A 274,685-nucleotide genomic window follows, 5' to 3' on the forward strand; every position below is an offset into this window, starting at 1 on the left:
GCAGCAGCAGCAACACATAACCTGTCCTGCCATCACTATGAATTTTTAAAAAATTAATTAATTACTCTAGTATCCTTGCTCTTTACACTTTATTGTAATTAACTTTTTACACACCAGTTATCGATTTTAAACTTAACAAGCTATTTTTAAGAAAAAGGACTAGCGATCTAAACACAAACTAAAGACCTTACTTTTACTTTAAACACTAGAAATACTCACCAATCCTACTCACCAATCGGCTGCTTTCCCTGCATTTGTGTCACATTGTGGTTTCTGATGTCACTCCGCCACTGGTTTCACACTAAGTCTCCCCGCTCTCTTTTTAAAATGAAGTCTCCCCGCTCTCTTTTTAAAATGAAGTCTCCCCGCTCTCTTTTTAAAATGAAGTCTCCCCGCTCTCTTTTTAAAATGAAGTCTCCCCGCTCTCTTTTTAAAATGAAGTCTCCCCGCTCTCTTTTTAAAATGAAGTCTCCCCGCTCTCTTTTTAAAATGAAGTCTCCCCGCTCTCTTTTTAAAATGAAGTCTCCCCGCTCTCTTTTTAAAATGAAGTCTCCCCGCTCTCTTTTTAAAATGAAGTCTCCCCGCTCTCTTTTTAAAATGAAGTCTCCCCGCTCTCTTTTTAAAATGAAGTCTCCCCGCTCTCTTTTTAAAATGAAGTCTCCCCGCTCTCTTTTTAAAATGAAGTCTCCCCGCTCTCTTTTTAAAATGAAGTCTCCCCGCTCTCTTTTTAAAATGAAGTCTCCCCGCTCTCTTTTCAAAATAGCATGGATAAGTGTGAACTTGTTCACTTTGGCAGGAAGAATAGAAAGCAATATACTATTTAAATTGTCAAAGATTGCTGAACTCTGGTGGTACAGAGGGATCTAGGTGTTCTTGTACATGAATTACAAAGTTAGTATGTGGGCACAGCAAGTAATTAGGGAGGCAAATGGAATGAATGTTGGCATTTATTGCAAGAGGAATGGAGTATAAAAGTAGGGAAATTTTACTTCAGCTGTACAGGGCCTTGGTGAGACCAGATCTGGAGTAGTGTGTTTGGTCTCCTTATTTAAAAAAATATATATTTGCTTTAGCAGTTCAGAGAAGGTTCACTCGACTCATTCCTGGGATGAAGGGATTGTCTTATGAAGAAAGGTTGAACTGGAGTTTAGAAGAATGAGGGGTGAAATTATTGAAACATTTAAGATCCTGACGATACTTGATAGGGTGGATACTCGGAGGATGTTTCCTCTTGTGGAGACGACTAGGGGAAATAGTTTAAAAATCAGAGGTTTTTAAGACAGAGGAGAAACATTTTCTCCCAAAGGTTCACTGGCATGTGGAATTCTCTTCCCTAGAAAGTAAGTGGAGGCTGGGTCTTTGAAACTTTTAAGGCAGAGTTAGATTTTTGTTAGGCAAAGGAGTCAAGGGTTATGGGGGAACAACAGGAAAGTGGAGCTAAGACCACAGCAAGATCAGCTATGATCTTATTGAATGGCAGAACAGTCTTGAAGGGTGAAATGGCCTACTCCTGTTCCTATGCCCTACTCACGAATTTGGTGTAAATTGGACCTTTTGTACCAATAAACCAGGTAGTCCAAGCACAGTATTTTGTCAAATATAAAAACTCCTAAAGGCACTTCATTGTGGAAAAATTATTTTAATGTTCAGAACCATGAAACAAGTTTCCTTTATACTTGAACTAAACAGATAAGACAAAATGGTGTGCTTCTGTTAACAAGAATTGCTATGAAAACAAACAATATTGAAATGTCAAAAAAGTCAACATTCAGCGTAAACAAAACATTCTTTTCCCAGCTTTCTTCAGCTGCTGGTCATACAGAAACTCCTAACAGTCTGTGTGGAAAGTATAAAAATTAACTCACCAACAGCAAAGTTTAGATACTCAAGATACATCAAGATGATTACAGGTATTCAGGCTCTACATGAGATCCTGCCATACAATTCACTCAAGAAAATTTTGCAAATTCTATATTTCAAGTCACAGGGACCGTATACCACTGTATAACTGTTTACTTTAACAAATTGAGGACCAGATCAAGCAAAGTGCGGTTCGAATGGAGAGGGTTTGTGATGTACTTCCAGCAATCCTCTGCAACCCTCCAACCTCCTGCAGTCAAATTAGGATCAGCCTTAAGGACAAAACTTAAATGAGACATCAAAAAATATAATAATCTTGGTCCGGTTCCCGTCAAACTCAAAGTTCATGAAACAAATACTGCATTTTGAAAAATGGTCTTGTTTCACAAAAATATACATGTCCCTTGGTTTTGATCTAAAACGTGACACATTTTGCCCTTTGTTATGGCCTAGCTGGAGTTGTAGTGAAGTGGGAGTTAAGGTGAGATCTTCCACCCATTCACAGTTAACAGGCAATGAATTCAGGGTTTAGTCATTCAAGAGGCCTTCAAAACTGAAGTGCGATTCAAGGTCATTGTTAGATGGTTCTAAAATTGGTAGGTGCAATTTATGGCTGTAATATAGACTGGAACAAAGCTCATGTTTCACAGATGAACCAATGTGACACATTTCAAATTCCGCTTTGTAACTAGTATTATGAACTGAGGAGACAATTTTCAAGAGATTGTGACAGATAATGTGCATTATAGAACCTATAAATGACATTTTGTACAAAACAGGTAGAAGATATTACAGGAGAATTCACATTCTGTAATAAAATCAATTGAGCTGACTGATGTTATCATGATATTCATCTTGGCTGTAAACATGAAATCACACTTCTACTGAATATTCTTAAATGGAGGCAAAAGGTATATCAATATTTTCAAAACACAATATTGTAGTGAATTGATAGTCTGAGCAAGGATGGTAAATTATATCAACTAGCACATTTTCCCTTTTCCCTATTATTTCGGAGAAAAATCACACACCATTTATTTTAAGGCAAATCTTCCCTTCCTCCCCAACATTTAATACAAATCATTTTTGGTTGTTAAGGAAGCCTGCTTCCCAAAATACTGATACGCAAAAAAAAAGGATCAAAGACAATGCATCCAATTGGAAATCACACTAGATAAGATTTCCAAATAATACTGTTGCGTACTATAATTGGTCCCATGATTAGCTAACCAGAACTGACATTTTTTGCCATCACTAACAGCATAAGATTAGCAGAGAGTTCCAAGTACTGGTACCTGACATATTTCCACTATCAGTCTGAAGGTTAGTTTGACACACAATCTTTCCATCATGTGCAGTTACGGAGAAATATGCCCAGCATATTTCTTCCATGATGGGATACAAGGTTTATTTTAAGGATGAACAGTAAGTTACTCCACTGTTTGTCTTGTAAGAGCCACTTGCCTCCCTAGAACATTAAATTGAAAGCAGATGACTGATAACAGGGCTACTTAGCACTCAAATAGTGGGCTGGCTTACAAAGTGGGATGGACAATCCATGTCTGAGCACCCACCTGCTCAAAGATACCAACTTTCTGGCTCAGCTGAGAACCAGGGCACTGTTTTCCAACAGCAGCAAACAAATTTGGGTGCCAGATAGCCCTGGGACTCAAACTGGGAAGTTCCAGCTCTGTTCCTGGGCCATTCTTGTAGTTTAGTTATTCAACAAGGCTGTTTGGTCATAAAGTGGGACTGCATGTGTAGTTAGGTGTCCTCATCATCATCACTAATGACATCCCTCCTTTCAGGGTTCGCAGTTTCACGTTCCCGTAGAAAATCCTGGCGGATTGCTTCTAGTTCACTCAATTCCAGGCGCACCTTCTCCAAGTGGAAAGCTCTGCGATTATGGATTAGCCGCATTGGAAAGGGATTCATGTCCACAAAAGCAATGTTGGTAAGTTTTCTACAACACAAAACCAGCGATTAGAATTCTGGAAACAATTTTGATGAAAAATTTGATTGTGTCTCTTTCTCTCCCCCGCCCTGCCTACACGCTTTCCCTCCCACCAACTTCTATAATTTTGTTCTCAGTGATGGGAAAATTACTCATGGCCAAGATCTCAGCCTCAGTCACAGAACTCCCTCATTAAGAGTGAGGAATCCTGACATTCTGACCATTCACAGGATCCGGGGCAAGCAAATTTGCTTTTATCTTAGGTTCCCTGAAGAAATAGGTTAAGGTACACATCTACTTGTTGTTCATGGGAGCTTGCTGTGTGCGCAAATTGTCTGCCTCTTTTTCTACAACTGAGACTCCAGTTCAAAAGCACTTCATTAGCTGTAAAGCAATTTGGGATGCCGTGGGTATAGAAGTTGCTACATAAATATTTCTTCCTTTTTACAACTTTAACCAGTGTGCAACAAATGGGCTCTTCACATCAGCCTGATGTACAGAAAACACATCCAGTTTGGGTTACCCTAGCTGAGTGACGAAACTTATTCTAGGAAATAGACGCAGAGGATCATTTGGCCCATTGAGTCTGTTCCGCCATTCATTATGATCATGGCTGATCTCGGGTTTCAACTCCACTTTCTCGCCTGCTCACCATTATCCCTCAATTCCCTGAGACACCAAAAATATCAGTCCATCTCAGCCTTAAATATATTCAATGATGGCACATCCACAACCCTCTGAGGTGGAGAATTCCTGATTTGGGTCAGGGGTTTGTAACATTTGCAGTTTTCATAACCTCTCATATCCTCCATTCTCTCAGTAAAATTATATTACAACCCCGTCCCAGTTTCCTCCTTTCTAGCTTTTCCCTAAGACCTATCCACCCCATTTTTCGTCCCTCCCCTCACTCTTCCTGTCGTCAGTTCTCATGTACAATTCAGAAATCCACATTTATAAATTCTGAAGGATCAGCAGTATGGCACGTTTTTCTGCTCTGGTTGACCAATGGGTGGAGGCAAGAACATCTCCCTAACATTTCAAAGTTTATGAAAACAACATAGAAAGCTAATCTCAATTGCACTGTTCACCTGAGACAATGTAAGTATTTTCTGAATTTTAATTTAAATTGGATAATGAAATAACACCCAAGTTTCGTTTATAACTTAGTTGGAACAAATTCATAATCAGCACCTCAAACAAATTGTACATTGCACGAAACTCAACTAGAAACGAATTTTAGTTTTCCAAAGTCATAGGATTAAAATATTTTCAATGTTGTGCAATTTCAAGTTTGACATCAGACTCCATCGTTTCCAACATTGCAATATAGACCCAGCCAAATGATCCTTGCAATATAGACCCAGCCAAACGATCCTTGCAATATAGACCCAGCCAAACGATCCTTGCAATATAGACCCAGCCAAACGATCCTTGCAATATAGACCCAGCCGAACGATCCTTGCAATATAGACCCAGCCGAACGATCCTTGCAATATAGACCCAGCCGAACGATCCTTGCAATATAGACCCAGCCGAACGATCCTTGCAATATAGACCCAGCCGAACGATACTTGCAATATAGACCCAGCCAAACGATCCTTGTAACAGAAAGGTTAAATGATGGTTACTAATTTCTGTTTTAGTTTTTTCCCTAATGAAGCAGCTTCTTCACTTGATATGAATAGCTAATAGAGAGGAGCCAATGGAAGGGGTTCTTACAAGCCCACCTGGTTCACTAATGTCTTTTAGGGAAGGAAATCTGCCATCCTTACCTGGTCTGGCCTACACGTGACTCCAGATCCACAGCAATGTGGTTGACTTTTAACTGCCTAGTAAGCCACTTAATTCAAGGGCAATTAGGGATCGACAACAAATGCTGGCCCTGCCAACGATGACCACATTCCACAAAAAAAAAAATTTTTAAAATGACTATTCACTGGTGTGAGCAATAAACGGTGCGTACTGTTTGCTTGCCAGATACATGGTAATGGATGTGTACCTTAACCTATTTCTTCAGAGAAACGAAGTTAAAAGCAAAATACTACAGATGCTGGGAATCTGAAATAAAAACAGAAAATGCTGGAAAAATGCAGCAGGTTTGACAGCATCTGTGGAGAGAGAAACTGAGTTAATGTTTCGAGTCTGCATGACTCTTCCTCAGATGCTCTGAAGAAACACAAATGCCGGGCAATGATCATCTCCAATGAGAGAGAATTCAACAATCACCCCTTGAAATTCAACAACACTACCATCGCTAAATATCCCACCATCAACATTCTGAGAGGTACCATTAACCTGAGACTTAACTGGACCAGCCATATAAATAGAAGAGGCTGGGAATTCTACAGCAAGGAACTCACTTCCCGACTCCCCAAAGCCTATCCACCATCTACAAGCCACAAGTCAGGAATGTAATGAAATACTCTCCACTGGCCTGGATGAGTGCGGCTCCAACAACACAAGAATCTAGACACAATCCAGGACAAAGCACCCCGCTTGATTGGCAGCCCATACACCACCTTAAACTTTCACGCCCTCCACCACCAATGCACAGTGGCGGCAATGTGTATCTTATACAAGATGCATTGCAGCAACTCACCTTCCACAGCATCTTCTAAATCCGCAGCCTCTACTACCTAGAAGGACAGGACAGCAAGTGCAATGGGGACCCCACCACCTGCAAGCTCTCCTCGTCACACACCATCCTGACCATTGGAAATATATCACAGTTCTTTCACTGTCAAAATCCTGGAACTCCTTTCTTAACAGAACTGTTGGTGTGCCTGGACTACACGGACCGCAGTGGTTCAAGGTGACAGCTCATCACCACCTTCTCATGGGAAATTAAAGATGAGCAACAAATGCTAGCCCTGCCAGCGAGGCTCTCATTCCATGAAAGAATGGAAAAAAACCCAAAATGCCGCAAGGCACTTTATCGGGGCAAGGCTAGGCAGGAAGGAGGAAAATGAAGGGACTTGATAAAGGTACAAAGGAAGTTCTGAAGAGTGATTTGAAATTGGAGAGAAATAGCAAGCTGCAGGGGTTAGAAAGAGCACTCTACAGCACAGGAAGTATAAGGGCCGAAGGATGTGCTGGTAGTGATGGGGCCAGCAATGCCCAGTACAAGGTTATGAGGAGGCAGTGGGGGGGTTGTGTGTTGGGACACAGGGTTGAAGAGGATCGAGAGGCGGAGCAAGGACATGGAAGGAGCTGAAGACAACAATGGTCTAATGTGGATGCGCCGTCACCATTTTCACAGTCACTGCAAATCCAACAGGATACGAATTTTTTTTTAAATAAAGAGAATGCCTAGGTGAATTCCAACTTCATTAAGCACAAGGTACTAGCAAGACTGGAAATGAGGGATGAAGTAACTTGTGCAGTGATTAAATATCACGCGTATTAAAAAAAAGAGATTTAGCAGCACTGCCACTTACCTTGCATCAAGAATAGTGTGAGTGAAGTATCTTAGATACTTGAATATGGACATATTATCCTGAAGCTTTAGAAACTCCTCCTCCTTGAATTTGAAGACAGCAAGTGCATATCGAAATATAACCTGTGTACAATGCAGAAAGTGATTTAACAAATAAACAAGTAGACAGCTTGTGTTTTAGATGACCACAGCTAGCAAAATCATAATCACAAGTAGTTTAAAACTTAGGTTAAAAAATCTTGATCAGTGAAATGCAGTAAAAATTTCAAATTCTCCTCGGGTGTTACACTAAGACAATGTCAGTCATGCATGTTACACTGCCTGTGTTTAAAATATTTCAATTCTTGACTTAAAATTTCTGTAAGGATCATAAATATAATCAGCATTCACAAAAAATACAGAAAATGTAAATACTTAACAGTTACATGAATCTAAACCCAAAAATTGGCATGAAATCGAGTGAAAGTACTGTACCTTTGGACCTTCATACAGGAACGAATCCCAGATACGGAACATGATGTCACTGACAACACTGTCCACAAATACCACAAGGAACCAGTTAAAGGTGATGAGTGAGAAATCAACCTTGTACTGTTCAAAATGAGCGTGTAGCCGTGGCAGCTTCTCACTCAGCAAGTCTTTGAACACCCGCTGGTCAACCTAGTGTACAGAAAGGAACAATTTCAAGTACAAAAGAACTCACTCACTTTTACATAGAGCATCCTTCATCTCCTTGGGATGTCCCAAAGCATTTCACTGTCAACGAATTCATTTCGAAGTGCTGTCAATTTACACACAAGGTCCTAGAAACAGTTAGTTTGTTGGGCAGCACATTGGAAGAAATGTTTACTCTTATTACAATGCTTCCATCCACCTAGATAGACAGGTGGGACTTTGGTTTAATGTTTCATCTGAAAATGTGGCACTGCTGAGAAGCTCCATTCAAAATATCTCCTCAGCCTGACATTCTATTAGATAGAATATCTGAGGAGATATTTCACTTGCATTTCCCCCAACTTAGTCTACTGCATTCGTTGCTCCCAATGTGGTCTCCTCTACATTGGAGAGACCAAACGTAAACTGGGCGACCGCTTTGCAGAACACCTGCGGTCTGTCCGCAAGAATGACCCAAACCTCCCTGTCGCTTGCCATTTCAACACTCCACCCTGCTCTCTTGCCCACATGTCTGTCCTTGGCTTGCTGCATTGTTCCAGTGAAGCCCAACGCAAACTGGAGGAACAACACCTCATCTTCCGACTAGGGACTTTACAGCCTTCCGGACTGAATATTGAATTCAACAACTTTAGGTCGTAAGCTCCCTCCCCCATCCCCACCCCCTTTCTGTTTCCCCCTTCCCTTTTTTTCCAATAAATTATAAAGATTTTCCTTTTCCCACCTATTTCCATTATATAAAAAAAAACCCCACTAGAGCTATACCTTGAGTGCCCTACCATCCATTCTTAATTAGCACATTCGTTTAGATAATATCACCAACTTTAATTTTAACACCTATGTGTTCTATTGTACTATTGTCGTTGACATCTTTTGATGATCTGCTTCTATCACTGCTTGTTTGTCCCTACAACCACACCACCCCCCCCCCCCACCTCTTTGTCTCTCTATCTCTCCGCCCCCCACACACACACCTTAAACCAGCTTATATTTCAACTCTTTCTTGGACTCGAACGCAAGTTCTGTCGAAGAGTCATGAGGACTCGAAACGTCAACTCTTTTCTTCTCCGCCGATGCTGCCAGACCTGCTGAGTTTTTCCAGGTAATTCTGTTTTTGTTTTCTATTAGATAATGCCTGCTGCTTTCTCTAGTTTTAGCCAAATTCTTTTGCCTTAGATAATCAAGCTTATATAATCTTCCATGTGGAATGTCAGAGAATTTTTTTTTTGCAAGTCTAGGTAATTAAATCTTAGGGCTTTCCAACATCCAATTGGGATGTCATTTCATCAAAAAGACTAGAGTGAATAAGGCAGGATCAGCCCCTTCTCAAAGCATTGACTGCCACTCAATAGGTCATTTGAATAGATAATCCATAAAATTTCTTGTTAATGACGCACTCCTTTATTTTCACAATTACTGACACCAACAGGACTGTAGATATCAGAGTTTGTTATCCCCTTTCTTGAAAATAGGTAGAACATGGGATCACATCCAACCCAGTAATAGGACCATCCTCTTCACTGACACCTTCAAGATGACTGTCAGAGATTTCATCCCTAGTCTTATTTAGCAGCATCCTGCATACAGAATCTTTGAGAGAATTTATTGACTTTGAGATCTTTAAATCTGTCTAGGAAGCCCATGCAAGTGATATCAAAATCACAAGGTCAAAATGTAGAACTTGTGAGGGTTGCGCGTTACGAGTTTGTACCAGTGAATACTACCAGTGTGGGATCAGAATCCCCTCCGACTGGACTTTATTAAATATAAAAACCCCAAAGACTCTGCTTCATGGACATAAACACTGCAAAACAAAAACAAGCCAAACCTCAACACAGAGGCAGGCTGTACCACAAGGGGTTAATCTTCAAACATGTCAATACTGAAACCAAATCGATACTGTGTAAAGATGCTGGGACATTATCATCGCAAACACAAAACATTGTACATCTGCATCTGTGGAGAGAGAGAGGCAAAGATAACATTTCGAGTCCGTATGACTCTTCTTCAGATTCTTCAGAGATCTGAAGAGTCATATGGACTCGAAACGTTATCTCTGCCTCTCTCTCTCCACAGATGTTGTCAGGCCTGCTGAGTTTTTCCAGCATTTTTTGTTTTCATTTCAGATTTACAGCATCCGCAGTATTTTGCTTTTATCTCCTCTCAACCTCCTTTGCTCCAAGGAGACCCCCAGCTTCTCCAACTGAACCTTGTAACTAAAATCCCTCATCTCCGGAACCATTCTGGTAAATCTCCTCTGCACCTTCATCTTTCAAGTGTGGTGACCAGAATTGGATGTAATACTCTAGCTGGAGCCTAAGCAGAGCTTTATAAAGAATAACTTCCCTGCTTTTGTACTCAATGCTATTTATGAAGCCTGATATCCCATATGCTTTGCTAACCTCTCTCTCACTATGTCCTGCCATCTTCAAAAATCTATGTACAAGCACCCCCGGATCCCTATGTTCATGCACACTCTTTAGAAATTGTGCTATTTAGCCTATATTGCCTCTCCTTATCCCTTCTGTCAAAGTGCATCAGCTCTCATTTCCCAGTATTAAATTTCATCTGCCACTTGTCTACCCTTTCTGCTAGCTTACGTCCTGTTGCAGTTTGTATCATCCTCACCATTGACCACTCCTCGAAGTTTGGGATCATCAGTTAATTTTGAAATCTTATGCCGTATTTCGAGATCCAAGTCATTTATATTTGGTAACAAAGAGTAGTGGTCCTAACACTTGGAGAACACCATTGTCTACATTTCACCAGTCTGAGAAATAGCCATCTGACACAACTCAATGTTATCTGTCGATAAGCTAAATTTTTATCCAATTGGACACTGACCCTCCTATTTCATAAACCTCAAATTTGTTAAACAGCCTTTTATGTGGTACCTTCTCAAAATTTTAAAATCCATATAGACAACATCCACTGCATTCCCTTCATCAATCTTCTCCGTTACTTCATCAAAAATTTCAATTAGTCAAGCACAATCTGCCTTTTACAAATCCATGCTGGTTCTCCTTAATTCACTCAAACCTCTCCAAGTTAGTTAGCATTGATTTCTTCCTCTGATTATTACTTCTAAAGACTTACCCAGCACTGATGTTAAACTAACTTACCTGTATTTGACAGACTGCCCTTTCACCTTTTCCTGAAAAAGGGCATCATATTTGCCGCTCTCCTATCCTCTGCATCTCCCCCATAAAGGAACACAGGAGCAGGAGTATGTCCTTCGGCCTGTTGAGTCTGCTCTGCCTTTCCTCACTAGCCCCATATCCCTTGATGTCATTAGTATTGATTTCTGTCTTGAACATGCTCAATGATTGAGCTTCTGCAGTCCTCTGGGTTAAAGAATTCCAAAGATTCACTGCTCTCGGAGTGAAGAAATTCCTCATCTCAGTCATAAATGGTTAGCCCTTATTCTAAGACTGAGTCCCCTGGTTCTAGGCTCACCAGCCAGGGGAATCATCCTATGCACATCTAGCCTGTCATGCCCTGTCAGAATTTTCTAAGTTTCAATGAGATCACCGCTCATTCTTCGAAACTTTAGGGAACACAGGCTCAGTTTCCTCAGACTCTCCTCAGGATAATCCTGTCATCCCAGGGATTAGTGGTGAAGCTCTGGTGCACTCCCTCTAAGGCAAGTATATCCTTCCTTAGATAAGGAGTCTTAGTGGAATGATTATTTGTAGCAGCTAGGGAAGATTGAAAGATTAAGGTAAGCCCTTCCGCTATCTCCGCTGCCACTTCCTTTAATAAACTGGGATGCATGCCAGGTGACTTATCTGCCCTAAGTAAGGTCAGTCTTTCCAGTACCAACTCCCTTTCAATTTTCACACTATCCGTTGCCTCCACTATCTCCACTTCTGGTGATATTTTGTCAGATTCCTACTCCTTAGTAAACACCAATACTAAGAACTCATTAAGTACTCTAGCCTTCCACAGTGCCTCTATGCATATATCATTCTCTTTGTCCCTAATAGGACTCTTACTACCTGGTTCTCACCCTCCTTCTTTCTTTCATCCTCATCTTTATCTCACTCGTCATCCAAGGAGTTCTGTTTTTAACTCCCGTTTCTTTCACCCTCGTTGGAATTAGCTAGCCTCTACCTGAAGCATCTCTTCCTTAAAAGACCATCTATTGTTCCACCAGTTTCCCCCCTCCCCCCACCCCCAAAATCAGTCACCGGTTCCATTTTACCCTGGCAAGATCCCTTGCCATTGTATTGAAATTAGCCCTCTTTCCTATTTAGAAGTTCCCTGTTAGGTTGCTCCTTGTTCTCCATTACTAATCTAAACCTTATGATATGATGAGGTCACTTTTACCCAAGAGAGGTTGTTCCCTCAAAGACATTTGGTCCATCTCATTTCCCAGCACCTGGTCCAGCAATGCCTCCTTTCTAGTTGGGCTGAGAACATGCTGATCGAGGGATTCTCCTGAAAGCATTTCAGAAATTCCTCCCCTTCCTTACCCTTAACTACCTAAATAAGGTTAGTAAAAGTCCCCCGATATCATCACTCTATAGTTCTTGGACATCCCTGCAATTTCCCTGTGGATTTGCTCCTCTTTCTCAGTCTCTATTTTAGTACCCCTTGTAGCATGCTCTTATCCCTTATGCCTCTGAACTCTAAGTAAACGGATTTTGTCCCTACCCCCTCAAGGACAAACCCTCTTTTCAACATTACAATATCTTCCCTAATCAGTACTGCCAACCCACCTCCTTTTTTCCTTCTCTATCTTTTCTGAACACTTAATATTCTTGTACATTAAGTGCCCAGCTCTCACCATTTTTAAGCCACGTTTCCGTTACTGCCACTACATCATATTCGCACAGTGAAATTAGTGCTAGGAGCTCACCAACCTTATTTATCACTTTTTGTGCATTTACATAATGCATTGTAACCCTGTCTTTGCATTCCCCAAAGTCCTCCTTAGTCTGCTCCTAGCTAATATGGTGCTTTCTTCTCAAGTACCACCCAACGCTCTCACTTTATTCTTCTTTTCTACTTCTATATGCTGGTGCCCCACCATCCCTCTGCCAATTTAGTTTAAACCCTTCCCACACTAGTGAACCTCCCGACAAGGACACTGTCCCAGTCTCGTTGGGGTGCAACCCATCCCCTTTCAACAGTCCTGCCCCAGAACTGGTCCCAATGGCTCAAGAATCTGAAGCCCTCCCTCCTGCACCATGCTTCAAGCCATGCAGTGATCCTCCCTATCTTCCTATTTCTACTTTGACTCACATGTGGCACTGGGAATAACCCAGAGATCGCTACCTTCGAGGTCCTAATTTTTAAGTTCCTCCCGAGCTCCTGAAAACTGACCGTGGGACCTCAATACCTTCCCCCTCTATGTCATTGGTACCATCTCCTATCTCCTATAACAGCAGCATTTCTACGCTTTGCTATTCCCTCCTGTACAGCCCCTTGCCCATTGGTACCATGGTCAGGGTTGCACTCCTTCAGGGCATCGTCACTCCCTACAGTCTCTAATACTGAGTACCTGTTTGAGCGGCACACATTCCTGAAGACGTGTACTCCCTGCCTCTTCGTACTCTTCCTGATGGCCACCCACCTATTATCCTGACCTCTCCTCCTTGAACGTATGATTCAGGAAACTCTCATCCTCCCTGATGCTGCTCAGTGAAAATGCAGTGTTATAACACTGGATTAACTTTTTTACTCTTATCTTTGGCTTTGACATCCCGTTTCCTCCTTTTACTGTCTTTTTACTGCAGTTTCTGATCCCTTCAATTAGCAGCATGAGCTCTATAAAGAAAGGAAAGGCTTGCATTTATAACATGCCTTTCATGATTACAAGACACCTGTAAAAGTGCTTTACAGCCAATGAAGCACTTTAGAAGTGTAGCCACTGTTGTAATAGAAGAAACGGAGTAACCAATTTGCTGTTTGTAGGAGCTTGCTGTGTGCAATGTAATAATGACCAGATGGCATTTTGTGATGTTGACTGAGGGTTAAATATTGGCCAGGACACCAGGGAGACCTCCCCTGCTGCATTTTGAAATAAGTGTCCTGGGGCTGAAAGGGTAAAAAGGCTCTCAGTTTCTAACATCCCAAACAAAAGACAGCCCCCCTAACAGTGTAGCACTCGCTCAGTTTTTTGCTAGAGTGCCAGCCTTTGTGCTCAAGTCTCTGGAATGGGACTTCAACCTAGAACCTTATGATTCAGAGGCAAGAGTGCTACCCAATGAACCACAACTGACACTGTTTAATGGCACTATTTCAGTAAGCAGCCATGGTGCCAGCAGGTGTCTCTAGTGAAAATGACGGCGGCACTGGTCACTAAAAGCAGAGATTCAGGATCAGTTTCACCTTTCACATGGCCTCATTAGCATATCCATTGCCAAAATTGACTAAAGTTAGAGAAAACACACTGTAGTCAAATTAAATAGGGAGAAACAATTGTGTAATTATCTTACCTGTGATCCAAGCAGGTTCTTTGTGTAATAATCTGGAGTCATAAAACACTCCGTAATGGCAACCAGGCACCAAAAGGCTTCTTCTTGTTCCAGGTACAGGAGTGCTATTCCTGCCAATCTACATGGAAGATTTCACACATTTTAATGCAAGCTAGTCACTGCTTCTCCTCTTAAGGTGCTCATTGCTAGACAACGACAATTAGCATTTCTGTATGAATCCATTCCACAGTATGTACCAAGGATACCAAGCTATCCTTACCTGTGACCTCTGCATTCTGTATTAGAATGTACAGAATTACAGATAATTAATAAATCAACAATTACTCACTGATAAAGTCTAGATTGGGTGTCACTGCAATCAATGTTTCATAACTTTATGGTACCCTTAAAAAGAATTGTAAGCACACGGAGGCTTTTAAAGAGGACGAGAAATAATCAGATGACATAAAAACTGTTACTTTCTTCACTCTTGCACTGAATGTATAATGTGACCATGGTATAAGGTTTGCTGAATAATGCAAATCAAGTTACCTCTTCATTGCACCTATTGATAAAGCATGGACTCATCCAGCACAATAGGCAGCCCTGTCAGTGCAGCTCTTTGAAAGAGTTACCTAATTAGTCCCATACCCCACCCTTTCCCGAAAGCCCTGCAAATTTTCTTTGTAAGCATATATCAAATTTCCTTTGAGAGTTTACTAAATCTTAAATGCTTCCACCGCCCTTTCAGGTATTTCAGATCATAATGTATTGCCTAAAAAAAATTCTCATCTTCCCTCTGATTCTTTTGCCAATTGTCTTGTGACCTCTGATCCTCCTGCAGGTGTGGAGACATGTTCACGTTATTTTTACTCTAGCAAAACTCCTCCATTTTGAAAACCATATACTGCAATGTCCTATTTTTCAGGGATTTTTTTCCCCCCATTCACTTGGTCTGGACAGGCCAGTATTTACTACCCATTCCTGATTGCCCCCGAGAAGATGGTGGTGAGCCTTCTTGAATCTTTGCAGTCTTTGTGGTATAGGTACGTGTTGCCTTGGTCTATCACTTGCATCAACTGCCTTGTACCAGCATGAAACTGTGCAGCCTCGACCAGACATCATCAACTTGATAAGGCAGGCACTAAAAACAATGATGAATAGCACCAGAGTGGTGAGAGACAGGTTCACACCCACAAGTCAGACACCAGCGTCTGACAACCTCAGCAGTGTCGCTAAGGAGTGTTAGCAGATATTTACCTGAGGTCACCTTGGACAATTTCAAGTGGTAAGATGCAGTGGCACTGGTAGGTTTGGGAACCTCCCACTCTCCCTGCCATTGATGGTGCATTTTTGTAGGAAGGCAGGGAAAAGAAAAGTTAAAACATCTCAAAGTAAATGTAAAAAGATTATGCTCACAAAGTTGAAGAAACTCAATACACTTTACATATAGACAGAACACAAAAATAAGGGTATGCAATACATTCAAGCTTAAGTTGTGTTTTCTTTTCCCACCTTTCCATCCATTGTTTTATCTCTACCTTTTAGCCTTTTTTGATTCCTTCACCCCACCCCACCCCCACTAGGGCTATCTGTACCTTGATCATCCTGCTTTCTACCCTTAATGTCACCATTAGCACATTTCTTAGATAATATCACCACCGTCAACACCTCTTTGTCCTTTTGTCTGTGACATCTTTTGGTTATCTCCACCTATCACTGGCCCTCTATCCAGCTCTACCTGTCCCACCCCACCCCCTTAAACTAGCTTATATTTCACCTCTCTTCTATTTTTACTTAGTTCTGTTGAAGGGTCATTCAGACTCGAAACGTTAACTGTGCTCATCTCCGCAGATGCCGCCAGACTTGCTGAGTTTTTCCAGGTATTTTTGTTTTTGTTAAGTTGTGTGCAGTCTGCTACAAGGATGCTCTTTTTCAATGTGAATTATTCCTACTTTGCTCCTCACCCAGATTGCTCTCTCCTGGTTAGTATGAGTAGCTTATGATTTTGCCTATGTTGATCTGGGCAATGAACTTTACCCAGACAGGAATAGCAGCTCTCTGCAGTATCTTCATACATTCTGTTATTCCTGATCACAACTGGCAGCCGTTTTACCAATGACTGGGAGGATCAGAGAGGGGGGGATGAAGACTTCGCCATGTGAAAAGTAGAGGTCGGATTTTGAAAATACATAATTATTGTGCCAATGTTTTCCATCCTCCCAATACAGATTTATCTCCAACCCACTGAGGCCGGTGCTCCCGTTCTGGGTCTGGCTTAATCTCTAGATGTGTCACCAGGAGAAAGATCACAGAATGGGCCATTAGCTCTTCCCTGTTACAGTATTTTCTTGCATGGACGACAGCTGCCTGCCATAAAAAAGAACAGGGAGGGAAACATGATAGAAGGTGCTAGCCACATGCAACAGATGGAAGATATGGGCCTTAGTCATATTTCAGCTGAACATTATCATAAAACATGCCCATAATTATGGAGTGGGTGGGACAGATAATTTACATTTGGCCACTGTAGACTCTTTCTTGGAACTATTTGAAATTTAGCAGGATTTTTTTGGGGGAGCTGCTCCTCAATCTGTTGTGATTCTCTCCTATCCCATGTAGAGATGGGTAACTTTATTCAGCGACTGCACATCTGGAACTGCATGATAACATAAAAATCATCTTTCATGATGCTCAACGAGGGCCACTGAAACTGAGCAAACTCACGGTGCCTTGAGGTAAAGTTAGGTAGACTTTAAATAAAATGCTGGAAATATTCAGCAGATCAGGCAGCAGCTGTGAAGAGAGGAACAAAGTTAACGCTTCAGCTCAATGACTGTTTGGTGGCCAGTTCTGACGAAAGGTCAAGCTGAAATGTTAATTCTGTTTCTCTTCCCACAAATACTTCCCGACCTACTGAGCAGTTCCCGCATTTTCAGCTTTTATTTCAGATTTACAACATCTGCAGTATTTTGTTTTAGTATTAGGTAGATTTATCTGCGTTAGCTACTTGTTTAGTTTAATTATATTAATCTCTGTACCTGCACACTGGACAAAGGAGACTGTGTCCCGTAAAACTGCGTTTGCCTCGTGCTCTGTGATTATTTTGTAGGAAAGGGCAGCGACATGTCCAGAGTCTCAGCATTTACAGCCTTAATTTCAGCAATTGGCTTTCATTAATACTTTAAATCTCTTCTCTGGAGCAGATTGATCAATTTATTTGCCACACTACTCAAAACTTAGATAACACTGCTAGAAATCCATGATCAATTCACATTAGTCAGATTCCTTTAATACAGCAGATAGTCGCTTTTCCAAAATGTAGTTTGTTATAGTAAACCAGCCACTCAATTGGGAAAAACATATTTGGGACTTAGTTCATTCATGAATTTTGTTATGATCTGTAGGTGCCAACAGGCACCACTAGATGGCACACTCTGCACATTTAAGGATTTCCTGATCTATTAAGCCATCGACACTATGACAGCAGTGGATAAACAGCGCCAGGGACGAACATTAACTGCAAATTGTAATTATTTGAGATCAACTTTCCTGTGGGGAGTGAGGGGGAGAAGTATCTATGAAGCTGCCTAGATCAGGAGCCCCAAAAGAAACGAACAAAGGAAAATAGGATTGGCTGGAAAACTGGAGCATTTGCCAACAGCAGGGACTCGAACACATGACAAGAAGCAGATGTTTAGTGCCATAAATCATTGCCGTTACTGAACCACTCCAAATCGGAAATTAAAGAACAAAAACAAAACTGACTTTACTTTATCTGTCCTATTGCAAAAGAAAAGCGTACGTTCTTGACTGGCTGAAAGGTGTGCAGCAAAAGCACTTTGGAAACAGTCAACCTTAGCTAGTCCGAGTCTCTTAGATAGTGGGTAAAGCTCTAAAAGTCAAACTGCTCCACTTGAGAACAAACATTTCCCTCCCCTCTGTTTCACAGATATTCTGCACACTGGGATATGAAGGTGGGGAGGGGGGACTGGGTAGGGGGAAAAGAGTGGGAAGAACCACTTAACTCAATTAGTCACCAGTTCCCAATTCCATTTGTCTCTTAACAGTTTGGCATGTTTCTAAATCCTATTGTTTCTCCTGAACTCTCCTTGCATCGGCAAGGCCTCAATTTTGCATCTTTCTTTTATTTTTTTGGGTTGGAACAGGAGACAAGTGGAGGAAGCTCTTTGCAAACGTTGAAATGCCGATTAGAAAGTTGAGAGAACATTCACTGCGTTTTGTATCATGACCGTCAATCATCAGGAATGTGCATGGAAATTTCATTGGCCTCTAACGGGGAAATGGCAGAGGGATCTAAAGAAACAAAACTGCGATACATCAGGATTAGCAAATCAGGACAGCCTGACATGTCAGGAGCCAATAATGAAAGGAACTTTAGAGGAGGAGTTCCAGGGGTTAAATGTAACACATGTCCTAATGTAGACTGCATTGGACAATGTTCCTGTGGATTTTGACACACCGTACTAAATCAAAAATAAAATCAAACTCAAACCTTTTGAGGTTTGAGGTGGAGCAAGCAGCTCCCTGCTGCAGACTCGCTGGTTCTGCATGACAGGGTATATTATGGAAGCAGGCTTCAGCCTTCCTTCAAATCATAACATCTCCATTATAATTTTAATCTGAAGTTTTCGATAGGCCAATAAACCAACCCTTGACCCCTCAGATCTCGCAGACTACTGCCCCATCTCCAACCTCCCTTCCTTCTTCAAACTCCTTGAAGATGTTGTCACATCCCAAATCTGTGCGCATCTTTCCTGGAACTCCATGCTTGAATCCCTCCAATTAGGTTTCTGCCTCACCACAGCACTAAAACAGTTCTTATAAAAAGGGCATCCCATATGACAACATCCTTCTCGGCCTGTAGCCTTTGACATGGTTGACCACACCACCCTCTTCCTTGTCATTGTTGTCCAGCTGGGTGGGACTGTGCTCACCGGGTTCCATGCTTATCTATCAAATCATACTCATAGAATCAACTGCATTTGTTTCACTTCCTGCTCTGTTACCTCTGGTGCCCCTCAAGGATATATCCTTGGGCCCCTCCTATTTCTCATCTACATGCTGCCCCTTTGCAACATCTTAAAGCAATTTTCAAACCCACCTCCACCTCATCACCACTTCTCTTGACCAATCCACCATCTGAAAATTGTCAGGCTGCTTGCCAAACATCCAGTACTGGATGTGCAGATGTTTCCTGCAACTAAACATTGGGAAGTCTAAAGCCATTGCCTTCATTCCCTACCAGAAACTCCGCTCCTTTACCACCAATACCATCTCGCCCGAGTGCCAGGCTGAACCTATGCTTGCTGACCTGCATTGGCTCCCAGTGAAACAAAGTCTGGATTTTAAAATCCTCAACCCCTTTTCTTCCCCCCAGATCGCTCCATGACCTTGCCTCCCCTCGATCTATGTAACCTCCTGCAGCCCTACAATCCTCATTTGTGCTCCTCCAATTCTGGTCTCTTAAGCATCCCCAATTTTAATTGCACCATCCTTAGCAGCCATTCCTTCAACTGCCTAGGTCCAAAACTCTGCAATTCCCTCCTTAAACCTGGCCACCTCTTTGTTTCCCTTTAAGACACTCTTTAAAGCCTATCTTATCTGCCTTAATGTCCCCATGTGACTCAGTGTCAAATTTTGTTGATAATGCTCGTGAAGTACCTTAGGAAATTTTACGACATCAAAGATACTATATAAATACATGTAGCTGTTGCATTTAAAATAAATTCTGGAACCTTTTTTCTGTCTGGATGAAGTGATTCAAATACTGTCTGGCGATAGCTAATCGATTGAAAGGAGGCAGCCCGCCCTCAAATTTATAAAATAGCTTGTAATCAGGATTTAGGAGTGTGTCTGGCTAGCTTATTAAAATGACAATGTATTTCTGTTTGCTGCTGGAAAAGAACAAGTCGGCTGCGATTGCAACAAACATCGAGGATAATTATCTCAGCAGATATACATTCCAATAATGGGTGTTTTCCAGCCTACCCCAGTGAACAACAGTCGAGAGACCAAAGAAGCTAATCAACCGTTTCCTGAGATGGAAACCAAGTCTTCTCAAAGGATAGACGATGGGGGTGAGAGGACTGCTATGTTCTCTGGTGTTGAAAGCCTATTAGGCAATGTAAGTGCAGTTTGCTTCTTTATTCTGTAAAGTCCTTCCTTCGACTATTTGTTTACAACTTGCAGTGTTGAGACAGGGCTCCACAGACAGGAGCTCACCCATGTTACAATCTTCTAGGGCTCAGTCAATGCTGAAAAGGACTCAACACTTCCAGAGGCTATTTTTTTGAGAAAGCTTAGAACATTGTGCAAGTGTACTGCATTGTCAATCATCTGGCCTAATCCTCTTGCTTCAGTGTAGCTAAATCTTGTGTAAATAAATTTGATTCTATTTTAGCCTGACTGACGCATCTCAGTCTGCTGTTTCTGTCTTTCAGTATGGACAGGAGTACAAGAAGAACTCAATACGAAATAGGCTGGCACACTCTGTAACCGTTAACACTGTTGCATGGCCCTTCCATTCATAACACGTATTAAGTGCTTTGTGTCCTGAGGATACAATGCTGCCAGTGGAAACTACTTTTTGCAGCGAACTTGAGGAGGGATTTGGGAAGATAAAGTCAACCGAGCTTCCTCAGCATAATGAAAACGGCGGCAATCGTTTTCAGGACTTCCAGAGTTTAGCCACTGGGGATAGTAAGTTGGAGAAACTATTTCCTGGAGAAATTCTTCAGCTCATGTCTACAGGGAAAGAGCAGGGATGAGGGATAACAGGATATCTCTTTCAAAGAGCAGATCCAGACATGATGGACTGAATGGTCTCCATGTGTTCTGTACGGTTCTATGTAAAATTTCTAAGTAAAGGATGCCTGGCATGCTGAGAACTCTACAGAGACAATAGACTGTGCTGAAGCACATGGCTCCCAGCCCTGAGAAAGGGTAGAAAAGAAATATATAATTTGTCTTAGTTTAGAATTCTCATTATGAACCCTGCCCATTTATGACAAGCATATAGCAGAACATAAATGGATAATGCATTTTACTCACTCTTTACTGCACTACCAAGTCATATAAAAAAAAAACACTCCATGTCAACATTCCTTAATAAGATTTTACTATATTTGGCTGAGATGCAGTAAAAATATCACTAATGCATTTGCAGGCACAAGTGAACAGAATGACGCGTCTAGACTCTATCTTCCACGCACAGATCTGTATTCCTTGAATCACAGGACTTGATTTGGCCAGTAGCCTTGTCAATGTATATTAGGGTGAGATTACCTTTAAAATTTAAATCACAACAGTGGCATGACTATGATGTGCCCACTCCATTAATCAACATCTGGCTGACTCCCATTTTGTTGCTCTACTTTCTCAGACTGAAATGAAGTAGTATGGGTGGGGATTTTATGGTCCACACTCACATTTGAGTGTCTCTTCAGTCTAGATTGTGCCTCTGTTAAAGGTTAAATTTTCTCACTAGCCTTGCAGCAATCAGCTTAGAAACCTTCTGACTTGTGTTGTGACTGCTTCTCATTGGAACGCAGTCAAGTACTGCCAGGTGTCCAGAGATTTTCAAATTCTTATCCGTATATCCAAATCCATCCATGGCATCGACCCTCCCTATCTCTAACCTCCTCCAGCCCCACGATCCCTGGACTCCTCCAATTTCGGCCTTTTGCACTTGCTTGCTTTTCATCACTCCACTATTGGTGGCAGTGTCTTCAACCGCCCAGGCCCCTAAACTACATACAAATTAGCAGGAGTAGGCATTTCAGCCCTTCAAGCTTGCTCCACCATTCAATAAGATCATGGCTGATCTGAATGTAACTTCAACTCCACATTCCTGCCTACCCTCAATAATCTTTCACCCCCTTGTTAATCAAGAATCTATCTAGCTGTGCCTTAAAAATATTCAAAGCCTCTGATTCCACTGCTTTTTGAGAAAGAGTTCCAAAGACTCTCAATCCTCAGAAAAAATTTCTCTTCATCTCTGTCTTAAATGAGCGACCCCTTATTTTGAAACAGTGACCGCTAGTTCTAGATTCTCCTACACGAGGAAACATCCTGTCCACATCCACCCTGTCAAGACCCCTCAGGATCTTATATGTTTCAATTAAGTCACCTCTTACCCTTCTAAATTCCAGTGGATACAAGTCTAACCTGTCTGGCCTTTCTCCATAAGATGATCCGCCCATTCTTGGTATTAGTCTTGAAAACATTCTCTGAACTGCTAACAAATTTACATCTTTCTTTAAATAAGGAGACCAGTACTGTACACCATACTCCAAATGTGGTCTCATAACTACTTTTGTCATCAATTCCCTTCACTATAAACGATAACATTCTATTAGCTTTCCTAATTACCTGCTGTACCTGCATATTAGCTGTTTGTGATTTATGCATTAGGACACCCAGGTCCCTCAGAATCTCAGAACTCTGCAATCTCTCATCATTTAGATAATAAACTTTTTTATTCTTCCTGCCAAAAATAAATGATTTCATATTTGCCCACATTATACCCTATTTGCCAGATCTTTGTCCACTCACTTAACCTCTCTATGTCACTTTGCAGCCTCCTGATGTCCTCTTCATAATTTACTTTCCTAACTATCTTCCTAACCATCAGCAACCATTCCTTCGGTCCCTTCATCCAAGTCATTTATATGAATTGTAAAAAGTTGAGGCCCCAGCACTGATCCCTGTGGCACACCACTTGTCACATCCTGCCAACCAGAAAAAGACCCATTTATGCCAACTCTCTGCTTCCTGTTGGCTAGCCAATCTTCTATCCATGCCAATATGTTGCCCCCTACTTTTGTTTTCTGCAATAACCTTTGATGTGGCACTTTATCAAATGCCTTCTGGAAATCTAAGTACAGTACATCCACTGGTTCCCCTTTATCCACAGCACATGTAACTCCTTCAAAGAACTCCAATAAATTGGTTAAACATGATTTCCCTTTTACAAAACCACGCTGACCCAGCCTGATTGCCTTGAACTCTGGAATTCTCTCTTTAAACTTCTGCACCTCTCTTTCCTCCTTTAAGACACTCCCTAAATACTGAGCAAAATACTGCGGACGCTGTATTCAGATGAAGTCAGAAATAAAAACAGAAAGTGCTGGAAATACTCAACAGGTCTGATAGCATCTGTGGTGAGAGAAACAGTTAATGATTCAGATCGATGACCTTTATCAAGTTCTGATGGAAGACCATAGACCTGAAACATCAATGTTGCTTCTCTTTCCACTGATGTTGCTGGAGCAGCTGAGCATTTGCAGCATTTTCGGTTTTTATTACTCCTTAAAACCTCTCTTTGATCAAGCTTGCAGTCACCTGTCCTAACATCCCTTGTGTCATTCAGTGTCAAATTTTGTTTGACAGCACTCCTGGACACCTGGGGTGTTGTTTTTCATCCTTTCATGGGATGAGAGCTTTGATCTGATCCATCTGTTGTGAGATCGCTATTTAAGCTGATGCGAATCAACAAGGCTGCTTTGTCCTGGATGGTGTTGAGCTCCTAATCCAGAGACTCAGGGTAATGCTCTGGGAACCCGGGTTCAGATCCCACCACAGCAGATAGTGAAATTCAAATTCAGTAAAAAACTGGAATTAAAAGTCTGATGATGACCATGAAATCATTGCCGATTGTCGTAAAAACCCATCTGGTTCACTAATGTCATCCTTACCTAGTCTGGCCTACATGTGATTCTAGACCCACAGCAATGTGGTTGACTCTGAAGTGGCCTAGCAAGTCACTCAGTTCACGGACAAATAGGGATGGGCAATAAATGCCTTGTTAGTGACGTCCAGGAATAAAAGAAAAAAAAAAGTTAAGAGTCAGCCACATGGCTAAGGATTTTACTAAAGGTGCTATATAAATGCAAATTGCTGTTGATTCTTCCTTTAACCAATCTAGTGCTAGACTAAGTCCTCCTGGGCCAGGCTCATGTGATAATCCAAGCAGCTCGACCAGCAGCAGAGTTGGAATCAATTACTTGAATAATGGAAATTTCTGGATATGGGAAAAGAAACAGTCAACCCATTAAAAAAGGGATTTTGGGAAATCTCAACTTTTCCCTTTGAGAAACCTAAAACGTTAACATCAGCAGAAAGCTTGCGCTGCTTAGTGGAGATAGCAATGTAGGTGCAGGGAAACTGACACTGCAATTATTAGGACTCACTGAGCTGGTTCTGGGGTATCCATGTTATAACAGTAAATCAGAGGGTCCCTGTGGATTGCAGGAGTGTGATTTTGAAAAAACAAATATAGAAAACAATGGTGAGAAATTTCCTTCCAACGAGAAATAAAATTGTAAACTGATTTATAAAAATGGATTCATAATTTCACTACATGGTGTGCAGAGCAAACTCTCACTGCCCATTTCTCTATTCTGATCTATTTCATAGAGATATCAAACTCGGATCACATTAGATTCAATGTACTCAGGATGCACTGATTAAACTTTGAATTGCATTTTCCATGAATAACGCTACAATTTTAACAATGGAGATATAATAAAAGAACTTTTTACGTAATGAAACTAGCTTCAAATTCTACTTTGGCTGGCGGTTTACTTTCTAAAAGCAGGGTGTGCACACAAGAAAAAGTAAGAGTAGGACAAACTAATTGCTAACTCAAGACTCCTATCTAAACACGAGAAAGTTCATACCTGTTTAAACCTTGACAGTATCCTACGTCTGGGTTCCTCCAGGAAAATGCCAACAGAACGTTTCGAAGTTTTTGTATTCCTTCAGAGGTCGGTGAGGCATAGTGCTTATTGTTTGGCAAAGTGCGCATAAGATCCAGCTCAATCTGCTTTGAAGCAGGGTTCTGTTTCTCTAGTGCTTTCTCCAGCATCGAGTTAAAATACCCTGAACTGTGTTTATCCCTATATTTTCTGACATGCAGGTTGACACACCACTTCCAGACTTTTGACCTATGTTCATGTGGAACACCCCAGCGAATGAGGTTCTTCAGTTCTGGCGTGCGCATCATTTCTCGGTTCATGGTGCTAGCAAAGTAATTCGCCCACTTAACTCCCATGGAAATCTCGTAGCTGTCGGTGAGTGACAGAGATTTTAAATCTAAAGCCCGAACTTTGGCAACTAATTTCTCCTCTTCATCATCTTCAGGGATGGTCTTGAAGCCATATATGTCATACTCGCTGAAAGTGAAAAGACAAAATACTTTACAATAAAAAGTTTAATTTTTAAACTACTTAAGGTTAAAAATATTTATAAAAAGATTATTTACTGAAGGCCCAACATTCAAGCTCTAATGTTTCTTTTGTTCATATTCCTTCCCACCTTAAGCTCTTTCTACTTGCCGCTCCTATAATAACTGTTGTTAATAATTGGAAGATCAGCTGCTCTTTATCTAGATTGATCTCAGAGCCACCAAAAAGATATTCTAGATTTCCGGTCCCAATCTCAAGTATTCATATTTAATAATCATACATGAAAAGTATAAGTTTAACTTTTACTGTTCATTCTGGAACTTGGAAGATGTATAGTTAGATGTCAGCTTAAATTAAACTTAACTCAACATCCAAACAAATGTCACCATAGTATCTTTTTGCAACTCAAAAAATTCTTCCCAAATGCAGTCAACATATTTGTCAGGACACATGTCAAACTTAGCATCCACTCATTATGGTGAACTGAAATATCTCCTGCCAAAAGATGATTCAACTCTATGAAATTAGCTCGTTATTTGTTCTGCTCCACTGCAGTTACAAATCCAAAATCATATCAATTATTTTCTCAGCTCAGAAGTATATTTTTACTCTGCCATGCATGCAAGCTTGAAAATAGCTGCATGTGTTAATTAGATTTGGAATGCAGTGTGATGTCTACTGGCTCGTGTCTAATGATAAGTATTGATTATCTTGGAAACCGCACTGTTCTACAACTGTTTGTCTGAACTATAATGGAGCATCTGCTACAACAATATGCGAAGAAAATATCTGTATTCCAGATTTATGGGGCTAATCATGAACGGCCACTAAATGATCATGTGAAAGGACAGTGTTAGAAGACATAATAATAATCCTTTGGAAACATGATTGGTTATTAAATTAGTACCATGGCAACTAATTCCCTTTTAAATAATAGAATATGGAAGAATGAAGCAAGGGCAAAGAATCAAAGTTGGAGTAGATCGCTCCAGTTAAGGAGTGAGCATTGAGGTAATTGCTTTTTACGGTGTTATCACTTGTACAGTAAATAAATGGATCAACAATGACATTTTTAATAAAAGATTGCAAAGGCACAGCAAAAGTCTATACCAATTAAAGAAAAACCATTGAGTTACAGACTGCCAAATTAAATATTTATGTCAAAACAAAAATTCAAGGTGAGGAAAGTATGGGATCTATAGGTACTATAAAAATAAGGAAAATAATTAATAAAGGGAAAAAGAAAGCAAGGCCAGAATTTGAGAAAATATTAAATAGAAATGTTACTCAAATATATCTGCAAAGGGAGAAGTGCTTAACATGAGTGGGGCCTCCAGCAAGAAGACGATAATGTATTAGAAGATAAAGAAATTGGTGGAGATACTTTGGAGTACTTTGCTTCGGGGTTTACAATAGGAAATTTTCGAGAGAAGTTAAATTCCAAAATGGTTAAAAGATGAGACATTAATAAATAAAAAGAAAAGTTAATTAAAATAAAGGAGGACAAAATGCCAGGACCTGATGAGATACATACAGGGATCCCAGGGAATATATCAGAGGAAATAACAAGATATTATCTTTCAGTGCTCTGAGTACAGCTGTTCTCAAAGATTGGAGAGCATCAACGTAGTACCCAACTTTAAAAAGTGAGACTGAGCTAAGTCAGGTAATTACAGGCCAGTTGGTTTAACATCAGTGGGAGGGAAAAAAATTGGAATCATTAATTAAAGGTGAAATTACTAAATATCTAGATGAAGAAAAACTAATCTGAAGCAACTGACACAGATTTGAAAAAGGAAGATCATCCTTGAGAAGCCTGATAAAGTTCTTTGAAGGGGTGAGATGTGGTGGATAGGGAAAATGCAATGGATGTGGTGCTGAGGGAAGGCAGATCTGGTTTACATGGACCTTTAGAAAGTCCCTAACAAGATGACTACTCGAGAAGATTGAGAGTATGGAGTTAGAGGGAGGATAGAAAATTAGATTAAAAACTTGTGATACGGATGGGGAACAGAGTTAAGTGTAGTTTCTCAGAATGGTTGGAAATGGTAGTGATGTCGAACAAGTTCTTGCTCTGATACCAGTTCTGCTCACTGTGTACATCAGCAACAACTTATATTTATATAGCACCTTTAACGTAATAAAATGTCCCACGGCGCTTCACAGTTTGACATTGAGCCAAATAAGGAGACATTGGGTCAGATGACAAAGCTTAGTCAGAGATAGGTTTTAAGGAGCATTTTAAAGGAAGAAAGTGGGGTAGAGGGGTGGAGAGGCCACAGGGAGGGAAAAACTGTCCCTCGGCAACTGAGGGACAGCCACCAGTGGTAGAAAGATTAAAATCAGGGATGCACAAAAGCTTGCATTAGAGGAGTGCAGATATCTCGGCATGTTGTGGGGCTGGAGGAGATTACAGAGATAAGGATGGGCAAGGCCATGGAGGGAGGGATTTGAAAACAATTATGAGCATTTTAAAATCAAAGTGCTGTTTGACCAGGAGCCAGTGTAGGTCAGCAAGCACAGGGGTGATTGGGTAATGGGACTTGGGGCAAGTTAAGTCATGGACAGTAGAGTTTTTGATGACCTCAAGTTTACAATGATTTTTTTAGGTATAGGGTTAGAGGGAGAGACGGCCAAATTTGCAGATAATCCAAAAATAGGAAGCATAATAAATAACTGAGGATCAAAGGACGTAGATGATGGAAAAAAATTTCAGAAAAAATCCAGTTAATGTGGCTGAATACCCTTTTGGTTAAGGATAAGCACTATTTATTCTTTGAATGCAGGAAAGTTGGGTGATTTGGGAGTTAAGGTTCACAAGACATTAAACACAGCATCTCAAATGGTTACAGTCATAAAGAAAGCAGATGGAACACTGGATTTCATGGGAAGCAGCACAGAATATAATAGTTGAGATGCAATGGTGAATCTACACAAGGCCTTGATATGACCACAGTTGAAGAACTATGTGCTGTTCCGGATACCATACAATTAGAAGGATGTTGAGATGATAGAAAGGGTACAATCTAGATACAAAGGAGGCTACCTAGTATGCGGGAATACAAATAGAAAGACTGGGGCTGTTTCATTAGAACAGAGTAGATTAAGGAGTGATTTGATAATGATGTTCAAAATTTTGACAGGGTAGAGACAAACACCAACACGGACTGGTTGGGCTGAATAGCTAGTTTGTCGGTTGTATATTCTATGAAATTTTATGCAATTCAATATAAAAAGTGTTTAAAAATGCAGTCTGTTAAGGTTTCTCCCCTCCCTGTTTCCTTCCTGTGTTTGAGTCACCCTGTGCCCCATGCAAGTGATGGGGACAAGGAGGTAACCTGCCCTCAGTCCTCTCTACTTTGGAGCAGGCTGTTAGAGGTCTGTCAGCCAGGTTATCCTTCCTTCGGTTTCCTCTCTCTCTTTCGTAGGGAAGCCTTTAGCCTCCAGTCAGCAGAACCTTCAAGAAAAAATAATTTTAAATAGTCCCAATTCTGAGATGTGACCATGGGATTTACCTGACAGGGTGTGGTTTGAGAATAGTTTGCTCGGGGTGTTCAGGGCTGTCCACTTTCAGTGCATCTTCCAGGAGTCTGGAAATTACTTCATGCGTAGGACCCTTTTCTCCAGAACAAACCGGATTCTTAACTTCCTGAAGGAGAACAAGATACTTGCTCTCCACCTGGCACAATCGAGCTTCCAGGCTGGAGTACTATTGAGATAGAAAAAAAGGACAGTTACCATCAGAAGATTAACATTCCCACTTTAATATCAGGACTTTTAACAATATTTTTCAGTTAGCAAAGATTAGCAATTAGAGCTATACTCAGTACACCATGGGAGGGAGGTGTGAAATCATTGCAGGTTCACTACACCACTGTCCACAAGAGTATTAGGATTTCTCTCATGGAATGAATCACAAATAATACTTTGAACCAACAAAGGCTTGACACAAACCCCAAATTACACCTGTCCAAAATTGGAAATAAGCCAGAAAATCTGTGTCAAAAGTCAGATGGATACAATTTCGTGTTCAGTCTGACTTCTGAAACAAAGCACAACCCCCGTGGTGTTAGTCTATTTCTGCTTATTTGATTTTTTCCATCTGGCCATGCCTCCAGCATCCACCAAATGTCTGTGATACAGACCAGGAGCACCCAAGTGGAAAGGTATGATTTCCTACTTCAAAACACTATGTCAGGTATGTTGTGTCAACCCCCTGCCAGGATTTGCAGTGATGGTACTGTGCTGAAACAGAATGCCTCATGTGGGAAGGGAAAGAAACATAAATACAGATCACATAAGACCAGAGAACAGCACTCATTAGCTGATCAAGGAGTGGAAACAAATATAAGTGACAGTCACAAGACATGAGAAACACTCATGCTGGTTTAAAAACATAACCTATTTTGATGATGGTTATGTTTGTGTGTGTTAAGTGGGTTGACAAGTTGGGTCACTCTTGACAATTATAAATATTACTCCTAACATTCTCAATGATGATAGGTCAATGACACGCCATCATTGTAGTGTCTCCACTGGGAATGGGAATTGTATTACAATACCTATAAAGTTTTATTTCTACAGAAATAACAATGACAACCTACAATATCACAAAGAATCTGCTTGCAACCTCGATTAGAATACCCTACAAAGAGAAAGGGTAGGGACGCACATTAGGAGATGAGGTAGTGTCATTAAATTCTTTCATGGGACGTAAGTGTCACTGGCTCGGCTAGCATTCATTACCCATTCCTAATTGCCCATGAGAAGGTGGTGGTGAGCTGCCCTCTTGAACTGCTGCAGTCCATGTGCTGTGGGTGCACCCACAGTGCAGTTGGAAGTGTAAGGGACACATCTTTTTATTTCTGTTGGACTGTGGATTGGGATTGCAATGGCTGCAGGTTGAAGAACATGTCCACTGGAACAGAATGAGATATATATACACACAACGTTGCAGTCCTGGAACAGAGTGTGTCGGATGGTGCCGGAAAGGTGTCCGGGACCAAGGGAGCTGCCTGACAACAGCATTTTAATTGGCTCCTGACCAGGTGACCAAGGTTTTGTGTGATGAGCATGGCAGCCGAATAGTTCCTAGCCTGAAAGAAACAAGACCTAAAATGTCTTTCTCCTGCATGTGGAAGATTCCAGTAATTCCACAATAATAGCTAGCTGGCTTTTCTTCTCATATCTCTATAACCTGCTCTCTCTCTGAAAACCCCTGTCAAGAGACAAGGAGGAAAACCACTGTTCGAGACATTGAAAAGCAAGTTCTCAACCAGTGAACTAAATATTGGAAGGTCACCTTGTGTCATCAACAAGAGCTGAAAGGAATTTGGAAGACGTCGATCAAAATCGACCCATCGAATCGTGTATTCCAGAATTGGTGCTATTGAACTGTTTTATCCCACCTTTAAAACCCATGTTTTGTGTGTCGTGTGTGTGTGCGGCCGTAGGTATTTAAGAAGTGGGTAGTGTTTAAGTTATAGTGTCAGAAGTTAGAAGTTCATATTTCTTTCTTTTGCCACTGGTTAACGACAGTTATTTGCTTATTAAGTTTACAAACCTGGTACTCATATTGTTAATCTAAATTAAACAGTTTGGTAGAATTGGGGCAAGTAGTTTGGTCAAATTTTTCACACTTGTCAGGGAGCAGTGGGGCTTGATATTACAGCGCACTATCCCCAGTGAGTCATGACAGAAAGGATTCCCAGGATTTTGACCTGGTGACAGTGAAGGTACAATGATATAGTTTCAAGTCAGGATGGTGTGTGGCTTGGAGGGGAACTTGCAGTTGGTGGTGTTCGCAGGTAACTGCTGCCCTTGTCCTTCTAGATGGCAGTGGTTGTGGGTTTGAAAGGAGCTGAAGGAGCCTTGGTGAGTTGGAGTTATTAGCACTTACTTCCACTCTGCCCCACAGAATTTATTCAGAAAGCCCCCAAATTCTTCAAAACTAGATTATTTTAGCTATTAGTTTCACAAAACATTTTCAGTCACTCAAGACTATATCCTTCATATTGACTCCTAATACTGAAAGTGTTTTTAGATAAATGTGCATCTGAAACATGAACTACACAAACGGTATTGAGTTTGTGGAACTGTGTCAGGAAATTTATTTTAAGTTGGGTTATAACTGGATTTTTATTAATGCCCGAATGGACAGTGGCAGGAGCAGTTAACTGGGTCTGGAGGTGTACATGCACAAAGGGGGAAAGCAGGAATCACAGCTTCACTACTACGAAAGCAGGCACTAAGCCTTAAACACTACTTGTTACATGGTTTTCAACAATGTTTTTAAGTTAGGTCCTCTGAACAGGCAAAGGATTCAGCTGTATATGGCTTTATTCCACCAAACAGATGGTTTCAATAAGGCCAAGCCAACAGAGTCAGTTTGAATAAAAGCAAAATACTGCGGGTGCTGGAAATCTGAAGTAAAATCAGAAAATGCTGGAAAAACTGAGCAGGTCTGGCAGCATCTGTGGAGAGAGAAACAGAGTTAATGTTGAGAGTCTGTATGACTCTTCTTCAGAGCAAAACGTCAACTCTGTTTCTCTGTGCACAGATGCTGTCAGACCTGCTGAGTTTTCCCAGCATTTTCTGCTTTTATTACAGTTTGAAAACTGTCAAACTCAAAACCATTTCACCTGGAAACTGACAAGAATCATATCGTATAATCCAGATTCATCTAAACTAGTATTACAGACAAGCAGCTTCCTGATTTAATTGCTAGTCTTTCCTTCAATTTCCAGCATAGCTTTAAATAATAATAAATTGCCCTTGGAGTTCTTCTCTTTCTTTCATGACTCTAGTTATAAAACATTGTTTTGAATTAAAAAGTAGCAGGAACACAATAAAAATAAATTTCTTTTTAAGCATTTTCTGAGAGGTTGATCAGAGCAACCATTTCCTACCATCTCAAGTGGGCAAACATGTCCACTATTTACATCTGGGATTTCACAGTGACAAGCAAGGAATCTAAAACCAATGAAACTTCTCCTTTTTCTAAATACCTCTGCATCAATACTTCATTTAATCAGAAAGATACACTTTGAAGAAAAATATAAATTCCTGATTTTAATTGGTCTTCCTTCAAACCTGAATGATACAATTCCATCCAGAGTTTCCAGGTCATAGTCGGCTTTGGTTCAGTAAATGGTTCTCTCACCCGAGTTACAAGTTTCTGGGTTCAACTCCAACTCCAGGGCTTGAGCATAAAAACTAAGGCTGACACTTCTGTGCAATACGGAGTGAATACTGTGCTGTCAGCGGTGCCGCCTTTCGGATGAAACATTAAACTGAGGTCCGATCAGCCTGCACAGATGGATGTAAAAGATCCAACAGTACTATTTTGAAGAACAGCAGGGGAGTTCTCCCCCGGTGGCCTGGTCAATATTCATCCCTCCTATCAACATCCCAAAAGAACAGATTATCTGATTCTTATCACATTGCTGTTTGTGGAGGTTTGAGCGAAAATTGGCTGTCACATTCCTTACATTACAGCGGTGACTTCAAAGTACAAAATTTTTCATTGGCTGTAAATGCTGTGAGGCCTCCAGTGGTCATGAAAAGCACTATATAAACGTGAACTTTTCTTCCCTGCATTAACTGTTTCTCTTCTGATTTCTGTTTCTGAAGATTCGCTATTGGATCTGGTAATGGGGAATGAGCCAGAGCAGATAAGAGTAGTAAAAGTAGAGGAACATTTAGGCAATAGTGACCATAACAAAATAAGCTAGATGGTGACAGAGAAGGACATATGTATGACAAAAAGGTTGGAGAAAAACTAATTTTGGAGGGGCTGGGAATAGACCGTGGGAAAATAAAATGGGCAACAATAATGCCAAACAACAATGTATATGAAAGGGACTCCACGGATAAATAAAGACGTAAGGAAACAATTGAGGGTTAGTAAAGAGGCAACATTAAGGGCATGGAGTGCAGGATAGGCAGAATATAGAGTTTGAAGAGAAGTCAAAAAGAATTAGGCAGGCAAAAAGAAACTATGAAATGAAATCATCAAGGAACATAAAACAAAATTGTAAAATATTTTACAGGTATATCAATAAAAAAGGCTGGCTGTGATGGGAATAGGATAGGGACAGGCAAGGTAATACCACAGTTAATGATGGATGTTGCAGAAATATTAATGATTTTGCTTCAATATTTACGAGTGAGATAGAACAGATAGACATGACGTTGAATGATGAGATGAGTAATGAGATAAGCACATTTAAAATAAAAAGGGATGTGTTGAATAAATTAAACAAAATTTAAAAGAATCTAGGGAAGAGATAGCAGAGGCAAGACTACTCTTAATAATTCTTGAGAAAAAGGTGTAGTGCCAGAGGACTGTTGGATAGTAATTGTAACTCCTATATTTAAGGACGACGACAGAACACGTCCAGGGAATTATACAGCAGTCAGCTTAACATTTGTGGTAGGAAAATTAGGAGAGAATAGAAGAACATCTAGAAGCAAGAAATATAATAATGAATAGTTGGCATGGATTTCAAAAGGGAAAATTTTGTTTGGTCAAATTTATTGAATTTGAGATGGTAACAGAGAAAGTAGACATTGATTATGCAGTAGATTGAATTTATCTGGATTTTCAAAAGGCCTTTGATAAGGTGCCCCTAATGAATAAGGTCAGAGAATGTGGAGTCAGAGGACAAGTGGCCGAATGGATTGCTAGTTGGCTTCAAGACAGAAATTAGAGCGGGGGCAAATGCTAGTTATTCAGAGTTTTAGAAGGTGGGAAGTGGTGTTCCACAAGGATTAGTGCTGGGACCACCACTGTTCACAATTCACATTTTGACATTGGAATGAGAAACCGAGTTTCTAAATTTGCAGATGACACTAAATTGGGTGGGGGTGGGGGGAAAGCTACAATGCAAGAGTGGAAAAAGACTCATTACTTTATTGGGCCCAGAGCAACAGTTCTTCCACCATGAGCCCATTACGTATACTATGAACTATTCTTTTAGTTTACAACTTGTAGTATATTATTTTCTTTAACTGTACCTTTCTTGTGACAGTGGGAGAGATTGATGTAGCGTTTAGACTTTGAGGTTGAATTTGTAAATAAACAATGGGCTTTAATTAAACCCACAATAGTTGGTTATTTCTAAATTGACCACACTCCAAGGGCTAAGAACCACACACACCTTCCTCTCCAAACCCACACAAATTATGGACAGCAAGGGAAAGGGCACAAAGGTTTCAGTTCTCTCCAGACCCTGTCCGTGATGCCTCCCCAAACTACCTCTCTCCATCTCTCATAGGAACATTTTTAAAAAATTCATTCACAGGATGTGGGCTTCACTGGCTGGGCCAGCATTTATTGCTCATCCCTAGTTGCCCTTGAGAAGGCGGTGGTGAGCTGCCTTCTTGAACTGCTGCAGTCCATGTGGTGTAGGTACACCCACAGTGCTGTTAAGATTTTGACCCAGTGACAGTGAAGGAACGGCAATATATTTCCAAGTCAGGATGGTGAATGATTTGGTGGGGAACCTCCAGGTGGTGGTATTCCCATCTATCTGCTGCCCTTGTTCTCCTAGATGGTAGTGGTCATGGGTTTGGATTTCTGCGTAGGAGCAGGAGCAGGAGTAGGCCTTTCAGCCCATCAAGTCTGATCTGGCATTCAAACAGATCATGGCTGACCATCTACCTCAATGCCAATTTCCCCTACTACCCGCATATCCCTTGATGTCATTAGTATCCAGAAATCCATCGATTTCTGTCTTGAACATGCTCAATGATTGAGCCTCCACAGCCATCTGGGGTACAGAATTCCAGATTCATCACCCTCTGAGTGAAGAAATTCCTCATCAGTCTTAAATAGCCTGCCCCTTATTCTGAGACTGTTCACCCTGGTTCTAGACTCACCAGGCAGGGGAAACATCTTATCCACATCTACTCTGTCACACTCTGCAAGAATTCCGTAAGTTTCAATGAGATCACATCTGATTCTTTTAAACTTTAGAGAATAGAAGCCCAGTTTCTTCAATCTCTCCTCATAAGACAATTCCACCATCCAGGAATTAGTCTGGTGAACCTCTGTGGCAAGTATATCCTTCTTTAGAAAAGGAGACTAAAACTGTACACCATACTTCAGGTGCGGTCTAACCAAGACTGAATGCAATTGCAGCAAGACATTTTTACTCTTGTATTCAATTCTCTTTGCAAAGGCCAACATACCATTTGCTTTGCTGATTACTCACTGCATGCTAGCTTTTAGTGACTCATGAACAAGGGCACCCAGGTCCCTTTGGATATCAACTCCCAACCTCTCATCATTTAAGAAATACTCTGCCTTTCTGTTTTTTTCTGCTAAAGTGGATAACTTCAGACTTAATCACATTATATTCCATCTGCCATGTTCTTGCCAACTCATTTAGCCTGACCAAATCCCCTTGAAGACTCCTTGTATCCTCCTCACAGCTTACGTTCCCACCTGGTTTTATGTCATCAGCAACATTGGAAATATTACATTTGGTTCCCCATATCCAAATCATTTATACAAATTGTGAACAGCTGTGGTCCCAACATTATTACTTGCGGCACCCCACTAGAATGACCTGTTCATTCCTATTCTGTTTTCCCTCTGTTAACCAATCTTCAGTCCATACCAGTATATTTCACCCAATCCCATGTGCTCTAATTTTGTTTACCAACCTCCTGTGTGGGACCTTCTTAAAAGTCTTCTGAAAACCCAAATACACCACATCCACTGGTTCTCCTTTATCTACACTACAAGTAACATCCTTAAAACAGTCCAACAGGTTTGTCAAACGTAACTTCCCTTTCATAAATCCATGCTGACTTTGCCCAACCATATCATTATTTTCTAAATGTCCAGTTATCACATCCTTTATAATAGATTCTAACATTTTCCCCATTGACATCAAACTAACACATCTGTAGTTTTGAGTTTTCTCCCTGTTTCCCTTCTTAAATAGTGGGCTTACACTTACTACTTTCCAATCTTCAGGAACTTTTCCAGAATCTATAAAATTTTGAAAGATAACCACCAATGCATCCACTATCTCTCTAGCCACGTCCTTCAACACTCTGGGATGTAGTTCATCTGGTCCAGGGGATCTATCAACTTTCAGTCCTTCACAATACTGCTTAAAACCTACTTTGACCGAGAATTTGGCCATCTTCTGTGGACCACTGTCATTTTTTGTCTGATTACGCTCCTGTGAGCTACCTTTGGATATTTCACTGTTAAAGGCGCCACATAAATTCAAATTGTTGGTATTGATTAAGGATGTTAGCGATGAACATTGGGAATTCAGAGTGCTCCAGCCAAATGTTGATCATTGTGTACATGATTCTGCTCTTAACCTCTCCCCATTCTCAATAGCTGACTGAATAATGGTACCTTGTGATGTGATACCAGCCATTCTGGATTTGGAAGGCCTCAGTTTCTTATAAGCTAGGTTTGACAATTTATGCTTGGATCGTCATAGGAACATACTATTGGCTTCATAGTACAGTCAGTAGATGTAAGTTATACTAAACAGATTAAACACTTCTAACCTCTCAAGGATAATCATTTATTAAAAAATAATATGAATGCTGAAATTTTCTTGAGGCTACCTTAGAAAACATTACTGAACAAAAAATATTTCACAGAACTTAGGCTAGTCAGGAATCACATGCATCTCAAAGGTCACAAAATCATTCAACATATTGAGAGAAATATATTGGGCATTTCACATGCCATTTTTTTTGCAATTCTCAAAGCTATCCCTAAAAAGCTTTATGTAAAGGGTATTACAGAACTTTTCAACTTGAATCACTCACTTGGACTCAATCCATGTGTCCAACTATCACAAAAGCAAAAGAAAAATACATACAAAACACATAAATAACATAACAGTACCGATAACAGTGCATATGTCCAACACAAATAACAGGTGGCCAGACAAATACATGGGTTGAAGTTAGTTGGCAGACAGTCTTTGTATTACTCTCGTCTTGGCAGCAACAGCTGGCTCTGACCTAGGTGAGGGCCACACATCTGCAAATCGCCATCTGCTGCTCTGTATATTCCTACAGGAAACGGCATTGTTCAAATGTATACTGAAACAGAACATAAATTGTTTCAGAAGGTGTGGGTTTTCCATTGTGGTCTTCAGGCGTGTGTGTGTGCACATGTGTGTGTGTGCACGTGTATGTGTGCACGCGCATGTTTTTTTTCAAATTGAGCAGCCTGGGTGAAGGGGATGTGCCGATTGTAAAGATATCACCAAGGCTGAAAAGCATTAAAGGAACATGTGGTGATGAATCAGGAAGTATCAGTGATGCCAAGGTTGCATTGTAAAATGCCCCAGAGGGGTGAGGGATTACTGAGGGAGGTCAGCAGCTCCAGTTCTTAGGTGCAGGAAAAGAATAAATTTGAGCACTGGAAGCAGAAGAGCATGTAGGACAGCATGTTTGCAATATCAGTGTGAGAAAAAAAAGTTGTGATGGTGAGAGGTTGAAGGCCTGGAGTGAATAGAGAAGTTGCCTATGGAAGAAGATTCTTTTTCCTGCACCATGATCAGGAGTCCACATGAGATGCCAGAAATGTCTCCTCCAGCTTTCTTCAAGTCTGGTCAAGTGTCCATTAATCTGCATATTTCTTGTGGTGTACATTGAGAATAATAAAGCTTGCTGCGGGATTTACAGCACGTATACAGAATTAGTACTTAACACTAAGGAATGAATGACTGCCCTTAATAGCAACAGTTCAGACAGTAGGACTTAATCTGTACATTCCACCAATCCACATACAAATTAAACTGCAGTTAAAATACCTTTGCTTCCAGAGCTTTCTCCCTCAGTTCAGCATTCTGCTTAAGCACCGACAGTTCCAAGATCTCCTTGTTAAGGAATTTGTTCTGTGTCTTATAACCCTGAAGGTTATCCTAGAGAGAGAAATTAGAATAATGGATACTTTAAAAACTTGACATTCCATTTAAAAAAAAAATGAAAAAGCAGAAAGTAACTGTCGGGTGGAGTGGTGGTGGTGAAAGGATGGAGTTAAATGTGAGCAAATGGACTTTTCCTCCTCCCCCCTGTCCTCATCAAAAGTGATCATTAAGTAATTCATAGGTCACAACACCTCTGTCCTTCTAATCAAAGGTTGGAAAGACTGACTTCTCATGTCAGTAGACAGCATGCCTGTAAACAGATAATGCATCTGTGTCTCTGTTACGGGATATACATATATACGGCTCCAACTTTCTTCAAAACCTAGGATACCATGAAGGGAGATCATGAATACATGTCTGCATATGATTACTGATGATCAGGGTTTCAAAGGAAGCAAAAAACACATCAGTGAGTGGCGGTTAAAACTCACTAACTACCCGTAGCACAAATTAAAATATACAAAGAACATCTTAAAACTACCTACAGCTTGAATGTCATTAATTCTGCCCCATTTCTATAATCAGCCCAACATGTTGAATCCGCAAGTCATGTGGTTTATTCTAAAGTAAGCGATACACTAAGTAATATAAAACGAATTGTCAAATAGATCTACCCACGAATGGTAAAACAAATGGAAGAATGAATTATCTTTTAAAATGTAGAATATCCAAACATGTGCAAAATTAGGTCTGCAAATTTAATAACGTGATAATGTCAGCATGAGCCGGGTCCTTAACCCAGTGCAATTATGCAGAAATGTTTCAGACATGAAGCCTGTTACTCAAATTTCTTCCAATTTTAAATTAATAATATTCATCCTAAGAAAATAAACCTCTAAGCAGAAACAAGATTTACTTTAAATCAATCCATGAGGTCCACATGCCATGAGTAAGATCAACACACAGACATCAAGTCCCTTTAAGACTTTTTCTAGTCAGAATCAACTGCCTGTAACTTGTGAATTAGAGCCAGGTCCAATTCCTTTTAATAATAGACAGCATTGTAACCAACATAAGCAGCAAAGTTTGGAAAAAGCTAACTAAGTTACTGATGAGCAGCGAGTAGCTAGATACACATGCCAGAATTAACACCAAACTGGACTGAACAAAGATTCTGTTTAAAACAAAATGTGCATTGATCTGAACACACCACATGTCAGAGTTGCCATTTTGATATATCCAAACATTTGGGGTATTGTTGCATGGGCCTTCTGCAGCTCTACTATAACCTGTACCTTTTATTTATTATATAAAGTAATTTATAAAGTTGTAATATATAGGATACATCCTGTAAAGATGCTACAAAGTGCAGTGTGTAAACATTTCAACTGTACCTTTAAAGATTAAAGAAATTTAGCTGTGGCAAAATTCAAGCATCAGCTCCTTTTAAAATTTTAAGTCTTACAAAGTGTGCAGCACAATTTATCAATGCACCCACAATGCCATGACAGGCACACAAACCAAGGAATCCAATGGGATCCAAGCAAATCAATCTTTAGTAACATGCTTGACAATTTCATCAAAAGAATTTGGAATACTGCACCCAAGGTCAGCAAACTACCCTTCTTCCTTCAGGAGTCTTTGATTAGCCAGGAGTGACAATACATTTGCTTAGAATTGGGGATAGGTACTCGTTTAGTACAGTTTATTTTGGAGTTAACCTCAAATCTCAAACAAAAAAAAAATTGGTAGGAATCTTGTGTAATGATACAAGTTGAAAATTAAAAGTGGTGGGGTGCTTAAATTCATGATGATGCACACACACACGCACACATAGCTCTTGATTTAAACTCTTCCACTTCAGAGAAGAGGTGAACTTCAGTAGTGGCAACAAACTTTTCGAATTAGCTGCACTTATTAAGCCAGTTCCTGAGCTCAAAGTTGAAGTCACAATACTGCAAGTAATTCTCTACTGATTTGTTATTGGGCTGCCCCTCCTTCTTAGCAGCAAATGGAAGCAGCATGAACAAAAACACACGCATCAATCTGTCTCCCACTTAATGTACACCAAACAGGTAAAATCAGATGAACCAAACGTGGGTGGGTTGGGGGAAGGCGGCTGGCAGGGTCAGTTTACTTTTGAAAATTAATACAAGATTGGCAAAGAAACAAATTTTCAATGTTTAAACAAACAACCAACTTCAGGTCTCCATGACTTATAACTGGAATCAAAACTAATAGACAAAGTTAATGCAAGGGCCTTTGATAAGGTACCACATAGTAGAGACATGACTAAGTTCAAAGCAAGTGGAGTTGGGGGAAAAGTAGTATAACAGATAGCAAACTGGTTACAAAACAGTAACTAGAAGTAGCAAGAGGTAAAGGTAGTTACTCAAACTGGTGGAAGATGGAAGTGGTTTCCCACAGGGATCTGTGCAGGGATCACTGTTGTTTGTCACTTACAAACTATTTGGAGTCAGCAATCAAATTTAATTTCAAAATCTGCAGATGACATTGGGGATACAATTAATATGAAGGAAAACTGCAACAAAATACAAAACAACATTAATGAAGTTTTAAAATAGGGTATAATTGTCAAATGAATTTTAATCTAGATAAGTATGGGGTGGTGCATTTTAGGTGGAGGAGTAAGGAGGTCACATACGCCTTGGAAAATAGGGGTCTAAACTGGGTTGCAAAGGAATCTGGGGATGCAGATTCACAGATTAAGAGTAGTAACACAGGTTAAAGTCATATAAAGTGCAACACATTGGTATTTATTTCTAGGATAAAGTTCATAAGCAGAAAAGTTGCATTAAGCATAGAACCTTGGCCAGGCTATGCTTAAGAGTACCATTTACAGTTCTGGTTTCATAGAACAAGAGTAGGTCATTTGGTCCCTTGGACCTGCTCTGCCATTCAACTCCATTAACCTACCTTGGCTACATATTACTTAATACCCTTGGTCAGCAAAAAGATTTCACTCTCAGATTTTAAATTAAGTTAGCATCTACTGCTTTTTTGAAAGCGAGTTCCACATTTCTAACAAGGTCAGTGTAGGGGTGTTCTTAACTTTTCTCCTGAATAGCTTGGCTCTGGTTTCAAGGCCATATTTCCTTTTCCTAGCCTCCCCAACAAATGGAAAAAGTTTCTATCTACTCTATTGATTAATTTCAAAATCCTAATAATGTTAAACAAGTCACTCCTTAATCCTCTTTATCCCAGGCATACAAGCCTAGTTTATGTAATCTCTCATCATGATCTAACCCTTGAGTTATAGTGACCCTCTGTGCTGCACTCCTTCCAAGGCCAAGGTAATTGGCCATAGGCATCTCTCCATTAGATACAAATGGTTATATAGCTTGAAGGATACCAACCCACCCCAGGCATGGGGAAAGACAAGGAGGCAGAGCTCCATGAACTACCACAGCCAGTACAGGGATTGAACCCCATGCTCTTGGCATCATTCTGCAGCACACCCTCTAGTCATCTAGCCAACTGAGATTACCAACTACCATTCCTAGGGCAGTAAATCTTATCTAAGGCATGATGCCCAGAACTGTACTTGGTGCTCCAGATGTGATCTAGTCGGTCTTTGTATAGCTGAAGCAAAACTTCCTCTCCTTTATATTCTCATCTTCTATTTATGTTCCATTTGGAAATAACCACTACGTTTTAGTGATCTGTGTACATGGACCCCTAAAAATCTCTTTGGACCTTCCCCATTTCTAGCTTTTCAACAATTAAAAAAATACCCAAATCTTTCCTTTTTTGGTACAAAATGGAATACCTCACACTTACTCACATTAAGATTAATCAGTCACAGATTTGTCCATGTTACAAAAGGAAATAGAAGCACTGGAGAAGTGCAAAAAGATTTAAAAGAATGATATCTGAACTGAAAGGGTATAACTGTTTGGAAAAATTGAACAGGCTGAAAAAAAATGAGAGGAATGGGAGGTGACCTGATAGAGATTGTTAAAATTCTGAAAGAGTTTCATAAAGTCCAAGAGATGTTGTTTCCACTTATGAGAAAGCAGAGCAGGGGGTGGGGTGGAGTCCAAAACTTGGAACCATAAATATAAGATAGTCAATAATAAATTGAAAAGGAAATTTATGAGAGACTTCTTTACAGGGAGTAGTGACAATGTGGAACTCTACCATCTTGAGTGGCTGAGGCAATTAGAATAGATGCATTTAAGAGAAAGCTAGACAAGTACATGAGGGAGAAAAGAATAGAGGGATATGTTGATAGGCTGGGATAAAGTAAGGCTGGACAACTTTTGTGTGGAGGATAAAAACTTGCATAGGCCTGTTGGGCTAGAATGGCCTGTTTCTGTGCTGTAAATACAATGTAAATGGTTCCTGTTCTCCAAGGCATGGTGAGGAGAAAGAGAAGGAAGTATATTTTGAGAGATCCACTTTGATTGTGGCCATGAGAGACAGTTTTGTGATGTTTAAGTACTGAAAGTCAGAATGGTATTTGATACCTTTAGTGTGTCCAACTCTTGCAGTTCCTTGTGCACAGAGGGTGCTAGAGTAGCTCCTGATAACACACCCGGAGGCGAGCGATTGTTCTCACATTCATTGAGCTGCCGTGATAACTTAATAATCACTTCATCTTTGGCTTGGATGGTTTCTCTGAGCATGTTAAGCTGGTCACTCATCCCAGTAATTTTATCTTGAAATCCTTTCAATTCCTGATCCAGATGGTCTTTCTGTTGGTTAATGTGATCCAGCTGATTGTTCAGGGCCTGTATCTGGTCATCTTTCTGGTGCAAAAGTTGTGACATTCCTTCATCCATTAAAGCACCAGTGTTGAGTGAGTATTTTTCCTGCTGGGAATATTTCAACGTTTGCTGTAACAGTCGCACCAACTCCTTTGAAAAGAACAAATGCCAAATAGTAAATATCTGTTATAAACCCCATTCCTCCATTGATGCACATTTCAATAAGCCTATATTGCTATCAATCATTAGTAGATCAGCTGATATCAAAACGGACATTCCACCTTCAATTTTTATTTACCACTCCACAGGAGTATTATCAATATTTTGCAGAGCCACATAAGGAAATATTAGGGAAGAAGAACCAAAGGTTTTAATAAGAGTGTATTAAAAGAGGAAGGAGAGGCAGCAATGTTTAAGGAGGGAATTCCAGAGATCGAGGGCCAGCCAGCTGAAGTTGCAGTCGCCAATGATGAAGCGATTAAAATCGGGGATGCTTAAGAGGTCAGAACTACAGCAGCTCAGATACCCAGGAAGGCTGGAGGCCTGGAGGAGATTAGAGAGATAGGAAAAGGCTCAAAAACAAAAAATGAAAATTTTAAAATTGATGCATTACTTAACTGAAAGCCAATGTAGTTTAACACAATATTGGTGTCTGGGCAAGACTTGGAGAGTTAGGATGTAGGCAACCTTTCCTTCAGTTTATGCAGGATGGAAGATGGGAGGCTGGCCAGGGGTGTGTTGGAAAAGTCTAGAAGTAACAAGGATACGGATGAGGGCTTCAGCAGGCAAGGGTGGAGTCGAGGAATGCTACTGATGTATAAGCAGGCTGTTAGTAATGGAGATGTGTAGTCGAAGCTCATCTTGGGGTCAAAAATGACACCAAGGTTGTGAACAATCTGGTTCAGCAACATACAGTTGCCAAGAGGAGGGAAGAAGTCAGTGCAGAGAATTAAGTTTGTGGTAGGGATTAAAGACCATAGCTTCAATCTTTCTAATGTTTATGTGGAGGAAATTTCTGCAAATCCAGTTTTGTATGTCAGACAAGCAGACTGACAATTTAGAGACAATGGAGGGTGGAAAGAGGTGGTCATGAGGTAGAGCTAAGTGTCATCAATGTACATGTGGAACTGATGCTATGATTCCAAATGATGTCACTGAGGGGCACCATTTTGGGGGGGGGAATGGGAGGGGAGAGGCCAAAGATGGGTTCTTGGGGGACATCAGAAGTAATGGTGCAGGAGCAGGAAGAGAAGCCAATGCAGATGATTCTCTGGATAGATAAGAATGAAGATAGGCAAGTACAATCTCACCCAGCTGGATGACAGTGGAGGGATGTTGGGAAGAGGATGGTGTGGTGAACCATGTCAAAGGCTGCAGACAGTTTAAGAATAATGAGGACGGACAGTTTTCCTTTGTCAAAGTTACATAGGATGCTATTTGTGACTTTGATAAGAGCTGCTTTATATTGAAGCGTCCACTATCACATTTATTCCAAAAGCTCAAACGTCATTTTTTAAAAAAACTATCTAGATGAAGACTGAAGGCACTTAGCATTTAAGCGTAAAATATTAGCTGCAGACAAATTTTATGTACAATAATTTAAAAGATAATCAGAGCCTGCTACAGTCAGAAGCCATGCCATTTTACTGAGAAGCAAGAATTAAAATTTTAGTATAAATGGCAATGTCAGGACATTATCAAGATAATTGAATTGTTTGTGATTTAAATCAAATACATGTAATTAATTAAACCCACTGATACGGAACATTAAAATTAAGCACACATGGAGATACATGTCTAATAATTACAAAGCTATATATTTAAAATTAGTGCTTTATTAATAAAAATGTTTTGTACACTTTGATAATTAGTTTTAATCTACAGAACAAAGCTAAACTATGATTAACAATGTTTTTAAATTAACAGATGTGATGGAAATTCAACATGAATTCCAGTGCACAGCATAACAGTTAAACAGGGCAACTGTCACCCCTGGACTACACAACACAAATTCCTGTTCAAGAGTTTTCTTGGGTAAAATTGTACCATCTAAAAACAATAAGACATTTTAGGCATTTTAGACCACATGAAATGACAACTTCTCAGAAGCAATGGAATTAAATGTCTTCTGACTTTCTCAATTATCATGTGATTCAAAGGACTTACTATTAAAGGATGCAAGTTTTCAATGCAAGGGAAGATTTTTTAAAAACCTGTAATAATGATCAAGTATCTTGGATTATTGCAGAGATAACTTAGAGTATTAGCAATCTGCCTCAACTTTCAGAATACTGGTTTTGGATTATTTCATTTCTATGTAAAATGTTCAAGGTGGGAAAATCAATGCTTCTATCATGCACAAAATACTTAAACTTTTTCATAAACGCAGCATTTAGAATTTGCTGAATCAGAGTTTATACTGACCAATTAATTGGATTTGATACAGATTCTCATTGGTCTCATTAAACATTAGAAAATAGGCTCCATCCCATCTGAAATTCTATGGGAGATTCAACAATTTTATTAGAAATGTAAAGTCCCAATTTCTTCAAATAACCACAATCAGAAATAGGCCTAGGTCACTCCATTTACCACTATGTGGTTAGATTTTAGAGAACTTCATTTAGAGAAACATATTCATATTTCCAAATATGAGAAGTTGAAAAAGCCAGAAAAGTCAGCCCACTTAATAATGGAAGTTTATCTATAGAACTGGAGTGATGTAAAACAATGTGCCCTGACACCAAATGCAACTTGCTTAATTCAACAGCACATCAAATCCAACAATAACACAATAAAAATCACTTCAGATAACCCACTTGGAACTGGCCATCCATTAGCACTCTATTCTAGTGTCATGTAGATAAATCTGACCATCCTAGCCACTTCAGTAGCTGAAGTTTGATGATCCAGTGAAAGCTACCATGAACAACATGATCATCTTTTAAAAAATGTAATTCTACATACAGTGACATGTGGATTTATTGTTGGTGCATGATGTTTTGAAAACCAACTGGCTTTGAATCAAAAAGGAAATAGCAGTGTTGAGATATCTGGGAATTCTTCCAATATCTCCAAAAGAGGATTACCAAATAAAGAATAACATATAGATCATAAATGATGTTCTGCAACTTTCACTGGGGTGATCACATTGGGGTGGTAACTTACTCGGAGTGGCAATCAGCGTCAGACATTGGGAGGGGGTGGAGCGGACTGGGTATTCAGGGGAGTGGGGCAGGACATTGGGAGAGGTGGGGGGTGTTGGAAATCGGGAAGGGTGAAGCGGGCCAGACATTCCGGGGGCTGCAATTTCAGGGGTGTTGGTCAGACATTTGGGGGGGGGGGGGGCGCGCACGCGCGCGCTGTGGAGGGAGTCCCATGGAGGATCTGTCTGGGTCCTTACAATAATTACCCAGAAGTTAGAAGAGGTTTTAATTGTTACGTTTTCTGGGTAATTATTGGTGTAACCCTGGCGGAACCATTCAAAGTTTGTGATTTAAACCGCAAATTTTCAGATGGTTCCCTGCGCAGCACAATTGTCCAGAGGAAGTGTGCACTTCTGGGCAATTGCTGTGCAAACCCTTACCTGCGAACTTCCCAGAGGGATTCCCCAGCACATCTTAGGGGTACCCCAAAATTTATGCTGGGGTACTCAGAGGTTAAGGTTCAATATGTTGTATCATGATTAGTTTACAGAAAGAATGAAGGGTCTTTCACCCTTTTAGATATGGTGGATGGGAAACAAAATCTATGTCTGCAGTTTCCTTCGCATTTGAGAAATGAAGCACACGCAATTTGAACACATACCAACTATGTGGCTTATAAGATGATATAACTTTGGGCTGCACATGGAACTAAAAGATGCCAAAGTCTCAGCTTTATTTTTAATGATCCTGGCCCCTAAAACTGGTCAAGCCCTCAACCTTCAAAAGAGTATCCTCCAACAGGGCTTATTTGGAGTATGTCTTCATATTGCAACCAGATTTTCAGGCACAGCAGGAAAGAAAGCCATTCTCTGCTGATGTTCTCCTGCAACCTAAGAAAAAAAAATCCTGTGACCTACTCTGTATATTCTGTTTCTTTCAAAGCATTTTTATGGCATGAGGAAAAGTCCAATTAAAATTTGAAAAGCTTCTCCAATTGCAGGCTCTTAAGTACATTGTGTCCAATGTGCATGATGCTGAAATGAATTGAAACTTATGATATTAATTCTAGTAGTAGTACATGGTGTGGGCATGGCATTTTCCTTGGCCACGGATTTATGCCTATTTTAAATTTAGATATTCTAATGAGATTGGGATGATATTTGGACATAACTTGACATTAGTAAAATGAGCAGTTTTGGATCTAACTTCTGGATTGTGCCTACAGAGCAAACTTTAGGCGCTAGTGTTTTGTCACAGTTTGTAACTATGAAAGTTACGTGCCCAGAGAAACTATATGGACAAACTCTCGCCACAATGGTCCCATCACTTTCTAATTCCTCTCCACTATGGCCATGTGTTGGTAGAAAGACCGTCAGGAGGTGTGGAGCGGGCTGGACATTCGGGGGCTGAGGGGGTCAGACATTCGGAGGAGGTGGAGCAGGCCGGATCCATAAAAAGCTAAGAACAGAAGGCAGCCATCTGATCCATAATGTTCACGTCAACTTTTTGTTAGATAATCCAAAGCTCATCCACAGCCCTGCTTCCTGAAACCACCAATAATCACTGAAAACTGCTGCAAAAGTAACAAGGTATCAATATTCCAGTGTTACTAAAGCACAGGCTGGCCAGTGAGCTCAAGGAATGAAGAGTTGTGAATCTCCAGATCTTGGTCAACTTATGTAGCTCCAACATTTTCCTTGCACAATTGTCATTTTGCTTTTACCCTCCCTGTTATTTTTAAAGAGCGAGCTGGATTTGCACATTAATTGTCCATCAAAAAGTGGTCGGGGAGACAGTGCCGTAGTGGTAACGTCACTGGACCAGTAATCTAGGGACCAGGCTAAGACTCTGGGTACATGGGTTCAAATCCCCACCACAGATGGTGGCAGCTGGTGGAATTTAAATTCAATTAATAAAGTCTGGAATATAAAGCTAGACTCAGTGATGGTTACCATGAAACTACCATATTTTATCATAAAAGTGCATCTGTTTCTGTAGGGAAGGAAATATGCCTTATCATGACCCTTATCAGGTCTGACCTACACATGACTCCAAATGCACAGCAATGTGGTTGACTCTTAACTGCCCTCTGAATCAGCCTAGCAAGTCACTCAGTTCCAGGGCAATTAGGGGTGGGCAACAAATGCTGACTTTGCCAATGATGCCCACATCCCATGAAAGAATAAATTTTAAAAAGGTAAGGCTGGGACATATCAGCACAAGTATCCTTTCAATAATGTGATCACTGTTAATGCAATCAACCCCTGTGGGTCAGAGGGAACAGTTTAAAACTGTTCAACCTTATCCCAGCATGCGCTAAGTTAGACTTGAAAAGGTCAAATTTTAAATCTTAAATCATGCTTTTTCTTTATTTTTTATCTCTATACCTGATATGACTAATTCTCCCTTGTTCTTCATTCCTGTTTATTTCTCAATTCTTAAAGCTCATTGCATAAGGATAGACCTTCACTCCTGTTGTTCACCAAGGTCCCAGATGCACTGCTGCACCCTGTCCACTCACCCAGCTCCAAGGATGCAATTCCAAGGAGTTTGCAGAAGTTGCAGGATAACACTAACGGAGGCTTCACTTATGCACATATTCACTGGGATAAAACAAATGGTGGCAATCAAGTTGGAGAGGTCTTCACAGAAAGTGCAATAGCAAAATACTGCTGAAGCTAGAGGTCTGAAAAAGCAAAAATGCTGGAAATACTCAGCACATCAGGCAACATTTGTGGACAGAAACAGTGTGTTTCAAGCTGATGACAAATGTTGCCTGACCTATTGAGTATTAACAGCATTTTCTGCATTAATCTTCACAAAATGTACTTGGGGCTTTTTATCCAAGTCAAAATGTCACAAGCACAAAAATCACAATCACTCCTCATAATCCAGTCCCATCACCTCATTTAACTTCGAGTGCTCTTTTGTGTCCTTCTGAGTTAGTTCCTGAGGCATACAGGCAGAAATTTAGGAATATAAGGAAACAGCCTGGTGAGACTTGTACTGAGTTTGAGAGAGTAAACAAAGTAATTTTGACAGGTGGATATGAGCATTAAAGATAGAGAAAACATATGCAGCTCTTAGAGAAGTAATTTCTTTTCAAGAAGAATTTAAAGGTTCAATTCCTTCGGGAGTGAGAACTCATGTGGAAGAGCAGAGGGTTAAAACGGCTAGGCAAGCAGCATGGATAGCTGCTGATTGAGTTAATTTATAGACCTAAACCTTTTTTTGTCGCCCTTTTAAATCAGTGAAGGATAGAAAGTGACAAGGTGAAAGGAAGATAGTTAGTCAAGGAAGAGGAGTAGTTGGAAATTTTCAGACCAAAAAGGAAGGTGTGGGTAGAAGTGCCATTTGAAAACCAAGGTGTTTTCATTGTAATAAGTTGGGCACATGAAGTCAATGTGTTGGAAATTACAGGGAAAACCCATTGCAGTAATTGGAACACATAAAAGTTCTGGAAATATGAATACTGTGGGTTCTAAGATTCAGGCACAAGAAAAGCCAGTGTATTGTATACTGGTGAAGCAGGAAGAATCAGTGTTAAGTAAAGTGGGAATATGTTCACAATTGACCCAAGAGAGGTCTGAAGGCAGGTTACAGAAATGCTTAAAAATTTTGTATGTGATGGGAAAGTTTTTTCCATGTATACAGGGTGGAGCAGGCAAGGATATTAAAGTTTTATGAGAAACAGGGCTAGTCAATCCTTAATGTTGTGGGTTAGTGATATATTGTCCAGAGGGAGCATTGCAGGAAATAGTGGTAATAAGTGGGATTCATAGAGAGGCTAATCTATTCCACTGTGGAAGGTAAATTTAAAAAGTAAGTTGAAAACAGGTGAGGTGATTGTTGGAATAGTGGAAAACTTGCCCATTGCAGGGGTTCAATTTATTTTAGGTAATGACAAAGCTGTCATTGTGATGCTGACTGTAGTTTAGCAACCTGCAAGGGTTGTTGCAGAAAGAACATCCTGGATTGTTTCCAGATTGTGTAGTAATGAGATCATAAACTCACAGGTTAAAACAAGGAAGCGGGGGGAGGGGGGTTAAAAGGCAGGGAAAAGATGCTGATATTCAATTAGCTGGATTGGTTTTCGAAATGATTATGCAGGAAGCAAAGGTTGAAGAGAATTAAGTGGAAGTGTTCAGTTAAATTGATAAAGTTACAGCAGAAAGATTCACAAATAAAGAAGTTATATCAGACAGTTTATTCAGAAGCAGAGGCAGAATGTTATTACCTTAGAGAATGTGCTAATGAGGAAGTGGAGACCGTCCCATGTTTCAGCAGGTGAGAAATGGATGGTAGTGCATCAGATAGTTGTACCATCTGGATTCAGAAATGAGATATTAAGAATAGCTCATGAAATTCCAGTAGCTGGACATTTAGGAATCAGGGAGACTCAGGCAAAAATACAAAAGCATTTCTATTGGCCTGGATTGCATAAAGATGTAGTCAAGCTCCGTAGATCACGTCACACGTCAGGTTACAGGAAAATCTCAAGCAGTAATCAAACTGGCACCTTCAATTCGGATTCAAGCATTTGAAAAACCTTTTACCAAGGTCCTGACTGATTGTATTGGGCCCCTTCCTCAGACAAAGTGGAAATCAGTACTTGCTGACAATAATGGGCTTGTCTACAAGGTTTCTGGAAGCAATAACTTTGCAAAATATTACAGGAAAGAGAATTGTGGAAGAGCTGACTAAATTGTTTACAAGTTATGGGTTATTGAAAGATATACACAGTTGGATCAAGGCTCAAATTTCACTTCACAGCTATTGAAGGAAGTGATGAATAAACTGGGGATAAAGCATTTTAAGTCATCAGCTTATCATCCTGAATCACAAGGTGCTCTGGAAAGATGGCATCAAACTATGAAAATACTGATGAGGGCTTATAGTCATGACTACCCACAGGATTGGGATCCAGGAATTCCATTCTTGTTATTTGCAATTAGAGATGCTCCTAATGAATCCACAGGATTTAGTCCTTTTGAATTAGTCCATGGTCATGAGGTAAGGGGACCACTTAAGTTGATTCAAGAGAAATTAGTGGATCAGAATTCAGAAACTACTTTCCTGGATTATGTGACAACCTTCAGAAAGATTGAACAGGGCTTGTGAGTTAGCTAAAGAACATTTAAAGATGTCACAGTAGGTGATGAAGGCGAAGGCAGATAAGAGGACCAAATCTCGTAGTTTCGTTGCTGGGGAAAAAGTGTTAGTTTTGTTACCAGTATTGGGTGAACCACTAAAGGCAAGGTTTAGTGGAACTTATAGAATTGAGAAGAAACTGAGTGAAGTAAATTATTTAATAAATACTCCAGACAGAAGAAAGAAGCAGATGGTGGGTCATGTAAATATGCTTAAAAAGTACTTTGACAGGGAAGGTAACCAAAAGGAGGTATTACTGGTGGTGGATAAGGAGAAGGAAGTAGAAATGAAAGATTCTGAAATTGATTTTCCTCTAATTCAATTGCACAATGAAGGGGAACTTAAAAATTTAAATATAATATTGAATTAACTTCCACTTGGGTGTCAAAGTGATTTGGAGAAGCTACTGTAGTCACACAAATTTATTTGTGAGAATAAACTGAGGAAGACAAAGTTAGCCACATGTGTAAATGTGGGTGATTCTGTTACGACAGGGCAACATCCTTATAGATTAAATCCAGTAAAATTATCAAGGACAGAAATAAATTGAATTTATGCTTCAAAATGACATCATTGAGTCTAGTTGCTGTAACAAGTTCACTTATTGTGATGGTACCGAAACAAGATGGAACACAAAGACTGCATGTGGATTATCAAAAAGTAAATGCAATGACAAAAGTGGATTCATATCCTATTCCATGGCTGGAAGATTGCATTGAGAAAGTGGGACAATCAAAGTTTATCACAAAGATCAACTTGCTAAGAGGATATTGGCAAGTACTGTTATTGGACAGAGCAAAGGGTACATCAGCTTTTGTGACACCAGATGGACTATATAAGTTTAAATTTATGCCATTTTGTATGAAGAATGTACCAGCAACATTTCAAAGATTGACAAACAGTAATTGCAGGGCTGAGCGATTGTGCTGTTGATATTGATGGCTTGTTAGTTTTCAGTCAAACGTGGGAGGAGCATTTACAACATCTGAAAGAACTGTTTAATCGACTGCAAGAAGCTAATTTGGTAGTGAACTTGGCCAAGAGTGAACTTGCAAAAGTGCTAGTTGCATATTGAAGCCATACCATTGGACATGGTCAGGTACTCTGAGAGATGTGAAAGTAAAAGCCATTGTGAATTTTCCAGTGCCTAAAGCAAAACAGGAAGTTCTGAGATTTCTGGGCATGACTGGGTTTTACCTAAAGTTTGTTCCAAGTTTTAGCAGTGTGGTTGCACCTTTGACTAAACTACTAAAGAAGAACAAGAAGTTTCAATGGGCACAGGAGTGTCAAAATGCGTTTGACAGTTTGAAAACTGTATTGACTATGACACCAATTTTGGCAGTACCTAATTATGCCGAACAGTTTAAGTTGGTGATTGATGCAACTGATGTAGGTATTGATGCTGCATTGTTTCAAGATGAAGAAACTGAAATTGAGAAGCCGATAGGATATTTTTCATGGAGGCCGATGTACATTAAAGAAAATATTCAACCGTCGAAAAGGAAACTTCGGGTCTGGTATTAGCTTTGCAGCATTGAGGTTTATGTTACAAGCAATTCTTCAGAAACAATTTTTTATACAGACCACATCCTTTATTATTTCTGGACAAATTTCGAGACCAAAATGCAAGACTGTTCAGATAAGTTTATTACTGCAACCGCTTACTTTACAGATTATACATGTGGCTGAATGAGAAAATGTAATTGCAGATACATTGTCAAGAGTTTAAAGCTCAAAGGGAATTGGCCATTTAAAACCTGGACACTGGACTGAAATGACCTCTGTTGATACAAAAGATTTACATTTGTTATGTTAGTGCATGCACCTGGTAATGTAATAGTTTGCGTATATATCGATAAGTATAGTAAAAATGTAAGATGGGTTGAGAAAATGAAGTTGTCTTTTAAAATTATGATGGTTCATTTTTCCATAAGGATGGAGGCGTTACAAAACTATCTTTTTTCATAATAGTATTGTGGAACATTGTAAGGTAGGTTTATTGTTGTATGGATGGCTCTGTGTGACTGATTTTATTGAATTAGAGTCAGATAGACTGCAGGCTTGAAATTATCAGACGAATCAGGTGTAAAAAGGGTATCTGAAATGCTAATGACTGAGCTAGAGTCTAAGAGCCAGTAGATAAAGCATAAATACAATTATATAATTTTCATTTTAAGATAAGTGGGGAGCTGTTTCATTTTCAAAAGGGTGGTAGGATGTTTACAACTAACAAGATAAGCAAGGCCAAACAGTATGTTTAAATTTTCCCAAAGATACTGACCAATATGGCAACATGAAAGATTTTTATATTATGGAACCAATAAAGCTACAAAAACATCAGAAACAATGGGATTTTACATAATGAAGAAAGAAAACATATATAAAGAGGGATGGAGGGCTGTGAGCGTGTGTGGCTATGTAAAATCTTGACACAGACTTGGAAGAAGCCCTAGCCACTTTGCAGGAAGAAGTGCTGTTCTGGTAAATGAAGTTGTGTTAAAAGCCTTTGGAACTCCACTGTCGGGTAGGTGCTGCAGTAACCTTGCTGGATTGCTTATTTAAATTTCAAGTCTATTTTGAACTGTTGCCTTAAAGGGGGTGTGTACTGGGGAGCCTGCTAATTAAGAATTTTGGGAACAATTCAGGCTAAATAACCATGTAACTATAATCTTGTGTTTATTTTTTTTTTGTTAATAAATGTTTTAATAATTTTAAAATCAATAAAGGTACTAGCAGACTCATTACTTGTGAATTCAGTGCACAAATCTTCTCGTAATAAATTGCAAAATATTGTGATAACATGGCCAAGTTTCCCTTCTGAATTTGGTCCACCTGCCACATCATAACATTAGTACAATACCCAAGACGCTCCACGAGAGCATAGTTAGACAAAGATTAATACTAAAGCAAAGCAAAGCAAGAGACATTAGGTTAGGTGACTTAAAAGCTTGGTTAAAGAGGTGGGTTTTAAGGAACATCTCAATAGAGATACAACAATTATCAATGTGAAGGAGGAATATTAATTTTAAGTTTGTAGAATCTATTATATCACTATTTAACAACTAAACACTAGGTCATCTCAGAGTCACAGTGATATACCATCAACCACTGTTGTGAAGGTGAATGCTGACTATATATCTCTTCAGCAAATGAGAGAAACCAAAGATAGCAAGTTTTAAGTACAAACTGGATCATCAGGTAATCGAGATGGAGACATTTACTCAAAAAAAATTGTAGTCATATGATTTTAATTAGCTAAGTGTAATTTTACTACATTATTTAGCAATTAAAAATGGATCGTTTGGAAGGAAGTGTCCTCCCCTGACCCTATCCTAGATTACGTCTTAAGCTGATATTTTTGCCAGTAGAAAAATCATTGCCTTAGTTTGATCAAAGTGCTTATCAACATGCACTACAATGTACAAAATTATATCATGTGCACTTATATAGCCCTCGTCCCATGCAAGATGATGTCTCAGAAGAAAAGAGTGTGGGGGAAGGAAATAAAAAAATTGGATCAAGGGGAACCAAAGTTGTAGTCGAATGGGAGGTTTTTGAAAACACAACTGAGGCATAGCTATTTTGGGCTCTGCCTCGCAAGTGGGCCAATGGTTACTCATTCTACTGAACATCTGTTATCTGTGGTTGCTATATGTAGAAAGTACACTGGGGTAGCCATTTGGACTTTAGATGTTACCTTTTTTCCAACATGGACAATGAGCTTGGAAGCAGTGTTCCAGGAGGATTAAAGTGATGGTCAGTCAAAAGAATAGAGCATTAATGCACATCTTAAACTTATTAGCAATTTGAGGATTTTTTTTTTTAAAACCTAGCTTTGCTTGTGCCTGACATACCACTGCATTTGAAAATTTATGCAGTCACCTGAATTTGTACAATCAAAAAATCTTTTCATGCACATTTCGCTTGATAGATACAGCTGCTTGTAAAGTCCACATGCACTATGTCATTCAAAATAAGGATACAGCTTACATGATTTAAAATCCAAGACTAATCGACTGCAATTGTCCTTAATTTTTTACCCATCTGCAGCACAACAGAATAAACATTATGTTTCACAGTCTAGGGAGCTGCACAATATATCCAGATATGAGAATCTGGTTCTGATCAACTTGTGCATTCTAAAGTCTGCATGTTGGCAAAAATCTTGTGTCTGAACACCACATACCAGACACTGGATGACTTTTATCCACAAGCCTAACTGGAATTAAATCAAAACCTAAATCATAAAAACAAAAATTCTGGGAGCAGGATAACCATTGATCAAATTCTCTGTTTCTAGATGAGTCCTTCATTTTTGCTATGATGTTAACTGATTAATAGAGGTTTACAGCGCAGGAGGCAGGTGGCCATTTAGTCCATCTTTTTGTTACAACAATCCAAAACTAATCCTTCCTGCCCTGCTCTCTCCCCAGAGTCCTGCATCTTACATAGATTGAAATATTATTCAACTTTCCTTCAGAAGATGCAATGGTATTTCCCTTAACTATCCAATTAGGGGAACAGTAATATTATGGCAATATTCCTGGATTAGCAATCCAGAAACTCAGATTAATACTCCAGAGACATGAGTTCAAATCCCATCATAGTAGCTCGGGGAATTTAAATTCAATTAATTAATAAATCTGAAATAACATATTGTTTCATTAATAGTGATCATGAAATCACTGGAATGCCTTAAAACCCCATCTGGTTCTCGAACGTCCTTCAGAGCAGGAAATCTTCTGCCCTTGCCCTGGGTCTACTGACCCAGACCCACACTGTTGTGATTGACTCTTAACTGCACTCTGAAATGGCCTATAAAGCCCCTCAGTTGCAGGCAGCTTACCATTACCTTCTAAGGGCAATGAGGGATGGGCAGTAAAAGCTGGCCTGGCCAGCAACATTCAAGTCCCAAGAATCAATTTTTAAAAAATCCATGTTCCAACACCTTTCTCAAATCCAAAACTCTCTCCTCACTCTCTCAGTGATTGATTTCAAATTGATGTGCCCTCATCATTTTCCTAACCTGAAGAAATAGTATTTCCCTAGTCATCCTATAATAAAACTTCATTTTGAAACTTCTATTGAATCGCCTTATTCTTCTCTGCCCCAGTATTTCAAGCCTCTTTTCGTAACTCATTTCTGGCACACTGGTTTTTTAAAGAAAATCTGTGCAGCACTTTTAATCCTGCAGCGTACATATTCATATAAAGAAGGCTTTTATTTATATAGTGCCTTTCACACCTTCAGAACACCCCAAACACACAATAGAGTGTCTTTGAAATATGGTCGCTTGTATTAGAGTAGGAAACGCAGCAGCCAAGTTGTGCACAGAAAGGTCCTCCAAACAGCAATAAGATAATGACCAGATTATTTATTTGGTGAAGTTGGTTGAGGAGCAAAAATTGGCCAGGATACTGATTTTGAACAATGGATTTTAATGTCTTGAAATGTCAACAAAGGCATTGATTTATAATTTGCACTATTGTCAGTATCAAGCATGGTCAGATTAGGTATACAGATTCACGAAAGACAAGGATCCTTCTGCTTGGAGCAATCTTAAGAGTAGATACAAATGACAGTGCCCATATCACTTATCCTATGATCCTTCTCACCAACAAAGTGCCACTCAGCACCCAACTGAGGCAGTTTTGTGGTGAAATGAATTGAGACAGCCCAAACTAATTTCCTTATAACCAGAGACTTTAGTTCAATCATCTGGATTGGGTTTGAATCGAATTCTCAGACGAAGTTTTCTTGTTAATCCTAGTTCCATAATGGGCTCCAAATGCACTGCAGCAGAAGTTTCTGAACTATTTGTATGTATTGCTGTTATTTTTTTCCATGGGTGTAAAATTTCTCTACTTTCTTTTCTGCCCTCTTTGACTAGTTAGGTACCCAAGCTTCTGCCAGTGCAGCCAAGTTAGATACAAGAAAGCGTACAATAGTGATCCCATATCAATTCTGCACCTGCCAGCACCAGCAAAGCTGGTCAACGTAGGAAATCAATCCTACATCACATGGCTCTGTGGAGCCACATGTCAACGTGACATGCTATTTTGCCATGCATTATTATGCAATTCCTAAGTACAACCTACCTTTAATAATTTATCAAACTGCTCTAAAATTTTTGATTTCCACCGATGCCGAGTTGCACTTGAACTGTTCATTTCTGGAGAGATGCTAAAAATCAGATAATGCCGTTTGTCCCTTCAGATCTTACCTTCTGACTGCTTAAATCTTCTTTCACCTTGTTCAATTCTTCTTGCTGAGCTTGAATTCTGGACTGAATCTCTGTTGATGCCTTTCCATTGGTAACAATCCATTCTACAGGTGACGACTCACTGCTATTGCGGTTCTTTGATGTTCCAATCATGTCTCTCAAGAATGGTGGGCGCCTAACTCGCGCTGCTCTTGCAAAATCAAAAGAAAATGCCGATCCTACAAGAATATCAACAAATCTTTCCAGATCAAAATAAAACTACTATAAGCAAGATAATTAAAACACATTAGGATTTAAACAATCAGGATTTAAACTATTGAAAATACATAGCCAATATTCGATTTCTGCAATCAATATTTTGAATTCAAATTCTTAATTTTAAACGTATTTTTCTTAACCACTTACGTTAAAAAAAAACAACATTCAGGCAAAATGTAGTATTGTAGCAAAATCATTTTGGCATTGCCCAAGCCAACCCCACAGCAAAGTGGAATGAGAATACTACCTCCAGGGCTTCTCAATTCTCAGAATATGCCTTGTATCAAAACAGGCCTTGGCTCCACAATCACAGCCAAACCCACTTTGTACTGACCCTGCTGTTAGCATGAATAGACCTGCAAAACTGTGCAAAATCTGACAAAACGTGGGAAAAAGGAAATTTCCACCTTTTTTGTGCCATGCAATTTCCTTCAATGCAAAAGGGTTCTTAGTAAAGCAGTTTGGAATCACAGAATCATAGAAACTTGCAGCACAGAAGGCAGCCTTCCAGCCCATCGTGCCTGTACTGACACTTAGAAATAGCAGTGATCCTTTAACCTCACATCACTGCTTTTTGCCTGTATTCCTGCAAACTCCTCATCCTCAAGGACCTCTCCAACTCCCTCTTCAAATTATCTCTGACACCTGTTTTCAGCACCTTTTTAGGTAAAGCATTCCAGGTCCTGACAACTCTGTGAAAGACATTTCCCTGCATCTGTTCTCTAGATCTTTTGCCAATGATTTTAAATCTGTGACATCTGGTTATTGATCCACTCCCCAACGGAATGAATTTTCTCTATTTATGCTATCAAAGCCTTTCATCACCTTGAAAACCTCTGTTAGGTCACCTCTTAATCTTCTCTGTCCCTTCTGACTGCAAAGAAAATGGGTGGGTCCAAACTCTTGATATGAGTTAGAGATAGAAAATTAAACTGTAGGGGGAGGGCACATGAATAGCACTAATTAGGAGGCATTAAACATACCCCTGCAGCAGAGGTTTCTGCAGAAGAAAAAAAACTGATTAGAACATGGGAGACCCAAACTCAAGACAGTAGGATGAACTGGTCCGATGGAGGAAAACTAGGAGCTGGCAGACTTTCCAATAACTGAGAAAAATGCTGCATATAAATTATACTAATTGTACATTCCAGACTGAACTAAAGGCAGCTCAGGGCTAGCTGTACGGTTTCTGCAGATGCTACTCCACTGATTACATGCATTTCTCAGGGCACATTCCTCATTCTAGCTTATCTCCTAACTTTATGATTTATGCATTGCTATTGAATTAAAAATTTAAAAGATAATTGTGACATTTGTGTTTTACTGTTTGTCCTTTAGATTCAAAACAGTTATCTTATGGGGAAACAATTGTAAATTATCCAGCAGTATAAATAAAGCAACGGAGCCACAGTGTTTGTCAGATTACTTGTGGTAGGAAATCATTGTTGCGTTAGGTGCTTGCAAAGTTGCTCTGAGGATAGAAGCAGTGGATTTAAATGGTCCCTAGAGTTGTATACACTATTTCACCAGCCATACTTCGATTGCAGGAAAAGATCTTTAATGTTTGATATGTCAGTTTTAACCTCAGTCTGGTCAGTGATGGGTCAATGTTATTTGGCTCTTTGCCAAGGGTGGTGCGACAAGGGGAGAAACAGAATTACTAGTTTCAGAACTAGGAGATTTTGAAGGCAAGAATGAAGGTGTTAAGAGAGATTCCCAGAGTACCAGGGCACAGTAGGTGAAATACTGCCCTCTGATAAAGGATGGCTGGGAGTTGGGAGGAAGCAGTAACCTTAATCCAGAACAGCACAGCATATGAGCAGAGTTGTTGAAGATAGGTCAGTTAAGCTGCAATGAGATTGCAGCAACATGTCAAGCCAAAAGCCAAAACCTTGACAGATTTAATGAGACACAGTCAGCCAGTAAAGGTTTGTCTAGAATATGTGGTGACAGTGTGAGAGGCTTGATGCAAATTAAATATATACTGCATATTTTAGGAAGGTAACATTAAAACCAAGACAAGACTAGATAAATAAAGCAAGAGTAATTGCAGCAAAGTCTGCTCCTCTTAATTCAATGTTACATAATTCAAAATTATTTAGAACTAAGTTCCAATTGTTGATGTTCCGAAATAAAAATTGTTTGATGATTTGATTTTTTTCTGCAAAGATGACTGAATTATCAGGTACAGATGCAATGTCATATACTTGCAGACTTGCCAACTTAAGCTGATTAGCACTGTGAAAGATTTCAATTGTATAAATTTTTCCCCACAAATGTGAATTGGCCATATCTTGTGAAATATATACCTCATTTTGGCTCCTATTTTTCCAGTGTTATGACAGACATGGAGTAGAATCTTTTTTACTCAGCAAGTTATGATGATCAAGCATGCCCTGTCTGAAAGGCTGGTGGGAGAAGATTTAACAGTAACTCTAATAGGGAATTGGATAAATACTTGAAGAGAAAAAATTTGCACGGCTATGGGGAAAGAGCAAGGGGAGTGAAACTATTTGAATAGCTTTTTAAAGAGCCAGCAGAGGCATGATGAGCCAAATGGTTTAATTCTGTACTGTACGGTTCCACAATAAATGAGCTACTGTTGCGATCATCTTAGAACCTCGACATCAAACAAATGCTGATTTTTCACACCTAATGGATATTTTATAAGTCTGAAACAACTGAAAGGATTCTTGGAACATGCATTGCTTGTTGGCTGTCACTGTTTCATGTTGCTCTTCAACTGCCAGCTCCCTGAGTGGGGGTTTCCTATAGTTGGCAGACACATAAAAACAACAAACCTTGTAGGTTTAAGTTGTAGAGCAGCAAGAAAAGCCTGTTTTGTCAGTGGATCTTCCTGGTTGATAAACATGTGGCTATTGCCACAGCAGCAAAAACACATGACAAACAAATATCTCCATTATCACCATGGCAGTTTAATTGATTGGTGTATGCCAGGAGTGCTAAGGCCACCACTGGGGAAAAAACAACTGGGCCTTGCAAAACTCAAGTGTGCATCTCAGTATCAGTCTCCCCCAAGACCAAGGAGAATAAGGTTAATGTCAAAGCAACTTCAGAATCAACCCCTGCTTAGGACAAACTCTAACCAAAGATTTGTAAGATGAGAAAACAGGCGGACACTCACTGGTGAAAATGGAACTTTGCTCAACATTTATCAGCGACACTTTCACTCCATTATTGTTGTTCTACCATCAATTTTAATTTGTGCTCACTGCTGAAAGTCACTTTCCATAAGCTGACAGAGTCTCTCCTGAACCAAAACTTGAACCCTTACATGTTTCTGAGTGGGACAGAAAACCATGAGTATATTACTTCACTACATTTCTCTGCCTGCTTTGGGTGGCGGTAGACATCACATTACATGCTCGGGATAAAACTAGGCAGATTTATTACAAGATGAGATGCAGGAGCAGAGAAACATTTAGAAACTACTAATAACATGCTTGGTTTACATGAAATGTTTTTCAAAAAGCCCAAATTTCTGCAGCTTTTCAGAAGTTTGACAATCCCACTCATCACTGCATTGAATATGAAGCTCCTCCCAGTTATCTCATATAGGCAGTACAAAGGAAAACAGGGAACGGGATTCATAGATCATGGCTTACTTTGATGTTGGATCAATTAATGATTAAACAAACTCTACTCAATGACCAGGCAATTAAGATATTAACCACTTCTAACACTAAGTTAGATAAGTCGTGAAGAGCAGTCTCTGAGCCATCAGGCACTGAATTTGCTTCTGACCAATATGTATTTTGAACTTCCCTTAGGGAAAACGCCTTGATGTAGCATGTAATGAATATTTGACTTTTTCTAGTCTGCAGCCTCACACATATTAATGGGGAGCTGCCCAGCCTACTATCAGTAGTGAGATGTTGGGAGGAAAAAGGGGACCAGTTCCCTTTGCGATCGGATGAGCCAACAAAATGTCTAAAAAGTAAAGCAGCGCTGGGAGTTAAGGGAGATTGTAGGACAGGGGTAAATCCTGGAGACATGCACCTTGAGGACAACTGAAATGTTTTCCATAGGACCAGGGATCTAAAAAGAGTTCAGACAAAGGAGCTTCAAAAGACCTGACGGGAATAATATTTAACCGTGATCATAATTGTAGAGCTCGTGAACAAAAAAGCAGTTCAAAGGATAATTCGTAAAAGTTATAGATAATTTTGCCAAGGGACTAGAAGAAGCAGTTGCCTGAGGAACAGGAAGATAGCAGTAAACGTTTCTTTTCAATGAATGCTCTTCCTGGATATTTTCCTCTTCCCCCAATTTTCTCATGAAAGTTTGCTGGACTTTAGTTCTGGTTGGGTTCAGTAGCCTTCTGATACCACAATGGCTAGCTTCATGCACAGATCTACACTTGCGTATGTAACAGGCTAATTACCATCAATGATATCTGAGCAAAGTCCAGTCCCATCTTTGGCAGACACACATGTATACTTTTCAAAAGCCATTGGCACAAAAGCAACGGCAAACTTTAGTGGACCAACTGTTGCCACAGCTACCACAAGCAAGCTCGGCAGAGTTACAGGATATTCTGCTATGTATGGCTTAGTTCTAAACACTGGACCTATAAGGAAGTCCACACTTAGTCTAATAATGGGAGAGGTCATGAATGGAGATAAAGTTTGCTTAGGATGATAAGAAAGTAATCAAGAGTTCAGCCAATGAAGATGCAGGAATTGGTGGTAAAAGCAGAAACTCTCATCGCATTTATAAAATATGTACTTGAGGTGCCATGGACCAAGAGCTGGAAGTTGGGATTAGGCTGGATGTCTCCTTTTTGGTCATAACAGATGCAATGGCCTCCTTTGTGTCATGAAGTTTCTAACTTTGTAATCCAGTTGGCTGTCTGAAGTAGTTTCATTAACTGGCCATGGCTTTGTAGAATAAAAACCATCAGACCACTCCAGACAGATGTAAAAATATGGTCTGGCCCAAGGGTGTAATCTTGCTCTGAAAGTATACCTGTTTGTACAATAATGCTTTATTTTCTGAATAAGTTTAATTGCAACTGTAAAATGAAGTGACAAACCTCTATTTGCTTCTGCTGCATTTTTTCTCTTTTCTTCATGTGCTGTTGCTTCTTCCAGCTCTTTGAGGCTGGGATCAAGCAGCTCCCAATCCTCAGTATAGAAGACACTTCGCCGGTTCTCATTGTTTCCTCTTCCTGGTTTCAGATTCGACATTGAATTTCTGCATTAGATTCAGAATTGCAGAGTATGAAACCAAATTAGACCTACAACAACTTGCATTTATATAGCAACCTTAACCTAGTAAAAGGTCCTAAGGCATTTTGCAGCAGTATTATCAAATTAAATTTGACACCGAGTCACATGAGATATTAGAGGTAGGTTTTAAGGAGGATCTTAGAAGAGAAAAGTGAAGCAGAGGCACAGAGGGGTTTATGGAAGGAATTCCAGAGCTTCAGGCCACGGCAGCTGAAGGCATATCTGCCAATGGTGACTGCTTAAAATCAGGGATATTCAAGAGGCCAGAATTAGAGGAATGCAGATATATCAGGAAGGTTGTAGGGATGGAGGAGGTTACAGAGATAGGGAAGAGGCGACAGAATTAGAAAATAAGGATAAGGCTTTTAAAGGAGGCGTGGCTTAATGAGGATCTAGTTCAGCTGTAGGTTGACAAGCATAGGATTGAGAGGCAAATGGGATTTGGTGCGAGTTAGGAGATAGGCAGCAGATTTATCAACGAGCTGAGATTTACACAGGATGGAAAGTGGGACCCCAGCCAGGAGTGCATTGGAATCATCAAGTCTAGGTAACAAAGGCACGAAAGAGAATTTCAGTAGGTGAGCTGAGGCAGGAACAAAGTTAGGCAATATTACCGAAATGGAAATGGGTGGGTTTAGTGATGGCATAGATGTATAATCAGTTTCCAGAAAGGAGAAACTGTTTTATTTCTGATGACATTTGAAGGCAAAATGCTAGGAGCTGTGTGGTTGTATGTAGGTTCTCTAGTTAGTTCAGATAGGTCTTTTTAAAAAAATGTAAACCCAGCATCATAAATACCCAAGAATAAAAAAGCAAAATAGTACGGATCCTGGAAATATGAAATAAAAACAGAAATGCTGGAAATGCTCATCAGGTCTGGCAGCCTCTGTTAAAAGAGAAAGAGATAATGTTTTAGATCGATGAGTTCTGATGAAAGGTCATTGACCTGAAACCTAAACTGCTTCTCTCTCCACAGATGCTGCCTGATCTGAGTATTTTCAGCATTTTCTGTACTTAATACCCAAGAATAGAAACTCCACCCAGCAAGCATATTTAAGTTAACTGGAACAAGATCTCATAACAAAAGATTTATCTTGAACAAGTCATCAATCTGCCCCTAAAATGACATCTTCCCACGATGTCAGACCAGCAGCCCCTCTCAGCACCTCAGGAGAAGCACTTCAAGTGGGGAAACAGAAAGGCATCACTGAAATAAGCCAAATTATATTTTTCCAGTGCTTACCCAAAAAAATAGGTATAGCCCATAAACTTCAAACTAATACTGTAACAACACATAGCTTCTTCCACTAACCAAAAGTAGGGTTTTTCCAACACGACATGTTTTTTATACCATTTTAATTTTCAGCCAGTTTAAGAAGTCCAGGAGACACTGACTTCTGAACCCCACTAAGTTTTTTGATCACAAATCAATTTTCAGGCTTTAAGAAAAAGGAATATTTTATTTCCCAGTAGGCTAGTTCTATTTCCATTTATCAACAGTTCACAGACTGTACTGGAATAATGCAAAACTGCTAACAAAGAAAACAAGGTACAATATATCGAGCATTCAAAACAAACTCTATAGGCAGGCTAAGCATGCACAACATCAGCGTATTAAGGGGCAAACGTGTTATATTATTACTTCAGTACAAAGCTCTCAGATTGGTTAAAAACACAAGTTAACATCTTAGGATAAATAATCACAATGAAAAAATATTGGCTTTTTAAAAAATACCTGCAGAGCATTATAAAATGTGAAATACTTTCGATATTTGTTAATGTAGTATAGGAAGAAGAGATCAGTTTTTATATTCATCCATGGAATGTTAACATCACCGGCAAGACCAGCATTTATTGCCCATTCCTGAAAAGGCAATGGTGAGCCGCCTTCTTGGACCATTGGTATAGGTACACTCACAGTGCTGTTAGGGAGGAGTTCCAGGATTCTGACCCAGCAACAATGAAGGAACAGTGATCTTTTGCCAAGTCAGGAAGGTATGTGGCTTGGAGGGGAACTTGCAGGTGGTGGCGTTCCTATGCATCTGCTGCCCTTCTAGATGATAGAGGTTGCGAGTTTGAAAGGTGATGTCGAAGAAGCCTTGGTGAGTTGCTTTGCATTTGTACATGGTACATACTGCTGCCACAATGTGTTAGTGGTGGAAGGAGTGCGTGTTTTTGGTGGTTGATGGGGTGCTGAACAAATGGGTTGTTTTGTCCTGGATAGTGTTAAGCTCCTGGAGTGTAATTGAGATTACATTCATCCAATGAAGTAGAGTATATTGCTTCACACTCCTGACTTTGTATCTTTTAGATGGTGGAAAGGCTTTGCAGAGTCAGGAGGTGAGATACTCATTGCAGAATATTCAGCCTCTGAACTGCTCTTGTAGTTTTTTTAAATTGATTCATGGGATGTGGGCATCACTGGCTAGGCCAGCATTTATTGCCCGATCCTAATTGACCTCAAGGTGGTGGTGGTGAACTGCCTTCTTGTACTGCTGCAATCCATGTGGTGTAGGAACACCCACAGTGCTGTTAGAGAGGGAGCTTCAGGGTTTTGACCCAGCCACAGTGAAGGAACACAATATATTTCCAAGTCAGAATGGTGAGTGGCTTGGAGGGGAACTTCTGGGTGGTGGGCGTAGCACTTTTGTCCATGATTGGACCAAGGCTATAATAAGGTCTGGAGCAGAGTGGCCCTGGCAGAACCTAAACTGAGCATCAGTGACCAGGCTACTGGTGAGTAAATGCTGATTGATAGCTCTGTTGACGACACCTTCCATCAATTTACTGGTGATGGACATAAACGGATGGGGCGGTAAATGCCCGGATTGGATTTTTCCTGCTTTTTGTGGATTTTAAATGAAAGTACAATGATTTTTAAGGACAGATAAAGGCCTCAACACAACAAGCCTAATCCCTTCTCAAAGGTCGATCCCATTTACCTTCCTTTTCATCATATTCCCCAAACCCTTCTCTCTCTTTGGAAATGCAACCACGTCTCCTGAACAACGTACACTGGATGCTTCAATTGTCTCCATTGAATTCCACAATTCTGCCACCCAGTGTGAAAAACATGCCACCCCTCGAATTCAGACTCCTAAAGCCTTCATTTTTAAACTTATGCCCCTGGATCTTTAGCAGCTTGAAAGCATTCAGAAATTAGGCAGCTTTCCTTATAACTCAAGGTATGATTGTCTCACCTGATCTCTGTTCCCCAATGCTTCAAGGAGAAGTTAATTGTTGTGGGGTGTACAGGACTTGGATAGCTCGCTGCTCGCTCACCCACCAGTGTTCCTGGGACATCCACTACATCCAGTACATTTCTAGCACTTTCATCAATGTCCCTTACTGCTTGTGGAAGACAGGATACATCTGGAATCAATGTACAAGGTAAAATTACCACAGACCGCAACAGCACTAAAAACCAACATTCCTGAAAATACTTCAGTAAAAGCAGGATGGTGGTTAGCCTTAATCCTTAGCAATTTATTGGCCTAGCAATCCTTCCTTAGAAACAGTGAAAACATGACTATGCAGTGAGCATGATATTTAAGATGTAGCTAAAGAATCCTGAGTATAAACATAAAGTAGATTACTCAGACAAGATACAAAATTAAATTTTTTTATAACAGCAAAATTAAGTTGAAAGCTTTATCATTACATTACAATGAACTAGATCGACAGATTTTTCTGAATATATCTGTAGCACTTCTGAGCTTTCTATGGTGTGGATGCATAATGGCTTGATGTACGATCATCAAAATAATTAAATTCCACTAAACACTCATTTACATTTTCCATTCTATGAGGGGCTGATGTGCTGCCTAAAAGTTTCCACTGAATTATTGCAGAACCAAATTTAATTAAACTCAGAGATCCTTGGATATCCTTTAATTACTCCGCAGCTAGGGTCAGAAAAGTAAATATGATAATGAAATTAAGTTGCCCAGAATGCACAGTATTACTTAGTCCACTAAAGCAGGAAAGGCTAATCTAGGCAGCAACAATCTCAGTTACAATTTCCTATCATGTTGGCAACCATGAACTTTCATTGGATTAGTCCATGATTACACTTGGTAAGTATTGCAGTCATCTGCTGTTGCCTTCTGCTGTATGGCTGACCAGGAAACTCTCCTGCTCTTACTGTCTGCCATCAGGCATATAGGAAGAATTTATCTGTTTGGCTACATCATGAATGCATCTTCCATGGCCATTAAGTCTTGAAGTGGACTCGAACCCAGAGCCTTCAACCCAGAGATAGGGACACTACCATTGCAGCTGTCTTCCACGCCCATCAAGGTTTTGTTCCTTTTCCACCTTCTTCTCCCTCTCCCCCACCTTTCACTTGCTTAAAACCTATTACATTTCTAACTCTTCCCAGTTCTGACGAAAGGTCATTAATCTGAAATGTTAACTCTCTTTCCACAGATTCTGCCTGATCTGGTGAGTATTTCCAGCATTTTCTGTTTTTATTTCAGACCCACCAGTATTTTGCTTTTGTCTAAATATAGCCACTGCAATATGTCCAGTTCTCAGAGGACAAGGTACCTTGGGCTTTGCAATTCTGAATTACATCACCCCGTTTACCAACAAACAGTACACTCAACTTCCTAAATTAAGTGCCTAAATTACAAGGTCACATCTGTGCAGCATGTTTCACAAGGCACACATGGGGGAATCCATCACCTGGAATGACCCCATTCCAACAACACAAGTCTCTGCTGTAAACCTTTTATCCCTCCTTCATTTTACTTGCTACACCGGAGAATTTTAATCAAACCACCAGTAACCCAAGCAATCTACGTACACTCAGACTGCACCAGTCTAATCATGTTATGTTGAATGGTAAGCCTCCTGGCACATTTGTCAGAGCATGAATACTTACAGTAAATGTCACTTACCTGGTAGCAACACAACCAAGTTTAACAATAAATATACTTCTGCTCACAATACCATTCATAAAACTGCACTTAAAAATCACGGCTGCTTTCAAAACAAGTTTGTGCACACATAAAATGAAAAGCATAATGAAAGGAACACTGCAGACTACAACAAGAATGTACAATACCACTAAGGTTTCTAAGGAGCTGCAAAGTCCAAGACTGAAATGAAGCAAAAGCCAATTAAGGAGGGAAATACTGCCCACATCACCTTGTGCAACTGCTCCTCACCCCAGCGAGTGCCACAGACCTGATCACAAGTCTAGTACCCAATGGTGATCTGAAGGGACTCGTGTAGCCGAGGTAGATTCACATGGAATAGAATATACAACAGTGCAGAAAACCTCCGTTTGATGCCATTTAGTCTGGAGTGACCATTAAAAAAAAATTACTGAATATTTGTACTTGATAAACATATTTCTCTCAGTCCATCCCCCAACTTTACTTTCCACTTGACTGATACTAAGATGGTTATCGAGATGCAGATCCATTTCTTATTACAATAGTTGTGGCTTGTAAAAAAAATTTACACACTGCAGTATTTCACCACAGCTGAATATACACAAACCGTTCTGTAGCTTTCAGCTAACAAAGCTGCCAGTAACTTGGGTTTAATCAGTGCAGCGAATTCTGATCTGAAAGTCCTTAGATATTCTTCCTCTAAATCAGATTATTGGTGTGCCATATTACTCCATAAAGAAACTAACCACTCTTGCTTCACACATGACCCAACTGGTTTCTCCACTTTCTTTTCATTTTCCTCCTACTTAGCCAAAAAAATTAAATCCCAAGTCAAAATCTCCTGTGCTGAGCAAGTCACACTGACCAGAAAATACACAGATTTGATCACCAGCCGAAGTTGACTTGGCTAATCTTATATAAGACAGCGGTACAGCACTATGATCGACCTCAAAATGCTCTGCCACAGTGTGCAGAGGGACTGGGAACTGTTTAGAGCCCCTCGGGCTGTACAGCTCAAAATGAATGTCTGCAAATAATTGTAATATTCATTGATTGTATTGATGCATCTCGTGATACATGTTGTAAAAGTTGAACCTGATTGTACTTTTGTGATGGTGATTTTGAAATGGTTTGGAATGTTCTTCCAGATTTTTTAAGAATAAAGTATGTTTTTCCAAAAAAAAAATGCTGGGAAGAGGAAACCATCCAGGATATGTACTGTGGTTTACTATTGAACAGATCTTGTGATAGTTCATACATGCACACAAAGAATCAAATAGATCTGTGATTTCACTGCAGTCAAGTATTTCATCAAGGTTCATAAATGGATATAGTGGAGTAGCGAACGGTTCTTTCACTTCTGTTGGAATAAAGGTCTCCACTTTCTAACTTCAAATCCTTATGACCACTAAAGTAGCCTGACAATATGAACCCAGTTTCTAATGCACAAGGTTCCAATCATAAAAATGGCCAAAATTTAGCCAGAATTGAAATTAGTCACAGCAAGACCACAAGGATGGCTTGTTCTAGAAACACCTGAACTAGCGTTGCTTGATCCACTAGGGAATCACGGGTTTTGTGGGGACAGACACGAAAATGGAATTAAGGACACAAGCAGATCAGCCATGATTTAACTGAATAGCACAGCAGATGAGAGGGGCTGAATTGCCTACTCCTAGTTCTTTTGTCCTCATGGTGAGGTCAACACTAATACAGTAAGAATAGCATTCCATGGACCAGTACTGATCTGTCACCTTTGTGTACCAAATACATTAACAATGTTAGACAGATCAGTGCAGTTTAAATCCTTTGCATCCTTTGACATTAAGAATAGGCAGGTATTAGTGATCATTCAGTCACTCTCACTGATAAAAATTAAACAAGCCTCTGTATACAAAGCTTTTCTCATTTGAGATGAAATGGTCTTGCATTTATAGAAGCCTTTACAGGTCCTCAGAATGCCCCAAGAAAACTTTACAGCCAATTATTAAGTCCTTTTAAAATAAAATGACTGCTGTAGTGTTGCTAATGTGTGACAGCTTATCTTGGGGAAATATTCTAAGTTGACGTGGTTGGAACAAGCAGAGAAAGGAGTGGAAGAGAACTAGAAAGCTTCTTTATTTATGAGTTTTACAATTGAAGAGTTGGACCCATCCCATTTTATGATAAGTTTCCATTATCACGGTAATGTAAAAGAGTCTCAGAGAACCATGCGCTCCTACAATTCTGACCTTGTGCATACCCCATTTTCTTTGCCCCACCAGTGGCGGCAGTGCCTTCAGACACCTGGCCCTGAACTCTAAATTCCCCATCTAAACTTCTCCGTGCCCTCTCCTTTAACATTTTCTTTAAAACATCATCTTTGACTGAGCTTTGGTCAACACTCCTAATATCCTTCTTTAGCCCTGTGTCAATCTGAGTCTAACTACACCCCTATGAAACTCCTTGGGACATGTTACTACATTAATGGTGCTACATAAATGCAGTCGTTGTTGCTTATGAAGCAACTTAAGGAAGAGACTGCCCAAGAAAGTAATGGAGGGACTTACATTTACTCAGTGAGGGATGCCAGATTGCATCACCATCGATCAGATTTTGATTCACGTTAGCATTTGACTCGCACCCAAACATTGTGGAATGAGCACAACTGATCTGCAGTTCAGATCTGTGGAGAAGGTAACAGATCACACAACAGTTCAGAAGTACCGAATAATCCAAATCACAATTCAACTCAGGAATCTGAGTTTTCATGCCACTGAGTATGGGAAGCAAAGAAATGTTACATTGGGAACCATGAAGAATATGAGAGTATCTCAGGTATGAAGTAAAAACTTTACACAGCACAGGACTTACAATTTACCAAAAATCACTAAGTCCCAAATAAGACAGTGAGAATGCACAGAAGGAACAAGTCCAAGTGACAATTCCTTTTTTTCAAAAAGGCAAGGATCAGCAGAATCCATAATGAGCCAGCTGGCTGGGAGCTCATGTTTTTACAGACAGCCCCAGTTTGCAGCTTCAGGGAAACAGATCACAGGAGACAGAAAACACCACAACTTTTACCAAACCAAGTCAATTCAGGGCTTTGTAAAGCAGTGCTTCTCGCATGTCTTTCATTGCAACAAAGAACTTCGTAAATATTAAAATCAACAATGTGTGCTTTAAAGAGCATCATCTAGTCTGTTGAAGGTGTTTCTGAGTGAAACACACAAGGACCAAATCGCTCTGATAAAATATTTCAATGAGCACACAGATTGTAATTTAGGGATACTTAAGCCACTTGCATCGGGTCTGCTGATGTCCTTTTCAAAATAGGAGACTATATCCAGTAAACCAGATGAGGCAAGTTACAGGATTGGCTATATCTCCTGCCGTATTCCTTCCTTATTTCACACTCGCCTCGGATTTTGAGGAATTCTGGAGACCTTCCAATTCAGTTTGTTGGGTTTCCCAGTTCATCACCATCCCAGGGTGCTTTTCCAGTGAGGGTGGGATGTCCTGATTTACTACTTTTCCAGTCTTCCCTCATAGCTCAGACCCTAACATTAGGGATCAGCCCAATGGTTCCACTTTGCAGTGACCTGCAGCACTCTAAAGTCGACAAGGCCCAACCCCAACAGAGCTTTATACAATTTAATCAAGATTGCCTGTCTTATATCCTGCTATTTTGGCTATAGTGTTTAAACAGTGTTCTGTATGTTGACTGCTGCTCTGCACTGGTCGGACATGTTTTGTGTTGAAATCTACTGATCCCTAGATCTCTTTAGGTTTGCCCTTAACTATTGTAACACTATTCATGTGGCATGTGTGTCAGTTATTTTCCCTCAAATGAAGTACTCTACACTTGTTTGCATTAAATGTCATCTGCCACGGTCTGGCCCACATCTTTATTTTGTTCAACTCATTACGCAATTTGAGTCACTTTTTCAGATTCCACTGCTTCTCGCAGCTTGGTTTAATCACAAGAGTAAAGAAAAAGTAGACCATCAGAGAACATTGCATAACACAGCCCTGGTTATAACCCCACTCCCAGTGGCTTGGGCTTGTTGCTACTATATTACACTAGTTGAAAAGTATTTTTCTGCTCAGCATTTCATTCTTTAAGCTGCTGAGCAACTGGGTCATACATATGCAATTGTTTGACGATTGATAATTTAAATAGCTGGGTAGCGCATCAAAGAGAAAAGGCATAGCCAATTATTCCTCAAGTATTGACATATAATAGAACAAGTCAAACATTGGGCTGAATCATGATATTACAAGAGCTATTATAATCCTAATGCAATTTTTGTGAATACATAATTAAATCAAGTGTCCCACACTGGCGAAATGTACTTGCTTCCAATAAAGGATCCAGGAAAAAGTTATTAGAGGAACCTCAGTAATGAATATCCAGCTGCAGCAATTACACAGAACTACATGCCCCTCTTTGGTGTATCCTTTAAAATGTGACTTGTGTTATCATCCATAATCATCTACCTCAACTCCATCTTCCTGTACTATCGCCGTTTCCTTTATTGCCCAAGAATCTATTGACCCGAGCCTTGAACTTGCTCAATGGCTGAGCATTCACAACCCTCTGAGTGAAGAAATGGGGAAAGAAATTAGAAAAAGAATGCAGCGAGGGAGAAAATGTGAAGGTGAATGGAATAAAAGAACAGCCCCATAAAGTGAAGCAAGAAATAAACAGTCGCTTGGTAGTACAGAATGTGAATATGAACAAGAACAATTGTTTGCTGTGTATCATGCAAACTCGCTAAAGGGCCAAAGACTGCCATTTTTATAGCTGAAAAGTGCCCTATCTTAAATTACCTTAGAAGGGCAAAGTATTTAAAAAATTTGAACAGATTAAGCAAGCCATTTCACGCTGCTGTGCAGTGGCTACCTGAGTGGTATTTTCTACTAAGACGATGCTGTCATCAATCCAAAAAGAAGTTTTGCCTACCACACAACTGAGTCACGTCATGTATGAATTTCAGTGTCAGTGTGATGCCAGGTATGTAGGCCATACATCCTAATGATTAGCTGATTGAATCAAACAGCGTGTTCCTTCAGTTGTTCATAATAAGCAGAGTACAGTCCATACTCAACCAGCCCAAGCTTGCAAAACCCATAACAAAATGCCTGTTAGATGTGATTCCACAATTGGGCAGCACTTGCTGAATAATCTTGAGTGTCTTAATAGCTACACTAACAACCAATTTATGATCAATTGAGCTTGTAATGTGGCTCATTTACGCTTGCTAGAAACTATATACATTCATATTCAGGGACCTGTTCTCTGCAAACAAAAGGAATCTGTTCAAGCCTTGTGCCTTATTTGAATTACCCAGGAGCTTATCGTTTCCCGTTGCTTTCTCCATGGCAACGCCTAAGCCAGATTTGACTTGCTAGCCAATCAGCACCCTTTTCTCCTGCAGTATAAATTGTCGTTAATGTTTGAAGTCTGGCATTCTTGTATTTGTCCTGATGAGTGCAAGGTGAAAAGTCTCACTTTTTAGCAATATATAAGGGAGTAGTTAGTTGGGACTGGAGTTTGTTTTTTCAATAACCCAAGTGTTGAACCCAGTGCCGTAGGATTGTATGCTGCAACTATGTGGTTTCATCATCTTGGTGTGTACTGCACCAGAAGGATGTAGCTGACCTACTAACGTGGGTGAGTAGGAGGCTTGCAATGACCTCTAAAATGGCCCAACAACTACTACATTGTAAAAACAAGTTGCCAGCGCTCAAACAGGACAAGAATGGGCAATAATTATGGTTTTTGTCAGTAACGCTTACATGATGAGGACAAATTGCAAAAAATACTGGGCTACTTCCTCTTCATCTTCAGGTAATCCCAAACAAAACTAGAGGTTATTTCAACAGCTCAAATTTTCTCCTACTATGTGGTCATGTTAGATACAATAACCATCACTGCACTGTGACAGAAAATATTTACATCTAAATGGTAAATGATCGAGTTGGAGATTAAAAAACACAGATTGAGGTTGAGACAACCCCAATGCTTTGCCTATAGAAGACTTTACCAACAATGGCTTTACATTTTTTAAAAATTGGCTGCTGCTTAAGACTCCCTCTGTCACATTAGTTGCATTAAATAGGGACATGTGACAAAGGAAAGAGCCAGCTGGTCCATGAAGATTATAACCAATCTCATCTGACACTACCTGCTTACATCATTAAACTCAACCCCGCCCCCTCTCCAGGGAAAGGTGAAAAAAGGAAGGTCTTAGACCAAATGAGGAACAGCTCTGAGAAATTCCTATTTGACCTGCACAAGTGGTAAAGTAAGTTCCCGAAGACCCTGGTGACTGATTTCCTCCCTCCCCACCATTAACCCTGTTGCCTTCGATTGCGATGTCACACACACAGGAATTTGATCAGCTCTCGACAGTGTTGTAAATGCTGCCAGTGCCTACACTATTACTAAATTCAGCAGTTGGGAAATGAAGACTACTAGTGTGTCCTAGAGTCTGTAATAAACATGCAATGACCACAGAGCATCAGGAAAACTAATTAAAAACCAATGCTGCAGGCAGCTTTTTAACATTACAGAAATATTTGAGGACAAAACTTCAGAATTAAAATTCAGCCCTAAACCTGCCTTTTTAGCTAACTACAATGCAGTGAAGCAAAACCATTAAAACAAAGCACTTCGCCCCTCCTCTTCTGAATGTATTGACTCCTTACTGAGATAGAATCGCATAGACACTAACTATCCCTCAGTTCCTTAATTAAGTGACCATTCTTCATGTGAACCTTGATAATGAATGATAGCTGGCCCTTTGACCGCTGGGGGCATCGCCGCCTTGTCTGATCCTGCTCTCACCCACACTCCTAGCAGGACTCACAGAACAGGTAGACACTTGAACACAGCTTGATGTTCACCTTCCTAATCTATGCCCTCTTAGTCAATTGTAAAGCCCTTGTAGCTGTGGTTGCAATCAGTTAACTGAGCCAAGGCTAAGAATCACCCCTGGAGCCTACTGGCTCAGCTACTCACTGAATCTGGGGAGACCTATATAAGATTCATTTCAACAAGAATTCAGCTGCAAAAGAATTCAGCAACATTAAAATTAGCAAACATTAGAGTTTTTAAAAATTATTCATTCATGAGATGTGAGCTTCACTGGCTGGGCCAGCATTTATTGTCCATCCCTAGGTGCGCTTGAGAAGGTGATGGTGAGCTGCCTTCTTGAAACACTGCAGTCCATGTGGTGTAGGTACACCCACAGTGCTGTTGGGAAGGGAGTTCCAGTGACACTGAAGGAACGGCGAAATATTTTCAAGTCAGGATGGTGGGTGACTTGGAGGGGAACCTCCAGGTGGTGGTGTTCCCATGTATCTGCTACTCTTGTCCTTCTAGATGGTAGAGGTCATGGGTTTGGAAGATGCTGTCTAAAGAGCCTTGGTGAATTCCTGAAGGACATCTTGTAGATGGTACACACTGCTGCTACTGTGTGTCGGCGGTGGAGGGAGTGAATGTTTGTGGATATGATGCTAATCAAGCGGGCTGCCTTGTCCTGGACGGTGTCAAGCTTCTTGAGTGTCGTGGGAGCTGCACCAATCCAGGCAAGTGGAGAGTATTCCAATACACTCCTGACTTGTGCCTTGTAGATGGTAGACAGGTTTTAGGGATTCAGGAGGTGAGTTATTTGTTGCAGAATTCCTAGCCTCCTAGTCTGAGACATTGCACTGAAATATACTGAAGTATACTTACAAATTTGTATCTCATCAGGTGACCAGGAGCAGTGAAATTCCAGCCGGGGACAATCTTATAAATCGTTTGTATTAGCAAAAGGGGGACCAAATCTCTGGGATAAATCTGGTATCAGTTCTGTTGGACCAGCATCCAAATCAGCAAACAGCAGCTAAAAGGGTAATTCTTGGTCAATGTAAAGATTGGCATTGTTGCTGGTGATTAAGTATCACCTGATAACACTCAACCATCCCTACCATTACTTCGCTGACAATCCAGAGAAGGCTGATAGGGCGCTAATTGGATGGTTTGGATTTGTTCTGCTTTTTGTAGACAGGACATCCTTGGGCAATTTTCCACTTCGTCAGGTATGTGCCAGTGTCACAGCTGTACTGGAACAGCTTGGCTGGGGTGTGGCTGGTTCTTCAGCAGTACAGCTGGGATGCTGTCAGAATCCAGGGCCTTTGCTGTATCCTATACACTCAGCTGATCTTTATTTCATGTGGAGTAAAGCAAATTGGCTGAAGACTGGCACCTGTGATGGTAGGAATGGAGTTGTCAAACCATGGTGTCATGGGATGTCAGAATAGCCGGCTCTTGGTCTTACATTAGTAATACACAGACAAACCCTGGGAATTCTTTATTTACTACTTCTGGAAAGTCACATTCCATGTTTTGGAAATGAGAGAGATCAATGGAGAAAATATGAAGCTGCACTCGGCCCATTTCTCAACACACCTGGAAAATATGTCATGACCATCAACTAAACTTTTTTGCTCCTTAGGAAAGAGTTCAGCCGTTTTTGTCCCTTATTAGAAAACTTATTGGCGAGACTTTGCTAACGACAGCAGAGGGAGGAGTGGGGAGAGGCTACAGGTTCCGCAAAGGAGCAAAGATTAGAACCAAGAGGCTGGAGCAAATGAGGAAGAGAGAGTGCAAGGACAAGAGGAAGGTTTTCCAAAGTCCTATTTTGCTCATCAAGTTCTAGTGCCTCTATTTCTAGCGGTGTCAGAATGAAACCCAATTTCAAAACATATCAAACTGGCACTTCCTCTGAGACTGAAAGATTCATGACATGGACTCAGCTTTCATCAGAGGTATTTCTTATAGTGGTCAAAGTTCACACACAGTCCTGTCAAGGATTGTCAAAGCAAATAAAGTAGATAAGAATTGCTTAGCATATATATCAAAATGATTGTAAAACAACAACTTTTACTTGTATAGTACCTTTAACATAGTAAAGCATCCCAAGCAACTTCACAGGAAACTTGTCAAACAAAATTGGACAAGCTACATAAGGAGATGTTGTGCAGATGATCAAAAGCTTGGTCAAAATAATAGTTTTTAAAAGCATCTTGGAGGAAAGTGAGATGATTTAGGGAAGGAATTCCAGAACTTATGGATTGGCAGTTAAAGGCACGGCCACCAGTGACATTAAAATCAGGGATGCTCTAGAGGCCAGAATTGGAGGAGCACAGGTCAGACTGCTGTTGGGCTAGGGGATAGGGAGGGGTAAGGCTAGAGAGATTTTAAAATAGCAATGACAATTTTTAAATCTGAGGCACTGCTCAACCAGGAGTCGGTCCATGAAAGCAAAATACTGTGGATGCTGAAAATCTGAAATAAAACCAGAAAATGCTGGAAAAACTCAGGAGGTCTGGCAGCAACTGTGGAGAGTGAAATAGTTAATGTTTAGAGTCCATACGACTTGAAAAGAAGAGTCTGAAGAATCATACGGACTCAATGTTAACACGGTTTCTCTTTCAACAGATGCTGCCAGACCGGAGTTTTTCCAGCATTTTTTGTTTTAATTTCGGGAGTCAATGCACGGGACCTCAGTTTTAAAATTGTCACTGTTGTTTTCAAATCTCTCTATAGCCTCACCCCTCCCCATCTCCTAGCCCTACAGCCCTCTAATCTGAGCTCCTCCAATTCTGGCCTCTAGAGCATCTCTGATTTTAATCACATTTGTTTGGCTTAGGACGTGGGTAGCAGCGACTTCAAGTTTATAGAGGGTAGATGTGGCCAGCCAGCTAGCAGCGCGTTGAAATAGTGAAGTCTAGAGGTAACAAAAACATTAATGAATACTTCAGATGAGCTGAGGCAGAGGTATTAATTGGGGACTCTGTGCCCATATAGGAGTGGTCTGAAAGAGTCCCCAATTAATACCCACCACCTAAATACAATTAATGCCCAACTGATACACAAATAAGCTTACATGAAAGTAGAGATCCAATGGCTATAAACTTGCAACCATTTCCAAATCAATATGCCTGGTACCAGGTCAACTGGACAATGGGGAAAGGCAGCAACAGTAGCAGAGCTGGTGAGAAACAGGAAGGGCAGAAGACAGGTAAAAGCGTGAATGCAGACAGATCACAACACTTGCTGGGTCGGTGATATCACAGTTTATAGCAATAGCTCTTCTGCTGTGAGCTGAGCAGCTCTGACCAAATGGGATCACCTTACAAAGAAAAACAGAGCCTGAATTCTGATCAAAACCAGGCACAGCAACAGAGAAAACAAAATCCTTCCTGGCTAGTTTCCAATCCCAGTCTGAATCTGTTGGCAATCCCAGTGTCTGCTTCAGGCAGCCCCAATCCCATTTCTCAATTCTAAACCAAACACTTAACTTTACAATGCAATGAGTTTCGAGCTGTCCAGCAAAAGATGAACAGTGTTAACTGTTGTTTAACTTAATTGAAATGGCTTAGGCTGCAGATCAATTGTGTCTTGGACCAATTTTATAGCCTGGGGTGGTACTGTTACTTGGGTTTCCTGACTTTTCTATCAAGGTTCGAAAGGTGGTTTAATATAAAAGCAAAATACTGTAGATACTGGAAATCCAAAATAAAAACAAATAATGCTTTAAAAACTCTGCAGGTCTGGTAGCATCCGTGGAGAGAAAAAGAGAGTTAGCATTTCAAGATGACTTCTTCAGAAGCAGACTGGAAAATTTAACTCTGTTTCTCTCTCTGCAGATGCTGCCAGATCTGCTGAGTTGTGGTTTGCTGATTAGTGCCAGTAATACTCAGTGTGGAGAGTAAAAGTAAGCGAGTCAATCACAAGTATCGTCACAGACAAGTCTCTTCTGTTCTTATCTAATGCCCACAAGAAGATTTCTAGCAGACGTCACTGCATATCAACCAAGTGTGCAAATCCTGGCTGATTCTTACATCCATAGGCCAGGAATGCTGAGGCCTACAGGAACAGCCCTAGCATTGGTTCATTATTTACTGCTTTAACCAACTGACCTTTAGGGCGAGTACACAGAAAATCCCAACGTTATTTGGGTGCTAAACTGGATGAACAAAGATTAACAATTTCTGTAAAGCAGCTCTCAAAATATGGCTTAGATGTTTAACTTTGAGAAGATTATCGCTATGAGAGGGTAATCCAGTTGATCCAGAGTAGGGGGATTTGGAAAAGCCACTGAAAGAAAGGTTAACGCTAATGAAATGGCCAGCACATTGTCAACTTCAGTAATGGACAGAGAAAAAAATGCCGGGCCTGGAAAAAACGTAACCAGTGGAGTTCCACAGCACTTTGTCCTGGGACTGCTGCTGCTTCGAGATATGAGAGTACAGGAAAATCTCTATTATCAGGCATGCTCCAGAGTGGGAGGTGCCAGTTAATCAAATATGCTGGTTATCTAAAACATAAGGTTAAATTCCACGTTTTCATCCAATCAGAGAAGCTCCAGGCTGATCACGCGGGTGTTGAGGTCCATGAGGGGTGCGGTAGCAGCAAATTCAGTGAGCGGTGTGGAGGGAACATGGTGCTTCGGAACAGCAGGAGGCTGGGGCTGCAGCGAGGACAGGCTGCCGATAACAATTACTGGTGGGTTTGACATCTCCAGTCAAAAAAAAAGACCCAACCCCAGAATTCCAGTTAATAGAGAATTCTGGTTGGTAGAGTGCCGGATAACAAACTATATTATGGAGTAGAGTATCTGCATTGTTAATAAATTTACTGACAACAAAAAGCTATAATGTGAGGCTAACAAGTAGAAAGGGGATTGATTATCTTAAGAGATTTGGACCAATTAATGCAGATGGACTAAGGTCTGGTCGATGTAAGGCACTGCATAGAGAAAGGAACAGTAAATGTCCATCTCCACTGACCCTGTTACTATTTTCACTGTTCCACATATAAATCAGATTCTGATTTTCCTCAGGGTGATCCCAGCCAGTGTGGCAGCGAGGGTGCTACAATCACCTTCGACAACCCTGGGTGACGGGGGGAAAGAATGGTAATCCCATCTTCCTCTATTCTAAATATCTGCCATCTATCAGTTCTCCATAATAAGAAGCTGATTAGTTTAACACTCATTTTCTGATTAGGGTATCAACAGGACTGCTGGCAAACACCGTCACATGGTGGTGAGGCAAAGCAAATCTAACTTCACACACGCACTAGACGAAAACAGTATAACCAGTTTCAGCTGTTAGCTGGCCCAGTACTTGCACCGATATAAAACAGATCAGTTTAGAGGAAGCTGCTAAATGGAATCTGCTCTTGAATAAACATCTACCTTTCTGTGCAAACCAAATCAAAGGCATTAATATCCCAAAATAAAAGCAAAATACTGCGGATGCTGGAAATCTGAAACAAAAACAAAAGCAGCTGGAAAAACTCAGCAGGTCTGACAGCATCTGCGGAGAGGAAGACAGTTAACGTTGAGTCCGTAGGACTCTTCTGATGTTTTTGCTTGGCATTAATATTCCAATGTTTTCCTTTGGTTTTTGACCAGCTTGGACCTGAGGCTTTGCTACAAGTCTGGACTATTCTTGCAGCCATTAAATAATTGGTAGCTTTTCAAATATCTTAAATTAGAAACAAATGTGGTCTGGAAACAGATGTCTGCAGTTCAGAACTCTCAAATGGCAACCCCTCCATCTTTGCAAAGGAGGGCAATCTGCCAGATCAAATAGAACAGCGCAAGATCACAAGCTAGTCTTAACGGTTGCATGCACAATTGTCCTCAGCAAGGCAAAACTGCAAATCTGCCCTTGGCTCCCCAAGTTTCCATGTCATGAAGCCAAGTTACAATATTTAATCTTCAACCCACTACCCTGCCAAATGCACTGAAAATTCATCCAAACCTGAGCCTGTAGGGTCATGGAAACTCTACATAGTATGGTTCTTAACTAGATCACTAAAAAGTGTGTATATTACATGCTTTAAAAGGAGTGCACAAGGTCAACACTGAAGTAGTGAATCAGGAACAGTTTGAAAAGGCCACTTTTACAACAGATAAAGATCATAGTCTAAACCCAAAACACCATCAGAGCAAAAATGATCCCATCTTGAGGTTGGACAATGTCTCTTTCCATCCACACAGCAGCATGGGCGATGGTATCAAATTAAGGGCACAAGCTGCAACACCCTATGGTTACTGTTGGAGGATGTGACTGTTTTATGGCATTTGGCAGGGTAGTGGGCTGAAGATTAAATATTGTAACTTGGCTTCATGACATGGAAACTTGGGGAACCAAGGGCAGATCTTCAGTTTTGCCTTGCTGAGTGCTTTAAAAGAATTTACATACCTTTTATGTCATAAAGGCTGGGTGGGTTGCCACTATGCTTCACCAAATGCTCACATTTAAAAGATTGTTTTTAATTAATTGACCCTTTTATCATGATTACACATTGAGTCGTCTAGACCAGCTTGACCTATGAATCATTTGAACAGTCACATTAAGAATAGTTTTACCCTTTTCTTTTTCCGATTATTATTTTATAAGCACAAGGCAATCTTCTCTCAGGTTCCTCCACTGCAAACTGCCCTTGAAAATCAAAAGCAACTCACTAGCTTTCTTTAGCCCTCCTTCAGTAAAAGCCACGCTAGCTTGTAAATTTAGAGGCTTCACCAAATACTAACACGAGTGCAATTTCATGTCCAGTCGTCCTGCAGCCCAGTAAATAACTATGCACATGTGCAAAGCAATGATTTGGTGTTGCCAGCCTGATGACTCAGTGGATAAATGATGTGTACACAAAAACTGGAAAGGTTCCTGGTTCAAATTTTTGTTATTGTTGAGTGAACTAAACAACTAACAGTGTCCCCAAGCTAAGAAGGGAAAAAAAAAACATCTGCTCACATCTTAATTCATATCAAGCCTTGTTCAACTATCAGTCCTGTGCTTGGAAACCTATATTTATTCAGTTTACCAATGCCTCGATTTTAAAATTCCCATCCTTAATCTCTATCCCTCCTTGGCCTCCACCCTCCCCATTGTATAACCTCCACTAACCATACAAACCCCCAGGATCTTCTGCTCCTCCAATTCTGGCATCTTGCACATTTCCTTAGACGGAAGTGGGATGGGGAAAAGAATTTTGAAGCACCTAAATGCAAAACTCTCAGTTTGGTTTTCTTTGGCTTCTAAAATATGTACTTTAAAATTGGAAGAGCAGAATTACTCAAAACAGATTTCCATCGATTAGCTGCTTGACTGACGTGTTTCAACAGCATCCTCCAAAGCTTTAATGTTTCCATGCAAAGGGACTTCTCTCTTTCGCTAGAAAAGCTGTATCGAATCACATTTCACAGCAAAACGGTGGAAAGTCCATTCATTAAATGTACATTCATGAAATTAATGCATCACTTTTGAGGAGATGAAATGTTTTAGTTAGAAATCTTGAGAGAAAGAGTAAATACAAAACATCTATAAGAAACTGTCACCACTTAACATTCAGCACTCAAAGTTGCCACCTTACAAACAGATAATGGCTTCCTTTACAACACATCCTGTTGCAGTTGTGGTTTTGTTGATCACATTTCCTGAAGCATCCGTAAACAAATTGCTCCAGTATTTAGCAAATAACTTTGTCCATTACAGAAAAAGGACTTCAAGGAATATTGCCCATTTGTGCATTCCTGAATGCATTTCTTCTGAGACTGGGTAGCAACAATATGCTGCCTCCCTTTCCAGATAAGTTTGAACATTTGAATCTAGGACACTAAGTTTACATATTTACCATAAACTGGCAATCTCACTTAGAATGTACAAACATAAGAAATAGGAGGAGTAGGCCATTCGACCCCTCAAGCCTGTTCCGCCATTCAGTAAGATCACGGTTGATCTGATGTGAACTAACTGCACTTTCCTGCCTTTCCCTATAACCCTTGATTCCCTTGCCAATCAAAATCTGTCCAACTCAGCCTTGAATATATTTATTGACCCAGCCTCCACTGCTGGCTAGGGGGAGAGAATTCCAAACACTAATGACAGTCAGAGAAGAAAATCCTCCTCATTTCTGTCTTATATGAGGCATCCCTTATTTTGAAACTGTGCCCCCCTAGTTCTAGACTTCCCCATGAGAGACACTATTAGGATGATTGTTGAGAAAGTAGAAAATTCACATTGACTTGAAGCTCAAATGATTACCCATAACCAAAGTAAATACTTTGGAGTACTTACAAGCATACGTACGAAATAAGAGAAGTAGGTCATTCGGCACCTTGAGCCTGCTCCGCCATTCAATAAGATCATGGTTGATCTGTTTGTGTTTCAAATTCCACATTCCCATCTACCCCCATAACCTTTGATTCCCTTGCCTAAGAGAACCTATCTACCTCTACCTTAAAAATATTCAATGGCTCCATTACCTTTGGAGGCAGAATTCCAAAGTCGCACAACCCTCAAAAAAAATTCTTCTCATCTCTGTTCCAAAAGGGCAACCTCTAACTTTAAAACAGTGTCCCCAGCTCAGGACTCACCCACCAGAGGAAATATCCTTTCCACGTCTACCTTGTCACAGAATCTCAATGTTAATGGCACAGGAGGCGGCCATTTGGCCCATCGTGTCTGCACCAGCTCTCCAAATGAGCACTATGAACTAGTGCCATTGCCCTGCCTTTCCCCATACCCCTGCACATCGTTTCTGTTCAAATAATCATCTAATGCCCTCTTGAATGCCTCGATTGAACTTGCCTTCACCACACTTCCAAGCAGTTCATTCCAGACCCAAACCACTCATTGTGTGAAAAGTTTTTTCTCAAGTCACATTTGCTCCTTTTGCAAATCACTTTAAATCCGTGCCCCCTCGTTCTTGATCCTTTTAAGAGCGGGAACAGCTTCTCCTTATCCACTCTATCCAGTCCCCTCATCATTATGAACATCTCTATCAAATCTCCTCTTAGCCAATACCATACAAGATTTTATATACTTCAATCAAGTCACCCCTCACTTTTCAAAACTCCAATGGAAACAAGCCCAGTCTATCTAAGTTTTCCTCATAAGACAATCTGCTCATTCCAGGTATCAATCTAGTAAACCTCTTCTGAATCGCCTCCAACATAGTTACATCCTTCCTTAAACAAGAAAACCAAAACTGCACACATTATTCAATGTGGTCTCACCAATGCCCTGTATAATTGAAGCATAACATCCTTACTTTTATGTTCAATTCCTCTCATAATAAAGGATAGCATTCCATTAGCCTTAATTACTCACTGTACCTGCATACTAACCTTTTGTTGCTCATGCACTAGATACACCTAGAACCCTCTGCACCTCAGAATTCTGCAATCGTTCTCTATTTAAGTAATACTCTGCTTTTTTATTCTTCCTATCAAAGCGAACAACTTCACATTTTCCTACATGTCAGATTTTTGCCTACTCACTCAACTTACCTGTTCCATCTGTAACCTCCTTATGTCCTCTTCACAACATACATTCCTACCCATCTTGTGTCATCTGCAAATTTAGCTACCGTGCCTTTACTTCCCTCAACTAAGTCATTGATATAAATTGCAGGCCCCAGCACAGACCCCTGCTGGTCTCCTCCCATCATATCCTGACAATCAGAAAAAGACCCATTTATGCATATTTTGTTTTCTGCTAGCCAGCCAGCCAATCTTCTATCCACGCTAATATGTTACCCTTACATCATGTGCTTTTATTTTTCGCAATAACCTGTGATGTGACACCTTATGAAATGACTTCTGGAAATCCAAGTACAACACGTCTACAGGCTCCCCTTTATCCACAACTCCTTCAAAGAACTCCATTAAATTGATTAAACATGATTTCCCTTTCACATGCTGACTCTTCCTGATTACCTTGAATTTTTCTAAGTGCCCAGCTATAACCTCCTTAATGATAGATTCTAGCACCTTCCCCATGACAGACATCAAGCTAACTGGCCTATAGTTTCCTGTTTTCTGCCTCCCTCCCTTCTCGAATAGAGGGGTCACATTTGCTATTTTCCAGTCCAATGTAACCTTTCCAGAATCTAGGCAATTCTGGAAAATTAACACCAATGCATCTACTACCTCATTAGCCACCTCTTTTAACATCCTAGGGTGTTAACATCCATCAGGACCCAGAAACTGGTCAGCCCGCAGCTCCATCAGTTTGCTCAGTACCATTTACCTAGTGATTGTAATTTCACCAAGATCCTCTTTTCCCTCCACCTCCTTACTTACAGCTATTACTGGAATGTTTTTTGTATCTTCTATAGTGAAGACAGAAGCAAAATATTTGCTCATTTTGTCTGCCATTTCCTTATTATCTACTATTAACTCGTCATTGTCACTCTCTACAGGACCAATGCTCAACTCTCTTCCTTTTCAAATACCTGTAGAAACTCTTACTACCCATGGAGTCATGGAGGTCTACAGCACAGAAACAGTCCCTTCAGCCCATCGAGTCTGTGCCAGTCAAACAAGTACCTAACTATTCTAATCCCATTTTCCAGGACTAGGCCTATGGCCTTGTATACCATGGCATCGCAAGTGCACATCCAAATACTTCTTAAATATTATGAGGGTTTCTGCCTCTACCACCATTCCAGGCAGTGGGTTCCAGATTCCCATCACCCTCTGGGTGAAAAAATTCTTCCTCACATCCGTTCTAAATCTCCTGCCCTGTACCTTAAATCTATACCCCCTGGTTATTGATCCCTCCACCAAGGGGAAAAGTTCCTTCCTGTCCACCCTATCTATGCCCCTTGTAATTTTATACACCTCAATCATGTCCTCCCTCAATCTTCTCTGCTCCAGGGAAAATAACCGCAGTCTATCCAATCTCTCCCCGTAACTAAAACTCTCTAGCCTAGGCAACATCTGGTAAATCTCCTCTGCACTCTCTCTAGTGCAATCACATCCTTTGTATAATGTGGATTCCAAAACTCTAGCTGTGGCCTAACCAGCGTTTTATACAGTTCCAGCATAACTTCCCTGCTCTTCTAACCATTTTTACATTTCTAACTAGCCTCCTCTCTTAATTTATTTCTCCTGATTAACCTTTTCGTCATTCCCTGCCATTCTTTATATTCTGACCAATCATCTGGCCTGTCACTCATCTTTGTGCAGCTATATGCTTTTTCCTTAAGTTTGATACTTTCCTTAACTTTTTTAGTTAAGCTTGGATGGTGGTACACCCCTTAGTGTTTTTTTTTATAGTAGGAATATACTTATTCTGAGTATTCTGAAATATCCCCTTAGTCTGCCACTGCTTCTCTATTCAACTATCCTCTAGACTCATATCCCAGTTCACTTTTTTTATTCATTCACAGGATATGGGCTTTGCTGGCTGGGCCAGCATTTATTGCCCATCCCTTGTTGCCCTTGAGAAGGTGGTGGTGACCTGCCTTCTTAAATTGCTGCTGTCCATGTGGTGTAGGTACACCCACAGTGCTGTTAGGAAGGGGCTTCCAGGATACTGACCCAGCGACAGTGAAAGAAGGGTGATATATTTCTAGGTCAGGATGGTGAGTGACTTGGAGGGGAACTTCCAAGTGGTGGTGTTCCCATCTATCTGCTGCCCTTGTCCTTCTAGATGGTACAGGTCGTGAGTTTGGAAGGTGCTGGCGAAGGAACCTTGGTGAATTCCTACAGTGCATTTTGTAGATGGTACACACTGCTGCTACTGTGCATTGGTGGTGGAGGGAGTGAATGTTTGTAGATACGGTGCCAATCAAGCAGACTGCTTTGTCTTGGACAGTGTCAAGCTTCGAGTGTTGCGGGAAATGCATTCATCCAGGCAAGTGGGGAGTATTGCGTCAGACTCCTGACTTGTACCTGGTTGATGGTAAACAGGCTTTGGAGAGTCAGGTGAGTTACCTGTCGCACGATTCCTAGCCTCTGACCTGCTCTTGTAGCCACAGTATTTTTATGGTTAGTCCAGTTCAGTTTCTGGTCAATGGTAACCCCCAGGATGTAGACAGTGGGGGATTCAGTGATGGTAAATGCCATTGAACATCAAATGGCGATGGCTGGATTCTCTCTTGTTGGAGGTGGTCATTGCCTGACACTAGTGTTGCATGAATGTTACTTACCACTTATCAGCCCAAGCCTGGATATTGTCCAGGTCTTGCTGCATTTGGACATGGACTGCTTCAATATCTGAACTGCTTCCATGATGCTGAACATTGTGAAATTATCAGTGAACATCCCCACTTCTGACCTTATGATGGAAGGAAGGTCACTGATGAAGCAAATGAAGATGGTTGGCCTGGGGACACTACCCGAGGAACTCCTGCAGTGATGTCCTGGAGTTGAGATGATTGACCTCCAACAACCACAACCATCTTTCTTTGTGCTAGGTATGACTCCAGCTAACGGAGAGCTTTCCCCCCGATTCCCATTGACTCCAGTTTTACTAGGGCTCCTTGATGCCACACTTGAGGGCAGTCACTCTCACCTCACCTCAGGAGTTCAGCTCTTTTGTCCATTTTTGAAACAAGGCTGTAATGAGGTCAGGAGCTGAGTGGCCCTGGCTGAATCCAAACTGGGTGTCAGTGATCAGGTTATTGCTAAGAAAGTGCCGCTTCAGTTACCTCAGCTTTCATGCCAACATAGTTATCCTCTTTTAAGTTTAAAATACTAGTCTTAGACCGACTCATGAACCCCATATCATGGGGAGACAGTGGCATAATGGTATTGTCACTGGGCTGGTATTCTAGTGACCCAGCGTAATGCTCTGGGGACCCGGGTTTGAATCCCACCATGGCAGATAATGGAATTTGAAATCAATAAAAATCTGGAATTAAAAGTCTGAGGATGACCATGAAACCACTGTAGATTGTTGTAAAACCCATCTGGTTTACTAATGCCCTCTAGGGAAGGAAATCTGCTGTTCTTAGCTGGTCTGTCCTACATGTGACTCCAGACCCACAGCAATGTGGTCGACTCTTAAAATGCCCTCTGAACAAGGGCAATTAGGGATGGGAGATAAATGCTGGCCTAGCCAGCGACACCCACATCCCATGAATGAATAATAAAACTCTTCTCCCTTTCAAACCGGATTTCAAACAAACCCCCAATATTTATTCTTGTATACTTTGTCCTACATTGTGATTACTGGTAGGGGGCCTGTAGATCACTCCCACAAGTGACTCCTTTCCCTGACTATTCCTCATCTCCACACAACTCGATTCTACATCCTGATCTCCTGAACCAAGATCATCTCTAACTAATACCATCCTTAATAGCACTACCCCTCCATCCTTACCTACTTTCCTGTTGTTCTTGAAAGTCATATAACCCTCAACATTCAGGACCCAATCCTTGTCATCCTGCAGCCATGTCTTCGTAATGCTATCAGATCATATTTATTTACTTCAAGAATCTTGTCTTTATCTTCTCTCATTTCAGTGGATCTTTGGGAGCTTTTAACTCTTTTGGGTACAAACCCGTTTCCATCTGTTTATTCAGATGAAGTTACATTGTTTCATAGTTTGCCACTGTGAGATTTGAACTCTTGATCTTGGGGTTACAAGCCCAGTACCATAACTACTTGGCTATTTAGGCCAAGCCATTATTTACTTCAATGTGCGCTATCAATTAACTTACTTTGTTATGAATGATACGTGCAGATACAGAGCCTTTGTTTTATCTTTTTATTTGACTGTTGGTGTATTCTTAGGTTTTTTTCTCTGTCCCTTCCTACCCCTATCATTTTTTGACTCCCATTTCCCATGTTACTATTTTGCTCTCTTGCTTGAATCTACCCCTTGATTTACTACATCTACCCAAGCACGATCCCCTCACCAGCCTTGTTTAGTTTAAAGTCCTCTCTACTTCCCTAATTATGTGACTCGCTAGAACACTAGTCCCAGCATGGTTCAGGCATAGGCCATCCCAACAGTACTGCCCCCATTCTCCCCAGTACTGATGCCGGTGCCCCACAAACCGGAACCCACTTCTCCCACGCCAGTCTTTCAACCACACGGTCATTTCCCTAATCTTATTTGCCCTCCGCCAATTTGCATGGGTCTCAGGTTATAATCCAGAGATTATTACTTTAGAGGTTCTGTTTCTTAATTTGGCACCTAGTAGAGAAAAAAATGACTGCAAAACTGACTTCTTGTACTTGAGCAGAGAATACTTGGTGATACAAGGCACCAACAACAATGGAAGGCAAAACTGAAACAAGATTTTCTGCAGATCGAACATCCTGACCTTGATGAGCACAAACTCCCCAACTAGGATACATCTCTTTATTCTAATTTTAAAAAGCAATTTTAATGTTGTTACATTCAGCCTTCATTATAGAGTTCTCTTCTCCATTCCAACTTTGCAGGCTGCTGGATACGTTAATAAGACACACGTAAGACCAATGTGGTCCAGATGAGTTTTCCAATCGTTTGAAGAAACTTCTCAGTCAGATTTGGTGGCTTTATTTTTGTTACCGTGCCTCAATAGGTTACTCCCCTGAGCAAGCTGAAAGTTGTGCATTTGCATCCCATTCAAAGGACCTGAGCACACAATTCAGGCTGATATTCCAGTGCAGTAATGAAGGAATGCGCCATCCTTCAGCTGAGTAGTTAAATGCCATTTTGCTCAGGTGGATGGCAAAGATCCCATGCAGCTAGTTAGGGAAGAGTAGGCAGCTCTACCACTATTCTTCAAATCAACCAACACCAAACTGGTCATTCATCAAAATGCCAATTGTGGATCTGGGTGTTCAAAATGGCTGACACATTTGTTCACAATGATGGACCCAAGAAAGATAGATTAGAGAATTCTGTAAGTGGTAAGAATCTTGGAGCTCTGGAGGAGCAGAGAGAATTGTGTGCACAAGTACAGAAATCACTGAAGCTTAAGGGTAGTGGAAATCTGGAACTCTCTCCCTCAAGACAACATTGAGGCTGGGGAACCTAATAAAAATGTCAAAAGTAGATTGATAAAATTTGTTACGCAAGAGTATTAAGGAATACGGAACTAAAACAGATAAATAGAACTGATCTATAGATCCGTCATAATTTAATTATATGGCGCAACAGACTTGAGGTTAAATGGCCTCCTCCTATTCCTATTCCAGTCATCACATTCACTGAAATATTTTGTGAAGCTTTGAGAAAAAAAAGCTGCTAAATAAATGCAAGCCTATATATTATCTGTTTACTATCTTTTAAATCCTGTCTGGTGATGGATTAGAAACAAACACTGTTTATGGCATCTTGAGATTGCACAATAGCCCTAGTTTCTCGCCAACAGCTTCAGAGTTGACCCTTTTTCCATTTTAGAAATCATTTTCGCATTATGTGCAGAGTGTTAACCTGATGATTAAGAGACTGAATGATTCTAAATAACTATACTTTTGGTCAGTGCAGTAGTTATTACACTAGCACACGGTATTACTCTTCTAGATAACTTCTCCAGCTCCAAAGACTCATACGGACTTGAAACGTTAACTTTATTTCCCTTTCCACAATGCTGCCAGACCTGCTCAGTTTTCCAGCGCTTCCTGTTTTTATTTCATCACTCCTCTGGGACCTGGCTTCAAATCTGCAGACTGTTAGAATCTAAGTTTCCCTTCATCTCATGGCCCCAACAATTCTTTGTGAATGGAATATGGACAGCCGTCGTCTCAGTTCTTAGTGGAAACAGGGATACAATACAAAAATTAAACGGTATCATATTGAGAACAGCAATACTGCAAGTTAGTGAGCAGTTCCACTTGAAAGTGTCAATTCTATACAATTAATTTTATATCATATTCACTTCTAATACAAGAACTGGCCTTTAATCCCAGAAAAGCAGGCACAGAGGGCAGGACATTCCCATTGGCGAGAGGGGGTGGGGCCCACGTGCCGACACGTAAAATGACGCGGGATGACATCGGACAGAACTCCCGGCATCATCCTGCCCCATTTAAATTTTCAGGTCGGCAGGGGTGCAGCAAAATCAGCTGTGCGCCCACTGACCCGTCAATGGCCAATTGAGGCCACTGACAGTCATTAAAGTAATTAATGGACCTGCCCGTCCAATCTTAAGGTTGGCGGGCAAGCCAGGCGCCCTGGCAGGCATTAGAAAAAGCATGAAACCTCATCCAAGGGCAGGATGGGGTTTCATGTAAGTTTTTAAAAATTTAATTAAAGTTTCTTTAAAAATTATGGACATGTCAAGGAATTTTTTTTCCTATTTTTAATATTTTTGACGGTAGAGGCGATCTCCTTGAGCAGCACTTAGCCTCAGGGAGATGAGTACGCTCTTTCATGTGCATGCGCCAAAGAGCGCACTCTCGGGTTTAGGGGCCCGTACAGGGAGTGCATAGTGCTTCTGTGTGGATGTCACGCTGGGTAGGCCTTAATTGGCCCACCCATGTAAAATGTTGCTGCGCCCCCAATTGGGGGCGCCGATCAGAGGCGCGCATTCGCCCCCGACGGGGGGAAAATCCTGCCCAGAAACTAAGATATTAAGCTGAAGATGCAGGTATTAATTTAGCTGTAATTGAGTTATAGGTATATCTGTTAGAAACAAAAATGCAGCAATTTCATCTTGTCAAAAGTAAATAAATGTATCTCAGCCAAAGCTGAACAGGTTTTAAAAAACTGAAAGTGGGGAATTCTACATTTCTGCAAAATCCCCAGAACAAGCCGTAAAGCAGCTCTAACAAAATCCAGTGTGCATTTCTCCAATCCAGATCCAGTAGCAGTAACATGGTTTAGAAGACTTGATATAACGATAAACAGTTGGTGACTGGGATGGGTAAAGAAGAGTGTGAAGAGGTAGGAAGAGTTGCTCTGATCATTTGGCCAAATACTGGCATTAAACTCCAAGGGGAAGGCTGCTCAACTCACTTGCTCCTGTTCCCTCCAGCTATGCCACCCTCTCTGTCAGTTCTCCCCCACCCTCCACAACCCATCTAAATGCTCTCAAAAGATTCCAGAGTTTTGCCTCCACGAGTTTACTGGAAGGCCATTCTCAAAGCATTAAATCAATTTACATAAAATGCTTCCAATTGGCAACCCCAAACTAGCCTACCAGTTTGCACCCATGTCCTTGTCCTGCAGTTGTGTTTAACTAAGAATAAAAGTCCTGCATTTTCTAGCCTACCCTCATAACAAAGGCTCAAAAATCTTCTATTTATAAAAAAGACATGTTCAGGCACTTTACGTAAAGATGTATTATTTGGTAGACACAATCCAACTGCCTTCAGGTTGAACTAAATTTCTATCCAAAAATTATTAATGTCACACAGTGAGAATCATATAAAGGTGGTACATTCATAATGGAAACTTTGAGGAATGCATACATATATATAAATAAGTGTGTGTGGGGTACCGGGTGGTGATTGATATTACTGGGTCTAAAGTAGCAAAAGGCTTCATTCATGAGCATTTCTATCCAAACAACAGGAAGCACACACAATTAATTTGAAGAGATACTTGAGATGGGTTGAAGGGATTTACTGACTTGATGAATCTACTTTGTTTTGACATCACTAGCCTACCTATCCAATCATTTAGCTATTAGATTCACCCCTAAAAAACTGTCCTCTGGAAATGTTAATTTTTTTTTAAAAAGTTAGTAATAAACAATCTTGGCTGGATGAGTATAGATCCAAACAACACTCAAGAAGCTCAACACCTTCCAGGACAAAGCAGCCCGCTTAATTGGCACCCCATCCACCACCTTACACATTAACTCCCTCTACCACTGACGTACAATGGCAGCAGTGTGAACCATCTACAAGATGCATAGCAGCAACTCAACAAGGCTCTGTCGATAGACCTCTACCAACATATTGGACTGACAGATACCTTCCAAATTATTTTTCCAATATTTAAACTTGGCTAGTTGAAAAAGCCAAAGAAAGATTTTTTTCCTCCACTCAAACACAACAGATCACCCAGCAGGGCAGTCAACGTTGAGCTTTCTTCATTAATTAATTTAATTTTTGGATGCTGCATGTATGTATACAGCCAGTTATTCAACTTGTAGTTCATTACAAATAGGCAAGTCCAAACTCTTAGGAGAAATTGAGAACAAAACAGAAGCCAGATCACCTGATATTTTCAGTGAATCAGCCTCTGGCTGCAGTTACAAGCAGGAAGGAAACATTCATTAAAACGAGTAGCAATGGAGATTGGTGACACCACATTAAGGTAATTGTTTACTCTGTGCTAGTGAGACAATTAGATGAATTTACTACCAACTTGCCAGCTGTGAAGTGCTCAATATACACAAAGCTTCTTTACTGTACGTCATTTCATCATAAACTGAACTATAATCATTTTAAAATGTAATTAAGCATAGACATGTTCCAACAGGGTTACAGATTATTTGGACCCATAGCAATTCAGTATCCTGTTCACTGAAGCATCATTGTTATCCGTAGTTTTACAGCACAGGCAGTGGCCAGACAACAAATATTGACAAAACTGATTCATTCCATTGAGCATTTTACCTAATCAAGTATAGAAAGGAAAACCTTTCAGGAATGTGCTGCCTACACTGGAATACTGAGAGATAATGATCCCACTTTCTTTCCTTGCTTTCATCAATGCTTGATTTGAGGGGAGAAACTTACTTTATGGACAGATGACTTGTATTTATATAGTGCCTTTCACAACCACAGGACTCCCTAAAGCACTTTACAGCAAATGAAGTACTTTTGAAGACTAATTGCCGTTGTAATGCAGGAAACACAGCAGCCAATTTGTACACAGCAAGCTCCCATAAAAAGCAATATGATAACAGCCAGGTAATTTTTTTTTTTGTGATACTGATCGAGGGATAAATATTGGCCAGGACACAGGGGATAAACATCTGGCTCTTTTTTGAAATCATAACGTGAGATCTTTGACATACCGAGAGGGCAGGTAGGGGCCTTGGTTTAACACCTCCGACAGTGCAGGACTTCCTAATTGCTGCAGTGAAGTACCGAGCTTTGATTTTTGTGCTTATGGTCTGGAGTGGGACTTGAACCCACAACCTTCTGACTCAGAGGCAAGACTGTTACCAATTGAGGCGGTGCCACATGCCTCTGTTACAGCTGTAAACCTTTCATAGATGAGAAGCGCTTGCGTGATGTGGGCTAAGAGCAGATTTCAGCTAAATCTTTGGGACTCCGTTGTTTTAAAAGTGGAAAAAGGAAACTAGACAAGGGTCCAAAACTGGCTTTCGGAATGGCATCTGCCTCCTAAAAGCAGTATTGTACTATAACAGAATTCCACGTCAGCACTCCCAACTAGACATTCCTGCAGGAAGAGGCCAAGAAAGGGAAGAATGGAAAGGTGCATTTTTAACCAAGAAAAGGCCAATTGTGGTCTCAGCTACACTAATTTCCCCCACTGTGTACAAAAAAATCTATTAAGAATAATTGTAGAATTGACATTTTGTTTTTATAACATAATGGGATTTGTTTTTTAAGAATTGGGCAGGGGAAAGGGAACACAAATGAAAATTCATAGTTCCCTTAAAATTATAAATAACTAGATCTAATCACACACAAACAGCTCTAATCAACCAGCCCAGTGGAGACCATTTGTAGGTTCATTATGCAGTACAGGAAACACTCAGCTTTTAAGTAGGCCAAGAAACCTGATTTTATCTTAGAAAAAATGTTGGCACAATTTACCTTCCAGTTCCTCTTTACAATCTTCCTCTATTTAAAAATCTTTGTGCCTATGCAACATATAAAACAACTAAGATTTTGTTCTGGCAGTGGCGACTGTACTTTCATTCAAACCAACTACCCAAGTAGCTCAGCAGCTGTGCATATACAGGTCTGTAGTCTCGATATTTTAAACTTTGATGTGAAAGAGGAACCTCTGCACAGGTTTTATCCTCTTTGTAACAGACTTAAAACCCAAGTGCAGAAGGTGCTGTACCATTGAGGCTTTGGATCCATGATTCCCCCCACAAGAAGGCTGGAATCTCAATGTAGCTGAATTAATGAAGAAATGTGGTATCCCGTGGGGAAGGTTGTGAAGAGTCACAGAGTGGAAACCTCACAACAACTTAGCTGCCAAATTACACTGCTGTGGGGGAAAATAACTTATTTTGCTTTTAAAAGACTTATTAGGACAGCTGAAAATTTCTCTTAAAATTTTTGCGAATCACTTTTGAACGTGCAATACACAGTATGGGTTGGTTACCAGAACTTAAAACTCACTTTCGGGAAGAATTAAATTTGTAGGTTCACTCATGGTTCTGTGTTTACCTAAAGAATTGAACCCTTCATCTCCAGTCTGATCGCAGTTGTGGACCTCAGCTTCTACAGTGATCCTCAGAACTGTGGGTTGGAAGGGGAGGGGAGAGGAAAAAAAACAGCCAGGGCTCCTCTTGCTAATCTCCACCCAGAAATTTAAGAAAGTGTATACTTGCACTGGGGACTGAACAGCAAAGGTTCACTAAATTGGTCTCTGGGATGAGGGAGCTGTCCTATGATGAGAGGCTGAGTAAATTGGGCTCATATTTAGAAGAATGAGGGGGCAATCTCATTGAAACCTACAAAATTCTGAAGGGGCTTGACAGGGTAGGCGCTGAGAGGTTGTTTCCATCGGCCGGGGAATCTAAAATACGGGTACAGTCTCAGGATAAGGGGCCGATCATTTAGGGCTGGGATGAGGAGAAATTACTTCACTCAAAGGGTTGTGAATCTTTGGGATTCTCTACCCCAAAGGGTGGAGGATGCTCCATCATTGAATATACTTAAGGCTGGGATAGACAAATTTTTGCTCTCTCAGGGAATTAAGGGATATGGGGAGCGGGCAGGAGTTGAGGCTCAAGGTCGGCTACGATCATATTGAATGGCAGAGTAAGCTCGATGGACCATGTGGTCTACTTCTGCTCCTGTTTCTTGTATTCTATAAATGCTTGAGTCAGAGCAACTAGGGAGATCATCGGATTTTCTCTTGCCTCCCGCTCAAAATAGCTTGTCAAAGCTCGAGGCTCATAAATAAGTAATACTGGTTACAGTAACTGATGGTGGGTATTTTTTTGCAATTTGTTTTTACAAATCAACCTTATTTTAAAAATCCTGAATGATCTGTGTACAAAACACTTCATACTGAGCATGAATTACTCACATTTTCTAACATAGAAACAAATAACAAATCTGTGGTCAAACTGACCTTTTCAGGACTTACCTACATCTTTAGCAACTAGACCAGTAGTTGCATCAGGGAGTGGGGGTGATACTTGATTGTCCCTTGCTCTAGCAATGTAGTTATTACTAAACTCCCACCTTTTCTGCTGCAACTGCTGTAGCCAGTATCGCATTGCTTGTGTATTGGGAGCCTGTTACAATGAAAAACAAAGTCAAAGAATGCTTTTAAACAGATAGAATATACTTGTGCACTAAAGTCCCTCCCCCTCTTTATGCTGTAGCAACTATAAGGAGGTACAGATAAAGTCAGGCACTCTGACCCAGCCACTCTCAATGACCAAGTGGCTGGTTTAAGGTCAATATTTGCAAAGGTTCTGAATCAAGCAATCTGCCCTGGCATGGTGTGTGGTCCATGAGATTGATAAATGGCAGGAATGAGAAAAGGACCAAAAGACTCAAACCAATCTTTCCAGTATAGCAGTCAAAGCAAATTCCTGACCTGAGTGTTTTCAATATTTGTCTTAAATCAGTGATAGATTCCATAGTTGGCCACTTTTACCTCAGATAAACACAAATATTTGATACGTTTTAGAATCTACCAGCTTTCTTGAAGTATGACACAATCATAAAACATCCAGAGCGCTGAGATACAGATCAGCCACAATTTGAGTTCAACTGACTCAGAAGATCTGGGTTCAGATCCAGATACCAGACAGTCCTAAGTGGAGGCTGCAACTCTGAATCTGGCTTTACATGCAGTGGGATACTCGCATCCAGTGGGTGTGGGTGACCATCCCCATCACAGTATTGATCATGGGAGCACAGAAAACCTTACGGTCATATTGGGATAAAGACAGTTACGGCTACGGAATAAACCTTCACCCTGCAGCCCCGTCGGCTGTTAATCAGCTGGTGAAATGTAATCTCCGTGAAGATACAAAGATAACAATAGACAGTGAACTTCAATGGGCATCTTTAACAAACTGACAGCATAGTAATTTGACCACTTTTAAGATGACAAACACTGCAGACATTGGCTGCTGTAATCTTTATGAAGGAAGATGTTATAAAAAAATGTACAAACTAAATAGAATATTTTAATACAGGGCTGGAATTTTACATCTCAATAGCTTAAAAGAAAATTCAACTCTTTGTGAACCAAAAATCATTAAAAATCCAATCTTATATCTTGCTGCTACTATCAGTGCTGCAAGAGAACCACTTGGAGAGCTTACATAGCAAATATACTAAGACAGGATGTTCATTTACTATGAGCCTATCTGGTCAACAGAAGCCTTTATTGACATTTGCGGTTTAATGGAGTCTTTGCTGTGTGCTGCTACTTGCCTCAAATGGTGGTACTTATCCTCGTGTGAATTTTTAACACTTCAGTTCTTAGAACTATGATAAAAAGTTTCACACCAGGCCTATTTGCATTTCTGGGAGTAAACAAGGGTTCATTTACAGATCTTCACTTCAAAACAATTGTTAAATTCTAAAAGGCATCAGATATTCATCCAAGGTGAGGATCATCATGGGCTGAAAAATGCCAGGGGTCAGGAATGCACCGAGAATGTTATATAATTAAATAAAATGCCACTGAACGAAGTGTAATAATGGTGCCATAACAATATGAAAGTTTTACATGACGTAACAATAGGCACTTTCCACTAGGATTCAGCGATCCTGGGTGTGATACTTTACAATATGTTCACCTGAAGTTTGGGGCGGAGGATGGGGGGGAACCTCAGTATAACAATTGCAGATTTTGACCTTTAAAGCGTGATGTCTGGAGAGGGCACTTTGAGTTAGACACCAGCGTCAATCCAGCTCGCTTCGGACTCATTCTCCTCAAGATCAGTCTTCTACGCCCTCAATAACTCAACTACATCTCCTCTGGTTAATGGCGGCTCTCCTAATAAACCTCTCCTGTTCAACAGGCATTGTCCCCCCATCTCTATGATCACCTTGCCTTAAAAATTTCACCCTATCCCAGTATGGTCCCCGCTATCCCACTGCTCTCTAAGGGCCACAAATACATCATTATAAACCGCCACTCTCCCACTACATCCTGTTCAAATACTATAGGCTGATTTACGTGCTGCCCTGGTCAGGGTCACCAATCCGGTGGGACTATCACTGCGATTGGTTATCCTTCTTTCACACATCCAGGTAGTTTAATTCCCAGGTTCCACAGCATCAGTTGCTCCCTTAAGTGTCTGAGTATCTGATTTTAATGGGAGTTGACACACAAGGCCCTGCATCTACTTTCACAACACTAACACTGTTGCATTGCCTTACAGTCTTCAACAGCACCTCCCAAACCTGCAATCTCTTATCACCTAGAAGGAAAGGACAGCAGGCACACAGCTCCAAGTTTCCCTATAAGTCAGACACACACCACTGACTTGGAAATATATTGCCGTTTCTTCATTGTCGTTGGGTCAAAATTGTAGAACTCTTTCCCACCAACAGCACTGTGGGTGTCCCTACACCACATAGACTGCAGTGGCTCACCACCACCTCAAGAAGAATTAGGAATGGGCAATAATTGTAGGTCAAGCCAGCAATGCTCATATCCAGTGAATGAGAAAAGGACTTGAACCAGTGCTTTGTGTCTTTTGTCCATGTATTGCTTCAATCTTTCCAAAGATGGGCCAAGTTAACACCAGATGAGGGATGGCTGTGTGTGAATGGTAACCCACAGCAGTTTTGATCACTTTGTTCCATGAATATGTTACTTGGAAATAAATTATAAGTACTAAGTATGCTATGCTACCCCACATCTTGTTTGATAGACAACCTCCTCTGCATCGACTCATTGAGTTCATCTATTTTGGTGCCTCTAACTTTTTCAACAGAGAAGCTGCTCATCTAGAATGACTAATGCATCTGTAACTGATTCATTCTGTATTGTTCAGTTGAAGATCTGTCCCACACAATTAGTATGCTGTATTCATTGATTACTGAACGATGCTACCAAATTGCTTACTATGCCGTAGTCAAAGAGAAAACAATATCAAAGCTGATTCATTTATCCTAACCGTCTACTTGTCTCAGAACACATTAAAAAAAAAGTGCAGGAATGTACCATTCTTTTAAAACACATTTGAAATAACAAAAGAAAATTCTTGCCGATACTGCAGATCTGAAATAAAAACAGAAACTGCAGCAAAAGCTCAGCAGGCCTGGCAGCATCTGTCAAGAGTGAGAAATAGAGTTAACACTGAGTCGAACATGCCTCTTCACAAAAAGTCATATTGGACTCGAAACGTTATTGCTGTTTCTCTCTCCACAGATGCTGCCAGATCTACTGTGTTTTGCCAGCACTTTGTTTTTATTGAAAGCAACTCAATTTTTAAATCCTGCATGTGGAAAAAAAGGTCAAAGGTCTCAGACAGTGAATATTCCCGCACTTCAATACAGTTGACCAAGTTGTTCCCTCCTTCAGCTCCTGCCCTCTGTGGAATTGTCTTTTCACAGCTCTATCTCCAATGTAACCAGCTTATCCCCTGAAATGATTTCTCCTACTGGATGCACACAGTCATGTCCAGCACACCTTCAAACTTGGTCCCCATCCAGTTCCCCACCACTGCTATCCCATACACACTCCCAGTAAAGTGATGGAAGGGGTCATCAACAGTGCTAACAATCGGCACTTGCGTAGCAATAACCTGCTCACTGATGCTCAGTTTGGGTTCTGCCAGGGTCACTCAGCTCCTGACCTCATTACAACCTTGGTTCAAACATGGAAAATAGAGCCAACCTCCAGAGGTGAGGAGAGAGTGACTCCTTGACATCAAGGTAGCATTTGACCGATTGTAGCATTAAAGAGCCCTAGCAAAACTGGAGTCAATGGGAATCAGGGGGAAAGCTCTCTGCTGGTTGGAGTCATACCTAGCACAAAGGAAGATGGTTGTGGTTGTTGGAGATCAATCATCTCAGTCCCAGGACATCACTGCAGGAGTTTCTCAGGGTAGTGTCCTCGGCCCAACCAAATTCAGTTGCTTCATCAATGACCTTCCTTCCATCATAAGATCAGAAGTGGGGATGTTCGCTGATGATTACACAATGTTCAGCACCATTCGCGACTCCTCAGATGCTGAAGCAGTCCATGTCCAAATGCAGCAAGACCTGGATAATATCCAGGCTTGGGCTGACAAGTGGCAAGTAGCATTCACGGCACACAAGTGCCAGGTAATGAACATCTCCAACAAGAAAGAATCAAACCACAGCCCCTTGACATTCAATGGCTTTATCACTGAATCCCCCCGCTATCAACATAGTGGCTAGAAACTATTGACTAGAAACTGGACTAGCCACATAAATACTGTGGCTACAAAAGCAGGTCAGAGTCTCTGAATCCTGTGGCGAGTAACTCACCTCTTGACTCCCCAAAGCCTGTCCACCATCTACAAGGCACAAGTCAGGAGTGTGATGGAATACTTCCCACTTGCCTGGATGAGTGCAGCTCCAACAACATTCAAGAAGCTTGACATCATCCAGTACAAAGCAGCCCGCTTGATTTGGCACTTCATCCATAAACAAACGTTCACGCCCGCCCCCCACCACCGACACATAGTGGCAGCAGTGTGTACCATCTGTTGCACTGCAGGAAATCAGCAAGGTTCCTTAGCACCTTTCAAACCAACAACCGCTACCATCTAGAAGGACAAAGGCAGCAATGGGCAATAAATGCAGGCCTAGCAAGCGATGCCCACATCACATGAATGAATAAAAAATGAAAAAGAATAAAGGAACAGGAGTAGGCGATTTGGCCCGTCAAGCCTGCTCCGCCATTCAATTTGATCACAGCTGATCACCTATCTCAATGCCACTTTCCCACGGTATCTCCATGTCCTTTGATGTCAATCTATCGATTTCTGTCTTGAACACGCTGAATGATTGTGCTTTCACAGTCCTCTGGGGTAGAGATATACAAACTGCACACACCCAGATTGATTTCACCACTTGCTCTTCACCACCACCTGATTGTTCAACAAAGATGCGGCTGAGCAACAATATTCTCTGGTTTATCACTGGCTACAACAAAGCCCATCTGTTCAACTCCTGAGAAGCTCTGCACTCTACCCTCCAAACTCATTGCTTTTAACTTCTAATGCAGGGCAATTACAAATGTGCACAACTTCAATAATTGGTTGACACATGGTCTCAAACCGTTAATCATATCCTTAACTAATGCCACAGATTTTCACCTTAAAGCAGTGGGCCTGCATCTCAACCTCATCCTCAACACCATCGAAAATCTCATCCGTGCCTTTGCCCGAGTTCCAAACTCAAATTCATTCAGGCTGTCTACACCCTGTCGTACACTTTCACCAGGCTCATTGATGCCATTAGCTCACGGTCTCCCTTCAATGACCGCCGCTGTTCCCCACCCCCAAATGAACCATACAATTTCAATATACTTCTACTCAATATCCTTTCTCAGCCTCATCTGTAGTCTTGTCCCACCCCATCTCTGCAACCTCCTCCAGCATAACATAGGAACGTGGGAATAGGAACAGAAGGCCTGTACTGGGTGCTGCGTTGGCTGCAGTAGAGTGCTTCAATTGGAGTTTGGTGACTGAGGAAGTTTAAGGGTTAAATTAAGGGTTAATTCTATCTAAAGTCTAATATTTCTTTAAATTAGCAATTAACTATAAGTTGCTTGTTAGGGTTGGAAGAAGGTGAGTTTTAGTCCAGCCTTAAAACAGGGCCCTTACAGGCTCAGCTTGCAGCTGCAGCTAGTTAATTGGATAACTGGCTTAATCAGATTTTCAGAGGCTAGGTTCAGAGAGTATAAGTAGACTATCTTACAGAGCTGACTTTGTCTGCTCTGGAGTGCTGTGTTTGGCTGCAGTAGAGTGCTTCAGTTGGAGTTTGGTGACTGACAGAGTTCGGGGAGGAGGTGCTCCTTTCCTTTTCTAACTTTCTTCAGAAAGAAGAGCTGCTGCCTTGGTAAGTAGGACCCGGTGAGTAAATTTTTAAGTAAGTGGATTTAACTGAGTTGCGCCAGGAATAAAGGAAGTTTATGGCCAAAATACTAAAGTCCTAGATGACCCCATGTGCAGGAAGAGTTACCAGTTACAGAAACCTGAGCTCTGGGTTTCAGAGCTTGAGTGGCGGCTGAAGTTACTGTGGCTCATCTGCGAGGCTGAGACCTACATGGATAGCACATTCAGAGAGGTGATCACACTGCAGCTTAAGGGCCTGTAGATGGCGGGAGAATGGGTGACCACCAGATTTTCCGTTTTGGAAGCTGGTGAGGGCGCTGGCCCTGCAGGAGTGCAGTCAGAGCCAAGTTCATGGCACCACAAGCAGCTCGGCTGTACAGGAAGGGAAGAAGAAAAAAGGAAGAACAATAGCGATAGAGGATTTACCGGTTAGGGGAATAGACAGGTGTTTCTGTGGCCGTAGACGTGACTCCAGGGTGTTATTTGCCTCCTTGGTGCCAGGGTCAAGGATGTCACAGAGTGGCTGCAGGACATTCTTCTGGGGGAGGGTGATCAGCCAGAGGTCGTGGTCCACATTGGTACCAATGACTTAGGTAGGAAGGGGATGTGGCCCTGCAACCTGAATTTAGGGAGCTAGGTAGAAAATTAGCAAGCAGGACCTCTAAAGTAGTAATCTCTGGATTACTCCCAGTGCCATATGAAAGTGAGGTATAGAAGGATAAGACATGGCTGGAAAGATGGTGCAGGAGGGAGCTTCAGATTCCTAGGACATTGGGACTGGCTCTGGGGGAGATGGCACCTGTACAAGCCGGACGGGTTGCATCTGAACAGAGCCGGGACTGAGTTCCTTGTGGGTCGTTTTTCTAGTGCTGTTGGGGAGGGTTTAAACTAACTCGGCAGAGGTGTGGGAACCAGGAGAGAATATCAAAATAATAGCAGGGTGCACAGAATGCTGGGAGAGGCAGATTGCACTAAAATAGAGAATAGCATTAATAGGTGGACTCGGAGTAAGAGAGCAAGTAATGAAGTCTAAATGAGCGTTACACTACATGTATGTGAATGCATGGAGTATAGTTAATAAAATTGGGGAGTTACAGGCACAGATTGCCTTGTGGGATTATGATTTCATGGTGGTAATGGAGACCTAGCTTAAGGAAGGGCAGATCTGGGTGTTAAGTATTCCTGGTTACAAAGTGTTCAGAAAAGGTCGGAAAGGGGGGAAAAAAGGAAGAGGGGTGGGGTTTTTGGTTAAGGTGAGTATTGCAGTACTGGAGAAAGAGGATGTGTCAGAGGATTCGAGGACAGAATCAATTTAGCTAGAGCTAAGGAATAAGAAGAATGCTTGGTATAATATGTAAACCACCAGCTAGTGGGAAGGATATAGAGGAACAAATCTGCAAGGAAATTACAGAGAGGTGTAAACATCAGAGTAGTTATAATGGGGGACTTTAATTACCCATATATAGACTGGGATAGTGGTAGTGTAAGGAGCAATGAGGGACAAGTGTTCGTAGACTGTGTTCAGGAGGATTTCCTACAGCAGTATATGTCCGGTCCAACAAAGGAGGCACTGCTAGACCTGGTTCTTGGGAATGAGGTGGGCCAAGTAGATTAAGTGACAGTGGGGGAACATTTAGGCGGCAGTGATCATAGTATCGTAAGGTTTAGGATGACGGTGGAAAATGACATTGGTCAATCCATAGTAAGAATAATCAACTGGCAGAGAGCAGACTTCAATGGGGCAAGAATAGAGCTGGGCCTGACAGACTGGAACCAAAGGTTGGAAGGAAAAACAGTAGCTGAACAATGGACTATCTTCAAAGAGGAGACGGCTTGGGCACGGTCAAGGTATATTCCCTCAAAAGCAAAACATAGGACAAACAAATCCAGAGCTCCCTGGATAACAAATGATAAAAATTAAGAAAAAAGTGTGCTTACGACACAAGAATCTAGAATCTAGAGAATACAGTGTTGGGTAGCAAATACAATTGAGGACCAAGCTGAATACAGAAGATTCAGAAGGGATGTAAAAAAGCAAAATACAGGAAGCAAAGAGGTGAGAAAAAACTTTTCCATTCTGCGAGTAGTTAGAGTTTGGAATGCACTGCCTGGAAGTTTGGTGGAGGCAGGTTCAACTGAGGCATTCAAGAGGGCATTGGGTGATTATCTAAATAGAAACAACATGTAGGGTTACATTGAAAATGCAGGAAATTGGCATTAAGTTAAAATGCTCAGCCGGTGCAGACACGATGGGCCCAATGGCCTCCTTCTGCATAACAATCCTATGATTCAGCCCCTCGAGCCTACTCTGCCATTCAACTAGATCATGACTGATCTTCTACTTCAGCGGCATTTTCTCTCATTATCCCCACGTCCCTTGATATCTTTAATCGAGAAATATATCAATCTCGGTCTTGAATATACTCAACAACTGAGCCTCCAAACCTCTCTAGATAAAGGGGTCCAAACATTTACTACTGAGTGAAGAAATTCCTCCTCATCTCAATCCTAAATGCTCCATTCCTCATTCTGAGATAGTCCCCTGGTTCTAGATGTCCCCCAGCCAGGAGAAACATCATTTCTGCATCTAAGGATTTTGTATGTCTCAATGGGGCTGCCTCTCTCTGATCCCAGGAATCAGTCTGGTGAACATTTCAGCTTGCATACTCTACGAGGCTTTAACTAACTGCACTTCTCTTCCTTTTGCATCACCAATTGTAGCAGAACTTTCATGCTTATATTTTGCTAAGCTTCTCTACCTTGCTACAATGCTCCTTGTTGTCAAAATCTACTGCTTCAAACACACCTCATCCACATTCCCAAAATGTTCAAGTTCCTGCTAGCTTTCATCTTTTCTTTTTCCCTTTGACTTTGTGCAGCACTTTGGGAGGTTTAGTTGCATTAAAGATATGACAAGAATGGAAGGAGGAAGCAAAGGTCACAGAATAAAGGATGCCACAGAATTGTATCACAAAGTAAAAATGGTTTTAAAATACCAATATGAAGAATCCAAGGACAACACTGAATACTGAATTCATACTTAAGGGCAAAAAAGCCAATTTGGTCATTGAACAGATTTCAAGATGGCCAGTTCTCATGAAATGAAATTCACCCAACAGGAATTTATAGCCATTTATTAAAGCATTCCACCTGCAAACTATATTATTAATTGTAATTAAAATCTTTAAAATATATCCCAGGTGTTATTTACAGTGTTTTGCAGCTTGGAAACTTGTAGTATTTAAGTGGAAAAGGGCAGGCAGGTCAGACTAGCAACCTATTCTGGCTGTGACACTATACCTCTAACAGTCCTCTTTACAGCTTTGAAATTAACAGTCAAATTCATTTAAAGGATGCAAAGGCAACTCTGGATGTTAATTTCCCTTACCACTTCTCCCCTAGTTACTGGAAAAAATTTTGTTACACTGAATGGCAAAACAAAACAAATTGTTGATCATTCTAAAAACAAGAACTTGCTACAGCAGAACCATCAAATGAATTTTAAAACAGGGGAGCTGACTGCAATATCATTTCAGCTTTAGAACAACTTTACTAAATCTCCCTGGAGTAATGTGGCTTCTGAGGAATGATTTATTTAGGTTCGATTGTTGGCCAATTTCAAATATCAGTTTAAAAAACATGAGAAATAGCAGGGGGTAGGCCATATGGACTCTTAAGCTTGCTCTGCCATTTTACACCTATTCCCACATCCTTCGATTCCCTTGATGCCCAAGAATCTATTGATCTGTCTTGAATATCCTCAACGAATGAGCATCCACAGCTCTCTGGGCTCTACTGTCTCTCTCTCTCTCTCTCTCTCTCTCTCCCCCCCGCCCCACCCTGCCCACAAGGTTGCCAACCATCCAGGATTGGCCTGGAGTCTCCAGGAGTTAAAAATCAATCTCCAGGACACTGCTGCGTGAAACCCTGGAGAAAAATCAAAGGGGTATGAAAAAATATTTTGTCATTTTCTTTAAACATTTCTTTTTACCAGATATAAAAATATTGAAAATGAGAAAAGGTTGTTTGGCTGACAGTGAAGCATTGTCCAATTGAGTTTTTTTGCTTTCCAGTTGGCGTAGGGAGGCCGTGTGTTACAAGGATGGATGTGTTGGCTGACTAATGGTTGGAGTGGGGGAGGAAGCCATGTGATGAAACCTCCAGGAATACATTTGATCACAGTTGGCAATCCTACTTTCCCCACCTCTTTCCCCCACACTGCACTCTCCAGCTACAGCCATATTCAAAATGGATTTCAGAATAATTCATTTCAGCAAACCCTGCTTATACAATAAGAAAGTTTTAACAGGCGAATTTATAGCAGAGGTAGCCAAAAATAAAAACACAGCATTAACTCTACCAGGGATGTGCATATACATAACATCTCTTTACATACATATAAAAACTGTGTCACCAAACTGTGTACATGGTAAAACACTATGCTGCACAAAGTTTCCTCCTTTATTCAGTCTTCAGCAAGTTGCGAGAAGCCTTACATAAAGTCTATGCTTGACTGAAACCTAACAAACAGTTCAGGGGAGAAGAGTCTCATGGTAGTCATGTTTATTCACTACTACAATTGTAAGAAGGTTTAGGACAGGGGCCCAAGTGCTCAAATTATCTTTGCTTTATTAATTCCCACCCCTGTTCATAACAAAGGACCACACATCTACGGTGAGAACAGAATTATTAAGATTTCAACTGTGGAGCCCTATTACAACTGTTCTGACAAAGGGATTACACCCAAAACCTCAAGGGACTACCCTCACCACAGATGCTGACTCGTGTGCTTCCAGCATTTTCTTTGTTTTAGGTTTCTGGCATTTGTATTTTTTTTCCACTTTATGAAAGTCTGGTGCCTGTCAGAATAAAAACCACAAGCATTCAATAGTCTCTAATAGTGCCACGTGAGACATACCCACATAATAGGCACAGAGCAGTTGCTGAAAATTTTGTTGACTCCATCAGTGCATTTTTCTTTTTTAAAATCAGACAATGTCTAGGCAGCCTTCCAGTAACTAGCTATTCTTCTTATGGATAGGCATGCTGTTTGCAGGCTATTTAACTGTACAGGGCATCACAGCTGAGCAACACCCCATCTGTAATCTATGCACAGGCATGTCCTAGCAGAGGACATCTGAAAATAACCTGGAATGAGAACATTGGTTGATTGTCCTCCTTCTCTATAACCCAGAGACAATGAAGCCAAGTTTAACACCCACTCTCACCCCATTAATACCTGAACCACAGCCAGCTAACTAACCAGGCTTGCACTAGCACTTTCACAGCCTTGGTAGTTCAATATCCCAACATGTTGTTCCAACTGAAGTAAAGGCCAACTAGACCATGCAGAGTCAACATGGCTTCGTGAAAGAGAAATCGTGTTTGACAAATTTGTTAGGATTCTTTGAGGATGTAAGAAGCCGGGTGGATAAAGGGGAACCAGTAGATGTAATGTATTTGGATTTCCAAAAGACACTCAATAAGGTGTCACATAAAAGGTTACTACAAAAGATGTGTTGGGGGTGATATATTTGCGTGCATACAGGATGGGCAAACAGGAAACACAGTTCAGATAAATAGGTTATTTTCAACTTGGCAACAAGTGGAGTGCCACAGTGATCAGTGCGGTGTCCTCAACTACCTGTGACCTTCCAAATCCATGACCACTACCATCTAGCAGGACAAGAATAACAGATACATGGGAACATCACCACCTGGAAGTTCCCCTCCAAGCCACTCACCATCCTGACTTGGAAATATATCACCGTTCCTTCACTGTCACTGGGTCAAAATCCTGGAACTCCCTCCCAAACAGTACTGTGGGTATACTTACACCACATGACTGCAGCGGTTCAAGAAGGCAATTCACCACCTTCTCAAGGGCAATTAGGGATGGGCAATAAATGCTGGCCTAGCCAGCGAAGCCAATATCCCTCCAATGAATTTTTAAAAATCTGTATGAATGATTTGGATAAAGGGACAGACTGTATTGTCGCCAAATTTCCTGATACATAAATAGGTAGGAAAACAAACTGAGGATACAAACAGTCTGTTACGGAATATAGGTAAGTAAGTGGGCAAAAATTTGGCAGATGGAGTATATTGTGGAAAAATGTGAGGTTGTCCACTTTTGGTAAAAACAGAAAAGGAAAGACTGCAGAATGCTGTAGCATAGAGGGATCTGGATGACCTCGTACACGAATCTCAAAGTTAATATGCAGGTAGAGCAATAAATTAGGAAGGCAATGGAATGTTGGTCTGTAATGCAAGGGGATGGAATATAAAAGTAAGGAAGTCTTACTACAACTGTACAGGGCATTGGTGAGACTGCATTAGAGTATTGCGTACAGTTTTGGTCTCCTTACTCAGGGATCAAAATAAATGAGGGCAGCAGGAAAATGTGTCCCCAAAACACCTCCAGTATACACGAGAAAGTAAAGACGGGGGCAACAAATTCAAGTAAGGCCACCCCTTTGCCAAATCATGGCTCCTTCAGTCTGGGAAGAATTGAGGCATAGGCGTGGAAAGCAAGAAAACAACACATAGTTTAAGTGGAAGAGCAGCATCAATGAGCACTGGAGACAGAATCTGTCAGGAGTTGCTCCTCCAATCACAGTTTCCATCTTTCCCATGCTAGCTGCTCCAGTTCCTTCAATCACAAGTTCCCTCCCTGCTGCTCTTGCTGATTCTACAGATACAGAATCTGCGATTGGAGGAGCAGCAAGGGTAGGAGGTAGGGAACCTGTCATTAGAGGAACTGGATCCTAGGTGACAACCTGATCGACTGGAAAATTCCACATTCTCGGGGACGAGAGCCATCAGTTTGAGTTGAACTTTCAACATCCTCCAGAACTGGGATGAAGCCTAAGGGAAAAAGAAAAGGATGGAGGTGGCCAGAGGCAGGTCCAGAAGGCCCCCATGTACCGAGAACAGGAGCAGCAGCCAGCAGGGGGGGTCAATCACATTTTAATTTCTTGCAGTGGTGGGTGGGGTTGGGGACTGGGGAAGCAATGAGAAATGAGAAGAAAGAACCATGCAGACTCATTTGGTCTTTAACAGTAAAAGACTTTTACTAACTTACCTAAACTACTTATGCCTGTCTGCTTTCTGTTTCATTGCAAAAATTTTAGATGAATCTGATCCTTAGTTTATGATTGCAAATTGGGAATTGTATTTAGATGATGGACAAAGATTTTCCAAATGGTAGGGCAGGCAACCTTAGCTCAGTGAAGGAGTGACTGAAGGTATGTGCTCAAGTTGGGCTTCCTGTTTTCAAGATCCATGCCATCTTGTTTCTCACATATAAGAAAAGGAAAGTAGGTAAACGGAAGCTTGTGCTTTTACTGAAGCATGATGTACATAATCCAGCAAGGTTATATTGTTGGTAGTATGGACTTATCCTGTATTATGTGAGACGAAAGTATAATAATTTTCATAATATTTTTCTGGTTTATTGTGAAGTAGGTTTTTGGGGGTATGTATAGTTGGGTCCCGTGTGATTTAATTACATTTGGAGTGCAAGCTTTAAATCATCAAAAGCAGGTGCTTGACATGCTAATGAGTAAACATTACAAATTACAAAACAAATTAGTAAGTAATTGCAGTCTTATGTATGTGCTTAAAATCTTTTATATTTTGTTAACAGAATCTCTGAATGTCTTGGTGGACTTATTACTGCTACTTTCCTTTGCTTATTTGTGAAAAACAAGATGGCATGGATCTTGGAAACAGGAAGCCCAACATAAGCACATACCTTCACTCACTCCTTCACTGTGCTATTAGCATGTAAGGTGTGAAGGGAATTTGCATTTTTAGATAAGTTAAGAGATTTGGATTTCAAAGGGATCTTAGTCTGTTTACAACTAGCCAGATAAGCAGGGCTAAGGAGTGTGTTTATTTTTCCCAAAGGTTCCTGACAATATTGGCAACATGAAAGTTTTTATATTATGAGGAAGATACAGTTTCAAAGATATATGGAACAACAATATACATATTAAAAAGACAAACATATGTAAAGGAGAATGAAATGCTGTGTGTCAGGAGGCAATGTAAGATCTAACAGAAGTGTGTGGAATAGCCTTAATGAAGCCTCCAATCATGTCTGCTATGTAACGAAACTGAAGTTGGGGAAATGCCATTTGAAATTCCACTGTCAAGTGGATATTAACTTGCTGGTTCTGATGTAAATCTAAAATCTACTTTGGACTGTTGCCTTAAAGGGGATGTAACTGGGGGGCGTCAGGTTAATTCAGAATTTTAGGAGTTATTACTGTAGTAATTGCACTCTTATGTGCTTAAAATCTTTTATATTTTGTAAACAGAATCTCTGAAGGTCTTGGTGGACTTATTACTTCTAAATTCAGGGCACACCTCATAATAAATACAAATTACAAAACCATTGTGATAGCACGACCAAGTTTCCTTGTGGATTTGGTCTGGCACATCTGCCACGTATAACATATGTCAACTACATGAAAAGCTGAAATGTTGAAATGCTGATGTCAGTTTGGTGATTTTATACAAATGCATCGGTGTACCACAGTCATGATAATAGAAGGTGAACAAAGAAAAGCTTTTCTGATTCAACCGAAACCTGCACAACCCACCAGCACAAAGGAAACTTCAAAAGCACCTTCAAGCTCATCATCTGAAATTAAGACAGTTACATCTACCATCTCTAATACAATGAAAGAATCATAATTGCCTTGAAGCTGAACTGGATTGGGTCGCAACAAACCAGCGACAGGAGGCTGCAAATATACTGCAAGGCCTGCCGTTGTGCTTCACCATGCACCAACTTGAAGAAAGCCTGGGGAGTAGTGAATTCTGACTCTATCATCTCTGGCACAACCAACATCAACACAGCCAGAGTCTAAATTACAAGGCAGCTTATGATGCATAGAAAAGTCAAACCATTCAAAAGGAGCCATAGTCCAGAGGGTTATGAAAATGACTGCACAAGCATTGGGGAAGATGGTCAAGCTGTTTGACATAGCTTACCATCTGGTGAAGCACAAGCTCCCATTTACATACATACTTTCTCTTGTACATTGAGAAACCACATGGTGTGGAACTTGGAGCCCCCATTTGGAAACCCAACACAAGTGCATCCTTCACTCACTCTACTGAGGATATTCATCAGGGCTGCAACATTTGGGTGCAATCTGCATACTACGTAAGCATTCTGATGGATGGCAGCACTGACAGGAGTAACAATGAGAGAATTGGTATACATCAACCTAGGCGATGCTATCCTACAAACGAGGTTTTGGAATCCAAGACATTGAGAGTGCAAAAGCACATGTGAATCTAGACTTCTTCAACTCAATGTTCATGGAGAAAGGCATCCCAGAATGGAAGAACCTCCTGATAGGCTCTGGTTTGTTGATTTGGGGGGGGGGGGGGGGGGCACTAACACCGACTTCGGCCAGAGAGATGGGACCTTCACAAGGCTGGCTGCCAAGAGATAGTGGCTAATTAGAATCCACTGTGTGGCACATTGATTAGAACTTACTGCTAAAGATGCATACAGAGTCTGCTACTTCGCCAAAGATTTCGATGGCTTCTTAACCTTATACTCATCATTCTACAGAAATTTACCCAAGTATCTTCAGAATCAGTGAAATAGCTATCTTGCTGGAGGAAATCATCCTCAGACCAAAACAGGTAGAGGGCGGTTTGGTTGATCACCAGTGACGAGCACTGTTATTGCCCATCTAAACAACATAGGAAGGAAACAGCAGGATGCTTCTAAAGCAAGGGAAAAGATAAAGAAGCTCACCTTCTTCATATGGCACTGTTTATGGATGTTTTGGAGGAGCTATTTCAGCTCTCTCTTTACTTCCAGAGAGACAATGTAAGTGTAACTGAGATAGTTGGCAGCGTTATCATGGTCCAAGTCCTGTGTTATATGACACAAGAATGCGATGGTGCCTTCTCCCTCACGATCAGAATTAAGAGTGACTGGTGAGTCAATTGACAATGAGCCATTGACAATGTCATGACGATCTCCCTGGAGGACCTCCTGAGGATAAGAATGTGGAATCAGCTGTAACCAGATGGTACAAAGCAGGCAAACAAGTGAAAAAGCCAAATGTTCAACCATATGGTTGCATCAGCAATCCGCAACCTCATCTGAAAAAGCATCAACCTCTCGGTTTACACATTCTGCAAACGAGGTTGGGGAGGAGACTGGGGAAGAAGAAACAGGACATGATTTTGCAAAAGATGTGACAGTGAAGGATGAAGAGATGTAATGATGGACAGTGAAAAAGTGATAAACACAAATGTCAGAAAACAATATTTTATCTTACAAGCTGTTTGTATTTTGTACAATTATTGTGAACACCTTAATTTTTCATGAAGAATAAAAGCTTTAATATTACATTTATATCAAAACTGCTTTATCCACTTTCCATACGTTTTCTCTGATCTGGTTTTGTTTGAATTATTGCACAAGCCATATGTTCTGTGTTGCCAAATAAGTTTGTTACTTTACAAAATAAATTCTTAATCTAGCATTGACATATGTTAGCATAATTTTTGGAACTGATAAATCCTTGGTTTGAGATCTCAAGTCTGAAAAAATGTTTTAAATAGTACAGAGTAGGAACATAGGAGCAGGAATAGGCCATTCAGCCCATCGAGCTTACTCTGCCATTCAATAAAATCATGGCTGAACATCCACTTCAATGCCTTTTTCCCCGCCCCCCCTCCCCCCCACTTTCTCCATATCCCTTTACACCATTGGTATTTAGAAATCTGACAGTTCTGTTTTAAACATACTCAATGACCGTGCTTCCACAACCCTCTGAGGTACAGAATCCCAAAGATTCACAACCCTCTGAGTAAAAATATTTCTCCTCAACTCGGTCCCAAGTGGCTTCCCTGTTATTTTGAAATTGTGTCCCTTGGTTCTAGACTCCCCAAACATCTCACCTGTTTCTACCCTGTCTATCCCTTTAAGGATTTTGTAGGTTTCAATGAAATCACCTCTCATTCTTCAAAACCTTGGAAAATACAGGCCCAGTTTCCCCAATCTCTCTTCATAGGACAGTCCCGCCAACTGTGAACAATCTGGCAAACCTTTGCAGCACTCCCACTTTGGCAATAATATCCTTCCTAAGGTTAAGGGACCAAAATTGACACACTACTCCCAGATGTGGTCTAACCAAAGTTCTACACACAATCAAAACAAGACTTTGCTACTCTTGTACTCAAATCCCCTTACGATAAAGGCTGACATACCATTAGGCTTCCGAATTGCTTGCTGCACCTGCATGTTAGATTTCAGTGACTTATTGACGAGGACACGCAAGTCCCTTTGTACATTTACATCTTATCTCTCACGATTTAAGAAATACTTTGCACATCTGTTCCTCCTACCAAAGTGTATAACCTCACATTTTCCACATTATACTCCAGCTACCATGTTCTCACCTACTCACTAAGTCTGTCCAAATCTCCTTTAAGCTGCTTTGCATCTTCCCCACAACACACACTCCCACCTAGCTTTGTGTCATCCATGAACTTGGAAATAATACGTTTGGTCCCAACATCCTCATCATTGATATACATTGTGAACAGCTGGGGCTCAAGTACTGATCCTTGTGGGACCCAGTAGTTAGCATGTCACAACCTGTCAACACGAGAATGGCCTGTTTATTCCTACTGCTTTCTGCATTTCAGCCAGTATAATACTTCCTATCTCGTGCTTTAAATTTTGCTAACCAACTTCCTGTGGGGCTTTATCAAAAGCTTTCTGAAAATCCAAGTACGCTGTGTCCACTAACCTCCCTTTATCAATTGTTAGTAACATTATCAAAAAAACTCCAACAGGTTCATCAAACATGTTTTCCCATACATCCATGCTGACTATGCCCAATCAGATCATTATTATCTGAGTGTCCATTTAACACATCCTTTACAAGAGATTCCAGCATTTCTCTCCTACTGATGTAAGGCTAACAGATCGTCAGTTCCCAGTTTTCTTGCTTCCTTCTTAAATAGTGGAGTGACATTTGTTACCCTTCCAATCTGTAGGAACCATTCCAGAACCTATAGAATTTTGGATAATGATCAATGCATCCACAATCGCCGTAGCTACCTCTTTCAACACTCTTGGATGTAGGATATCAGATCCCAGGGATTTATCAACCTTCACGGATCATATAGCAGATCACAGAATCACAGTGCATTCAGTCCCAATGCAGCTTTCTTACTAATAATAATTTCCTTCAATTCCTCATTCTCCCTAGTCCCTTGGATCTCTAATTCTGGGAGATTTCTTGAATCTTCCTCAGTGAAGACAGACACAAAGTAATCATTGAGCTTCTCTGCCATTTTTCTATTTCCCATTACAAATTCTTCTGACTCTGCACATAATGGACCTACATTTGTCTTAGCCAAACATTTCCTTTTTACTTACCTACAAAAACTCTTACAGTCCGTTTTTATCAGTTTCTTGGTCCTCCTTTGCTGCATTCTAAAATGCTCCCAATCCTCAGGTTTACTACTATTTCTGGCAACTTCATAGGCCTTTTCTTTTAATCTTATAAAATCCTTAACTTCCTTCATTAGCCACGGTTGGCTGACTTTTCTTTTTGGGTTTTTGTGCCTTGAAGGAACATATCATTGCTGTAAACTACATAATTCTTTAAAGATTAGCCACTGCTTGTGTACTGTCATACCTTTTAATGTATTTTCCCAATCCACATCAGCCAATTTGCCTCTCATAACTTCATAATTTCCTTTGTTCAAATTTAACACCCTTGCTTCAATTAAACTACCTCACTTTCAAAATAGAATTAAACTATTATCGTTACTCATTCCTAAAGGTTCTTCTATAAGATTAGTAATTATCCCTTTCTCAATACATATTAGATCTAAAGAAGCCTGTTCTCTAGCTGGTTCCTCAACATACTGCTCACAAAAACCATCCCTAACACACACCTGTAACTTGCCCATTACAGCATTAATGCTCAATAGGTTTACCCAGTCTATATGCAGGTTGAAGTCACCCATGATTACTGTATTACTCACGCTACATGCTTCTCCAATCTCCTGATTAATATCACGCCCTACATACCACTACTGCTTGGTGACCTATAAACAACTCCTACCAATGTTTGCTGCCGCTTGGTGAATACATCTCCTAACAAAAGAGGTAGTGAAAATGAAGGAGCCCTGAAAATCATAAAGTACCCTCGAGAAAAAATATTTTGGCCCCTGTTTAAGGAGGGACATGCTTGCATTGGAAGCAGTTCAGAGAAGGTTCATTAGGCTGATTGTTGGGATGAAGGGACTGTCTTGAGGAAAGATTGAGCAGATTGGACCTATGTTCAGTTAAGTTTAGAAGAACGAGAGGTCTTATTAAAACATATAAAAGTTATGAATGGGCTTCACAGGGTAGATGCTGGGAGGATGGTCAGTTATGGCAGAAATCTAGAACTAGGTGACACAGTTTAAAAATAAGGGGTCTCCCATTTAATATGGAGATGAGGAGGAATTTCTTCTCAGAGGGTCTTTTGTCTTTGGAACTCTCTTCCAGAGAGCAGTGGAGGCTGGGTCACTGAATATATTGAAGGCCGAGTTAGATTTTTGATCAACAAGGGAGTCAAGGTTTATGGGGGACAGGCAGGAAAGTGGAGTTAAGGCCACAATCAGATCAGTCATGATCTTATTGAATAGCACAGCAGACTCAAGGAGTGAAATGGCCACTCCTAATTCTTGTGTTCTTAAAATATCATTTCTTACATTTCAAGACCAAAATGTTGGCACACAATTCATTGCATCTTAACTACAGAACATTTGGTTTAGCCACATCAGGTAACCTCATCTTAAAATTGATGAATGGTGTTGGTTTAACCTTCCAAAACTTAGGTTATATGATCAATTTTTTTTCTTTAAAGTTGTTTTCTAAATGTTGTCCTTGAGCAAAACTGAAAATTACGCTAGTGAATATTAATTCATATAACTGGCATCAGTAGAGCTTTTTGTTCAGTGGTTGACAGATCTGGTTCCACTATTGGAGTGACTCACAAAACATGGCACTTCCCTCCACAGTACTTAGTGCTACAGCTTTTCACAAACTGAGGTGGTATTCCTTGGAATTTAGAACCTAAAGGATGATTTTGATTGAATACTTCAAGCTATTAAGAGGAACAGGGTAATTAGAGAAAAACAATTTTTAGTTCGTAGGGAAATCTAGGACTGGTTGGCATGGCATTGGGGGTGGGTGGGGGGCAGGGGGTTTGCAGGTATAGCCTAAAGATTAATGCCAGACCTTTCAGGAGTGAAATTAGGAAACAGTTCTACATGCAAAAGGTGGCAGAAATTTGGAACTCGCTTCAAATCTGAGATTAATAGATTTTGTTAGCCAAAGGTATTAAAGAATATGGAGCAAAGGCAGGTATGTGGAGTTGGGTCACAGAACAGCCATGAACTCACTGAATGGCACAAGGTAGGTGCTCCTCTGTTCAGTTCACAATGTCATTGCCCCAAAATAAATTATCCTTTAATACATCTTGTTTAATCTCACCCACCCAGCAAAGGACACTAATTGATAGTCTCACTTATCCTCCTCAAACACATTACCCTTTAACACTCACCAAAGGCACTTAAATTTCAACCCCTCTGCCCCCATTTCTACACCGATTTTGCTGTTCTTCCACACACTACCCTCATCCCTCACCAGATTTGAATTGTAATCTTCCTTTCTGCTCAATTAAAGAATCACTTCATTAGAACATACCACTCCCTGAACACTCCCAGATGTGAGCACATTCTGACCCAAATATATACTAAGAGAAATTCTCTGCACTGTGCACTATATCACTGCAATATTCAACATAAAATTCACCATTGTAATTTTTTTTAAAAATTGCTTTAGGCACAATATCTCAAGCTGTGAAAAAGAGAATGCAATAATCAAAATGTCTTCAAAATAGCTACAAGTCAATAGTCTGTTACGTCTAGGCTTGCTTTCCTGTACTTAGATTATATCCTTTGTTTGTGCCCTTAAATAAACATAAAGATAATTGATTTACTAATTATAGTACCAAGTCAACATAGAAATATGAAACATGCTTGATGTTATTCTTGCAGAACAAAGTTATGCGATAATTGCATTATCTTGCCTTTGTAATCTGTGAAGAAAGTATTTTGCGAATAAATGTAGGAAAAGGGTGGTGCTAAAGTTTCAAGACTAAAACAAAACTTAGCAGGGTCAAGGGTATTGGAGCCACTGGAAAACCAATTAAGAAGAACTGAAATTATATATAGGATCTGGGTTTACTTCTGTTTGTTAGAGAATAACAAAGATCATTTGGTACAAAAGGTGATGTCACCATTTCTCCCTGTTGGCAGCTGGTGTTTCCCAATGTTTAGGGCCTTTGTCTCAAACTTGCAAGTGCTTCGCTTCAAGGATGTTTGCAAGTGTGACGTGAAGGTCTTGAACATTGATTTTCACATCTGAGAAACACTAGCTGATGAAAGGAGAAAATGGCGACATCCCCTGTGGGCTGGTATGTGCCACCATGATGATCAGTGGCTTGGCAACCAGTACTAACCCAAAAGGACGACCCACAATGACACCTGATAATCACTGCACATGCTGCACTCGTGGCAGAACCACTCCTTCACAGACTGCTCCCTTCAACCATCAAGAAAGGTGCACCATATGAAGCTACCTCAATCCCAAAAAGAAGAGCTGCTGGATGTTATCAGTGTACACGTGGAACCTGTTTTGTTTCCAGATGATGTCACTGAGGAGCAGCACGCTGATGAGAAATGAGAAGGGATTCCAGAGGCAATTGTGCAGGAGCTTGAAAACAAACCACTGTAGATGATTTTCTGGCTCTGATTGGATAGGTAAGAATGAAATCAAGCAGGGGCAGTCCCACTCAGGGGTGCAATAGATAGGTGTTAGAGGAGGATCATGTCAAAGCCAACAGACAGGTAGATTCGGATGAGGAGGGTCTGTGCGCCATAGCCACCGGGGACTTTATTTCTGACTTTGATTAAGGCTGTTTCAGTATTGTAATAGGGGAGAAAACCTGATTGAAGAGGTTTGGAGCTACAGGGATGACAGAAGTCCAATTTTGGAAGGCAACATTCAAGCACTTTGGAGAGAATAGTAGTTGAAGATGGGGCAGTAGTTTGGATGAATAGATTGCGAGAGGAGTGTGATGAAGGAAAGAACAGTATCCGAGCATTGGACCCATTCAACCCAGGACCATGAAACCAGGAAAGGTTAGTGGTAATAGGGTCAGGAGAGCATCAGGCAGGTCTCATGGGCAAGATGAGCTCAGAAGACATGAGGAGAGTTAAGAGAGAAACTAGAGATGGGAGATTTGATACAAGTGTTCAAAATCAAGAGAGTCGAAGGCTAGAGCAGGAGGGAAACTTAGCTTGGTGGCCAAATGGAAAGGAGGGTTGTGACAAAGGCAGCTGAATGGATGGTCTCAATCTTAGTGATAAACAACAGTAACTTGTGTCTATACAGCACTTTTACCATAGTAAAATATCCCAAGGTGCTTCACATGGGTGTATCAAACAGAGTGGGTTACACAGAGACATCGGGGAGATACACAGAGACACCAAAAACCTGGTCAAAGAGGTAGGTTTAAAGAAGGATCTTAAAGGAGCAGAAAAAGGTAGAGGCAGAAGGGTTAGGGAGGGAATTCCATGGCTTAGGGCTTCAGTAGGTGATGACAAAGAAGTCCATAAGCTGCTCACATGCACTGGAAATTAGGGTAGAGGGGGAAAAGGAGAGGGGTTTAAGAAGACCGTTGCTTGTGCAGAACAACTGAGGTTATTTTAGCATTCAACAGGGATCTCTGGAGTAGTGAGTTCTTTCGGCAGGAGACAGCAAGACATGATAGTACTTGTTGTGGTCTGCCCAGATGTGGCAATAGAGGCCAAACCAGTAGTGTGCCATTTACATTCAAACCCGCACCCTCAGACAAAGGGGTCTTTGAACAGAAATTACCATAAAATAAAGGTATTTAATGAAAAAAGTACATTGGTTTAGAGGCTGTTGCAGTTTTACACTCAGCTTTCCATTACTATTGACCTCCTCCAGTCCTACAACTTCACAATTAATAATTTCCTCTCTAACAGCACTGTAGGTGTATCTGAACCAGATAAACTGCAGCAGTTCAAGACAGCACACCACCACCATCCCAAGAGCAATTAGGGATGGGCAACAAAGGTTGGCCTTGCTAGTGACACCCACATCCATGAGAGAATAAAAAAAAAAATTCTTCTGAACCTGGCCTCTGGTGCATTCTTCACACTCTTCAGCCTTTCAGGAAATTCCTCCCCAAACTCCTCTACCTCTCAACCTTCCTTTATCAGCTCAGCCTAGCTTTTTTGATTATGCCTCAGACATGCTTTGGGGCATTTTTCCCGCAATAAAGGCACTTCTATAAATTCAAGTTGTTGAATATTATAACTATTAGCCCTAGCCTCTTGCAGTAATCTCGCTCATAAGCATTAAAAAGTTCCAGAATATTAGTCTGAATGGAGATTTTGAAACAAACTTGAGCAATGTAAGTTGTCTGCATCAGGACAAACATTTGAATGCAGTGAAATCCATAGGCTTCCTCTATTTTCCCAAACCCAAACTGTCTGTGGAGGAATATAGTCAGCCAAAAGCATCAACTATTCGGCAATAGTCAGCCTCCGGTTTTACATCAGCGCTTTATTCATTTCTTCAGAGTATTTTGTTTAGTTTCCTCTTTTCCACTTTTAACAGACAACCTCACCACTTGTCTTTCTCTGATCTGAAGGTCAGCACCAATGCATTCCATGTCTGCACGGCACCACATCATCTAAATACATTTTTCTTTGCCTGCCCTGACCACAACAACCCAAATAAACTCCCTTTGATGCTCACAAATAATGTGTGCACTGTACACAATTTTCCTTATAATTTATCTCCTCTTGTTAGTGCAAGCACCCTCATTAATCCTTCATTTCAGTTGGTTTTTCAAAATACTGTATGATGTTTATGTAAACCAATTATTTCAACTGAGCAGATTAGGGAGGACCAACAATCACGAACATAAGGAAGGGCAGAACTAGACTAGAGTTTGGGCTGTTCTTTCCCAGAGGATAGTAAACTGCAGGACAGGCGCCCAGATTGTGTGGTGAACATTGATTCAATGAATTCTGATTCAATGAATTCTGCTAATACTGGCTAGGACAGAGATCACCTCAAACAAGAGGCAGGTAATAGAAATTAAAACAATGTGATCTCCTGGGCTAAATTCTATTGCCTAAGGGGTGGGGCTTTTACCCTACTTGTTGCCAATCCTAGGAGATTATAGGTTATATGGCTCCAGGTGGGTGGGAAGTGTCTGTATTGTGATACATAAGGAACTTTATCTGTGTGGGGCAGGTGGGAAGAAGCAGGTCTTTTCCTATCTGACTGTATGTTCACTTGCTCAAACACCACTAGCCTTCTTCAATATTTATGGTTTAATATTCCCACTGTCACTAATGGACAAAAGAAGTAGGTAAAGAGATAAGAGAATGTAGTCCTTGCAATGTGCACAGGACTCCTTCTTAACCCCAATATGTAAAAAGCCCAAGGGAAGATTCATTACTGTATCTAGTTATGGAGAATGAACCAGAACAGATAAGAGAAGTAAATGGAACATTGATGCTATATAATATGCTTTAAGATGATGATAGAGAAGGACATAAGTATAATGAAAATCAAGTTAAGAGATTGGAGAAAGGGAATAATTGAGGGTTAGGAAAGAGGCAGACATTAAGTACAGGTTAAGAGAATATAGAAAGGTTAGGAGAGAAGTCAAAAAACAATTAGGAAGGCAAAGGAAAACTATGAAATTAAATTAACAAGGAGCATAAAACAAAATAAAATATTTCATAGGTACATCAATAAAAAATGAAAGCTGTGATGGGAATAGGAGCATGATAATACCACAGGTAACGATAGAGAGATGACAGAAATATTAACCAATTATTTCCCTTTATTATTTACCAGGGAGATGGAGCAGTAGACAGGACATTGAATAATAAGATGAGTCATGAGTTAAGTACATTTAAAGTAAAAAAAAAAAGGGGACATATTGAATAAACTAAACAAACTCAGAGGATAAATCCCTCTGGTCCAGATGGATTGAATCAGGAGATTTTAAAAACTAGGGAAGAGATAGTTGTGGCATATCTACTTACATACAATAATTTGTTAGAAAAAGGTGTAGTGCCAGAAGACTGGACGGATAGCTAATGCAATTCCTATATTTAAGAAGGGGGACAGAACATGTCCAGGGAATTCAGTCAGCTTATCAATGGCAGGAAAAATAACTAAATCCTTATTAAAGGAGAGAATAGAAAAACATCTAAAAAAGGAATATAATAACAAATAGTATTGATTTCGAAAAGGAAAATCATGCTTGACCAAACCTACAGAAGTTTTTGAGGAGGTAACAGAGAGTAGACCATGGTAATGTAGTAGATGTAATTTTTGTGGATTTTCAAAAGGCCTTTGATAAGGTACCCCATAATAGGCTAATGAATGTCAGAAAATGTGGCAGAATGAATTGGTAGTTGGCTTCAAGAGAGAAAGCAAAGACTGGGAATAAAAAGGGTGGTTATTCAGAGTGACAAATGGTGTTCCACAAGGATCAATGCTGGGACCACTACTGTTCATAACTTACATTAACGATTTGGACTTTGGAATCACAAACACAATTTTAAAATTTGCAGATGACACCAAATTGTGGAGTTGTTGAATACTGAGGATTGCAACATTAATAAGTTAGCAGAATGGGCAAATAATTGGCAAATGAAGTACAACACAGATTTTTTTTTAATTTATTCTCCCATGGGGTATGGGAACTGCTGGCAAGACCAGCATTTTTTGCCCATCCCTAATTGTCCTTGAACTCAGTGGCTTGCTAGGCCACTTCAGAGTTAAGAATCAACCACATTGCAATAGGTCTGGAGTCACATTTAGGTTAGGCCAGACCAGGTAAGGGCAGCAGATTTCCTTCACTAAAGGACACCAGTGAACCAGTTGGCTTGTTACAATGGATGATAGTTTCATGGTTGTCATCATTGAGACTAGCTTTCAATTATTAATTTAATTTAAATTCCACCAGATGCCGTGGTCAGATTTGAATCTGTGTCCCCACACGGGTTCAAGCCTGGGCCTCTGTATTACTAGTCCAGTGATATTACCACCACACCACTGTCTCCCCAGTGAGGAGACACATTTTGGCAAGAAGAATGGGGAGGCCACGAACTTGGAAGGCATTAGGTGCGGCTGAGAAATAACTGGATCCCAATGTACAAATACATCAATACAAATACAAGCTGCGCCACAGGTTAACAAGGCAATAAAAAAAGCAAACCAAGCACTAGGCTTTATTTCTAGAGGGATAGAATTGAAAAGTTATTGAAGCTATGCTAATCCTGTGTCAAACCACACATACACATATGGTTTGTCAAGCTCAGTTTGATTGCAGATGCTTTCAAAGTTTGAATGACTTAAAACCAAAAAGTAGCCTAAGAGCAGAGAGTGGGTGAGGACACACATGTTCTTCCCTTCAGCTGAAGAGAGTGGATTTCATTCTACTTTGGTCTAGGTTTTTGTTTTATTTTCAGTAAGCTAGCAGGGTCAACATGACAGCACAGCACGTACATAAGTACCAGGTGTTAAACTGCAATGGCCCAGGGCTCCTCAGCCAAACAAAAGACTTTGGAATGGCCATTTAGACATTGCACTGACTCTGCTCTAAAAGCAGCACTATATATCTGTCGAAGGGTCATGAGGACTCGAAACGTCAACTCTTTTCTTCTCCGCCGATGCTGCCAGACCTGCTGAGTTTTTCCAGGTAATTCTGTTTTTGTTCTATATAAAGTGAGGTAGGTAACTGGTGCAGCAACTTACCACTTGATACTTTACTAATTATGCTGGCAAAGGAATCCCAATATATACCCACTCTAAAACTGTGATAAAAATTCTTAACTAAAGCTCTGAAATAAAAATGACAATGGGGAATTGTTATCAGTAGACTTAAAACAGAAAGTTTCTGCAAAGAAATATCATTCACCTTCTCTCCACTGGTACCTCAAGATTTGTGTGTACTGGAGATTAACGCAATTTATTATACAGAACATTAAACAAGTTAACAATCTTAACTGAAAGATTCAACTCCAGAATGATAGTCTAGCCCTAACATGCCACCTTTTTGGACATCATCATTCCTTTCTTAATTCATTAGCTTTCATCCGTGAAAGATGAATGTGTGCAGCAAGAACCTAAATACAAGGCTAGTTATGAGCTGAAGAGATCTGCATAAGCAACTGCTCAAACACCTTGTCACATTGTGAAATGGAGCAAAGGTGGTGTCAAGCAATGCAGAAAACCAAATCTACTTGCATAAGCTGTTCAATAAACGCCAAAAACAAAAATTCTACCTCGAACTTTTACAAAACAAATATCTGAAGCATCAGGCTCAGATATTGCTGTCTAAATGTGAAGCTAATTTGGGGTAAATATACTCCCATACACCTCAAATCTGTGTAAAATATTAAAAGTACTAGATATCCAATGGCACTGCTTCTGGCAAGTCAGAGGATACACTATTAAAGCAGGAGCATTATGCGACATAATATAATGAACATACTTTATATCATAGGAAAAAAAAATTGTAAAATTGCATCTCTCTTCCTCTATCTATCTTTATCAATCTGATCATTTTTCACTATTTCCCTCTTTCCCTACCACACGACCTTTGCTGTCATCCCTGGATCTCTGGTTTAAGCCAAATTTATTCCTTCAGTACAAGTCTTTCCTGCCCTCTGTCATCACTATCTCTGTACATTCCAAGCAATTTCATTTACTCAAACATTTACATATCAACACATTTTTTCTGTATGCCTCTTGCTTTAATATTCTCGATGCGGCAAATGATTTTGCTGTATTCTGTGTGGTACTGAATGCAGACACTTGTAATGAACATACTTACAACTTCCTTGCATACCACACAAAAGAAATATTTCCCATATACCTGTTTCTCCAACTAACCCAAACAAACTGGCACTTTGTCTCTCCAAGAGCCCTTTATGAATTAACTTTTGGCAGTTCAAACAGGCAGAAATATGCTGAAATAGCTAAAATATGGCACTTCACTCAAAGATATTACAAGGATAGCTGCAGTGCGAGCACTCTTCAGAATGTATAGTTAGGGCTACAGCAGGGAGTTACAGCAGAGAAACAGGGGGACCCATCAGTTCAAAGATAAAAGCAAAAAACTGCAGATGCTGGAAATCCAAAACAAAAATACCTGGAAAAATTCAGCAGGTCTGGCAGCATCTGCAGAGAGGAACACATTTAATGTTTCAAGTCCGTATGACTCTTCAACAGAACTAAGTAAAAATAGAAAAGAGGTGAAATATAAGCTGGTTGGGGGGTGGCGGGGGGTAGTGGCAGAGGTAGAGCTGGATAGAGGGCCAGTGATAGATGGAGATAGTCAAAAGATGTCATAGACAAAAGGACAAAGAGGTGTTGAAGGTGATGATATTATCTAAGGAATGAGCTAATTAAGGGTAGAAAGCAGGATAGGCAAGGTACAGATAGCCCTAGTGGGGGTGGGTTGGGGTGAAGGGAAGGGATCAAAATAGGCTAAACGGTAGAGATAAAACAATGAATGGAAATACATTTAAAAATAATGGAAATAGGTGGGAAAAGAAAAATCTGTATAAATTATTGGGAAAAAAGGAGGGGTTTGGAAAGGGGGTGGGGATGGAGGAGAAAGTTCATGATCTAAAATTGTTGAACTCAATATTCAGTCCGGAAGGCTGTAAAGTGCCTAGTCGGAAGATGAGGTGCTGTTCCTCCAGTTTGCGTGGAGCTTCACTGGAACAATGCAGCAGGCCAAGGACAGACATGTGGGCATGAGAGCAGGGTGGAGTGTTGAAATGGCAAGCGACAGGGAGGTCTGGGTCTTTCTTGCGAACAGACTGAAGGTGTTCAGCAAAGCGGTCACCCAGTCTGCGTTTGGTCTCTCCAATGTAGAGTAAACCGCATTGGGAGCAATGAATGCAGTAGACTAAATTGAGGGAAGTGCAAGTGAAGTGCTGCTTCACTTGAAAGGAGTGTTTGGGCCCTTGGATAGTGAGGAGAGGGGAAGCAAAGGGGCAGGTGTTGCGCCTTCTGTGGTTGCATGGGAAGGTGCCATGGGAGGGGGTTGAGGTGTAGGGGGTGATGGAGGAGTGGACCAGGGTGTCCCAGAGGGAATGATCCCTGAGGAAAGTTCAAAGGGGAAGGTTTTTCATTCCTGAGTACTAATGTCAATCACAGAATAAAGCTTCACCAAGAGGGAAAAAAGGCATTTTGTTAATCAGTTGGCATCAAATGCCAGTTCTACACACACTGTTCAAAAGCAGTCAGTCTTTTACATTTGATTTTTTTTTCCCCTGAGATACAGAATGAAGCTCCAAATAGTTTAACAAGCTGTTGTGGTCATGGAAAACTCAATTAGGAAATCGTCTAATTGTTCCTCTGTACCCAAAAGGCAAAGTTAATTCCGCATGCATCACAAGCAAGAATTTGCTTGAAATTGTGCTCATCGTGTAATGGAACATCTCAGGGCACAGTAGACAGGGAGAAGTGGGCAATAAGCAGGAAAGCAAGGTGAGCAAACACATATGACAGTGGTCCAAATCATTCACTTTTCACTCTGAACAAATGAAGATAGTGAGAAGGAAACAAGATAAAGTGAAAAGCAAATCAAATCTACTGATAATACACCCATGATGCTTCTTCCTCCTTCATTACCCACAATGTTCCATGTAAACCTAATTCTTGCCTCTCTACTGCATTTAAAGGTATTTCTGCATCTCTCCAGATGGCTCAGTTGATAACTGCACTACATTGCATTGCACCAAGCCATGTAAATCAGTACAATTTTGCATCTCTGGTCTGATTTACCTGATCAGGCGAGTGATGCAGGGTCTCAATAAAGCCATAATAAAAAAATTGTACATCCACTGTGATGCTATATTAAAGTGACCACTCAAATATAATGACATCAGGTTTATACCATGACAAAAGCTAAGAATCGATTAATGGGGAAAAAGTGCAACTTCTGATCAGGTCTGTAGACCCTTAGCCAGCAAAAAACCAGGTTGGACCATTGCCCCAGCAGTAAATTACAGCCTACAGTGCTGTCAAAATCAAGGAAAGCCTAAATTCACAAAAGAAACACACGGCAAAGGACACAACAACTGGCTTGAGAGTGAGAACAGCAAAGGAGTCCAACTCATTCACCATTCAATCTTTTATGCTGAAAAACACAGCTATACAGGCACTGGATAATGATCTTCACACCTCTATTATGCACTAGAGAATATGGTAATTGTAACAAATAAAACCACAGAGGTGTGAGTAAACTGCTGACAAAATATCTATAATTCTAACCACTTTTGGAAACTGCTTCTCTAATAAAATCCATTTATTTAGAGTACAGGTGTGATGCATGATACCACAATCTTATTTAATGGTCCCTCCCGAAAATCTCTGCTTGAGTTCCAAATGCACTGAAGTCAAGAAGTTTCCACAGGAGAGCCTTACAGCATCACCTCATGTATAATCACTGCCAATAAATGATCACATTTCCTCAGTAGAACAGCAATAGCCTAAACGACAGATTCCACTGCATTTGAAACATTAAACAAAAATAAAAATAACTACTACAATACTGAAGCTCACCTTAAATATTATTCCAACTCAAACTATGCGATACAACAAAGGATGAGGTACAGTCAAAACACTGGCTAATCAATACAATCCTCATTGATTCTGGAAGACTGAACAAGAATAGCTAACAACTCTGACAGTAACTAGTCAGTACAAAATTATTGCAGGCTTCACACAAACATATTTTCAATTAGGCACATTAAGCCTATCACGTGTGCACAATCCAAACAGATGAATGCTTAATTTAGACACCAACTCCCAGCATTGCAAGTAAATCTCTTGTTTTAACCCTAACAAGCAACACACTCTGTCTGCAGGAAAAGCAAAAGATAAAATTGTAACTTTTCTCCTCCATTTGTTCCCTTTGTCCTTCTAATCATCGTCAGCATTCATTGTTCCTTTTGCCTTCACTCTGGAAAGGGAGTTACACAGACACTTAGTTCAATTTTTAAATCCATTTTTAAGCACAAAATTCCCACTCTTCTGTGTTATTTAAATAATTCAAATTATTCCATAATACATTTTTTTCAGGTTAAAACAATAATAACATGAATGTTAGTGATTAACGGTTGCAGTTATTGTGAATCTGGAATAAGTTAAGGATTAGAAATTGATGTATACAACCCAGAGATTAAAAATTTGAACACAGAGTTGAGAGCGACATTTTAGAAGGCACTCCAATTGCTCGCCAACAATTAGCTCTGGTGAAGGGTCATTGACCTGAAACATTAAACCGGTTTCACTCTCCACAGATCCAAACTGACTTGCTGTGCATTCCCAGCATTTTTCTGTTTTTATTTCATTTCCTGTTTCCACAGTATTTTGCTTTTGTTTATAACAATTAAACTGTTCTTCCTTTGGGCATCTAAGGTGCAGTAGTGCTGAGAAGGATTGCACAGTATTTTCTAACTGGTTTTCTTAATTTCTTACATAAGCTTCTTTGGTTACTTATTCACCATTTCCACATTTCATTTTTCCTTTCATTATTTCTTCTGTTTTTTCCCCTATGCTGTTTTCCATTTTGCCTTTCTAATATGATCTTGATTTCCTAACAATCCAGATGTTTTGGAATTTCAGCAGCTTCCAAACTCAAACATTCAAATTCTCAGAGGGAGAATAAAGAAAAATCTCACTATAGACACAAAACCTTTCAACCACGTTTGAGGTGAGTGACTGCCCTTGACATCAAAGCAGCATTTGTCCGCGTGTGACATCAAGAAGCCCTAGCAAAACTGGAGTCAATGGGAATCGGGGGTAAACTCTCCGCTGGCTGGAGTCATACCTAGCACAAAGGAAGGTAGTTGTGGTTGTTGGAAGTCAGTCACCTCAGCTCCAGGACATCACTGCAGGAGTTCCTCAGGGTAGTGTCCTAGGCCCAGCTATCTTCAGCTGCTTCATCAATGACCTTCCCTCCATCATAAGGTCAGAAGTGGGGATGTTCACTGATGATTGCACAATGTTCATCACCATTTGCAACTCCTCAGAGATACTGAAGCAGTCCACATCCAAACGCAGCAAGACCTGGACAATATCCAGGCTTGGGCTGACAAGTGGCAAATAACATTCACGCCACACAAGTGCCAGGCAATGACCAACTCCAACAGCAGAGAACCTGACCATCACTCCTTGATATTCAGTGGCATTATCATTGCTGAATCCCCCACTATCAACATCCTGGGGATTACCATTGACCAAAAACTGAACTGGACCAGCCATGTATATGCTGTGGCTACAACAGCAGGTCAGAGGCTAGTTATCCTGCAGCAAGTACTCACCTCCTGACTCCCCAAAGCTTGTCCGCCATCTACAAGGCACAAGTCAGGAGTGTGATGGAACACTCCACTTGCCTGGATGAGTGCAGCTCCAACAACACTCAAAAAGCTTGACACCATCCAAGACAAAACAGCCAGCTTGATTGGCACCCTATGCACAAATATTCACAATCAACGAACAGAAGCAGCAGTGTGCGCCATCTACAAGATGCACTGTAGAAACTCACCAAGGCTCCTTAGGCAGCACCTTCCAGACCCATGACCACTACCATCTAGAAGGACAAGGGCAGCAGACACATGGGAACACCACCACCTGGAAATTCCCCTCCAAGCCACTCACCATCCTGGAAATATATCACCATTCCTTCACTATTGCTGGGTCAAAATCTTGGAACTCCTGCATTAACAGTACTGTGGGTGTACCTACACCACAGGGACTGCAGCGGTTCAAGAAGGCAGCTCACCACCACCTTCTCAAGGGCAATTAGGAATGGGCAACAAATGCTGGCCTAGCCAGCGACACCCACATCCCATAAGTGAATAAAAAAAACACCTACATAAGGATGCATCCCTGTTGCTTCCAGCTGCCTGGTGTGTCAGCCAGGTGCAAGAGGGTTAGATTACAAGAGTACGGAAGTCTTTCTGCAAGTGTGTAGGGCTTTGGTGAGACCAGACCTGGAGTACTCTGCTCAGTTCTGGTCTCCATACCCAAGGAAGGAAATGCTTATACAGGATGAAATGAAGGTTTACTAGATTGATTCCTGGGAAACAACTTCTTTTTATGAAGTGAACTATTGCACAAGAGAGACAATCAGAAAAGGGTTATGGAAATTACACTGAGGCAAATTACAAAGATCTGGGCAGCGTTCTTAATCTCATCAGAGCGTGACTGATGTACAGAACTGCTATTCATAGTTTTACACTTTCACCATAGCCTCAAGTTAAGTACAGAGCAAATGTAGAGTGTTTTAAACTTGAGGATATGATGAAAACGAGTTTTACAGTGTTTAGCGCAATGCACAAGCTGCAAATAATTTTCAAGTTTGGGTCAGTCAGAGGCACTGAGCAGAGGCCAGGAGCTTCCTGTCAGGGAAAGGGAGAAAAGAGAAAGGGAAAATTTAGTTATAACTTTCCAATTTGGAGCCCTAACTCCAACTTGCCCACCGATATTGACAATGACCCAGAAAAGGGGTAATGTATTGACAAACAGAATTTGCTCTTGTTTCAGCCCCTCTATAGCACAGGCTCATTCAATCACAGAAAAATGAAGCTTTAATATAAAACCAACAGCTTTTAGAAACTATTTGCTGACACACTCAGGGAAAGCTCAAACGCATTATCAATTTACAAGAGTGTTACGCCAATTGTCTCATGCAACCTTTTTGACAAACTGAAGTTATTGGAATTTATGACCAAATCTTGGATTTCATCGAAAACAAGGACTCCAGCTCCAAAATGTGTTTAAGTATAGATGGGAGGCACTTACAGTCTCTCTAAGCAATGAGAAACTGTTCACTATCAACCAGTTCACTTGATGCCTTTCTCAATGGAGTGTTGGATCACGCAAGAAGAGAAAAATCTGAACAGTACCATTTCCAGACATCTGAAAATATGGTACCAATCTCACAGATCAATGTTCTTGATGGACTCACAAGGGGATCTAATGCTCTCTACTCACCATCTTAAACAATGGGCTTTGCAAAATGCAATAGTATTAACTGAAAGATATCACTGAGATTCACATCAGTATCTGGTAATCTTACTGAGTGCTAACTTCAGCCTGGGCCTAGTCCTATAGAACGAGAGGGGGCAAAGGATACCCACGTCTTAACCATTGAAGAAAGACCAAAAAGGTCAAAGTGAGTCAAGGCATACAACACAATTACTACAATGGTTCTCCTTCACGGTTCAGAACTCATTATCACTCAGCTCCAAGTTGACAGGCAGATTTGTGGCAAATACCTACATCAAGGATAGGCTCATATCTACACTAACCAGCCTCAAAGTGGTATCAGCCCTGCACTCAAGGGAATGGACTGAATAATTGGGAAGCAACAGCAGACTTGGATACCTAGAACATTAAAGATGGCTTATCATTTTACTCTGCACAAGCTCCCTAAGCTGAAGACAGACCTTCACTGTGCAGCTGAATTAGAAGTTGATATTTGGTGCAATTACCCAGGTCTTCTTATCATGTCCACGTACAGTCTATATATGGCCCAGCCAGAACTGGACAAATTTTTGCACCTTGTTGTTGAATTCAGCAATATCTGCAACAGTGCAGGGTTCCGCTAGCAATAGACATTGCAGAAGATGTTGCACAGTTTGTGGCTCAGTTCCACATTCACAAGTTGTCAGGCTGGTTGTATATCCCCATTTGCTTAGTGACACCTTTGAACGACCTACTTCAGTCCTAAGTCTGTTAAGGCACTTCCAGGTTGCCCAGTTGCAATTAGCTCCTGGGGGAAGGCTTTCATCCGGTAGAGTTTCCATCGCTGGGGATTGTTCGAGACTGGCGAGCTGGTCTTTCCACAAAGCGATGCAGGCTCTAGATGGGGCTAATTGTAATGGAACAACACTGTTCATGAAGTTCTTCCTTGACTTCAGGAAGCTGGGTGTAGGTGTATGACCACGTAGAGGGTGCCTCACATCTGATGCTTGATGGAGTCGCTCTTTCTTGCTGGCTACCGTTCTTCTTATATCAGGGAGAGCGATACCCGCCAGGATATATAGGCTGTTGGCGTTTGTTGGTTTTAAACAACCTGTGATGTCGGCAGCTTGCACTCAGAACGGCATCCATCTTCTTAGCATGAGTAGATCTTTCCCATGGAGGGCAGGCGTATTTGGCAGTGGAATAGCCAAGAGCAAGTGCACTGGTTCGCAATGTTTTCAAGCTTGCTCCCCATTTTGTGTTAGTGAGCTTATTCAGGATGTTGTTTTGTACGCTCACTTTTGCCTTTGTCTTTTTGATGTGGTTCTTGAAGGTGAGGCATCTGTCAAGGGTGACTCCTAAGTAGATAGGGTGCTCGCAATGCGTCAGTGTTGCTCCACACCAGGTTACTTTAAGCTGACGTTTGGCTTCACGGTTTCTAAGGTGGAATGCACAAACTTGCGTCTTTGATGGGTTTGTGCGAAGGTGGCTTTCTTCACAGTAGGATGTTAGTCCCTCCAAGGCCTCAGAAAGCGTTTTCTCCACGGTGTTAAAATCAGTGCTTTGGGCAGTGACACAAGTCATCAGCATGTATAAAACAGCGTGTGACACCGTCTACTGGTTGGTCATTCGTGTAGATCCGGTAAAGCAGCGGTGTACCTGCATTACCCAGGTATGAAAACACATTCATGTATCCAAGCTCCAGTGTTTATCACGACTGACCACACAATTTAACTTATTGAATAGCACCAAGAAGGAAAGGCCAGTCAGTAATCAACAAGTGGTATTTGTCTCACTTGGCTTCGGATAGCCCATTACTGATAAATAATTCTGGCTAGACAAGCAATGGAAATGTACCAGTACATTGGTGAAAAGTTGCATGATTCTAGCTGAATAGACTCTAACAGTATCATTTCACGTACACAGGAGTTTCTAAGCCAGTTTTGTCAACAACCCACACCTAAACCACAGGGAGCAAGTGAACATTCCAAACCTTGCAAACAAAAACCCTTCTTGTAAAAATAGTTGAGATTGGAGCACATTTCCAGCATTAGACACCCAATTCAACAAAATCTCTAATTACATGCGCCAAACTGTTGTGGTAATTGTCCATTTAAGATATGCAGCAAGATCAACAACAGATAGAGAAAAATTAGCACATTCCTTTAGATAATATCACCACCTTCAACACCTCTTTGTCCTTTTGTCTGTGACATCTTTTGGTTATCTCCACCTATCACTGGCTCTTTATCTAGCTCTTCTTGTCCCAACCCCCCCAACCTTAAACCAGCTTATATTTCAGCCCTTTCCTATTTTTACTTAGTTCTGTTGAAGGGTCATGAGGACTCGAAACATCAGCTGTGCTCTTCTCCACCAATGCTGCCAGACCTGCTGAGTTTTTCCAGGTATTTTTGTTTTTGTTACAGATACAGAGAAACCCTCCTGATAGTAAAACACCCAAATTGGAGGGACAGAGAAAACACAAATTGGTAAAAAAACTGTAGCTTACACTTCTTTAAAAGTTGCCTTTGGTTAAAAGCTTTCCAATCAATACAAAAGGGGCACGTTATAAGTGATCTAATGTGTGGTGTCATCAAAAACATGTAACTTACTCAAAATGTACTGGAAAACAAAAGCACATTTTTAAAAATCCCAAATGCAAGGATTTCAAAGGACACCTACACACATTAGTCAGAGGCTAGGAATCCTGCAGTGAGCAACTCACCCTCCTGACTTCCCAAAGCCTATCCACGATCTACAAGGCACAAGTCAGGAGCATGATGGAATGTTCTCCACTGGCCTGGATGAGTGCAACTCCAACAGCATAATCCAGGATAAAGCAGCCTGCTTGATTGGCATCCATCCACAAACATTCACTCCCTCCACCACCAACAGTATGTACCATCTACAAGATGCACTTCAGGAACTCACCAAGGCTCTTAGACAGCACCTTCAAAACCCACTACCATCTAGAAAGACAAGGGCAGCAGATAGATGGGGACACTACCACCTGAAAGTTCCCCCCAAGTCACTCACCATCCTGACTTGGAAACATATCACCGTTCCTTCATTGCCGCTGGGTCAAAATCCTAGAGCTCCCTCCCTAACAGCACTGTGCATGTATCTACACCACAGGGACAGCAGCAGTTCAAGAAGGCACTTCACTACCACCTTCTCAAAGGCAATTAGGGATGGGCAATAAATGCTGGCCTAGCCAGCAACGCCCACATCCCATGAATGAATCAATGAATAAAAAGAAAAATTATTCTAAACATACCTTTACTTCTGATGTTTTTATTTTACATTTGCACAGATTTTTAAAATTCAAATCAGGACACCATCTTGTTGAACCTGGTAATAAATTTGGGTTTTTTTGACACCTAAGTTCAAATAGTTTAGAACTGCAATGTGCAAATTTGCCAACCTAATGCAACAAGCACCAAATTGAAAGCATCACAAGCTTGCTTCTTAATTACATAATGTGAGATTTACTCAGTTTATCCCAAATGTTCCCATCTTTCACCCCATAAAGACACTGCTAATGGTTAGTATTGCTTAATACCCTCATCTTTGAAATTGAGAGACATTCTGCAGCCGAACCAAATGAAAGGATAGAAACGAAAGTGAGGGTGAAAGTGTGTAAGAGAGGCAAAGAGAAAATGTGAGACAGAGAAAGAGCAAGAGCATCAGGACATCCTAAAGCACTTTACAACCAATGAAACACTTCTTAGGATTGTCGGCCGCGCACACACCTCTCATTTCTATAACCTGTGCTGACTCTACGCCAACTGAGGTTTGACAGGTTCAAAATTATGAGCTTTAGGTCAACCCTATGTGCTTTACAAGGGGGGGCCTGTACTAAACTCGGTGGATATGATAAACCTGTCATCCTTTTACCTACTTATATCTGCAGTCTAAAATTTAGTTTTATAGCTACATTCCTGTGCAACGATGAGTTGTAATTAAAAATTAATGAGCTTGCTCGGCAGTGTGTCAGTCATTGCAGACTTGTTCATCATTTTAGCCACCTGCTCTCAGAAACACACTCAACTTCCATTCATTTTCACTTCCAGAGATTCCTGCCCAAACACATGACAGGGGCGTTCAGATTTCCACTCAAATGCGATCCTTTCGCAGAAGCATACTTAGTGACTGAAATTGTATCTCAGTGTGCTGGACTTTATTCTCAATAATGAATGCATTGTTGTACACACTGCAACATGTGCATTCCCCAGGTTATTTATCAGCATGGGATAGTTTACAGTGCCAGTGCACTCAGATAACAAAGCAGCTACGTAAGAAGCAAACTCACTGTCTAGCAAAATGCAACACTTTTAAAGGTCCCTCTAAATTTGTGTTGGCAAACAAATTGTTGCACTATACTGACAACCCTTTTCCAAAGCCTGGAGTCCTGCACCACTGTGTACCACAGCAGATAAATATTGGGCATGGCAAAACTAATAGGTTGGAGGTACTGAATATTTTATCAATGCTGGGCACTGACCCCAGTACACAGCCTGAGGAACAGAGTGCCCAAGCAGATTGAAACAAGGTCAGGAACTGAGACTGGGAAGTGGTAACAGGCTTGTGTACAGTTTCAGCGACAAAACTGAAAAAACAGCTTCCCCAACACCAGATCGATTCTCTCTTGAAGCAGTGCAGACTGGGGTCAGTGCCAGAGAGCTGGCCAGGAGCCCCAGATTCTCTCTCCCCCGAAATAATATCACTCAGAACAGATCCCAATTCCTCACTCCCCTCCAACCATCCACTGTTCCTTCCCATTCTCCCCCCCTCTCCACTCTCCCATCCCCTTGCCCCCCCACTCCTTGCCCCCCCATGTTACGCTCCCCACCCTTGCCTGCCTCACTCCGCTCTCCCCTCCTCTTGCCCGCCCCCACTCCGCTCTCCCCTCCTCTTGCCCGCCCCACTCTGCTCTCCCCTCCTCTTGCCCGCCCCCACTCTGCTCTCCCCTCCTCTTGCCCGCCCCCACTCTGCTCTCCCCTCCTCTTGCCCGCCCCCACTCTGCTCTCCCCTCCTCTTGCCCGTCCCCACTCTGCTCTCCCCTCCTCTTGCCCCCTCCTCTTGCCCCCTCCCACTCCGCTCTCCCCTCCTCTTGCCCCCTCCCACTCCGCTCTCCCCTCCTCTTGCCCTCCCCCCACTCCGCTCTCCCCTCCTCTTGCCCCCCCACTCCGCTCTCCCCTCCTCTTGCCCGCCCCCACTCCGCTCTCCCCTCCTCTTGCCCCCTCCCACTCCGTTCTCCTCCCCTCTTGCCCCCCCACTCTGCTCTCCCCTCCTCTTGCCCCCCCATTCTGCTCTCCCCTCCTCTTGCCCCCCCATTCTGCTCTCCCCACCCCTTGGCCCCCAACTCCGCTCTCCCCACCCCTTGGCCCCCAACTCCGCTCTCCCCACCCCTTGGCCCCCAACTCCGCTCTCCCCACCCCTTGGCCCCCAACTCCGCTCTCCCCACCCCTTGGCCCCCAACTCCGCTCTCCCCACCCCTTGGCCCCCAACTCCGCTCTCCCCACCCCTTGGCCCCCAACTCCGCTCTCCCCACCCCCTTGCCCCCCAACTCCGCTCTCCCCACCTCTTGCCCCCCAACTCCGCTCGCCCCACCCCTTGCCCCCCAACTCCGCTCACCCCACCCCTTGCCCCCCAACTCCACTCACCCCTCCTCTTGCCCGCCCACTCCACTCTCCCCCACTCCCGCTCTCCCCTCTCCTCTTCCGCTCTGCCCTCCCCTACCACTCTGCTCTCTCCCTGCCCCCACCCACTCCCTGTTACCCCCTCCCCTCCACCCCCAGCTGCGCCCTTCCTCTCATGACTCTCCCCCCATCCTCCTTCCCCACCCTCTCCCCCCATCCTCCTTCCCCACCCTCTCCCCCCATCCTCCTTCCCCACCCTCTCCCCCCATCCTCCTTCCCCACCCTCTCCCCCCATCCTCCTTCCCCACCCTCTCCCCCATCCTCCTTCCCCACCCTCTCCCCCCATCCTCCTTCCCCACCCTCTCCCCCCATCCTCCTTCCCCACCCTCTCCCCCCATCCTCCTTCCCCACCCTCTCCCCCCATCCTCCTTCCCCACCCTCTCCCCCCATCCTCCTTCCCCACCCTCTCCCCCCATCCTCCTTCCCCACCCTCTCCCCCCATCCTCCTTCCCCACCCTCTCCCCCCATCCTCCTTCCCCACCCTCTCCCCCCATCCTCCTTCCCCACCCTCTCCCCCCATCCTCCTTCCCCACCCTCTCCCCCCATCCTCCTTCCCCACCCTCTCCCCCCATCCTCCTTCCCCACCCTCTCCCCCCATCCTCCTTCCCCACCCTCTCCCCCCATCCTCCTTCCCCACCCTCTCCCCCCATCCTCCTTCCCCACCCTCTCCCCCCATCCTCCTTCCCCACCCTCTCCCCCCATCCTCCTTCCCCACCCTCTCCCCCCATCCTCCTTCCCCACCCTCTCCCCCCATCCTCCTTCCCCACCCTCTCCCCCCATCCTCCTTCCCCACCCTCTCCCCCCATCCTCCTTCCCCACCCTCTCCCCCCATCCTCCTTCCCCACCCTCTCCCCCCATCCTCCTTCCCCACCCTCTCCCCCCATCCTCCTTCCCCACCCTCTCCCCCCATCCTCCTTCCCCACCCTCTCCCCCCATCCTCCTTCCCCCCTCCTCCACTCCCCTTCCCCCATCCTCTGCCTTCCCCTCTCCCCCCCCTCCGCCTTCCCCTCTCCCCCCCTCCGCCTTCCCCTCTCCACCCTCCTCCATCCTCCTTCCCCTCGCCCACCCCCACCCTCCTTCCCCTTGCCCCCCCACCCCTCGCCCCCCCACTACCCTCCTTCCCCTTGCCCCCCCACTACCCTCCTTCCCCTCACCCCGCTCCCCTCCCCCCCTCTCCCCCATCCCCTCCTTCCCCTCTCCCCCCTCCCCTCCTTCCCCTCTCCCCCCTCTTCCTCTCCCTCTCCCCTCCTTCCCCCCTCCCTCCCCCTCTCCCCCCTCCCTTCCCCTCTCCCCCCCTCCCCCCCCTCCTTCCCCTCTCCCCTCTCCCCTCCTTCCCCTCTCCCCTCCTTCCCCTCTCCCCTCCTTCCCCTCTCCCCCCCTACCTTCAGGGTGTAATCCCTCCCGCCTGAGTGAATCTCCAGTTGACCCTCCTCAGCTTCCAAGTCATAGGTGAAACAGGCGTCGGCGATGTCGATGTATCCGAGCGGGATGGAGTCGCTCGGGCCTTTGAAGTAATACAGGTGGCAGTGCCGGGGCTCGAAGACGAACCAGCGGCTCTTGAAGCCTTTGAGCGGCCCTTTCCCGGACAGTTTGTTCAGATAACCGCAGAGCCTGGGCGGCAGCCCCGGCTGGGCAGGGAGCGTGTCCTCCGGCCCCGCCGCATCTTCCTCTCTCATGATCCTGCCGAGTGTGACGGGCAGCGCTGTTACCAAGCAGGCGTGGTGGGGGGAGAGAGAGAGACAGTCGGACATTCAGCCTCAAGCCATGGAGCTGCCGAGCTCCAACTGACAGGCCCGCAGGGGCCGCTGGGGGTTGTAGTCCAACCGCCGCTGTCCGCAAACACTGGGCGGCAAGGGAGGGGAGAAAACTACAACTCCCTGCATTCAGCGCCGAGGCACAAACAGAAAACTACAACCCGCAGAATCCGTTGCGCACGAGATGAAATTTCCAGTTCCGGCGCCCACAAGTCCACTGCGCGTGCGCACCATGCCGAAACCACAACTCCCAGAAGCCATCGGGGTGCTACGCGTGCGCACTAAGCAGAAGTTCCAGACAATCTGGATAATTGACTGGGTACATGTGACTTGAGTCCTGAGTTCTTGAGTAATGACTCCAGTGAAATCGCTAATTCAATAATTCATGATCTCATCGTCTGATACAGAAATAAATGAAAGGAAAACTGATTTTTTGAAAGGTCAGACATTTGAGTTAAATGGGACAGCCACCCCCAAAGACACTAATGATTTTTTCACTTTCAAGATGTAGTTATCGAAGGTGTCATTTTCGTCGATGCCCTTCTAACCACATAAGGTGTGGCCATGCAGCAAGTCAAATCTGTATTGGGAATTGAGTAGCTCCACATTGGGGCACTTTTGCTGATGTTTAAAGGAATCAATACGTGAGAAGCAGTTTCTGCCACAAGTGCCACATAGGAAGTAGGTATCGCTGGCAAGGTCAAGGCTAATCATCACCTTTTCCAAGGGCAATTAGGGAGGGGCAATAAATGCTGGCCTAGACACTGATGCCCACATCCCATGGACCAATAAAACTATTTATTGCCCATACCTAATTGCCCTTGAGAAGGCGGTGGTGAGCTGCCTTCTTGACCCACTGCAGTCCATGTGGTGTAGGTGCACCCACAGTGCTGTTAGGGAGGGAGTTCTAGGATTTTGAACCAGCAACAGTGAAGGAACGGCGATAGAGTTCCAAGTCAGAAAGGTGTGTAGCTTGGAGGGAAACTTGCAGGTGGTGATGTTCCCATGGAGCTGCTGTGCTTGTTCTTCTAGGTGGCAGAGGTTGCAGGTTTGGAAGCTGCTGTCAAAGGACCCTTGGTGTGTTGCCAGTGTATGGTGCATTTTCACTGGTGCTGTAGGGTGAGAATATTTAATATGGTGGATGGAGTGCCACTCAAGTGAGTTGCTTTGTCCAGGATGGTGTTGAACATTTTGAGCATTGTTGGATCATCCAAGTGTTACAGACAGGAGAGAGGTTAATTTAAACAGCACTAATTTCTCCTCTCACCACCCGTCTATAAGCAGAAAGGTGTTTTTAATTTGCTTCCCCCTTTATAAGCGGTGGCATTTTTCCCAACCCTTTGGTTTTGATATGATCCAATACCTATTAATAACTCCACAACAAATGTGAGATAGGATGAACTCAAAGGGTTAATTTATTTGAACACTCTCAAAACGCAGGAGGAGCGTCGCAATTTTGCTTCCTGTGCACTCATTCAGTAAAAGAAAAATAGAGAAAAGAAAAATTTACAGGGCAAAGACCACAGAGAAAATAATTAATGTTTCACGTGGGTTCCAGAGTCCCAAATCAAAGTCTAGTGAGGTATTCCTTCACGAAGATCAGTGGGCTGAAAACCGATGCTAGTTAATTGATTTTCAGTGGTGTTGGCTTCACCTGATGAGGTACACATGCAGAGATGAATCAGTCTTGTAGGCAATGGAACAGAAGTCCCAGCCTCTGTGAGGCCGCTTGTAGGATGATAAAATGGTAGACTGACTTTGCAGTACAGCAAGGCAATATAACTGGTTTCACAAACTAGAGGTCCATGTCACATGAATCCCATCTCTCCACACCACCTTTGACAAGGGACATGTATCCCTCATCTGGGTCTCATTATCAAATGTCCTGACCATTAGGAAATGAAATGAATGTTGCAGGGCCCTCCTAGCAGACGAGTAGACTCCAGTTGGCCAGTATGAAATGCAGATGGCCTTTGTATAGCTCTCTTTGAATTTGGTCTGTGCAGCCCACAATGCATCGTTAGTGGCTTTTCAGAGATAACGAGGTGCAAGTTTCTTTGATACTGCCAATTAGCTCCTTTTGTTCAAGGGTCACTGACAGACATAAATTCTACCATTTTAAAAGGTCTTTGTCCAGTTTTTAAAATTTTAGAAAGAGCCATGAGGGTATCTATATATATTATAAAAAATATACAGGGTGAGGTCTTAGTCAGTAACCGGGGAGTATTCCATCACACTCTTGAACCATTGCAGTATTGTGTGGTATAGGGAGACTTAGTGCTATGAGAGAGGGAGTTCCAAAATGTTGACCCACTAATGATGAAGTAATGTAAAAACATTTCCAAGTCAGGATGATGGTTGACTTGCAGGTGGTGATGTTCCTATACACCTGTCCTTGATCTTCAATTTGGGAGAGGTTACAGGTTTGGGAGGTGCCGTTTTCGAAGAAACCTATAAAGAAATAAAAACATCAACACTTGAAATTTGAAATATTAAAAAATTCCAGAAATACACAGCAGATCCATCATCACCTTGTGACCAGAGCCTCCATTATTTTCATTCTTACTTCTCTGATTGATCTAGCAGACATCCCATTGAGACTGGGCAACTTTTCTACTTTGACCTTTGCCACCATTTTAGGTAGCTCCTCTTTAGCTAATTTATCTCATCCGGTCCTTCTATCTCTTCCTCCTTTTCCATGACTTTGGCAGCATTTGTTTTGAAGAAAGTTGCACAAAGTATTTAGTACCTCAGCCATGTCCTCTGTCTCCACGAGGAAATCTGCGTCTTCATGAAAAATGTGAACTTATCCACTTTGTTAGGAAAAACAGAAACGCAGGGTATTTCTTAAATGGTGAGAGATTGGGAAATGCTCATGTCCAATTGAACTTGGGTGTCCTTGTTTATGAGTGGCTGAAAGCTAACATGCAGGTGCAGCAAGCAATCAGGAAGAAAAATGGTATGTTGGCCTTTATTGCAAGAGGATTTGAGTACAGGAACAAGGAAGTCTTGCTGCAATTGTATAGAGCCTTCATGAGACCGCACCTGGAGTATTGTGTACAGTTTTGGTCTTCTTCCCTAAGGAAGGGTGTGCGTGCCAAAGAGGGAGCACAACGAAGGTTCACGAGACTGATTACTGGGATGGCGGGATTGACTTATGAGCAGAGATTGAGGAGACTCTAGAGTTTAAAATAATGAGGTGATCTCATTGAAACATACAAAATTCTTACAGGGTGTGACAAGATTGATGCAGGAAGGATGTTTCCCCTGGTTGAGGGGGAGGAGGGAACACAGTCTCAGAATAAGGGGTAGGCTATTTAGGAATGAGATGAGAAGGAATTTCTTCACTCAGAAGTTGGTAAACCTTTGGAATCTCTACCCCAGAGGGCTGTGGAGACTCAGTTGTTGAGTATGTTCAAGGCTGAGATCGATAGATTTCTTGATAGTAAAGATATCAAGGGATATGGAGATAGTGTGGGAAAATGGCTTTGAGGTAGGAGATCGGCCTAACTGAATGATGGAGCCAGGCTTAAGGGGCTGAATGGCCTACTCCTGCTCATATTTCTTATGTTCCTGCGTCTCATTAAAATGATCTCTGCTTACTTCCTAATCTAAGTTGACACTTTAGCATTCTAAAACATTCTGAGGGGAATTGGCAAACACTTCTTTAGTAATGTTAAGGTTATAAATTTGATTGCTCTTTTGATCCAGATTTTCTCCGTAGTATAAAAAGGAAGCCTTAATTATTGGGTCAACAACGAGCTTTAGTGATTCATACTTCTTAAGGAAGGCAATAGGAACAATCCAAGATTGCCATCTCTGGCCTTTGAATATAAAACGCCATCTGCAATAGCCTTAGGGAAATGAAGCATATTTTTAAGTCTTTTTTTTAATAGTGCCAACTAGATCAATTAATGCATTCTGGGTAGATTCTGGGTAGATGGAGCTGTATTGTGTTTGTTTTCACAAATAACACATATATCAAAATAACTTACATTTAAAATGTGTGATTTCAGGGGCACTGATTTCTGATGACTAAATTAATTTGAATTCCATCTTTATTAATTGAATTTCCAGAAATTTTGCAAATGTTCTGGAGGTCAGATTCAAGATGTCCTGAAAACTGCACAATGCCTAATGCCAGCTCTCAACATCCTCCAAATATTGCAAAATAAATAACATTCCCGAAATGGGAATAACATTCCTGGGATTGGGGCATCAAGCAAAATAGTTGAAGGGATTATGGTGACTGGAAGTATATGACCCTTCTCTTGGACATGAAGGATCCCATGGCGTTATTTCGAAGAGGAGCAGAGGAGTTCCCCCTGGTGCCCTGGCCAATATTTATCCCTCGGTCAACACCACTGAAATGTCAAGATTATCTAGTCATTATCACTTTCCTGTTTTTGGGAGCTTGCTGTACATCAGCTGCTGCGTTTCCTTCATTACAACTGTGTCTACACTTCAGGAGTAATTCATTGGCTGTAAAGCTCTTTAGAAGATCCTGAGGTTGTGAAGAGTGCTTTGGAATGTATTCTTTCTCTGCTTACTTACTGATCTAAGTTGATACTTTAGCATTCTATTCTTTTCTTTTGTTTAAAACAGACACTGTCACAATGTTTGACACACAAAAAAAAAACCCTCAGGAAAAATATACTGGCTTTGAAGGGAGCAGCATGGATTCACCATAATGATACAAGGGCTCAAAGGTTAAATTATAATGAATGTCTGCATAAACTTTGGTGTTGACTATCGACAATTAAGACACAATTGAGGTCTTTAAAATAATAAATGTGTTGGATAGAATTCTCAAAATTCTTTCATGAGATTTGGGCATCACTAGCTAGGCCAGCCTATATTGCCCATCCCTAATTGCTCTTCAGATGGTGGTGGTGAGCTGCCTTCTTGAACCTCTGCAGTCCATATGGTGTAGGTACACCCACAGTGCTGTTAGGAAGGGAGATCCAGGATTTTGACCCAACAACAGTGAAGGAACATAAAAACATAAGTAATAGGAACAGGAGTAGGCCATTCAGCCCCTCAAGCCTGCCCCGCCATTCAATAAGATCATGGCTGATCTACCCAGGCCTCAACTCTTCTTTCGTGCCAGCTCCTCATAGCCCTCAACTCCCTCATATTTCAGAAATCTATCTACCTCCTCTTTAAATACTTTCAGTGATCCAGTCTTTACAACTCTCTGGGGTATAGAATTCCAGACATTCACTACCCTCTAAGAGAAGGAATTCCTTCACATCTCAGTTTTAAATGGGTGCCCCCTTATTCTGTAACTATGTTCCCTAGTTCGAGATTCGTCCACTAGTAGAAACATCTTCTCAACATCTACCCTGTCAAGCCCCCTCAGAATCTTGTATGTTTCAATAAGATCACCCCTCATTCTTCTAAACTCTAATAAATAAAGGCCTAACCTGTTTAGCCATTCTTGATAAGTCAACCCCTGCATCCCAAGAATCAGCCTAATGAATCTCTTTTGTGCTGCCTCCAATACCAGTATATCCTTTCTTAAATATGGGGACCAAAACTGTACACAGTAGTCCAGGTGCGACCTCACCAACACCCGTACAGTTGTAACAAGACTTCCCTATTTTTAAACTTTAACCCCCTAGCAATACTGGCCAAAATTCCATTTGCCTTCTTAATTACTAGCTGCACCTGCATGTTAACTTAATGTGTTTCATGCATAAGAACACCCAGATCCCTCTGTGCTGCACTTTTTTTGGAGTCTCTCTCCATTTAAATAATGGTCTGCCTTTTGATTTTCCTACCAAAGTGCATGACCTCACTCTTTCCTACATTAAACTCCATCTGCCAACCTATCTATATCCCCTTGCAGATTCCTTATGACCTCATCACAACATGCCCTCCCACCTATTTTTGTATCGTCAGCAATTTGGATACATTACACTCTGCCCCCTCCTCCAAGTCATTAATATAGATAGTAAATAGTTGAGGCCCTAGGATTAATCCTTGTGGCACTTCTTTCCAACCTGAAAAAATCCATTAATCCCGACTCTCTGTCTTCTGTATGTTAAATAATCTTCAGTCCAGGCTAATACGTTACCCTCAATGCTGTGGAGCTCCTATCTTCTGCAATAACCTTTTATGAAATTCTTCCATGTTGTGATCGCTACCCCCCTAGAGGATCCTTAACTACGTTATCTCTTATTGATCCTACCTTATTATACATTACTAGATCTAAAATAGCCTGTTCCTGCGGTCTGTCCGCAAGAATGACCCAAACCTCCCTGTCGCTTGCCATTTTAACACTCCACCCTGCTCTCTTGCCCACATGTCTGTCCTTGGCTTGTTGCATTGTTCCAGTGAAGCCCAACGCAAACTGGAGGAACAACACCTCATCTTCCGACTAGGCACTTTACAGCCTTCCGGACTGAATATTGAATTCAACAACTTTAGGTCTTGAGCTCCCTTCCCATCCCGACCCCCTTTCTGTTTCCCCCTTCCTTTTGTTTTTTTCCAATAAATTATATAGATTTTTCTTTTCCCACCTATTTCCATTATTTTTAAATATTTTAAAATCTTTTATGCTCTCCCCACCCCCACTAGAGCTATACCTTGAGTGCCCTACCATCCATTCTTAATTAGCACATTCGTTTAGATAATATCACCAACTTTAACACCTATGTGTTCTTTTGTTCTGTTGTTTGTGACATCTTTTGATGATCTGCTTCTATCACTGCTTTTTTGTCCCTACAACCACACCAACCCCCTCCACTTCTCTCTCTCTCTCTCTCTTCCCCCCCCCCACCCCCCCCCCCCCCACCCCCCCACACACACACACACACACACACACACACCCCCTAAACCAGCTTATATTTCAACTCTTTCTTGGACTCGAACTCAAGTTCTGTCGAAGGGTCATGAGGACTCAAAACGTCAACTCTTTTCTTCTCCACCAATGCTGCCAGGCCTGCTGAGTTTTTCCAGGTAATTCTGTTTTTGTTAAAAACAAAAAAACTGCGGATGCTGGAAATCCAAAACAAAAACAGAATTACCTGGAAAAACTCAGCAGGTCTGGCAGCATCGGCGGAGAAGAAAAGAGTTGACGTTTCAAGTCCTCATGACCCTGCGACAGAACTTGAGTTCGAGTCCAAGAAAGAGTTGAAATATAAGCTGGTTTAAGGTGTGTGGGGGGGCGGAGAGAGAGAGAGATAGAGAGGTGGAGGGGGTTGGTTTGGTTGTAGGGACAAACAAGCAGTGATAGAAGCAGATCATCAAAAGATGTCACAAACAACAGAACAAAAGAACACATAGGTGTTAAAGTTGGTGATATTATCTAAACGAATGTGCTAATTAAGAATGGATGGTAGGGCACTCAAGGTATAGCTCTAGTGGGGGTGGGGAGAGCATAAAAGATTTTAAAATATTTAAAAATAATGGAAATAGGTGGGAAAAGAAAAATCTATATAATTTATTGGAAAAAAACAAAAGGAAGGGGGAAACAGAAAGGGGGTCGGGATGGGAAGGGAGCTCAAGACCTAAAGTTGTTGAATTCAATATTCAGTCCGGAAGGCTGTAAAGTGCCTAGTCGGAAGATGAGGTGTTGTTCCTCCAGTTTGCGTTGGGCTTCACTGGAACAATGCAGCAAGCCAAGGACAGACATGTGGGCAAGAGAGCAGGGTGGAGTGTTAAAATGGCAAACGACAGGGAGGTTTGGGTCATTCTTGCGGACAGACCGCTGGTGTTCTGCAAAGCGGTCGTCCAGTTTACGTTTGGTCTCTCCAATGTAGAGGAGACCACATTGGGAGCAACGAATGCAGTAGACTAAGTTGGGGGAAATGCAAGTGAAATGCTGCTTCACTTGAAAGGAGTGTTTGGGCCCTTGGACGGTGAGGAGAGAGGAAGTGAAGGGGCAGGTGTTGCATCTTTTGCGTGGGCATGGGGTGGTGCCATAGGAGGGGGTTGAGGGGTAGGGGGTGATGGAGGAGTGGACCAGGGTGTCCCGGAGGGAACGATCCCTACGGAATGCCGATAGGGGAGTGAAGGGAAGATGTGTTTGGTGGTGGCATCATGCTGGAGTTGGCGGAAATGGCGGAGGATGATCCTTTGAATGCAGAGGCTGGTGGGGTGATAAGGACAAGGGGGACCCTATCAGGTTTCTGGGAGGGAGGAGAAGGCGTGAGGGTGGATGCGCGGGAGATGGGCCGGACACGGTTGAGGGCCCTGTCAACGACCGTGGGTGGAAAACCTCGGTTAAGGAAGAAGGAGGACATGTCAGAGGAACTGTTTTTGAAGGTAGCATCATCGGAACAGATGCAACAGAGGCGAAGGAACTGAGAGAATGGGATGGAGTCCTTACAGAAAGCGGGGTGTGAGGAGCTGTAGTCGAGGTAGCTGTGGGAGTTGGTGGATTTGTAATGGATATTGGTGGACAGTCTATCACCAGAGATTGAGACAGCGAGGTCAAGGAAGGGAAGGGAAGTGCCTGAGATGGACCATGTGAAAATGATGGAGGGGTGGAGATTGGAAGCAAAATTAATAAATTTTTCCAGGTCTAGACAAGAGCATGAAGCTGCACTGAAGTAATCATCGATGTACCGGAGAAAGAATTGTGGGAGGGGGCTGGAGTAGGACTGGAACAAGGAATGTTCCACATACCCCATAAAGAGACAGGCATAACTGGGGCCCATGCGGGTACCCATAGCCACACCTTTTATTTGGAGGAAGTGAGATGAGTTTAAGGAGAAATTGTTCAGTGTGAGAACAAGTTCATCCAGACGGAAGAGAGTAGTGGTAGATGGGGATTGTTCGGGCCTCTGTTCGAGGAAGAAGTGAAGAGCCCTCAGCCATCCTGGTGGGGGTTGGAGGTGTAGAGGGATTGGATGTCTATGGTGAAGAGGAGGTGGCTGGGGCCAGGGATCTGGAAATTGTTGATATGCTGTAGGGTGTCAGAGGAATCACGGATGTAGGTGGGAAGGGACTGGACAAGGAGAGAGAGAATGGAGTCAAGATAACAAGAAATGAGTTCTGTGGGGCAAGAACAGACTGACACAATCGGGATAGTCCTGTTTGTGGATTTTGAGTAGGAGGTAGCAGCGGGCAGTCCGAGGTTGGGAGACTATCAGGTTGGAAGCTGTGGAAGGAAGATCTCCAGAGAGATGAGGTCAATAACAGTCCTGGAAACAATGGCTTGATGTTCAGTAGTGGGATCATGGTCCAGGGAGAGGTAGGAGGAAGTGTCTGCGAGTTGACGCTCAGCCTCTGTGAGATAAAGGTCAGTGCACCAGACAACAACAGTACCATCCTTGTCAGCAGGTTTGATGACAATGTCGGGTTGGATCTGAGAGAACGGAGTGCAGCAAGTTCAGAGAGAGACAGGTTAGAGCGGGTGAGAGGAGCAGAGAAATTGAGAAGACTAATGTCACACCGACAGTTCTCAATGAAAAGATCAGGAGAAGGTAAGAATCCAGAGGGAGGGGTCCAGGTGGAGGGAGAATATTGGATGTGGGTAAAAGGATCCATTGAACGGGGAGAAGACTCCTGCCCAAAGAAGTGAGCACAGAGACGAGCCTGAAATTCATTGAGGTGAGGGCGTAAGGGTATGAAGCTAGGTCTTTTGCTGAGCACTGAACGTTAGGCGTCGGAGAGGGGAAGGTCAGGACGGACGGCCCGCTTCTACCTCCTACCCAAAATCCACAAACAGGACTGTCCCGATTGTGTCAGCCTGTTCTTGCCCCACGGAACTCATTTCTTGCTATCTTGACTCCATTCTCTCTCCCCTTGTCCAGTCCCTTCCCACCTACATCCTTGATTCCTCTGACACCCTACATCATATCAACACTTTCCAGTTCCCTGGCCCCAACCACCTCCTCTTCACCATGGAGTCCAATCCCTCTTCAGCTCCATCCCCCACCGGGATGGTCTGATGGCTCTCCGCTTCTTCCTCAAACAGAGGCCCGAACAATTCCCGTCTGGCTGAACTTGTTGGGTTCTGTTGAAGGCTCACGAGGACTCGAAACGTCAACTGTGGTCTTCTCCACCGATGCTGCCAGACCTGCTGAGTTTTTCCAGGTATTTCTGTTTTTGTTTTGGATTTCCAGCATCCGCAGTTTTTTGTTTTTATGAACTTGTTCTCACACTGAACAATTTCTCCTTAAACTCCTCTCACTTCCTCCAAATAAAAGGTGTGGCTATGGGTACCTGCATGGGCCCCAGTTATGCCTGTCTCTTTATGGGGTATGTGGAACATTCCTTGTTCCAGTCCTGCTCCGGCCCCCTCCCACAACTCTTTCTCCGGTACGTCGATGATTACTTCAGTGCTGCTTCGTGCTCTCGTCTAGACCTGGAAAAATTTATTAATTTTACTTCTAATTTCCACCCCTCCATCATTTCACATGGTCCATCTCTGACACTTCCCTTCCCTTCCTTGACCTCTCTGTCTCAATTTCTGGTGATAGACTGTCCACCAATATCCATTACAAGCCTACCGACTCCCACAGCTACCTCGACTACAGCTCCTCACACCCCGCTTCCTCTAAGGACTCCATCCCATTCTCTCAGTTCCTTCGCCTCTGTCGCATCTATTCTGATGATGCCACTTTCAAAAACAGTCCCTCTGACATGTTTTCCTTCTTCCTTAACCGAGGTTTTCCACCCACGGTCGTTGACAGGGCCCTCAACTGTGTCCGCCCCATCTCCCGCGCATCCGCCCTCATGCCTTCTCCTCCCTCCCAGAAACCTGATAGGGTCCCCCTTGTCCTCACTTATCACCCCACCAGCCTCCGCATTCAAAGGATCATCCTCCACTATTTCCGCCAACTCCAGCATGATGCCACCACCAAACACATCTTCCCTTCACCCCCACTGGCAGCATTCCGTGGGGCACCCTGGTCCACTCCTCCATCACCCCCTACCCCTCAACCCCCTCCCATGGCACCTTCCCATGCAACCGCAGAAGGTGCAACACCTGCCCCTTTACTTCCCCTCTCCTCACCGTCCAAGGGCCCAAACACTGCTTTCAAGTGAAGCAGCATTTCACTTGCACTTCCCTCAATTTAGTCTACTGCATTCGTTGCTCCCAATGCAGTTTCCTCTACATTGGAGAGACCAAACACAGACTAGGTGACCGCTTTGCAGAACAGCTTCGGTCTGTCCGCAAGCATGACCCAGACCTCCCTGTCACTTGCCATTTCAACACTCCACCCTGCTCTCATGCCCACACGTCCATCCTTGGCCTGCTGCATTGTTCCAGTGAAGCTCAACGCAAACTGGAGGAACAGCACCTCATCTTCCGACTAGGCACTTTACAGCCTTCCGGACTGAATATTGAGTTCAACAGTTTTAGATCATGAACTCTCTCCTCCTTCCCCACCTCCTTTCCAATCCCCCTTTTTTTCCAATAATTTATATAGATTTTTTTTTCTTTTCCCACCTATTTTTTTTAAATGTATTTCCATCCATTGTTTTATCTCCACCTTTTAGCCTATTTCGATCCCTTCACCCCACCCCACCCCCACTATGGCTATCTGTACCTTGCTCGTCTTGCTTTCTACCCTTAATTAGCACATTCCTTAGAATAATATCACCACTTTCAACACCTCTTTGTCCTTTTGTCTGTGACATCTTTTGGTTATCTCCACCTATCACTGGCCCTCTATCCAGCTCTACTTGTCCCACCCTCCCCTTAAACTAGCTTATATTTCACCTCTTTTCTATTTTTACTTAGTTCTGTTGAAGAGTCATACAGACTCGAAATATTAACTGTGTTCCTGTCCGCAGATGCTGCCAGACCTGCCGAGTTTTTCCAGGTATTTTTGTTTTTGTTTTGGATTTCCAGCATCCCACAGTTTTTTGCTTTTATCTCCCACACCAATCTTTGAGCCATGCATTTACCTCCCTAATCTTATTTACCCTAAGCCAATTTGGATGTGGCTCAGGTAGTAATCCGGAGACTATTACCTTTATGGTTCTGCTTTTTAATTCAGCGTAGAGCTGCTCGTAGGCCCTCAGCTGAACCTCTTTCCTAGTCGAGTAGCCCTGGAACATGAAATGTTCAACATATCCTAAAAAGGCATTTATTGCTAAGAGCCATGCAGGTACTCATAGCAAAACCTTTTATTTGGAGGAAATGAGATGAGTTAAAGAAGAAATTGTTCAATGAGTGAAAACACATTCAGCCAGGCAGAGGAGGGTGGCAGTCAATGCAAGCTGCTTCTCCCTTGAGTGGAGGCCCAACCAAAGAGCCTGGTCTGGTGGGGGGGATGGAGGTGTAGAGAGGTTGGACATCCATGGTAAAGATGAGATGGTTAGGGCCATGAAATTGGGAACTTTAAAGTGACAGAGAGCATCAGAAGAGTCACGAATGGAGGTGGCCAAAGGGAGCAAAAAATGGAGCCAAGGTAGGAAGAAATTGGTTTAGTGGGGCAGGAGCAGGCTGAAACAATGGGAATATGGCAAATTTGATGGTGGAGGCCAGTTAATCAGCCAGGAGGGTGGCAGGTGGAGACTGTGATTAAATCCAAGGCAGGAAGGCTCGTGGACAGCTTCCAACACCAATCAACTCCCCTCACACCCCACCCCGGCCGCTGTCAATTCTTGAGGCCCTGGGAAATTAATGGCTACTTAGGCGGCCTTATCCTGCCGCCACTGGTGTTAACCCAGCGGTAGGCAAGAGTACGACAAGCAAACTCATGCAGGGTACATCAGGAAGCAGAAAGTCCCAGTGAGAGCCACCCCATCCCCTTGCTGCCAATTAACTACCCTCCCCATGACCTCCACTGTGTGACCACCCCGCCCCCAACCCCCCCACCCCCCCGCCCCATCATTCACCTGCAGCCTGGGATCCAGCGATGATCAAGCGGGTGTCATACCAGCAGCAGCCACTGCCTCCCCAGTAGCACTGTTGTTCGATAGAGCTGCCACCCTCTGATTGGCTGGAAGCTCTCAGTGGGCGGGACTTCTGCCTCAAGGACCCCCGATCTTGGAGGAAGGCCCTCTGCTGGCCTGAGTGGAACAAGATGTGACGGGCTTTCCAGCTAGCAGCCGAGGCCCCCATTGCCTCCACGAGTTCCTGCCTGCCAAATCTACCAGGGCAGTCCAGATTGTAGATCTTAGGAAGGAGGTGGTAGCAAGTTGTATGGCATTGGGGTACTATGGGGTGGAAGGAAGGTCACTGGAGGAGATGAGATCAGTGACTGTTCTGGAAACAATGGGTTGATGTTCAGTGGTGGTCGAGTGTTGCGATGCTCGGGTCCTGGTCAAGGAGGAGGTAGGAGGAAGGGTCAGAAGTTGCCTGACCTGCTGAGTATTTCCAGCGCTTTATGTTTCTATTTCAGATTTCCAACAGCGGCAGTATTCTACTTTCCGACTGCATCAACTTCTTTATTGATGTGGGGGTCCCACAATTCACAGCAAAGCAATGAACGCTAAAGTACAAGCAGGGTGTGCAAATGATGGTAACAACGTAAAGAATGAAGTACAGAATATAATTGGTTCAATAAATATGCATGTCTCTTAAAGTCCTGAAGAGAACTGTCAGATGCAAAAGCCACGATGGAATGAAGAATGGAGTCTTCCTGTGCAACAAGCAGCATGAGCAAGGGAATGAATGGTCATCAGTAACCAGTTGATGCCTTGGCACTGCATCATCAGCTTAATGTGTGTTTAATATTCACAGAATGTTCTGAGTGCACTCAACTGGTGCAGAGAGGGCGATTGGATTTAGTAGTAGGAGTGGCTTTGGCTGCAGAACGGAGTTGGGCCCGATGCAGAAACCTGAACGCAGGTCATCGAATCAGAATCAGCGCAGAAGGAGGCCATTCCCCCGTTGCAACTTTGAAGGAGCTCGATGTGCACCTCACTCCTGCATTTGAGAATCTGAAAGACTGGCGTTTCAGTCGCGCACCTTACACGACTTCAGGGTTTCCCAAAGTGCTTCACAGCTAATAAAGAACAATTGGAAGTGCTCTCACTGTCGGAAGGTGACACACTTGTCTCACCAAAAATAAGCATGATTGTTTCCAATGAAGAGATTGGCACCAAGAGCGGGCACACCCAGTGGCTCACATCTACAGGGTAGCTGGTAGCCACTAATGAGTTCATCCTCATCAATTATAAATATTAATGTGATTAACTGACCAACAGGAAGGCCTGCATCCTTAGCTTTCCCCTTGCTTGATGTAGAGTGATGCCCCTCAAGCTATCTAACCACTTGTCTCTCTCTAAAAGAGACAGATACCAGTGGTCCTTCATGGATTATGACTGATTACCTACATCGCCACAGTCTCCCTCTTTCTTGTTCTGCTGTCTTTTCCTCATGTAATCAGCATTTGAAAGTTAGCTCTTTGCTTGCTGTGGTTGTGGGCTAATCTCAGTGAGTTCCAGTTGTAACCTCCTGCCTCTTCCCCCTCCCTCACTCCTCCTCGTTCCAACTTTCAGGAGCTCTCCCACCCTCATCCTCTGTGCCTCAGCTCTTTAAATGCTGCTACCTGCATCCATCTTGTGCTGATGTTGTTTAATGAGGTGGGGTGGTGAGGGGGGGGGGATGGGGGATGGGGGTTGGGGGGATGGGGGGATGGGGGGTGTAGGGGGTTGGGTGTTGATATGTCAGGGGATTCCGGAGAGATTGGGCTGAATTTAGCAAACCTGTCAGAGGCGGGGCCAGAATTTCCCGATTCCCTGTTGCTGGCTAAAAGGAGGTGGCCTCCCAAGGGTAGACTGGGAAAGGGGGATGAGGGGGGTGGGATGGGGTGGGGGAATGGAGGGATGGGGGCATAGGGGGGACAGGGGGGCGGGGTGGGATGAGTGTGAGGTAAGGGGATGGGTTTGGGGGTGGGGTGGAGTGAGGGTTTGGGGTGGGATGGGGGTGGGGTGGAGTGAGGTGTTGGGTTGGGGGGAGTGACGGGTTGGGGCAGGATGGGTTTGGTGGTGGGGTGGAGTGAGGGGTTGGGGTGGGATGGGGTTGGGGGTTGGGGGGGAGTGAGGGGTTGGGGCGGGATGGGGATGGGGTTGGGGGTGGGGTGAAGTGAGGTGTTGGGGCGGGATGGGGTTGGGGGTTGGGGGGGAGTGAGGGGTTGGGGCAGGATGGGTTTGGTGATGGGGTGGAGTGAGGGGTTGGGGGGGATTGGGGGTGGGGTGGAGTGAGGGGTTGGGGCGGGATGGGGGTGGGGTGGGTTGGAGTGAGGGGTTGGGGCGGGATGGGGTTGGGGGTTGGGGGGGAGTGAAGGGTTGGGGCGGGATGGGGTTGGGGGTTGGGGGGGAGTGAGGGGTTGGGGCGGGATGGGGATGGGGTTGGGGGTTGGGGGGGAGTGAGGGGTTGGGGCGGGATGGGGATGGGGTTGGGGGTTGGGGGGGAGTGAGGGGTTGGGGCGGGATGGGGATGGGGTTGGGGGTGGGGTGGAGTGAGGGGTTGGGGCGGGATGGGGATGGGGTTGGGGGTGGGGTGGAGTGAGGGGTTGGGGCGGGATGGGGGTGGGGTGGGTTGGAGTGAGGGGTTGGGGCGGGATGGGGGTGGGGTGGGTTGGAGTGAGGGGTTGGGGCGGGATGGGGATGGGGTTGGGGGTTGGGGGGGAGTGAGGGGTTGGGGCGGGATGGGGATGGGGTTGGGGGTTGGGGGGGAGTGAGGGGTTGGGGCGGGATGGGGATGGGGTTGGGGGTGGGGTGGAGTGAGGGGTTGGGGCGGGATGGGGATGGGGTTGGGGGTGGGGTGAAGTGAGGTGTTGGGGCAGGATGGGGTTGGGGGTTGGGGGGGAGTGAGGGGTTGGGGCGGGATGGGGATGGGGTTGGGGGTGGGTTGGAGTGAGGGGTTGGGGCGGGATGGGGGTGGGGTGGGTTGGAGTGAGGGGTTGGGGCGGGATGGGGATGGGGTTGGGGGTTGGGGGGGAGTGAGGGGTTGGGGCGGGATGGGGTTGGGGGTTGGGGGGGAGTGAGGGGTTGGGGCGGGATGGGGATGGGGTTGGGGGTGGGGTGGAGTGAGGGGTTGGGGCGGGATGGGGGTGGGGTGGGTTGGAGTGAGGGGTTGGGGCGGGATGGGGATGGGGGTTGGGGGGGAGTGAGGGGTTGGGGCGGGATGGGGATGGGGTTGGGGGTGAGGTGGAGTGAGGGGTTGGGGTGGGATGGGGATGGGGATGGGGGTTGGGGGGGAGTGAGGGGTTGGGGCGGGATGGGGATGGGGTTGGGGGTGGGGTGGAGTGAGGGGTTGGGGTGGGGTGGGATGGGGATGGGGATGGGGATGGGGATGGGGTTGGGGGTGAGGTGGAGTGAGGGGTTGGGGTGGGTTGGGGATGGGGATGGGGGTTGGGGGGGAGTGAGGGGTTGGGGCGGGATGGGGATGGGGTTGGGGGTGGGGTGGAGTGAGGTGTTGGGGCGGGATGGGGGTGGGGTGGGTTGGAGTGAGGGGTTGGGGCGGGATGGGGGTGGGGTGGGTTGGAGTGAGGGGTTGGGGCGGGATGGGGATGGGGTTGGGGGTTGGGGGGGAGTGAGGGGTTGGGGCGGGATGGGTTTGGGGGTTGGGGGGGAGTGAGGGGTTGGGGCGGGATGGGGATGGGGTTGGGGGTTGGGGGGGAGTGAGGGGTTGGGGCGGGATGGGGATGGGGTTGGGGGTGAGGTGGAGTGAGGGGTTGGGGCGGGATGGGGATGGGGTTGGGGGTGGGGTGGAGTGAGGGGTTGGGGCAGGATGGGGTTGGGGGTTGGGGGGGAGTGAGGGGTTGGGGTGGGATGGGGATGGGGGTTGGGGGGGAGTGAGGGGTTGGGGCGGGATGGGGATGGGGTTGGGGGTGAGGTGGAGTGAGGGGTTGGGGTGGGATGGGGATGGGGATGGGGGTTGGGGGGGAGTGAGGGGTTGGGGTGGGGTGGGATGGGGATGGGGATGGGGATGGGGATGGGGTTGGGGGTGGGGTGGAGTGAGGGGTTGGGGCGGGATGGGGGTGGGGTGGGTTGGAGTGAGGGGTTGGGGCGGGATGGGGTTGGGGGTTGGGGGGGAGTGAGGGGTTGGGGCGGGATGGGGATGGGGGTTGGGGGGGAGTGAGGGGTTGGGGCGGGATGGGGATGGGGTTGGGGGTGAGGTGGAGTGAGGGGTTGGGGTGGGATGGGGATGGGGATGGGGGTTGGGGGGGAGTGAGGGGTTGGGGCGGGATGGGGATGGGGTTGGGGGTGAGGTGGAGTGAGGGGTTGGGGTGGGTTGGGGATGGGGATGGGGGTTGGGGGGGAGTGAGGGGTTGGGGCGGGATGGGGATGGGGTTGGGGGTGGGGTGGAGTGAGGGGTTGGGGTGGGGTGGGATGGGGATGGGGATGGGGATGGGGTTGGGGGTGGGGTGGAGTGAGGGGTTGGGGTGGGATGGGGATGGGGATGGGGGTGGGGTGGAGTGAGGGGTTGGGGAGGATTGGGGGTGAGGTGGGGTGAGGGGTTGGGGTGGGATGGGGGTGGGGTGGAGTGAGGGGTTGGGTTGGGAGGGAGTGAGGGGTTGGGGGGGATTGGGGGTGGGGTGGAGTGAGGGGTTGGGGTGGGATGGGGTTGGGGTGGAGTGAGGGGTTGGGGTGGGATGGGGTTGGGGGTGGGGTGGAGTGAGGGGTTGGGGTGGGATGGGGATGGGGTTGGGGGTGGGGTGGAGTGAGGGGTTGGGGCGGGATGGGGTTGGGGTGGGTTGGAGTGAGGGGTTGGGGTGGGGTGATTGATGGTGGGGGTGGGGTGGGGTGGAGTGAGGTGTTGGGTTGGGGGGAGTGACGGGTTGGGGCAGAATTGTCGAGCTAGGTGGGGGTAACATTGTATCAAATGAGATCAATCGCGGCCTTCACTTCTGGTTTTATATCAGATTTTCACAGATAAAGCTGGAGTAGCAACCTCCAGGAGACCAATGGGCCATTTCGTGGCGTGCTGGAGTTAAAATTTCATTTAACCCAAGAATGCAGAGCCTTGGTGCCAACGCTGGGTCTGGTGTCTGCATATATATACATTTGGCAGCAGTCATTCAGATAGCAAGTCCAATTTTTGTTGGAGTTTAAAAAAAAAAAATTTTGTCTGGGTACACATGTAGGAGTTTCTACTGTCCGATATTTGCTGATTCTTTTTTTGTGATGAAATTTTTTTTTGAACCTGTGTGCTTTGTAAGACAGCACCTGGTGGAGATTGTAACCTTCAGGGCTTAGGATGTTCCGATACTTGATATGTTTGAGCCTGCCTAGTAACATGGGTGGGACCCTCTTGGAGTGTTTTGATAGGTCACCTATCAAGGGTCAGTGAAGAGCAGTTCAGTCGCTTTTGGTCAGTCAGAGAGTCAGGAGCAGAGGAAGAAGCTCTGTGCAGCCAAAGTGCTGCTGTTAGTTCTGAGGAGATGGGTTGGGGTCTCACTGAGGCCCTGGGAGCCATTTGCTGGTTCCGTATTGCTAAGAGAGTTCGGGCTTAGAAGAAGCCTTGGGGGGGGGGGTCATTGATAGCTCAGTGCAGCTGAGAGCTGGGGCTCAAGAAAGCCCAGGGGGACTGGGTGTATTCAGAAACAGGGTTAAAAGGCTCCATGCAGGCAGCAGGAGGTGCCCTGGGTTAGCAGCCTCCAGGCAGACAGGGCTCAGGAGAAGTCCTGAAGAGACGAGAAGGTGACAGGTGGTGGTGGAGAGGGTTAGGGGTCAGGAGGAGCCCTGGGAGCCATTTGCTGGCCCCGTGTTGCTAAGAGAGTTCAGGCCTAGAAGAAGCCTGGGAGCCATTTATAGCTTGGTGCAGGCCGGGAGACTGGAGTTCAGAGAAACCCAGCCTTGAAGTCCCTGAGAGGAGGGAAGCCAGAGATGGGGAGATGTCCCAGAGCGAGAGGACTCAGGGAGAGACACCACCAGGGAAAGAGCTATTGAGAGGAGGAGACCTCTTGCAGGAACCATGGGGAAGAGAAACCACTGGGCAGAGGGGCATAGAAAGAGGCTCCAACCAGTAAAAGTGCTGCGGTTGACAGGCTCCAAATAGTGAGGGCTCGGACGAAGGAACTGGAAAGGCAGTGGAAGGTTGTTGATTCCATGCTGATGGCTGTTGGGCTAATGGTAACTCTTTGGAGCAGCAGTGTTCTCGCTCGATGGAGCTGAGGTTGCGCCTGTGAGTAGGTGCTGGAGTGCGGACTCGGGAATCTGAGGGAAGGGGGTCTCGGGAAGATGAGGTTGAAACCCTGGGAGGCGAGCAGTCCGAGTCGGAGTGGTTTTTGAGGCAATTCAGAGGCTATATCTTCAAAAGTGGAGACTTGGAATCCCTCATGAGGGAGTCAGTTTTAACAAGATTAACTCACAAAGAAAGCAGCTTCAGCCTTTTCCTTAAATTGTAGCTCCATGCAGGGATTTAACCTCATTCATCTTGCCCACTGACAGGGAACTGGAAAAGCCGGGAGCTGCTTGGTGCTCTAGAGGGAAGTTGTCAGGATGACGGTGGAGCTGTGGGGGGGCTGCTTTCTCACATGGATTTCACAATCAAAGCTCTGGCAACCACCTCTTCGACTCTCTTCCAGGGTTAGCTCAGCAGAAATGGAGACTCGTTGCAGCTTCTGGCGTTTCATTGTTCAGCTTCGAATTGTGTTGCTGTTAATGAAATAATGGGTCCAGTGAAAGTTCTGTCTTGTGTACATTGCTCTGTTAACATCACACGTCAGAGGGAAGGGACAGCGGGGCGGGGGGAGGGGGGCAATGTCCACACACAAATAAATACTAATAAATAAAAAATAGATATTCAAGGAAGAAAGATTTCTATTTAAACCCGGCTTGGTTTTCAGCATGAATCAGAAACTGGAAGGAAAGTATGAACTAAGTAATGCCCTCAGGGAGCTCGAGAGTGACCACTGGAAACATATTCGTTCCCAACAGAAAAAACACTTGAAAATCCAGCAAACGGATTGTTTATTTAGGATCAGCTTTCTCATTATTCCCTGTGGTTAATTTTCTTTAAAATCATTGGATAGGTTCATTTGATTACGTGTTCGTGTGTTACTAACGCTGTGATATTAATTAATTCTTTCCACAGATTTTCTTTCAAAGTGGTGTATGAAATCAGATACTTTTGTGAAATGATTTAAAAGGCTGACTTTGTTTCTTTAGAATGATTTCTTCTGCCATTAATATACTTGGTAAACAGCTTGACATTTCCTAGTGACACTGAGTTAGCCACATACACTGGAAATCCAGCTGCCGCTGTCCACTGCCCGTTCCCTCCTACTGCCCACTGTCCCCTGCCCGCTGTCCATGTCCTTCTCCCTTCTGCTGTCCACAGTCCACTGCCTGCTCTCCACTTCCTGCTCCCTCCTGCTGCCCACTGTCCACAGTCCACTTGCTGCTCCATCCTGCTGCTCAGAGTCCACTGCCCGTTCCCTCCTGTTGCCCACCGCCCACTACCGACTGTCCATTTTCTGCTCCCTCCTGCTGCCCACAGTCCACTGCCCGCTGCCCATGTCCTTCTCCTTCCTGCTGCCCACCACCTACTGCCTGCTGTCCACTTCCCCCTCCCTCCTGTCCACTGCCCGCTGTCCACTGCCCATTCTCTCCTGCTGCCCACAGTCCACTGCCCACTGTCCACTTCCTGCTTCCTCCTGCTTCCCACTGCCCATTGCCCACAGTCCACTTGCCGCTCCATCCTGTTGCCCGCAGTCCACTGCCCATTCCCTCCTGTTGCCCACCGTCCAGTGCCCATTCCCTCCTGCTGCCCACCACCCCTTACCCACTTGCCACCCCTCCTGCTGCCCACAGTCCACTGCCTACCACCTGGTTCCACCACTCCTTCTGCATCCAGCTTCCAGGAAGTGGAAGGAGATGGGAAGAAGCATCGGCGAACGCGGTGAAGGGAGCGGCAGAGTGTCCGGAGGGGGGGGGGTGCGGTAGGGAGCGACGAAGAGAGAGAAGTGGGGCCTGGAGGGAGCAAGAAGAGTGTTGTGGTGTTGTTGTCTCTGTTTAGTCTGTGCCACCTTTGATGGGGGCAGCTGCCTGTGGGCCCTCACAGGCATGGATGCTGCATGTGTGTAGTGGGTGCACTCTCTGTAATTGCAGCATCAGCAAACGTAGCCCTTCAGATGTTTCCTGATAATAAAGGAAAGGACTAAGATCATCACCGGGAGACAAGAGACCCAGAACGAAGACCAACCATCGCTTCGTCTAAATGATGTTGCGCAGTGATATTTTTAGGAGACATTAATATTATTTATGTATCTTTATTTTTCAACCCTCACTTCAACCCCCACTGGCCTTTAATTCCACAGATCAACTTTCCAGCTAAGTGCCCGTTACTGATGTGTTAGCCTTGACGGAGAGTCTCAGAAGGTTCTCACAGCCGGGGTTAGCTGGGGAACTCCCTTCGAGTGGCGCCCACCCATGGACATGTCCAAACAGCTTGGCTGGCTCGTTTCCTTTCTCTAAGTCAGGAGGATTGAAGCCAGCTGAAGCACTCTTACCGTCAACTTGATCGAGATCAGCCAACTCGGGGCGAACCAATCCCCCTGGAGGCATAAACCTTAAGCCTGAGGGCCACCCAAAGCAAAATGATGCATCTCCACATCGCCCCCACCCCAACCACAAACATGAAAATGAAACGGGGTCCGTATGAGACAGGCTAAAGAATCCCTCACACATGATGCATTCGGGTTAGTTATTAAACCCAGGAGGCTTAAGAGTTTTACAATCTTTAGAAAAACAACTTCAGTGCCTGGCCATTTTTTTTTTAAACTACTTTCTGCCAATTTGACACCGATTTAAATGTAACTCATTTTCTAACATTTTCTGTGGAAATACCCGGCAGATCCCATAACACGTCCATAATAATCACGTAGGCTGTTCGGTGATGTTCGAACTGGTATAAGTTTGACATCTAGATACTAACCCAGAAAATAGTCTTGACAGCTTTTCACTGCATTAAAGCTCTCAGAGGCTGGTAAACTTGGTCTAATTGGTATCATTTTAGCAGAAGTGCTTCCTCTGTGCCTGTGAAGCAGTCTGCAGACGATGAGGCTGTGCTTTCGGGTGTAGACTTAGTTTCCAGCTCTGATAATCAGCGTATCTTCGAGAGGTCTGAGTAACCTCCTGACACTGTTTGGTTGCTGCAAATGGAACTGTCTTTACTCAAGGCCCAAGGCCTGTTTGGAGCAGGGAAGACTGAGAGGTGACCTGATCGAGGTGTACAAGATTGATGGGCATGGACAGGGTGGACAGGGAGCAGCTGTTCCCCTCAGTTGAAGGGTCAGTCACAAGGGGACACAAGTTCAAGGTGAGGGGCAGGAGGTTTAGGGGGGATGTGAGGAAAAACTTTTTTACCCAGAGGGTGGTGACAGTCTGGAATGCTTTGCCTGGGAGGGTGGTGGAAGCCTCACATCCTTGAAAAAGTACCTGGATGAGCATTTGGCACATCATAACATTCAAGGCTATGGGCCAAGTGCTGGTAAGTGGGATTAGGTAGGTAGGTCAGGTGTTTCTCACATGTCGGTGCAGACTCGATGGGACGAAGGGCCTCTTCGGCACTGTGTGATTCTGTTCTGAATCAGCTCACTTCAGACAGGGCAGGAGGAAGGACCTCCAAAATTGACCAATGCATGATGGTGTCGAGCGCCTTGAGTGTTGTTGGGATTGCACTCACCCAGGCAAGTGGGGAGTATTCCGTCACACTCCTGACTTGTGCCCTGTAGATGGTGGGCAGGCTTTGAGGAGTCAGGTGTGTGGTGAAGGGGGACTATGAGTGGAGAGAGATACAAGGAAGTGATCAGGGATAGCCTTATCTGGGATTGACACAATGGGATTGGCAAGACCATGTGAGATGGCAAGGTCAAGAGGGTGGCCATGAACCTGGGTTGGGGGATTCACACAGAGGGGTTGTGGTGGGGGGGGGTGGGGGCGGATTTAGGCCGGATAAGAGGGCAGTGAACTCAGAGGAGAGAGAACACGATGGCCGGAATTTTCTAGCCCCTCACGCCAGCGGGATCTTCTGGCCCTGTGGATGTGAATGGAGTTTCCAATGGCTCACCAGATCTGCTACGGTGGGGGGGGGGGGGTGACCTGCCACTTGGTTGGTGGGGGAGGGGGCTGGAAAATTCAGGCCAATGAGTTTGAGCTGGAGGTTGAAATCACTGAGGATGGGAAGCTATATGGTGCAGGGGCTGAGGGGAGGAAAGCAGTGAAGATATCTCAGTGTGAACACTCTGGGAGGGCTGTAGGGAACGAGGATTTTGAAGAGAGGTGGGGGTGGGGGAGGGGAAACAAGATGAGATGCTCAAAGGAGGAGAAAGCATTAGAGAAGTAGGGAGTGGGGTGGTGCATGGGGTGGGACCAAGCTGTGATCCAGGGATAAATGGCGCTCCACTGTCACCCCAATGATCTTGATGGGGTGAATGGTGGGCAGTTTAGCTGGGATTGGGAGGGGAGGGAGGCTCATTAACAGGAAACGTGTCAACCCCACCACCCCTGCACTCCCCCCCCAACACCTCAGCAGGGTATCTGTTAAAATATAAATGGGGCATTAGAACAATTGCAATGTGTCATGTCTGCGGCTGATTCTAAGGCCAGGATTTCTCGGTTGGTGAGCGGAGGGGGCGGGGTCCATTCACCGACACGTAAAATGACGCGGGATGTTGTCGGGCGGAACTCCCGACGTCACCCCGCCCCATTTCAATGTTCAGGTCGGCGGGGGTTCACACGAATCAGCTGTGAGCCTGCCGACCTGTCAATGGCCAATTGAGGCCTTTGACAAAGTCATTAATGTAATTAGTGGACCTGCCCGTCCAACCTTAAGATTGGCGGGCAGGCTGGGAGACCTGGTGGGCAATAGAGAAAGCGTGAAAACCTTGTCCATGGTCGGGATGGGGTTTCATGAATGTTTATAAATTTTTAATGAAAGTGAAACTGAAAGTGATGGACGTGTCCCAACTCATGTTGACAGCGTCACATGAGGGGACAGATCAGGGAAAATTCTTTTTTTTCCTGTTTTCAATATTTTTTCACGTGGAGCCGATCTCCCTGAGGCAGCACTTAGCCGTTCCCTTCCCAGGCCGGGCGGGCCTTTAAAAGGAAAATGGGCAACTTAGTTCGCTATCGGTGATCTATGTTAGAGATAAAACTGCCTGATTTTCTTGTGAGCGCTTTAATGAACCTGTTCGTCCTTTCTCAATGAGCCAGATGTCAACAAGGAAAACAGATTGCAGCGGCCGCATTAAAATCTCTCTCTCGGAGACGGCGTTATATCCAGGGCAGGGCGTGATGGAGTTTCATGAGCTGGACCAGCTCTCGTACACCGTCGACCGAGATTTGAGCACGGCCTGGAGTTTCGGCTTGGCTAACGGGACTGGTTTTTCTCGCGGTGACTCACTCGAAATCGGCCAAACCAGCAACAAAATACCGGAACTCGAGTTCCTGCGATCTCCCTCTCACTGGTTTAAAATGTCACGCTAGAAGCTGCTTCTGTGTACAAAACCGAACACATGGCCCCCATGTCAGATTAATCACTATTGGGAGTATCCACTAATTGAGCCTGTTTGCAGACTCTAAAAAAATAAAAATGTATATATTTATATATAGCTGAGAAATTGAGAGAGTGGTTAGCAACGCATATGGGATTTTGGGCTTCATAAATAGAGGTACTGAGTAGAGAAGCAGGGACATAATGCCAAATCTTTATCAAGTTCTGGTTAAACCGAAAGTAGAGTATTGGGACCAGTTCTGGACTACCACCCCCCGCCCCCCGCAAAATTTTTGAAAGGATGTGAGGGTCTTTGAGAGGGCACAGAGGAGATTTACCAGAATGGTTGCGGGGATGAGGGATTTTAACTACAAGGGTAGGCTGGAGAAGCTGGGATTGTTCTCCTTGGAGTGAGAGGGAGATCTGATAGAGATGTGCAAGATTATGAGAGGCTTAGAAAAAGTAGACAAGGAAAAGCTGTTCCCTTTAGTAGATTGTACAAGGGTTGGGGGGAGTTGGGGAGGCGACAGGTTTAAGATTTTGGGGCAAGAGATGCAGGGGGGGAGAATGTGAGGAAGAACCGTTTTAACACAGCGAGAGGTGATGACCTGGAACTCGAGTCCAGGGAAGTGGTGGCAGGGAGACAGTGAATAATTTCAAAATTGGACGAGCACATGACAGAAATAAAACTCACAGGTTTACCTGGATAGAGCGGGAGACTGGGACTGACTGGATTACTCCACAGAAAGCTAGCATGGACTGGATGGGCCAAATAGCCTCATTCTGCGCCGGGATGATGCCACAATATGATGAGTAAACTAGTTCTGTACTGTTCCTTAAAACCATTTTCAGTTGTTTAAAATTGGGTTACTCACAGGTACTGGGCGAGACACTGATTAAAATGCTCACCTTGTGTGATAAGCCTGTCAAACTCTAGGCAACTGCCCTCAAACATATCAGCAAATATTTCCAACAAGTAAAAATGTCTTTTCAAAAAATTACATTTTACTGCCCTGCCCTTGGCAGCTTGTGCGTTTGGGGGTAGGTAAATGAGTTTTTGCAGAAAACTTGTGGGCATATATAAAAAAAAAATTCTGAAAACCAGCGCATCTTTGGGCGCAATTTTCCCAACGCGGAAAATCGATCTCAGCCTGTCAGGCGGAGGAAGCAGCAAGTGCCTCTCAGAGCGAGAGGGGAGCCTGACCTCTTGTGCCACCGTGTGGCCGTCTCTGCAACTGCAGCGCCTTCAAGTCAGAGAAGAAATAGTGGAAAAGTGTGGGTTAGCGGAAACACTGCAATCAGCGTAATCAGCATTATGCTAGGAAAGATAGATAGGAGTTTAACTGCGTTGTGATGTGCTAAACAGACAAAACTTGAGCAGAGATTTGCATATGTGAATCAAAATGATCAGAAAGAGCAGATACGAGAAACAGGGTCGGTAACCAGAGGGACACTAAAAAAAAGTTAGGGGAATGAAGTTAGTGAGTTTTCTTTTAGGTAGCGAGTTGTTGTGATCTGGAACGCACTACCCGAAACCGGTGGTGGCATCAGATTCGATCGTCACTTTTGAGAGAGAATTGATGTGCATTTGAGAGGGGAAAATTTGCAGGGCTATGGGGGCAGGAGGAGGGGAAGCGGGGCTAATTGGGATAGCTCTCTCAGAGAGCTGACGTAGACATGATGGGCTGAATGGCCTCCTCTTGCACTGTGCATTTCTACGGATCAATGAATAGTACAGCAACTCAGTCAGAAAGTAGAAAGGTGACACTGTGCCCAAAGTATTGAAATGATTTGCTAACCGATTGGTGACTCAGTCCAAAGTGCAGCAATAGGTGGTGTTTGTGCCATTTCACTGATTCCTCTATGTTGCCGTTATATGGAAAGAAAGTTGTTACTATTGGTGTATCATTTTTACAATTTCAATTTTGATGGGTGATCAAATGGGTGATGCACAGTTCACTCGGATAAGGGGTAAAATGTCTGTGTAGAATCACCTACAGTATCTCAGTCTCACCCACACAGAGCCTGCAGTCTTTCCCCATACGTAATGACCCATGAGTAACAGCCAGCATGGAATCTATACCTTCACTCACCCCACAAACTGATGATGAGTGAAAAACATGCCAAGACTTGATCGTTTGCCGACAGCTCTATGGTAAACAGGAAACTTGCGCGATTCAAGAGGTTTACAGTCAACTGATGGAGTGGAGATTGCTGGTATTTTGAGCAGCGTTAACTTCCTGTGTTCACCAGACTCTGCTTTAGATAGGTCAGAGATCCTGAAATACTCTGGCTGCATAAAACATGTCAACGTAAGGCACAGGAGCAGGAGTAGATAATGCAGCCTGTCAAGCCCGCTCCTCCATTCAAGAAGATCATGGCTGATCCAATTGTAGCCTCACCTCCACTTTTCCTCCTGATCCCAATATTCCTTGATTCGCGTATGCAAAAATCTGCCGATCTCAGTCTTAAATATGCTCAATGACTGAACCTCCTGGAGTAGAGAATTTCAAAGATTCCCGACCCCCATGAGTGGAGAAATTCCTCCTCATCCCAGTCCCAAATGGTTGACCCTTATCCTGAGACTGTGACCGCGTGTTCTAGACTCTTGGGCCAGAGGAAACCACTTGTTTTATACATTTCATGTGCGATCACTTCTAAACTCCAGAGAATGTAGACCCATCCCACTCAATGATCCTCATGGGAAGACTCCCTTGTCCCAGGAAGCAAAACATTATTGAACTCATATCCCATAAGTGAGTTTAATGCGATTATATTTGCATGTAGCCAGACTTCTGAAAGCAATTTACTAACACACTAATTAATGACAGGCTCCCCCTGCAGCTCTCCCAGTCTGTGCTGGAGGTCAGCAGAGGGTCACAGGCCCAAGTGAAATATAGAAAATACAAAGCCGTTACACTTCTATCACACTTCACACAACCTCAGGACATCGCAAAGTGCTTTACAGCTGGTGAAGTACTTTTGGAGTGAGGTCACTGTTGTAATGTAGGAAATGCAGCAGCCAATATGTACTCAGCAACCTCCCACAAACAGCAAAGTGATAATGGCCAGATAATCTGTTTTTGGTGATGTTGGTTGAGGGATAAATATTAGCATTGGACACCCAGCTCTTCAAATAGTGACTGTCTGTGGGATCTTTAACCTCCATCTCAACGGCCAGATGGAACCTTGGTTTAATGCCTCATTCGAAACACAGTACTTCTGGCAGTGTAGCATTCCCTCGGTACTGTACCAAGACAAATTGTGCTCAAGACTCTGAAGTGGGTCTTGACCCCAAGACCTTCTGACTCAAAGTGGGAGTGGAATCACCAAATGACAGGCCACACCTCATCTCAGTTGCATTTTTAGAATTCTTTCACGGGATGTTAGTGTCATTGGCAAGACCAGAAATCATTGCTCATCCCTAATTGCCCTTGAGAAGGTGGTGGTGAGCTACCTACTTGAACCGCTGCAGTCCATGTGGTGTAGGTACACCCACAGTGCTGTTGGGAAGGGAATTTCAGGATTTCGTCCTAGCAACAGTGAAGGAACGGCGATATAGTTCCAAGTCAGGATGGCTTGTGGCTTGGAGGGAAATTGCAGATGGTGGTGTTCCGATCTATCTGCTGCCCTTGTCCTTCTAGATACTAGTGGTCGTTGGTTTAGAATGTACTGTTGAAGGACCCTTGGTGAATTCCTGCATTGCATCTTGTAGATGGCACACACTGCTTCTACTGTGCATCGGTGCTGGAGGGAGTGAATGTTTAAGGTGATGGATGGGAAGCCAATCAAGTGACCTGCTTTGTCCTGGATGGTGTTGAGCTTCTTGAGTGTTGTGGGAGCTGAACTCATCCTGGCAAGTGGTGTGTATTCCAACACACTCCTGACTTGTGCTTTGTAGATGGTGGGCAGGCTTTAGGGAGTCAGGAGGTGAGTTACACGCCACTGAATTCCTAGCCTCTGACCCGTTCTTGTAGCTACAGTATTTATCTGGCTAGTCTAGTTCAGTTTCTGGCCAATGGTAACCCCCAGGATGTTGATGGTCGGGGATTCAATGGTGGTAATGCCATCACATGTCAAGGGGAAATGTTTAGATTGTGTCTTGTTGGAAATGGTTGTTGCCTGGCACTTGTGTGATGCGAATATTATTTGCCACTTGTCAGCCCAAGCCTGGATATTGTCCAGGTCTTTCTGCATTTGGACATGGACGGCTTCAGTATCTGAGGAGTTGCGAATGGTGCTGAACATTGTGCAATCATCAGCGAACACCCCCACTTCTGACCTTATGATGGAAGGAAGATCATTGATGAAGCAGCTGAAGATGGTTGGGCTGAGGACACTACCCTGAGGAACTCCTGCAGTGATGTCCCGGGGCTGAAATGACTGACCTAAGACAACCATAACCATCTTCCATTGTGCTAGGTATGACTCCAACCAGCAGAGAGATTTCCCCCGATTCCCAATGATGCAATTTTTATAGGACTCCTTGATGTCACACTCGGTCAAATGTCAAGGGCAGTCACTCTCCCCTTCCCAGAAGGAAAGAAACAGTTTGGTCCAGTGCTCTGATTTCCCAGTTTTTACTGATGTTCCATTTTAAGATATACAAGACCAGTTTGGACCAGCATTCTTATTTCCTAGTTTTTAATGTTTTTACCTTCTGGGTCTTGAGCTCAGGTCTTTTGTCCATGTTTGGACCAATGTGGTAATGAGGCCAGGCGGGACCCAAGCTGAGCATCGGTGAGCTGAGTAATGACTGAGTAATGGTTGAGTAATGGCTGAGTAAGTGCCATTTGATAGCCCTGTCGACAGCACTTTCCATCACTCTACTGATGATCAAGAGTAGACTGATGCAGTGGTAATTGGCTGGATTTGAATTGTCCTGCTTTTTGTGGACAGGACATACCTGGGCAATTTTCTACATTGTGGGCTAGGTACCTGTGTTATAGCAGGCTACAAAGCTAAAGAGCCACAGTATATTTTAGTGACAAGGTAAAATAAAAATGTGAGCACTGATACAGGTCAGTTGATTTGCTCGATTTGTTTATTTGGGTGTTCTGTTGACCCGAGGACCCATTGGCCTTTCATTTCAGACTTCAATCATTGGCTGACATAATACCATCGACAACTCATTTACACTGACTCATTAATAACGTAACCACATTAGAACGCCTGTTCCATCTGACGTAGACTGGAAGTCCCAAGAGAGCAATTAATATTCAAACACCTACATATTCTAGTAAAAGCTCAATTAGAAAAAATAATGAAAGCATTTGTATCACACAGGAGTTCCTTTTCATCCAGTTCCATATTTCAGAAAATATTAACAATTTAATGAGAATTAATTTCCATATCATAGTTGCCATTGTGGACTCTGTATTCTGTTTTGATGTATTAGTCACCTGGCTGAGATCTTGAGTTAACTATAACAAAAATTTCTAATGTCTTGAACCATTTTGTGACATTTTTCTGTAATTATTATGGAGCCTTTCACATCACCAGCACATCCTAAAGTGCTTCAAAGTTGGTGATGGTCTGTCTTAAGGTGGCCATTGTTATGACATAGGAAACACAGCAGCCAATTTCCACACAGCAAGCTTAAACGTTCACTCTCTCCATCTCTGAAGCACAGCAGCAGCAGCGTGTGTACCATCTACAAGATGCGCTGCAGAAACTTGCCAAGGCTCCTTCGACAGCACCTTCCAAACTTGCAAACCCTACCGCCTAGAAGGACAAGGGCAGCAGACACACGGGAACACCACCACCTGGAAGTGCCCCTCCAAGCCCCCCCACCATCCCAACTTGGAAATATATCGGCCGTTCCTTCACTGTCGCTGGGTCAAAATCCTGGAACTCCCTCCCTAACAGCACTGTGGGTGTACCTACACCGCAGGGACTGGAGCGGTTCAAGAAGGCAGCTCACTGCCACCTTCTCAAGGGGCAATTAGGGACGGGCAATAAATGCTGGCCCAGCCAGTGACACCCACATCCCGTGAGAGAATGAACAATGACCAGGACAGGCCGGTTGGGGCTGAATGGCCTATTTCAGTTGCTGTAATTCTACATAATTCCCACGTGTGAAGCAGGTTAACGCAAGTTGGTCAGGCTGTGTCTGTGGGGAGGAAAACCGTTGAGGTTTCAGGTGAATGACATTTGGACAGGAGGGCCCTGAAAGCTTAAGCAGGTGCTGCAGAGGAGCTGCTGCATATTTCCAGCATTTTCTGTTTTGATTTCACATTTCCAGGGTCCCGCGGTGTGGTATTTATTTTTTTGCTGTTGCTTTTTACATCATATCGCAGCCGCTAGTTACTCCATTCATTGCAGGCGGTTTGTGTCAAGTTACCCTCCTCGTTTCCACGCGTAGGAAACCACGAGCTGGAGAAAGCCCTTCTTTCCTGCAACTGTGAGTTCTTAATCAGGGCGCCGATCAACAAGTGTGGGCTGGGCACCTCAGGGTACGACTGAGACCTTTGCCGGTTCCCTGACAGTGGAAAGAACGACTGTTGATGACTAGTTTGTAACATAAAACATGCCAGCCAGCATCTGGAGGGCTCAGTCGTTTCTCCAGGCTCGAGCTGGGCGCTAGCACAGGGTTTCTATATTTCAGCATCAATGAAAGCCAACTGCAAACTAGTGCAACATTGGTCCAGCCAAGGTATGTAAACTCCTGGTTTAATCACTGCTGTTCCAACGCCTCTCTGCTGCCTGCCATGATAATTATTACCTCCTCTCCCCCACCCCAACTTTGTCAAGGTGATTTCTTATTTTTCCTCAGGTGGATTTATAACTGAAAACTGAACGTGTGTAGTAGGGGCTGTTGGGAGAGTGATAGGGGGTGAGAATGATTTATAGAGAAGGCAGCAGCCACTATCTGTCTGTCTGAAAGGGATAAATACTTGGAACTGGGGAACGTGCAAGGGCGGGGGGGGGGAGGGTGGGGGGGGGGTGCTGAGGGAGAAACAGCAGGGGGCAGAATAAGGCCAGAGAGATAGCTCTCTCTCTATCTCTCTCAGAGGGCCGGCACCGCACGAAGGGGCAGAATGGCCTCCTCCTGCGGCGGATGGGCCCCCGCGGAGAAGGGGAAAGTTGTTGAACCTCCGATGCAGCTGTGAGAAACGGGGACCACCCCCTCCACCAACAGAGGTGAAAAGCTCCTGGGCGTCCAGGTGACTCATAGCTCAGTCATTGGTGAGGTGGGGTGTGCAGAGGAGCTTAAACGTTTGCAGAGTGTTGCTAGATAACCTCTTTACCTCATTCCCGGCTGGATTAAAGAATCAGATCGTCCCGGGGACCGGAGGGAGCTTTTTGGATACTTTTCTGCGCGGCTTTGACTTCCTTTCACGGAGAAACCCCCGATTATTTGAAGGTAATTGGCCCCCATCTCCCTCATCCCTACCTCCCCTCTGCCACTGAGAAGATGGGTGGGCGTTTAATGGTTCCTTAGGACCCTGGTAGTGCCAGTCTAGAGGTGGGTCTGGGGGGGGCGGGGTGTTCGAGGGATGAGGCTGCCTTGGAACATATTCCCTCCCACCCCCCTCCCCCCTTCATTGGCAAACTCTCTGTATGGACTTGAGTTTGGGATGTTGGTATCTGGTTCAATTATAGCGCAGAAGCTGTGCCATGTCCCTCAGTGTCTCAACACTCGGTGCTCTAACACACACACACAGAGAAAGAGAGAGTCTCGGACACTAAGGGAGCAAAGGGGTATGGGGATGGAGCAGGGAAAGTAGAGTTCATGTAGAAGTTGAACCATGATCTAACCAAAGATCAGAGCAGGCTTTTTAAAAAATCACTTCACAGTATGTAGGCGTCGCTGGCTAAGCCAGCATTTATTGCCCTTCCCTAACTGGCCTTGAGAAGGCGGTGGTGAGCTGCCTCCTTGAACCGCTGCAGTCCATGTGTTGTAGATACACCTACAGTGCTGTTAGGGAGGGAGGTCCAGGATTTTGACCCAGCGACATTGAAGGAACGGCCGATATATTTCGAAGTCAGGATGGTGAGTGACCTTAAGGGGAACTTCCAGGTGATGGTGTTCCCATTTATTTGCTGCCCTTGTCGTTCTAGATGGTAGAGGTCGTGGGTTTGGAAGGTGTTGTATAAGGAGCCTTGGTGAGTTCCTGCAGCGCATCTTGTAGATGGTACACACTGCTGCTACTGTGCATCGGTGATGGAGGGAGTGGATGTTTGTGGGTGTGGTGCCAATCAAGCAGGCTTACTCTTGCTTTTATTTCTTATGTTCTTACATTGTATCCCATGGGAATGTCTTCCTTCCATCAGGATGACCTGGTGGGAGTGCTTCTGCCTGATTCTTAAGTTAATCCAGGTAATCTTGGACATGTATCATACCCGGGTATCCAGAGGCATCTATCTCACTGAGAACTGGTGCGCTTGAATCACCAGTGACACTGCGTTCATGTCTGGCCGCAGTCCACTCAGACAGAGTGAGTTAGACTGAAGTGTCTGTTCACTCAAGGTTCAATCGGAACTGAATTCCTGAGGAAAGGAAGTAGATACTGCAGTGGTTTAACAATTACTCTTTTGCCTTTTGGATTAAGCCTGTATAAACCGATGACATGAAGGCTGTCTCTCTCTCTCTCTCTCTCACTCTCCCACCCCCCCTCTCTCTCCCCCTACCCCTTCTCCCACTCTCTCCCCCCTTCTCTTTCTCCCCCCACCTCTCTCTGTCTGTCTGTCTTTCTCACACTCTCCCCCCTCTCTCTCTCTCTCCACCTCTCTCTCTCTCTCTCACCCCACTCTCTCTCCCTCTCTCCCCTCTCTCTCTTTATGCCTGTCTCTTTCTCACTGTCTGTCTCCGTCTCTCCTTCTCTCTTTCTTTCTCCCCCTTTCTGTCTCTCCCTGTCTTTGTCTCCTTCATCCTCTGTCTCTCTCTCTGTCCTCTTCTCTCCTTCTCTCTAGCTTCTCCATCCCTCTGTATACTGTCTCTTTCTCCCTCTCCCTCTCTGTATACTCTTTCTGTCTTTCTCTCTTTCCTTCTCCCCTCTCATCTCTTTCGCTCTTCTCTCTCTCGCCTTCTCCATCTCCATCTGTCTCTCTCTACATATCTCTCTCTCTCTGTGTCTGCTGGTTGGATTTTATGTGTAGTGTATAGTCAGTCTAAATAGTGTGTGGGGTCACAGTGCAAAACTGTGAATAATCAGTGCAAAATGGTCTATGATGCAGAGGCATCGTACACTGTTTCGGACACAGAAAAAGGTTAAATAAATCACCTTTCTTAATTCTCCTTTGTCCTTGAAATTTATTGAGGCAGAAGTAAAATAAAAAGGCTTGTCCTAGTCAAAAGGATTATCTTTATTCAAAAACAGAAAATGCTGGAAAAACTCATCAGGTCTGGTAGCATCAGTGGAGATAGAAACAGAGTTAACGTTTCGAGTCCGTATGACTCTTCTTCAGAGCAGAAGAGAAACAGTCATGAAAGTAGATGCCCAAGGGGCTGAATGGCATCCTCACGTTCCTAAATCATAGAATGGTTACAGCACAGAAGGAGGCCATTTGGCCCATCGTGTCTGTGCTGGTTCTCTGAAGGAGCAACCCACCTAGTCCGACTCCCCTGCTTCTCCGCGTAGCCCTGCACATTTCTCCTTTTCAGATAATGATCCAATTCCATTTTGAATGCATCGATTAAACCTACCTCCGCCACAATCTAACCAGTGCATTCCAGATCCTAACCGCTCGCTGCGTAAAACAATTTTTCCTCATGTCACCCTTGTTTCTTTTGCCACCTTAACTCTGTGGCCTATGGTCCCACCAACGGGAAGTTTCTCCCTATCTACTCTGTCCAGGTCCCTCGTGATTTTGAATGCTTCTATCAAATCGCCTCTTGATCTTCTCATCTCCAAGGAGAACAGTCCAATTTTCTCCAACCATCCATGTAACTGAAGTTTCTCATCCCTGGAACCATCCTCATGAATCTTTTCTGCACCGTCTCTAATGCCTTCACATCCTTCCTAAATTGGACGCAATACTTCATTTTGTTTATAGCTTTATGGTTGATTATTACAGCAGGATTATAATCCCTTTGCTTGCTAGAGAGGAGAAGAGAAAGGATTCTACTGAGTTCCTGTGCAAAACTTCAAATGGTTTGATGGTGCAGAATTCCACCCCATCTCCGAGTGTTCGGCTGTCAGGAGTTGCTTTTTCTGCAGTCACTTGACAGATTGAAGGGGTTAAGGAATTGATGCATTTTGCTAAAAAGATGCTGATTTTCATGTTGGCTTTGCCTGTTAACTGTCGCCATGGATTAGGGCATTGTCCCATAGTTTGAGAGGACCAAAAATCGAACCTCAAGTATACAAAAACACCTGTTCCGCCTCAGGAGAGCTGCACTGGCCTTGGAGGTATTCTCCAGAATACTCACAGGACTGAAAGGGTTAAACCATGAGGCCAGATTGCACAGACTAGGCTCATATTCTCTTAAACGTGGAAGGTTAAGGAAGAGGGGGTAATGCAATTGAGAATTTTTTACTGTGGGTGTGCCCACACTACATGGACTGCTGTGGGTCGAGAAGGCAGCTCACCACCACCTTCTCAAGGGCAATTAGGGATGGGCAATAAACGCTGGCCTAGCCAACGATTCCCACATCTTGTGAATGAATTAAAAAAATCTACCCCATCAAAACCTTTAATCCTCTTAGAGAGAAACTATTTTCTCTTATGGGGGGGTTAGTCCAAATTAGGATAGATATATTGTTGTTAGTTAAGTGCAAGGGTTATCGCCCCAAGGCAGCTATGTGGAGTTAACATACAGATCAACTATGATCCAACTGACTGCTGGAAAATGCTCAAGGGGCTGAATGGCTGCTTCCTGTTCCTATACCTCAATGTTGGGGGGAGATGGTGGTGCAGTGGTAGTCTCACTGGATTTATCCTCTAGAGGCAGTGAAATGGGTTCAAATCCCACCTCAGCAGCTGGTGGAATTCAATTAATAAAACCAGAATCAAAAGATGACCATAATAATGGGTTAAAATCCATCTGCTTCACTAAAGGGAAGGAGATCAGCCATCCTTACCTGGTCTGGCCTACATGTGACTCCAGACCCACAGCAATGTGGCTGGCTCTGAAATGGCCTAGCAAGGGGTAATTATGGACAGGCAACAAATACTGGCCTTGGCAGCAACACCCGCACCCCATAAAAGGAAAAGGTTTTGGTGAGGAGACACCCACATGAAGTATAGCCCAGAAGGGACATTGGGAGTTCAAGTGTGGTTGCAAATTTCATTCAAAGTGCACAGATCGATAAAATAAGCTAGCGGCAAGAGACAGAAATTAAAATATCTGAGTCGGGGGACTTGGAAGAAAAATGAGTTTAAAATCTAATCCTGTAGCTGGATTATCTTTGTGAAATTTAGTCTCATTTTGTTGCAAATCCCAGGTTTTCAGCAAACCCCCAACTAAACCCCGTGATCGACGTCCTTTTGTCTACTGGAGTCTGTTGGGGTTTGCGAGTCTGCTGGTCAGCGGGGTACCGAGTTCTGTGCACAGTCTGACGGTGGCCACGCTGGTCCAGGAAATATAGTAATTGGTATCAAAGGACAACAGAGACGGGGACAAAATGAAAATGACTGAGGGCTCTGCGGAAATAAAATCGGAGATCGAGTCTTCATTTGCTGTCTGATTGAAGATTCTGTGCGTCATCAGGGAGAGGCTATAGGATGGGATGGATGACTGCAGCTTCTGTATACTCACTAATATTGTGCACTCTTTCCCCCTCAGACAATGTGTCATACGGTCGACCTTTATTCCAATCTGCTCCTCTGAGCTTTATGTTACCCCATCACTCGGTGTCTCAGGGCAAAAGGATTCATAACTTCTCCAAGTCTAAAGGGATCTGGCCTTATCTCAAGTTACCACAGTTCAAGGTCAGTACATCACAATATTACATAGCTCTGTAACTGTGTAGCTTTGCAGACAATCTGGAGGCTTTGTGCAGCTCTGCGCAAAGATGGACATTGTAGAGTTCAAGATTTCACGTCTGCTTAACCTTCTGGAGTAAGCTGGCAATGATAATCAGTAATAAAGCAGCCATTGAGGTTTGCAGCTCAGGAGGAGGCCATTCAGCCCGTTGTGTCTGTGCCGGCTCTTTACTAGAAAAACCCAAAGTTATTTGCAGCGCTTCATTCTCTACCCATTGCCTAGCATCTTTACCTGCTTCACAATGTAGATTTTTCCCTCAAAAGATGCAGTGGACCCTCATGTAACCATTCCCAACAAGTCCCTTGTTGTGCAAGGATATTCCTCCCTTTTTCCGGCTCTCTTGTCTTAACTCCCTAACCAAAGGAAGCGACCTTTCCCTTCTCACTCCAGCCAGACTCTTGCTGATTTTAAAAGCTTTGATTAAATCTCCTCTTAGCCTTCTTTGTTTGAGTGACCATTCCTTTTGATTGTGCCTCTGGGAAGCACCTTGGGATATTTTATTAAATTGGGGGCAGGGGGGGATTCGATGAGTGCAAACTGGGGAGCTACATCAGCAGCAGATCTGACTTTGGGCAGGATGGTGGCGCAGTGGTAATGTCATTGAACCAGGGACCCAGGCTAATACCCTGGGGTGTGGGTTCAAATCCCACTGTGGCAGCTGGTGGAATTTAAACTCCATTAATCATTTCAGTGAATTAAAAACAACAAGATCTAGAATTGAAAGCTAGTTTCAATAATGGTGACCATGAAACTGTCATTGATTATTATAAAAACCCATCTGGCTCACTAATGCTCTTTAGGGAAGGAAATCTGCCATCCTTACCTGGTCTGGCCTACATGTGACTCCAGACCCATGGCACTGTGGACTCTTAACTGCCCCCTGAAATGGCCTAGTAAAGCCACTCAGTTCAAGGGTAATTAGGGATGGGGAATAATTGCTGGCCTTGCCAGTCACACCCGTGTCTCATGAACAAAAAACAACCTCATGTTCAGGTACTCTAACCTTTGTCATTACTTTACATGACGATCCTTACCTTTCTGTCTTCATTATTTATGATCTTTAGTTCCAATTGTGGGTGAGCAACTGCTTAGTCAAATATTCAGGCTGACATTTACCTGATAAAATACAAAGGCTTGTGGAAAAAGCAACAGTAAAGGTCACTGTATGTTAACCGCTTTTGTAGATATTTAAATCATCAGCACTATGCTCCAGTTATTTTAGTAACTTCAGTTTTGGTTTTACACTAGGTGCTATTTTCTGTCTACATTTTAGAAACAAAGAAACAGGAAGAGACCACTCAGCCCCTTGAGCCGTTCAATTGGATAAAGGCTGATCTGTATCTTAATTCCATCTACCCACCTTTAACCCTTAACACCCCTAACTAAAAACAATCCATCTCAGTTTTTGAAAGTTTCAATTGATCCCTAGCCTCAACAGCTTTTCTGGGGAGAGAGTTCCAGATTTCCACTGCTGTAATAAACTTGGAGAGTGTAGGACGGGTTTCTTGTAAGAAACAGTAAACTTTATTAACAGACATCGGAGGTGACTACGTGCTTGCTCCAAGACCAAGGCTAAAAAGCTCTGGCCCTAATATTCCCCACGCTTAGGGCTGACTGGTCTATACAGTCAAATGATCCCCATAACAGTAAGAAATCAGTTAACTTACAGTCATCACAACTACCCTTTAGTGTGAAGAAGTGCTTCCTGACATCACTCCTGAATGGGTCTAATTTTAAGATAAAAGCAAAATACTGCGGATGCTGGAAATCTGAAACAAAAATCAAAATTGCTGGGAGAACTCAGCAAGTCTGACAGCATCTGCGGAGAGGAACACAGTTAACGTTTCAAGTCCGTATGACTCTTCATCTGATTTTGGGTCTAATTTTAAGGTTGCTTTGTGTTCTTGTTGCTTTTTGGTTCTGAGATGTTGGTAATAATTCACACTTTAATCTTGGGGAGATCAAAACTCTTTATCTTTTAACTTGCCACGTTGCCGTGTACAATGGAAGGACCGCTTTGAACTGGTTGTGTTATACCTCACATCAGTCTCTAGTGCAGCTGTAAGGTGCCCCCCTGGAATACTTACACACAACATTTATTTCCTAACTTAATTACAGATAATACAACAACATATAACAGAGGTTATGTCCTGATTTGCTGAACCCACCACCAGAGAAAATAGTTCTTTCTTTTAAAATTGTCAACCCTTTTCTTGCCATATTTTTGTTCGTTTCTCTTCACATGACCATTCACTTCCTGCTGGGATCATCTCTTCCTTCCTGTCAGTCGATCTTGGGCACTTTTTCCTCAAGTGACAGTTATTTCATTGTGAGCCTGAGCAGGCTATTTAAACAATGCTTCAGCTCAGGCTGACCCTGTCTTTGCCCAGAGTCCACATAAGCGCGAGCTTCAAAATGGAGGAAGAATTAGAAAGGACTCTCATTTCTATAGCCTCTTTCATGAAAGCAGAGCATCCCTAAGATGCTTTACAGCCAGTGAACTACTTCTGGGGGGCAACTTGTTGTAATGTAGGAGACGTGGCGGCCAATTTGTGCACAGCAAGATCCCACAAACAACAGCGTGATAATGACCAAGTAGTCAGTTTTAGTGATGTTGGTTGCAGGAGAAACATTGACTGGGACATCAGGTAAATCTCCCCTGCTCTTCTTCAAAATAGTGCCATGGGCTCTTTTATTTCCACCCTGAGAGGGCTGACAAAGCCTCTGTTTAATGTCTCACCTGAAAGAAGGCATCTCCGACAGTGCAGTACTCCCTCAGTACTGTGCCGCAGTGTCAGCCTGCAGGATTTTGTACTCGGGTTTCTGGGATAGGGCTTGAACGCACAACCTTCTGACTATTGTAGCTCCGCGTTTGACTGGAACGGTACTCATCCTCCTTCAGCCTCAACCTGTCCAAGTCTGCTGCTGTCAGACATGGCCTAAGTGTGTGTGGAAGAGTAGGAAGTTAAGTCCTCAGCCCCCTTCCCATTAAAAGGAGGAGGGAAGAGAGAGGTACAGGAGTACTGCCATGTTTGTTACAAACTAATTGATTTAAAACCATTTGCTAGACATACTTTTGGAGAGTTTTGCACTTGAGTAGGTAACATTTAGTGACAGGAGACAAGAACTCCCCCAGTTTGTCAGTATGGATGCACAGAAAGAACTGATGTCAATGAAGGAATGGCATGCAGACGTTAAAACAAGCTCGATACATTGACAGTCATTGGGGAATGTTGGGGGCTTTGAAGAGCTTCTGTAGGGAACCTTTTTTTTTTGTTCTGGGGTAAGATGTGGGTGCAACCCCCATCCTCAGACTAGGGTAGGAGGCAGAGCACTTGTTGACGTTTAGGATGTGAGGACAGGAGCCAAGGTATCAAAGTATCAGTCAGGTCCAGCAAAGTCTGAATGCAGAATAATCACCACAGCTGTCGAGCTACACCGATGCTGTAGTAAGACAAGTTCCTTTTATCAAGAACCAAGACAATTTTTCATGAAATAAGGTTGTAAATCTATTTTGGACTCCAGAGCTAGGTGTCAGCTATTGTTCTGAGTAATCAAATCTGACTCTGAAAGTTGTGTGTTCAATTGCCACTCCAGAAATTTGTGGTGAAGTCTAGGCTGAGACTCTAGTGGAGTACTGAGGAAATGTTGCACTGTCGAAGGGTCAGTACCGAGTGAGTGCTGCCCTGTCAGAGGTTCAGTACTGAGTGAGTGCTGCACTGAAAGGGTGAACCTGAGGAAGTACTGAAATGTTGGAGGGTCAGTATTGATGGAGCACTGCATGGAGGGTCAGTACTGATGGAGCACTGCATGGAGGGTCAGTGCTGAGGGAGTGCTGCCCTGTCGGAGGGTCAGTGCTGAGGGAGTGCTGCCCTGTCAGAGGGTCAATGCTGAGGGAGTGCTGCCCTGTCGGAGGGTCCGTGCTGAGGGAGTGCTGCCCTGTCGGAGGGTCAGTGCTGAGGGAGTGCTGCCCTGTCGGAGGGTCAGTGCTGAGGGAGTGCTGCCCTGTCAGAGGGTCAGTGCTGAGGGAGTGCTGCCCTGTCGGAGGGTCAGTACTGAGGGAGTGCTGCCCTGTCGGAGGGTCAGTACTGAGGGAGTGCTGCCCTGTTGGAGGGTCAGTACTGAGGGAGTGCTGCCCTGTTGGAGGGTCAGTACTGAGGGAGTGCTGCACTGTTGAAGGGTCAGTACTGAGGGAGTGCTGCACTGTTGAAGGGTCATGACTAAGGAAATACTGCACTGTCAGAGGGTCAGTACTGGGGGAGTGCTGCACCCAGTGCACAATCCTCATTCTTTCAGGAACATCACTGCAAAGATAATGACACTTTGACTCGAGGGCATTCTGTAACCTAATGAGCAATGAAGATGAACAGTTCAGCTTCTAAGCGTCTTTGATTAAAACCAGAAACACTCTGACAGGAATCATAGAATCACAGAAAATGTACAGAAGGAGGCCATTCAGCCCAATCCTATTTCAACTGGTTGATGAAGAGTCACCCAGCCTAATCCCCAACCTCCTGCACTCGGTTCATAGCGCTGTGAGTCACAGCTCTTCAAGTGGACATCCAGATTCCTTCAAAAGGTCCTGATCTCTACCTGCACCCTTTCAGGCAGTGAGCTCCACGTCCCTACCACCCTCTGGGTGAAGAAAGATTTCCTCACCTCCCCCTGTATTGATAATGGAACTTCTCGGAGTTGCTACCATTGTTGTTAGATGATACGAAGGAAGTTTACCTGAATTCACTGCCTCTTTCAGAGACTTTGTCTCTCACTTTTGGGGAAGGGTGTTGGCAATAGATTAACAAGGGCCTTTAATCTCTTAGTAATATTTGAATTTGTCTGGCGTCAGTCTGAGATATCATAGGGGAAAAAAACACCCTTTCTCTTCTTCAGGTGATGTCAGTCTTGTTCTCTCCCGAGCGCAGGTCGTTTGAATAATTATTGCTTCCAAGAAAGGAAAGCTGCCAAAGGGATGCACATCTTTCCAGCTTGTTATTGCTCATTTGCGTCTTGCTTATCTTGCTTAATGATTCACACTTCCCCCCCCCACCCCCCCAACCTTTTGCAGTGATGCATTTGCATGAAGTGTAGAGTGAGAGTGAGTTCACTTCCTGGAGCATCTTGGCTCTCAGTCAGTACGAAAGATCTGGGGGGCATATAAGCCAGTTGGTGTTGGTCAAATACCTGAGAAGAATTGGATGAATTCCCTGTTTTAGCTTACGTTAGGGAAAAACTAAGTGTGAAATTTCTCCCTTGTGCCCTAATTCTAACAGCCGAGCCACTTCCAATCACATGATTAGCTAACCCAAGCTGATAGGGTGAAGAAAATAATAATTCCCCCATACTGACCCCTCTGGTCCCTCTACGTTATCACAGCAATGGTGAGGGCTACCTCCACAGGCTTCGGCCTACTTGACAATCTCCATGGCAACTACTCCCCACTCTCTTACAATACCGATTGGGGTGACAATTATTATCAAGGGGCTAACAAGTGTCCCTCTCTTTAAAGGGGTAGAAACAACCAACTGTAAATTATAGATGTTTCAAAAGAAATTTGACAAATTGAATCAAAATGTTGTTCCTGTGCCGATCATGCACTCCAGTCCCTCTGGCTGGGGGAGGACTCCAGCATAATGGTGGACACCACCTGCTCCGTCTCCAGGGACACCCGGGCGCAGAATTGGCTAGGGTAGAGAGGCTGGCAGGTGGGACGGACACAGATGGTCACCTTGATCCCGCACGGCCTGCGGACCCATGGAACGGCCAGGCCCGTGCAGGAGCAGAGGCCCTCCCGCTAGCCCACTCCCCTCCACACCCAGTGGCCAGAGATCAGGAGCATGGGACTGGAAGGCGGCCGGAAACTTGAGGGGCTGCGGCCCCTCCGAATAGGGAGAGAGGGGCTGTGGCCTCTTCACACCGTGAATAGAGGGAGACACAGACTCGTTCAGGCTGCAGAGAGTGCGGGCAGTCTGACAATCCATGACCCTGATTAAAAAAGCCCCCATTGGAGGGGACAGGTCCAGGTGACGCTCTCCACTCCCGATCTTCAATGGGACGGCCCCTCACTAATTATTGTAGAGCAGCTGCCTTCACGAATTGTGTCATGTCCCTTAATGACAATGTTTCAATCTATAATTGCAAGCCCTTGTACAAATCGAACTGTACCACAAAGACATTGAGTCACTGCAAAACCTCAACGAAGAAAGCATCTAGTTTCTCTGCTGGTTTTATACTGATGAGGAAATGGCTCAGTATCACTGGCAAAAAAAACTAATCTTTAACTACGCTCGCTGACATTTGAATACTTTGCCGACGAAGATAAGAGTGTTCCAGATCAGCGTGGCCAAACTGTGCTGCATCGATCACCGAGGGACCATGAACCAAAGCTCGTTCGATAGATTTGGAGTACCATCCAGTGACGAGTCAACCCTTCCCACGATTTTTTTTCCTTTACAAACCATTGAGAAAGTGCCTGAAGATGTGAGGCACAAGTAGGTTTAACCATTCACAAAGGCCTTTCAAGAGAAGTTAAAATTGGGCAGGATTTTGGGGGTTTGGCTCAGGGCCCCTGTGTTGGGGGTCAAATGACCCCGCACTGTCTGGGGAACAGTTGCCCAGCGATGATTTTCCCTGAATTGGCTAATTAGCGACTGGAGGGTCTGCTCGCCACCCAGTTAAGGATGATGGGTGGGCTCTTGGTGCTAGAGGGCCAATAATGGACCCTCCAGCCCTGAGGGGTCAGCAGGATGCCTTTGCAGGTTAGGGAGAGGGAGGGTGCTTCCAGTTCGAGGACCCCTTTCTGCAGCTTTAAAGACTTTATATTTAAAAACGGCTGGAGCTGATCAGCCAGGGGAGAGGCCTCCATTGTCCCTAGTTTCCCGAACTCTGGGGGCTTGGATTGCCAAGACTTTAAAGAAGGGTGTGCATTTATGTAGCACCTATCGCAACTCAGAACAGCCCAAGGGCTCTACAGTCAATGAAGCACATTTTTGAAGTGTAGTCATGGTTTTGGTGCAGGAAAAACAGCAGTCAATTTGCACACAGCAAGATCCCACAGACAGCAATGTGATAAAGACCAGATCGTTTGTTTTAATGATCCTGGGTGACCGTTGCGTCTGGGACTGAGTGACGGGGGTGGGGTGGATCCCTTGGGATAGAGCATTCCACACACAACTCCGCCAGTGTCCCCTTCACCACACAGCATGAGGTTTAGAGGCGGTGGCTGGATAAGGTTTTACTGAGTTTGAGGCATTTTTCTTATTCTTTCATAGGATGTGGGCATCGCTGGCAAGGTCAGCATTTGTTGCCCATCCCTAATTGCCCATTGAGGTGGTGGTGAGCTTCTTTCTTCAACTGCTGCAGTCCATGTGGTATAAGTACACCCACAGTGCTGTTAGGGAGGGAATAGTGAGGGGTAATGGTTGGGGGGGGGAAGAGGGGTAAACCTGCCAGGCCTAATCACTTTGAGGTCCGGGCTGTGGTGACCTGCTTGTATCTCCTGCTGGTTGACCCTTGGAAAGAGGCGATTGGATGGATTCAGGCTGGCCAAACCTCAAAGCTCAAAGACCACCCCCAGCTTCAAGGTAAACCTTTGGGTTCGTCTTGTAGGTGAGGGAAGGGGGTGTGGAGGTAGGAGAGAAATCTAGGTGGGTGGATGCCCAGAATTTCCTTCCGGAGCCTGGCCAATGAGAGCTGCTCCTTCAGGCCCCACTTAGGGCAGCTCAGGAGACTTAATGAGCCACAGCAGAGAGACTTGCTCAGTTCACCCGTGAAAAGGACCTTAATGGCATTAGAGGCTGCCAGACTGCAAGGGTTATACAGATTCGAGACGTTAACTCTGTTTCTCTCTCCATAGATGCTGTCCGACCTGCTGAGTTTTTCCACCATTTTCTGTTTTTATATCTTTTCATTCTTTCCTCCCAACTCCCATCCCTGCTTGCTTAAAACCTATCATTATTATTATTACTATCATTATTATTACTATCATTATCACTATCATTACTATTACTAGTAACATTACTATTATTACTATTATTTAATTACTATTATTACTATAATTACTATTATAATTACTATTATTACTATTATTACTGTTATTATTATGACTGTTATTCTCTTTTAGGCGAACCTAGAACTATGGGGTCACTGTTTAAAAATAAGGGGTCACCCATTTAAGACAGAGATGAGGAGAAATGTTTTCTCTCTGAGGGTGGTGAGTCTTTGGAACTCTCTTCTTCAAAAGGCGATGGAAGCAGAGCCTTTGAATATTTTTGAGGCAGAGCCAGATAGATCCTTGATAAGCAAGGGAGGGGGTGAAAGGTTATCAGAGGTAGGCGGGAACGTGGAGCTGAGGTAAAAGTCATATCAGCCGCGATCTTATTGAATGGCGCAGGAGGCTCGATCGCATGTACAACTCTAGTGTTTCCATTTCTAATGAAAGGTGTTCTCAGTCCATTGTTGTTGCCTGATGTGCCTAGTGTTTCCAACATGTTCTATTTCTGGATTTTTGCGCAAGGTGGGCAGTAGATGAAGATGGCCCCATTTGTTTTATGACTTTATGATACCTCTCGTAAAGCTAAATTCAGCTGAGTTTAACAAAGACTCTACAGAGTATAGTTATTGGCCCGGATCCAAATCAGTGACATACAGGAGCGGATTTGAAATTCTAATTGGTTTTGCAAATACCGATGTCGCTGTGACGTCTTGCGCTGAACATGCAAATGCCTCCCTAATAAAATAAAGAAGCTGACTCCGTCCAGCTGCTTGACACTGGTGTGATCACATTTTACAGGCCAGTGGCTTCGGAGAGTCGCAGAGGCAAATGAGTTCCTCCCGAAAATTGCATGCCGGGTCCGACACTATGGTGGTGGGGATGCTCAAGGAAATGGCCCTGAGGTGGTTCACGGAAACCCAGGCCGCTCTCATCCTGCAGAACGGCAGGCTCCCAGAATGGTTTCATGGTTTCGCCACCAGGAGGTAAGTTCTCTCGGCTTCATGAGTTAGTGTCGCCCGTTAGACAGTAAGAGGTAAAAGACTGCCTGGGGCTTCATAACAGCTGCTGTTAACAATAGTTCAGTTATTACTGCAAACCAATAACCTGCTCCTTATACTGGGACTGTAATCCATTGGACTCCATGTGATTACGCTGTTATCGTAAGGACTATAATCTATCGATTACATTGTTATTCCAGGGACTGTAATCCAATGATTACACTGGTTTTGGAAGGACTGTAATCTATTGATTACACTGTTATTCCAGGGACTATAATCAGTCAGTTACACTGTTATTGTAGGGACTGTAATCAATTGATTACACTGTTATCCCATCAATTATGCTGTTATTCTATGGACTGTAATGTTATTCTAGGGATTACAATCTATCGACTACACCGTTGTTCCAGGGACTGTAAAGAATCGGTGACACTGTTATTTTAGGGGCTGTGATCTATCTATTACACTGTTGTTCCGGGAACTATAACATGGGCCACCCAATTTCTACTCCATTGCATTCTCGGGCATCAGACAAAGACACAAAAACCAGCAATTGGCCTGCTGGGAACCCTATGCGATTGGCTGCAATACTGTGTTAATGTTTATATCTCACTTGAACCATAGGGCCATAGAAAAGTTGATTTGAGGGGGTTTGAATGAGGGGGATAACGTGTGACCACAGCTATTAAACTCAATTGGCCAAAGCCCATATTGGCCACGATGTCACTTCAGGGGTTCTTCCCAGCTTGTGATTCCCCCTCTGACTGTGTCCCTCCCAGGCTGTGTCTCCCCCCACCCCCCCCCAAGTCTATGTCCCCCCAGGCTGTGTTCCCAGTGTACAGCCTTGTTAGACTGGAGCTCAAATTTATATGGAGGCAACAACATCATTCTTCAGGCCCACGCTGGTCTCCAGGGTCCTCTCTGCCCTAACAAACTTCAAAATCTCCACCCTAAGCTGTTTTTTCCCCTGATCAACAGATAACAGCAGCTGAGAGAGAGGTTTGTGCTCTCTGTAACACTCCAGATAATATCTTACCACAGTATATACCCCACAGCTATCAAAACATGCCCAGCCCCGGCAGGATGGCTGCTGTACTAATCATTACTGCCCTCTTATATGTCAACAGAGAAGCAGAGAATTTCCTGCGGGATCGAGGTATTGGTCACTTCCTTGTCCGTCTGAGCGACAAAGCGATTGGCTACATATTATCATACAAGTACGTATACCTTGATGGGACCAGGAATTGGATAATAAATAAGATTCGGGATTGTATTTATAACATTCGCTTTCCAACCTGAGTGTGCAACTTTCTGCAGATTCTACATTCTCCGAAAGAGAGAACTTGCATTTATATAGCACCTTTCATGACCCCCAGGACATTCTGGTGAAGTACATTTGAAGTGCAGGTGCTGATGTAATACAGGAAACACAGCAGCCATGTTGAGCACAGAGAACTCCCACAAGCAGCAACGTAAAAATGACCAGATTATGTTTTTTGTGTTATTGGTTGAGGGATAAATTTTGGCTAGGACACTGGGGAGAACACTCCTCTTCTTTTCTTTATTCATTCACGGGATGTGGGCTTCACTGGCTGGGCCAGCATTTATTGCCCATCCCTAATTGCCCTTCAGAAGGCGGTGGTGAGCTGTCTTCTTGAACCGCTGCAGTCCATGTGGTGTAGGTACACCCACAGTGCTGTTAGGGAGGGAGTTCCAGGATTTTGACCCAGTGACAGTGAAGGAACGGCGATATATTTCCAAATCAGGATAGTGAGTGGCTTGGAAGGGGATTTCTAGGTGGCGGTGTTCCCATCTGTCTGCTAGCCTTGTCCTTCTAGATGACAGTGGCTGTAGGTTTGGAAGGTGCTGTTAAAGGATCCTTGGTGAGGGGTGTTGAATGAGGTGTACCCCATACGCAGTGCACCTTGTAGATGGTACACTGCGTGTCAGTGTTGGAGGGGGTGAATGTTTGTGGATGGGGTGCTAATCAAGTGGGCTGCTTTGTCCTGGATGTTATCGATCTCCTTGAGTGTTATAGGAGCTGCACTCACCCAGGCAAGTGGGGAGTATTCCATCACACTCCTGTCTTGTGCCTTGTAGAGGCTTTGGGGAGTCAGGTGGTGAGTTACTCGGCACAGGATTCCTGGCCTCTTCTTTGAAGAGTAGCCTGTGGATTCTTCTACTTCCACCTGAGTGGGATTGGGCCTCAGTTTGATGTCTCATCCAAGAGATAGCGCCTCTGGCAGTGGTGCAGTCCCTCGGTATTACGCTGGGGGTGTCGGCCTATGGATTTTGTGACCTGACACCAATCCTGTGCTTGTCGGCTCAGCTCGTTGAGATGGTTGCCCCGGGGGAGCCGGGGTGGGGGGGAATGGCTGTAGTTTGGGTTTTTAGTGCAGTCACACGGATCTAACCTGCTGATTGGTTTATCTCCAGGGGTACTGATCGTTGCCGTCATTTTGTCATTCAGCAATCGAAGAATGGAAGGTATATTATTGATGGGAGCATCCACACACACGAGAGCCTTGCAGCATTAATAAACTACTACATGACTGAGGCCATCCAGCCATTCGGAGAGGTCCTCACGGAAGCCTGCAGTCAGGTAAGGGATTGTTACTTGATAAGTTGCTTCATCTTCAAGACAGTGGAAGGGAAGCTCTTCAGCTCCCTCTCACTTTCCTTTTTAAGCTGTGGCTGCTTCGTTTAATTTAGAGGCACGGACTAAGATTCAAAAGTCTCTCTCCTCAGTGTCGAGCTTGTGACATAGACAGAAAGGACCTGAAGGATAGAGTCCACGCTGAAGGAGATTGAAGAATAGGATGGGCCCAGGGATCACGGAGGGTAGATGGACAGCGGGGAATTTTGTCTTTTATTTAGTAACGACGTGGTCACCGCAGAGGTTGTTATATTGTTCCAATGTGATTTAGGAACTATATGCTCATGCGCATGTATCCCAAATACCACTCACTGCTGCACTACAGACATGGCAGTGAGAGATGATGTATCAGTCTGCACCATACCCAAATGAAGGAACAGTAAAAACTGGGAAATAACAGCACTGGCCCGAACTGTGTTTTCCCCTTCTGGGTATGATGTGATGATTCGATGAAGCTCCAGTATTTTGAGTATAAAAGTGTGATTATTTCAAACCTCCGGGAACCACACAAAGCCCAAATGGCACACTTCCCGACAGCCCAACCTTCCAGCATTCCCACCTCCGCACTTGGCCCACTGACACCCCCCTCCCCACCCCAACCCCCTCCAATCCTTCATCGTGACCCAAAAATCCGGCCCTTGGCCTCAGTGAGAAGAGAACAAAGACAAAATCAGTGGGGTAACTTTAGATATCACAGAACGTTAACAGCCCGGGGAAGGGGGGGAAGGGGGGGGAAGGGGGGAGGTCGTTCAGCCCGTCAACTCTCGTGCTGGCTCTCCAAAGGAGCAATTCACCTGGTGCCATTCTCCCACGTTCTCCCTGTAACTCTGCTCATTCCTCCTTTTGGGATAATAATCAAAGATGTACCCTTGCTTCGGTTTGAAACTTTTTCTTTCAGGAAGGCATCTTTGATAGTCACTAATATATAGTCACAGACTGTGGCAGAAACTCTTGTTACGTTGGGAGTGGTTAGAATCTGGGACTCGCTTTTACAAGCAGTCATTGAGGTGGATAGCACAGACAGGGAAGCTGGATAAATACACCAGGGAAAAAGGAATAGAAGAATATGTTGATTAGGTGAGATGAAGGAAGGAGGGGTGGTGTCGAGTGGAACGGAAATGCCAGCACAGAGCTGTTGGGCTGAATGGCCTGCTTCTGTCCTGTAACCTCCAACATAAACATCTCTCATTTTTGTGTCCACAGTATGAGAGGAGCAACCTGTACGACCAGATTAGCTTCAGCTTACCAAACAGCTCCCACTCAGAAGAGGCAGAGGGCAAAGAACCTGTGGCCAGGAGGCCAGGAGGTAACCCCCAATCGGAGGAGGGGCCTAGGAGACCCCCAGCCGTCCCTCCGAAGGCTAAGAGGGCCCCCATCGACAGGCAGCTGAACTCATCCTTGGAAAGCGTGTCCTCTAACAGTGAGGTGAGTGGCTTGTTACAGGTGCAGTACAGGAAACTCCAGGTGAGGTGTACTGCCACTACAACAACAGCTTGCATTTACGTGGAACCTTCAACATAGTAAAGCGCCTCACAGTGCTTCGGAGAAGTGGTTTCATCCAAAACATGACAGTGGGCCACATAGGGCAGATATCCAAAAGTTTGATCAAAGGGTTTAGGCAGTGTTAAAGGAGGAGAGAGAGCTAGAGAGGCGGAGAGGTGTAGGGAAGGAGTTCCAGAGCTTGGGGCCTCCAAGGGTGGAGTGATTATAATGGGGATGCACGAGGGATCACAATTAGAGGAGAGCACAGTTACCTCGGAGGGTTGTGGGGCTGGAGGAGATCACAGACATAGGGAGGAGAGTGAGGGATTTAAAAACAACGATCATTTTACAATCAAGGCGTTGCTTGCCTGGGAGCCAGTGTAGGTCAGCGAGCACCGGGGTGATAGGGGAAGGGGGCTTGGTGTGAGCTAGGCCAAGAACAGCAGAATTTTGTACCACCCCACAAGTTTACAAAAGATAGAAGGAAGTTGGTCAGGAAAGCCAAAGAGTAAAAACAAAAAAACTGCGGATGCTGCAGTGTTGAGGGTGCCACCAGTTTGATAAAGTGTTAAACCACAGCCCTATCTGCTCTCTTATGTAATTTAGTAGATCCCATGGCTTTGGAAGAAGAGTAGGGGAGTTATCCTGAGAGAGCAGACAGGGTCTCAGTTTAAGGCCTCATCAAACAGGCGGCACCTCCGGCAGTGCAGCACTCCCTCATTACTCCACCAGGAGTGTGTGCCTGGATCTCACACTCAAATCCCTGGACTGGGGCTTAAAGCCACGGCCTTCTGACTCTGAGGCAGCAGAGCTGTCTATGGTCAGCTGACGTCAAATAGTTCACAGATGCTGCCTGACATGCTGAGTTTTTCCGGCATATTTTTTTTGTTCTTATATCAGATTCCCAGCATCCGCAACATTTTGCTTTTTATTAGAGTTATCCCTGGCATCTTACAACATTTACACTTCAATCAACATCACAGCAAACATTGACCTGACTATTACTTCATTTCTGTTTGTGGGAGCTTGCTGTGAGTCAATTGGCTGTCGCATTTCCTACATTATAACAGTGACTACACTTCAGATAGCACCTTCATTGGCTGTGAAACACTTTGGTAGGTCACGAGGTGGTGAAAGGCATTATTGAAATGCGAACCTTTCTTTAGAAATATTGTGGCAGAATAATCCCCAATCAATCTGATAAAAATGTTGGTTTGTCTTGAAGGATTCTGACATCGCGCCGCCTCTACCAATCAGGTCGAGCCTGATCTTTGAGGAGGAGAATCAGGACAGAGTAATGTACAGGAAAATTAGTAAGTTCAAATCCAACGAGAAGTCACCATCTGCAGTATTGAACGAAGAGTTCAGGATCATGGAAAGCTTGACAAATCCACTTTACAGTGTAGGAATGGATGTCAGAAAACCACAGCTTTCAGGACGGCTACCTCCCACCTTGTCGGAGCCAAGCAACGCTATATATTCCCTGGCTGTGGAACCCCAGCGAAGATATAACGAAGTATTTGAGCCAACTAGAAAGACTTCATCACCAGAGATTGTGTACACCGAGGTGGACTTGAAGCAATGGAAGACTGGCACACTGCCCACTGCCCATGAGAACAATTACACCACGATCTCGGCACCAACCGAACAGCTGTGCCAGTCCTCGGAGGGCAGGAGTTTGAGTTTGACCACGCCGCCCTCAACCCCGCCTCGACTCTCGCCCAACTTGAATCACAGGGTGAAACCTCCGTCGCCCACTCACCCTTCACAGAAGCAGGAGGCGAACCAGAAGCTCCCGCCAAATCTCTGGCCGCTTCCTCAGCTTGCTGACTTCAACGAGCGGCTGCTGCTGAAAGATTCGCTCTACGGTGCTACCTTGGGCGTGAGGAGCTCCACAAAAAGCCCCGAGAACACTTATGAGCAGATTCCTGACAAATTCTCAAAACGGAACCAGGCAAAGCCAGCCCCTGCAGATAAGGTAAAGGTCATTCCCAGGTCACCCACCACACCCTTTAACGACTTGACCCCGCTTGATGGGTCTCAGTTCCCTCAGTTGCAATGGCACCAGCAGAAAAAGAAGGGGCCAAGTGACTCAGACTAAACAGAGGAACATCATAGTTTACAAGGAACAGGTTAGAATCATAGTCACAAAATGTTTACAGCACAAAAGGAGGCCATTCAGCCCATCATGTCTGTGCTAACCCTCTGAAAGAGCATTTCACCCAGTGCCACTCCCCTGCCTTTTCTGTGTAGCACTGCAAATTTTTCCTTTTCAGGTAGTGATCCAATTTCCTTTTGAAAGCCTCAATTGACCCTGCCTCTACCACACTCTCAGGCAGTGCATTCCAGATCCTAACTATCCACTGTGTGACAAAGCTTTTCCTCATGTCTCCATTGCTTCTTTTCTCAAATACCTTAAATCTCTGGCCTCTTGTTTTTGACTCTTCCACCAGTGGGAACAGTTTTTGCCTAACTACTCTGTTGAGACCCTTTATGATTTTGAATACCTCTATCAAATCTCCTCTCAATCTTCTTTTCTCCAATCTATCTACCTAACTGAGGTTCCTCATCCCTGGAGTCATTCTCATGAATCTTTCCTGCACTCTCTCTAATTCCTTCATATCTTTCCTGAAGTGGGACGCCCAGAACTAGACACAATACTCCAGTTGAGTCTGAACTAGTGTTTTATACAAGTTTAACACTACTTCCTTGCTCTTGTACTCTATGCCCCATTAAGAGAGCCCAGGATTCCATTAGCTTTATTAACTACTCTCTCACCCTGTCCTGCCACCTTCAAAGATTTATGCACACATACACACAGATCCCTCTGCTCCTGCATCCTTTTTAGAATTATACCCTTTATTTTATGTTGTCTCTCCTACCACAATGAATCACTTCACACTTCTCCGCATTAAATTTCATCTGCCACTTGTCCGCCCATTCCACCAATCTCTCTATGTCCTTTTGAAATTCTACACTATCCTCCTCACAGTTCACAATACTTCCAAGTTTCGTATCATCCACAAATTTTGATCTTGTGCTCTGTACACCAAGGTCTAGGTCATTTTGCATATCGAGAACTTCACTATAAACCTTCCTTCAGTCCAAGAAATGACCATTCACCACCACACTTTTTCCTGTCATTCTCCCAATTTTGTATCCACATTGCTCCTGTCCCTTTTATTCCATGAGCAATAACTTTGCTCACAAGTCTGTTGTGTGGCACTGTAACAAATGCCTCTTGGAAGTCCATGTACACCACATCAACCATCAACAGTATGTTACCACATTAACAGTATGTTACCTCCTCAAAAAACTCCAAGTTAGTTAAGCATGATTTTTCCCTTAAGAAATCCATGCTGGCTCTCCTTAATTAACCCACATTTGCCTAAGTGACTATTAACTTTGTGCCAAATTATTGTTTCTACAAGCTCCCTCACCACAGAAGTGATGTTGACTGACCTGTAGTTACTGGGCTTGTCTTTACATCCTTTTTTGAACAAGGTGCAACATTTGCAATTCTCCAGTCCTCTGGCACCACCCCTGAGTCTAAGGGAGACTGGAAAATTATGGCCAGTGCCTCCACAACTTCTATTCTCACTTCCTTCCGTATCCTTGGATGCATCTCACCCAGTCCTGGTCCCTTATCAACTTTAAGTACAGATAGCCTATCCAATATCAATTTTAAACCGTTCAAGTGTCTGAACTACCTCCTCTTTCACCATGACCTGGGTAGCATCTTCTTCCTTGGTAAAGACAGATGCAAAGTATTCATTTAATACCTCTAAAGTTCTCCTTCCTCCATATGTAAACCCCCTTTTTGGTCCCTAATTTGCCTCACTCTTCCTTTTATCACTCTATTACTATTTATATAACTATAGAAGATTTTAGGATCCCATTTATGTTAGCTGCCAGTCTCTTCTCATAGTCTCTCTTTCCTTATTTTATTTATTTTTTCATCGCCTCTCTAAGCTTTCCATATTCAACCTTGTTCTCAGTTGTATTTGCACCTGACATCTGTCATAAGCACACATTATTTCTTCTTCATCTTAATCTCCAACTCTTTCCCCATCCAGGATGCTCTGGATTTGTTTGCGCTATCTTTCCCCTTTGTGGGAATATAGCTCGACTGTCCCCAAACTATCTCTTCTTTAAAGGCAAACCATTATTCAGCCACAGTAATGCCCACTAATCTTTGATTGCAATTTATCTGGGCTAGATCCATTTTTAACCCATTGAAGTTGACTTCCCCCTTCCACCCCCCCCCCCCCCCCCAGTTAATTATTCTTGCTCTGGATTGTTCCTTGTCTTTTTCTATAGCCAATCTAAACTTTATGATATAATGATCACTGTCCCCTAAATGTTCTCCTATTGATATTTGATCCACTTGGTCCACCTCGTTCCCAAGAATCAGGTCCAACAGTGCCCCCTTTCTTGTTGGACTGGAAACATATATTGCTGTAAAAAATTCTCCTAAACATAGTTCCCTGTTATAACTACTCTGTAATTCTTGCACTTTTCTGTAATTTCCTTGCAGAGTTGTTCCCCTACATCTTTCCCATGGGTTGGTGGCCTATAGACTACACCAAGCAATTGTAATTTCCCCTTTTTGTTCCTTATTTCTAGCTAAATAGGTTCTGTCCTTGATCCTCTCTCTCTCTCTCTCTCTCTCTCTCCCTCCAACACTGCATTGCCCTTTTTAAACAATGCTGCCACCCTCCCCCACCCCTTTCCTTCCTTTCCCATCTTTCCTGTTCTTGAATCCAGGAGCCTTTAATACCCAGTGCTGCCCTTCTTTGAGCCAGGTCTCTGTTATCGCCACAACATCATATTTCCACATGACACCCTGTAACTCACCAATCTTATTTACCACATTCAGTGCATTCACATTCACATACATGCACAGAACCTTAATTTCAGACTTTCTTACTTTCCCCCGCTTTTTTGAACCCGCCTCTTACCTTACTATTTGCTCCTCTAGTGCTCTCTCTCTCTCTCTCTCTCTCTCTCCCCCCCCCCAATGTTCTTTGCAACTTAGTATTCTTCTCTGATATTACCTTATAGTTCCCACACTCTCCCCAGAAGCACTAGCTAATCGCCCTGCAAGGAAATTGGTCGGGTTCTGTTTAGGTGTAACCCATCCAGCCCTGTACAGGTCCCATCTCATCCAGAACTGATCCCGCTGTCCCAAGAATCTAAAGCCCACCCTCCCTGCACCATCTTTCCAGCCACACATTCATCTGCCTTATCCTCCTATTTCTGTACTCAGGAGTAATCCAGGGATTGCTACTTTTGAGGTCCTGCTTGCTAATTTCCTAAGTAGCTCCCTAAATTCTGACTATAGGATCATATCTCTCTTTCTACCCATGTTGTTAATAACGATGTGTACCATGACTGTTGGCTGCTCAACCAAAGGGTGCTCTACAGCCATTCAGTGATGTCCTTGACCCTAGTACCAGGGAAGCAACAAACCATCCTGGGTTCGGGTCTACAGCTGGAGAAATGCTTGTCTGTTCCCCTAACTATTGAATCTCCTATCGCTATTGCTCTTCCAGTCTTCATGACCCCCAGTACAGCCAAGCCAATCGTGTGGCCATGGACTTAGCTCTGGCTGCTCTTCCATCATTTCCATTAGTATTCAGAACTTTATCCAGTCTGGCCTACATGTGACTCTTAACTGCCATCTAAAATGGCCTAGCAAGCCCCTCAATTATATCCAAGAAGGCAGATTGCCACCACCTGCCCACAGGTATTTTGGGATGGGCAATAAATGCTGGTACAAGCAGCAACACCCACATCCCATGAACGACTTAAAAGTAATCAAGATTAAGCTCAAGCTGTGTTGTTAGTGAATTCAGTGGCCTTGCTCTCCCAATGTGGAGCGGTGCTGGAAGAGAGTCACATTAAGAAAATTGCATTTAGTGTTAGTTCAAAACATTCTTTTAAACACTCATACGGAATAATATTGTTAACCTTGCATCTAAACACACGTGTATGCATCATCTAGCAAGAAATCACAGGCATGGCTTATCTAAGCCTGTTCAGATTACCTGGCCTTCCAGGTAGTCAAATAGTTCCCACTATGTGAATCCTTGTATCTGTGTTTTATGCCACTATCTTTCATCACCCAATTCCTGCTTAGATTCAAGCTCTCCATGAACCTTAGAACAAGGATGAGGGGTCTCTGTCACTCTGCCCAGTCAGGTCCTATCCTTGCTTTTCATGAAACATGGCTTTGTTGCACAAACATTTGATGTCTAATTCCTCTCAGCCACTACAGTAAAAGAGATCCATTGTCTTTATGTTTACAGCAGCAATTTTCTTCTCTTACATTCTACCTGCACTAAAGTAAAGCCTATTTTTCAACACACTGTTTCAGCCTAAGAGCCTACTTTTGCTTTATGCTATATACTTAACATCAACTATTTTATTTATTTAAGAATTTATATGTTCCTGTCCTTACTGAACAAAGTTTTGGCCCTGACATTCACTCTGTCCCATATCTATCAGCTTCACCCAGAACAAAAGATAGAATTTGCAAACACCAAGGGGAGGGTTAGCTCTGAGGGAAGGCTGGATCGGATTGGGATTGTTTTCCTTGGAGCCGAGGAGGCTGAAGGGAGATTTAATTGAGGTGTCTGAAATGATGAGGGCCTGGATAGATTGGATAAGGAAGGAACTATTCCTCTTAGCAGAGAGGTCAATAACTGGAGCATAGATTTAAAATAATTGGTGGAGGAATTGTAGGGGAGTTGAGGAATAATTTATTTTTCACCCAGAGGATGGTGGGGGTCTGGAACTCTCTGCCTGAAAGAGTATTAATGGCAGAAACCCATATCACATTTAAAAAGATACTTTGCTAAGCACTTGAGGTGCTGTGAGCTAAAGGACTATGGCTGGAAAGTGGGATTAGACCAGATAGCTGTTGGTTTACGGACACAGGATGGGCCAAATGGCCGTAAACATTCCATATTTCCATGTAAATATATAGCAGGGATTGCCAATGGGGCCTGGGCCATCATCAGTTTTGTTTTTCTCCCCTATGATTTTATGACATTACAGTTTAATTCAATTCTGACCACATTAACTGTTCTGTCTTTGCTCCATTGTTAGAATATAGAAACATCTACATCCTAACAATGAGATAACAATTAAAGCTGGGTGTTAGTATGGAGCTTTAGTTCCTATCAGGGCACAAGGTCGTGGGTTTAACTTTAAAAGAGTGTGGGAAGGTTCACCTGTTAGAATCTGGGTCAGTGATTGTTCTAATCCACACAAGCCAATCTCGGAGATTGGCAGATGCGCTGGACTAACTAGTAGAGTATCCCTGGACTACCGAGGAGAAAATCAGAACAGTGTCCCTGGTTTAATTAGAAAGGGAACTGGCTACCTCCAGTGTGAGAGGTGGCACTGAGCACTGTAACAGGGGGCAGGAAGGTCCCAGTGTCAATGGCTGCTCTCTGTTGAGTTGGCCAGACTCAGCTGGGCGCTCCCATTGGCTTCAACAAGCGCGTGGGATGCGATGATCCTGTGAGATCTTGCCTATAAAAGAGCAGGCAAGGTGCTGGAAAACTAATCCCACCGAACCTGAGGAATTTAATTCAGGTGAGGGTGGATGAGTGAGGCGAACCTGAGTTGCTAATCTTAATCCAACTCAGCATCTGAGTCAGTTATGGACCAAGCTGCCTCAAATACATTGTCAATTTGCCAATGGTTTGATGCTGAAAGTGTAGCAAAGTCAGGACCATAAAAAGTTGAGAAGCTGTCAATGTCGAGTTACGAGTCTCCTGACTGGGGGTTGGGTGGGGGTTGTTCCCTTTGAGGGGATGGTATATTAAGGCGATTGCTGAGCCCTTAATAATCTGGGGGCTGTACCTGCCTGCTACACAAATGGGGAAATGGTGGGCACCATGCCCATAATTTTCCCTTCCTGGCCTCGCCCAGCTTTCTCTAACCTCCATCAACATTAAGTCCCCTTCCTCTCCTTGACCCTCCCCTTCTGTGTATCCTCCCTTCCCTTCATCTTACCAACAGTGACAGAGGTTTCAGCTGCCTTGGTCCACTCTGAGCCCCTGGACTCTCTCTCTCTCTAACCCTCTGCATCTTTTAAAGGCGTTTTAAAAGCACATTGCTTTGGCCGAGTCTTTCCCAACTCCCCCAGCTCCTCCACTTGGGGTCCATTCCTTCCCTTGCACCGCCGCCCCCAAAGCACCAGGATTGTTCTTCAGATGTTAAAGGTACTATATAAATGCAAGTTGTTGAATGGTTTACACAGGACAACTTAACACAGAATTCTCTGTATTTTTTTCCTTTAGGATGAAGTCCGTAAAAAATGGTTCTCGGATTGGAAATACAAATGATGGAAGAAATTCCCCAGATGTTTAGGCACATCCGTAGCACTGGTGAATGAGGTGCCTGGGACCTCTTGTGATCCATCATACATAACCCTCAGGACCCTCGCCATCTGCTCTCTCAATATACAACACTATGTTGAAAATGGGTCCAGCGTTTTGCTACATTTCAACAGGGATACTAACCCTGGTTTCAGTTTATTGTTTTACACGTGCAAAATGCTAATATTTAAAATCTTTGTATATATGATAATAAGCTATCATTAATTCAATTTGCAAAACTGATTGGTGCGATGCAATCTTTTGGTACCTGATTATAATAGACTCTCTGCAACAGTGTATTAAGCTGATACTGGGGTTGTGAATATTTAAGTGATAATAAATAGCTGATTCTGACCTTGAGTGATTCTGGTAAACAAGTGGCAGAAAATTGACATCTCTCCCTTTTGATTTCAAAATAGAGCAAAATGGAAAGCAGGCTTTGAACGTGCTATCTGTCAGCTCGCTATCTGTCCAATCATTGTCAACTCATCAGCTTGCTATCTATCAACACGTTATCTCCCATCTCGCTTTCTCTCTGATCCTTCCTGACTGTGCATCACTTGCAATGCAAAGGTCTCTGTGGATGTCTGTGCGAATGATCTTGGGACTGAAGTACCCTGTGTGGAGTGGCCTGGGGAGTGAGCTCACCCTGTGTGGAGTGACCTGGGGAGTGAGCTCACACCCTGTGTGGAATGGCCTGGGGAGTGAGCTCACCCTGTGTGGAGTGGTCTGGGGAGTGAGCTAACCCTATGTGGGGTGACCTGGCATTTACTTGCAGTGTTACTAAGGGGGTAGCAGAAAAGATGGGTAGAGTGGGCTGAATGAATTTCCACCGTCAGTGCTGTTATCTGGTTCCCTTTGCACCACATCCGCGAGACATTAACCTTTACCAAACAGAACCTTTTCCACCTTATCGATGTCAGATACCCAGCTGGTTGGCCGTTTGATGAAGTTAACCATCCAGATCATGAAAAACAGACAACGATTCTGCTGAAGATTAGAATGATTTCACAGAAGTTGGTTGTTTGAAATGTATAATTATTTTTGTTTCCATATCTTTAACCAGTAAAAATGTTGCATTTTCTAATTCATCCATTTATAGACTTTTATAAAATGCAAATACATGATTCTTGGTTTAACCCTGCGAGGGATGGAAGCTGTTGAAAAGTAGTTTCATGCCAACATTGTTGAGCCATGGTCTCCCAGTTACAGAGCTCATGAAATGCTGTGTACCGATCGCTGCCACTGCAGCAAATATTTGCTTGTTTTTGGGGCGTTAGATTCATTGTCCATCATTGTCCTGAGAGAAGATGCTAGTGGGCCTCGCTCCTCCCTCCTCAAGGTGCTCCAGCCCTCGTACTAGAGCTGCTCCCTTGATGGAGCTAGATAGGGGGTTCCAGCAGATTATATCTGATTCGTGATGCGTGACTTGGAGGTGAAGTCAGAACTGATGGTGTTCCCACCACTTTGCTGCTCTCAACCTTCTCAGTGGTGGAAATCTTGTGGGGCGGGCAGATGGCATTGAAAGATAAAGTTGCCACTTGTATTTGCAATGGGAATAATGGCTGCTTGGAGGACCAGATAACTACAGCATAGTTATTTTTACATCACATATAAGCATAGGAACAGGAGGAGGCCATTCAGCCCCTCAAGTCTGCTCCACGATTCAATTAGATCAGCATCTGTATCTTAACTCTATTTACCCACTTGGACCATAATTCTCAATACCCTTAACTGAAAAAAAAGTCTGAGTTTTGAATTCTTCACTTGACCCCCAGCGTCAACAGTGTTTTGGGCAGAGTTCCAATTTCTCACTTCCCTTTGTGTGGAGAAGTGCTTCCTGACATCACCCCTGTACAGCCTAGTTCCAATTTCAAGGTCATGTCCCCTCATTCTGGAGACTCCCAGAAGGGGGAATAGTTTCTCTCTGCCTACCCGAACAGACCCTTTAGTCACCTTAAACAACTCTAATTAAATCACCCCTTAATCTTCTATACTCGAAGGATTGCAAGTACAGTCTGTGCAGCCTATACTCATAATTTAAGCCTTTTAGCCTCCTGGTATCATTCTGGAAACCTACCTTCCCATGAAAGCAGGGTAATCACGTTATCCAACATGAGTGACAAACACTCCCAGGAAACCCAACAATGGGTGGGAGGTCCCTTAAAGTAGGACCCCATGTAACAGTCCTGCAAATGTAAACATGAGAAGAAATGACATTTTTAAGAAACAGTTAACTCAAGCCTGAGACTCTGTACTTTTCTAATATTTTACCGTTTGTATATATTACTCTATATCCAGAGTTGTTGAACTAACCCCTTTATAATGTGCTTTGCATCACTCAACAGCTTGTATTATTTTTAAATTATTACAATTGTTAAAGGCACTTAAATTAAATTTTGTTTGTTTGCTGCAATAAAGTTATAAATTGTTATACATGCTGCCTGCCCAACATTTGTAGCATCTCCACTAATAACTGCTTGAACTCTAAGTGTGAAATGTCTCAACAAGCTGGGAAAAAGGTGGAAACAAACTCAGCGGGTTTTACTTGATCAGATCTTTGGGCGTGAGCAGAGTTGATGAATGTAACAAAGGGTTAATTTGCGAATGTCAAGTTGAGGATTGGAATGAGGATGAGTGTGAGGATAGGTGTCGTCGGGGCAAGGGTCAGTGCGAGGGTCAGAGGCCATCAGGATGAGGATTAAAGTTAGGGACAACGGTCAAAGGTCGGGTGTTGAGGGTCAGCATGCCATTCGAGCTGAGGTGGAGATGGGGACTAGGGACTGGGTGGAGGTCAGAGCGAAGGTCTGTGATCAGAGCAAGCAGTGAGCGTCAGGTGTCGGGAAGAGGGAGAGAACAAGGGTTATAAAGCTAAAGGGCTGATTCTGAGAACTTAGACCATTTTGCGTAATGTTTTTTTAGACAGTCTTATATAACAATGCCAATTGATGTGTTGTCAGTACAACAATGCAGTTTACCACGCACTGTATTGAATTCATTCTCACAATGCTGCCCATCCCTAACTGCCCTTGAGAAGGTGGTGGTGAGCCGCTTTCCAGCACATATGGCATAGATACACCCACGGTGCTGTTAGGGAGGGAGTTCCAGGACTTTGATTCAGCCACAGTGAAGGAACGGTGATAAATTTCCAAATGAGGATGGTGTGTGACTTGGAGGGGAACTTGCAGGTGGTGGCTTTCCCATGTATCTGCTGCCCTTGTCCTTCTAGATGTGTTGGTGGTGAAGGGAGTGAATGTTTGTGGATCTGCTGCCAATCAAGTGGGCTGCTTTGCCCTGGACAGTGTCAATCTTCTTGAGTGTTGTTGGAGCTGCACTCATCCAGGCAAGTGGAGAGTATTCCATCACATTCCTGACCTGTGCTTTGTAGATGGTGAACAGGATTTGGGGAGTCAGGTGGTGAATTACTCGCTGCAGAATTCCTAGCCTCTGACCTGTTCTTCTAACCACAGTATTTATATGGCTAGTCCAGTTCAGTTCCTGATCAATGATAACCCCAGGATGTTGACAGTGTGGGATTCAGTGATGGTAATACCATTGAATATCAAGCGGCAATAGTTAGATTCTCTCTTGTTGGAGATGGTCATTACCTGGTACTTGTGTGGTGTGAATGTTACTTGCCACTTGTCAGCCCAAGCCTGGATATTGGACATTGTTCAGGTCTTGCTACATTTGCACATGGACTGCTTCAGTTTCTGAGGAGTCATGAATGGTGCTGAACATTGCACAATGATCAGTGAACATCCCCACTTCTAACCTTATGATGGATGGAAGGTCATTGATGAAGCAGTTGAAGGTTGGGCCTAGGACACTACCCTGAGGAACTCCTGCAGTGATGTCCTGGAACTGAGATGATTGACCTCCAACAACCTCAAGCATATTCCCTCCTGCTAGGTATGACTCCAACCATTTAGAATTAATTATCCAAAGTATAAAAGTGTAAAGGCAACTTTCAGCAGATATTGAGTTCACTGAAGTAAGAGATAAGTTGAAAGGGACCTTGATCATGTCCTTTCCATTTTCTGCCCCTCTGCCCTCACCCTTCCCCTCCATCCCAGAACAATGATAGGGTGCCCCTTGTCTTCACCTTCTGCCCCACCAGCCTTCACATTTGATGGATGATCCCCTGCTATTTCCACTATCTCCAGCATAATGCCACTTCTGCTCCCCTCCACTGTCTGCATTCTGAAGGGACTGTTCCCTCCAAGACACCCTGGTCCACTCCTCAGTCACCGTTAACACCTTTTCCATTTCCAACGGTCACCTTCCTGAGCGAGCACAGCAGATACAATACTTGCCCTTTTACCTCCTCCCTCCTCACTGCCCAAAGCCCCAAACTCTCCTCTGAGGTGAAACAGCATTTTACATGTATTTCTTTCAATTTAATATATTGTATTGGCTTCTCCCAATGTTGTCTACTCTATGTTGAGGAGATGAAACACAGACTTGGTGACAGCTTTGTGGAACACTTCAGTTCAATCCACAAGCATCACCCTGTCCGGTTGCTTGTCATTTTAATTTGCCACCTTGCTCTCACACTGACATCTCTGTCCTTGGCCTGCTGCACTCTTCTAATGAAGCTCAAAGCATCCCATGCGCAGATGCAAAGCCCGAACATTGCAAATACGGGAACAATCGCTGTCCCGGCCCCAAACATCCCAGGACATGGGACAACCTGTCCGTTTATGGGATGATCCATAAAATCCGGGATGGTTGGGCTTTTGATTGGGCACTTTCTAGCCTTTGGGACTCAACATTGAATCCAGCAATTTCAGGCAGTAATATCTCTGCTCACTTTTTCAGACAGCAGCTGCAGGTAGCGACTCTATTTCCATATCCACCTCCACTCAACCCATTTTCATATTCCACCCCTTTCCTATTTCTACTCAGTTCTGTTGAAGGGTCATGAGGACTCCAAACGTCAACTTTGTTCTTCTCTGCCGGTGCTGCCAGACCTGCTGAGTTTTTCCAGGTAATTCTGTTTTTGTTTTCCACTCAACCCATCGTTTGTCTCTTTACCTGTCCCGTTACCATTCCTTTTCACCTTGCACTATCATCCCTTTTTGTCGTTTTAACCTCTCCTGCCTTCCACTGTATCCCACAAGACCTTCTCTTTAGTTCCTTTTCTCCCTCCCTCTTTTCCCCGATTCCGCACATGCTTAAAACCTGTTGCGCCAATAACTTTTCTCAGTTCCAGTGAGACGTCGCGGGCCTGATATGTTAACTCTGGCCGGGATTTTCCGGCCCCGTCGGGGGCGGGACCCCCGCCGCCGCCGCGGAGATTCGGCGGCCCAGCCAAAGGTCCATTAAGTTTCGGCGGGACCAGAAGATTCCGGCAGCGGGCGGGCTTGGAAAATCCCGCCCTCTGTGTCTCTCCACAAATACTGCCAGACCGAATATTTCCAGCCTTTCCCGCGTGTATTTAAGAGGTAAAAAGAGGGAAATGGCTGGGCTGGTGCAATCAAATTTGAGGTCATTGTAAATTGAATGAGTTGTTACAGACACAACAACTGACTTTGAATTTTATTGCTTTGCCCTTTTACCAACGATCTTGCCTTCTGTTAGCTGCAATGTGTAGGTTCAGGAGGTTTTAATAGCTTCAACCTTGTAATCTCGCCAGTTATCAAGTGACTCAAATATGATAAACCGACATAGCAACAGATCTAGCTCAGACCTTGACAAGCTGACAGCATAGATGAGGTATTGCAACAACCGGTTTGCACAATGTGGTTTGGTGGAGATAGTGTTACCCTCGAAGAAAGATCTGTACATAGAATTTTTTTTTAAAAAACTTGTATTAAATAGCACTTCTCACGACCTGAGGGGACACCAAAGTGTCTTACAGCTAGTAAAGTATGTTTGAAAGGTAGTCAGTCACTTGCTGAATAAAGTGTATATATTTCATCGACATTTCAGGACACAGCAAGGAATCGCTTTGGCTCAACCCTCAGTCACATTTTGTTTTACATTTAAAGCCAGCTTTGCTGTCTTTGCCACAGACTAAAGGTGAATTTGTGTTGAACGGGATTTGTGTGTGAGAAACTCTGGTGAGAACAGCTCACTATTCACAGCAAACTTCAATTTTTTTTTCTCTTAATAATTTACCGTAGAAGGAGTTTGACAGACCAGTGGCTGAGCGAAGGCTGCAATGTGTCTCTCTGTGACTGTATCCAAGCATCTGTGAGCGGAGCACATTGGAATGCACTGGAGATGAACCAGTCCGTGATGGAGTTTAACCCCAAACCGACTAAATCGTGCGAGTCACGTTTACCTGCCGACTCCATATTCCTTCATCTCATTTTCCTTTAACCCCCCACTCCTCACAATAACTGCTTGCTTCTAATGGTCTGATTTCGGCCCCCCCCCCCCGCCCCGCTCATTCCAGCCAGATCACCCCAGACTCCTATGTGCAGAAATGGGAATGTGGGCAGAGTCATTTGTTGGGGGTTCAAGAAGTTGCTGACTGCCTCACAACCAATAGCAAACCTGGTTGCTAGCAAATAAATAAAGCAGGAATCGCGCTTCTTAATTGCGATTCCATTCGTCCCGCAAAGGGAGATTAGGTTGAAACAGCCGCTGCTAAAACTAAAGAGTGTGTCGAATGTCGAGGTCAGATTTGAAGGAAATCTGAATGAAATCAAAGTGATTCGAGCAGCAATCACACTGAGACTCCAATGTTGCGAAGAGAAACCCATTCACATACTTATTCGCAAGATACCCAGCCTCCGGGCTATATACCGCCCTGAAGATCAGTTTTATAATCCAAGGGCGGAACTTCATGGCCCTGCCGAGGTGGGGAATGGGGAACGGAAAACGCAGCGAGCCTTGGGCTGGACAGTAAAGTCCTGCTGGCGGGAGAGTCGGTCAAATTTCGTTGTTTATATCACAGGAGCCTCGCTGTAGAACAATGTCCAGGAACAACGCCCTTGCTTGGTAGCACTCTCATCCCCTTGGTCAGAAAGTGATGGGTTCCATCCCAAGGGAAGGGTTTGATCTCCAAGTCACACACCATCCTGACTTGGAACTATTTCGGCCCGTTCCTTCAGTGTGGCTGGGTCAAAATCCTGGAAGTCCCTCCCTAACAGCAAGGTGGGTGTACCTACACCACAGGGACTGCAGCCGTTCAAGATGGTGGCTCACCACCACCTTCTCAAGGGGCAATTAGGGATGGGCAATAAATGCTGGCCCTAGCCCCCGACGCTTGCATCCCATGAATGAATTAAAAAAAATGCCCAGGGTGACAATTCTAACATAAAAGCAAAATACTGTGGATGCTGGAAACCTGAAATTAAAACTGAAAATGCTGGAAAGCCTCAGCAGGTGGGGCAGCATCTGTGCAGAGAGAAACAGAGTTAATGGTTTGAATCCAATGGGTCTTTCCTGGAACTGGAGAGAGGTAGAAATGTGATGGGTTTTAGGCTGTTGAATAGCAGGGGGGAGGGGTGGGGGTGGTGGTGGTGGAGGGACAAGTGGAGCAAAATAGAAGGTCGGCGACAGTCTAGAGGACAGGGGAGATTAAATGACAACGATGCCATGGAACGCAAGACAAAGGGAGTGGTAAATGATAGTGTTAAAAGCCAAAGCATTGGTCCAGAGTAAGTGTTAATAGCAGAATAAAGGCCAGCATTGTCTGATAGCAAATTAGCAGAAAGTGTTGATAGCAGAACGAGGGTGAGTGCTGTCTGAAAGCAAAAGCATGAAAACAAGATACAGACTGGAACTCGAGGAAAAAAAACAAAGTGGAGGACCGAGTTCATGGCCTGAAGTTGTCTGACAATGGCCTGACATTTCTAGTACTGAGGGAGTGCTACATTGCCTGAGGTAATGACTTTCTGATGGATTGTTAAATCAAGGCCCTGTCTGCCCTCTCAGGTAGATGTTCAGAAAGACTCTAGGGCGCTATTTTGAAGAAGAGTGGGAGGGGGGGGTTTTCCTCAGTTTCCTGGCCGATGCTTATCCCTCAACTGACATCATCAAAAATGGATGAACTGTCTATTTCCAACCACACATCTGTTCCAATTTAGTTCCACCTCTGTAACGGAGTCCAACTCTGCCCCTGCCTTAGCTCATCTCCTGCTGAAGCCCTCATTCATGTCTTTGTTTACTCTAGACTTGATTATTCCAGTGCCCTCCTGACTGTCTCTCACCTCGTGGCCTCTGTAAACTAAACTCATCCAAAACTCTGTTGGCCGTATCCTAACTCACTCCAAGTCTCATTCACCCATCATCCCCTGTGCTTGCTGATCTACTTGTCTCCTGGTTGAGCAATGGCTCGATCTTAAAATTCTCCTCCTTGTTTTCAGTTCCCTCCATGGCCTTGCCCCTCCTTATCTCTATAATTTCCTCCAGCCTCACAATCCTCTGAAATAACTACTGTCTAATTCCAGCCTCTTGGGCATCCCTGATTTCAGTTGCTCTACCATTGGTGGCCAAGCCTTCAGCTGTGGAGCTCCTAACTACTGGAATTTGCTTTCTAAACTTCTCCCCCTCTCCGCCTTTCCACTTCCCAACCTCCATCTCCCTATCTCCACCTCTCTACTTCTCCACCCCTCTCTCCTCCTTTCAGATCTGAAGCTTATTTGACTAAGCCTTTGGTCTTCCAACATCTCCTCAATTGGCTCGGTCAAATGTTAGTTGATAACTCTCCTACATTTTACTATGTTAATGATGCTATATAAATGCAAGTTGTTGCTACACCTGCTGTTTATGAAACCTCGCTGTGTGCGAATTGACTGCAGCATTTGCCTACTTAACATCAGTGACTGTAATAATTGGGTTGTGGAGCATTTTGGAAACATCCTGAGGGCACACAAGATGCTTAGGAAAGAAAAGCTCTTTCTTCCATACTTTGGAATTTTAGTTTGGAAAAGTTGGCTAGCATCCCTCTCCTTGTACACGCTCTTGGTTCTATCCCAGCAATTACCAGTCTCTGTAGAACAGGACAGGCACTTGGTATTGTTATATCTAGTGGCAGTTGAAGTAGGTGACAGGAATTTTTTTTTTATTCATTCACAGGATGTGGGCTTCGCTGGCTGGGCCAGCATTTATTGTCCATCCCTGGTTGCCCTTGAGAAGGTGGTGGTGAGCTGCCTTCTTGAACCGCTGCAGTCCCTGTGGCGTGGGCACACCCACTGCGCTGTTAGGGAAGGAGTTCCAGGATTTTGACCCAGCAACAGTGAAGGAACGGCTGATATATTTCCAAGTCAGGATGGTGAGTGGCTTGGAGGGGGACTTCCAGGTGGTGGGGTTCCCATGTATCTGCTGCCCTTGTCCTTCTAGATGGTAGTGATTGTGGGCTTGGAAGGCACAGTCAAAGGAGCCTTGGTGAATGAAGTTCTCAAATACTAGGTGCAATGGGCTGAACTTTACACTCTCCCTGGGGGCGGCTTGGCAGGTGGTGCTGGTGGTTGTAAAATTGGGCGCAATGTCATGGGCATCATTGGTGCTTCCCTGACCCCCGACTGCAATTTTGCTTGCGATAGTCTGCCCATGGTCCCACTTAAGCACCTCTTCCTGCATAAACTCCAGCCCAATGTTTTGGGTGAATCTGTTTTACCAAGCTGGCACTGAGTGGGCAGAGAGAGGCTTGGAGTAAGCTGTGAATGTGAGACAATTACATGAAGCAGAATGTTTAGGTTTAGGGTCAGGAGCGCAGCGTTGGGGTCACATGCAGGTCCTGATCCCGAAGCGTGTCAGGGTCAATCACCTGACATGAATTTTGCCTGGATTGTCCAATTTGTGTCAATTGTGTGGTTTATAGGATTATGCTTTGGGACTGTGTCCTTGACGTGGAGTGAAATGTAGAGAGTCAGATGACCTATGCTGAAGTCTGCCTGACAACAGGCCTGGGTGAGGGAGCTGTTAAAAATTAAAGAGGGGCCCAGATGTTTTGCTGGAAAGTAGGTGCAAGATGCTCACACTTGGAGACAATGGCAGCAACATCTGTGCTTACAGTGTTTAGACTTCTAGTCTCCAAAGTCCCAGGAAGGTGTTGAGAATGTCAGGTTGTAAACAATGATGCACTTGCCTGCCTCCATTCCCATTCCCCCATATTGGTGCAAAAATCCTGCCCATGGTGTCAGAATGGTGAGAAATTATCCCTCTGATTGGAAGAGCTATGGCCTGTCCAAAGAACAACAACAACAATTTGTATTTATACAGCATCTTTAACATAATAAAACATCCCATAGTGCTCCATAATGTAGGTCAGTGAGTACAAAGGTGAGAGGTGACCAGGACTTAACGTGAGTTAGGGCACGGACAGCAGGGTTTTGAATAATGTCAAGTTTACAGAGGGTGGTAGGCAGATGGTGGTCATCCCACCAGGAGTGCTTTGGAATAGTCAAGCCTAGAGGTGGCAAAAACAGACAAGCAGAGGCAAGGAAGGGGCGAAATCATATGATGTTCCGGAGATGGAAATATACGGTCTCATAGATATGTAGTCGGAACCTCATCTTGTGGTCAAAATGACACCAAGTTTGAACCAAGCCTGGTTCAGCCTCAGGCAGTGGCCAGTAGCTAGGGAATGAAGCAAAAACAAAAACAGCTGGAAAAACTCAGCGGGTCTGACAGCATCTGCGGAGAGGAATACAGTTAACGTTTCGAGTCTGTATGACTCTTCAACAGAACTAAGGAAATAGAGAAATGAAGTGAAATATAAGCTGGTTGAGGGGGTGGGACAGATAGAGCTGGATAGAGGGCCAGTGATAGGTGGAGGCAAAGAGACTGCCAAAGATGTCATAGACAAAAGGACGAAGGGGTGTTGACGATGGTGATATTGTCTAAGGAATGTGCTAATGGTGACATTAAGGGTCGAGTTTTAGTAAACACCTTGTCAAACACCAGGAGGGAAATGGAAAGCAATGAAGGTGAACAGGGCAAAAGGGACAAGCGGAAATCCTGATGGAGAGAAGAGCAGTACGTCTTCAAGGTAGACATTCCTGGAAGAGAAGTGGCAGTCAGTTAAACACGAAGACAAAAGCAAAATACTGCAGATGCTGGAAATCTGAAACAAAAACAAAAATAGCTGGAAAAACTCAGCAGGTCTGACAGCATCTGCGGAGAGGAACACAGTTAATGTTTCGAGTCCGTATGATACTTCATCAGAACTAAGGAGAAATAGAAATGAGGTGAAATATAAGCTGGTTGAGGGGGGTGGGACAGGTAGAGCTGAATAGAGGGGCAGTGAATGAAGTTTGTAATGGGGATCGGAGGCAATGGCTTCAGCCTTCCCAATACACTAGGAGGACTCCCAGCTGTGGAAACTTTCAAATAAAAAACAGGGGGAAAACCCCAAATGTGCACTGAGCAGAAAAACTAAGGAGCTACAGGATATAAAAATCAGCTTGGGGAGGCAGCAGAAGGAAGTAGAAACAGTCAAAATGTGAATAGCTAAGAATTAGAATATCTGAGGTAATGAAAAATAATGGGAAAGGCCCCACAAGGGAAAAGGCAAAATTTGTCTCTCTTTAATATCTGCTATTTCTCCAGCCTTCATGTTTTAAACCCTTATTTCTCCAGTTCCAGCTTTGGTGTAGAGTTATGCCACATTACCCTGCCTATTTATAAATCGTCATTTCGTGTTTGGGTGGTAATGCTATACTCACCCCACAGTCAAACTCAATGAAGTATCTAAAGCTAATGACCCTTCCCATTCAATATAGCTCTTAAGTCCAAAAATAGGCAATCAAAACAGAAAATGCTGGGAAAAAAACCCCAGCAACATGCATGGAGAGAGAATTGGATTTAATGAGGAGAATTCTAACCCGGGCTAGCACAATGGGAAAAAACAAGTTGGACTGTACTCTTAATTCCCAGTTTTTACTGGTGTTCCATTTTAAATTATGAAAGACCAGTTTGAACCAGTATTCTTATTACCCATTGTTACCCATTACCCAGGTATTGCTTGTCCTGCTTTCTACCCTTAATGTCACCATTAGCACATTCCTTAGATAATATCACCACCGTCAACACCCTTTTGTCTATGACATCTTTGGCAATCTCTTCTTTGCCTCCACCTATCACTGGCCCTCTATCCAGCTCTACCTGTCCCACTCCCCTCAACAGCTTATATTTCACTTCATTTCTATATTTCCTTAGTTCTGATGAAGAGTCATACGGACTTGAAACGTTAACTGTGTCCCTCTCCGCAGATGCTGTCAGACCTGCTGAGTTTTTCCAGCTATTTTTGTTTTTGTTTCGGATTTCCAGCATCCGCAGTATTTTGCTTTTTTCTTACTACCCAGATTTTACTGGTGTTCCATTTTAAGTTATACAAGACCAGTTTGGACCAGTATTCTAATTTGCCAATTTTTACTGTTTTTTTTGTTCTGGGAGAGGTTTGGGTGCATGTTAGCATACAAGTCAACTCTAACCCACCAGCTCCCACGTTTAACTCCAACACATTAGATTTTTAACACCTTGTTCCTGAGTCACTGAAAGTTAGCGTGCAGGCGCAGCAAGCAATTAGGAAGGCAAGTGGTACATTGGCCTTCATTACAAGGGGATTTGAGTACAGGAGCAAAGATGGCCTGCTGTAATTGAATAGAGCATTGGTGAGATCGTACCTGGAGTATTGGATACAGTTTTGGTCTCCTGTTCAAAAGAAGGATATACTTGCTAAAGAAGGAGTGCAACGAAGGTTCTCCAGACTGATTCCTGGGATGGTGGAATTGTCTTGTGAGGAGAGTTTGAGGAAACTGGGCCTGTATTCTCTAGAGCTTCGAAGGATGAGAGGTGATCTCACTGAAACTTCCAAAATTCTTACGTGACAGGGTGGATGGAGATAGGGTGGCTGGGATTTTCCGACTCTGCCCACGGCCGGGATTTTCCAGTGCCGTCGAAAGTCAATGGACTTTTGGCTGGCTCTCCGAATTTTCCATTCCCGCCCACAACGGGTCCCAGGGAAAATCCTGGCCGATGTTTCCTCTGGCCGGTGAGTCGAGAACCAGGGGACACAGCCTCAGGATAAAGGGCAGGCCATATAAGGCTGGGATGAAGAGGACTTTCTTCATTCAGAGCTTGGCAATTCTTTGGACTTTTCTATCTCAGGGGGTTCTGGAAGCTCAATCATTGAGCATGTTCAAGACAGAACTGGATAGACTTCTGGATACTAATGGCATCATGGGGTATGGGGATAGCATAGGAAAGAGGCATTGATCAGCCATGCTCTAGTTGAAAGGTGGAACATGCCCGATGGGCCGAATGGCCCATTCTTACTCTTATGTTCCTATTAGGTTGCCTACTTGAGACAGGATGTGCTCTAGGCTTTAGGGTATTTGAGCCTGAGGCTCCTACCAAAGGTTGCTCCAGCTGCACTTGTACAGGGGCAGGCTGAGCCATTGACACAGGAAGCAGTACATTGGCTACGGACTGTGGGTTAGGATGGAAGACCATGCATCGGAAGTCAAAGTGCTTCGGCTGGAGTTCCAAATTCCATCACCTCTTCCATCATCATCCCTTTCAGTGGCTTGTACATTGCGCTGCTGGCTCTGCTGGAGAGCAGCTCAGTGGTGAGCAGCGTGGAGGTGTAAGTACAAGGTTGAAATGTCCATCATCCCATTTGAGGGAGCAGATATGTCAACATCCAGAATCTGCATGGCCATTGTCAAAGTCTGTCTGAACTTATTCAATATCTGATTGTCGTGTTCAACGCTCTATGGAATTGGCCACTCTAGCCTTGGAAGAAGCCCTTTCCTGAGGCTTTAACCCACTCATGCTCCTCCATTCTCAGTGTAATCCTGGCCAGCATGCTTGGGAGGCCCGTTAATATGTTGCACCTTCTCTGCTGCCTCTCAATGATTCACCTTTTCATTGGCCACCCCTGGGATATGGCAACCGTGTTTAGCTGAGCAGAACCTGCGATCCCTGAGGCCGGAATCCCAATTACCTGCCTTACTCACTTGAGTATAGTGTGAGTGTTGTAGGGTGACCGAGTTGTACTATTAGTGATAGAGTTGATCTGCAGACACTTCTTGGGTGGAAACATGTCATTCAGAGTGGTACCGAACTCACAATGTTCCGTTAGCTGCTTCAGGTTTGCCACCTAGCATGCAGTTGTCTCACCTGGGGCTCTATTTCATGAATTAACCTTAAACCTCTGCATTGTGACTGAGGGCTTGGTTTGATAGTGACCCTTCACAAGGTCCACCAATTCATTGAAATTCTTTGAATGTGGGGCACTGGGTGCCATCAAACTTTGAATCAGACTGTAGGTTTTGATTCCACAATTACTCAAGAGGATCGCTCTCCTCTTCTCTTCCCCCATAATCGCGCTCACTTGAAGAAAGGACAGTGAGGCATTCTAAGTATTGACACCAATCATCTGTGGCAGGTACAAAAAGGATCAATTCTCCAAAATTGTTGCATTTTAAGAAGGGATAACTTCTTCAATTCTAACGGAGCTTGCTACTTATAATCACGGGGCGAGATACAGTGCCGGTTTCTTTTTAACTTGATTTCTTCAATTCAATCCTGCTTTATCCTCATCACCAATTAAGGCCCACCCCCACACACTGACATCAAAATTCTGGCCTAAGTTTATTTACAATATACTCAGCAGCAACTATACACGCGCTTTCAACTCCAACTCTATCCCTACACTGACTGCTGAGGTAGCCCGTGCTACTCTCCTATTGGTTACAACAGATCATGTGATCTTGCCTAACAAGTATTATTCTTAAAGGTACATTACACACTAAATAAAACCCATAATTACTACATTGAGTATGAATCCTGTGATTGTGCACCTGCATCAGGCATCAATTCCCCTGAGGATTCTGGTGGAGATAAAAGACATGAATATGTACTGGCAAAGTAAGAATGCAGAAGATTGTATTTCAGTCGTTGCTGGAATCAAGCCAATATGACTGGCTGTTGCATCACATGTGGTGTTTAATTATGTCACCAGGTCGCTGGGGGATCCCTGTCTCCTCATCTCCATTGACCAGGGACAATGGAACAGCTCCGGATCGCCGACACTTCCTCCTCTGCAGTTGTCATTGGTGAGCTCTGTGAAGGACCATCTCCTGTTCTCTTCCTCTCTCCATGTCCTGTGCTCTCTTCTCCTGCAAGAGCAGAAAGATCAGATCTTTGAGTGAGCGGTTACCCGATAGATGCAGGGCATTTGGTGAGGGAGGGATGTCAAACAGCATAAGGGTGAGAGAGAGTGGCAGAGGTGGATGGATAGATGTGGATGTGAAAAATAGCAGAGAAAGAGAAAAAAAAAGTATTCGCTTCTAGGGTAAGCGGAGGTGATGTGATGGAATAGACTTGAGAAGGAGGAATGAGGGATTGGGGTGATGCACACAGCAGGGTTTAGGTGAATGTGTAATTTGCTTACCTTTCTTGACCTGCTGAGGTCATTGAAGTTCTTTCTGCTCTGAATCCAGGAGTGTGGCACCACATTCCTACTCCTACTGGACTATCTCCAGCCACATTTTCTTTGTGCTAGCAGCAGCTGTCATCCTCCTATTGTTGGGGTAGAGCATCCCTCTCCAGCTCTTCACAGCCCCCACCAGCACATTAAGTGAAATGTTGTTAAATGCACCTTTAAGTACATAAGAACATAGGAGAAGGAGAAGGCCATTCGGCCCTTCAGTCTGCTCGCCAGTTTATTAGATCATGGTGTACTTCAATGTCTTGATCTTCCTGATTCCATAATGAGAGTTTTTCCAAATGCATCTCCAACAAATTCCATCTTCACCCTTTACACACTGGGGTTGAGATTGTGTTGTGTAGGTCCACGTCGCACCTACTGCTGTACAATCGATGCCTAAACACAGAAGTATGTTGATCGTGAGTTGGCTGCTTAAAAATGCCACTGACGGACGAACTGAATGCTTCCTGAACACTATCAGACGTCCCCAGCTTCCAACACACCTTCAAACAAATAACAGGGTCCACGCTCCAAGTCAACAGTCTCCCATCAGAGCTAAAACGTTAACTCTGTTTCTCCTTTCACAGGTCCTGCCGGACTGGCTGAGCGTTTGCCAGCATTTTCTGTTTTCAGCTCTGATTTCCTTCCTCCACAGTTCATTTTGCTTCTGTCCAGGACTCAGCCTTTCCACAGATGACCTTAAAGACATTGGTGCTGTCCCGGGCGCTCATGAATCGTTCTTACAGTGTCGATATTGGCTGTGTTGTGAGAGTCACCTCTGTTCTGGCCTCTTAACTGTCAAAGCAAAAGATGTCGAGGAGACATTACTAAATGTGCCACGCTATAAAATATCGCCAGCAGGATTTTAGACACTGCATTACTTTCACATTAGTGAACTGGAAGGTTAATTTGAAAAAGTATCCTTTAATTAAGCTAATAAAGTCAGTCACTTATCCTGTTTTCTGTTTAATTGAAGGGCAGTTTCAGTTATAGTGGATTAAGGGGAGCGTTTCAATTGTGGGAGCAACATTATCGAAATAACTACCAATAAATTCACCTTGACTGCAATCAAAGCTGGTGGCACATAACCAGGACAACACCAGCCATTGCAATAAAAGCGTTTGAAGACTGTCTTTGAAGTCCAAAGGGGATTGGTCTAACTGGCACAGGGGACTTAGAGAAGGGAAGGTGGGGTATAAGAGAATTAGTGAAAGCCATTCAGGGGTAATTTTAGAAAGCACTCCTTCACACTAACGGTAATGAGAATCTGCAATTCTCTCCCCCCAGAAAAACTGCTGCGGCTCAGGGCAGTGGGGGAGGGGGGACGGGGGTGGGGGTGGTGGTCAACTGGAACTTTCAAAACTGAGATTGGTAGCTGCTTGTTAGGCAAGTGGGGGCGGGGGTGGGGGGGGTGGGGGGAGGTGGGGTGGTGGTGGGGGTTAAGGGGAAAAAAAGTCAGGCAAATGAAGTTAAGGTACAGATCAGCCATGATCTAATTAACGGTGGAACAGGCTTGAGGTGCTGAACCAGGGTTGCCAACCGTCCAGGGTTGGCCTGGAGCCTCTAGGAATTGGAAGTCAACCCCCAGGGCACTGCTGCGTGCAACCCTGGAGAAAGGTTGGGATTTTCCTTCCCCTCACAACGCTGGGGCCATCCGGTCCCGTTGGAAGTCGATGGGCTTCTGGCTGGGATGCCACATCCCCCATGGTGGATCTCACCATGGCAAAGCCGGAAAACCGAGGCCATTGGTTATTTTTTGCCCTTTTTCTTTGACGTTTCTCTTCACCAGATCTAAAAGTTCCACATTCCCGTCTACCCCCGGTAACCCGATTCCCTCGCCTAGCCAGAATCTATCTGCCTCCATCTTAAAGATATTCAGTGACCCGTCTCCCCCGCCTCCTGAGGCAGAGAGTTCCAGAGTTGTACAACCCTCTGAGAGAAAAAAAAGATCTTCTCCTTGTTTTAAGGACCCTTGTCCTTAAAGGGTGCCCCTTAATTCTAAAACAGTGCCCCCTAGTCCTGGAAACGATGGATTCCAGCTTGAAGCATCATTAGGCAGAGAAACGGTGTCAATTCTCCTCAGTGACCCTCTGCTCCTGAGCAAAACTCCCAGCAACGCTGGTTCACTGCATCGGCACAGGGGTAAAGCTAAGGTACACCGGACCTGAGTAAACTTCAGTAAGGACCCGGATTTCATGGAGCACTATTTAGAATGCTTATTTTTAGGGAACCCTTGCATAGTGGTTATGTTCCTGGGCTAATAATTCAGAAACAAGGGTTCAAATCCCATCATGGAAGTTGCAAATTTAAAAGGTAATGAATAAATAAATCTGGAATTTAAAAAAAACGACATGATTAATGATGCCGTGAAGCGACTGCATTGTTGTAAAAACCCGTGTTATGTCCTTTAGGGAAGGAAACCTGCCAACCTTACCTGGTCTGTCCTGGCCTACATGTGGCACGGAAAGGCCGCAATCTGGTTGGCTCTTAAGAACATAAGATCTGCACCTTAAGTGCTGTAAGCTGCAGGGCTATGGGCTGGGTGCAGGAAGGTGGGATTAGAAAGGACACCTGGGTGTCCTCGGGCTGGCACGGACAAGATGGGCCAAATGGCCTCCTTCTGTGCTGTAACTTTTCTATGGTTCTATGGTTCTATGGTTCTAACTAGGAGCAGGAGTAGACCACTCAGCCCATCGAGCCTGCTCCGCCATTGAATATGATCATGGCTGATCTTGAGCCTCATCTCCACTTTCCCGCCCATTCCCCATATCTCCTAATTCTCTGAGAGACTAAATATCTGTCTTATGTGTATTCAGCCATGGAGCACCCACAGCTCTCGGGGCTAGAGAATTCCAAAGATTCACATCTCTTTGAGTGAGGGAAGTGATTCCTGGGCTTTGCCCTCCCCATGATGCAGTATCTCCACATCTGTCAGTCACAAGAAAACGAGGGAACGACTGGAGGAATGAAGACACTCTCCAGCTGTGAAGGCCTGACATGGAGGTGGGTTGGGGGGTGCAGGGGATTGGGGCAGGTTTCCCCTGCTGGGAAGGGGGACAATGGATTATAATCTCCTACCAGACAAGTCAGGATTTCTGGGGGACAAGGCTTCACTTTTCATCTGAGCTTTTTTTATTCTTTCATGGGATGTGGGCTTTGCTGGCTGGGCCAGCATTTATTGCCCATCTCTAACTGCCCTTGAGAAGGTGGTGGTGAGCTGCCTTCTCGACCCGCAGCAGTCCATGTGGTGTAGGTACACCCACAGTGCTGTTAGGGAGGGAGTTCCAGGGTTTTGACAGTGAAGGAAAGGTGATATATTTCCATGTCAGGATGTTGAGTGGCTTGGAGGGGAACTTGCAGATGACGGTGTTCCAATCTACCTGCTGCCCTTGTCCTTCTAGGTGGTAGTGGTTGTGGGTTTGGAGGTGTTGACAAAGGAATCTTGGTGAATTCCTGCAGTGCATCTTGTAGATGGTACACACAGCTGCTACTGTGCGTTGGTGGTAGAGGGAGTGAATGTTGAAGGTGGTGGATGGAATACCAGTCAAACAGGCTGCTTTGTCCTGGATGGTGCTGAGCTTTTTCAGTGTTGTTGGAGTCGCACTCATCCAAGCAAGTGGAGAGTATTCCATCACACTCCTGACTTGTGCCTTTTAGATGGTGGACAGATTTTGGGGAGTCAGGTGGTGAGTTACTGTCCACAGAATTCCCAGCCTCTGACCTGCTCTTGTGGCCACAGTATTTATACGGCTAGTCCAGTTCAGTTTCTGGCCAACGGTAATCCCCAAGCCATTGATGATGGTAATGCCATTGAATGTCAAGTGCAGATGGTTGGATTCTCTCTTGTTGGAGATGGTCATTGCCTGGCACTTGTGTGGCATGAATGTTATTTGCCTCTTATCAGCCCAAGCCTGAATATTGTCCAGGTCTTGCTGCATTTGGACATGGACTGCTTCAGTATCTGAGGAGTTGCAAATGATGCTGAACATTGTGCAATCATCAGCAAACACCCCCACTTCTGACCTTATGATGGAAGGAAGGTCATTGATGAAGCAGTTGAAGATGGTTGGGCCGAGGACACTACCCTGAGGAACTCCTGCAGTGATGTCCCGGGACTGAGATGATTGACCTCCAACAACCACAACCATCTTTCTTGTGCTAGGTATGACTCCAACAAGCGGAGAGTTTTCCCTCTGATTCCCATTGACTCCAGTTTGCTCGGGCACCTTGATGCCACACTCGGTCAAATGCTGCCTTGATGTCAAGGGCAGTCACTCTCACCTCGCCTTAGTTTATGGGCAGAATCGTCTGCTCCTGTTGGCGGTGGGTATCATGGCTGGCGTGAGCGGACAATATGGTGAGAAGGCCAAAAATCAGTTCTACGCCATCGTGAAACCATTTTGCGATTGGCCGCTCCGCTGGTCAATGGCGTGCCGCGTTTCCTGCTGCCAGACGCCGGGAACCTAATTTCAATACTGTAGCATCTCATTATAAACTCTGCTCACTGGAATCATCCCCCTCGTCAAATTCAGTGCCCATGTCCTGTGACTTCAGAACGGCGTGATACACAATTGCCTTTAAAAGGGAGGTGAGTGTACACAAACTTGCACAGCACTCATGAGGATCACCCATAGGACACCAAAGAAGAGGCATTCGGGGGTGTCACAGGCAAGTCTCTTTTTCCTGGCTGCCTTTCAGTGCAGTGCCAGAGCAAGGGTGAAGCCGATGGGCATTGGGCTGTTGAGGTCAAGGTAGCAGAGACTGAAGGAAGTACACCCTCACATGCCGGGGGCGGGTGTGGTGGAGGGGGAGGGGGGAGGGTGAAGGAAATGGCCACACACTTGGGAAAGTTTGTCAAAAGTGAACAATCTTCCGGTGAGACTGTTCAGCAGCAGCTCCATTGAGATGCTCGGAGTTGGGTTTCTGAAGCTTTCCTGCCCACTCAAGCAACACAAGAGCATGAAAGAGCCACCAAATGCTCCAGAACCTTTCACCCCCTCGGGCGCAGACTGCAAATTAATGTGCGTTTTAGGGGGCAGCAGAATAATTGGCCGACTGGACAAGTTGTCCAATCCCCTTGTGAAAAGCAGCCATGAGGCAGTCACTGCTGGAGGCGCTCACAGCTCCTGCAATGTCTTCATTAAGTTTTGGACCTGGATCCCTCATGGTTCGAGGTAACAGTGCAGCCTCATAGTGTGGGTTAGGAGAATGCCTGTGTCTGAGCTGAGAGCACAGCCTGCAGTCCAGTGGCCAAAGCTGCTGCCAATCGGTCAGGTGCAGTGGGGCGGAGGTGGGTGGGGTTTCGGACCGCCAATGAGTGCACTGCACACTGGCCATCCAAGTGGTGGCCAGCACACTCCTGGATACGTGACTTAACCAAGACAGGTCCTTAGGACACATATGCTAACCCACGCGTCTCTCTCTTTGACCCTACAGGAGGGGAACATCAGGACCGTGGAGCCTGGTGATTTACCGGAGTGAGAGGCTGGACCATCACTTTGGTCTGAAGGCTACACAACGCACAGGGAAGAGGCCCTGGACTGAGACACCCGCTTTTATCTTGTGCAGAAAGGTTTCACATCTGAGTGACATGAACACTGCTCATCAGAACAAGGAGCCACAGGCAGGGAGACATTTTTGGGAGTTTATTGACAATAGTGAACATTATGTACAAGTGATTAACACCCATGCCCAGGCTGAGCAACTATATCTTCTTTATCACCCGGTGTGGAAGGGGGTCGGGAAGGAGGAGGACCTCCTCGTGAACCTGCTCCTGGGCCTGGCCAAGTTGGCCATTAACAGGTCCAGGCAGCGGCCGATCGACGGGGGAGTCCCGCCCAATTGTTTGTCCCTCTTCCGCGGCTACGTTCGCGGCCGGATGTCCCTGGAGAGGGAGCACGCGGTGTCTGCCGGCACTCTCGAGGCCTTCCGTGCCCGGTGGGCACCGCGGGGACTGGGGAGCTTTATTGTCCCCCTTAATCACATTTTGGTTTAAAGTTTGTAAATTTCCTTTAAACTTGGTCCTTGGTTTTACAGCTGACCTGACTTAGGGGCTGTGCTTGATTTATCTCTTATTTCGTTAATTTAGTTTAATTGTTTTAACTCCAAAAGAGTTACATCTTCTTCATCTTCCTAACTCTGCCACTACGTCTTGGTGCTTCCCCAACATCCACATTCCCGGAGTCACCTGGGTGGATGGCCCCGGTGTGTTGAGTTGCTGGTCCTCCTCCCTATGGGTGCCCGAGGGCCCCAGGCTGACACCTTGAGGAGCAGGGTTAGCTGGAGTGGGATCGAGCTGCCCCACACCCCTCTCGCGTTGACTCTAATGGGGGCCAACTGTAGTGTCAGTGATGGAGTTCAGCCCACTTAGGAGTGCAAGACTGATGTCCTGGACCATGGTCTCCATGGCGGCCACCATCCTACCAGTGTTGACCTCAGTGCATCAGCATGCCGGCCCTGTTACCTTGGACTGAAGGTGGACGGACTTCTCCATCGTCTTTTGCAATCTGAGGAGTGCACCAAGCATCCCTTCCTGACGTTCCCATGATTGTCGCTGCAGTTCCACCAACTGATTGAGGACCGAGTCCAGAGGCTCGTCATCTGACTCGGACTCAGCAGGTTCCTTGCCTTCAGCAGTCCTCCGAGTGCCAGTGACCAAGGTTGTCCCAGCCTCCTCCTGCTGTGGAACAGGTTGTGTGCTGCACTCACCAGATTGTGATCCCGAGGCTGCTCTACATCTGGGTCTCACCGAGGTGTGTGTCGCTGCGCTGGTGGAGGGTGTGGGTGACGCCGTGACAGGTCTTCAATGTTGCTGCCCTCAGGGTCCTCATCTGAGGAACTCTTGGCGCTGGAGTCAGGGTCAAGAATGCCTGAGGGCGATGTGGCACATGTGCCTAGGAGAGAAAGTGGGGATATTTAGTGCTTGGCAGCCACATTGAACACAGGACATTTGACTCAGAATAGTGTTCACAGAGGGATGATGTGGTGCAGGATCCTCTTATGCGATCTTGTCCTGCATAAAGACAGATGGAGAGAGTGTGAGCAAGGCACATGCCAGGCCAAGAGTGTGTGTGTGTGTGTGTGTGTGTGTGTGTGCGTGTGTTTGTGTGTGTCTGTGTGTGTGTGTGTGTGTGTGTGTGTCTGTGTTTGTGTGTGTCTGTCTGTGTGTGTGTGTGTCTGTGTCTGTGTGTGTGTGTGTGTGTCTGTGTTTGTGTGTGTCTGTCTGTGTGTGTGTGCGTGTGTTTGTGTGTGTCTGTGTGTGTGTGTGTGTGTGTCTGTGTTTGTGTGTGTCTGTGTGTGTGTGTGTCTGTGTCTGTGTGTGTGTGTGTGTGTCTGTGTTTGTGTGTGTCTGTGTGTGTGTGTGTGTGTGTGTATGTGTGTGTGTCTGTGTCTACGTGTGTGTGTGTGTGTCTGTGTTTGTGTGTGTCTGTCTGTGTGTGTGTGTGTGTGTGTGTGTGTCTGTGTTTGTGTGTGTCTGTATGTGTGTGTGTGTACGTGTGTGTGTCTGTGTCTATGTGTGTGTGTGTGTGTCTGTGTCTGTGTCTGTGTTTGTGTGTGTGAGGAGATCAGGCCAGATGGAGATGTGAGGGGGTGTGTGTGAGAGAGTGAGTGGTGATGCCCCTTGAGCTGGCAGTGAGTGAGATACCAGTGGATGTGTGATGGTCGTGTGAGTGGGTGAGTTGAGGGTGATGAGATGTTTGCCTTACCCTGGGGGCACGGATGAGATCATTCATCCTCTTTCTGCAGGGGATGGCCGACCTCTTGTGTACAGTGTTGGCACTGACCACCCCTGCCACTGCCTGTCAAGCCGGAGTGGTGAGACTGATGGGTCTCTTCACAGGAGCAGGAGCAGGAGCAGGAGCAGGAGCAGGAGCAGGCCACTGCAACTCGAATCTACAACACCATTAATGTGCCATTGCCTGATGCCCCATTTTCCTTTATGTATAGAATAAGGGGAAGTAAATGGCGATGTTGGTTTCGATTTCTGACATTTTTACAGGGACAGTTCCTCAGTGTTGTTCTTCCCCCACGTGGAACACGTCAGACTTGTACATTTAACCGTGCACTTATCTTGCTGCGGACAAACTTTAGGGGCTGGTTTTTTATACTGGGCGCCTCGCACCCCACCCCCGGCTAAAAATTCAGGGTGGGTGGGGTGCCAGGGATACCTGATCCTGAACACTACCCCGCAGCAACCTCGCACTGGGAGCCGCGTTAATTGTTTCAAGGCGAGACTTCCCCTATCTCCAGAGGGAGCTCTGCCTTAGGGAGCAGCCGGCTGGAGAGACAGGCAGCCCCAGCATGCCGAGGAGCGCAGGTACGTTTTGGGTGGGGGTGGGGGTGGGGGGGGTTGGGGGGCAGTTGTGGGGGAGGTGTGGGTTCAAGAGGTCAGGGGGTGAAGGGTTAAAGAGGGAAGCAGGGCCATGGGTGGGACCAGGCTGCCTCCAATGGCCTAGGGGACGTGTAAAGCAGATCCCACCCCACCTGCCTAACAGCTGCCCGCACAACTCAAGCTGCCGGGCCTCCTGCCTGATGTAGGCCTTCTCCCGCGCGTGTCAACTACAGGCAGCAATGGCAGGGGGAGGCTGTAAGCGGCCATTAATTGGCCAAATCGGGCCTTCAATAGGCCAAAGGGCAGGTGGGCCATCCAATGTCTGCCACCCCCACCCCCCCCAATCTCCTGGTAAAATTTCAGACAGCTCAGGGTTGGGTGGGTAGGTTGTGGGCTGGGCACTCGCTGGCGGGAGAGGCTAAAATCTATCCCTCGGAACTTTCCTTTGAGGCCCCAGTTGAGCTGTTTGTTCAGCTGCCTCTGCCTGTTGTGATCCCGGCCCAGCCCCACACCCCCAACAACGTCCCTGCTCGCTCAGGCTCATGCCGCCCACGTCATCTCTCAGCTTCTCAGATCGCCGTCAATTTTGCGACTTGACTGTGAAGTGTAACACACGATACGTTGATAGATTAAGATGAAGTGGCCTAGGAGGAGGTTTGTGTGGAACATGGGGCTGATTTTTACCGGGTGCCACACTCCCAGCCCTCCTGGCTGAAAAGTCGGGCGGGAACACGCCCACGGGAAAGCCGGCCGCCCCGTAGCCATTCTAGGCTTAGGAGACTGCTCTGATTGGTTGGCAAATAGCGCTGCCGCTGAGAATGCACCACTGATGGTGACTGAGAGTTAACTGCCAAGCATTGTTTGAAATTTAAACCGGGCAGCTTGATCCTGATTGGTCAAGACATTGCCCTGTGGAATGAGCCAGCAAATGGCAGTACTTGGTTCACATACAGTATAAATTGTTGTTTTCCCCTTATAATGGTATTCTTGGGCGGGTCCTGATGAGGGCAACATGAAAAGCTTCAACATGTGCCTTTTTTTTCAGCAGTAATTCAATGTATAAAATTAAACTATTATATAAAATAGGGGCAGGACGTTTGAAACTGGGATCTACATGTCCTGGGCCAATTACTCTCGCTTTCCTATTCTTACTTTACCTGAAGACTTCACTTGGACTGCTTCCCGTATGTCTGTGCATTGCTGTATATAACTTTAAAAAGTCAGATCTTAAAATGGCATATTAATTTTTAATTAAAATTAATTTTAATTTTGCTTCAATGCGCAAAGGCTTCAGGTATTTTGGTGGAACTGTTCAACTCGTTTCACCTTGGAGGTGTCGACCAATCAGGGTAGACTTTCAACTCAGCAGCCAGGCCTATAACAGGCTTTGTGATTGGCTGCCGGCATTGATGTCAATCGAAACACAAATATGGCGGCCAATTGAAATTTTCAACGCTGAGATAGGTTTTTTTTTGTTGGGTAAAGGGTATGAAGGGATGAGCAAAGGCGGGTAAATGGAGCTGAGGAACAGCCATGGTCTGACTGAATGATGGCAGAACGGGCCCAAGGCCTCTCCTCTGTTCCTACTTTCTGCTCTTACCGATAGTGGGCGGTAATAAAATTGGGGTGTCAGGGGTTAACAGATTACGTTGGGCCTAGTTTCATTCATCGAAGACTCCAGAAGGCAAAGAAACTTTAAATCGATAGGTTACAAAAGCAGATTAGATTTCATGCTTGGTTGGAGAAAGCAATTCCTGGAGAATTCTGGGTAGTACATCAAACATCTGTCTAGGAGAATGCTCAGTGGAATGAGAATCAATGTTAGTCCAACTTCCTTTATAACCCTTGCCATATAAATAGAGTTAATGAAGCTATTATATCGGATTTCATATCAGTTAGGGTTCAATATGCAGAACGCAATTAAATAAGATTGCAGATTCAGCCCAAAGTCTTGTTCTCCCTTAGTAATACAGCCGTGAAACCTGAGTGTGCAATAAACTGTGTGACAAAAACAATGTCCCCTCTTTAAAATCAAACAGAAAACCAGACTCAGGAGATGGTCTTGTGTCCTGCCACAGCCAGGATTTTACAGCCCCCTCCACTGGTGGGTTATTAGGGTCCTGCCGAACTGAATGGAGATTTAAACGGCTGGCCGCATCCACCAGGGGGAGTCAGGCCCCGGCAGGGCCATAAAATCCCACATTCCATAAGGATCTTTCTTAACCGCAGGAGTATTCCCTGACATTGTTGCAAGCCCCAACAAATTTCCTTGTGCTGTCGGAGGTACTATCCTTCAGCTTAACCCCAGGCTCTCTCTGCTCTCCCATATGGATGTGAAAGATCCTCGTGGTGTCATTACGGAGTGGACTGGGGGAATTATTCCCGGCGCCCTGGCCAATATTTATCTCCAAACACACGACAGCTGGTCGATGTCACGTTGCTGCTTGTGGGACCTTGCTGTGCGCAAGTAGGAGGCCATGTTGCCCACATTGCAACAGTGACTACACTTCGAAAGCATTTCACTGGCTGTGAGGGTAGGGGTGCCCTGAGGTTGTGAAATGCCCGATTGAAATACAAGCCTTTTTTCTTAATCCAGCTTGCTCATTCCTTTGTCAAGCACATTGTCAGGAGAGAGATTTCTCTTTGGGTTTTAGTGATGCCTCGCGTCCATTCCAAAAGACCATAAGACCATAAGACATAGGAGCAGAAATTAGGCCATTCAGCCCATCGAGTCTGCTCCGCCATTCAATCATGGCTGATAAGTTTCTCAACCCCCTTCTCCCGCCTTCTCCCCGTAACCTTTGATCCCCTTACCAATCAAGAACCTATCTATCTCGATCTTAAATACACTCAATGACCTGGCCTCCACAGCCTTCTGTGGCAATGAATTCCATAGATTCACCACTCTCTGCCTAAAGAAGTTTCTCCTCAGCTCTGTTCTAAAAGGTCTTCCCTTTACTCTGAGGCTGTGCCCTTGGGTCCTAGTCTCTCCTACTAATGGAAACATCTTCCCCACGTCCACTCTAACCAGGCCTTTCAGTATTCTGTAAGTTTCAATCAGATCCCCCCCTCATCCTTCTAAACTCCATCGAGTATAGACCCAGAGCCCTCAAACATTCCTTATATGTTAAATCTTTCATTCCTGGGATCATTCTCCTGAATATTCCTATCCATGCTGATATTGGCTGCTTCAGCCCCTTCAGCCAAGCCACTCAGTTCAAGGGCAACTAGGGGTGGGCAACAAACGCTGGCCCTGCCAGCGACACTCACATCCCATGGAAGAGTACCAAAAAATTAGCCCCATTACCCTGCTCTTGCCCTGTTGCTTTGTCAATGTGACAACGACCAGGCAAGCGGTTTCTCAGAGGGCAGTTAAAAGTCAACCACATTGCTGTGGGTCTGGAGTCACATGTAGGCCAGACCAGGTAAGGATGGCAGATTTCCTCCCCTAAAGGAAATTAGTGAACCAGAAGAGCTAGACCATCATCTCCCCATGCTTGGCTCTACCAAAGAGCTGGCACAGGCATGAGAGGCCGCCTCCTGTGCTGTTTGATTCTGTGATATCCAGCAAGGCAAAAATTCTGATTGGATTCTGCAAGAGATTAGATAGCCTGAACACTGCTGGGGTTCGGGGTGTGGAGAGTGTGAGAAGAGCTGGGGGTCAGGGTGCAGAGAGTGTGGGAAGACCTGGGGGTCGGGGTGCGGAGAATGTGGGAAGAGCTGGGGGTCAAGGTGCATAGAGTGTGGGAAGAGCTGGGGGTCAGGGTGCAGAGAGTGTGGGAAGAGCTGGGGGTCAGGGTGCAGAGAGTGTGGGAAGAGCTGGGGTTTGAGGTATGGAGAATGTGGGAAGAGCTGGGGTTCGGGGTATGGAGAATGTGGGAAGAGCTGGGGGTCGGGGTGCGGAGAGTGTGGGAAGAGCTGGGGGTCGGGGTGCGGAGAGTGTGGGAAGAGCTGGGGGTCGGGGTGCGGAGAGTGTGGGAAGAGCTGGGGGTCGGGGTGTGGAAAGTATGGAAAGAGCTGGGGGTCGGGGAGTGGAGAGTGTGGGAAGAGCTGGGGGTCGGGGTGCGGAGAGTGTGGGAAGAGCTGGGGGTCAGGGTGCGGAGAGTGTGGGAAGAGCTGGGGGTCGGGGTTTGGAGAGTGTGGGAAGAGCTGGGGGTTGGGGTGCGGAGAGTGTGCGAAGAGCTGGGGGTCAGGGTGCGGAGAGTGTGGGAAGAGCTGGGGGTCGGGGTGCGGAGAGTGTGGGAAGAGCTGGGGGTCGGGGTGCAGAGAGTGTGGGAAGAGCTGGGGTTTGGGGTATGGAGAATGTGGGAAGAGCTGGGGTTCGGGGTATGGAGAATGTGGGAAGAGCTGGGGGTCGGGGTGCGGAGAGTGTGGGAAGAGCTGGGGGTCGGGGTGCGGAGAGTGTGGGAAGAGCTGGGGGTCGGGGTGCGGAGAGTGTGGGAAGAGCTGGGGGTCGGGGTGTGGAAAGTATGGAAAGAGCTGGGGGTCGGGGAGTGGAGAGTGTGGGAAGAGCTGGGGGTCGGGGTGCGGAGAGTGTGGGAAGAGCTGGGGGTCAGGGTGCGGAGAGTGTGGGAAGAGCTGGGGGTCGGGGTTTGGAGAGTGTGGGAAGAGCTGGGGGTCGGGGTGCGGAGAGTGTGCGAAGAGCTGGGGGTCAGGGTGCGGAGAGTGTGGGAAGAGCTGGGGGTCGGGGTGCGGAGAGTGTGGGAAGAGCTGGGGGTCGGGGTGCGGAGAGTGTGGGAAGAGCTGGGGGTCGGGGTGCGGAGCGTGTGGGAAGACCTGGGGGTCGGGGTGCGGAGAGTGTGGGAAGAGCTGGGGGTCCGGGGTGCGGAGAGCGTGGGAAGAGCTGGGGGTCGGGGTGCGGAGAGTGTGGGAAGAGCTGGGGGTCGGGGTGCGGAGAGCGTGGGAAGAGCTGGGGGTCGGGGTGCGGAGAGTGTGGGAAGAGCTGGGGGTCGGGGTGCGGAGAGTGTGGGAAGAGCTGGGGGTCGGGGTTTGGAGAGTGTGGGAAGAGCTGGGGGTCGTGCGGAGAGTGTGGGAAGAGCTGGGGGTCGGATTTCGGAGAGTGTGGGAAGAGCTGGGGGTCGGGGAGTGGAGAGTGTGGGAAGAGCTGGGGGTCGGGGTGCGGAGAGTGTGGGAAGAGCTGGGGGTCGGGGTGCGGAGAGTGTGGGAAGAGCTGGGGGTCGGGGTGCGGAGAGTGTGGGAAGGGCTGTGGGTCGGGGTGTGGAGAGTGTGCGAAGAGCTGGGGGTCGGGTTGCGGAGAGTGTGGGAAGAGCTGGGGGTCGGGGTGCGGAGAGTGTGGGAAGAGCTGGGGATCAGGGTGTGGAAAGTATGGAAAGAGCAGGGGGTCGGGGTGCGGAGAGTGTGGGAAGAGCTGGGGGTCGGGGTGCGGAGAGTGTGGGAAGAGCTGGGGGTCGGGTTGCGGAGGGTGTGGGAAGAGCTGGGGGTCGGGGTGCGGAGAGTGTGGGAAGAGCTGGGGGTCGGGGTGCGGAGGGTGTGGGAAGAGCTGGGGGTCGGGGTGCGGAGAGTGTGGGAAGAGCTGGGGGTCAGGGTGCAGAGAGTGTGGGAAGAGCTGGGGGTCGGGGAGCGGAGAGTGTGGGAAGAGCTGGGGGTCGGGGAGTGGAGAGTGTGGGAAGAGCTGGGGGTCGGGGAGTGGAGAGTGTGGGAAGAGCTGGGGGTCGGGTTGTGGAGAGTGTGGGAAGAGCTGGGGGTCGGGGTGCGGAGAGTGTGGGAAGAGCTGGGGGTCAGGGTGCGGAGAGTGTGGGAAAAGCTGGGGGTCGGGGTGCGGAGAGTGTGGGAAGAGCTGGGGGACGGGGAGCGGAGAGTGTGGGAAGAGCTGCGGGTCGGGTTGCGGAGAGTGTGGGAAGAGCTGGGGGTCGGGGTGCGGAGAGTGTGGGAAGAGCTGGGGGTCGGGGTGTGGAGAGCGTGGGAAGAGCTGGGGGTCGGGGTGTGGAGAGTGTGCGAAGAGCTGGGGGTCGGGGTGCGGAGAGTGTGAGAAGAGCAGGGGGTCGGGTTGCGGAGAGTGTGGGAAGAGCTGGGGGTCGGGGTGCGGACAGTGTGGGAAGAGCTGGGGGTCGGGTTGCGGAGAGTGTGGGAAGAGCTGGGGGTCGGGTTGCAGAGAGTGTGGGAAGAGCTGGGGGTCGGGGTGCGGAGAGTGTGGGAAGAGCTGGGGGTCGGGGTGCGGAGAGTGTGGGAAGAGCTGGGGGTCGGGTTGTGGAGAGTGTGGGAAGAGCTGGGGGTCGGGGTGCGGAGAGTGTGGGAAGAGCTGGGAGTCGGGGTGCGGAGAGTGTGGGAAGAGCTGGGGGTCGGGGTGCGGAGAGTGTGGGAAGAGCTGGGGGTCGGGGTGCGGAGTGTGTGGGAAGAGCTGGGGGTCGGGGTGCGGAGAGTGTGGGAAGAGCTGGGGGTCGGGGTGCGGAGAGTGTGGGAAGAGCTGGGGGTCGGGGTGCGGAGAGTGTGGGAAGAGCTGGGGGTCGGGGTGCGGAGAGTGTGGGAAGAGCTGGGGGTCGGGGTGTGGAGAGTGTGGGAAGAGCTGGGGGTCGGGGTGCGGAGAGTGTGGGAAGAGCTGGGGGTCGGGGTGCGGAGAGTGTGGGAAGAGCTGGGGGTCGGGGTGTGGAGAGTGTGGGAAGAGCTGGGGGTCGGGGTGCGGAGAGTGTGGGAAGAGCTGGGGGTCGGGGTGCAGAGGGTGTGGGAAGAGCTGGGGGTCGGGGTGTGGAGAGTGTGGGAAGAGCTGGGGGTCGGGGTGCAGAGGGTGTGGGAAGAGCTGGGGGTCGGGGTGCAGAGGGTGTGGGAAGAGCTGGGGGTCGGGGTGCAGAGGGTGTGGGAAGAGCTGGGGATCGGGGTGTGGAGAGTGTGGGAAGAGCTGGGGGTTGGGGTGCGGAGAGTGTGGGAAGAGCTGGGGGTCGGGGTGTGGAGAGTGTGGGAAGAGCTGGGGGTCGGGGTGCGGAGAGTGTGGGAAGAGCTGGGGGTCGGGGTGCGGAGAGTGTGGGAAGAGCTGGGGGTCGGGGTGCGGAGAGCGTGGGAAGAGCTGGGGGTCGGGGTGCGGAGAGTGTGGGAAGAGCTGGGGGTCGGGGTGCGGAGAGTGTGGGAAGAGCTGGGGGTCGGGGTTTGGAGAGTGTGGGAAGAGCTGGGGGTCGTGCGGAGAATGTGGGAAGAGCTGGGGGTCGGGTTTCGGAGAGTGTGGGAAGAGCTGGGGGTCGGCGAGTGGAGAGTGTGGGAAGAGCTGGGGGTCGGGGTGCGGAGAGTGTGGGAAGAGCTGGGGGTCAGGGTGCGGAGAGTGTGGGAAGAGCTGGGGGTCGGGGTGCGGAGAGTGTGGGAAGAGCTGTGGGTCGGGGTGTGGAGAGTGTGCGAAGAGCTGGGGGTCGGGGTGCGGATAGTGTGGGAAGAGCTGGGGGTTGGGGTGTGGAGAGTGTGCGAAGAGCTGGGGGTCGGGGTGCGGATGGTGTGGGAAGAGCTGGGGGTCGGGGTGCGGAGGGTGTGGGAAGAGCTGGGGGTCGGGTTGCGGAGAGTGTGGGAAGAGCTGGGGGTCGGGGTGCGGAGAGTGTGGGAAGAGCTGAGGATCGGGGTGTGGAAAGTATGGAAAGAGCAGGGGGTCGGGGTGCGGAGAGTGTGGGAAGAGCTGGGGGTCGGGTTGCGGAGGGTGTCGGAAGAGCTGGGGGTCGGGGTTTGGAGAATGTGGGAAGAGCTGGGGGTCGGGGTGCGGAGAGAGTGGGAAGAGCTGGGGGTCGGGGTGCGGAGGGTGTGGGAAGAGCTGGGGGTCGGGGTGCGGAGAGTGTGCGAAGAGCTGGGGGTCAGGGTGCAGAGAGTGTGGGAAGAGCTGGGGGTCGGGGTGCGGAGAGTGTGGGAAGAGCTGGGGGTCGGGGAGTGGAGAGTGTGGGAAGAGCTGGGGGTCGGGGAGTGGAGAGTGTGGGAAGAGCTGGGGGTCGGGTTGTGGAGAGTGTGGGAAGAGCTGGGGGTCGGGGTGCGGAGAGTGTGGGAAGAGCTGGGGGTCAGGGTGCGGAGAGTGTGGGAAAAGCTGGGGGTCGGGGTGCGGAGAGTGTGGGAAGAGCTGGGGGTCGGGGAGCGGAGAGTGTGGGAAGAGCTGCGGGTCGGGTTGCGGAGAGTGTGGGAAGAGCTGGGGGTCGGGGTGCGGAGAGTGTGGGAAGAGCTGGGGGTCGGGGTGTGGAGAGTGTGGGAAGAGCTGGGGGTCGGGGTGTGGAGAGTGTGGGAAGAGCTGGGGGTCGGGGTGCGGAGAGAGTGGGAAGAGCTGGGGGTCGGGGTGCGGAGAGTGTGGGAAGAGCTGGGGGTCGGGGTGCGGAGAGTGTGCGAAGAGCTGGGGGTCGGGGTGCGGAGAGTGTGAGAAGAGCAGGGGGTCGGGGTGCGGAGAGTGTGGGAAGAGCTGGGGGTCGGGGTGCGGAGAGTGTGGGAAGAGCTGGGGGTCGGGTTGCGCAGAGTGTGGGAAGAGCTGGGGGTCGGGTTGCGGAGAGTGTGGGAAGAGCTGGCGGTCGGGGTGTGGAGAGTGTGGGAAGAGCTGGGGGTCGGGGTGCGGAGAGTGTGCGAAGAGCTGGGAGTCGGGGTGCGGATAGTGTGGGAAGAGCTGGGGGTCGGGGTGCGGAGAGTGTGGGAAGAGCTGGGGGTCGGGTTGCGGAGTGTGTGGGAAGAGCTGGGGGTCGGGGTGCGGAGAGTGTGGGAAGAGCTGGGGATCGGGGTGTGGAGAGTGTGGGAAGAGCTGGGGGTCGGGGTGCGGAGAGTGTGGGAAGAGCTGGGGGTCGGGTTTTGGAGAGTGTGGGAAGAGCTGGGGGTCGGGGTTTGGAGAGTGTGGGAAGAGCTGGGGGTCGGGGTGCGGAGAGTGTGGGAAGAGCTGGGGGTCGGGGTGCGGAGAGTGTGGGAAGAGCTGGGGGTCGGGGTGCGGAGAGTGTGGGAAGAGCTGGGGGTCGGGGTGCGGAGAGTGTGGGAAGAGCTGGGGGTCGGGGTGTGGAGAGTGTGGGAAGAGCTGGGGTCAGGGGTGCAGAGAGTGTGGGAAGAGCTGGGGGTCGGGGTGCGGAGAGTGTGGGAAGAGCTGGGGGTCGGGGTGCGGAGAGTGTGGGAAGAGCTGGGGTCGGGGTGCGGAGAGTGTGGGAAGAGCTGGGGGTCGGGGTGCGGAGAGTGTGGGAAGAGCTGGGGGTCGGGGTGCGGAGAGTGTGGGAAGAGCTGGGGGTCGGGGTGCGGAGAGTGTGGGAAGAGCTGGGGGTCGGGGTGCGGAGGGTGTGCGAAGAGCTGGGGGTCGGGGTGCGGAGAGTGTGGGAAGAGCTGGGGGTCGGGTTGCGGAGAGTGTGGGAAGAGCTGGGGGTCGGTGTGCGGAGAGTGTGGGAAGAGCTGGGGGTCGGGGTGCAGAGAGTGTGGGAAGAGCTGGGGGTCGGGGTGCGGAGAGTGTGGGAAGAGCTGGGGGTCGGGGTGCGGAGAGTGTGGGAAGAGCTGGGGGTCGGGGTGTGGAGAGTGTGGGAAGAGCTGGGGGTCGGGGATTGGAGTGTGTGGGAAGAGCTGGGGGTCGGGGTGCGGACAGTGTGGGAAGAGCTGGGGGTCGGGGAGTGGAGAGTGTGGGAAGAGCTGGGGGTCGGGGTGCAGAGAGTGTGGGAAGAGCTGGGGGTCAGGGTTTGGAGATTGTGGGAAGAGCTGGGGGTCGGGGTGCGGAGAGCGTGGGAAGAGCTGGGGGTCGGGTTGCGGAGAGTGTGGGAAGAGCTGGGGGTCGGGGTGCGGAGAGTGTGCGAAGAGCTGGGGGTCGGGGTGCGGAGAGTGTGGGAAGAGCTGGGGGTCGTGGTGCAGAGGGTGTGGGAAGAGCTGGGGGTCGGGGTGCGGAGAGTGTGGGAAGAGCTGGGGGTCGGGGTGCGGAGAGTGTGGGAAGAGCTGGGGGTCGGGGTGCGGAGAGTGTGGGAAGAGCTGGGGGTCGGGGTGCAGAGAGTGTGGGAAGAGCTGGGGGTCGGGGTGCGGAGAGTGTGGGAAGAGCTGGGGGTCGGGGTGCAGAAGGTGTGGGAAGAGCTGGGGATCGGGGTGTGGAGAGTGTGGGAAGAGCTGGGGGTCGGGGTGCGGAGAGTGTGGGAAGAGCTGGGGGTCGGGGTGCGGAGAGTGTGGGATGAGCTGGGGGTCGGGGTGCGGAGAGTGTGGGAAGAGCTGGGGGTCGGGGAGTGGAGAGTGTGGGAAGAGCTGGGGGTCGGGGTGCGGAGAGTGTGGGAAGAGCTGGGGGTCGGGGTGTGGAGAGTGTGGGAAGAGCTGGGGGTCGGGGTGCGGAGAGTGTGGGATGAGCTGGGGGTCGGGGTGCGGAGAGTGTGGGAAGAGCTGGGGGTCGGGGTGCGGAGAGTGTGGGAAGAGCTGGGGGTCGGGGTGCGGAGAGTGTGGGAAGAGCTGGCGGGTCGGGGTGCGGAGAGTGTGGGAAGAGCTGGGGGTCGGGGTGCGGAGAGTGTGGGAAGAGCTGGGGGTCGGGGTGTGGAGAGTGTGGGAAGAGCTGGGGGTCGGGGTGTGGAGAGTGTGGGAAGAGCTGGGGGTCGGGGTGCGGAGAGTGTGGGAAGAGCTGGGGGTCGGGGTGCGGAGAGTGTGGGAAGAGCTGGGGGTCGGGGTGCGGAGAGTGTGGGAAGAGCTGGGGGTCGGGGTGCGGAGAGTGTGGGAAGAGCTGGGGGTCGGGGTGCGGAGAGTGTGGGAAGAGCTGGGGGTCGGGGTGCGGAGAGTGTGGGAAGAGCTGGGGGTCGGGGTGCGGAGAGTGTGGGAAGAGCTGGGGGTCGGGGTGCGGAGAGTGTGGGAAGAGCTGGGGGTCGGGGTGTGGAGAGTGTGGGAAGAGCTGGGGGTCGGGGTGCGGAGAGTGTGGAAGAGCTGGGGGTCGGGGTGCGGAGAGTGTGGGAAGAGCTGGGGGTCGGGGTGCGGAGAGTGTGGGAAGAGCTGGGGGTCGGGGTGCGGAGAGTGTGGGAAGAGCTGGGGGTCGGGGTGCGGAGAGTGTGGGAAGAGCTGGGGGTCGGGGTGCGGAGAGTGTGGGAAGAGCTGGGGGTCGGGGTGCGGAGAGTGTGGGAAGAGCTGGGGGTCGGGGTGCGGAGAGTGTGGGAAGAGCTGGGGGTCGGGGTGCGGAGAGTGTGGGAAGAGCTGGGGGTCGGGGTGCGGAGAGTGTGGGAAGAGCTGGGGGTCGGGGTGCGGAGAGTGTGGGAAGAGCTGGGGGTCGGGGTGCGGAGAGTGTGGGAAGAGCTGGGGGTCGGGGTGCGGAGAGTGTGGGAAGAGCTGGGGGTCGGGGTGCGGAGAGTGTGGGAAGAGCTGGGGGTCGGGGTGCGGAGAGTGTGGGAAGAGCTGGGGTCGGGGTGCGGAGAGTGTGGGAAGAGCTGGGGGTCGGGGTGCGGAGAGTGTGGAAGAGCTGGGGTCGGGGTGCGGAGAGGTGGGAAGAGCTGGGGGTCGGGGTGCGGGAGAGTGTGGCGAAGAGCTGGGGGTCGGGGTGCGGAGAGTGTGGGAAGAGCTGGGGGTCGTGGTGCGGAGAGTGTGGAAGAGCTGGGGGTCGGGGTGCGAGAGTGTGGGAAGAGCTGGGGTCGGGTTGCGGAGAGTGTGGGAAGAGCTGGGGGTCGGGGTGCGGAGAGTGTGGGAAGAGCTGGGGGTCGGGGTGGCGGAGAGTGTGGGAAGAGCTGGGGGTCGGGGTGCGGAGAGTGTGGGAAGAGCTGGGGGTCGGGGTGCGGAGAGTGTGGGAAGAGCTGGGGGTCGGGGTGAGGAGAGTGTGGGAAGAGCTGGGGGTCGGGGTGCGGAGAGTGTGCGAAGAGCTGGGGGTCGGGGTGCGGAGAGTGTGGGAAGAGCTGGGGGTCGGGGTGCGGAGAGTGTGGGAAGAGCTGGGGGTCGGGGTGCGGAGAGTGTGGGAAGAGCTGGGGGTCGGGGTGCGGAGAGTGTGGGAAGAGCTGGGGGTCGGGGTGCGGAGAGTGTGGGAAGAGCTGGGGGTCGGGGTGCGGAGAGTGTGGGAAGAGCTGGGGGTCGGGGTGCAGGAGAGTGTGGGAAGAGCTGGGGGTCGGGGTGCGGAGAGTGTGGGAAGAGCTGGGGGTCGGGGTGCGGAGAGTGTGGAAGAGCTGGGGGTCGGGTGCGGAGAGTGTGGGAAGAGCTGGGGGTCGGGTGCGGAGAGTGTGGGAAGAGCTGGGGGTCGGGGTGCGGAGAGTGTGGGAAGAGCTGGGGGTCGGGGTGCGGAGAGTGTGGGAAGAGCTGGGGGTCGGGGTGCGGAGAGTGTGGGAAGAGCTGGGGGTCGGGGTGCGGAGAGTGTGGGAAGAGCTGGGGGTCGGGGGTGCGGAGAGTGTGGAAGAGCTGGGGGTCGGGGTGCGGAGAGTGTGGGAAGAGCTGGGGGTCGGGTGCAGGAGTGTGGGAAGAGCTGGGGGTCGGGGTGCGGAGAGTGTGGGAAGAGCTGGGGGTCGGGTGCGGAGAGTGTGGGAAGAGCTGGGGGTCGGGGTTTGGAGAGTGTGGGAAGAGCTGGGGGTCGGGGTGCGGAGAGTGTGGGAAGAGCTGGGGGTCGGGGTGTGGAGAGTGTGGGAAGAGCTGGGGGTCGGGGTGCGGAGAGGGTGGGAAGAGCTGGGGTCGGGGTGCGGAGAGTGTGGGAAGAGCTGGGGGTCGGGGTTTGGAGAGTGTGGGAAGAGCTGGGGGTCAGGGTGCAGAGAGTGTGGGAAGAGCTGGGGGTCGGGGTGCGGAGAGTGTGGGAAGAGCTAGCGGTCGGGGTGCGGAGAGTGTGGGAAGAGCTGGGGGTCGGGGTGCGGAGAGTGTGGGAAGAGCTGGGGGCGGGGTGCGGAGAGTGTGGGAAGAGCTGGGGGTCGGGTGCGGAGAGTGTGGGAAGAGCTGGGGTCGGGGTTTGGAGAGTGTGGGAAGAGCTGGGGGTCGGGGTGCGGAGAGTGTGGGAAGAGCTGGGGTCGGGGTGCGGAGAGTGTGGGAAGAGCTGGGGGTCGGGGTGCGGAGAGTGTGGGAAGAGCTGGGGGTCGGGGTGTGGAGAGTGTGGGAAGAGCTGGGGGTCGGGGTGCGGAGAGTGTGGGAAGAGCTGGGGGTCGGGGTGCGGAGAGTGTGGGAAGAGCTGGGGGTCGGGGTGCGGAGAGTGTGGGAAGAGCTGGGGGTCGGGGTGCGGAGAGTGTGGGAAGAGCTGGGGGTCGGGGTGCAGAGAGTGTGGGAAGAGCTGGGGGTCGGGGTGCGGAGAGTGTGGGAAGAGCTGGGGGTCGGGGTGCGGAGAGTGTGGGAAGAGCTGGGGGTCGGGGTGCGGAGAGTGTGGGAAGAGCTGGGGGTCGGGGTGCGGAGAGTGTGGGAAGAGCTGGGGGTCGGGGTGCGGAGAGTGTGGGAAGAGCTGGGGGTCGGGGTGCGGAGAGTGTGGAAGAGCTGGGGGTCGGGGTGCGGAGAGTGTGTGCGGGAAGTGCTGGGGTCGGGGTGCGGAGAGCTGTTGGAAGAGCTGGGGGTCGTGGGTGCGGAGAGGGTGTGGGAAGAGCTGGGGTCTGGTTTGCGGAGAGGTGGTGGGAAGAGCTGGGGGCCGGGGTGCGGAGAGTGTGTGAAGAGCCTGGAGGTCGGGGTGCGGTAGAGTGTGGGAAGAGCTGGGGGTCGGGTACGGAGGAGGGGTGTGGTAAGAGCTGGTGTCGGGGTTCGGAGAGTGTGGGAAGAGCTGGGGGTCATGGGTGGCGGAGAGGTGTGGGAAGAGCTGGGGACGGGGTGTGGAGAGGTGTGGGAAGAGCTGGGGGTCGTGGAGTGGCAGAGGGTGTGGGAGAGGACTGGGGTCGGGGTGTGGACAGAGTGTGGGAAGAGCTGGGGGTCGGGGTGCGAGAGTGTGGGAAGAGCTGGGGGTCGGGGTGAGGAGTGTGGGGAAGAGCTGGGGGGTCGGGGTGCGGAGAGTGTGGGAAGAGCTGGGGGGTCGGGGTGCGGAGAGTGTGGGAAGAGCTGGGGGTCGGGGTGCGGAGAGTGTGGGAAGAGCTGGGGGTCGGGGTGCGGAGAGTGTGGGAAGAGCTGGGGGTCGGGGTGCGGAGAGTGTGGGAAGAGCTGGGGGTCGGGGTGCGGAGAGTGTGGGAAGAGCTGGGGGTCGGGGTGCGGAGAGTGTGGGAAGAGCTGGGGGTCGGGGTGCGGAGAGTGTGGGAAGAGCTGGGGGTCGGGGTGCGGAGCGTGTGGGAAGAGCTGGGGGTCGGGGTGCGGAGAGTGTGGGAAGAGCTGGGGGTCGGGGTGCGGAGAGTGTGGGAAGAGCTGGGGGTCAGGGGTTGAGAGCGTGGGGAAGAGCTGGGGGTCGGGTTGCGGAGAGTGTGGGAAGAGCTGGGGGTCGGGGTGCGAAGAGCGTGGAAAGAGCTGGGGGTCGGGGTGCGGAGAGTGTGGGAAGAGCTGGGGGTCGGGGTGCCCAGAGTGTGCGAAGAGCTGGGGGTCGGGGTGCTGAGCGTGTGGGAAGAGCTGGGGGTCGGGGTGCGGAGAGTGTGGGAAGAGCTGGGGGTGGGGTGTGGAGAGTGTGGGAAGAGCTGGGGGTCGGGGTGCGGAGAGTGTGGGAAGAGCTGGGGGTCGGGGTTTGGAGAGTGTGGGAAGAGCTGGGGGTCGGGGTGCGGAGAGTGTGGGAAGAGCTGGGGGTCGGGGAGCGGAGAGTGTGGGAAGAGCTGGGGGTCGGGGTGCAGAGAGTGTGGGAAGAGCTGGGGGTCAGGGTTTGGAGATTGTGGGAAGAGCTGGGGGTCGGGGTGCGGAGAGTGTGGGAAGAGCTGGGGGTCGGGGTGCGGAGAGTGTGGGAAGAGCTGGGGGTCGGGGTGCGGAGAGTGTGGGAAGAGCTGGGGGTCGGGGTGCGGATAGTGTGGGAAGAGCTGGGGGTCGGGGTGCAGAGGGTGTGGGAAGAGCTGGGGGTCGGGTTGCGGAGAGTGTGGGAAGAGCTGGGGGCCGGGTTGCGGAGAGTGTGGGAAGAGCTGGGGGTCGGGGTGCGGGAGAGTGTGGGAAGTGCTGGGGTCGGGGTGCGGAGAGTGTGGGAAGAGCTGGGGGTCGGGGTGCGGAGAGTGTGGGAAGAGCTGGGGGTCGGGGTGCGGAGAGTGTGGGAAGAGCTGGGGGTCGGGTGCGAGAGTGTGGGAAGAGCTGGGGGTCGGGGTGCGGAGAGTGTGGGAAGAGCTGGGGGTCGGGGTGCGAGAGTGTGGGAAGAGCTGGGGGTCGGGGTTTGGAGTGTGTGGGAAGAGCTGGGGGTCGGGTTGCGGAGGAGTGTGGGAAGAGCTGGGGGTCGGGGTGCGGAGAGTGTGGGAAGAGCTGGGGGTCGGGGTGCAGAGAGTGTGGGAAGAGCTGGGGGTCGGGGTGCGGAGAGTGTGGGAAGAGCTGGGGGTCGGGGTGCGGAGAGTGTGGGAAGAGCTGGGGTCGGGGATTGGAGAGTGTGGGAAGAGCTGGGGGTCGGGGTGCGGAGAGTGTGCGAAGAGCTGGGGGTCGGGGTGCGGAGAGTGTGGGAAGAGCTGGGGATCGGGGTGTGGAGAGTGTGGGAAGAGCTGGGGGTCGGGGTGCGGAGAGTGTGGGAAGAGCTGGGGGTCGGGGTGCGGAGAGTGTGGGAAGAGCTGGGGGTCGGGGTGCGGAGAGTGTGGGAAGAGCTGGGGGTCGGGGTGCGGAGAGTGTGGGAAGAGCTGGGGGTCGGGGTGCGGAGAGGTTGGGAAGAGCTGGGGTCGGGGTGCGGAGAGTGTGGGAAGAGCTGGGGGTCGGGGGGCGGAGAGTGTGGGAAGAGCTGGGGGTCGGGGTGCGGAGAGTGTGGGAAGAGCTGGGGGTCGGGGTGCGGAGAGTGTGGGAAGAGCTGGGGGTCGGGGTGCGGAGAGTGTGGGAAGAGCTGGGGGTCGGGGTGCGGAGAGTGTGGGAAGAGCTGGGGGTCGGGGTGCGAGAGTGTGGGAAGAGCTGGGGCTCGGGGTGCGGAGAGTGTGGGAAGAGCTGGGGGTCGGGGTGGGGAGAGTGTGGGAAGAGCTGGGGGTCGGGTGCGGAGAGTGTGGGAAGAGCTGGGGTCGGGGTGCGGAGAGTGTGGGAAGAGCTGGGGTCGGGGTGCGGAGAGTGTGGGAAGAGCTGGGGGTCGGGGTGCGGAGAGTGTGGGAAGAGCTGGGGTCGGGGTGCGGAGAGTGTGGGAAGAGCTGGGGGTCGGGGTGCGGAGAGTGTGGGAAGAGCTGGGGGTCGGGTTGGAGAGTGTGGGAAGAGCTGGGGGTCGGGGTGCGGAGAGTGTGGAAGAGCTGGGGGTCGGGGTGCGGAGAGTGTGGGAAGAGCTGGGGGTCGGGGTGCGGAGAGTGTGGGAAGAGCTGGGGGTCGGGGTGCGGAGAGTGTGGGAAGAGCTGGGGGTCGGGGTGCGGAGAGTGTGGGAAGAGCTGGGGGTCGGGGTGCGGAGAGTGTGGGAAGAGCTGGGGGTCGGGGTGCGGAGAGTGTGGGAAGAGCTGGGGGTCGGGGTGCGGAGAGTGTGGGAAGAGCTGGGGGTCGGGGTGCGGAGAGTGTGGGAAGAGCTGGGGGTCGGGGTGCGGAGAGTGTGGGAAGAGCTGGGGGTCGGGGTGCGGAGAGTGTGGGAAGAGCTGGGGGTCGGGGTGCGGAGAGTGTGGGAAGAGCTGGGGGTCGGGGTGCGGAGAGTGTGGGAAGAGCTGGGGGTCGGGGTGCGGAGAGTGTGGGAAGAGCTGGGGGTCGGGGTGCGGAGAGTGTGGAAGAGCTGGGGGTCGGGTGCGGAGAGTGTGGGAAGAGCTGGGGGTCGGGGTGCGGAGAGTGTGGGAAGAGCTGGGGGTCGGGGTGCGGAGAGTGTGGGAAGAGCTGGGGTCGGGGTGCGGAGAGTGTGGGAAGAGCTGGGGGTCGGGGTGCGAGAGTGTGGGAAGAGCTGGGGGTCGGGGTGCGGAGAGTGTGGGAAGAGCTGGGGGTCGGGGTGCGGAGAGTGTGGGAAGAGCTGGGGGTCGGGGTGCGGAGAGTGTGGGAAGAGCTGGGGGTCGGGGTGCGGAGAGTGTGGGAAGAGCTGGGGGTCGGGGTGCGGAGAGTGTGGGAAGAGCTGGGGGTCGGGGTGCGGAGAGTGTGGGAAGAGCTGGGGGTCGGGGTGCGGAGAGTGTGGGAAGAGCTGGGGGTCGGGGTGCGGAGAGTGTGGGAAGAGCTGGGGGTCGGGGTGCGGAGAGTGTGGGAAGAGCTGGGGGTCGGGGTGCGGAGAGTGTGGGAAGAGCTGGGGGTCGGGGTGCGGAGAGTGTGGGAAGAGCTGGGGGTCGGGGTGCGGAGAGTGTGGGAAGAGCTGGGGGTCGGGGTGCGGAGAGTGTGGGAAGAGCTGGGGGTCGGGGTGCGGAGAGTGTGGGAAGAGCTGGGGGTCGGGGTGCGGAGAGTGTGGGAAGAGCTGGGGGTCGGGGTGCGGAGAGTGTGGGAAGAGCTGGGGGTCGGGGTGCGGAGAGTGTGGGAAGAGCTGGGGGTCGGGGTGCTGGAGAGTGTGGAAGAGCTGGGGGTCGGGGTGCGGAGAGTGTGGGAAGAGCTGGGGGTCGGGGTGCGGAGAGTGTGGGAAGAGCTGGGGGTCGGGGTGCGGAGAGTGTGGGAAGAGCTGGGGGTCGGGGTGCGGAGAGTGTGGGAAGAGCTGGGGGTCGGGGTGCGGAGAGTGTGGGAAGAGCTGGGGGTCGGGGTGCGGAGAGTGTGGGAAGAGCTGGGGGTCGGGGTGCGGAGAGTGTGGGAAGAGCTGGGGGTCGGGGTGCAGAGGGTGTGGGAAGAGCTGGGGGTCGGGGTGCGGAGAGTGTGGGAAGAGCTGGGGGCCGGGTTGCGGAGAGTGTGGTAAGAGCTGGAGGTCGGGGTGCGGAGAGTGTGGGAAGAGCTGGGGGTCGGGGTGCGGAGGTGTGGGAAGAGCTGGGGGTCGGGGTTGCGGAGAGTGTGGGAAGAGCTGGGGGTCGGGTTGCGGAGAGTGTGGGAAGAGCTGGGGGCCGGGTTGCGGAGAGTGTGGGAAGACCTGGAGGTCGGGGTGCGGAGAGTGTGGGAAGAGCTGGGGGTCGGGGTGCGGAGAGTGTGGGAAGAGCTGGGGGGTCGGGTGCGGAGAGTGTGGGAAGAGCTGGGGGTCGGGGTGCAGAGGTGTGGGAAGAGCTGGGGTCGGGGTGCGGAGTGTGCGAAGTGCTGGGGGTCGGGGTGCGGAGATAGGTGTGGGAAGAGCTGGGGGTCGGGGTGCGAGAGTGTGGGAAGAGCTGGGGGTCGGGTGCGGAGAGTGTGGGAAGAGCTGGGGGTCTGGTTTGGAGAGTGTGGAACGAGCTGGGGGTCGGGTTGCGGAGAGTGTGGGAAGAGCTGGGGGTCGGGGTGCGGAGAGTGTGGGAAGAGCTGGGGGTCGGAGTGCGGAAAGAGCTGGGTGTCGGGGTGTGGAGAGTGGGGGAAGAGTGGGGGGTCGGGGAGTGGAGAGGTGGAAGAGCTGGGGGTCGGGGTGTGGAGAGTGTGGGAAGAGCTGGGGGTCGGGTTGCGGAGAGTGTGGGAAGAGCTGGGGGTCGGGGTGCGGAGAGTGTGGGAAGAGCTGGGGGTCGGGGTGCGGAGAGTGTGGGAAGAGCTGGGGGTCGGGGTGCGGAGAGTGTGGGAAGAGCTGGGGGTCGGGGTGCGGAGAGTGTGGGAAGAGCTGGGGGTCGGGGTGCGGAGAGTGTGGGAAGAGCTGGGGGTCGGGGTGCGGAGAGTGTGGGAAGAGCTGGGGGTCGGGGTGCGGAGAGTGTGGGAAGAGCTGGGGTGCTGGGTGCGGAGAGGTGTGGGAAGAGCTGGGGGTCCGGGTGCGGAGAGTGTGGGAAGAGCTGGGGTCGGGGTGCGGAGAGTGTGGGAAGAGCTGGGGGTCGGGGTGCTGAGAGTGTGGGAAGAGCTGGGGGTCGGGGAGCGGAGAGTGTGGGAAGAGCTGGGGGTCGGGTGTGCGGAGAGTGTGGGAAGAGCTGGGGGTCGGGGTGCGGAGAGTGTGGGAAGAGCTGGGGGTCGGGGTGCGGAGAGTGTGGGAAGAGCTGGGGGTCGGGGTGCGGAGAGTGTGGGAAGAGCTGGTGGTCGGGGTGCGGAGAGTGTGGGAAGAGCTGGGGGTCGGGGTGCGAGAGTGTGGGAAGAGCTGGGGTCGGGGTGCAGAGAGGTGTGGGAAGAGCTGGGGGTAGGGGTGCGGAGAGTGTGGGAAGAGTTGGGGTCGGGGTGCGGAGAGTGTGGGAAGAGCTGGGGGTCGGGGTGCGGAGAGTGTGGGAAGAGCTGGGGTTCGGGGTGCGGAGAGTGTGGGAAGAGCTGGGGGTCGGGGTGCGGAGAGTGTGGGGAAGAGCTGGGGGTCGGGGGTGCGAGAGTGTGGGAAGAGCTGGGGGTCGGGGTGCGGAGAGTGTGGGAAGAGCTGGGGGTCGGGGAGTGGAGAGTGTGGGAAGAGCTGGGGGTCGGGGTGCGGAGAGTGTGGGAAGAGCTGGGGGTCGGGGTCCGGAGAGTGTGCGAAGAGCTGGGGGTCGGGGTGCGGAGAGTGTGGGAAGAGCTGGGGTTCGGGGTGCGTAGAGTGTGGGAAGAGCTGGGGGTCGGGGTGCGGAGAGTGTGGGAAGAGCTGGGGGTCGGGTTTCGGAGAGAGTGGGAAGAGCTGGGGGTCGGGGAGCGGATAGTGTGGGAAGAGCTGGGGGTCGGGGTGCGGAGAGTGTGGGAAGAGCTGGGGGTCGGGGTGCGGAGAGTGTGGGAAGAGCTGGGGGTCGGGGTGCGGAGAGTGTGGGAAGAGCTGGGGGTCGGGGTGCGGAGAGTGTGGGAAGAGCTGGGGGTCGGGGTGCGGAGAGTGTGGGAAGAGCTGGGGGTCGGGGTGCGGAGAGTGTGGGAAGAGCTGGGGGTCGGGGTGCGGAGAGTGTGGGAAGAGCTGGGGGTCGGGGTGCGGAGAGTGTGGGAAGAGCTGGGGGTCGGGGTGCGGAGAGTGTGGGAAGAGCTGGGGGTCGGGGTGCGGAGAGTGTGGGAAGAGCTGGGGGTCGGGGTGCGGAGAGTGTGGGAAGAGCTGGGGGTCGGGGTGCGGAGAGTGTGGGAAGAGCTGGGGGTCGGGGTGCGGAGAGTGTGGGAAGAGCTGGGGGTCGGGGTGCGGAGAGTGTGGGAAGAGCTGGGGGTCGGGGTGCGGAGAGTGTGGGAAGAGCTGGGGGTCGGGGTGCGGAGAGTGTGGGAAGAGCTGGGGGTCGGGGTGCGGAGAGTGTGGGAAGAGCTGGGGGTCGGGGTGCGGAGAGTGTGGGAAGAGCTGGGGGTCGGGGTGCGGAGAGTGTGGGAAGAGCTGGGGGTCGGGGTGCGGAGAGTGTGGGAAGAGCTGGGGGTCGGGGTGCGGAGAGTGTGGGAAGAGCTGGGGGTCGGGGTGCGGAGAGTGTGGGAAGAGCTGGGGGTCGGGGTGCGGAGAGTGTGGGAAGAGCTGGGGGTCGGGGTGCGGAGAGTGTGGGAAGAGCTGGGGGTCGGGGTGCGGAGAGTGTGGGAAGAGCTGGGGGTCGGGGTGCGGAGAGTGTGGGAAGAGCTGGGGGTCGGGGTGCGGAGAGTGTGGGAAGAGCTGGGGGTCGGGGTGCGGAGAGTGTGGGAAGAGCTGGGGGTCGGGGTGCGGAGAGTGTGGGAAGAGCTGGGGGTCGGGGTGCGGAGAGTGTGGGAAGAGCTGGGGGTCGGGGTGCGGAGAGTGTGGGAAGAGCTGGGGGTCGGGGTGCGGAGAGTGTGGGAAGAGCTGGGGGTCGGGGTGCGGAGAGTGTGGGAAGAGCTGGGGGTCGGGGTGCGGAGAGTGTGGGAAGAGCTGGGGGTCGGGGTGCGGAGAGTGTGGGAAGAGCTGGGGGTCGGGGTGCGGAGAGTGTGGGAAGAGCTGGGGGTCGGGGTGCGGAGAGTGTGGGAAGAGCTGGGGGTCGGGGTGCGGAGAGTGTGGGAAGAGCTGGGGGTCGGGGTGCGGAGAGTGTGGGAAGAGCTGGGGGTCGGGGTGCGGAGAGTGTGGGAAGAGCTGGGGGTCGGGGTGCGGAGAGTGTGGGAAGAGCTGGGGGTCGGGGTGCGGAGAGTGTGGGAAGAGCTGGGGGTCGGGGTGCGGAGAGTGTGGGAAGAGCTGGGGGTCGGGGTGCGGAGAGTGTGGGAAGAGCTGGGGGTCGGGGTGCGGAGAGTGTGGGAAGAGCTGGGGGTCGGGGTGCGGAGAGTGTGGGAAGAGCTGGGGGTCGGGGTGCGGAGAGTGTGGGAAGAGCTGGGGGTCGGGGTGCGGAGAGTGTGGGAAGAGCTGGGGGTCGGGGTGCGGAGAGTGTGGGAAGAGCTGGGGGTCGGGGTGCGGAGAGTGTGGGAAGAGCTGGGGGTCGGGGTGCGGAGAGTGTGGGAAGAGCTGGGGGTCGGGGTGCGGAGAGTGTGGGAAGAGCTGGGGGTCGGGGTGCGGAGAGTGTGGGAAGAGCTGGGGGTCGGGGTGCGGAGAGTGTGGGAAGAGCTGGGGGTCGGGGTGCGGAGAGTGTGGGAAGAGCTGGGGGTCGGGGTGCGGAGAGTGTGGGAAGAGCTGGGGGTCGGGGTGCGGAGAGTGTGGGAAGAGCTGGGGGTCGGGGTGCGGAGAGTGTGGGAAGAGCTGGGGGTCGGGGTGCGGAGAGTGTGGGAAGAGCTGGGGGTCGGGGTGCGGAGAGTGTGGGAAGAGCTGGGGGTCGGGGTGCGGAGAGTGTGGGAAGAGCTGGGGGTCGGGGTGCGGAGAGTGTGGGAAGAGCTGGGGGTCGGGGTGCGGAGAGTGTGGGAAGAGCTGGGGGTCGGGGTGCGGAGAGTGTGGGAAGAGCTGGGGGTCGGGGTGCGGAGAGTGTGGGAAGAGCTGGGGGTCGGGGTGCGGAGAGTGTGGGAAGAGCTGGGGGTCGGGGTGCGGAGAGTGTGGGAAGAGCTGGGGGTCGGGGTGCGGAGAGTGTGGGAAGAGCTGGGGGTCGGGGTGCGGAGAGTGTGGGAAGAGCTGGGGGTCGGGGTGCGGAGAGTGTGGGAAGAGCTGGGGGTCGGGGTGCGGAGAGTGTGGGAAGAGCTGGGGGTCGGGGTGCGGAGAGTGTGGGAAGAGCTGGGGGTCGGGGTGCGGAGAGTGTGGGAAGAGCTGGGGGTCGGGGTGCGGAGAGTGTGGGAAGAGCTGGGGGTCGGGGTGCGGAGAGTGTGGGAAGAGCTGGGGGTCGGGGTGCGGAGAGTGTGGGAAGAGCTGGGGGTCGGGGTGCGGAGAGTGTGGGAAGAGCTGGGGGTCGGGGTGCGGAGAGTGTGGGAAGAGCTGGGGGTCGGGGTGCGGAGAGTGTGGGAAGAGCTGGGGGTCGGGGTGCGGAGAGTGTGGGAAGAGCTGGGGGTCGGGGTGCGGAGAGTGTGGGAAGAGCTGGGGGTCGGGGTGCGGAGAGTGTGGGAAGAGCTGGGGGTCGGGGTGCGGAGAGTGTGGGAAGAGCTGGGGGTCGGGGTGCGGAGAGTGTGGGAAGAGCTGGGGGTCGGGGTGCGGAGAGTGTGGGAAGAGCTGGGGGTCGGGGTGCGGAGAGTGTGGGAAGAGCTGGGGGTCGGGGTGCGGAGAGTGTGGGAAGAGCTGGGGGTCGGGGTGCGGAGAGTGTGGGAAGAGCTGGGGGTCGGGGTGCGGAGAGTGTGGGAAGAGCTGGGGGTCGGGGTGCGGAGAGTGTGGGAAGAGCTGGGGGTCGGGGTGCGGAGAGTGTGGGAAGAGCTGGGGGTCGGGGTGCGGAGAGTGTGGGAAGAGCTGGGGGTCGGGGTGCGGAGAGTGTGGGAAGAGCTGGGGGTCGGGGTGCGGAGAGTGTGGGAAGAGCTGGGGGTCGGGGTGCGGAGAGTGTGGGAAGAGCTGGGGGTCGGGGTGCGGAGAGTGTGGGAAGAGCTGGGGGTCGGGGTGCGGAGAGTGTGGGAAGAGCTGGGGGTCGGGGTGCGGAGAGTGTGGGAAGAGCTGGGGGTCGGGGTGCGGAGAGTGTGGGAAGAGCTGGGGGTCGGGGTGCGGAGAGTGTGGGAAGAGCTGGGGGTCGGGGTGCGGAGAGTGTGGGAAGAGCTGGGGGTCGGGGTGCGGAGAGTGTGGGAAGAGCTGGGGGTCGGGGTGCGGAGAGTGTGGGAAGAGCTGGGGGTCGGGGTGCGGAGAGTGTGGGAAGAGCTGGGGGTCGGGGTGCGGAGAGTGTGGGAAGAGCTGGGGGTCGGGGTGCGGAGAGTGTGGGAAGAGCTGGGGGTCGGGGTGCGGAGAGTGTGGGAAGAGCTGGGGGTCGGGGTGCGGAGAGTGTGGGAAGAGCTGGGGGTCGGGGTGCGGAGAGTGTGGGAAGAGCTGGGGGTCGGGGTGCGGAGAGTGTGGGAAGAGCTGGGGGTCGGGGTGCGGAGAGTGTGGGAAGAGCTGGGGGTCGGGGTGCGGAGAGTGTGGGAAGAGCTGGGGGTCGGGGTGCGGAGAGTGTGGGAAGAGCTGGGGGTCGGGGTGCGGAGAGTGTGGGAAGAGCTGGGGGTCGGGGTGCGGAGAGTGTGGGAAGAGCTGGGGGTCGGGGTGCGGAGAGTGTGGGAAGAGCTGGGGGTCGGGGTGCGGAGAGTGTGGGAAGAGCTGGGGGTCGGGGTGCGGAGAGTGTGGGAAGAGCTGGGGGTCGGGGTGCGGAGAGTGTGGGAAGAGCTGGGGGTCGGGGTGCGGAGAGTGTGGGAAGAGCTGGGGGTCGGGGTGCGGAGAGTGTGGGAAGAGCTGGGGGTCGGGGTGCGGAGAGTGTGGGAAGAGCTGGGGGTCGGGGTGCGGAGAGTGTGGGAAGAGCTGGGGGTCGGGGTGCGGAGAGTGTGGGAAGAGCTGGGGGTCGGGGTGCGGAGAGTGTGGGAAGAGCTGGGGGTCGGGGTGCGGAGAGTGTGGGAAGAGCTGGGGGTCGGGGTGCGGAGAGTGTGGGAAGAGCTGGGGGTCGGGGTGCGGAGAGTGTGGGAAGAGCTGGGGGTCGGGGTGCGGAGAGTGTGGGAAGAGCTGGGGGTCGGGGTGCGGAGAGTGTGGGAAGAGCTGGGGGTCGGGGTGCGGAGAGTGTGGGAAGAGCTGGGGGTCGGGGTGCGGAGAGTGTGGGAAGAGCTGGGGGTCGGGGTGCGGAGAGTGTGGGAAGAGCTGGGGGTCGGGGTGCGGAGAGTGTGGGAAGAGCTGGGGGTCGGGGTGCGGAGAGTGTGGGAAGAGCTGGGGGTCGGGGTGCGGAGAGTGTGGGAAGAGCTGGGGGTCGGGGTGCGGAGAGTGTGGGAAGAGCTGGGGGTCGGGGTGCGGAGAGTGTGGGAAGAGCTGGGGGTCGGGGTGCGGAGAGTGTGGGAAGAGCTGGGGGTCGGGGTGCGGAGAGTGTGGGAAGAGCTGGGGGTCGGGGTGCGGAGAGTGTGGGAAGAGCTGGGGGTCGGGGTGCGGAGAGTGTGGGAAGAGCTGGGGGTCGGGGTGCGGAGAGTGTGGGAAGAGCTGGGGGTCGGGGTGCGGAGAGTGTGGGAAGAGCTGGGGGTCGGGGTGCGGAGAGTGTGGGAAGAGCTGGGGGTCGGGGTGCGGAGAGTGTGGGAAGAGCTGGGGGTCGGGGTGCGGAGAGTGTGGGAAGAGCTGGGGGTCGGGGTGCGGAGAGTGTGGGAAGAGCTGGGGGTCGGGGTGCGGAGAGTGTGGGAAGAGCTGGGGGTCGGGGTGCGGAGAGTGTGGGAAGAGCTGGGGGTCGGGGTGCGGAGAGTGTGGGAAGAGCTGGGGGTCGGGGTGCGGAGAGTGTGGGAAGAGCTGGGGGTCGGGGTGCGGAGAGTGTGGGAAGAGCTGGGGGTCGGGGTGCGGAGAGTGTGGGAAGAGCTGGGGGTCGGGGTGCGGAGAGTGTGGGAAGAGCTGGGGGTCGGGGTGCGGAGAGTGTGGGAAGAGCTGGGGGTCGGGGTGCGGAGAGTGTGGGAAGAGCTGGGGGTCGGGGTGCGGAGAGTGTGGGAAGAGCTGGGGGTCGGGGTGCGGAGAGTGTGGGAAGAGCTGGGGGTCGGGGTGCGGAGAGTGTGGGAAGAGCTGGGGGTCGGGGTGCGGAGAGTGTGGGAAGAGCTGGGGGTCGGGGTGCGGAGAGTGTGGGAAGAGCTGGGGGTCGGGGTGCGGAGAGTGTGGGAAGAGCTGGGGGTCGGGGTGCGGAGAGTGTGGGAAGAGCTGGGGGTCGGGGTGCGGAGAGTGTGGGAAGAGCTGGGGGTCGGGGTGCGGAGAGTGTGGGAAGAGCTGGGGGTCGGGGTGCGGAGAGTGTGGGAAGAGCTGGGGGTCGGGGTGCGGAGAGTGTGGGAAGAGCTGGGGGTCGGGGTGCGGAGAGTGTGGGAAGAGCTGGGGGTCGGGGTGCGGAGAGTGTGGGAAGAGCTGGGGGTCGGGGTGCGGAGAGTGTGGGAAGAGCTGGGGGTCGGGGTGCGGAGAGTGTGGGAAGAGCTGGGGGTCGGGGTGCGGAGAGTGTGGGAAGAGCTGGGGGTCGGGGTGCGGAGAGTGTGGGAAGAGCTGGGGGTCGGGGTGCGGAGAGTGTGGGAAGAGCTGGGGGTCGGGGTGCGGAGAGTGTGGGAAGAGCTGGGGGTCGGGGTGCGGAGAGTGTGGGAAGAGCTGGGGGTCGGGGTGCGGAGAGTGTGGGAAGAGCTGGGGGTCGGGGTGCGGAGAGTGTGGGAAGAGCTGGGGGTCGGGGTGCGGAGAGTGTGGGAAGAGCTGGGGGTCGGGGTGCGGAGAGTGTGGGAAGAGCTGGGGGTCGGGGTGCGGAGAGTGTGGGAAGAGCTGGGGGTCGGGGTGCGGAGAGTGTGGGAAGAGCTGGGGGTCGGGGTGCGGAGAGTGTGGGAAGAGCTGGGGGTCGGGGTGCGGAGAGTGTGGGAAGAGCTGGGGGTCGGGGTGCGGAGAGTGTGGGAAGAGCTGGGGGTCGGGGTGCGGAGAGTGTGGGAAGAGCTGGGGGTCGGGGTGCGGAGAGTGTGGGAAGAGCTGGGGGTCGGGGTGCGGAGAGTGTGGGAAGAGCTGGGGGTCGGGGTGCGGAGAGTGTGGGAAGAGCTGGGGGTCGGGGTGCGGAGAGTGTGGGAAGAGCTGGGGGTCGGGGTGCGGAGAGTGTGGGAAGAGCTGGGGGTCGGGGTGCGGAGAGTGTGGGAAGAGCTGGGGGTCGGGGTGCGGAGAGTGTGGGAAGAGCTGGGGGTCGGGGTGCGGAGAGTGTGGGAAGAGCTGGGGGTCGGGGTGCGGAGAGTGTGGGAAGAGCTGGGGGTCGGGGTGCGGAGAGTGTGGGAAGAGCTGGGGGTCGGGGTGCGGAGAGTGTGGGAAGAGCTGGGGGTCGGGGTGCGGAGAGTGTGGGAAGAGCTGGGGGTCGGGGTGCGGAGAGTGTGGGAAGAGCTGGGGGTCGGGGTGCGGAGAGTGTGGGAAGAGCTGGGGGTCGGGGTGCGGAGAGTGTGGGAAGAGCTGGGGGTCGGGGTGCGGAGAGTGTGGGAAGAGCTGGGGGTCGGGGTGCGGAGAGTGTGGGAAGAGCTGGGGGTCGGGGTGCGGAGAGTGTGGGAAGAGCTGGGGGTCGGGGTGCGGAGAGTGTGGGAAGAGCTGGGGGTCGGGGTGCGGAGAGTGTGGGAAGAGCTGGGGGTCGGGGTGCGGAGAGTGTGGGAAGAGCTGGGGGTCGGGGTGCGGAGAGTGTGGGAAGAGCTGGGGGTCGGGGTGCGGAGAGTGTGGGAAGAGCTGGGGGTCGGGGTGCGGAGAGTGTGGGAAGAGCTGGGGGTCGGGGTGCGGAGAGTGTGGGAAGAGCTGGGGGTCGGGGTGCGGAGAGTGTGGGAAGAGCTGGGGGTCGGGGTGCGGAGAGTGTGGGAAGAGCTGGGGGTCGGGGTGCGGAGAGTGTGGGAAGAGCTGGGGGTCGGGGTGCGGAGAGTGTGGGAAGAGCTGGGGGTCGGGGTGCGGAGAGTGTGGGAAGAGCTGGGGGTCGGGGTGCGGAGAGTGTGGGAAGAGCTGGGGGTCGGGGTGCGGAGAGTGTGGGAAGAGCTGGGGGTCGGGGTGCGGAGAGTGTGGGAAGAGCTGGGGGTCGGGGTGCGGAGAGTGTGGGAAGAGCTGGGGGTCGGGGTGCGGAGAGTGTGGGAAGAGCTGGGGGTCGGGGTGCGGAGAGTGTGGGAAGAGCTGGGGGTCGGGGTGCGGAGAGTGTGGGAAGAGCTGGGGGTCGGGGTGCGGAGAGTGTGGGAAGAGCTGGGGGTCGGGGTGCGGAGAGTGTGGGAAGAGCTGGGGGTCGGGGTGCGGAGAGTGTGGGAAGAGCTGGGGGTCGGGGTGCGGAGAGTGTGGGAAGAGCTGGGGGTCGGGGTGCGGAGAGTGTGGGAAGAGCTGGGGGTCGGGGTGCGGAGAGTGTGGGAAGAGCTGGGGGTCGGGGTGCGGAGAGTGTGGGAAGAGCTGGGGGTCGGGGTGCGGAGAGTGTGGGAAGAGCTGGGGGTCGGGGTGCGGAGAGTGTGGGAAGAGCTGGGGGTCGGGGTGCGGAGAGTGTGGGAAGAGCTGGGGGTCGGGGTGCGGAGAGTGTGGGAAGAGCTGGGGGTCGGGGTGCGGAGAGTGTGGGAAGAGCTGGGGGTCGGGGTGCGGAGAGTGTGGGAAGAGCTGGGGGTCGGGGTGCGGAGAGTGTGGGAAGAGCTGGGGGTCGGGGTGCGGAGAGTGTGGGAAGAGCTGGGGGTCGGGGTGCGGAGAGTGTGGGAAGAGCTGGGGGTCGGGGTGCGGAGAGTGTGGGAAGAGCTGGGGGTCGGGGTGCGGAGAGTGTGGGAAGAGCTGGGGGTCGGGGTGCGGAGAGTGTGGGAAGAGCTGGGGGTCGGGGTGCGGAGAGTGTGGGAAGAGCTGGGGGTCGGGGTGCGGAGAGTGTGGGAAGAGCTGGGGGTCGGGGTGCGGAGAGTGTGGGAAGAGCTGGGGGTCGGGGTGCGGAGAGTGTGGGAAGAGCTGGGGGTCGGGGTGCGGAGAGTGTGGGAAGAGCTGGGGGTCGGGGTGCGGAGAGTGTGGGAAGAGCTGGGGGTCGGGGTGCGGAGAGTGTGGGAAGAGCTGGGGGTCGGGGTGCGGAGAGTGTGGGAAGAGCTGGGGGTCGGGGTGCGGAGAGTGTGGGAAGAGCTGGGGGTCGGGGTGCGGAGAGTGTGGGAAGAGCTGGGGGTCGGGGTGCGGAGAGTGTGGGAAGAGCTGGGGGTCGGGGTGCGGAGAGTGTGGGAAGAGCTGGGGGTCGGGGTGCGGAGAGTGTGGGAAGAGCTGGGGGTCGGGGTGCGGAGAGTGTGGGAAGAGCTGGGGGTCGGGGTGCGGAGAGTGTGGGAAGAGCTGGGGGTCGGGGTGCGGAGAGTGTGGGAAGAGCTGGGGGTCGGGGTGCGGAGAGTGTGGGAAGAGCTGGGGGTCGGGGTGCGGAGAGTGTGGGAAGAGCTGGGGGTCGGGGTGCGGAGAGTGTGGGAAGAGCTGGGGGTCGGGGTGCGGAGAGTGTGGGAAGAGCTGGGGGTCGGGGTGCGGAGAGTGTGGGAAGAGCTGGGGGTCGGGGTGCGGAGAGTGTGGGAAGAGCTGGGGGTCGGGGTGCGGAGAGTGTGGGAAGAGCTGGGGGTCGGGGTGCGGAGAGTGTGGGAAGAGCTGGGGGTCGGGGTGCGGAGAGTGTGGGAAGAGCTGGGGGTCGGGGTGCGGAGAGTGTGGGAAGAGCTGGGGGTCGGGGTGCGGAGAGTGTGGGAAGAGCTGGGGGTCGGGGTGCGGAGAGTGTGGGAAGAGCTGGGGGTCGGGGTGCGGAGAGTGTGGGAAGAGCTGGGGGTCGGGGTGCGGAGAGTGTGGGAAGAGCTGGGGGTCGGGGTGCGGAGAGTGTGGGAAGAGCTGGGGGTCGGGGTGCGGAGAGTGTGGGAAGAGCTGGGGGTCGGGGTGCGGAGAGTGTGGGAAGAGCTGGGGGTCGGGGTGCGGAGAGTGTGGGAAGAGCTGGGGGTCGGGGTGCGGAGAGTGTGGGAAGAGCTGGGGGTCGGGGTGCGGAGAGTGTGGGAAGAGCTGGGGGTCGGGGTGCGGAGAGTGTGGGAAGAGCTGGGGGTCGGGGTGCGGAGAGTGTGGGAAGAGCTGGGGGTCGGGGTGCGGAGAGTGTGGGAAGAGCTGGGGGTCGGGGTGCGGAGAGTGTGGGAAGAGCTGGGGGTCGGGGTGCGGAGAGTGTGGGAAGAGCTGGGGGTCGGGGTGCGGAGAGTGTGGGAAGAGCTGGGGGTCGGGGTGCGGAGAGTGTGGGAAGAGCTGGGGGTCGGGGTGCGGAGAGTGTGGGAAGAGCTGGGGGTCGGGGTGCGGAGAGTGTGGGAAGAGCTGGGGGTCGGGGTGCGGAGAGTGTGGGAAGAGCTGGGGGTCGGGGTGCGGAGAGTGTGGGAAGAGCTGGGGGTCGGGGTGCGGAGAGTGTGGGAAGAGCTGGGGGTCGGGGTGCGGAGAGTGTGGGAAGAGCTGGGGGTCGGGGTGCGGAGAGTGTGGGAAGAGCTGGGGGTCGGGGTGCGGAGAGTGTGGGAAGAGCTGGGGGTCGGGGTGCGGAGAGTGTGGGAAGAGCTGGGGGTCGGGGTGCGGAGAGTGTGGGAAGAGCTGGGGGTCGGGGTGCGGAGAGTGTGGGAAGAGCTGGGGGTCGGGGTGCGGAGAGTGTGGGAAGAGCTGGGGGTCGGGGTGCGGAGAGTGTGGGAAGAGCTGGGGGTCGGGGTGCGGAGAGTGTGGGAAGAGCTGGGGGTCGGGGTGCGGAGAGTGTGGGAAGAGCTGGGGGTCGGGGTGCGGAGAGTGTGGGAAGAGCTGGGGGTCGGGGTGCGGAGAGTGTGGGAAGAGCTGGGGGTCGGGGTGCGGAGAGTGTGGGAAGAGCTGGGGGTCGGGGTGCGGAGAGTGTGGGAAGAGCTGGGGGTCGGGGTGCGGAGAGTGTGGGAAGAGCTGGGGGTCGGGGTGCGGAGAGTGTGGGAAGAGCTGGGGGTCGGGGTGCGGAGAGTGTGGGAAGAGCTGGGGGTCGGGGTGCGGAGAGTGTGGGAAGAGCTGGGGGTCGGGGTGCGGAGAGTGTGGGAAGAGCTGGGGGTCGGGGTGCGGAGAGTGTGGGAAGAGCTGGGGGTCGGGGTGCGGAGAGTGTGGGAAGAGCTGGGGGTCGGGGTGCGGAGAGTGTGGGAAGAGCTGGGGGTCGGGGTGCGGAGAGTGTGGGAAGAGCTGGGGGTCGGGGTGCGGAGAGTGTGGGAAGAGCTGGGGGTCGGGGTGCGGAGAGTGTGGGAAGAGCTGGGGGTCGGGGTGCGGAGAGTGTGGGAAGAGCTGGGGGTCGGGGTGCGGAGAGTGTGGGAAGAGCTGGGGGTCGGGGTGCGGAGAGTGTGGGAAGAGCTGGGGGTCGGGGTGCGGAGAGTGTGGGAAGAGCTGGGGTCGGGGTGCGGAGAGTGTGGGAAGAGCTGGGGGTCGGGGTGCGGAGAGTGTGGGAAGAGCTGGGGGTCGGGGTGCGGAGAGTGTGGGAAGAGCTGGGGGTCGGGGTGCGGAGAGTGTGGGAAGAGCTGGGGGTCGGGTGCGGAGAGTGTGGGAAGAGCTGGGGTCGGGGTGCGGAGAGTGTGGGAAGAGCTGGGGGTCGGGGTGCGGAGAGTGTGGGAAGAGCTGGGGGTCGGGGTGCGGAGAGTGTGGGAAGAGCTGGGGGTCGGGGTGCGGAGAGTGTGGGAAGAGCTGGGGGTCGGGGTGCGGAGAGTGTGGGAAGAGCTGGGGGTCGGGGTGCGGAGAGTGTGGGAAGAGCTGGGGGTCGGGGTGCGGAGAGTGTGGGAAGAGCTGGGGGTCGGGGTGCGGAGAGTGTGGGAAGAGCTGGGGGTCGGGGTGCGGAGAGTGTGGGAAGAGCTGGGGGTCGGGGTGCGGAGAGTGTGGGAAGAGCTGGGGGTCGGGGTGCGGAGAGTGTGGGAAGAGCTGGGGGTCGGGGTGCGGAGAGTGTGGGAAGAGCTGGGGGTCGGGGTGCGGAGAGTGTGGGAAGAGCTGGGGGTCGGGGTGCGGAGAGTGTGGGAAGAGCTGGGGGTCGGGGTGCGGAGAGTGTGGGAAGAGCTGGGGGTCGGGGTGCGGAGAGTGTGGGAAGAGCTGGGGGTCGGGTTGCGGAGAGTGTGGGAAGAGCTGGGGGTCGGGGTGCGGAGAGTGTGGGAAGAGCTGGGGGTCGGGGTGCGGAGAGTGTGGGAAGAGCTGGGGGTCGGGGTGCGGAGAGTGTGGGAAGAGCTGGGGGTCGGGGTGCGGAGAGTGTGGGAAGAGCTGGGGGTCGGGGTGCGGAGAGTGTGGGAAGAGCTGGGGGTCGGGGTGCGGAGAGTGTGGGAAGAGCTGGGGGTCGGGGTGCGGAGAGTGTGGGAAGAGCTGGGGGTCGGGGTGCGGAGAGTGTGGGAAGAGCTGGGGGTCGGGGTGCGGAGAGTGTGGGAAGAGCTGGGGGTCGGGGTGCGGAGAGTGTGGGAAGAGCTGGGGGTCGGGGTGCGGAGAGTGTGGGAAGAGCTGGGGGTCGGGGTGCGGAGAGTGTGGGAAGAGCTGGGGGTCGGGGTGCGGAGAGTGTGGGAAGAGCTGGGGGTCGGGGTGCGGAGAGTGTGGGAAGAGCTGGGGGTCGGGGTGCGGAGAGTGTGGGAAGAGCTGGGGGTCGGGGTGCGGAGAGTGTGGGAAGAGCTGGGGGTCGGGGTGCGGAGAGTGTGGGAAGAGCTGGGGGTCGGGGTGCGGAGAGTGTGGGAAGAGCTGGGGGTCGGGGTGCGGAGAGTGTGGGAAGAGCTGGGGGTCGGGGTGCGGAGAGTGTGGGAAGAGCTGGGGGTCGGGGTGCGGAGAGTGTGGGAAGAGCTGGGGGTCGGGGTGCGGAGAGTGTGGGAAGAGCTGGGGGTCGGGGTGCGGAGAGTGTGGGAAGAGCTGGGGGTCGGGGAGTGGAGAGTGTGGGAAGAGCTGGGGGTCGGGGTGCGGAGAGTGTGCGAAGAGCTGGGGGTCGGGGTGCGGATAGTGTTGGAAGAGCTGGGGGTCGGGGTGCGGAGAGTGTGGGAAGAGCTGGGGGTCGGGGTGCGGAGAGTGTGGGAAGAGCTGGGGGTCGGGGTGCGGAGAGTGTGGGAAGAGCTGGGGGTCGGGGTGCGGAGAGTGTGGGAAGAGCTGGGGGTCGGGGTGCGGAGAGTGTGGGAAGAGCTGGGGGTCGGGGTGCGGAGAGTGTGGGAAGAGCTGGGGGTCGGGGTGCGGAGAGTGTGGGAAGAGCTGGGGGTCGGGGTGCGGAGAGTGTGGGAAGAGCTGGGGGTCGGGGTGCGGAGAGTGTGGGAAGAGCTGGGGGTCGGGGTGCGGAGAGTGTGGGAAGAGCTGGGGGTCGGGGTGCGGAGAGTGTGGGAAGAGCTGGGGGTCGGGGTGCGGAGAGTGTGGGAAGAGCTGGGGGTCGGGGTGCGAGAGTGTGGGAAGAGCTGGGGGTCGGGGTGCGGAGAGTGTGGGAAGAGCTGGGGGTCGGGGTGCGGAGAGTGTGGGAAGAGCTGGGGGTCGGGGTGCGGAGAGTGTGGGAAGAGCTGGGGGTCGGGGTGCGGAGAGTGTGGGAAGAGCTGGGGGTCGGGGTGCGGAGAGTGTGGGAAGAGCTGGGGGTCGGGGTGCGGAGAGTGTGGGAAGAGCTGGGGGTCGGGGTGCGGAGAGTGTGGGAAGAGCTGGGGGTCGGGGTGCGGAGAGTGTGGGAAGAGCTGGGGGTCGGGGTGCGGAGAGTGTGGGAAGAGCTGGGGGTCGGGGTGCGGAGAGTGTGGGAAGAGCTGGGGGTCGGGGTGCGGAGAGTGTGGGAAGAGCTGGGGGTCGGGGTGCGGAGAGTGTGGGAAGAGCTGGGGGTCGGGGTGCGGAGAGTGTGGGAAGAGCTGGGGGTCGGGGTGCGGAGAGTGTGGGAAGAGCTGGGGGTCGGGGTGCGGAGAGTGTGGGAAGAGCTGGGGGTCGGGGTGCGGAGAGTGTGGGAAGAGCTGGGGGTCGGGGTGCGGAGAGTGTGGGAAGAGCTGGGGGTCGGGGTGCGGAGAGTGTGGGAAGAGCTGGGGGTCGGGGTGCGGAGAGTGTGGGAAGAGCTGGGGGTCGGGGTGCGGAGAGTGTGGGAAGAGCTGGGGGTCGGGGTGCGGAGAGTGTGGGAAGAGCTGGGGGTCGGGGTGCGGAGAGTGTGGGAAGAGCTGGGGGTCGGGGTGCGGAGAGTGTGGGAAGAGCTGGGGGTCGGGGTGCGGAGAGTGTGGGAAGAGCTGGGGGTCGGGGTGCGGAGAGTGTGGGAAGAGCTGGGGGTCGGGGTGCGGAGAGTGTGGGAAGAGCTGGGGGTCGGGGTGCGGAGAGTGTGGGAAGAGCTGGGGGTCGGGGTGCGGAGAGTGTGGGAAGAGCTGGGGGTCGGGGTGCGGAGAGTGTGGGAAGAGCTGGGGGTCGGGGTGCGGAGAGTGTGGGAAGAGCTGGGGGTCGGGGTGCGGAGAGTGTGGGAAGAGCTGGGGGTCGGGGTGCGGAGAGTGTGGGAAGAGCTGGGGGTCGGGGTGCGGAGAGTGTGGGAAGAGCTGGGGGTCGGGGTGCGGAGAGTGTGGGAAGAGCTGGGGGTCGGGGTGCGGAGAGTGTGGGAAGAGCTGGGGGTCGGGGTGCGGAGAGTGTGGGAAGAGCTGGGGGTCGGGGTGCGGAGAGTGTGGGAAGAGCTGGGGGTCGGGGTGCGGAGAGTGTGGGAAGAGCTGGGGGTCGGGGTGCGGAGAGTGTGGGAAGAGCTGGGGGTCGGGGTGCGGAGAGTGTGGGAAGAGCTGGGGGTCGGGGTGCGGAGAGTGTGGGAAGAGCTGGGGGTCGGGGTGCGGAGAGTGTGGGAAGAGCTGGGGGTCGGGGTGCGGAGAGTGTGGGAAGAGCTGGGGGTCGGGGTGCGGAGAGTGTGGGAAGAGCTGGGGGTCGGGGTGCGGAGAGTGTGGGAAGAGCTGGGGGTCGGGGTGCGGAGAGTGTGGGAAGAGCTGGGGGTCGGGGTGCGGAGAGTGTGGGAAGAGCTGGGGGTCGGGGTGCGGAGAGTGTGGGAAGAGCTGGGGGTCGGGGTGCGGAGAGTGTGGGAAGAGCTGGGGGTCGGGGTGCGGAGAGTGTGGGAAGAGCTGGGGGTCGGGGTGCGGAGAGTGTGGGAAGAGCTGGGGGTCGGGGTGCGGAGAGTGTGGGAAGAGCTGGGGGTCGGGGTGCGGAGAGTGTGGGAAGAGCTGGGGGTCGGGGTGCGGAGAGTGTGGGAAGAGCTGGGGGTCGGGGTGCGGAGAGTGTGGGAAGAGCTGGGGGTCGGGGTGCGGAGAGTGTGGGAAGAGCTGGGGGTCGGGGTGCGGAGAGTGTGGGAAGAGCTGGGGGTCGGGGTGCGGAGAGTGTGGGAAGAGCTGGGGGTCGGGGTGCGGAGAGTGTGGGAAGAGCTGGGGGTCGGGGTGCGGAGAGTGTGGGAAGAGCTGGGGGTCGGGGTGCGGAGAGTGTGGGAAGAGCTGGGGGTCGGGGTGCGGAGAGTGTGGGAAGAGCTGGGGGTCGGGGTGCGGAGAGTGTGGGAAGAGCTGGGGGTCGGGGTGCGGAGAGTGTGGGAAGAGCTGGGGGTCGGGGTGCGGAGAGTGTGGGAAGAGCTGGGGGTCGGGGTGCGGAGAGTGTGGGAAGAGCTGGGGGTCGGGGTGCGGAGAGTGTGGGAAGAGCTGGGGGTCGGGGTGCGGAGAGTGTGGGAAGAGCTGGGGGTCGGGGTGCGGAGAGTGTGGGAAGAGCTGGGGGTCGGGGTGCGGAGAGTGTGGGAAGAGCTGGGGGTCGGGGTGCGGAGAGTGTGGGAAGAGCTGGGGGTCGGGGTGCGGAGAGTGTGGGAAGAGCTGGGGGTCGGGGTGCGGAGAGTGTGGGAAGAGCTGGGGGTCGGGGTGCGGAGAGTGTGGTAAGAGCTGGGGGTCGGGGTGCGGAGAGTGTGGGAAGAGCTGGGGGTCGGGGTGCGGAGAGTGTGGGAAGAGCTGGGGGTCGGGGTGCGGAGAGTGTGGGAAGAGCTGGGGGTCGGGGTGCGGAGAGTGTGGGAAGAGCTGGGGGTCGGGGTGCGGAGAGTGTGGGAAGAGCTGGGGGTCGGGGTGCGGAGAGTGTGGGAAGAGCTGGGGGTCGGGGTGCGGAGAGTGTGGGAAGAGCTGGGGGTCGGGTTGCGGAGAGTGTGGGAAGAGCTGGGGGTCGGGGTGCGGAGAGTGTGGGAAGAGCTGGGGGTCGGGGTGCGGAGAGTGTGGGAAGAGCTGGGTTTCGGGGTGCGGAGAGTGTGGGAAGAGCTGGGGGTTGGGGAGTGGAGAGTGTGGGAAGAGCTGGGGGTCGGGGTCCGGAGAGTGTGCGAAGTGCTGGGGGTCGGGGTGCGGATAGTGTTGGAAGAGCTGGGGGTCGGGGTGCAGAGGGTGTGGGAAGAGCTGGGGGTCGGGGTGCGGAGAGTGTGGGAAGAGCTGGGGGTCGGGGTGCGGAGAGTGTGGGAAGAGCTGGGGGTCGGGGTGCGGAGAGTGTGGGAAGAGCTGGGGGTCGGGGTGCGGAGAGTGTGGGAAGAGCTGGGGGTCGGGGTGCGGAGAGTGTGGGAAGAGCTGGCGGTCGGGGTGCGGAGAGTGTGGGAAGAGCTGGGGGTCGGGGTGCGGAGAGTGTGGGAAGAGCTGGGGGTCGGGGTGCGGAGAGTGTGGGAAGAGCTTGGGGTCGGGGTGCGGAGAGTGTGGGAAGAGCTGGGGGTCGGGGTGCGGAGAGTGTGGGAAGAGCTGGGGGTCGGGGTGCGGAGAGTGTGGGAAGAGCTGGGGTCGGGGTGCGGAGAGTGTGGGAAGAGCTGGGGTTCAGGGTTTGGAGAGTGTGGGAAGAGCTGGGGGTCGGGGTGCGGAGAGTGTGGGAAGAGCTGGGGGTCGGGGTGCGGAGAGTGTGGGAAGAGCTGGGGTCGGGTGCGGAGAGTGTGGGAAGAGCTGGGGGTCGGGGTGCGGAGAGTGTGGGAAGAGCTGGGGGTCGGGGTGCGGAGAGTGTGGGAAGAGCTGGGGGTCGGGGTGCGGAGAGTGTGGGAAGAGCTGGGGGTCGGGGTGCGGAGAGTGTGGGAAGAGCTGGGGATCGGGGTGTGGAGAGTGTGGGAAGAGCTGGGGGTCGGGGTGCGGAGAGTGTGGGAAGAGCTGGGGGTCGGGGTGCGGATAGTGTGGGAAGAGCTGGGGGTCGGGGTGCGGAGAGTGTGGGAAGAGCTGGGGGTCGGGGTGCGGAGAGTGTGGGAAGAGCTGGGGGTCGGGGTGCGGAGAGTGTGGGAAGAGCTGGGGGTCGGGGTGCGGAGAGTGTGGGAAGAGCTGGGGGTCGGGGTGCGGAGAGTGTGGGAAGAGCTGGGGGTCGGGGTGCGGAGAGTGTGGGAAGAGCTGGGGGTCGGGGTGCGGAGAGTGTGGGAAGAGCTGGGGGTCGGGGTGCGGAGAGTGTGGGAAGAGCTGGGGGTCGGGGTGCGGAGAGTGTGGGAAGAGCTGGGGGTCGGGGTGCGGAGAGTGTGGGAAGAGCTGGGGGTCGGGGTGCGGAGAGTGTGGGAAGAGCTGGGGGTCGGGGTGCGGAGAGTGTGGGAAGAGCTGGGGGTCGGGGTGCGGAGAGTGTGGGAAGAGCTGGGGGTCGGGGTGCGGAGAGTGTGGGAAGAGCTGGGGGTCGGGGTGCGGAGAGTGTGGGAAGAGCTGGGGGTCGGGGTGCGGAGAGTGTGGGAAGAGCTGGGGGTCGGGGTGCGGAGAGTGTGGGAAGAGCTGGGGGTCGGGGTGCGGAGAGTGTGGGAAGAGCTGGGGGTCGGGGTGCGGAGAGTGTGGGAAGAGCTGGGGGTCGGGGTGCGGAGAGTGTGGGAAGAGCTGGGGGTCGGGGTGCGGAGAGTGTGGGAAGAGCTGGGGGTCGGGGTGCGGAGAGTGTGGGAAGAGCTGGGGGTCGGGGTGCGGAGAGTGTGGGAAGAGCTGGGGGTCGGGGTGCGGAGAGTGTGGGAAGAGCTGGGGGTCGGGGTGCGGAGAGTGTGGGAAGAGCTGGGGGTCGGGGTGCGGAGAGTGTGGGAAGAGCTGGGGGTCGGGGTGCGGAGAGTGTGGGAAGAGCTGGGGGTCGGGGTGCGGAGAGTGTGGGAAGAGCTGGGGGTCGGGGTGCGGAGAGTGTGGGAAGAGCTGGGGGTCGGGGTGCGGAGAGTGTGGGAAGAGCTGGGGGTCGGGGTGCGGAGAGTGTGGGAAGAGCTGGGGGTCGGGGTGCGGAGAGTGTGGGAAGAGCTGGGGGTCGGGGTGCGGAGAGTGTGGGAAGAGCTGGGGGTCGGGGTGCGGAGAGTGTGGGAAGAGCTGGGGGTCGGGGTGCGGAGAGTGTGGGAAGAGCTGGGGGTCGGGGTGTGGAGAGTGTGGGAAGAGCTGGGGGTCGGGGTGCGGAGAGTGTGGGAAGAGCTGGGGGTCGGGGTGCGGAGAGTGTGGGAAGAGCTGGGGGTCGGGGTGCGGAGAGTGTGGGAAGAGCTGGGGGTCGGGGTGCGGAGAGTGTGGGAAGAGCTGGGGGTCGGGGTGCGGAGAGTGTGGGAAGAGCTGGGGGTCGGGGTGCGGAGAGTGTGGGAAGAGCTGGGGGTCGGGGTGCGGAGAGTGTGGGAAGAGCTGGGGGTCGGGGTGCGGAGAGTGTGGGAAGAGCTGGGGGTCGGGGTGCGGAGAGTGTGGGAAGAGCTGGGGGTCGGGGTGCGGAGAGTGTGGGAAGAGCTGGGGGTCGGGGTGCGGAGAGTGTGGGAAGAGCTGGGGGTCGGGGTGTGGAGAGTGTGGGAAGAGCTGGGGGTCGGGGTGCGGAGAGTGTGGGAAGAGCTGGGGGTCGGGGTGCGGAGAGTGTGGGAAGAGCTGGGGGTCGGGGTGCGGAGAGTGTGGGAAGAGCTGGGGGTCGGGGTGCGGAGAGTGTGGGAAGAGCTGGGGGTCGGGGTGCGGAGAGTGTGGGAAGAGCTGGGGGTCGGGGTGCGGAGAGTGTGGGAAGAGCTGGGGGTCGGGGTGCGGAGAGTGTGGGAAGAGCTGGGGGTCGGGGTGCGGAGAGTGTGGGAAGAGCTGGGGGTCGGGGTGCGGAGAGTGTGGGAAGAGCTGGGGGTCGGGGTGCGGAGAGTGTGGGAAGAGCTGGGGGTCGGGGTGTGGAGAGTGTGGGAAGAGCTGGGGGTCGGGGTGCGGAGAGTGTGGGAAGAGCTGGGGGTCGGGGTGCGGAGAGTGTGGGAAGAGCTGGGGGTCGGGGTGCGGAGAGTGTGGGAAGAGCTGGGGGTCGGGGTGCGGAGAGTGTGGGAAGAGCTGGGGGTCGGGGTGCGGAGAGTGTGGGAAGAGCTGGGGGTCGGGGTGCGGAGAGTGTGGGAAGAGCTGGGGGTCGGGGTGCGGAGAGTGTGGGAAGAGCTGGGGGTCGGGGTGCGGAGAGTGTGGGAAGAGCTGGGGGTCGGGGTGCGGAGAGTGTGGGAAGAGCTGGGGGTCGGGGTGCGGAGAGTGTGGGAAGAGCTGGGGGTCGGGGTGCGGAGAGTGTGGGAAGAGCTGGGGGTCGGGGTGCGGAGAGTGTGGGAAGAGCTGGGGGTCGGGGTGCGGAGAGTGTGGGAAGAGCTGGGGGTCGGGGTGCGGAGAGTGTGGGAAGAGCTGGGGGTCGGGGTGCGGAGAGTGTGGGAAGAGCTGGGGGTCGGGGTGCGGAGAGTGTGGGAAGAGCTGGGGGTCGGGGTGCGGAGAGTGTGGGAAGAGCTGGGGGTCGGGGTGCGGAGAGTGTGGGAAGAGCTGGGGGTCGGGGTGCGGAGAGTGTGGGAAGAGCTGGGGGTCGGGGTGCGGAGAGTGTGGGAAGAGCTGGGGGTCGGGGTGCGGAGAGTGTGGGAAGAGCTGGGGGTCGGGGTGCGGAGAGTGTGGGAAGAGCTGGGGGTCGGGGTGCGGAGAGTGTGGGAAGAGCTGGGGGTCGGGGTGCGGAGAGTGTGGGAAGAGCTGGGGGTCGGGGTGCGGAGAGTGTGGGAAGAGCTGGGGGTCGGGGTGCGGAGAGTGTGGGAAGAGCTGGGGGTCGGGGTGCGGAGAGTGTGGGAAGAGCTGGGGGTCGGGGTGCGGAGAGTGTGGGAAGAGCTGGGGGTCGGGGTGCGGAGAGTGTGGGAAGAGCTGGGGGTCGGGGTGCGGAGAGTGTGGGAAGAGCTGGGGGTCGGGGTGCGGAGAGTGTGGGAAGAGCTGGGGGTCGGGGTGCGGAGAGTGTGGGAAGAGCTGGGGGTCGGGGTGCGGAGAGTGTGGGAAGAGCTGGGGGTCGGGGTGCGGAGAGTGTGGGAAGAGCTGGGGGTCGGGGTGCGGAGAGTGTGGGAAGAGCTGGGGGTCGGGGTGCGGAGAGTGTGGGAAGAGCTGGGGGTCGGGGTGCGGAGAGTGTGGGAAGAGCTGGGGGTCGGGGTGCGGAGAGTGTGGGAAGAGCTGGGGGTCGGGGTGCGGAGAGTGTGGGAAGAGCTGGGGGTCGGGGTGCGGAGAGTGTGGGAAGAGCTGGGGGTCGGGGTGCGGAGAGTGTGGGAAGAGCTGGGGGTCGGGGTGCGGAGAGTGTGGGAAGAGCTGGGGGTCGGGGTGCGGAGAGTGTGGGAAGAGCTGGGGGTCGGGGTGCGGAGAGTGTGGGAAGAGCTGGGGGTCGGGGTGCGGAGAGTGTGGGAAGAGCTGGGGGTCGGGGTGCGGAGAGTGTGGGAAGAGCTGGGGGTCGGGGTGCGGAGAGTGTGGGAAGAGCTGGGGGTCGGGGTGCGGAGAGTGTGGGAAGAGCTGGGGGTCGGGGTGCGGAGAGTGTGGGAAGAGCTGGGGGTCGGGGTGCGGAGAGTGTGGGAAGAGCTGGGGGTCGGGGTGCGGAGAGTGTGGGAAGAGCTGGGGGTCGGGGTGCGGAGAGTGTGGGAAGAGCTGGGGGTCGGGGTGCGGAGAGTGTGGGAAGAGCTGGGGGTCGGGGTGCGGAGAGTGTGGGAAGAGCTGGGGGTCGGGGTGCGGAGAGTGTGGGAAGAGCTGGGGGTCGGGGTGCGGAGAGTGTGGGAAGAGCTGGGGGTCGGGGTGCGGAGAGTGTGGGAAGAGCTGGGGGTCGGGGTGCGGAGAGTGTGGGAAGAGCTGGGGGTCGGGGTGCGGAGAGTGTGGGAAGAGCTGGGGGTCGGGGTGCGGAGAGTGTGGGAAGAGCTGGGGGTCGGGGTGCGGAGAGTGTGGGAAGAGCTGGGGGTCGGGGTGCGGAGAGTGTGGGAAGAGCTGGGGGTCGGGGTGCGGAGAGTGTGGGAAGAGCTGGGGGTCGGGGTGCGGAGAGTGTGGGAAGAGCTGGGGGTCGGGGTGCGGAGAGTGTGGGAAGAGCTGGGGGTCGGGGTGCGGAGAGTGTGGGAAGAGCTGGGGGTCGGGGTGCGGAGAGTGTGGGAAGAGCTGGGGGTCGGGGTGCGGAGAGTGTGGGAAGAGCTGGGGGTCGGGGTGCGGAGAGTGTGGGAAGAGCTGGGGGTCGGGGTGCGGAGAGTGTGGGAAGAGCTGGGGGTCGGGGTGCGGAGAGTGTGGGAAGAGCTGGGGGTCGGGGTGCGGAGAGTGTGGGAAGAGCTGGGGGTCGGGGTGCGGAGAGTGTGGGAAGAGCTGGGGGTCGGGGTGCGGAGAGTGTGGGAAGAGCTGGGGGTCGGGGTGCGGAGAGTGTGGGAAGAGCTGGGGGTCGGGGTGCGGAGAGTGTGGGAAGAGCTGGGGGTCGGGGTGCGGAGAGTGTGGGAAGAGCTGGGGGTCGGGGTGCGGAGAGTGTGGGAAGAGCTGGGGGTCGGGGTGCGGAGAGTGTGGGAAGAGCTGGGGGTCGGGGTGCGGAGAGTGTGGGAAGAGCTGGGGGTCGGGGTGCGGAGAGTGTGGGAAGAGCTGGGGGTCGGGGTGCGGAGAGTGTGGGAAGAGCTGGGGGTCGGGGTGCGGAGAGTGTGGGAAGAGCTGGGGGTCGGGGTGCGGAGAGTGTGGGAAGAGCTGGGGGTCGGGGTGCGGAGAGTGTGGGAAGAGCTGGGGGTCGGGGTGCGGAGAGTGTGGGAAGAGCTGGGGGTCGGGGTGCGGAGAGTGTGGGAAGAGCTGGGGGTCGGGGTGCGGAGAGTGTGGGAAGAGCTGGGGGTCGGGGTGCGGAGAGTGTGGGAAGAGCTGGGGGTCGGGGTGCGGAGAGTGTGGGAAGAGCTGGGGGTCGGGGTGCGGAGAGTGTGGGAAGAGCTGGGGGTCGGGGTGCGGAGAGTGTGGGAAGAGCTGGGGGTCGGGGTGCGGAGAGTGTGGGAAGAGCTGGGGGTCGGGGTGCGGAGAGTGTGGGAAGAGCTGGGGGTCGGGGTGCGGAGAGTGTGGGAAGAGCTGGGGGTCGGGGTGCGGAGAGTGTGGGAAGAGCTGGGGGTCGGGTGCGGAGAGTGTGGGAAGAGCTGGGGGTCGGGGTGCGGAGAGTGTGGGAAGAGCTGGGGGTCGGGGTGCGGAGAGTGTGGGAAGAGCTGGGGGTCGGGGTGCGGAGAGTGTGGGAAGAGCTGGGGGTCGGGGTGCGGAGAGTGTGGGAAGAGCTGGGGGTCGGGGTGCGGAGAGTGTGGGAAGAGCTGGGGGTCGGGGTGCGGAGAGTGTGGGAAGAGCTGGGGGTCGGGGTGCGGAGAGTGTGGGAAGAGCTGGGGGTCGGGGTGCGGAGAGTGTGGGAAGAGCTGGGGGTCGGGGTGCGGAGAGTGTGGGAAGAGCTGGGGGTCGGGGTGCGGAGAGTGTGGGAAGAGCTGGGGGTCGGGGTGCGGAGAGTGTGGGAAGAGCTGGGGGTCGGGGTGCGGAGAGTGTGGGAAGAGCTGGGGGTCGGGGTGCGGAGAGTGTGGGAAGAGCTGGGGGTCGGGGTGCGGAGAGTGTGGGAAGAGCTGGGGGTCGGGGTGCGGAGAGTGTGGGAAGAGCTGGGGGTCGGGGTGCGGAGAGTGTGGGAAGAGCTGGGGGTCGGGGTGCGGAGAGTGTGGGAAGAGCTGGGGGTCGGGGTGCGGAGAGTGTGGGAAGAGCTGGGGGTCGGGGTGCGGAGAGTGTGGGAAGAGCTGGGGGTCGGGGTGCGGAGAGTGTGGGAAGAGCTGGGGGTCGGGGTGCGGAGAGTGTGGGAAGAGCTGGGGGTCGGGGTGCGGAGAGTGTGGGAAGAGCTGGGGGTCGGGGTGCGGAGAGTGTGGGAAGAGCTGGGGGTCGGGGTGCGGAGAGTGTGGGAAGAGCTGGGGGTCGGGGTGCGGAGAGTGTGGGAAGAGCTGGGGGTCGGGGTGCGGAGAGTGTGGGAAGAGCTGGGGGTCGGGGTGCGGAGAGTGTGGGAAGAGCTGGGGGTCGGGGTGCGGAGAGTGTGGGAAGAGCTGGGGGTCGGGGTGCGGAGAGTGTGGGAAGAGCTGGGGGTCGGGGTGCGGAGAGTGTGGGAAGAGCTGGGGGTCGGGGTGCGGAGAGTGTGGGAAGAGCTGGGGGTCGGGGTGCGGAGAGTGTGGGAAGAGCTGGGGGTCGGGGTGCGGAGAGTGTGGGAAGAGCTGGGGGTCGGGGTGCGGAGAGTGTGGGAAGAGCTGGGGGTCGGGGTGCGGAGAGTGTGGGAAGAGCTGGGGGTCGGGGTGCGGAGAGTGTGGGAAGAGCTGGGGGTCGGGGTGCGGAGAGTGTGGGAAGAGCTGGGGGTCGGGGTGCGGAGAGTGTGGGAAGAGCTGGGGGTCGGGGTGCGGAGAGTGTGGGAAGAGCTGGGGGTCGGGGTGCGGAGAGTGTGGGAAGAGCTGGGGGTTGGGGAGTGGAGAGTGTGGGAAGAGCTGGGGGTCGGGGTGCGGAGAGTGTGCGAAGAGCTGGGGGTCGGGGTGCGGATAGTGTGGGAAGAGCTGGGGGTCGGGGTGCGGAGAGTGTGGGAAGAGCTGGGGGTCGGGGTGCGGAGAGTGTGGGAAGAGCTGGGGGTCGGGGTGCGGAGAGTGTGGGAAGAGCTGGGGGTCGGGGTGCGGAGAGTGTGGGAAGAGCTGGGGGTCGGGGTGCGGAGAGTGTGGGAAGAGCTGGGGGTCGGGGTGCGGAGAGTGTGGGAAGAGCTGGGGGTCGGGGTGCGGAGAGTGTGGGAAGAGCTGGGGGTCGGGGTGCGGAGAGTGTGGGAAGAGCTGGGGGTCGGGGTGCGGAGAGTGTGGGAAGAGCTGGGGGTCGGGGTGCGGAGAGTGTGGGAAGAGCTGGGGGTCGGGGTGCGGAGAGTGTGGGAAGAGCTGGGGGTCGGGGTGCGGAGAGTGTGGGAAGAGCTGGGGGTCGGGGTGCGGAGAGTGTGGGAAGAGCTGGGGGTCGGGGTGCGGAGAGTGTGGGAAGAGCTGGGGGTCGGGGTGCGGAGAGTGTGGGAAGAGCTGGGGGTCGGGGTGCGGAGAGTGTGGGAAGAGCTGGGGGTCGGGGTGCGGAGAGTGTGGGAAGAGCTGGGGGTCGGGGTGCGGAGAGTGTGGGAAGAGCTGGGGGTCGGGGTGCGGAGAGTGTGGGAAGAGCTGGGGGTCGGGGTGCGGAGAGTGTGGGAAGAGCTGGGGGTCGGGGTGCGGAGAGTGTGGGAAGAGCTGGGGGTCGGGGTGCGGAGAGTGTGGGAAGAGCTGGGGGTCGGGGTGCGGAGAGTGTGGGAAGAGCTGGGGGTCGGGGTGCGGAGAGTGTGGGAAGAGCTGGGGGTCGGGGTGCGGAGAGTGTGGGAAGAGCTGGGGGTCGGGGTGCGGAGAGTGTGGGAAGAGCTGGGGGTCGGGGTGCGGAGAGTGTGGGAAGAGCTGGGGGTCGGGGTGCGGAGAGTGTGGGAAGAGCTGGGGGTCGGGGTGCGGAGAGTGTGGGAAGAGCTGGGGGTCGGGGTGCGGAGAGTGTGGGAAGAGCTGGGGGTCGGGGTGCGGAGAGTGTGGGAAGAGCTGGGGGTCGGGGTGCGGAGAGTGTGGGAAGAGCTGGGGGTCGGGGTGCGGAGAGTGTGGGAAGAGCTGGGGGTCGGGGTGCGGAGAGTGTGGGAAGAGCTGGGGGTCGGGGTGCGGAGAGTGTGGGAAGAGCTGGGGGTCGGGGTGCGGAGAGTGTGGGAAGAGCTGGGGGTCGGGGTGCGGAGAGTGTGGGAAGAGCTGGGGGTCGGGGTGCGGAGAGTGTGGGAAGAGCTGGGGGTCGGGGTGCGGAGAGTGTGGGAAGAGCTGGGGGTCGGGGTGCGGAGAGTGTGGGAAGAGCTGGGGGTCGGGGTGCGGAGAGTGTGGGAAGAGCTGGGGGTCGGGGTGCGGAGAGTGTGGGAAGAGCTGGGGGTCGGGGTGCGGAGAGTGTGGGAAGAGCTGGGGGTCGGGGTGCGGAGAGTGTGGGAAGAGCTGGGGGTCGGGGTGCGGAGAGTGTGGGAAGAGCTGGGGGTCGGGGTGCGGAGAGTGTGGGAAGAGCTGGGGGTCGGGGTGCGGAGAGTGTGGGAAGAGCTGGGGGTCGGGGTGCGGAGAGTGTGGGAAGAGCTGGGGGTCGGGGTGCGGAGAGTGTGGGAAGAGCTGGGGGTCGGGGTGCGGAGAGTGTGGGAAGAGCTGGGGGTCGGGGTGCGGAGAGTGTGGGAAGAGCTGGGGGTCGGGGTGCGGAGAGTGTGGGAAGAGCTGGGGGTCGGGGTGCGGAGAGTGTGGGAAGAGCTGGGGGTCGGGGTGCGGAGAGTGTGGGAAGAGCTGGGGGTCGGGGTGCGGAGAGTGTGGGAAGAGCTGGGGGTCGGGGTGCGGAGAGTGTGGGAAGAGCTGGGGGTCGGGGTGCGGAGAGTGTGGGAAGAGCTGGGGGTCGGGGTGCGGAGAGTGTGGGAAGAGCTGGGGGTCGGGGTGCGGAGAGTGTGGGAAGAGCTGGGGGTCGGGGTGCGGAGAGTGTGGGAAGAGCTGGGGGTCGGGGTGCGGAGAGTGTGGGAAGAGCTGGGGGTCGGGGTGCGGAGAGTGTGGGAAGAGCTGGGGGTCGGGGTGCGGAGAGTGTGGGAAGAGCTGGGGGTCGGGGTGTGGAGAGTGTGGGAAGAGCTGGGGGTCGGGGTGCGGAGAGTGTGGGAAGAGCTGGGGGTCGGGGTGCGGAGAGTGTGGGAAGAGCTGGGGGTCGGGGTGCGGAGAGTGTGGGAAGAGCTGGGGGTCGGGGTGCGGAGAGTGTGGGAAGAGCTGGGGGTCGGGGTGCGGAGAGTGTGGGAAGAGCTGGGGGTCGGGGTGCGGAGAGTGTGGGAAGAGCTGGGGGTCGGGGTGCGGAGAGTGTGGGAAGAGCTGGGGGTCGGGGTGCGGAGAGTGTGGGAAGAGCTGGGGGTCGGGGTGCGGAGAGTGTGGGAAGAGCTGGGGGTCGGGGTGCGGAGAGTGTGGGAAGAGCTGGGGGTCGGGGTGCGGAGAGTGTGGGAAGAGCTGGGGGTCGGGGTGCGGAGAGTGTGGGAAGAGCTGGGGGTCGGGGTGCGGAGAGTGTGGGAAGAGCTGGGGGTCGGGGTGCGGAGAGTGTGGGAAGAGCTGGGGGTCGGGGTGCGGAGAGTGTGGGAAGAGCTGGGGGTCGGGGTGCGGAGAGTGTGGGAAGAGCTGGGGGTCGGGGTGCGGAGAGTGTGGGAAGAGCTGGGGGTCGGGGTGCGGAGAGTGTGGGAAGAGCTGGGGGTCGGGGTGCGGAGAGTGTGGGAAGAGCTGGGGGTCGGGGTGCGGAGAGTGTGGGAAGAGCTGGGGGTCGGGGTGCGGAGAGTGTGGGAAGAGCTGGGGGTCGGGGTGCGGAGAGTGTGGGAAGAGCTGGGGGTCGGGGTGCGGAGAGTGTGGGAAGAGCTGGGGGTCGGGGTGCGGAGAGTGTGGGAAGAGCTGGGGGTCGGGGTGCGGAGAGTGTGGGAAGAGCTGGGGGTCGGGGTGCGGAGAGTGTGGGAAGAGCTGGGGGTCGGGGTGCGGAGAGTGTGGGAAGAGCTGGGGGTCGGGGTGCGGAGAGTGTGGGAAGAGCTGGGGGTCGGGGTGCGGAGAGTGTGGGAAGAGCTGGGGGTCGGGGTGCGGAGAGTGTGGGAAGAGCTGGGGGTCGGGGTGCGGAGAGTGTGGGAAGAGCTGGGGGTCGGGGTGCGGAGAGTGTGGGAAGAGCTGGGGGTCGGGGTGCGGAGAGTGTGGGAAGAGCTGGGGGTCGGGGTGCGGAGAGTGTGGGAAGAGCTGGGGGTCGGGGTGCGGAGAGTGTGGGAAGAGCTGGGGGTCGGGGTGCGGAGAGTGTGGGAAGAGCTGGGGGTCGGGGTGCGGAGAGTGTGGGAAGAGCTGGGGGTCGGGGTGCGGAGAGTGTGGGAAGAGCTGGGGGTCGGGGTGCGGAGAGTGTGGGAAGAGCTGGGGGTCGGGGTGCGGAGAGTGTGGGAAGAGCTGGGGGTCGGGGTGCGGAGAGTGTGGGAAGAGCTGGGGGTCGGGGTGCGGAGAGTGTGGGAAGAGCTGGGGGTCGGGGTGCGGAGAGTGTGGGAAGAGCTGGGGGTCGGGGTGCGGAGAGTGTGGGAAGAGCTGGGGGTCGGGGTGCGGAGAGTGTGGGAAGAGCTGGGGGTCGGGGTGCGGAGAGTGTGGGAAGAGCTGGGGGTCGGGGTGCGGAGAGTGTGGGAAGAGCTGGGGGTCGGGGTGCGGAGAGTGTGGGAAGAGCTGGGGGTCGGGGTGCGGAGAGTGTGGGAAGAGCTGGGGGTCGGGGTGCGGAGAGTGTGGGAAGAGCTGGGGGTCGGGGTGCGGAGAGTGTGGGAAGAGCTGGGGGTCGGGGTGCGGAGAGTGTGGGAAGAGCTGGGGGTCGGGGTGCGGAGAGTGTGGGAAGAGCTGGGGGTCGGGGTGCGGAGAGTGTGGGAAGAGCTGGGGGTCGGGGTGCGGAGAGTGTGGGAAGAGCTGGGGGTCGGGGTGCGGAGAGTGTGGGAAGAGCTGGGGGTCGGGGTGCGGAGAGTGTGGGAAGAGCTGGGGGTCGGGGTGCGGAGAGTGTGGGAAGAGCTGGGGGTCGGGGTGCGGAGAGTGTGGGAAGAGCTGGGGGTCGGGGTGCGGAGAGTGTGGGAAGAGCTGGGGGTCGGGGTGCGGAGAGTGTGGGAAGAGCTGGGGGTCGGGGTGCGGAGAGTGTGGGAAGAGCTGGGGGTCGGGGTGCGGAGAGTGTGGGAAGAGCTGGGGGTCGGGGTGCGGAGAGTGTGGGAAGAGCTGGGGGTCGGGGTGCGGAGAGTGTGGGAAGAGCTGGGGGTCGGGGTGCGGAGAGTGTGGGAAGAGCTGGGGGTCGGGGTGCGGAGAGTGTGGGAAGAGCTGGGGGTCGGGGTGCGGAGAGTGTGGGAAGAGCTGGGGGTCGGGGTGCGGAGAGTGTGGGAAGAGCTGGGGGTCGGGGTGCGGAGAGTGTGGGAAGAGCTGGGGGTCGGGGTGCGGAGAGTGTGGGAAGAGCTGGGGGTCGGGGTGCGGAGAGTGTGGGAAGAGCTGGGGTCGGGGTGCGGAGAGTGTGGGAAGAGCTGGGGGTCGGGGTGCGGAGAGTGTGGGAAGAGCTGGGGGTCGGGGTGCGGAGAGTGTGGGAAGAGCTGGGGGTCGGGGTGCGGAGAGTGTGGGAAGAGCTGGGGGTCGGGGTGCGGAGAGTGTGGGAAGAGCTGGGGGTCGGGGTGCGGAGAGTGTGGGAAGAGCTGGGGGTCGGGGTGCGGAGAGTGTGGGAAGAGCTGGGGGTCGGGGTGCGGAGAGTGTGGGAAGAGCTGGGGGTCGGGGTGCGGAGAGTGTGGGAAGAGCTGGGGGTCGGGGTGCGGAGAGTGTGGGAAGAGCTGGGGGTCGGGGTGCGGAGAGTGTGGGAAGAGCTGGGGGTCGGGGTGCGGAGAGTGTGGGAAGAGCTGGGGGTCGGGGTGCGGAGAGTGTGGGAAGAGCTGGGGGTCGGGGTGCGGAGAGTGTGGGAAGAGCTGGGGGTCGGGGTGCGGAGAGTGTGGGAAGAGCTGGGGGTCGGGGTGCGGAGAGTGTGGGAAGAGCTGGGGGTCGGGGTGCGGAGAGTGTGGGAAGAGCTGGGGGTCGGGGTGCGGAGAGTGTGGGAAGAGCTGGGGGTCGGGGTGCGGAGAGTGTGGGAAGAGCTGGGGGTCGGGGTGCGGAGAGTGTGGGAAGAGCTGGGGGTCGGGGTGCGGAGAGTGTGGGAAGAGCTGGGGGTCGGGGTGCGGAGAGTGTGGGAAGAGCTGGGGGTCGGGGTGCGGAGAGTGTGGGAAGAGCTGGGGGTCGGGTTGCGGAGAGTGTGGGAAGAGCTGGGGGTCGGGGTGCGGAGAGTGTGGGAAGAGCTGGGGGTCGGGGTGCGGAGAGTGTGGGAAGAGCTGGGGGTCGGGGTGCGGAGAGTGTGGGAAGAGCTGGGGGTCGGGGAGTGGAGAGTGTGGGAAGAGCTGGGGGTCGGGGTGCGGAGAGTGTGGGAAGAGCTGGGGGTCGGGGTGCGGAGAGTGTGGGAAGAGCTGGGGGTCGGGGTGCGGAGAGTGTGGGAAGAGCTGGGGGTCGGGGTGCGGAGAGTGTGGGAAGAGCTGGGGGTCGGGGTGCGGAGAGTGTGGGAAGAGCTGGGGGTCGGGGTGCGGAGAGTGTGGGAAGAGCTGGGGGTCGGGGTGCGGAGAGTGTGGGAAGAGCTGGGGGTCGGGGTGCGGAGAGTGTGGGAAGAGCTGGGGGTCGGGGTGCGGAGAGTGTGGGAAGAGCTGGGGGTCGGGGTGCGGAGAGTGTGGGAAGAGCTGGGGGTCGGGGTGCGGAGAGTGTGGGAAGAGCTGGGGGTCGGGGTGCGGAGAGTGTGGGAAGAGCTGGGGGTCGGGGTGCGGAGAGTGTGGGAAGAGCTGGGGGTCGGGGTGCGGAGAGTGTGGGAAGAGCTGGGGGTCGGGGTGCGGAGAGTGTGGGAAGAGCTGGGGGTCGGGGTGCGGAGAGTGTGGGAAGAGCTGGGGGTCGGGGTGCGGAGAGTGTGGGAAGAGCTGGGGGTCGGGGTGCGGAGAGTGTGGGAAGAGCTGGGGGTCGGGGTGCGGAGAGTGTGGGAAGAGCTGGGGGTCGGGGTGCGGAGAGTGTGGGAAGAGCTGGGGGTCGGGGTGCGGAGAGTGTGGGAAGAGCTGGGGGTCGGGGTGCGGAGAGTGTGGGAAGAGCTGGGGGTCGGGGTGCGGAGAGTGTGGGAAGAGCTGGGGGTCGGGGTGCGGAGAGTGTGGGAAGAGCTGGGGGTCGGGGTGCGGAGAGTGTGGGAAGAGCTGGGGGTCGGGGTGCGGAGAGTGTGGGAAGAGCTGGGGGTCGGGGTGCGGAGAGTGTGGGAAGAGCTGGGGGTCGGGGTGCGGAGAGTGTGGGAAGAGCTGGGGGTCGGGGTGCGGAGAGTGTGGGAAGAGCTGGGGGTCGGGGTGCGGAGAGTGTGGGAAGAGCTGGGGGTCGGGGTGCGGAGAGTGTGGGAAGAGCTGGGGGTCGGGGTGCGGAGAGTGTGGGAAGAGCTGGGGGTCGGGGTGCGGAGAGTGTGGGAAGAGCTGGGGGTCGGGGTGCGGAGAGTGTGGGAAGAGCTGGGGGTCGGGGTGCGGAGAGTGTGGGAAGAGCTGGGGGTCGGGGTGCGGAGAGTGTGGGAAGAGCTGGGGGTCGGGGTGCGGAGAGTGTGGGAAGAGCTGGGGGTCGGGGTGCGGAGAGTGTGGGAAGAGCTGGGGGTCGGGGTGCGGAGAGTGTGGGAAGAGCTGGGGGTCGGGGTGCGGAGAGTGTGGGAAGAGCTGGGGGTCGGGGTGCGGAGAGTGTGGGAAGAGCTGGGGGTCGGGGTGGAGAGTGTGGGAAGAGCTGGGGGTCGGGGTGCGGAGAGTGTGGGAAGAGCTGGGGGTCGGGGTGCGGAGAGTGTGGGAAGAGCTGGGGGTCGGGGTGCGGAGAGTGTGGGAAGAGCTGGGGTCGGGGTGCGGAGAGTGTGGGAAGAGCTGGGGGTCGGGGTGCGGAGAGTGTGGGAAGAGCTGGGGTCGGGGTGCGGAGAGTGTGGGAAGAGCTGGGGGTCGGGGTGCGGAGAGTGTGGGAAGAGCTGGGGGTCGGGGTTGCGGAGAGTGTGGGAAGAGCTGGGGGTCGGGGTGCGGAGAGTGTGGGAAGAGCTGGGGGTCGGGGTGCGGAGAGTGTGGGAAGAGCTGGGGGTCGGGGTGCGGAGAGTGTGGGAAGAGCTGGGGGTCGGGGTGCGGAGAGTGTGGGAAGAGCTGGGGGTCGGGGTGCGGAGAGTGTGGGAAGAGCTGGGGGTCGGGGTGCGGAGAGTGTGGGAAGAGCTGGGGGTCGGGGTGCGGAGAGTGTGGGAAGAGCTGGGGGTCGGGTGCGGAGAGTGTGGGAAGAGCTGGGGGTCGGGGTGCGGAGAGTGTGGGAAGAGCTGGGGGTCGGGGTGCGGAGAGTGTGGGAAGAGCTGGGGGTCGGGGTGCGGAGAGTGTGGGAAGAGCTGGGGGTCGGGGTGCGGAGAGTGTGGGAAGAGCTGGGGGTCGGGGTGCGGAGAGTGTGGGAAGAGCTGGGGGTCGGGGTGCGGAGAGTGTGGGAAGAGCTGGGGGTCGGGGTGCGGAGAGTGTGGGAAGAGCTGGGGGTCGGGGTGCGGAGAGTGTGGGAAGAGCTGGGGGTCGGGTGCGGAGAGTGTGGGAAGAGCTGGGGTCGGGGTGCGGAGAGTGTGGGAAGAGCTGGGGGTCGGGGTGCGGAGAGTGTGGGAAGAGCTGGGGGCGGGGGTGCGGAGAGTGTGGGAAGAGCTGGGGGTCGGGGTGCGGAGAGTGTGGGAAGAGCTGGGGGTCGGGGTTATGAGAGTGTGGGAAGAGCTGGGGGTCGGGGTGCGGAGAGTGTGGGAAGAGCTGGGGGTCGGGGTGCGGAGAGTGTGGGAAGAGCTGGGGGTCGGGGTGCGGAGAGTGTGGGAAGAGCTGGGGGTCGGGGTGTGGAGAGTGTGGGAAGAGCTGGGGGTCGGGGTGCGGAGAGTGTGGGAAGAGCTGGGGTCGGGGTTGCGGAGAGTGTGGGAAGAGCTGGGGGTCGGGGTGCGAGAGTGTGGGAAGAGCTGGGGGTCGGGGTGCGGAGAGTGTGGGAAGAGCTGGGGGTCGGGGTGCGGAGAGTGTGGGAAGAGCTGGGGGTCGGGTGCGGAGAGTGTGGGAAGAGCTGGGGGTCGGGGTGCGGAGACTGTGGGAAGAGCTGGGGGTCGGGGTACGGAGAGTTGAGGTAAGAGCTGGGTTCGGGGTGCGGATTAGTGTGGGAAGAGCTTGGGGGTCCCAATGTCCCACATGTGGAATAGCTGGGGTCTGGGGTGCCTTTAGTGTGGGAAGATCTAACCTCAATTTGCTTAGAGTGTGGGAACAGGCTGGGAATCGGGGTGCGGAGAGTTGGGAACTTCTGGGGATCTTTGCGGAGAGTGTGTCCAAGAGCTGGGGCTCGGGCTGCGGTGACTGTGGGAAGGCTGGGGGTCGGGGCCGTCACCAGTTTGGAAAACATCTGCCGGGATCGGGGACCCTAGCAATGCCTCTCCTCCAATGCAACTCAGCCTGGGCCTCTGTAGAAAGTTAATCTGCCACAAACACAGGCTGGGAAATGTTCCCATTAACAACCGCAGACTTGGGAAGAGCTGGGGGTCTTTTGCGGAAGTGTTGTCCAACTGGTGGTCGGGGTGCGGAAATGTGTGAAGCCACCTGGGGGTCTGGGTCGGAAGTGTGGGAAGCCCTGCGGGAGTAGAGGGCCTCACAATGTGTGCCTCACATGGTGGACTCCTTCCTGCACCCTTCAGCTCAATCCCATCTGCGTTGTGACTTGCTGAAAGTTTGAGCGGATAACGGGTGTGACAAGAGCAGCCTGGACATGACACCATACATCCTTGATAAGATCAAATCCGATTTACCCATTTCCCCCAGCACTTGCTGCATTGGTTTCTGGTCAGATAACCTCTTGGTTTTAAAATCCTCCTCCTTGTTTTCAAATCCCCACCCCCCCCCTCCCCCCAACCATGGTCTTGCCCCTCCCTACCTCTGTAACCTCCTCCAGCCCTACAGGCCTCTAAGCTAACTGGCCTATTGAGCATCGCTCCACCATTGGCGGCCGGGCCTTCAGCTGCCTGGGCCCCAAGCTCTGGAATTCCCTGCCTACGCCTCTCTGCCTCTCCATCTCACTTTCCTCCTTTAAGACTCTCCTTTGATCAAGCTTTTGCTGACCTGAACTAACCTATGTAGCTCAGTGTCACATTTTGTTTCGCTCCTGCAAAGCACCTTGGGATGGTTTATTACATTAAAGGCACTATATAACTATAAGTTGTTGTTGTTGTTGATTTAAGGATTGAAAAGGGTGCAGAGGAACGATGGAGAATGGGTGAATCAGAGTTAAGTCAGAAATAAAAACAGAAAATGCTGGAAAAACTCAGCAGGTCTGGCGACACCTGTGGAGAGAGAAACAGAGTTAACGTTTCGAGTCCACATAGCTCTTCTTCCGGACTAAAGAGAGGCAGAAATGTGATGCATTTTATACTGTTTAAGAGGGGGTGGAAAGAGACAAACGGAAATCCCATCGGAGAGAAGAGCAGCACTTCTTCAAGGCAGGCGTTCCTGGAAGAGAAGTGGCAGTGAATTAAACACTAACATGAAAGCAAATTATTTTGCATACAGGGTTAAATCAGGTTCAGGAAGAGAAATAAAAGAAGAGGAGAAAAAGACAGGAAGGAAAAATAAGAGAAAAACATAAAACGATTGAAAATATGAAATTTTAATCATCTCTAACAACAATTTACTCCTGCAGGAAGGAAGTTGAATTGTTTAAATTGTTCACTTTCTGGCTAGAAATGTTGGTTGGCAGCATGCTAATATCACATCAGTCATTTGGGGTAGCACAGAACTTGAGTATTGCTGAAAAGGACACATGTTGTCGAAACTTTTCACTTTGTACTCATCGGGGCAATTCGCAACAATACCAAATGTAAAGGAACAACAATTTATACTTCATGAGAAGAGAGTGCCGATCAGTTGGCAAGTGGACTCTGACTGGTAGAGGCATTGCTATGGAGAGTGCTTCAATAACCTGTTAAAAAGGGTGCTTAAAATGTTAATGATGAGCCCTAATTTTCTGCAGCATGTTTAATGGACAATTAATGTGCAATTGCAGAAAGTTCTTAAAAATCACAGGGAGGAAAGAGTACATCAACCAGCAAGCTCAGTATTTTATAACTCATGGTTTATCTCTTAACCCCCTGAATTTGCTGACTAATTTTCACATTAATAATCGCGTTCATTGTTCACACATCCTCATTTTTCTGGAAAGATTTGACCACCCACAGGTAAAGGGGGAAACAAAGTGATGCTTCAAGCAAAGCATAAATACCCTGGGCTTGTGAAAAATGTGGCTGATGTTGTGAGATTGGAGCTCATTGAATTTTTTTCCAGTTCCTGTGTAGATGCTGCTATCTGGGGTGTGCTCAGTATGCTGCTGCTGAACAGCTTCTCAGCTCATCGGGGACCTGGTGTCCACGTCCCACCTCCGAGGAACTTTTACCTTTGGGTGGAAGGGATGATTAGAAAAGAATCAGTGAATCATCCACTTCCCCTCCCAATAGGTAGGACATTGTCCCCCGTTATGGGTCAGTCATTACGGGACAGTCAGTAGGGGGAAGTCAGTACGGGACACTCATTACGGAACAGTCAGTACGGGGCAGCCATTACGGGACAGTCATTACGGGATAGTCATTACAGGACAGTCAGTATGGGGCAGTCATTACGGGATGGTCAGTATGGGACAGTCATTACAGAACGGTCATTATGGAACAGTCATTATGAGACAGTCATTACTGGACAGTCAGTACGGGGCAGTCATTATGAGACAGTCATTACTGGACAGTCAGTACATGACAATCAGTACGAGGCAGTCACTATGGGATAGTCAGCACTGGGCAGTCAGTACGGAATATTACAGGACAGTCAGCAGGTGTCAGTTGGCAGGGGTCAATTAGCAGGTGTCAGTTGGCAGGGGTCAGTTGGCATGGTCAACTGGCAGGGGTCAGTTGGATTGGGTCAGTTGGCAGGTGTCAGTCAGCATGGGGCATTTGGTAGGGGTCAATCAGCAGGGGTCAGTTGGCAGGGGTAAGTCAGGAGGGTCAACTGGCAGGGGTCAGTTGACAGGGGTCAGTTAACAGGGGTCACTCAGCGTGGGTCAGTCGGCAGGGGTCAGTCAGACCAGCTAATTTTGAAGCGATGTTTTCAGGTCAACCACATCAGCATTTTGCCTCAATGTTTAACTGATTTCACTCAGGGATAGAACTGAACTTGGCTTCTGCTGCTGTTTCTTGTATTTTAATAGTTTAATAGTTCTGCTGTTCCACAGTGATGTTTTTAGCTTTTTTTCTGCTCCCCCCTCACCTTGAGAATTTTCAAGGGTCCATCGATGTGTGAATGAAAATCATTCATTTTGAAAATGTGGAAATGGAATTAGTCACTGCACTGCTAGGTTAGACTGGGACATGTAGATAATTATCTTCACCTAAAACTCACCATTTCAGCTCTAAATCATTTCAACTGAAGAGAAAATGTTTTAATGCTCCGTTTAATTTGCTTGTTCAATGGAATACGTCCATCCCCACATAAAACACGATATGTTCTGACAATGTCCTCACTCTCAGGGAAGCTTCTAATATATCCTACTGTAACTGCGAAGTGTCCACCTGAATCCTCAGCTACAGGATTGTAGAGAGACAGATAAAGAAAGGCTTTCTTTATCGCCATATCCATGGCGCCTTTGGTGACCTCTGGATGTACCAAAGCACCTTACAGACAAGGACGTGCTTTGTGAAGCATAATGTAGGAAATAGGGCTGCCAATTTGTGCACAGCAAGATCCCACAAACAGCAATGCGATAATGACCAGATCATCTGCTTTCTAAGTGACATCGGTTGAGGGAAAGATATCGTCCCAGGGCACTGGGGAGAACTCCCCCGCTCTTCTTGTAAATAGTGTCCTGGGTCTTTATCTGTCTCTCTACTATCCTGTAGCTATGAGGAGAGATTGGATAGGTTGGAGTTATTTTCCTTAGAACAAAGAAGGCTGAGAGGTAAAAGCAAAAAACTGCGGATGCTGGAATTCCAGAACAAGAATACCTGGAAAAACTCAGCAGGTCTGGCAGCATCAGCGGAGAGGAACACAGTTAACGTTTTGAGTCCGAATGACTCTTCAACAGAACTAAGTAAAAATAGAAAAGAGGTGAAATATAAGCTGGTTTAAGGGGTGGGGTGGGGGGGGCGGCAGGAGGTGGGGTGGGTGGGTGCGGTGGGTGGGACAGGTAGAGCTGCCTAGAGGGCAAGTGATAGGTGGGACTTGATTGTGGTGTACAAAACTATGAGGGGAATAGATAGAGTGGACAGGATAAAATTGTTTCCCTTGATGGAGAATTCTAGAACCAGGGGACATAGATTCAAGATAAGTGGCAGAAGGAAGAATTTTTTACGCAGAGGGTAGTGGGTGTCTGGAATTCGCTGCCCAAGTTGGTGGTAGAGGCAGAAACTTTAAACTCTTTTAAAAAGTACCTGGATCTGCACCTAAAGTGCTGTAAGCTGCAAGGCTATGGGCCGGGTGCAGGAAGGTGGGATTAGAAAGGGCACCTGGGTGTCCTCGGGCTGGCATGGACAAGATGGGCCAAATGGCCTTCTTCTGCACTGTAACTTTTCTATGGTTCTATGGTTCTATGATTGCTTTTATATCGGCCTGAAAGGGCAGACTGGGCTTCAGTTTAATGTCTTGTCTGAAAATTGGCACCTGCAACAGTGCAGCACTGCCTCGGTACTTCAACCTGGATTTTTCTCTCAGATTTCCGGATGGGAACTTGATTCACAAGCCGCTGACTGGAGGGTGAGAGTGCTACCAGAGCTGATACCTCGGCTTGGCGAATTACCGACCTGCCCAAAATAAACCGGGCGGGGTTGTTTCCTCTGCCAGGTTTGAGCGAGACGCTATTGGTTAAAAAAAGACCCCACTAGAGCTGCGCAGGGTTACACCCAAAGATGGTTCATCAAAGTGAGGCCAGTCAGCTCATCATTGTCAGCTCTGGCATGAACTCTTCAACCAAGGGCTACATTCTTATTTCCAAACACTTATTCAGCTCAATTTTAACTGACTTCATGTAGATAAATTTTGCACACCCATTGGGGAAGCTCCTACTTGCTAGCTGTTACACTTGTTATGTATGAATCTGTCGATGTAGGTTGCCTGGCAATTCAGCCTTTGACCTGTGAACGTGTT

The 274,685-nt window shown here is 48.1% G+C and overlaps 2 protein-coding genes across 4 annotated transcripts; one reads left to right on the forward strand and one right to left on the reverse strand.

The window, feature by feature from the left end:
• Window positions 1–1,623: 1,623 nt before the first annotated feature.
• Window positions 1,624–137,689, reverse strand: tbc1d2b (TBC1 domain family, member 2B). Of its 3 annotated transcripts, XM_041178442.1 has the most exons (14): window positions 137,278–137,405; window positions 111,813–112,055; window positions 96,112–96,262; window positions 66,375–66,546; window positions 62,979–63,139; window positions 57,665–57,882; window positions 42,905–43,294; window positions 38,358–38,468; window positions 29,070–29,263; window positions 25,048–25,542; window positions 14,366–14,483; window positions 7,725–7,910; window positions 7,252–7,373; window positions 4,993–5,412 (listed from the first exon to the last, which is right to left on the reverse strand). In XM_041178442.1, exons 2-14 carry the CDS (start codon window positions 111,819–111,821, stop codon window positions 5,112–5,114), a joined length of 2,628 nt encoding a protein of 875 aa, XP_041034376.1. In that variant the 5' UTR covers window positions 111,822–112,055; window positions 137,278–137,405; the 3' UTR covers window positions 4,993–5,111. The 3 variants fall into 3 exon arrangements, with proteins under 3 accessions (XP_041034375.1, XP_041034376.1, XP_041034374.1); XM_041178441.1 differs by lacking the exons at window positions 4,993–5,412; window positions 111,813–112,055 and adding an exon at window positions 1,624–3,823 and having other exon boundaries at window positions 137,278–137,689; XM_041178440.1 differs by lacking the exon at window positions 111,813–112,055 and having other exon boundaries at window positions 137,278–137,689.
• A 24,122-nt stretch (window positions 137,690–161,811) lies between these two features.
• On the forward strand, window positions 161,812–195,563 carry LOC121272012 (SH2 domain-containing protein 7-like). The gene is made up of 10 exons (XM_041178370.1): window positions 161,812–161,911; window positions 168,375–168,465; window positions 168,547–168,665; window positions 173,742–173,887; window positions 182,731–182,915; window positions 184,058–184,147; window positions 185,367–185,532; window positions 186,790–187,011; window positions 188,294–189,046; window positions 195,384–195,563. Exons 1-10 carry the CDS (start codon window positions 161,812–161,814, stop codon window positions 195,426–195,428), a joined length of 1,917 nt encoding a protein of 638 aa, XP_041034304.1. The 3' UTR covers window positions 195,429–195,563.
• Window positions 195,564–274,685: the final 79,122 nt, after the last annotated feature.

The sequence above is a fragment of the Carcharodon carcharias genome, chromosome 32 (assembly GCF_017639515.1).
Source record: "Carcharodon carcharias isolate sCarCar2 chromosome 32, sCarCar2.pri, whole genome shotgun sequence".
Taxonomy (NCBI): Eukaryota; Metazoa; Chordata; class Chondrichthyes; order Lamniformes; family Lamnidae; genus Carcharodon; species Carcharodon carcharias.

What these genes read in the sequence shown, in the direction of transcription:
- tbc1d2b (XM_041178440.1), bottom strand. Translation starts at nt 137,646, where the DNA reads ATGTCCGACTGTCTCTCTCTCTCCCCCCACCACGCCTGCTTGGTAACA. An exon ending in AGAACCTGCTTGGATCACAG is followed by an intron (nt 7,911 to 14,365) that starts GTAAGATAATTA and finishes TCTGTACACTAG; the next exon opens with GTTGACCAGCGGGTGTTCAA. An exon ending in CACACTATTCTTGATGCAAG is followed by an intron (nt 5,413 to 7,251) that starts GTAAGTGGCAGT and finishes TTCTGTTACAAG; the next exon opens with GATCGTTTGGCTGGGTCTAT.
- LOC121272012 (XM_041178370.1), top strand. Translation starts at nt 161,812, where the DNA reads ATGGAGTTTCATGAGCTGGACCAGCTCTCGTACACCGTCGACCGAGAT. An exon ending in CGGGACTGGTTTTTCTCGCG is followed by an intron (nt 161,912 to 168,374) that starts GTGACTCACTCG and finishes TTCCACGCGTAG; the next exon opens with GAAACCACGAGCTGGAGAAA. An exon ending in GCAACATTGGTCCAGCCAAG is followed by an intron (nt 168,666 to 173,741) that starts GTATGTAAACTC and finishes TTTCCCCCTCAG; the next exon opens with ACAATGTGTCATACGGTCGA.